Source organism: Anser cygnoides, chromosome 33, assembly GCF_040182565.1.
Source record: "Anser cygnoides isolate HZ-2024a breed goose chromosome 33, Taihu_goose_T2T_genome, whole genome shotgun sequence".
Classification (NCBI taxonomy): Eukaryota; Metazoa; Chordata; class Aves; order Anseriformes; family Anatidae; genus Anser; species Anser cygnoides.
In genome coordinates this window covers 2,396,559-2,642,655 of record NC_089905.1, presented here as the reverse complement: position 1 = coordinate 2,642,655, position 246,097 = coordinate 2,396,559, and the positions used below count along the sequence as shown (strand labels likewise).

Genomic DNA, 246,097 nt, shown 5'->3' with positions numbered 1-246,097 from the left:
AGGGATTGGCTGATGGTTTCTCCATCCTAAGGAATTGCAGGGGTTGGATTGGTGCTACACTACTGCACCTGGATCTAACGTGAGGTTGACATTCACATGCTAGGCCATTTCTCCACTCCAAAGCATACACCAGTGACAAGCAGTGGTGGCATAGGTAGGAGGAGTGCATGGCTTCTGTTTTTTTCCGAGGCATTAAAAAAAGCTGAAGGCAGTGACGTGGCGAGGCTGTGGGTCTGAGCTTGGAGTACCTCACTGCATGGACTGCCTAAGGGACGGACAGCTGTGAAGTCCTTTGTGCCCTTCCAGGGAACAATCTCTGCTTGTGCCCCAAAGCCAGAGTTTGCAGGCAGTGGTGTTTGGTGTTGTTTTTTTTTTGCAGAGCCTGGGACAAAGAAGGTGTGTGGGGCAGCTGATGGTCTGAGTCAGGAGGGGGAGTTTTGTGCTGCTCAGCCCCTGGGATGCACATGGAGATTTGTGAGCTGAGAGCTTTTTCCTCTGCTAATCTGTCTGATATCCCCTGATGTCCCCGTTTGTCCCCTGATGTCCCCAGGAATAGTTGCTGCTGGACAGGGACAATGGGGCCCATGTCAAGTAGGAGAACCTTGGAGAGAAAAATCTAGAAGACCTCCAAGGCCCTGGAAAGTGAGAAAAGAAACGGAAAGAGAATGTGGGTTTCATGAATTGTAAGCTTTATTGTTTTCCCCATCCAGAGGAGCCTGAAACAGAAGCGTGCAGCATCAAAGGCTTCCCGGTGGTAACTGTGCCCGGCACACCTGGAAGGGCCATCTCCTGCATCGTTGAAAAGAAGGACTGCTTGCGGGATGCTTTGGGTCTGATTTCATGTGGGGTAATGGTGAGGCACAGGGCAGAGTCCCCGGGACAGCTGTAAGAATGGGCGCTGCGTGGTCTGGGCGTGCAGGTGGAGGCAGCCGGCGTTGGGTGCCCGGATCCTGGTGCTAGTACTTGGGGTACGTTGGCGGCAGCTTGCAGATGTTCTTGGTGTACTGGGGGCAGTAGGGCTGCACGGGGGGGCAGTAGCGCTGCACAGGGGGGCAATAGATCTGCACGGGGGGGCAGTAGCGCTGCACAGGGGGGCAGCACGGCGTCACGCAGGGGAACTGGGGCACGGGTTCCCTCTGGAAGGTGGAATGGCATGAGGGTCCTGAGTCATGGCAGGAGGAGCGGGAGCTGTGGCAGGAGGTCTCGCGACTGTGGCAGGATCCACGGGAGCACATCTTTCCGGGGAGTTGGCAAAGCTGTCAGGAGCAAGAGATCATCCTGGTGAGAGGAGACCCAGGCGCACTTCTCACGTAGCCTCAGCCCCTCCTTTCTTTCATTATACCTTTTCCCCAGCTCTTCCCTTTGCCCTCTTTCTTTCTCTCCATCTTCCCAGCCCAACCCGAATGTACCCTGAGCCCTGCCCCACCCTTGGGGCTTGCTCCGGCCCCTCCTGCATGCAGCTTAGTCCCCCAAGTCGATGCAAGGAGCCTTGCCAGCCTCTCCTGAAGACCATTTCCCATCCCAGGGCCCAGGGCCACCTGCAGGGAGCTCAAGCTGCCAGAGCATCCCTTGCCATTGCCTCACTGCCCCCCCTCCTGCCCCAGCCATCCCCATCCCCACGCCTGCTGCTCCTGGAGCAACACTCGGCTGCTGGCAGATGACACCAAGCTATGTGCCCACACCCAGGAGGACACCACGGCCCCCAGTGCCAGCTTTTTCTCTAGCAGCAGCAGCAGCAGCAGGAGGAAGAGGAGGAGGAGAACATGTCTTACCTGTGGAGCTGCAGGGAGAAGTGTCTGGATGCGATGGTGAGCGAGTGAGGAGCACTGGGCTGAGCCGCCTTTTATACAGCTCCCAAAGGTCACGTCGGGTATGAGACACCAGTGCACAAGGGCGGTGGGGTTCTCCACGCGCTCAGTGAGGCACGTGCTGGCGCTGCCCTATTCTTAGTGCTTCCTCCTTGACGCACGGTGTTCTCTCCCATCTTTCAATGCCAGAGATTTCCCTAGGAGGAGGGGGGAAGCGATCTCTGTCCCGTTTCCTGGAGACTGACACTAAGCTCATCGGTATTCCCTAGGGTGCCGATGGGCAGCCGGGGTTGCATCAGGGGGAGAAATGTCGTTATGGCTCTGAAATGCTGACTCCTGCAGCAGGCACACTGTTGTGTGCAAGAGACAGCTCAGGACGTTAATTGAGGTGTTGTTTTATGACAAGGGGAAATGGGATTAGCAGGCCCTGGCTCGATGCTGGGCAGTCTGCTGGGATTTCCTTGGAGCCGTGCCATGACATAAAAGGAAACTCTTTGTGATTCTCCACCTGCCCCTGCACTTCCCAGGGGAATGGGCCCCTCTCCTTCCTCCCCCTCTATCAAAGGTTCGTTGGTGCTGAAGTTCAGAGAACCTGTGCAGGGTCTGTGGCCATTCAGGTTTCCTTTCCTTGACTTTTTTCTTTCCCTTCACCTGTCTTATCCTCTTATCACCTGACGTCATGAGCAGGGAAGTGTGGAAGGCAAAGGATTCTGAGCAAGGGAGGTTTTCAGCTGAACTTTCAGGAAGGTTTTCATGCTGTCCCCATTGGCAACACGATGGGCATTAAGGCTGGATTTGTAATCCCACCTGAGTCAGCCTGTAAAATGTAAAGCCAGGAAGGTGACAGCTCATCCCCCTTGGGAAATGTTACCCATCCGACTAACTGGATACCTGCTCCCAGAACCTCTTCTCCCTTCTCTCCAGAACCCGGGTGTCCCACAGCCCAAGGAATACCTTAGGTTAGAGGCGATGCAGTGACTTGCACTGAGCTTTGTGCAGTAAGGGAGGATTGCGTGAATTGCTGAGGGGTGTTTGGTCACTCTGCTGTGGATCCCAAACCCCAGGAGGCTGCAAGTGCCCAGGCGGTGACCCTGGTGCTTGCCCACTCTGGGTGCCCATCCTGTGCTTAGGCTTCTCCTGGCTGGCCTCCAGGCTTCAGCCTGCAGCGTCCCACTGGCATTCCCCCTCGCTCTCTCCACCACCTGCAAGGACTTCCCCAAGTGGGGCGTCCTTGTTTTACACCCGCTCACCGATGTTTCTGAGCTCTCACATTCAGGTCCCGCTAAGGGAAATATGACTGTGTGGAGCTGCCACTGATGGCGTGCTGTTCTTTGAGGGGAGTACAAGAGGAAAGGGCAACATGGAGTGATGAAATGCAGTTTTTGAGTGATGTGGGTGTTGGTAGCGGCTCGGTTGCATTCAGCAGGGATTGGCTGATGGTTTCTCCATCCTAAGGAATTGCAGGGGTTGGATTGGTGCTACACTACTGCACCTGGATCTAACGTGAGGTTGACATTCACATGCTAGGCCATTTCTCCACTCCAAAGCATACACCAGTGACAAGCAGTGGTGGCACAGGTAGGAGGAGTGCATGGCTTCTGTTTTTTTCCGAGGCATTAAAAAAAGCTGAAGGCAGTGACGTGGCGAGGCTGTGGGTCTGAGCTTGGAGTACCTCATTGCATGGACTGCCTAAGGGACGGACAGCTGTGAATTCCTTCGTGCCCTTCCAGGGAACAATCTCTGCATGTGCCCCAAAGCCAGAGTTTGCAGGCAGTGGTGTTTGGTGTTGTTTTTTTTTGCAGAGCCTGGGACAAAGAAGGTGTGTGGGGCAGCTGATGGTCTGAGTCAGGAGGGGGAGTTTTGTGCTGCTCAGCCCCTGGGATGCACATGGAGATTTGTGAGCTGAGAGCTTTTTCCTCTGCTAATCTGTCTGATATCCCCTGATGTCCCCGTTTGTCCCCTGATGTCCCCAGGAATAGTTGCTGCTGGACAGGGACAATGGGGCCCATGTCAAGTAGGAGAACCTTGGAGAGAAAAATCTAGAAGACCTCCAAGGCCCTGGAAAGTGAGAAAAGAAACGGAAAGAGAATGTGGGTTTCATGAATTGTAAGCTTTATTGTTTTCCCCATCCAGAGGAGCCTGAAACAGAAGCGTGCAGCATCAAAGGCTTCCCGGTGGTAACTGTGCCCGGCACACCTGGAAGGGCCATCTCCTGCGTCGTTGAAAAGAAGGACTGCTTGCGGGATGCTTTGGGTCTGATTTCATGTGGGGTAATGGTGAGGCACAGGGCAGAGTCCCCGGGACAGCTGTAAGAATGGGCGCTGCGTGGTCTGGGCGTGCAGGTGGAGGCAGCCGGCGTTGGGTGCCCGGATCCTGGTGCTAGTACTTGGGGTACGTTGGCGGCAGCTTGCAGATGTTCTTGGTGTACTGGGGGCAGTAGGGCTGCACGGGGGGGCAGTAGCGCTGCACAGGGGGGCAATAGATCTGCACGGGGGGGCAGTAGCGCTGCACAGGGGGGCAGCACGGCGTCACGCAGGGGAACTGGGGCACGGGTTCCCTCTGGAAGGTGGAATGGCATGAGGGTCCTGAGTCATGGCAGGAGGAGCGGGAGCTGTGGCAGGAGGTCTCGCGACTGTGGCAGGATCCACGGGAGCACATCTTTCCGGGGAGTTGGCAAAGCTGTCAGGAGCAAGAGATCATCCTGGTGAGAGGAGACCCAGGCGCACTTCTCACGTAGCCTCAGCCCCTCCTTTCTTTCATTATACCTTTTCCCCAGCTCTCCCCTTTGCCTCTTTCTTTCTCTCCATCTTCCCAGCCCAACCCGAATGTACCCTGAGCCCTGCCCCACCCTTGGGGCTTGCTCCGGCCCCTCCTGCATGCAGCTTAGTCCCCCAAGTCGATGCAAGGAGCCTTGCCAGCCTCTCCTGAAGACCAGTTCCTATCCCAGGGCCCAGGGCCACCTGCAGGGAGCTCAAGCTGCTAGAGCATCCCTTGCCATTGCCTCACTGCCCCCCCTCCTGCCCCAGCCATCCCCATCCCCACGCCTGCTGCTCCTGGAGCAACACTCGGCTGCTGGCAGATGACACCAAGCTATGTGCCCACACCCAGGAGGACACAATGGCCCCCAGTGCCAGCTTCTCCTCTAGCAGCAGGAGCAGCAGCAGCAGCAGGAGGAAGAGGAGGAGGAGAACATGTCTTACCTCTGGAGCTGCAGGGAGAAGTGTCTGGATGCGATGGTGAGCGAGTGAGGAGCACTGGGCTGAGCCGCCTTTTATACAGCTCCCAAAGGTCACGTCGGGTATGAGACGCCAGTGCACAAGGGCGGTGGGGTTGTTCACGCGCTCAGTGAGGCACGTGCTGGCGCTGCCCTATTCTTAGTGCTTCCTCCTTGACGCACGGTGTTCTCTCCCATCTTTCAATGCCAGAGATTTCCCTAGGAGGAGGGGGGAAGCGATCTCTGTCCCGTTTCCTGGAGACTGACACTAAGCTCATCGGTATTCCCTAGGGTGCCGATGGGCAGCCGGGGTTGCATCAGGGGGAGAAATGTCGTTATGGCTCTGAAATGCTGACTCCTGCAGCAGGCACACCGTTGTGTGCAAGAGACAGCTCAGGACGTTAATTGAGGTGTTGTTTTATGACAAGGGGAAATGGGATTAGCAGGCCCTGGCTCGATGCTGGGCAGTCTGCTGGGATTTCCTTGGAGCTGTGCCATGACATAAAAGGAAACTCTTCATGATTCTCCACCTGCCCCTGCACTTCCCAGGGGAATGGGCCCCCCTCCTTCCTCCCCCTCTATCAAAGGTTCGTTGGTGCTGAAGGTCAGAGAACCTGCGCAGGGTCTGTGGCCATTCAGGTTTCCTTTCCTTGACTTTTTTTTCTCTGCATCTGTTTCTTACCGTTTTGTCACCTGACCTCATGAGCAGGGAAGTGTGGAAGACAAAGGATTCTGAGCAAGGGAGGTTTTCAGCTGAACTTTCAGGAAGGTTTTCATGCTGTCCCCATTGGCAACACGATGGGCATTAAGGCTGGATTTGTAATCCCACCTGAGTCAGCCTGTAAAGTGTAAAGCCAGGAAGGTGACAGCTCATCCCCCTTGGGAAATGTTACCCATCCGACTAACTGGATACCTGCTCCCAGAACCTCTTCTCCCCTCTCTCCAGAATCCGTGAGTCCCACAGCCCAAGGAATACCTTAGGCTAGAGGCGATGCAGTGACTTGCACTGAGCTTTGTGCAGTAAGGGAGGATTGCGTGAATTGCTGAGGGGTGTTTGGTCACTCTGCTGTGGATCCCAAACCCCAGGAGGCTGCAAGTGCCCAGGCGGTGACCCTGGTGCTTGCCCTCTGTGGGTGCCCATCCTGTGCTTAGGCTTCTCCTGGCTGGCCTCCAGGCTTCAGCCTGCAGCGTCCCACTGGCATTCCCCCTCGCTCTCTCCACCACCTGCAAGGACTTCCCCAAGTGGGGCGTCCTTGTTTTACACCCGCTCACCGATGTTTCTGAGCTCTCACATTCAGGTCCCGCTAAGGGAAATATGACTGTGTGGAGCTGCCACTGATGGCGTGCTGTTCTTTGAGGGGAGTACAAGAGGAAAGGGCAACGTGGAGTGATGAAATGCAGTTTTTGAGTGATGTGGGTGTTGGTAGCGGCTCGGTTGCATTCAGCAGGGATTGGCTGATGGTTTCTCCATCCTAAGGAATTGCAGGGGTTGGATTGGTGCTACACTACTGCACCTGGATCTAACGTGAGGTTGACATTCACATGCTAGGCCATTTCTCCACTCCAAAGCATACACCAGTGACAAGCAGTGGTGGCATAGGTAGGAGGAGTGCATGGCTTCTGTTTTTTTCCGAGGCATTAAAAAAAGCTGAAGGCAGTGACGTGGCGAGGCTGTGGGTCTGAGCTTGGAGTACCTCACTGCATGGACTGCCTAAGGGACGGACAGCTGTGAAGTCCTTTGTGCCCTTCCAGGGAACAATCTCTGCTTGTGCCCCAAAGCCAGAGTTTGCAGGCAGTGGTGTTTGGTGTTGTTTTTTTTTGCAGAGCCTGGGACAAAGAAGGTGTGTGGGGCAGCTGATGGTCTGAGTCAGGAGGGGGAGTTTTGTGCTGCTCAGCCCCTGGGATGCACATGGAGATTTGTGAGCTGAGAGCTTTTTCCTCTGCTAATGAGCCTATTTTGTCCCGTGATGTCCCCAGGAATAGTTGCTGCTGGACAGGGACAATGGGGCCCATGTCAAGTAGGAGAACCTTGGAGAGAAAAATCTAGAAGACCTTCAAGGCCCTGGAAAGTGAGAACAGAAACAGAAAGAGAATGTGGGTTTCATGAATTGTAAGCTTTATTGTTTTCCCCATCCAGAGGAGCCTGAAACAGAAGCGTGCAGCATCAAAGGCTTCCCGGTGGTAACTGTGCCCGGCACACCTGGAAGGGCCATCTCCTGCGTCGTTGGAAAGAAGGACTGCTTGCGGGATGCTTTGGGTCCGATTTCATGTGGGGTAATGGTGAGGCACAGGGCAGAGTCCCCGGGACAGCTGTAAGAATGGGCGCTGCGTGGTCTGGGCGTGCAGGAGGAGGCAGCCGGCGTTGGGTGCCCGGATCCTGGTGCTAGTACTTGGGGTACGTTGGTGGCAGCTTGCAGATGTTCTTGGTGTACTGGGGGCAGTAGGGCTGCACGGGGGGGCAGTAGCGCTGCACAGGGGGGCAATAGATCTGCACGGGGGGGCAGTAGCGCTGCACAGGGGGGCAGCACGGCGTCACGCAGGGGAACTGGGGCACGGGTTCCCTCTGGAAGGTGGAATGGCATGAGGGTCCTGAGTCATGGCAGGAGGAGCGGGAGCTGTGGCAGGAGGTCTCGCGACTGTGGCAGGATCCACGGGAGCACATCTTTCCGGGGCGTCGGCAAAGCTTTGGGGAAGAAAGAGGAAGAGAGGTACTGTCATGATCGTACGGCAATACCACTCCAAGCTCCTGCCCTCTACTTAGGTTTTTCCCAATTTCTCTCTTGAATTTCATTTTCCTGTCCATTGTCATATGTGCAAAATGATGATTCTGAAATTGATAATGCCATATCTTTTAAGGGATACTCTGTAGTGGTCCTGTTCTGGTGGAAATTTCATAAATCAGCAAGGTAATGCTGATGGCATTTGAAGGTTTAAGTTTACATCTGATTCTTAGCAGTCATTCAGCTCAGGTATCTCTCCCTCTGTCTCTATGTTGTTTGGAAATTAGTTCCTTGCTAGATCCCAAAGGCTCCCTGTCATAAACTAAAAACAAGAAACATCTAAGAGAAAGACAAGGTCTCAACACAGAACCAGTCAACCAAATGTCCCGAGTGGTATCCTAATGCCAAAAAACAGATAATTCAATATATTCCAACTTACCCTTTGTCGGAGCAGGGAAGAGCACTAAGAAGTGAAGCTGAATGAAGGAGCAGGAGATGGCTACTTTTATATACTTGTAGTAGACCTGCCCAAGAAATTATGCATCTCTTGGCAATGCTGACAATTAATCATGTAGTCACGTTCATATTTATCTTCTGTGTGTAGTTTTTAGCACTTCCGATTTGACAGTCGGGAAAAACAATTAGTACTTTTCCCTTGAGATGTTAATTGGCAATGGATTTCCTAATCTGCTTTATAAGGGGATTTTGAGGGTAATTTCGTAGTTGCATATTAGAAAGAACCTAACCCTAAAGTTATTGAGTGATTTGTCATTAGGCAACCAGTATTGCATCAACGTGCAATTCAAAAGTGTTGACTCCTGCTCCGCATGCTGCCCCTTTGTCCATGTGGCAGACTCACATTTTTGTTGATATGTTTTTCATGACACAAGGGACAGTAATTAACATCCACAACTCACATGGACCATACTTAGGGGGAAGTCCTGGTGACTAGCTCAAATGCACCTAACGCCTCAACACTGGAGATGACGTTACAAGGATGTTCCCAATTCCAATTTTTTCATTCTGTTTGTGAGTTCACAAACCATTGGCTGTTTTTCCTTGTGCCATGATACCATCCCATTTGCATTCCTCCCAGAAGAAGAGGATTTCAAATATGAACTAGAAAGTGCTGGGAAATTCTCACCTACTAGCACCCTGTTTTCAGATCCCCAATTGCTTCAGGCTTCTGCCTTACTTAAGCAGTTTTGTAATTTTTAACTCATTGCAGTGCTTCACCATTTAGTATTGGGTTTCTCTTAGAGCAGCCTAGGACTTGACTTTACAATGAAGAAATGGGTATTTGTTACTTGTGATTTTTATCCAGGTGGGAGCTGCCAGAACCCTCAAGAGCACCCTGTGGATCAGTGCTGTTGCAAGCAGAACAAGAGGGTCTGAAAAGTTGCTTACTGAGTTCATGAATTGGCATCTATCCCTGTAGAGATGCCTTTTGGAGGGTATTTTCATGTCAAATGAAAAAAAAAAAAGAAAAAAGAAAAAAAGCTTGCTACTTTGTCAGTGTTGTTGAGATGCTAACTCACTCTGAACCTGAAAACACATCCTGGGACAGCATGCCTCCATGTTCTGGTTGGATTTATCTTTTTTTTTTTTTCTTAAATATTTTTTAAATTATTTTTTATTTTTCAAGCCATGATTCAGCAAAAAATAAGCTAGCCTTTATTTAAGAAAATCTCACCTGGAGCCTTCTGCACAGCACTGTGAGTTCTAAGGAATATAGGAATGGTTCAACAAGGTTGATAAAGTTACTGCTCAACATGCTTAGTATACTTTGGGAAGACCCTTGTGTTGGTTCTCTGTCTTGCAGGGTGCATTCATTTCACCCCAGTGTAGCTACTAGAAGTTAGTCATTTAGGCTGAAGCTAATTGTGGAGCTCTTTGTGAAACTGATGGAGAGGAACTGGCAGAAGGAAGCAAGCGATCCTGTTCTAGAACAGACGTCTCAGCTAGATGGGCTGGTGACTAGGAAGATAAGAATTGTCTTAGGTTGTAAAAAGTAGACAGAGATTTCACATTTATTTTAACATGTGTGCAATATTTGCTGAAAACAGTAATTTGAAGTTCAGTGAAAGAGGAGGGTTAAAGAAGTCCTCTAGGTGCCTATTTGCATTTATTGGACACCTCAAAACCTTTGCAACTCTGAGTCAGAGTAACAAACACAGTATGTGGCACTGCTGAACTAGGGAAGTGAGAATGACAGTCCCAGGCTAACCAGGGTACAGACAAGCTCCCTGTATGCTGTACATAAATGCATTCGTCTGCTGCAGAAGTGTGTCTGGAATGACTGGCTTTCATTCATTTTGAAACTTTGGGATGTGGGCATTTTGTGGTGATTGAGAAGAGAAGAACAAGGAGCTGTGACTAAGAAGACAGAGGTAAAGATAATTCTCATGTAAAAACGTAGATGAGTAAAAAAGCATAAACATTTTCTATATTTGGAAATGAAATTTTATTGTCTCATCTACACATTTGGAGGATGACACAGAAATATCATGTATAAGCCACTACCAGAATAAATCATCCCCAGCCTTTTAGAGAAGAACAAAGACTGGGTGTTGCATGCTAAATACATTGAAACAGATCACATTTATATTTTGAAGAAAATTCAGATCACAAAAGAGGTATATAAGGATTCACATAAACCAAAAATGGGAATAGAGAAATGGCGATTTGAGCTTCAGGCATCAAGAGCATCATTGGTGGGTGCGTGTCCGGATCCTGGTGCTAGTACTTGGGGTACGTTGGTGGCAGCTTGCAGATGTTCTTGGTGTACTGGGGGCAGTAGGGCTGCACGGGGGGGCAGTAGCGCTGCACAGGGGGGCAATAGGTCTGCACGGGGGGGCAGTAGCGCTGCACGGGGGTGCAGCATGGCGTCACGCAGGGGAACTGGGGCACGGGTTCCCTCTGGAAGGTATAGTGGCAGGAGGACCCTGAGTCATGGCAGGAGGAGCGGGAGCCATGGCAGGAGGTCTCGCGACTGTGGCAGGATCCACGGGAGCACATCTTCCTGGGGAGTCGGCAAAGCTGTTGGGAAAAAAGGGAGGGAGAGAGAGAGAGAGACCATCATGCTGATATAGTAGCACCAATGTGCAAGTGCCTACCTGCCTGCCTTAATTTGCTCTGGAGCTTCCCATTTTCTTCCTAATTTCTTGTTCTTCATGGATAAGAAGATGATTTCAATGCTGCTTAGGTATTGGGAAGTGATTTATATCCCCCCCCTAAAAAAAATGACCTTTTACAGGCGCCTTTTTCTCTTCAGACAAAAAATTACTCAAACTATCCCTTGCCCATAAGCAGTCCCAGACTCTCCAGTGCCTTCTCTTCGAAAACTTCAGAAATCTTTCCATAAAGCTCTCTGACTGTCCTTCTCTCTCAGTATTTTCCAATCTTTCTGTTGTTTTGTTTTGTGCCTCTTCCTGTGAAGTCTACATCCCAGTTAGCATTTGCATTCATTCGTAGGTAACAAGAACTTGGTCACTGTCATAACCAAGGCCCAGAGAGAAGAAATAGGTATCATATTCCAGCTCTACCAGAGCTTCTATGAAAGCAGACGGTTTCGTAGAGAAACTCAGGAGAAACAGAAAAATTAAACTCACCCCTTTAGCAACAGAAATGAAGGTGTATAGGAGCAGAGAAGCGAATGAAGGTAACCAGGATGAGAGAGCTTTTATACTGTTCCAGAGGGTTATCTGGGACATGAGACATCTCTTGGCAAGTGTAACCTAATTACATATCCCAGCCCATTTTTATCCACTGTATTCAGCTTCCGACATTTTCCCTTTGATGCATTGTGCTTTTAGCATTATAATTGTCCCATAGGTTATTAATAGTGCTTTAATTCCTTCACCTCCCTATGAAAGAGATTGGAAGGTATTTCGCGCGAAGTGACGCCAGTACCGAAGATACTAATAGATCTGGTCATGGACAGCAAGTATCAAGCGGAAGAGGTGTTTGCAATTCAGAAACACTAATTCTTCAAGCTGTGCCGGGATGTTACATGGACTGAGAGCTAAACGTCATCACACCTGTGTGTGAAGAAAACTGATTACTAATGGGAACTCATGGGGATTATGTTTAGGGCAGGAATATTCTAACTGAATTGCTCAATGGAACCGGAAACTTTAATGAGAGATTCGGAATTAGCCCTCATAAGTCCCTCATGGATAATTCCAACCTGTCTATATGGTATGTCCTATCAATGATTCTTTTTCCTCTTGTAGATGCTGCCTTAGCCTAATTCTGCAATACTGTGCCGATGGCAGCGCTATGGAGTGCCTGGAGCAGAATGGGTTGAGGTGCACCCACCATTCTTAAGTCCTGTTCATGCTCCCAGAGGTATAGTTACTTTCTGTTCCTGTTTTCCTTTGTCCTTCTTTAATTTATTCCTATTTTCCTCCTAATATTTTAAATGAAATATGTCTTTAGCTTACTTCTGGGAAATTTTTACAAGTTGAGGTTGTAAGCAGGTGAGCCATGTGCCTGCCTCCAGCATAAGGTGGAAGTTCTTAAACTTCACAATAATCATAGAATCATACAATCTCAGAATCATAGAATGGCTTGGGTTGGAAGGGACCTCAAAGATCATCTAGTTATGTTGAAGGAATTTTGAAGATGATATATGAACTATTATCTGGGACAGAGCACTCTCCTGGTATTGCTGCCCTACTTTCAGTTCTGCAGCTCTTGTGGAAATATGCATTGGACAGGGCTGTAGCTCAAGAAAAAACAAACAAACCAGCCAGCTGCGGTAGAGGTACATGCTCCCGAGTCTGGATTTTCATGTGAATCACAGGTGAACTCCAGGTTTCCTTCCCATGTCCCCATACAGGTCATGCCCATCTCACGCAGCAATTACATTTTCTTCTCACATAAAAGGCAAGAATGTGTCAGCACAGGGATGGCATTGTGGGATTAGACATCAGGCACAACTGATTTTGGGTGATGCTCTCCTGACTCACCGGGATCCCTCAAACTGGCCTATTTGTGTCTGTGCTTCAGTATCACAATGTACAGAATGAACCTATAAATACTTCGCTGCAATGTTTTATTTAGGCTGTAGTTAGGTGATGCCTTTAGAAACCTTTGGTCACATGTGGCAGTAAATCTATCGTCATATTGAAGAGACCAGATGGTAAAATAAAAGAGGTGAGTCAGCTGCCGGGAAGCAAGGGCAGCGAATAAAAGCGGCTGTGGTCAGGGGACAGCAGAGCCCCTGTGCTCCTGCAGTGCCTCACCACTGCAGCCTCTATAAAGGTCTCCTCTTTCAGCCCCTTCCCTTCAGCTTGGCTTTACTTCTCCCACCGTACCCCTGTTCAGTAAGGTATGTGATTAGACTGGTGATCTGGATCATTTATGGAAAGCTATTTATAGATTGTAGCTCTGTTTTTACCCGCTACGTCTTGACTTGGCTCTGCCTAAATCTAAACAATTTGTTTAAATAGTTCAGGTGAGAGATACTTTATAAGGAATATTCTTTTTTTTTTTTTTTTTTTTTCTTCACTGATGAATCACATTTAATTATTAAAAATGATGATAAAAAGGTTTCTGGACTAAGCTCTTATATAGTGTCTAATATGTCATCCAGAAGATAATATCACATAGACAAAGATAAAACAAGGACAAAAAGAAGTCCCAATTTACTGTAGGAAAGCCCTCTATCCCTGGTTAACCCTGCTTATCTCTAAGTGTAGTAGAGAAAGAAATGCTGTGGAAAGAGATTTCCTTGCATCCAGCACCAGGTGACCTTTCCAGCCGGAGTACCCAGGGCCTGAAATGGTGTTCTCCCCTGGGGGGCATCCTTCGTCAGTTTGAACTCAACCTGGTAGGAGGTGGTGGGCTCCTGGCTGGGCATGCAGCTGGAGGCAGCCACGAGCTCCATGGGATCCTATAGCTGTGGTTCATGCTGAGAAACGTGGTCTGGGAGCACTCCTCCTCGCCTCTCCCTATTCTGATGTTTGCCTTGGGTTTAACATGCTTGTTGCAACCCATTTCTTGTACCCTTTTTTCTGCTGGATGGCTCAAGCCCATGTCCAGAAAATGTCCCCTGCAGAGGTTGCTCTTGGCACAGGTGCCATTGCAGCAGGAGGGAGGTGAGGACGATTTCTTGTTGAATTTACGCAATCTGCTTTCCGGCTCCTCTTCCCAGCCATGTGAGCTGAGATAATAAAACTGCAGCTAAGGTGAGATTTGCTGTCTCTGTTCCTTGGGCTCTTCCCTAAACGAATGACACAACCTGCAGCACTGCAGCTTAGCTGGGCACGTAGGTGAGAACTTGGACTGCTTTAAAAGAACTAAGATAAGAGATTTTATCTCCCCTTCCCTCAAAGGCTTTCAGTTAGGCCCAGACCCAGCCCGGACCCTCCTGTCTGGTTTGGTTTCCACGTCCTGCGTGCCGTAGGGTAGGTTTGGCATGGGGAGACAGGTACCTGGTGGCTGGAGGATGGGGACAGTTGGTGGCACCATGCAATGACCTCCTGCCAGTCCAGGGCTGCACGTCTCTGACCCTTCCATCTGCAATCATGTCCCTCATATATGGGAACCATGCGCCTCATTATTTTAATTAACAGTTATAATAAAACAAGTGCTAATAATAAGTTTCTTGTTTCTTTCAAAGACTCAGTGCAAACCCTTCGCTAATTAAATATCTAGTGCATTACACACCATACTGCTCTCATCCCACGGAGGCATGAATTTCGGCAGCAATCTGCCTCTGTGCTGGTGCACGCTGGGGATAGTGCAATGGGAAACACAGCTGCTGATTTTTAAGGACATCTCTCCATTTGATATTCTTTTATTTATTTATTTTTTCTTCTACATCTGCTAGGAAAGCTCAGCACTTTTCTGGTTTCTGCTGAGAAAAAGTTTTTTTTTTCTTTTTTTATTCTTTTTTATTCCTCCCCCCCCCCATTTTTTTTTCCATTAACCAATATTTCATCTAGGCAATATGGGCCCTTGCTGGCATTTTCAAAGAAGGTAAAGTTATCTTGCACAAAATATCTGTCTAACCCCATGTTCCATACCTAGAATAGGTCAGAAGGAAGATTAAGTATAATGGGGTCCTCCCTCTCCTTATGCCCTTTTGTTTATGGTCATCAGCGACTTTCAGGCTTCCTAGATGGAGTCTGCTTTTGTGCTCGGCAGCCACGTACGGAGGACTCGGTATTGCAAACCCGAGGCTTTGCTTTTAGGCTTTGCTCTTTCAAAACTTGCCAAGAGTCTGAGCCGCAGGGCCTGGCATCGCAGATCCCAGGGTGACCTTAACCTCCAGCTCCAGACAGTTTTGTCCAACCCAGTGCCTGGATCTGCCTGGCAGGTGCTGAAGGTTTGGGGATCGGAGCTGTGGCATATCGCTGCTGCCTGGGGAGTGCTGTGGGAAGGGGGGGAGCTGTCTGCAGGCTGTGAAAGGCAGCTCTCATTCATAAAGGTGAGCTTGGAAATGATGCTAAAAGCGGAAATGTTGGAAACACACCAGGACACCATCAAGTTTTGTGAGCTTTAGGTTTTAATATCACATCTTTGCTACTGGAGACAGAAGCAGGAAATGAATGGATTCAAATACTTGCTCGCGAGAGGGCAAATCACATTTCGGACGTGCTAACACCACGTCGCAGGAGCAGGAGAGGCACATTGCGCTGGAGGGAAGGGGCAAGACCTGCCCAAGCTCAGGGCTGCACCCTGCGGAGGCGAGGGGTGAGCGCAGCCCTGCAGCCGGCTGACCATTGCTGCATCCTCGGCCCTTCACTTCTGTTGCTGTGGGGGCCACTGCACTGGCTGCTTGATCTGCTGCTGCTGCTGCTGGCAGGGGACGGGTGCCACCGGCCCCTGCCCGGGCACAGTGACCACGGGGCCCTGGGGCTGCAGGACCACCACTGGCGTCACATCCTGCACGGCGCTCACTTCGTGGCAGACGACCTCCTCGGAGCCGTGGCAGGAGGAGCTGCCGCTGTGGCAGGAGGAGCTCTCGTTGCTGTGGCAGCCTCTGTCTCCACGGGAGCACATTTTTTGATCGGTGCGGGGAGCCTAGGGAGGAGAAAACCCTCGTAGTTAGATGCACAAAGCTTTCCACGCCCTGCTTTGCATTCAGATTTCCTCAGTGTGTTTACGATCTTGCTGGGGCTCTGCAGGGTTTGCCCACCCACCCATCCTGCTTCCTCACCTTGGGGCTTCGTTCCCACATCACTGGCACCAGAAAAATGCCCTCACCATGGCCCCAGTCTCCATTTCTGCCCGGCTCCACATTTCATTTCCCTGCTCTCCCTTGCTGCATCCCACTCATGCAAGATGTCCTGGGAGAAGCTGTGCAAGGGAGGAGCGGATGCGCTGCCCGCTGTCAGTCTATGCTGGAGCACAGGGGTCTGAAAAATTGGGCTCCTGGGCACAGTCAGTGAATTTGCAGCTGGGACTGCTGGTATTGGACCAGCAGCAAAATACACTTTCAAAGCCAGTTTCCCAAAATGAAGAAACTCCTGTGCCTTCCTCCCTCCTTCTGCCCTCCTCACCCTCTGTTCCCTGCACACCCACAGCTCATTGCTGCCTGACTTCCTAGGGCATGAGGAATATCCCGTGGGCATATCTGACCCCCTTCAGAGGGACCAAGCCCCTGGAGCTGAGGTTTCGGCAGTTCAGAAGATCCAGAGGCTCTTCAGGCTACTTCCTATCCTAGGTTAAATCTGCCTTCTCAGTTATTTCCTAAATGTCTTTAAGGACAGCTTAATACCTACAGCTCCTGAAGATTTACATATTCTAAAACAGTTAGGTAAAGGAATCAGGCTTGTAAGAGCAATTAGAGTCCCCGGCTGAACCTGAAGGTTTCTTCTGAAAAATCAGCCTGCCATCTCTCATTCATTCCCACATCCCCTTTACTCTTTTATTTTCAGTTTGTCCTTCAAATACTAGAAATCATGAGCACTGAAGCAACCCAAATACATTCACACCTGATATTTCTGCTTCTTAGCATCGGCAGTCTGGAGACCAGTTTTGATGGAGCAAATTGCTCCCGCCAGGGAGGCAGAACTTGGCTGGCCATAATCCCAGCACCTGCAGACTGAGCCCTCTCTGTAAGAGCATAGCTCATCTAATTTCAGCAGATTTTCCTGGGAATGCAATGTTAGCCATGCAGCAACAACTTACCTTGGCTGGGAAGTCTGCGAAGAGAGAGTGGATCTGAGTGAATGAGCTGCTCTCCCATCCGAGAACTTTTATATGGTTCCTAGCTCTCTTCCTGAAAATGCAATAACCCCTGGGGAAAAATGACCAACGTATTTACAAAACAGCCCCACCCCTAATTATCCACCACCTTCAAAAGCTTATTCAACCTGGTTCCTTTGATTGACTTGTCATATGGTAGATTGTCTTCCTTGTGTTACACAGCTTTAATTGCCACCCTGCCCCACACGGGTTGTAATGCACGAAGAGTGAAAACCGTGTGGGTGGCTTGGCTGTCTCACCATCATGCCCGGATGAGTTTTATATTGCAAAATGGATGGCAAAGGTGGCGTTTTTTGGGTTTCTGCCCTGCTGAAACCTCTCGCCCTAAGTCTGGCGGGGAGGAGAGGTCACAACACCTGGCTGTGGTGCCTCTCAGCTCTCTTGGCAGGGTCGTGCATGGTGGACAAGAGCCACCACTATCCAGCCATAAGTAATGGCAAGCTATTAGAAAGTCCCCACCACACATCCTCTATAAGCATCTCTTAAGGTGCCTTCACCTGTACGACATCTGGAGGTGCCAGCAAGCGGTGTGGGTCAGGAGCCAAGGGCCCCCTCTTGACCCCCTCTCTCTCAGCCAGTGTCATTTTCTGTAGCAATAAAACACGGTTAATGAAGATGGAGGTACGGGGAGTGCACTGAGATCTACAACTGGAAAGTGCCCTGTCAGAGCCAGGCAGAAAAAATGCTGGCCACTTTTGGAAGCCTTGGCTTGTACCTGTGAATTCCCCCAACATGCCGTGTGGTTTCTCTACTAGTCTTCCTCCCCTCATGTCTGATGTTTATAGCCATTTCACTGACATTGACACACTTACCACTAATATTCATTGCTGACATTTTTCCTCGCCAATGCTGAAAAACATCAAAGAGAATCACTCTTTTAAAATGACCTTTTTTTGAACATTTAAATTTTTTTTTTGTCACCTCTACCTGAAGTGGCCGCTGCCTGTGACAGGAAACACACGCCTACAGCTGCCGATGGGGCAAACCTTGCTCGTGAGTAAGCTGTGAGGAAAGCACTGAGGGCAGGGACCATGACCCTGCACCCGATGCCCGGCTCGAGCTTCCCCCGCGGTGCAAAGCAGCGGGCTGCTGCATGCCCGGCTCCGCTGCAATCGTCTGTGCAACCACCGCTTTGTATGTCACAGACACTTACTCAGCTCCTGGCCCAGGGCTGAGCTGCAACAGCCCTGATTTCTCCTTTTCCCTCCCATTAGACTGTGCCATTCCTGCAGTGCTCGCTCAGTGTTTTTGCTTGTTTTGCATCTTAGCTCCTTCTGCAGACAAAGGAGTCGTGAGGTTTTGGTGGGCAGAGATTGATGGAGCTTCTGAAGCAGAGGGCTGCCTCCCACATGCTATCTCTAAAGCAATTTCTTTAGTTTCTATCCAGAGGCATCAGTCCACGGCTTTCATCAAGATGCCAGATCCATGTTTACCGTTTGCCGTGCCTGTTTACAAACAGAAGCAGAGGGGCTTTGGCAGGCACCAACACGCTCAGGGACGCTATCACGGACCTGTAGCCAGGAAAAGCAAATCTCTCTTCCCCCATTGTGATTAGAGCGGGGAGGAAACGTGCGAGTGCAAACGCACGAGTGTGCTTGCCCGCTCTTTCACCCAGCCTCCGCATCACCCAGCTTCATGATGGAGGGATAAGCCCCGCATGTTGGCATGCAAAGCGCAGCAGCCCCAGGGATGCAGGGATCCAAAGAGATGCAGCCCCGGGCCCAGCAGCATTGTGCTCAAACTCTGGGTGCAAAAGCATCCTCCTCTGCTGGGTCTGCTTTCTTATTATATCATCTAGCCTGGTTAGCGCCTAAGCTTGTGCTGTGCTTGTTGAGATGAGCCTCTAAGAACGAGCTGGGTGGGACAGTGAATAACAGGTCTACATTTCAATTATTTAATTTTTGGGGGGTGGTGCTATTGGATTTTTATTTTTTATTTTTGTCAGTTAGTTGAATAGCCAAAAAGTTTTTGATTACTCCAGGTTTTACTGTGTCTTCTGGAAGTCTTTCAGAAGTTGTTTGAGCTTTCTGAGTTCTTCACTACCTTTGATCCTACCAGATGAAGCAGGGAAAATAATAGAAATCAATAACGAAGAGGTAGATTTTAGAAATATAAGTAGATGCAAATAAGTGATAAGGCTGACTAATTTTAGAATGGAATTTATTATGGCTGGTGACAAAATGTTGTGTAATGTTCCCTGCACTACAGGTCTCCAGTCTTACAACATTTTGCAGCAAGAAGATACCTGTCATGGCACTGAACACAGGGCTGGAGCTCAGGGGATTTGGGTTTTTGTAAGGTGTGGTGTTTTACGAACATCAGGGCAAAGTTTTCTGGTTATTTATGGAGGCAAAAGGTTTAAAATCCTCCCAGGTGAGTGAAAGAAGCAATGGTAAAAAATATTTTACAGTGGAATTGTAAATTTAAGTGAGCATGGATCTATGGGTGTTTTTTCCTCTGTTACCAACATGTGGAGGAGTCCAAAAACCCAGAGAACAATCCTGAAACTTGTAACTTTTGGCAAATACCAAGTCACAAGCAGGACCTGGCACTCGAGCTTCCCCCGCACTGCCCCATCAGCACAGAGGAACCATCTTCTACCTCCACGTAATTTAGGGCCTGATCCTATCAAAAAATGTCATGAAGCAGGTTGCTGCGAGGAAGGAAACCAGCTTGTTTGAGTTGCCTCATGCTGCTGGTGCAAGCAAACGTTTACGTGCTCCAGCTTACGACATCTCTTGCAATCTCGCTGGGACGGGAGCCTGCCGTGTAATTGTTTCCAAGTAAACAGCCTTGCACTCCCAAGGTCACGCTGTAAATAATAATCAGGCGGAAATCACCTGGGCGTTTTGCATATCTGCTTAACATAGCTTGTAGGGTCTGGCCTGCGCTCCCCTGCCGAGGCTCAGCAGGGCAGAGCAGTTCCTCTTGGTGGGGAAAGCATCAGGGGGAGCTCCAGCATCTGCAAGAGCCAAATGGAGCAGCTTCTCCTGCTGGTGAAAGCTGTGCATTTTACTTGTACTAAAGTTAAATTACATTTAGGTCTAGTCGTAAAACATATGTCATATATAGGGGAAAGTAAATCTTCAAGTAGACTGTTTGGGTATCTGCCTGTGCTTTGAATGAAGGAGCCAGAAATTAAAGAAACCATCCTGATACTGAAGTTCCCACAGACAATGAGGTTTTATTTCCCAACCCATGCAAAAAAGCAGATGGAGGAAGGAATCTTTTCCCACCACCAAAGCATGAAGCCCTTTTCCCAGCGGTGCTCCCAACAGCATTACAAGCGCAGCCTGATGCGAGGAATTCAAAGCTCCTGGTCCATTGGAAAAGCCTCAGCGTGGCACATCCAGGGCACGTCTGCGTGAGCAAGGGTGGCTGCTGGCTCCTTCATTTCTTCTGGCTGGGGGGCCAGTGGCAGCTCTGCTTGCTCTGTTGGGTCTCAATGTCGGGAATGACCACGGGGCACTTCTGCTGCATGGCCTGGGAGGACCCAGCACCTCCAGAGCTTAGCTCTGGGCTGGAGAATTCCCCGCTGCCGTAGCCCGATGCTCCGCTAGAGAACCCCAATTCCCCACTGCTCCCACCCGCGGTTAAAGCCTTTTCTCTGTGGCATGCATTGCCTCCATAGCTGGAGCCTCTTCCCGCACCGATGCCCAAATTCCCAGTGTAGCAGCTGGATCCTCCACCACCCTCTGAGCTGCCAACCATTCTCCGTCCCGCGTCCTCGATGCCGTATCCTGCTCCCCGCCGGGTGCTGTAGGCTGGGACTGTCCCCCCTGCGGAGCTCCAGCCGGAAGTCCCCCCGCTGTCACCACTGCTTATGATAACAGCCCCATCCCCGCCACAGCTGTACCCTGCTGCAATGCTGCAGGTGGAGGATGCTGGCATGGCCGGGCAGGGTGAAGCTTCCCGGCTGCAGGTGACGGAGCCGTCCCCGCCAAAGAAGAAGGATCCCCGTCCCTCGATGCTCGAGGAGCACCCGTGGCATCCTCCATAGTGCGAGGGGATGTCATTATTGTAGCCCCTGTTCTGGCGGGAGCATCTCCCTCGGAGACAGTGAAAAATCTGAAAGAGGAAAAAGAAAAACTTCACTGCCTCATTTTGCTTCAGGTTTGCACCCTGGCAGCAGGGAGACTGCAGGCGGTGCGGTCAGAAAGGTGTTTCCAGGGCCTGGGGCAATGCCAGGACACTGCTCAGCTGATCTTCAAATACAAGAGCATTTTGACTTTTGCTGGGATAGCTTTTCTGTTTCTAAACTCTAGGCTGTCTTTCTGGAGAATCAGAATCTGAAATATATTCTTTTAACATCTAATAACCATGACGGTTCCCCCCACTCATCTTCATGATGAGCTGGAAAGACAGCATGGATTATCTTTGCTTCTGTTTATAAAGTGCTGCAAGAGCAGGGGATCAAGATTTCCATGTGAGGCGACGTTGCCGTCTGTATTTTTGCAGCCGTTGCTTAGTGTCCCCAGGGGGCTTTAGATAAGGTGAGCAGCCCAGCCATGGGAGACTTCCCACTTAACCACTAGGAAGTACAACGTAGGCTTGTTATTAAATAATATAAAAAGTATCTCTCAAACGTTGAAAGCTGCAAAGACTGCCAGTTACCCTGTGCTGATCCCGCTAGAGACTCAGCTGTGTTTTCAGCCTGCTTGAGCTTGCAGTCCAGTGACCTGACTTTACTTTGCTTCCCAGTGGTCCAAGGGAGAGTGTAATAAAGCCTGTGCCATAGGAGGAAACCATACAGACACCAAGAACTTTGCTAGGGGTGCTCAGGCAGCATGGGTTGAGATCTCAAATGGAGCTATCTATCTCCCATGAATATGCAATCATAAAGATGAAGAAAAAGCAGACTTACCCCCGTCAGCCATTGGAAACACATTTAGAAGATTAAAGTTGACTGAATGAAGAGCTTTAACACACGGGAACTTTTATATGGCGTTTAGCATATATGGGAAGTGAGACACCCTAAGGAATGGCAAGGATTTATTTACCAATCAAACACTGATTTCAGTGTTTGCTTTGACTCATGACAACTGATCAATATCTTTCCCTCGCGCTGCTCACTGTGCTGCATGCGGCGGTAATTGCTACTTCTGCCTAATGATCCTATTTTCTGCTTAATGACCCTATTCCTGTGCTCTTGCCCAAAGCGAGGAGAACGGCTCCTGTCCCCAGCGAGGCAGAAACACTGGGGGAGGTGGGTGGCAGCGTGGGTGCAGGGAAATGCTGAGAATGAGAACTTGGTGAGCGTGGGGCAGATGGTGGTGGTGCCTGGGTCCAGCTTCAGCATCGCTGCCAAGGCAGATGTGATAGAGGGGTACTCGGAGAGGGGAAGGCGTGGGGATGCTTTCATCCAGGGCTGCACCCAGCACCCTCCAACATCTTACTGGTGGTTCTGTAGGGGAATTTTCTGAACCAGGAGCTTGTCCAAAGCAAAGCGCCTGGCTTGGGTATTTGGTGAGGATGCTACAGATGCTCTGGGAAAGCTTATGGACCCTGGAGAGAATTGCAAAAGTGTAAATGTCCTAACACTTAAATCCTCTGTGGCAGGATTACCCTTCAAATGAAGGAGTAACCTGCCAGGTGCCTTCCTTCTGCGTTCACCCCTGCTGTGCCCTTCCTCTGGCTTGGGAAGACCACCGAGTACCAGGGCCTCCAGGGAGGCTGCTCCATCTGGCCTCAGGGGGCTGCGCAGGGGCCGTGCTGGTGGTGCTGCCTGACCCTTGGTGCCCCAGCTCGGCTCTTGCTGGCAGGACTGGGTCTGCTCAGCCCCAAGGTATTTTCCCCTAGGGATGCTGAATCCCAGCTTTGGCTCAAGGCCACATCTACCAGGCTGTAAGCAGTGCGAAGGGGTGTTGCTGCTGTCCTCGGTATTGCATTTAGTAGCAGGTTTCCAGAGCTTGGGCAAGGAGGGATTAAGGCCTGGAGGTGTGCTGTGGTGTGTTCGGCGGCCTAAGGGATGTGCTGCTGGCTTTATTTCCCTCTGCTTGGCCCAGGGCTGGCTCAGCCAGCACAGAGGCTCACCTCTGCACAGAACCCCTCCAAGCTTTGGGAGCAATGGGGAAGAGCAAGGACATGGACATCGGCATGGCATTATCAGCCACTCCGGATGGTGACAGCTGCTAACATGGCTCATCACTGGTGTTTGAACTTCAGGAGCAAGCCTGAGGAGCTCAGCCTCATCCTCCCACAGCTCTGCATTGCTCCGGGGGCATCCTCACATGCTGCAGTCCTGGGGGAGCCTAGGGGCTGGAATGGCTGTGAGGGGGAAGCACCCTACAGAGGTGTTGCAGGGACACTGGGAGATGTGCATGATTGGTGGTTTAGGCAGTGCAGTTGCTCTGTTTTGGAGCCCAGGGGAAACGAAAGTTGCAACAGACTCCTGGGCTGTGAGCTGGGTGGCTTTAGTGCTCACTTTGTGGCAAAGCACTGCTGAACTGACCATCTCCTCCACAGAAAGGAGGCATACAGCTCCTCAGATATTATCCTAGCTGCAAAGAAAATGAGGAGCTGGTTGAGAATACAAGAAAAAAGAAACTGCAAACTAAGTATGCTTTGTGATATGATTACATTTATTAGCTGTTTGAAAAAGCAGAAGTGTCTGATCAAAGACGTTCCAACGCCAGCAGCAGGGCAAAAGGCTGATGATCCTGGAGTTCACGGCGTGGGGAGGCAGCACCAAGGGGTGAGAGGAGAAGAGGACACGCTGAGAGGAAGCTGGAACCCAGCCAGGCGTGGGAGGGAAAGCGGTGCCATGGCAGAGGCAGGGCTGTTGGTGCTGAGCGCTGAGCTGCCAGGGCTGTTACTTGTGGCTGGGGGGCCAGGGGCAGGCCTGCTTGGTCTGATGGCCCTGGGTGCTGGGAATGACAATGGGGCATTTCTGCTGCATGGCCTGGGACGAACCTCCACTGCCCCCGCCAGAGCCCCCACTGCAGCAGCATCCAGAGGAGCCACCTCCTCCACCTCCGGAGCTCACAATGATCTTCTGGCCAGATCCTCCACTGCTGCTGCTGGATCCTCCTCCCATGCTGTAGCCTGAGGAGCCTCCACCACAGCATCCAGAGGATCCACCGCTGCTGCTTCCACCTCCAACAATTATGATCTTGCCTCCTGAGGAGCCACCACTGCTGGATCCTCCACCGCAGCACCCAGAGGAACCACCACTGCTTCCACCTCCAATTATGCTCTTTGATCCACCACTGCTGTATCCTCCTCCCATGCCATAGCCTGAGGAGCCCCCACTGCAGCACCCAGAGGATCCTCCACTGCTGCTTCCACCTCCTACAATTATGATCTTGCCTCCTGATGACCCACCACTGCTGGATCCACCACCACAGCACCCAGAGGAACCACCACTGCCTCCACCTCCAATAATGCTCTTTGATCCTGATGACCCACCGCTGCTGTATCCTCCTCCCATGCCGTAACCTGAGGAGCCCCCACCGCAGCACCCAGAGGATCCTCCACTGCTTCCACCTCCGATAATGCTCTTTGATCCTGATGACCCACCACTGCTGTATCCTCCTCCCATGCCGTAACCTGAGGAGCCCCCACCGCAGCACCCAGAGGATCCTCCACTGCTTCCACCTCCGATAATGCTCTTTGATCCTGATGACCCACCGCTGCTGTATCCTCCTCCCATGCCGTAGCTGGATCCTCCACCGCAGCACCCAGAGGATCCACTGCTGCTGCTTCCACCTCCTACAACTATGATCTTGCCACCCGAAGCCCCTCCACTGCTGGATCCACCACCGCAGCACCCAGAGGACCCTCCACTGCTTCCACCTCCAATTATGCTCTTTGATCCTGCAGACCCACCACTGCTGTATCCTCCTCCCATGCCAGAGCCAGAGGAGCCTCCACCGCAGCACCCGGAGGAGCCACCGCTGCTGCTTCCACCTCCTACAACTATGATCTTGCCTCCTGATGACCCACCACTGCTGGATCCACCACCACAGCACCCAGAGGACCCTCCGCTGCCTCCACCTCCAATAATGCTCTTTGATCCTGAAGACCCACCACTGCTATATCCTCCTCCCATGCCATAGCTGGAGCCTCCACCACAGCACCCAGAGGATCCACCGCTGCTGCTTCCACCTCCTACAATTATGATCTTGCCTCCTGATGACCCACCACTGCTGGATCCTCCACCGCAGCACCCAGAGGACCCTCCACTGCCTCCACCTCCAATAACGCTCTTTGATCCCGAAGAGCCACCGCTGCTGTATCCTCCTCCCATGCCGTAGCCTGAGGAGCCTCCACCACAGCAGGAGCCCCCTCCTCCACCGCCGGAGCTCACAATGACCTGGGCAGAGCCCCCGCTGCCACCCCCGCAGCAAGAGGAGCCCTGTGCCTGGTAGCTGGAGGAGCTGCCCCCGTGGCAGCACGAGCCCCCGCTGTGGCACCCCCCGGACTGGGAGGACGTCTCATGGCAGCCTCCGGAGCTCTGTCGGGAGCACATCTTTGAGCAGCGACCCTGCAAGGAACAGAGCTGTTATTCAGGAGCCCCTCAGAGATGCTGCTGAGGTATCATGACAAACCCAAATTCTTGCATTATCCCATCTGCCCCATCTTCTCCGGTCCTACTGCAATGTCAACTTCATAAAGCCCCTCTCCCTTGAGAGACAGCAGGGAAGACCTGAATTGAGACCCACCCATGGTCTGTCCCTCTGATCACTCATGTACAGAAAAACGCCGCACACAGGAACATGGAGAACATCCCCAGAGATTTGTGTGCTTGCTCGGACAAGCTCAGACCTGGCAGTCTGTGAAAAGCTTAGTCCCACTGGAAATCCTTCTGGATTTACAGGCTGCTAAAACCCGCGGTTATCTAAAACCCAGCCATGGCTGAGTACCCTGAGGGTGCCAGGTACAGCCCCTTCTGTAAGGGAGGCAGTCCTGCAGGCACACCGCAAAGGTTTTGGAGAATTGAAGTTGAGCTGGAATGGTTCCCCTGTTCAAAATGTGCTCCAAGACCACAGGTAGAGCGACCTCTCTGAGAAAGGCTTGGGAAAGTTCCCGTGTCAAGGGGCTTACCTTCCGTGCAGCTGGAAACGCGTGCAAGGCTCGGAGGTAGGCGAGTGAGGAGCCGTTGGATACGTTAGCTTTTATATCGAACCAACGGGGCTCTTAAGGGAAGTGAGACACCCTAAGGAATGCTGATAGATTTATTTACTGAGCCTGGCTTCACCTGCCTCCTTTGACTCACTTGCTGCAGATAGGTGATACAGAGGTGATCAGTGATGTACCAATTACGTTTTGAACCGTAGTTGCTATTTTTACTTAATGATTAACTTCCGGGAGCCTTGCTCTGAAATGTTGGGGGTCAATATCTCCTGGGGGTCTGACCCCCAGGACTGACAGGGGGCTCCCCACTCCCTTTCCCCTTGGCTGCAGCCTCTTGGGTGCTCAGCAGAGAGCGGAGGCAGAGCGGATGCTGAGGGATGGAGGCTGCAGCAAGGCAGGGCTAGGTGAAAGGATGAGGGCAAAGGATGCGCTGGAGCAGAGTCCGAAGGGACCTGGGGAAGGTCTGTGCTCAGCTCCGGCTTCCCAGGTGCCCTGATCACTGGGCTGAGTGATCAGAGCCAGTAAGGTCTTGAAATATTTCCGTCTGCAAAAGCTCATTTGAAGGCCATCAAGACCCTACCCTTGGAAATGCACAGCACATTGAGTGTTTCCTCTGTCTCAGGTGATCTTCTGGAGGTGATGCTTTGCTGGCCAGCCCCCCTGCAGCTGAGATTAGGGGGACATCTGTGTGTTTTGCTGTGAAATGTGCCTTTCTGGAGAATGACACTTTGTCAGCACGGAAACTACAGCGCGGGCTGCCGTGCTTTGTAGCACCTTCATCCTTCCACTGCGTCATGCATGCTTGGAGGCTGACAACAGCATCCACCCTGACAGAGATGGAGTAGAGGAAGGTATAATTGGGTGGTTTTATCTGAGAGGATGCATGACGGTGGCAACAGGTTGCCCAGCCCTTTCACGATGAACATAGTTTTGGGCACACATGCAGCTCCAGTGGCATAGGGACAGGACCATCAGCCTTGTCTCCAGGCAAGGGGATGCAGGGGGCTTCTTGTGTTTTGCTTTGGACTCCCTCCAGTAGCTTAAGCCCTGCTTCAGTCACCAAAGGGAAAGCTAAGGTCTCACAGCAACTTTGGCTCTCAGCCGTGAAGTGTGGGTGTCATGCTACAGAGCATCACAACACCTTGATCCCTGGATTTAACTTGTAGGGACTTGCACAGAGGGGCACCCAGGATTTGTGGCTCATCAGGACCCAGGCTGCGAGGGAAAGCTGTGGAGGTTTTTGGCAGGGGTGGCAAGAAGTGTTCCTGCAAGCATCGCGCCACCTGTGTACACGCAGACCCCGTGAAAGGGCTGGAAACACAGAGCCTGTGACACGTGCACAAGTGTGCTGCTCAGCCTACGTGGAGGAAGAGTGTGGCTGGAACCACTGCTGCGGGAGGGGTGCCCATCAAACCCCCCTGGTTAAAGAGCTGTTATGATACTTATGTTGGGTAAAAGCCAGGTGGGATGCAAAAGGTTTCATGGGGAGACTGACTCAAATTTGGGCCACACTGCTCTGCAGTGTCTGGGTCTGGCTGGGATGTTAACTTTCCCTGCAGCAGCCCGTACAGTGCTGTGCTCTGCGCGTGTAGCTAGAACAGCACTGGTATGACAGCAGCGTTGTGTCTGCTGCTGAGCAGTGCTGGCACAGCATCAGGACTCCTACAACCCCACCAGAGCCAGCAGACTGGGGGTGGGCAAGAGGGGAGGAAGGAACATCACCAGGGCAGCTGACCTAAACCAACCAAAGGGATATTCCATACCATACGGTGTCACACTCAGCAATAAAAGGTGGAAAAAGGAAGAAGAGGGGAGGGGTGGGCTCTCATTGTGAAAATGTCTATCCTCCTGAACAGCGGCTACGTGCATTCAGCCTCCGCTTCAAGGACGTGGTCAAGCATCGCTCGTTGGTGGGAAGCAGAGAGTAATTTCTTTCCTCTGCACTTCCGCGCGGCCTTTGCTTGTTTATTTATTTATTTATTTATTTTTCCCTTTTCCCCTTTCTCTTAGTTAAATTATTTAATTAATAATAATTTGCCTTAATAATTATTTTCTCTTTAACTAAATTATCCTTATCTCAACCCATGAGTTCTCTCCTTTTCTTCTTCCACTCCTCTTCCGAGGAGGGGGAGTGAGAGAGTGGTTGTGGCGGAGTTCAGCTGCCTAGCAAGGTAAAACCACCACATGCAGTGTCTGGGTCCTTTTCTGTGCGGTGGACCCGTTGTGCTCAGGACAGGCAGGCAGGTTTCGTTATCCTTCAGTCGTGGCACTGCAAACACCTCAAGGGATGGTGCCTTGGTGTGTGTGTTGGTGGAGAGAGAGAAGAACCTCGGCCAGATCCTGCTGTCCATTACCCCAGCTGCTTTCTTCATGCACAGCAATGCTGACTTGGATGGCATTAGCCACGATGAAGATACCACTGGCATAAGGGGAGCTCTCCAATTTTTCTGCTCACACACAATCTGATAAGTTGTGGCCCTTCAAGCATTTGCATGGCTGATGATCACCTCTGGAAAATTACCCTTACATTCCTAACGTTGTTACCTGCCTATCAGGTGTGTGTGGGAGATGGACACAGAAACCTTTAGCATAAAATTTACTGAACACAAGACCGAATGACATCTATTCCGAAGATGCCTTGCTACTGACTTTAGCACAAATGCTGCTGTATGTTGCCTACCAAAATGCGTGGTTTCCTTGTGATAAAACTTGAGAAATGGAGAACATAATAACCTGGCTGAGTCTTTCCAAAGGATGCTGCTGCCTGCACTGAAATCCCAGCAGCAAAACCCAGAGCTTGTGCTTGGCTTCCTCATCTGGGAAGGGGAAATGGAGATGGAGCTCTTCCCCAGGTTAAGTTACAGCCTTGGTGGGCACTATTAGCAAGACAGACACCAAACTCTCCTTAAGCAACAAGATCTCTCTCAAGCAAGACCTGTTAATACGCATCTGCTCCGGCACTGCATGCGGATTTCTCAGCTGAATGTGTTTGATGCATTATTCACTATCTGAAAGCAAACAGGGAACTGACAAAGGATAAAAGCGACTTTGCAAACACAGTTCTTTTTATATGCAGTATTTTTTTTATTTCATGTTACAAAGAAGGGTGACAAAAGTCTTCTGGGAGTTCACAGCACAGCAGTGGTGCATGAGGGGAAGAGAAGAGATGAGGACACGCAGGAAGGAAATGGGCAAGCTTGTAAGACAGAGGCAGGGCTGTTGGTGCTGAGCACCGAGCTGCCAGGGCTGTTACTTGTGGCTGGGGGGCCAGGGGCAGGCCTGCTTGGTCTGATGGCCCTGGGTGCTGGGAATGACAATGGGGCATTTCTGCTGCATGGCCTGGGACGAACCTCCACTGCCCCCGCCAGAGCCCCCACTGCAGCAGCATCCAGAGGAGCCACCTCCTCCACCTCCGGAGCTCACAATGATCTTCTGGCCAGATCCTCCACTGCTGCTGCTGGATCCTCCTCCCATGCTGTAGCCTGAGGAGCCTCCACCACAGCATCCAGAGGATCCACCGCTGCTGCTTCCACCTCCGACAATTATGATCTTGCCTCCTGAGGAGCCACCACTGCTGGATCCTCCACCGCAGCACCCAGAGGAACCACCGCTGCCTCCACCTCCAATAATGCTCTTTGATCCTGATGACCCACCGCTGCTGTATCCTCCTCCCATGCTGTAACCTGAGGAGCCCCCACCGCAGCACCCAGAGGATCCTCCACTGCTGCTTCCACCTCCTACAATTATGATCTTGCCTCCTGATGACCCACCACTGCTGGATCCACCACCGCAGCACCCAGAGGAACCACCACTGCCTCCACCTCCAATAATGTTCTTTGATCCTGAAGAGCCAAAACTGCTGGATCCTCCTCCCATGCCATAGCCTGAGGAGCCCCCACTGCAGCATCCAGAGGATCCTCCACTGCTTCCACCTCCGATAATGCTCTTTGATCCTGATGACCCACCGCTGCTGTATCCTCCTCCCATGCCGTAGCTGGATCCACCACCGCAGAATCCAGAGGAACCACCACTGCCTCCACCTCCGATAATGCTCTTTGATCCTGAAGACCCACCACTGCTGTATCCTCCTCCCATGCCAGAGCCAGAGGAGCCTCCACCGCAGCACCCGGAGGAGCCACCGCTGCTGCTTCCACCTCCTACAACTATGATCTTGCCTCCTGATGACCCACCACTGCTGGATCCTCCACCACAGCACCCAGAGGACCCTCCGCTGCCTCCACCTCCAATAATGCTCTTTGATCCTGAAGACCCACCACTGCTATATCCTCCTCCCATGCCATAGCTGGAGCCTCCACCGCAGCACCCAGAGGATCCACCACTGCTGCTTCCACCTCCTACAATTATGATCTTGCCTCCTGATGACCCACCACTGCTGGATCCTCCACCGCAGCACCCAGAGGACCCTCCGCTGCCTCCACCTCCAATAATGCTCTTTGATCCCGAAGAGCCACCGCTGCTGTATCCTCCTCCCATGCCGTAGCCTGAGGAGCCTCCACCACAGCAGGAGCCCCCTCCTCCACCGCCGGAGCTCACAATGACCTGGGCAGAGCCCCCGCTGCCACCCCCGCAGCAAGAGGAGCCCTGCGCCTGGTAGCTGGAGGAGCTGCCCCCGTGGCAGCACGAGCCCCCGCTGTGGCACCCCCCGGACTGGGAGGACGTCTCATGGCAGCCTCCGGATCTCTGTCGGGAGCACATCTTTGAGCAGCAACTCTGCAAGGAAGAGCATGCTTGTTATCCAAAGGAGGCCACTGCTGTCACACGGACCCCAGGCAGCAGCACCAGTGTGCTACTTCAAGCAGAGCCTCTGGAGTCACAGAATGCCCTTTCCTTTACGTACTTTGTCATCCATCCCTCCCAAACACATGTAAAGCCTTTTGCTGACAGGAGAGCACCAGATTGCTAATCAGCCATTCATTTAGAGTCTTTTATCTCATAGATGTTCCATCTGGATCTCTATCCTCCTGGAACACTATTTCCAGTATTATTGGATGATACTGCTTCTGCTGATATCCACAAAAAAACTTAAATTCACCAAAGCAACCTTCCTGACCTTCAAGCAACCACCCATCAGGCATACTTCACCAAAGCATTTCTGTTTTGTAAGCACAAATATCCGAGTAGCATCGCTCCCTTCAGCAGAAATGGACTTACCCTTCCCTGTTCTGGCAACACAGAGAGCAGAGCAAAGCTGAGCGAATGGAGCACCTGGGAGAGCCAGCAACTTTTATACCGTTTCTAGTTTTCCTAATTGGGATGTGAGGCATCCAGAGGAATGGCGATGGGTGTATTTATGAAACAAACTGTTCTCCATCAGCCCACTTGTCCTGACTCATCAAATCAGATCGATGCCTCTCCGGTGCATCACTTCCTAGGCTACTTGAAGTCTGGCCGTGGATAGTCTGGTCGCGTGAGCTCTACCCCGTGGTTGAGGGCGAACGCTGGGGCCATGGGGCTGCAGCTAGAGCCCCCCACCCGCGCTGGGAGAGGCTGATGGGGTGGTGGGTGGCAGCTGAAGTGACCCTGTGTTTATCGTACGTGATGGGCTATGGAGATGCCCAAGGGAAAGGAGAGAGCTGCACTGGGTAGGACTGCAGCCATGGGGCAGCAGAGGGGGGCAGAAGGTTCCCCATGCCTGGACTACCCCAGCACGCCCGTCCTGCCTGCGCTGTGATGTCCCTTGCAGGAGGGGACGCTGCCCCTTGCAGGAGGGGTGAAGGCATCCAGCCCGGTGCTTGGGCAGGGGGTCCGGGCTCCAGTCCCTGCCTGCCCATTGGTGCAGCTGGCTGGACTCACATCCTGATTGGTGCAGGCTGGATGCTCTGGGCAATGATTGGTGCAGGCTGGATCCCCTGGATGGGGCAGGCAGGGGATGGGGTAGTCCTGTGCCAGCCTGGGGTGTGGTGGTGAGCTGGGTGCGGGGGCTGAAGCTGGGACAGCAACAGGGACACCTCACTGTCACCTCGGCTCCCCAGAACCTCTCACTCCAATATTTACCCTCAAAGGCTATTTTTTCTTTTAAACGTTAACTTGCCAGCCTGCTTGAAGCAGTAGTAAATGGGAGTGGAGAGGCCAAGCTGTCTGCCAGAAGAATTAAATGTTACTGTTTATTTCCATTCCATATTGCAACTGCTAATTGCCAGAATATACCACATCAAAGAAAGCACTTCCCATAGGGAAACTCCCACTGAAGACTCATACCTGGAGCGATGTTTTACTCCTGCATGAATGAGGAGCTCCCTACTTGCTCCAGGCTCAACATCTCTGCCCTTGGAGGTGCTGCCTGCAGTCCTGCCCCTGCTGCTGGCTGTACCAGGGGGTCAAAGCTGGAGCCGGGGTTTGACAGACCCCTCGTTTCTCTCCCAGCAGCTGCTTGGTGCATCTGTGACCACCGAGAGCTCCTTCACTGTGCACGTGCAAGGGGCTCAGCCTCACACCTGTAATGCTGCCTTGCAATCCTTTGTGCTGCAGGGTAAGAGTTTTTTGCATCTTTCCTCTCCTAACTTATCTACACCTTCCTCTGGCATTTCATGGTATCTGGGTGAGGTAGAGAGACTGCTTGCAATATTTAACTTTGTGGGACCTTGTCTGATGGGTCAGGGTCAGGTGTAGTAATCGACATTAAAAGATGACCTGAAATATTTACAGAATCCAAGATCTCTTCTACAGTGGGTTTTCAATGCATTTGTGCTCTGGAGTTTTATTACAACAACATCACCTCAGAAGAAAATCATCATAAGGGAAATAATGCAAAATACATGGTGTAAAACAAAATCCAACCACTCAGACACTGAAGCTCTCTAGAGCGGCAAGTTTTATTATCTTGTGCAAGCGTTAGAAAGTCGAGGCAGAAAATGGACATATCAAACAACCTGCATCAAGGCGCAAGTTACTGATACACACCACCAGAGGTTCTGGTCATCTGGAGAGGTGAAGAGAAATATTCCAATGAAGAGGAGAAAGAAATCACACGAGTATTCTTACATTTAATAGAGAAAGAAATAAATGTGACATGTTTACATTCTGGGCTTTCTTGTTACAAGGTTCTCTTCTAAAGCCACTACTTATGTTTAGTCTGTGGTGGCCAGGAGATTGGTTGGGTCTGCTGCTGAATGGACATACCCCCAGAGCTCGACGAACCACCTCCACCAGCACCTCCTCCAAAAGAAGAGGAACCCTGGCTCTGGCCAGAACCACCTCCTCCAATAATACAGATGGATCCTTGGCTCTGGTGGCCAGAACCACCACCTCCTCCTCCTCCTCCTCCACCTCCACCAATAATGCAGACGGGTCCTTGGCCTTGGTGGCCAGACCCACCTCCTCCACCTCCTCCTCCTCCACCTATGCAGATGGGTCCTTGGCTCTGGTGGCCAGAACCACCTCCTCCTCCTCCTCCTCCTCCTCCTCCACCTATGCAGATGGGTCCTTGGCCTTGGTGGCCAGAACCACCTCCTCCTCCTCCTCCACCAATAATGCAGACAGGTACTTGGCCTTGGTGGCCAGACCCACCTCCTCCTCCACCTCCACCAATAATGCAGACGGGTCCTTGGCCTTGGTGGCCAGACCCACCTCCTCCTCCTCCTCCTCCTCCTCCTCCACCAATGCAGATTGGTCCTTGGCTCTGGTGGCCAGAACCACCTCCTCCTCCTCCTCCACCTCCACCTCCACCAATAACGCAAACGGGTCCTTGGCCTTGGTGGCCAGAACCACCACCTCCTCCTCCTCCTCCTCCTCCACTTATGCAGATGGGTCCTTGGCCCTGGTGACTGGAACCACCTTCCCCTCCTCCTCCACCAATAATGCAGATGGGTCCTTGGCCCTGGTGGCCAGAACCACCTCCTCCGCCTCCTCCTCCTCCTCCACCAATAATGCAGATGGGTCCTTGGCCTTGGTGGCCAGAACCACCTCCTCCTCCTTTTCCTCCTCCTCCTCCACCAATGCAGATTGGTCCTTGGCTCTGGTGGCCAGAACCACCACCTCCTCCTCCACCTCCTCCTCCTCCTCCTCCACCTCCTCCTCCTCCTCCTCCACCTCCACCAATAATGCAGACGGATCCTTGGCCCTGGTGGCCAGAACCACCACCTCCTCCTTTTCCTCCTCCTCCTCCACCAATGCAGATTGGTCCTTGGCTCTGGTGGCCAGACCCACCTCCTCCTCCTCCTCCACCTCCACCAATGCAGATGGGTCCCTGACTCTGGTGGCCAGAACCACCTCCTCCTCCACCAATAATGCAGATGGGTCCTTGGCCCTGGTGGCCAGAACTACCTCCACCTCCTCCACCCATGCTGCCACCTCCAATGCAGACGGAGCCTTGGCTTTGGTGGCTGTAACCTCCTCCACCACCACCACCGCCACCTCCTCCAATAATGCAGATGGGTTCTTGTCCTTGGTGGCCTGACCCACCGCCACCACCACTTCCACCACCGATGGATCCTTGGCTCTGGTGGCCTGAAGATCCTCCTCCTCCTCCTCCTCCTCCAAAGGAAGATGATGATATGTGGGTCTGGTAGATAGCACCACCACTGCTGCTGCTTCCTCCACTGTGGCAGGACGATCCCTGGATCTGGTATCCTATAGAGCCTCCACCCCCACTGGAGTGGCAGGATCCTCCTCCACCACCACCATGGCATGAACCTCCTCCACCACCACCGCCATGGCATCCACCAGACTGCTCAGAGATCCCTTGTCCGTCGCCCTTCTGCTGATGGGAGCCCATCATCGCAGGCACCAGAGAGCCCTCCAAGAGAAAGAAAAACAGGCCTTAGCAAATGCAGAGGGAGGAAAACTTGTGTTACTGTCCCTCCCCTTCCCCTTCCAAAGTCAGGCTGATTGATGAAAATATCTCCTCTTCCCTTTCTGCCCCCCAGCCACCACTGATAGCTAATGCAAAAGGGAACTGCCATCCTCAGAAATGTATAACTCAAAAAAGAAACCAGAAAGGGCCTGGGAAGTTTTCAGCTCATTCCATATCCCTTGATCAGGTCTTCCTCAGGGCCTTCTCTATCCATACATAACTGTTTTTTATTTATTTATTTTTTCCCTAGGACAGGTGCAACTGTAATAATTCCTTAACTGTTCCTTCTAACAGGAAGCTGCCAGAGTGGCATTCCACTGGAAGAGGCACGCAAGGCTGTGGTACACCAGAATTACCCTTATCCAAGTGTGGTTTGGGAATTTTGAAAGGGTTGTAATGCTCAGTGTTAGTATTCCATGTCAGACAAGAAACAAAGAACATGGCTCATCATTTCCACAATAACTCCATTGCACTTTGAAATCCTTCAATCATGGGTTCAAAAGGGCACAGTGACTGTTTTATTTCTTCTTAAAAATTTATAAGATATAGCAACAGCCTATGGAAAAGATAATAGCTGTGCAAATACAAGCTACACAAAATTTCAGCAGAATGTGCTAGGCCACCAGCTGCAAGGGCTCAGTGGTGGTTTGTACCCAAGGCTGAAACCTGCAGAGATGTTGTGGAGTTTGAGCACTTTGGGCACTTAATCCCCACTACAGCTCACACCTTTGTCTGCTGGCAGTAGTAATTTATATTCCTTTGGCAGGCAAGTGACACCTCTCTTAATGAAAAGGGTCTACAGGTCAGCAGGTTGATGTCTCCAAACATGCAAAAAAAAAAAAAAAAAGAAAAGAAAAAGAAAAAGAGAGAGAAAAAGAACCCTTTAGATGAAATTTAGATGAAAGGCTGGAAAAACTTCCATTTTGGTTTTTAGTTCCTTTGTTTTCCCATGCTTTGCTAAGTACCTGCAAGAACTCTTTCTTTTTCCCATGCTTTTTCTTACAGTATATTTCAGTAATATTTCAGAGCTGCCTATATGCAGCATTTGCACATGCTGTTAAGTGCAGGCAAAAGAAAGGGCCTCCAAAGATGATTCTTTCTGTCTCAGCTCTCCCTCTTTTCTGTATAATTAAGTAATGAGTCATTAGAACAAAAACTATTGCCTGTAAATAAGGAGCAATTTTTGGACTATGAGACCCAAAAGCCATATTTACTCCCGCCTTTTCCAGCTGAGTATTTCAAGGCTAATCAGACAAGTTAATTTTCAGCAGCAGCATGAAATGCCTTACCGTGTCCCACAGCACGAACCAGTGGAAAGAAGTCAAATGGAGTGAGGAAACCTGGTATGTGAGAACTTTTATATAGTATCTAGTCCTCCTCTTGGAAGGAAACAGTGATTGATTTATTTATGTGCCAAACCCAACCACAACTACCCACTTACTTGGCATAATCTTGGGCTTGTCATTTCTGATTGATATCTCCATTCCACCACCTCTTTTGTTTTCAGCTATATTCAAGTCACCGGATGGCTCCACCTACTACAAGTAGAGTGAAGAAACTGGGAAAATCAAACATGTTCTTGGGTTTTTCAGAAAAAAACAAGTGATTTACTTTCACATCCTCCCTACACAGGTTCAACAGTCCTGTAATAGGAAATGAGAGGGGGAAAAAAAAGGAACTTTAGTCTTTATAGGCATAGGAAATCTCTTTCTCATTTGAGAAGATGCTTCTGAACACTCAGACATGACTCCAGCATGTTATTATTTTGTGTTGTAACTGGCAGACTGGTAGGAGTATATTATACGTTTCTAATGACACCCACGGTATAGCCAGGGGCGGTAGGGACACACACTGGACTCCAGCCTCCCCAAATGACAGCGCATACCTTTACAGCCAGAGCCTGAAGTGATGCAAACCTGGGAGGCTCCACGTGCTCTATAGCCTTGGAAAATTTGACCTACAGAGAAAAAGAGGGGGAAAAAAAACAGCCAAAGGAGCAGTGAAGTGGTATTTGTGCACAATTTCAGGAGTGTCAGAGCACCTGGGTTAGGACTGTGACCTTTTTTTCTTCTACCCCACTGGCTTGCAGAGACACTGACACATGAGCAGAGGGGCTGGCTGCCCCCTCAGTGGTTATAGACACGAGCCAGCAGCGCTGCAAGAGCACAGCCACCGCATGCTGCCACGTCTCGGGAGCCACGCACAGCCCTGCAGATGCCAGAAGAGCCACATTTTCCCTCGGGGTAGTGGATTTTCAAAACCTCATCGGTACTTCCCAAGTTTTTGCATAGACAGTACCTGACATAGCCTGGGGTGTTAAGACATGGCCAGCTTACACAATTTTAGTGTTAAAGAAAGTCCAAAAGTTATTTCATCGCTATGTTAACTGGTAGTTATATACACAATGACAAAGATGCTCTGGGCATTGGGTGTTCTGTCATAGGCAGGATGATCGTGACAGAAAAGGAGCAGCTTTGAAACGGGGCAGGACTGTACTGGGAGTTTTATTCTAGCTGGCAGATAAATTATTTATTAAACTTTGCTTAAAACTCTTGGGAGCATATGAGAATAGGAAAAGCCCTTCTTGCAGGGAGAGTATCATATTTTTGCAGGTTGCATGCAGTATTTTGCTGCATTTACTCATGGGTTAAGAGATAAAAGGGGTCACCTTTGTCATTCTCCTGCAGCACTTCATCCCTTAACTGCAAGGGCCACAGCGGACTTCACAGTCGATATAGTTCGCCACTCTCTGGAATTATGACACAAACTGGAATTATGACAAACAGTGAGCTCTTCCAGTAAAACCCTCCAGCAAGCTTTCAAGTACTGGAAGGATCCTTCACTCAGAGCTGACGGGGGCAGCTGTATCTTGTTTTGGTTCAGAGCCACGCTTCTCAATGGAGAGCCGCAGGCTGTGCCACCTGGAGTCTCTGCTATGTGCCTCCCTGCTTGCTTTGCCCAGGTGCATTTCCTGCCCTGGAGCAGGGGATCTGCTCAGCCTTATCTCATCTTGGTGCTTGCACCTCTCAGCTGATCTCTGCCAGCAGCACCATCAGCCTCACAGAGCCCCAGCCTGGAAGTCACTCTGCCAAGGAGAAGAAGGCGAGCGACCCTTTCCACAGGGCATGGTGCTCTGCTGAAGGCTCTCACCTGAAAGGAAACTCACGGGACAGCTGGGGGCTTTCACCTGTAAGGGGCCTGAAAAGATGGCCCATTAGAAACCTTTTGGAAGCCTATCAGCTACCCTGAGTTTTCAAAGTCTTGGACAAACCTGTAATTTGGAAAGCTATTCTGGATGAAAACCAAGAACTCTTAACTATTCATATTGCTAGTGTGTTTTCTTTCATTTATCCTGGCAAGGAGACAGACGATAACTGTTGGGGCTGTAGTTGAGGACGGCAGCATCCTGTAACCTTGCTGGGGAAGTACTGGGCATGAGGCATGCAAGGCTGAGGCAGAACACCTGCCTACATCTGCAGCTTTTGCAAGAGGCACTTCCAAAGCAGGTCATCACTGCTGACCAAGAGGAGCCCAGAAGATGTACTGAAGCCACTGTCCCCAGTGTTCCTTGCTCTTTGCTGCTCCTGAGACGTCCTGCACAAGCTCCTCATTTGCATCGGGCTGCTTGCAAGCATGTGGATGAGTATCCCAGTGGGTAGAACCTAATACAGTTAAATAAAAATCACCTCCCCTTCCCACCCAGTCTTCTGCTGAGTTTTTGTGCACTATTTCTTACAGTACAGCTGCTATGTTTACCCCTAGAAACACTCAGCTGGGACCACACCACTGCTAATGTGATGGAGACAGAACGGCAGGTGATATCAAAGCCCCTTTGTGGAGAGGTAAGTAGGGCAGGGAAGATAGAAGTCAAAGGATTCACTGTTTGTCTGAAAACCAAATTAAGGGCTGTGGTTGTACTGTATACTTAGCATATCTAGAACAGCTTGTTTATCTCTGCTATTAAGATCAAGGACAGTCAGGACACAGTAGTAAGAGGTTTAGCGTGTTCTGGCACATAAAAGACACGTCCTGGGGTTTTAGGTACATGTCCTGGGAAACGAGGCGTAACAAACCTTAGCTTGGTTGCTCTAAATGAGGCTTGTTAGCTCGGTTGGATAGGTCATGGCAACACAGAGCTGCTGACACACTGACAGTTTGTTAAAGGAACAAGCAGTAAAACATTATATTGCCAAACTGTTAAGAGATGGCAAGAAAATCAGAATCTGGCACCACTTTCCTGCATTTCAACATCAAAGTTAAGTGCTCACATTCACTGAAATGAGCTCTACAGTTAGCCTCAGTCCCAGCTGAGCCATCTGAGGTCTGTAATCTGTTATAAAAGTGTTTTCCTTCCAACCAACTGCTCCTTCATGTTACTGAAGATCCCTTTTCCCAGGCCCATAAATAGGAGTCTCAGTACTGAGACTGAGAATCAAAGCAGAATTATGTCCCCATTTTATGCACAGGGGAAAGTAATTTGGGAAAGTCTGAAACCTGGGAGTTAAACCAGAGCTTCAAAACCTCAGTCCAATGCCTCAGCCCCAGACAAAACCTTCCTTAGTGAAAGAAAATCCTGCTGCAGAGCCAGAGCTCCCCAGCATTTGGATGTCAGGGCTCTTTTCAGGTGATTTAATAGAGACCCTGAAGAACATTGTGTGCACTACAAAGCACAGACTGTAGCTATCAGAGTTGTAGCAGGAGGGTGGAGTATAATTGCCACAAAGGCGCACATTCCCACAGTGCATTTGCTCAGTACCTCCTGATTACATCCTCTGCGTGGGCTATGAGAGGTGTGATCCTCACATCCGTCCTGATTGTAGGAAAGGGCCACACTTCTGCCCGGTGATGGGTAGCAGATGGGCTGGATGCAACCAAGGCACACTGTAGACTGAGACAGTCTGGAGCCCTTGGATTACTTTGTTTAATTCTCTATTCCAGCCATGCTTTTTGCACATTGCAGGGTGGAAGCAGGAGGAAGCAGGTGTAAGAACTGGTCAGATGGAGGAGAATCTTTCCCTCCATATAAACCATCTTTCCCCTAAGCCCTCAGTTTCTCTCTCACTAAGTCAATATGATAAAACATTTAATAAAATGGCCTAACATACCAAACATCTGCAACGTCCAGCACCCCCACAACATATATAAGGCACTGTGGGGTCTGTAGGCAGCCCTGTACCAGCATGGTGGACACAGAGCTTGGCATACCCTGTGCAGCTCGCAGGGCTCCAGGAGCTTGGCATCTCCCCTGAGACCACAAATTGCTCAGAGCCTTTTGGACTCGATAGTCCTCAGGAAGAGAAGGGAGTGATCCCCAGCGTTCAGAACAGCTTTCTCTCTCTCCACCAGCTCACCGCTGCCCAAGCAAGACCTGTCCCCACTGCCAGATGGCTTGGCAACTGGCTGACAGCCCCTGTTGGTGCCCAGCACTGATGCGATGTGTTGCTTGGGGTGGCAGCTTTTGCTCTGGTGTCAGCAGCACCCCGGGCCCGAGGACAGGGATCCACCTCTGCTGAGCACGCAGAGATTTTCTTCTTCCTTTTGCTGCCCATTTCCTCACTCTGCATCTCCTCAGACAAGGCACAGCCTGCTGCTCTACCTACTTAATCCTTGGTGTCAGATGGGTGCAGGAGGCGGAAAGGAAGGATTATTTTAAATCTGGAAGTGTTTCTACCTCCACCTCTTGCATTCTGCTTCTGTTTTGGGGATGAGAGCTTTCAAGCCTTTGCCCTCCTTTCTGCCAGCACTTCTCCTAAGACCCTCCACTGAGAAATTGCCCTTTTTGCTTATGATTGTACTTAACCATCCATGATCTTGGCGAGGTCTCTTTCTGCAAGTCCTAATTTAGACACGCAGCATGCTTTATGTTGCTCTGCCAAGGAATGTGAAAACGGTGGTGATAAGGTCAGTATACCCCAAGAAGAACTTTCCCCAACAATTAATATATAATGGCTTTGGCAACTCAACTGTCCAGCCAGGGGTTCCTTTCCTGGTTTCACTTTTGTCTGGCCCCTGCAGTTTGCCACATACATTAAGGCCAGGGCCACACCCTCTTTTCAGTTTTCCTCTTTCCTGCGTCCTGGTTCCTCATTCTTCGGAAGCCCATTGGGAAATGATCAGTGCTACAGCGGGAATTGGGGAGTTACGAAACGGGATGACTTGGGCCTGCCCGACCAGTAGCAGCAGCACCAGCCCAGCACCGCAGCTTTGTGATGGCATGCAGCAACGCTCGTGCTAACACGGCTTGCTCTGACTTTAAATCCCAGCTGTTAGAGTGGCTGTGTCAAAGAAATGTCCTTCAGATCAAAAGGTTTCTGACTGCTGTTTAAAATCTCTCAATGTCTGGTAGTGAGCATGCTTCGACACTGCACTTGGAGTCTGCCGGATACCAAAGAGCTGATCCCCTCAAGTGTTTTTTGGCTGTCCATATATCAAAGTTCTATACTTCACTTTGTACCTATACCAAACTTAGATCATGCAGTAAATGCTTTACCAAACAAAAGAAGGAAATTTTTTTTATGTTTTTGGTTACTTCCTTCTTTCAACCGATGCTTGCTGAATGTGGTAAGAGATGGTAGCATGGGCAAACAAAAGTTTACTTTTAAATAATTAAACATCTAAAAAATCTGAAAAAGTGCAGCATCATTTAGAAAAAATTATACATGAGACTTCACTGTTTGCTCTGGCATATCAAGACAGGCCTCAACCTAGAAAGAAGTCTTACCAAGTAAGATGGCAACAGATAAAGCAAAAAGGAGGTTAAGCCAAAATTGAGCAACAGCCCTGCTACATTAAATATGCAGATCTCTTATCACTCCCACAGTCTCATCACTGAGGGATTTTGTAACAACAGCAAAAGTTGGAGCACAAAGGGGAGCGTGAAGCGAGGCGCGGTGGCACCAGTGGCGGCGGGCACTGTGCCTGCATCGCTGCCCTTCCACTCCCCAGGGCCACAACGCAATGAACTCGGGCACGAGCATCGCGGCTTGTGATGATGAGGGGCATAGTGATGTATCCTACACCAGGGTCTGCCCCACAAGAAAGCACCTGGTTTCTGAAAGCTCATCCTTGCTTTGCTTGCACGTGCACGGCAGCCAGCAGAGCCTGAGCATCAAAATCCTACAAGCATGAGTTACCTTCCTTCTTCCAGCATCAGTCCTTGCCCTGTGTGGTTTCTATAACTCCACTTCCAGTCAAATGAGCCCACTGGACATACTAAATGCTGATCAGAGGTACCCCAAGACCATTCTTGCCTTGTTTGGTTTGGGAAAGACCATTTCCTTTTGTTTCCAGATGGGAAATGAGATACGGATGGGACCACCAGCCCGCACCCACCCCGGAGCCCCGTGGGGTGGCCAAACACAGAGACGTCACCTGTCACGCTGGACTTCCTGCCCCACCGATAAGGGAAAATGTGGCTTGCCAGGCAATTATGGGTCATTCTCACTGGAGGTGACTAACTTGTCCAGCTCAGGACTGTGGCTCAGAGGCATCCACGTTTTTGGAAACGTGGCACGTGACAGGACATTTGTGGGAAGTGTCCAGCATCTGCCTGCTGCCCAGCCTGCTGGCACTGACCACAAGCAATATTTTAACATACTTTAAAGCTTTAATGAAGCTATACCTGGGTTATAGCAGTGCAAGAAGAGACTTCATGCACTGGCAGCTCATTTACACAGCAGGCTCTCCTTATAGGAGGTAATTCTGGTGTTTCCCAGTAAGCCCAAGGAGGTGGTTCTTGTGCTATTAACTCAGCCTTTCAAGATCTTCTGAAGGAGAACAGCATCCAGTAAATAGAACAAGAAACCCATGTATTTCTGTCTTGTTTCACTATCCACAGCACTAAAAAACAGAGAAAATCTTCACTTTATCCTACTTTTCCCCAAGCCTTTAGTCCCCCACGCACAGCACCCCACGGGGCTGGCTCAGAGGATGCTCTGATGGTCTCAGGGCGATGGCCGCTCCCGGAAAGGCCCAGCCAAACCTCTGGCAGCAGGCATTTTTCTCATTCTCTCCTCTCCAACGGGGAGTAGGAGCATTTCTGAGATGCCAGGAGAGCCTGCGTGAAGAACATGTCATTTGTCACCCAGGCATCAGCAGCACTCCAAGTGCGTCACGGCCAACCTCATTTCGGTGTCCAGCAGGGACCCGTGGCGACGATGACTGTGAGCAGGACCAACTCCTCGGGAAGGCAGTCAGAGCTGCTCATCACCTGACAAGTCCAACTGCATAGCTTCCTATTTTTATGACCCACCCAGCTGTTTAGTTGGTCATCTGCCCAGTTTTTACCTCTGACACAGATGCAGCTTCCTTCCCATACTATTCAGCTGGTTTGCGCCAGCCCATTAAAATTACAGTCATCAAAAGGAAAGTCTTAATTGCTCCATTCATTATCATTCGTGGTCATATCCGACAGTTAGCTTATTTGCCTGGGAACTCCCACAGGCTTCACAAGAGATTGTAGGCTGGTCTGATAAGGCGAGGACAGTTGGAATGAGGAATGCAACCAACAGAGGACCTTCTCCAAGGACCCCAGCTCAAGGAACCACTTGGACATTTATTGACCATGGATGGCCCCTGTGCTCTCATTTGGGCGAGTTCAGAACCGACACCAATTTAAAGTTGACAAGTTCAGAACAGGGAGGAGCATAATGGCTTCAAAATAATAAAATATGGAGCATTTATCCTTTACCCACAGGCAATTCTTAGTTACCGCGTGAGGATGGCAGTAGAGGACAGCAAAACCACAGCTTGTTTTATAGGACAGAACCAAAAGATGTTCTACATGGGGTAGGGACACCTCCAGAAGGTCTCCCTTTATCTCCTGCTTTGGGGTGGGAGGTGACCCCCTGTGCAGCTGTATGGCAATGTATGCAGTCAGCCCCCCCCCCCCCCCCCCGCCTCCTCCTACCTGCACCCCCTTAGAAAGCTAAAAGAAGCTTGCGGAAGGGAGGGAGAAATGCTGTCTTTTCAGACTGCAGTAGGCCTTATTTTTTCTTACAGTGATGAAACAACTTGCTGCACAACTGGGTGCAGCACTGGAACTGGATTTTCTCCTTTCAAGGCCCCCAGCTGCCAGTAACATCTCCATGGGATAAGAGTAGGGCTGCGATAAGAAAGGCAAACACGAACTGCTGGTACAAACAACTCCATAAAAATTCCCAGAAATTCAAGTCCAATACCAAGTCCCTCAGGAGACGAAAGGAGCTGGCACATCTGGATCAGGGATCTCACAAGATATGACTTCCACAGCCATGGGAGATGTGGCATTTTGCCTTCACAGTTGAAACCCTGTATATTTCTTGCAGTCATCTGATCGAAGAGGTTTACCACCTCTTTCCTTTTAGAGCTGACCCATTTCTCCACCGCATCACTTAGTCATGGGCAGGCCAGCACAACCAAGTAGGAGTCTCTAGCATCATATACCTGCTTTTCTACACCACTGCTGCAAGCGTTGCATCACTTTATCGCTGACTTTACAGCCAGGAATTTGTCATCAGTGCAGCAACTTGCAATTTCATCAGCAGGGCACACCATCCCTGCACTGCTTCACCGTCCCACACCCACTGCGTTCTCTGCCAAACCCGCCTTACGCAACGGCTCAGCTCCCTCTTCAAAATGGAGAAGGGAAACTGTGGCAGGGCTGTGGGTGAAGTTTTGCCCCTTTTACTAAGAGCCAGCAGGGTCTAGGCCCTGCAGAGGTCCCTGGGGAGCACCAGGGCTCCTGCAGGTGCCGTGCAAGCAGCCCACCCACCCCATCAGCAGCCAGGTTCTGCTCACACATCCACTGGTGACAACAAGCAGTTGCAGCGAGGGGTGGGGACCAAGGAGGGAGCAGGTCCCCGCGGCTCAGCACCCTCACCGCCACAGGATGGGGCTCTAGGATAGCAAGTTAGCACTGAAATAAATTAACGTGCTTGTTAAAAATAATTGTTAATAGCCCAACAGCTTTCCATGAGGAAACTCCTAGCTGCCATGCTGAAGCCACAGCCAAAGCTATAAAACTTGGTTTGTGTTTCTTTCTAGCTGTAATTTCTTCATGTACTTCTGGGCCAGCTCATGCTCTTTGCTGCCAAGATGTGAAAACACTATTCTGAAGAAGCGGGGCCTCTGCAACCCCACAGAGCTCCCACTCCCATGGGAGTGATCAGAGGCCTAGAAGAATCGCATTGGCACGTGAGGAGGCCTCTCTGAAAGTGGTTCTCACCAAGCTTTTATAATTTCTCCCCGAACTACCAAACCCATTGATTATCTTTCAAAGCACAGGAGCCCCACTCAAAAAAACAAGGGGTCATTTTATTTTATTTTTTAAAAAGCACGTGCACCACAACAGGGTTGAAGCAAAGCTTAGTTTATTCAGCTCCTGGAATACTCTGATTCTCTGACTATTTTTTGCTGTTCAAGCACTTTAAGAGCAAAAAGCACGTTAGGATTTGTTACTGGATTTTCACTCAGCGTCTGATGCAACAAGATTTGGGCCCAGAAAGAAAGCAGTGCCCGATGCTGTGCCCTAAACCTCCCCCCAGCCAGGGCAGCCCCTCGGCCCCCCCCCCCCCCCCCCCCAAACTCCCCAGGCACCAGCTCAATACCCCCCCGGAGCTGCAACGAGCTGCTAATTGCCCCTGATAAATACCGGGGCAGAAAGGCCGCTCCCCCCCCCCCCCGACTGCCCTCCTTGGCGGGGGGGGGGACCGTCGGTGGATCCCTTTGCTGGAGGAAGAAGCCGCCCCGCTAGGACCTCCGCAGGTACCCGGCTCCCACTGCAGCGCATGGGGAGGGGGGGGGGCTCGGGGGGGGGGGACACACTTCGCCGCCAGCTGCGGGAGTCTCGCAGCTTTTGCTTCTCGTCTTTTTCTCGCTGTTTTTTTCCTCTGCTCTTTTTTTTCTGCTCTGCTTCTGTGGGGTCTCCTTCTCCGGTGCCTGGGCTGGGGGGTGCCGGGGGGGGGGGGGGTGGGACCTGAGGCTGCTGCTTGCTTTTTGGCCCCTGTGAGGCCACGAAGGAACCCCCCCCCTCTGCTGTGCCACAGGTCTACCTCCATCCTTCTGTTGCCTCCCCCTATCCCCAGCAGGGAGGATTTTGGAGCTGGAGTCTCTGCGCCCTGATAAACTGGTGCTGGGGGCAGCTGCACGGAAATACCGCCCCCCGCCCTGGTACAGTGCGGGGGGAAGGAGCCGTTCTGCCTGCTCCGGAGGGAAACAAAGCCCGGCTGCAACTGAGTTTCAAGCAAGCTGGGCTGTTAAAAAGGCGAGCAGGTTGGTAATGCACTGAGGAAAAAAAAAAATCCGCAGCTCCTGAGCCATGTAAGGTTGGCCAGCACAGAGGTGGCTCCAAGGATAACGCAAAAATGCTTGAAAAGTAGTAAGAAACTCTGAATGCAATAGTTGATGCTAAATGCAATGAGACAGCTGAGTTTAATTATGCATTTAGTTGATGCTAAATGCAAGAAACTGGCTGAGTTTGGCCAGGTGGTGGCAATGGGGAGAGCTGATGGGCTGCAGCTGCAGGGCTGGGGCTGGTTTGGGGGGTGTGCAGGGAGCTGCCTGCCTGGGGTTGTATCCCCTCTGCCCCCTCCTGATGCAGTCAGGGCTGGGTGAGGAGCCTGGGGGTCTGCTCTCTTGAGAACAGATGGCTGCTGCTTGCTGGAAGTGGTTTTTTATGATTTACTGCATGTTGGAGGCAGCGCTTTTTATGATATGGAGGTAAAACGACCAAAGTGCTATCCTTTTGAATTGCACAAAAACTGAGGGACTAAAAAGCAAATCCCTAGCTATGAGATACTCTTGGTGGACTTTAGATCTTATTTGGTAGAGGTGATGGCGCTGTTCTGTAAATCACATTTCTCATCCTTCCTTTGCAGCCCTTTTCTTGCTCTTCCTGCTCAGTTTTGAAGTGTAGGTGTGTGGCATGCCAAAGCCAATCAGGAGGGAACAAATTCACCCTGGTGGAGTCAGCTTTTGATTGCAAATAATTGAGGTCCTGCTGACTCCTGTTGAGAACTTGCTGCTTCCTCTGAGAAGTCCCAGAAATGTGAGGCTGAGTTAAAGCTTTGTGTATCAGCAGAGCTGATATTCCCAAAAGCTCTTTCATTTCAAAAGATTCTTTTGATTTTAAAATCTTTAGTTATAGAGCACCTAGGGTGTAATTGTCAAGAGTAACCTTCGTATTAGTTAGTGGAGTTGCTGTTTGCTTTCAGCCCATGAGCATCCGAGGGCAGGGCTGGGTGGCTAATGCAGACCAGGCTGAGCTCCTTGCCCTGTGCCTGGGGCAGGGCGGCCCTGCTGGCGGGCTGTGATGCTTGCTGCATGGCTCCGACCTAATGTGCCTTGTGACCCTGGGCTGGGCCAGCTTGGCTGTGAGGCGTTTTGGACTTAAGCAGCTTGATGTATCTGTCTGCCTCTAGAAAGTTCTGAAAATTGTGACAGAGGTTCCTGAATGGCAAAGACGCTTTAATGGCTTCCTAATTTCTCCCCCTTTTAAATAAGGAATAATAAAAAACTTGACAGTTGCCGCCCAGCTTGTTGAAAGAGCAGACAGCTGGATTGCACAGAAGCATTAAAATACAAATTGCATGCACTTTCAGTGCAATACCAACCTCCAGAAGTGGTGGAGCTCAGCAGAGCTGGGTAAATGAGAAATGTTTGAGTTTGCAGGAGAGTGATGTAGATTGCTGGCCTCAGATCATCAAGCTAGCTCTTAAAAAAAAAAAAAAAAAAAGAATTTCACCAGATGAGTACACTGCCCTGAAACCTCTGACTATCTAGAACTTCTTAGAGCTTGGGTGTAGCCTGAAGGTGTGGGTGAAAAGCCACGAAGAAAGATGCTCCATGCTGTGACAGGGGAATGCAGAAAGGCTCCTTTGTTCATGTGACTTCAGCAACCCCAAGCTGCTGATGTGCCGCATTTGTGGGCCATAGGGTAACAGCCAGGAGAGGGACTGGGAGAGCTCTCCCCTCACTAGGTATTGCCTAGCAGCTTCGCCTGCCTTTGAACGCGACCACATTAGAGACATGCCCTTTGGCTGCTTGGTGGAGAGCACAGCTTTATTATTTCTCTCCTAGTAGGCAGATTTGGAGAAGGCATAAGTCATCCTAGCCTCTGCTGACTCCAGGGAAGTCATGCCACTTCAGAGCTGCTGCCTCTGACTTTTCAGCTCCAAGATGGTCACTCTGCTCTTTTTAAGCTTCAAACCTTTTCTTCTTTTTAAAGATGCTTCCTGCTATGCAACTCAAACTGAATTTGGAGTCCTGTAGCCTACCTAACTTTGTCACAGGTGACATGTTATTTGAGAATCTCAATTTTGGCTGGCAGAAAAATCATTGCAAATCTAAATTTCTGCTGTAGCTTGTTGTTGTACCAATGCATTTGTCTGCAGGGCTGGGTGGTAGTTGCTCTGGGTTCTTGACAGCCCAAGTGTTTTGTGCTGAGCTCTTGGCTGCTGTGCTGTGCTGGGACGTGTGCGTGCCTCTGCGGCTCCTGCGTCTGCCCTGAATCAAGCCCTAAACACGTGATGGAAGAAGAATTTCTGGAGTTTAGTTTACAAATGCAGTAGGAATGATAGGGGGGTAAATTTAATTGAGATTTATTGGTTTGTGGGGTCACACCACCTCAATTTGCAAATAGCTTAATGTCATACTGCATAGAGCAGTGTGGTCTAGGTATTAGAGCACTGCTCTGACACATGACTCCTGGATTTAATTCCAGCATTTGCTGGTAGTTTATTGATTTAATGTGTTAGTTGTCATACAGCTGTCTCAGCTTTTTCTGTAAGCTCTTTTGAGATGTGCTGTAGGGAGCTGAGTGTTTGTTACCTGTGCAGGTGGAAGCAGTGCTCATCTCTCCATGGTTGCTTTACAACTGGGGATTGTCACATTGGAGGCAGCTGAATTAGGGGTGGAGGGTTAAAAAAAAAAAGTGGCTGGTTTGATGCAGTAGAGGCTTTATTATGTGAGAAATGGTGCATATATACCATACAGAATAAAGTAATGTGGACTATAAAGCAAGAACTTCCATTATTCCAGGAGGTACATTGGAGGTGGATCTTCAGGTAGCAAGTGCTTCAGGAGTGAGGTGCTTCACACAGTAGATCCCCTTGACTTGAAAGCTGCATTCTGTTTTTCACCATTTTACTTGTTTATTTTTGCTAGTTGCATGTAGAACAAAGCACAACACTTAAAACCAGTTTCTTTTACACTACCTCCTCTGGAACAAAGTTGAAAGCAGAAAAATGTGTATTTAGCAATATTAGCACAGAAGGACCTAGTTTTTATTGACTCTGGGCTAGCTGATGCCACTTTGATGCAATGTCATTCATGTGAGTGGTTATGCCTGTAGTAAAACTCACATATCCTTTACACCAGCAGTCATAGAAAAGCAGTCTTAAGACAGTCAAGAGCTGAGCCGGCTGTAGATATGAAGCTATGAGACCTTTAAATCTAATGCAGAGGATACCGTGGAGAGGGCTGGCTGTTAGGGTTTCAGGTTGCCCACAACCCCAGTGACTGCAGCAAGAGATGTGAGTTGCACCTCCGGGAGTTGTGCCTGTGAACTCAGCTGTGGGTGTGCATCTTGCTCTCCATCACCTGGTTGTTCTGTGGGTGCCTCTCTGGAGCTTAACTTTGCCCACAGCGGTAGTGGTAGCTGTCGGACCACTGGTATGAGGAGCAAGGATACGAGCTCTGCTGGCCCACGTGAATGGGATTGCCTATCTGGGGGCATTCTGTAATGCCCAGCTGTCTGCACTGAGGCACAAAGAGATGCTGCCCGCTCTGCACGTGGGGCTGGGGGAACACCATGCTGCACAGCTCAGGAGACCTGGTGCTACAGGAGGAGGAGGAAGAGTGGCCTTGCACAATGTGCTTCTCGATACAGCTTGATGTGCATGGTGTGGGGCACTTGGGGCTGCTCTGCATCATCTTCCTCGCGGCGCACAGGTTGGCGTCCATGGAGGCACATGATGTGCACGGCATGGACTTCACCACAGCAGGGCTGTGGCACTGTGTGAACACAGGGGTGGCACACTTCAATCCGCTGGGGACGATGCACTGCTGCTTGTATTGGTACCAGTAAGACATTGTCCCGGGGTGGAGATGAAGCTAAAAAATAAAGGTAAATTAATTCCCTGTAGATTGCTGCTTGTATCAGAGCTGCCTTTCCATTGTTTGAATGTGCTGCTCTGACTCTCAGTCCTCATCTCTGGAGCAGAAACTGCACAGCCTTGCATTTAAATAACAATTTTTTAATGCCTTCAGATCTCAGGTGAAGTAGGTAACTATTATCCTGAGAAGGGGAGTTTGAGGCTTAGCTGCAAAGTGACCTGCATGCTTCAGCTACTGAAGCAATGGCATACCTAGGGCTAGTGCTGAGGTTCTCATCTCTTGTGGTAAAGGCTATTTGCTTTCCAGATGCTTCAAGTGAAACTGGAATCACTTTCTGTTAGCATTAGGTAAAGCAAAAGTGTTGCCTTTTACACTAACCTGAATTGCAAAACAAGATTATCTCTGTAGTAGACAGGGTAATGTGGCAGGAGCTTTATTTTTAGATGACCGATGTTCATAGGGGACAAAGCAACTTTTGAAAATCTGGCTGAAGCTACCAGTGTCCTAGATAAGTAAAAAGTCAAATGTAACTCTCTTCATCTCAGGATCAGTTGTATGATTGCTTCACCAGCTATGCTGCACTCTCTTGGTCTTTCTCTCCTGAATTTGCTCCAGTAGAAGCAAGGGCTGCAAGAATCTTGGAGGTCAGCTTAGAGCTGTGCCCTGCCTGCATCAGCCTGTGGTGCTCCCTGCACTGCTGGCACAGAGACACCTGGGGGCAGGAGGCTGCAGAGTCTGTGCTGGCTGCTGGAGGAGAGGCACTGCCCAGCTAGGGGACATCAGAGCTGCCTGTCACACTTGGAAGGCATGAGGTGTCTGTCCAAAGATGTGACCGAGTGTGGAGAAGTGCTGAGGCCTTGGATTTCCTAATTAAAACTCAAAATCTGACTGCAAATCAGCTTTGCTCAGCACTAGCAAATGGCACTTGGGTGTCTGGATGTTGCAAGTTGGTGGCAGCTGCTTTTGCAGATAGGCAGCACTGCTCTGAGAACAAAGCTCTGAAGGGTCAGGTCCCATCAACACAACTTGTTTACAAAGGAGTCAACTCACACCTAGCTACAGAAACAGGAGAAAGGCCAGGGGTCAGCATTTTCTAGCTATGTTTTGAAAGTGAGTAATCCCAGCTCTTATTTAAAAACCAAAATCAAAACCACCAGAAACTCCAGAAAAATAAGTCTATAAAAGGTTCCAAAAGATACAAGAGCCAAGCTTTCCTTCAGTTCTTCTATATAAAAAATTAGTCTCTGTGGTATTGTAGAAACCATCTACATCAGACTGATTACTATCGTAGAGGTCAGCTGCCCACAGAAAGTTACTCAAGCTACTGAAATAAGGAGAAAGATCTCTAATACAGGAGGAGAAATTTATAATTCAGAATTTTTAAAGTGGATTAAAGATAAAGATACTTAAATTGCCAGATCAAAGTGGAAACATCACATCAAATTGAGTTAGGTTCTATAAATCTTAGGCTTAATTTTGAATGTCCATACCTATGCCAACAAATATAAATTAGCAAAGAGAAACTCTTCAAAAGAAACAATTCACTTATTTCTCATCAGATTATTTTTGCAGGATTCAGGTACGAGTTAAAAGCATCAACAGAAGGACATTTAGCTAGTTAGAATAGAAATAGGCAAATAACTTACCGAGCTCAGAGAGGAGAGTAAGAACTGGATTGAAAGCTCGGAGATGTGTGGGTTTTATATGGTCTTTTAGACTGCCTGGAAAACCTGAGCAATGGTATATCAAATCTTAATTAAATACAGGAGAAAATGTGTTCATATGCAGCTTTTTCATTGGCTGCAATTATTTTACTCATATGTGATTATTAGTATATTCTGATCCCCAAATAGCATGAAATGTACCTCACACCCTGCTGGGTTCTTTCAATTTTAAATCTTTATGGGATAAGTAAGGGATAAGCAAGGCTGAGAGAGACGTACCCAAAGCCTGGCACTCAGCTACTTGTACGTCTGATCTAGTGCCCTTCAAAGCTACCGAGTGAATCCCAGATTTTATGAGGCTTTGCACCTGGTTGCTCTTTCCAGCTGGAAACAAGGCCAGTGGCAGGTGTGTGCATGCAAGCCAGTGCTGTCTTCATGGGTGTGTAAACCTCACAGGACCGCAGCCAGGGCTAGTACTGTGACAAATCGAAATCTGCTTGGAAACTGGCACAGCTAAACTTCCAAAAAATAGCTTTGTCAAGGATTTAAGCTGTTTGTGGGGGCAGTGCTTTACGTGGGCTGCTGTGCTCCTACAAGTAGCTTGTGGTTTGATCAGACTCATTAGCAATTGTGTTTGGGACATCCCATTAGGTTCCTGGGGTGAGAAACAAGGAGTATCAGGTGGAACTAATCATGGCAAGGGAGGAGTGTTTCTAATCACCCCCATTTGGTTTACTCTGGCCACCCCAACAGCTGCTGGCTTGCACCTGGACCTCTGCTGTGCCCATGTGGATGCTGCCTGTCCATGTGCATCATGCTTGCTTGTCAGAAGGGGAGCTGCTCCCTGCATGCAATTTAATTAGTAGCCTTGGATGTCCTGACACGCATCCTTTAAATTGATGCCTGTGTTCATTATAGTGGAGTCCAGCTTGAAGACCTTTGCTCATGTAAAACTTTAATGAGTGGTTGTGGGGAGTTCCAAGAGGTCCTGTTATGAAGATGCCATTTCATGGCCTCTGTCAGTGCTATTCTAGTTTTATGTGTGGGTAAATGTGGGCCTGCACAGGTGTGGGACCTGGAAGGGCCTTAATTTATCAATATACACACTATACCTCAGCTTTGTTATAGGCTCTCATACAGGTCATGCCATGAGTCATGATTACAGTTCTATCAAAATGCACTGTTCTTTCCATTTTTTTCTTTTTTGCAGCCCAGAGTATCTCCTTAGTATCACCAGCTGATTTTAATGGCTTAGTTTAATGACTTTATATAACTGGAAAATACACCAATTTGTATAATGTGAAGGGGAATGCAGCCATATCCCCAAACTCTTTCTTGTTTCAGCCCCTTGTTCTGGGACGAAAGGATGAACACAGGCAGTAAGGCCAGTGCTTCATCTTGATGTGTCAAACAGTAGCCAATACTGCCTGCTCCAGGGGAAAAAATACCTCGCCCAGTGGGCATGCAGATAATGCCATGTCAATTTAGCCAAGTTTAGCTAAGGCAGGAGCCTTTGTTAGCAGTACCATCCCTGTGTTTCCCTCAGCGTAGCACCAGAATGTAGCAGATAATGATGGTTCTTCACCTCTCATTGTGTAGCTCCTAACAGCATGGAGAGCCTCAGCTGCTGGGTAGTAACACTTGGCCATGGAAAAATGAGTATTTCTCTGGTTCTCACCTTTCCTGGTGAATTTATGGCTTGTGACTTAAATGTTAATGCATGAACTACCACATGGAGAAATGAGAAGCCTCAAGACCAGTCCATAATGGATTGAGAGCCCCTTGCAGTGGTGTGCTGCGTACGAAGGGTATTTCTGTGGGAAAAGCCCATGTCCCATATGCCTGAAGTAGTTACGAGCCCTTTTAGTGATGCTGAGCCCAAGTTCTGTCTTTTCTTTGGATCATACTGCATCTGTAGTTGACATCTATAAAATTCAAAGCACCTAATGGAAGGCTAAGTTATGGGAAAGTGTCATTCCCTGCAGAATAATTTAGTGCTGCTGGGTGGTTTGAGGCCAGGCCAGTGGTAAGTGATAGGTTTGGGTAAGTCCACAGGGCAACAGTTCTGAAGCTGTTGGTGGCTGTGTAGCAGGGCAGGCATCCTGGCTGTCTTGGGATGCTTGCAGCACATTCATGTTCTTGGAAAACGGGCATCAAGCTTGCATGGCTTGCCATTGAGAAGTAAAATAGCTCTGGACATTTACTCATGGGATATCTGAAGCCTTGTTTATAAAGCTTTTTTTTTTCTTTGAGGGGAAAAAAGCAACAGTAAATGCAAAGTAACTTTTAATGTAAAGGAAAAGTAGAGAGCACAACAGCTGTCTGAAGTAAATTAAGAAAAACATGCTTCCAGGATTTCAGGAGATTTTACCTCAATTTCAGATTATTCATTCTATGCTTTCATGCGTACAAATGGGTTTGGCTCCCCCTGCAACTACTGCCTCTTCACAGCGTTTTAAGTGTTTCTAACTTCAAGACAAAGTGGGAAAAACCTTGGTGGCTTCTCCTGTCTAGTTTCTTTGTCACGAAGTTAAATATGCTCAGCCTCTTACGTTAGTCATTAGTTGGAGTTTGGTGGTTATAAAGCAGTTGTGCTGATCACATGTACCTCATTTGAGGAGAAGAAATCAAGAGAAATTAATAAATCTGAGCTTTGGATGGCTTTTATATAGTCAGTCTCACAGAGAAACACCTTTTTGGGCACAAAGTCCTTACTAGCCAGAGCCAACATGTAATTGATGCAATTATTTCTAAGGTTTCTGCCTCACCTACTGTGGTGTGTGCACAAAACCACAAATGTTTCTGGAGTTTTAAACTTCATATATGTTTGCAGTGTTTCCTTAGTCTCTGGGATGGATTTGACTCACGAAGCCAGCTTTTTGTGTGGTATAGCCAAATGTGTGTCTTCAGAGGGTTCTTGCTCTTGTGGTGAACACTACCTTGGTCTTTAAAGCTGGCGTTGGAGTTGCCTCCACCAGGTTTGTGGGGTGAGAGAGAATTGGTGTTGATGCTTCATTTGTAGGGCTGCTCTGTGGGAAGCAGGAATCAACTAAAATACCATCTTTTTGTTCAATCACAAGGATTAGTTTGAGCTCAGCTGTGGAGAAAACACCAGTGAGACCACATATCTCTGAAGCTTAGTCTGAGGTTTCTAACAGGGTTTTAAACATCTTTCCTGCATACCCTTACAGGTAGATGGCTAAAATATTTTGGAAGAATCCTAATGTTTTATCTAAATCCTGAATAACTCCATGTTCTGTCAACACTTTGGGTGCTTGATGGCTTGTCTGCATCATAGGTGTTTTCTCTTTTTTCTTGACACGAGGATGAAAATTTTTATATTTATTTTGCATCTTTACTTTTTTTAGGTGCTAAAATTTGATTCCTAAATTTGCTTAAACTGGTAAATTGAGCCAGAGCACGTGTTGTTTTGCTGCATTTACTTCTGGACACAGCTTAGGTGTAGTGAGATTTGGCTATGGTTCAGCAGTTGACTCATCGCTTTTATTTCTTTGTCTTCTCTGGTGGTGCCTGAGCTGGGAGTTGTAATACTCTTGTTAAACATCTGTATGACAACATCAGTTGTGTAGAACATTAATGAGCTTTTCTGTTGTGCTTTGAGAATGCTTTCAGAGAGCATCTGCGTGCCTACTCTTAGTGTTGTTAGCCTCTGTGTTCAGATACATGGATTTAGCAGTGATAATAACTGTAAGCAGCGCTTAGCAGAGAAGGAAACTAGTTCCAGCAGTGTGGCTTCATCTTGCTTCAGATTAATGATCTAGATTTTGTTCAATGCAATATTAATAATACATTTTTAAAATAAGACTTAAGACTTGCTTTTATCTTCAATTGGCTAACTTGAAAATAATGATTAGGCTTTGAATTCCACCTTTTTTGAGGAATTACATTAAGGTTAAATTGCTATTTGATTTAAGCTGAGATAGGCGTGTGTTGCAATTCACATGGTTACACTTAATTATAGAAAATGCAGAGTTAATTTTCCAAAGGAATGACAAATGTTTCAGTGTCGCCGAGGACGACGTGATGATAAATCTCAGCACGCAATTAAACTAGGAGAGCAACCAGACCACTTCCTATTGTGTGAAAAACTCTATAGGGGTTTCTACCCCACGGTAGCATATGGGGTTTAGTATTCTTTCTGAGTCATTTTTCTGCCAATCTGATATATGAGATTCCCTCTTTGTTGAAAGGCAGAAATTATTCTGCAGTGTTACCATGTCCATCTCTAACTCCCCCAATGGAAGCCTTTTCCTTGTGAGAAGAACATGCTGCTGTTGAGAAGGGGAAGGCTCTGAGCTGGGCTTTACTATAGCAAAACATCCCTTACAAGTCTTCTCTACTGCCACGAAAGTAGCAAAATCTTTGACTTCAAGCACAGTGTAAATCAGAGTGGACAAGTTGCCATCCTCCGTGGCCCACCGGGGCTGGTAGAGAGCATCTGTATGGCACAAGCCGTTTCCATACTTGGCGTCTGTTGCTGACACTGGTACAGAGTGTTGGTGAACCTCCTCCTCGGCGTCCATCCGTCATACTGCTGTGTTTAATGCCGATGATAACTGCTGGCAGTTGCAATTCATCAGCAATTGGGATTCCAACACGAACGTTCTACTCGTTGTTCTAGATGTGCAACGTGTATTATTACAATGGATTTAGGTGTCCTTTTATTGAACAAATGACTTTTTGAAAAAAATGACCTGACAAGGTCTTGCATGAGCCACACCCAATCTGTTGCCTTTTTGTCTCATTTTCTTAATCAGGTCATGGTTTATAGCTTCAGAGTATGGCATAAAATTTCATATAAGATATAGCCTTACTTTTTCTCCCCTTTTTTAAAAAGCTTGCAGGTTTAAAGACACACATGCTTGGTGTCTAATTGGAAGAGCAGCACTGACTTATTTGGATATATTACTCTAAAATTCATTCTGAAGGTTTCCACAGAATGCCAGGGCTTTGACTAGACCCCATATTAGCCTAATTTCATCACAGAACTGTGAACCGGGCTACCCCTAGGCCAAGAACCCAGCATATCCCTCACTTTTGCAATTCCTCCTGGGCTGGGTCAGTACATTTTCTTCCAAGTAAATGGCTGTTTGCTGCTTGCCCAGGGATGAGTCCATTCATGGAGGAGAGCCGAGTATGAACCATATAAACCTCTTGGTTTTTCTGTAATATACACAATATCCCTTCTATGTAAAGTTTTGAAATAGACTGGAAGGCAGTGAAGTCCAAGTTGTGGGGGGGTGGTGGTGGTAATGGAAGGACGCTAATAATTAGGGCGATTTATTAAAAACAATTGACATTCATTAACAAAGTTAAGTCTTAAAAGAAACGTGTTTAGTAATTGATTGGGATGCTGTGCACATAAGTGACTCAGATGCTTTGGGCAGTCTAAGAGTATAAAAACACTCAACGTCAGATCTTGCCCGATCATTTTTCTTATTTCTCTCGTGAAGTAGGTAAGCTTGATTTGAATTCCTCTTTCTAAAGAAAGTTTTTGCTTGTAGTTTTAAGTGAGGGTAAATCCTATGCAAATGTTCCGTTGTATCAAACCAAAGTTTTCTTGATGTATCTATACCACTTTGTGACTGTTTAGCTCTTGGCTTTGGTACATGCAGGTCTTCCAATACTGTCTGGGTGATGATCTCCAATTAGTTTTTCATTAAATCTCATTTCCAGATATTGTGTTTGATACAAGATTTACAGGTGGTGTTTTCTCAGAACCCAGCTATGAAATTCTGCCTTTCCCTCTAGCCTGTTGATAGCTTTCTGTTTTAATGTTTGATTGTGGAACTTGTAAGAATTGTTGCCTTGTTCTCATCATATTCCCTTGCACTTCAGATTAACCATCCCCCAAATGACGCACTCCCTAAGCCCGTGCACCGACGGCAGCCCCTCGCTGTGTGGGGTGGCTGCGCCGCAGCCCATTGCTGACAGCTGCAACGAGCCCTGTGTTGTGCAGTGTCCTGACTCAAGGGTGGTCATCTACCCTCCACCTGTGGTTGTGACCTTCCCTGGACCCATCCTCAGCACCTTCCCACAGCAAAGCGTCGTGGGATCTGCGGGAGCCCCTGAAGTTGGAAGTGGCTTCAGCGGTGCCCCTGCTCCTGGGGGCTCGCATGTGTATGGCGGTGCCCGGTGGGCACGGGGGTACCCGGTTGGAAGCTGCAGACCATGCTAAACCTAGTCAGAGGAGCTGCTGGAAGTGGAACGTCCAGGCGAGGATGAGCAGGATGTAGATATCTGGCTGAGCTCCAGGGCTGAGCATTTGGAGCTGCCATTAAGTGCATCCATAAATGTTTAGATCTTCTGAAGAAAAAGAATCCATTTACATCCTTCTCATATTACCCTTTCTGTTGTTTTTTATTTTTCCTAATGCCTTCCATTTTCTCTAAGTACTCTCTTCTCAAAGCTGTGGACTGCGTTTGTAATGCAGTAGGAGGTGAAGGGATTGGGTTGCCATCCATTTTAGATTGCTTCGTAGGTTCTTTCTGTGGCTAATGAGGTATAAAAAAGGGTCTTGGAGTGAGCCAGCCCATGCTCTGTGCTTTACGTGTCTCTGCAATAGGGAAACAACATCAGCTATTACATGAATCACCTTACATCAAATCACAGGTTACAGGCAATTTGTAATCTGTACCATATAATTCTGCCTCTGTATGATCTGCTTCTTTCTCATTAAACATGACCTTGCAATATGTTATTGGCCTCTGTGTGTGTGTGCATGTCTGTTCCTCTGCTCCTAATTCAGGTGCCTTTGTCCTGCTGCCCCAAGCTGATCCTATCGGCCTGCTTCAGGACAGTGATGGTCAGGAGAGATCTGGCAGTGGGTTGTGTGCACCTCCCTTCTACAGCAACTCCTCTGCTAGAGCTGTCCATTAATGAAACCACTGCACACATCTTTCCTTCTGTTCCTGGTTCTGCAAAGCTCCTTCCTCAGTATTGGCTTCTTGTGAGGTCTTCTCTTCCTGATGTCATCAGTTTCACCTCCCTGTCTCAACATAACAGAATGCCTCGGTGCAGAGGTGCAAGGAGAATTGGTATTTGGGAGAGGGAACTGAAGCCAAAAGTTCAGCTTCTGGTTTTACTGCTTTGCTCAGTGCCTTCTGACAGTGTAGTCTTCTTGTAGGCATATAGAAATGGATGGTGGAATTAATTCATGGAATTTTGAATTTCCTCAATAATTTGTAGATGATAAACATTTCAATGTTTCTATGCTATTGTATGTTTTTGAAGTGTTACGTAGCTATTAATAGTTAAAGGAATGGTATAAATCAGCACTGCAAAATGTGAGAGTGCTGGACTATTTCAGAGTAGCTGCTCTATGGAGAGCTCTCCCTGTGTAAGGAAAACAAAGTGGACAGGCATTGTAATAGCATGTAATTGACTGCTGGTGAGCCTTGGATGAGATGATTAAACCAAGTTCTCACCAACCACATAAATCCTTCCCTACAAAAGAAATCCCCCAAACCTCAAAAGCCAGATGAAGGAATCTTTATTATTATGCTAATGGCATATTTGGAAATGAACTCCAGTTTATTATTGAGGCCTCTAAATTTGCCCTTTCTGTGTAATAAGTTGAGACTTGCAGTTACCACAAAACACCAAGTTGTCAGTAAAAGTGGGAAGCTTTGCCAGTGAATTTCTGTGGAAATATTTATAGTGCACCTTCTATTCATTTAGATATAAAAGATACTCATGTGAAATGCTCTGAGGCTTTCAGAGGATTAAAGATATTAAGTATCTCAAGATACTGGAGTGTTTTTTTAAGACAATGGAAAAATTTTTAACATCTTGTCTCATAATGCAATAATGAACCTTAGAATATTCATCGAAATATAGTGTGTTTTGAAGCACTTCTTGTATCTCTTGCTGTTTTTGATGAAGCCAGTGTTCCTATCTGTCCTGGTTCCAGTTAGGACAGAGTTAATTTTAATTAATTCAAACCACAACACTATCCCATGAGCCACTTTCCTTTTCTTATTATACTCCAAGAAGTATTTTGAAAAAGTTCTAAACCTGCTCATATATAGGTCCAATTTCTCATTTGAGGCAAGTTTACTCTTTACAAGTGATTCTGGCTGGCAGTGAATCTTTGTGCTAGAGGCATATGTCCTGCAGCATGCCTCATGTGGGTTGTTCACAAGGTGCATTTAAATTGGTAATTTCCCACATGCATGCAGTAAATACATCCTGCTTCAGACTGGCATTCAGGACTTTAAATAAAATTATAGGAGTTAGTTTTCTGTTAACTAAATTAGCCATCTATCATCTGTGATCTCAGGCAGGCACAAAGTTCCTCTAATCATCCAACTTTTCTTATGCCTTAGGGCATAACACCCTATAAACCAGGAAAAAATGCTCTTTACCCACCACTCTGAACAGGTGTAAGCTCAGAGCTGCTGGGGACCTAAGGCTGACCCATGGGAAGTGAGCATCAGTGCTATTGTCTGATGGGGCCAAGTGATAAGTCTGCGCTCCAGTTCTGTGATTTGGGACTTCTGGAGTCACCCTGACGTTCTGGATGGGTGAGCGATAAAGCTGTCTGGTCATTGTAAAGGCAGGGAGCCCTGCAGTGACTGCACTGGGGATGCAGCCCATGGAGGTGGAGTTGTACTGGAGCTCAGGCAACTTCAAGGCAAAAACTGAAGCTGAGGTGGTGCCCAGGTGGCTCCAAGCAGAGTGATAGAGGGAAGTGGTGTAGATGACCCTGTGACAGGCCTGGGGAAGCTGGGGTCCATGGAGCAGTCATAGCCCCCAGGTGGTTCCAGTTCCCTGGGCACTGGATGGGGATCACACCCTCTGTCAGAAGCAATAGCACTGCTGGTAGCAACCTGAATGGGATGTGGGGAAGGGAAGAAACAGGTAATACATAAACACTGCTGTATTGGCAAGCATAGAGAGGCACCTGATGTTATGGCATGAGCTGAGGATTTCACTCAATTCCTTGGCTTTCCATCTTTTATCCTGCGTTGCCTCTTCCTGTGCATCTGTGTGCTTAAGCACTTCCACAGTGTGCGTGCAGGTGGGAAAAGTCTTGTGTGCCTGAGGGCATCCAAGGGAGATAAGCTGTATTTATTGTGGTGGGAGACTCAAACCTTTCTTAATGTTTTCCCTGGGGAACCCAGCCCTTTCTGCTGCTGACAGCAGCTAGCAGAAGGATTATAAAAGGCGTCTCAATGGTTTTGCCAGTTTCAAAGGGTTGTACTGATTTGCTGCCCATGTGTCCTGCTAGGAGCCTAGGGTGGAGGCTGCTATCCTTACTGTTTTACCAGGGTGTCCTGATCTGACTCTGTCTTGCTCAAACTGGGGCAAAAAGAGGTGAGCTCGGAACAAGGCAGCAGGTCAGGCCAGTCTCTTGGCTGAGGCTGCTCCTTCCCAGGCAAGAAACGGGATCTGTGGAGCTTGTCCTCTGCTCTGGCTCAGTTCAAGGTCAAATGCTTTATGTGAAAGCGTCAATGAGGATATAAAGAAATGGGCTTTGGATTGGAGGAATAACATTTGCAACACAGGGACTATTCTGCTAACTATCATTGTTTCTCTGCCTATGAAAATGTTTCCCCAGTCTGTTCCACCGGTTAGTTTCTTACTTTTTCCTCCACTTAGCTATGTCAGCTGAGAAGATGTTCCTGTGGCTGTCATAAGAGAAGGGGTAGCCATGTAGGGTATCTCTCAAAAATCAGCCCAGAGGTGCCCCCTCAAAGTCGCTTCTACAAGATTTTTGACTCCTGGTGATGTCTTTGATGTATAACTGGGCTTGCATGGGATCCATGCAGTTATGTCTAGGCTATGCTTGTTGAACCACCTTGTTTCATGCCAGATTATAATCTTTAATATTATAAACCTAAATCAAGACTACTTGGTGTTCCAAGGTGACACAGTACAGGCTGACAGGAACTGCTTGAATAACCTGGCTGTGCAGTTTGCAAAGGAGATGATCTCTTCAGCTGATGGTCATGGCTTAGTTGCCTTCGGTCTTTTCTGTTAGGTGTCTTTCTCCAAGCTTAAGAAGCATTGCTGTCTTTCCTTGGCAGACCACCTGATTTTAGCTTCCACTCAATTTTTCTTTTTTGGAAATTATTTTTCAAACATAGAACCTAGCTTGCTCCAGGTGTATGTGTGTGGTAGTGCAGACAGTCAGCTGATGCCCTTTTCTGGAGGAGTGTTGTGTAAACCCAGGGTCATAGGTTAATTAAAATAAGGTAGAACTTCGTCCTACTTTGGGAAACAAGTTGGGGCTGGAGCATTTTTGAAGGACATATGATGTCCTCTAACATGTGGAGTTTAGACCTCCCTCTTACTGTATGGTTGTATGGAGTGGCACTGCTGCTGGTGCCTTCACAGTGGCATGTCAGCAAAGACAAAGGGAGAAGAGGAGACAGCTGATAATATTATGCAGAGTCATTTTAATGGAGAAACAGACCAAGAAGTTACAGAAAGAATAAGTTTGCAGTTTTACAAAAGGGTCTTCAGCAAGTAGTGTGTGTCTGATGCCAGATGATGCTCTCTCCTTGTGGAAACGGTGGAGTTTGGCAGTCCGGACAAGGTTCTTGCTCACACTTTCTCATAAGTCCTGTTCACTGCTGTATGAAGCACAGCATGAATGTATAACAGGAGCTTCTGTACATGTTGTCTTTGGAGAAGTTTGTTGTGAAGCAAAGAGGAGTTTGTGGCAGTTGAAGAAATCTGCTTCCCATTGACACAGGACTGCTCCTATTACTATGGCACTACAAAATGACTGAGAATTAATTTAAAAGGCAATTTTCCATCAGCATGATGGAAAGGTGCCTCAATACTTGCTGTAATTCAAGTTGCCCTTTAGAGTAATAGCTGAAGAAATTCTTAAAGATATGAGAGGGTTACATATGGGGTAGTCTTAACGAAGCCTGGCACCCACACGCCTCACTGAACCCAGCCAGAGGTGTGGGGGCCCAGCATTTCTCAGCACCGTGACCTTAGCGATGAATCTGTCTCCTGCATTTCATTTCTCGGTTTCTCTTTCTGCTGGTTCAGCATAGATAGCAGCTTCAATAGCTGTATCTGTTGCCAAAATGAGAAAAGAAGGGGTAGCCATACCCAAAATTGAGGAAGTCCCCATTCCCATGGTAGCCCCCGTAAACATTCAAGCCTCTGCTGCCATACAGGTTCCCAAAGCTTCTGTAGCCATATGGACTCCCATATCGGTACTGGTCCCGGTAGAAGCCATACGGGCTTCCGAATCGGTAGCCATTCAGGCCCCCAAAGCTGTACTGGTCTTCGTAGCCAAATGGCGAGTAGTAGCCATCGTAGTAGAAGTCCCTGTTGAAGGTCATTGTTGGCTGATGTGGGTAAACCTGAAACACAGACCAGGGAGTAGGGTGAGCACATTGGCTGCTGGCAGCAGGAGGGAAGGCTCAGAGCCCCGGTGGAGCAAAGGAAATGTGCTGGCGCTGACCACGCTCCCTTCTAAGGGTTTTACATCCTCTTAGCTGCCTTGTTTATCTATCTAATCCTCTGAATCCGCCCAAGCTTTTTTCTCTTTGTTCTCATCTTTTGATATTGGCTGACAAAAAAAAATATTCTTTTTACCAATTGAGAGCTGACCTTTCCTCTAAAGTCAACAAAATGTGAATAAAACAAAGAAAAATATGCCACTTCAGGTAGCGATGCTGATTCACATCAGACTGACAACACATCTCATGCATCCCCCAATCTGGAGAGCCATGGGGTGCTCAACCTGGCATAAACTCAAAGAACACAATGAAATGGAGGAACTTCCTTCAAGGATGTCAAAGTAATAAATGTTTCATAATTTTTTATCTAAGGATTTGAATTCCCCACTCCTAAGGAAAATAATCTAGAGTTGGAAATTACTTACGACTTCAAAATTATGTTGGCTCCTTACATTCTGCAGTGCTTTAACACCTGCTATTAAATAAACACAGGAAGAGCAAAACAAGTTCCAGTGAAGGAATTGCTTTCGAAACGAGAAAAAGAAACTGCTTACAGAATATCCATGTATACATGTGCATGTATACAGTGTTATGTGCATGTACACAGCAGAGCCTTTTAAATATGTCCATGCACACACATATAAATATTTTTATCGAGACATGCATACAGGTGTAAATACACGCAAATATATATATATATCAAAAAGTGTAGAGTAGAGTCAGTATGGACTTACCCGGTTCACTGAGGAGAGGAACTCAGGAGAAGCGAATAAAACTTCGGAGTTCTGGGTCCGTATATATACCTTCCTAAACTCAGGTGTTAGTTATACAATGGATCTTGTTGCGTGCATTATTCCTTCAACTGATGTAATCGGAGTCAGCGATTTTCATATTTTCAAAGTTTGATGTGATGACACACGTCATGCCTTCAGAATTTCTTTCATCTTAAAACAAGAAGAAATGGGCTCAGCACATTTCTAGTAAAATTGCATGGAATTCTTTGTAGTTGGATGGATGGGATGTTTAGACCATTACCGGTTGCGCAATCTGCTCGTAGGTACACCGTTTACTTGGCTTTTGCATCTATGGTGCAACACAGAGGGGAGAAAAGGAATACATTTGTTTTGGTGTGTTGAGAAGTAGTGCTTCAGTGCTAGGTTATAGGTTGGACTATTTGATCCTAGAGGTCTTTTCCAACCTAAATGATTCTGTGATTCTGTTCAGCAGCATTGTGACCTGTACTTAGTGCCTGATGATATTGGTGGGGGTTCTCCTCTTGCCAGCGGCTTTGGTTTTGTCTCAAGTTCCACAACACTGATTTTGAAGAAATTTGTCTGCTTCTGCCTTAAGAATGTTTCTAAATATTTCTTCCTGCTTTGAAAAATATATACTTTTTTTTATTTTTATTTTTTAAGCTTTTGACTTTTGTAAAACATAGTGCATCACCTTATTAGGACTTGGGAACAAGAGACCTTGATGTATATTTTAAGTGACCATATTATTAAAACTGGGGGTGTCTTTTGGTGACAAACTATTAATATTTAAATACTGCAACACTTTGCAAATTGAAAACATTAATGAGTGTTTATGAAGTGCTTTGGTATTCAGAATTCTGAGGAAGCCTCAGCATCCTGCTTGCTCATTATTATCCTTATTTTATATTCAAATTAATGTCAGAAATTAGGTGAAGGTCATACAAGGAGTTCTGTAGCAATCTCTAGTATTCTTCACTATTGTACCATATTTGATGTGTGAGGTCGATTCTTTGCTAAGAAAATATTAACATCCAGCCTTGGAAAACAGTATTTAGTACACCTCTCCAAATCCTTATCATTTATTATTTTCCAGGGCAAGTTCATACTTGTTTTCTCCACTTTATTCTGCTGACCTCAGAGTCACGTCCTCTAACGAATTGAAGTGCAAACGATGCCATATTCGTATTTTTGCTGAAAACATTTTTTCTGCTCATGTAGCAGCATGACTTTTATTCACCATGAACATTTTGGAGGAATGCAATTAAGATTTATTTGTAGTTTGTGCTGGTCCTGTTTGCTGAAGTTGCTAAGTAGCTTAATAGAAAATTCCTAAATAAATGTTTGCACTTCCTTTAAGCAGGAAGCCCCTGCCGTAGCACATCAGAGTTTCTGATGAACAATATTTCCAAATGTAAGAAGATTTTACTTTTTTACTGAAATTTTATCTCCCTCCAATGGCTTTGGGAACTTACAAATGCCTTTATATAATACATAAATAAACTTCAGTTTTGACAGTGGAGACAATAAAATGGTATCAGGAATGTAGTTGGCCCAGAACATTTTAAGATGAAAGAAACCTGTAATATATGTGACATATGGGAGGTTGAGAACACACTAATAATCCCAAACAATGAGGAAAATTATATTAATTGAAGATATGACGTGTACAGGCAAATTTGTTTTCCAGCCAATAAGGCAACAAACTCTTTGAATATGCAGGGCGTCTTAGATAAGCCAGGAGGGCAAAGAAACAGTATAAAAAGAGTTCAGAGCTCCAGGCTCTCCATCAGCTCTCTTGCCTTCCTCCTCCTGGTGAACTCGGTAAGCCTCTTCTCCATTCAGTCTCTTTGTAAGGCTTAGAGATTTTGGTCTGCTAGTTTGTTGGGATTGCAGCTCCTCTGAAGTGTAAGATTTCTCCGTGCCTCGTACCTGTGCATACTGCTGTGCAGGAGCTGGCAGGCTCAGAACTTTAGAGCTGGGGCTGAAACTCTCCTGGTCCCGTCGGTACTTGGGATCTTTGGCTCCTGGTTATCAGGCAGCTCTGCAGAGAACTTAGAGATTTACAGAAGGGTTTCCCTGCTGCGGCCCTCACTGGGTTCCTCCATAATTCTCCTATTTTATTCAGAGGGAGGTCTTCTGGTCTGTTTAGCAGGACTGGAAATCAAACTGATGTTCCGATGTGTCAATGGATTTGTAGTTTCTTGTTTTTGCTGTTAGCATTTGCAGATCCCAATTTCCCAAATTTCCCAATTTGCAGATTCAAAATCTGTGAATTACTGCAACAAGTCTTGGAGCTGTTGTGGTGTGTTATAATGGCAAACACCAGATACTTTAAACTTTACCTTTACTTAAAGCTCTCTTGAAGACAGTCTTGAAGGATTTGGGAATGTAGAGCTTTATGCAAAGCTGATCTCCTAAAAGAAATTGAGGATTGATTACTCCTTACCATATTGACTAAGAAAAATCCTGAAGCAAGCAGCAGGGAAGTTTTGAGCTGTAACAGGTCTATTCCCCAGCTGGTAAGCAAGAAAGGAAATTAAATGGTTTAAAAAGAACGGATAAATGAGAAAGCTAATGATGGTAGCTGGGTGAAGATGAGAAAATGGAAATGGGAGAAGGGATGTAATAAGGAACCAAGGAAATTGTCAACATTTAGCTTCTGTCTTCCATGAAGAAGGCTTTGGGCTCTGAGGCTGTTACCACCTAGAAGTGTTTCTCACTTTGGCTTTCCTCCCTGCTGCTGCGTTTCAGGTTTGCCTCCATCGCAGAAAGATGACTTTCTTCCAAGGCCAGTGCGAGGATGACTGCTATTCTCCCTGCAGTTACGGGGGCCTGTATGGCTACCGGGGCTACGACTGTGGAAGCCCCTGCGGCTACCGGGGCTATGGGAGCCTCTACGGTTACCGGGGCCTCTATGGCTTTGGGGACCGCTATGGCTTTGGTGGGCTGTACGGTTCCCGGGGCTTCTATGGCTATGGGGATGGCTATGGCTATGGGGGTCTGTATGGCGGCTATAGGGGCATCTATGGCTATGGGGACTGCTATGGCTACCCAGGCTTATACAGCAGCCGCTACGGCTACCCCTTCAGTTCACGATACGGCCAAAGATACGGCTACGGGAGCTGCTACCCCTGCTAAACCCAGCGGGAACGTTCCTGAAGTGAGGATCAACCCCGGCCTGGCAAGCATGGACTGACGGCGAATCTCAGTGGCGGTGTTTCCTGATGCAGAGAGCCCCAGCGCCAGCAGCCACCCTTCTGCAGGGGCTTTGAGTGCTCTGCACCACTGCCCAAGTGCTTGAAATGTTTTTTTTTCCTGCTTTGTGTCTGCTTGCTCTCTTACGTCCCATAGTCTCCTCTTGATCTGCTGTTGGATCAAAAAACTTGCTTCTCATCAATGTTATGGTTCTATGTAAACTCTAGAAATGCTGCTGCAATATCTGGCTTTTATGTTTGTTGCAGTGATGTATTCTGAATGAATGGTATAGGCAGGGTGTAATGTGTCTTTGGGAATGTAGTCTTTCTGTCCTGTACACCTTTAAAAGTATATCTGCTTTTCATATTAAAAGTTATGCTTCATCAGTACTGTACTTCTGGTTTTATTTTTCACTTTCATTTCTTAAATATCTTGAAATCAAGAGCATCACAGGTGGGGTGTCTGAAAGTTGTCGTTAACTTTGTTCACTCCTGGATTCTTTCTCAGAGCCTTGCCCTCCTCAAACTGGGAAACATGGCCATTTGCAGCTGCAAGAAACTTCAGCTGTATCTCTGATGTATTTCTCAACTCCAGGCTCCTGCTTTGTGCACTCCAAAGAAATGATTCATTTAAAATGCTTAGGTGCTGCAGAGAAGGCAAATCAGGTCCTAGACTGCATCTGCAGGGGCTTTTCTAACAGGCAGATGTGATCATCGCACTTTAATCAGTGCTTGTCAGGAGCACCTGGAGCCCTGTGTCCATTTCTGGTCCCATGATTCAAAAAAGACAAGGACAGACTGGAAAGGGTCCAAAGGAGATGATCAAAGGTCTGGAGAACCTGCCTGGTGAGGAAAGACTGGTGTAGTTTGGTCTGGAGAAAAGCAGGCTCGGGGGGACCTCATCACAGTGTTCTGGTACCTAAAGTGTGGCTAAAGAAGATGCAGGCGCTGTCTTCACAAGGCCAAACAGGGAGGAGACGAGGGGAAATGTGTTACAAGCTGCACCAGGAGAGGTTTTGTCTCCTCAATACAAGAAACTTTTTACAATGAGGTCAATCAATCATTGGAGCAACCTACCCAGGGATGTGGCAGAGTGCCCACCACTGGGAGGGTTTCAGTATGGGATTGGAGAGGGTGCTGAAGAGCCCCATCTGGGCTCCCCTTCAACAGGGCAGGTTGGGGCTGGTGATCTCTCAAGGTCCCTTCCAACCTGGCCTGTTCTGATACTGAAGACATCATAGGCAATTGCAAATGCATGTACTTGCTGGCAATCCTGTTTTTAATTTTGGAATAAGCTCATGTTCTATCTGTTAGGGCTTCCCCAGTGGAGAGGGAGGAATTTGCCCTTGCAAAGTAAATACGTTGTTGGAAGTGGATCTCCAGCAGCCAGCACCTCCAAGGTGAGGCAGCAGGGCACATGTGTCTGTCAGGTCTGGAGAGTGGGTTCAGAGCCTGTGCTTTGGAAGGAAGCTGGGTCACAGCTGATTTTTCCTATTTTTTTTTTCCAAGCGAATTTTATGGGCAGAGGGCTGACTTAAGCAAGAGACTGCGGCTGTGTGGGAGGACAATGACGGCGCTTTCTCACCGCTTCCCTGGCCAGGGGCAGCTGGCAGCCGAGAGCTGCCAAAATGCCCTGGGGACATCGAGTGTTGTTTCATTTGTTTTGTTTTTTTATGAAAAGCTGCCTTTTTTTTTTTTTTCCACCTTTCGTTCTCAGTCTTCCAGTTTTCAGCCCCTGGATTTATTGAATTATTATTATAATTGCACCCAGGGAAATGGATTTTGTCTACCCAGCGTGGAAGATTGAGGCAATGTTTTAGGTTTTCAAGGCCACCATCAAGACAGTGAAAGTCACCACTTCTTCCTTGACACTTTTCCTATTGAATTTAACGTAAGATTTATTTATAGATGTATAAAATTCCACTGGCTGCTACAGCAATTTGTCTGTTAGATGGTAATCTGATTGGAAATTGTGATTCTGAAAGAATATTTGAATATGGTTTGTGGGAATAGGAGTATTGTACTCACTTGAACTTTCTTTTATGTATTCTCAACAGAGGTCTGGGACTAACTCTTCTATTTTAAAACATAAAAAAGACCATCACAGCCTTATGCTGAAATATTTTAACCTTACATCTGTAATAGTTTCAATTAATAAGGGAAAGGGAGAAATTGTGGGATTTCTCAGATTTCTGAGGAGTAGAGGGAGGAAAATGGCACGTTTACTTGGGCCAGCTTCAATGAACATGGAGGGGTATAAAGTGCTCTGCCAGCAGAAGAGGCAGGCCCCCTCCCCTCCCCCCCCGCCCCCCCCCCCCCCCCAATGCTACTGCTTTCAGTGTATTCATGTAGTCAAGGGACAGGCGAAAGAAGACTGGAACTTTGATTTTTTTTTTTTCCATACAGAAAAATTTTAATGCAATAAGAAAAGAAGTTGACACAGATACAGAAAGATTATAGTTTTGGCATGCTGAAAAGAGCTAGAGTAGATGAGTCACTACACTATGCTATACAGAACATTCCTTTTTGTGAAAGCTGTGTTGCTCGTTCTTAAGGTACTTGTAAATCCAGATCAAAGGAGGCACAGCCGTCATGTTTCTCCATTACGCAGTACTGCAGCACCTTACTGGAAGTAGTTATTGAAAATGCAGATGACACAAGAGCTAATTTTCACTGATGCAGAAGTTCTTTAACGCTGCTGTGGCAACTGGAAGAAGCTTCAAATGAACTGCAGATAGTTCTTATTGCTGCCAAAGGGGTCTAAATGCAGGAGACTATCAAGAGTAAGCTCGTAGCTGAGAAACACAGGAACAAGGAGACAGAAAGTACAGCAAAAATAGAAATGCAGAGAAATTCTAGAGAGCAGCCAAGCTCTCCGTTCTTGGTAGCTTCAGTTGCAGCCGCAGGGGCTCAGCACTCCTGAAAATGTCGCCTCTGAGATGATCCATCGGTCTGTGCTTGCCGGGTCGGGGTAGATCCTCACTGCAGGTTCCTGCTGGGTTTATCAGGTCTAGCAGCACCCATAGCTGTAGTTACAGCAGGATGGGTAGTAGTAGCAGGTGCAGCAGCTCCGGTAGCTGCAGGGGCTGTAGCAGGAGCTGTAGCAGGGACTGCAGCAGTAGCTGTAGCAAGGGCTGCAGCAGTAGCTGTAGCAGGGGCTGCAGCACCTGTAGGCCCGGTAGGAGGTACTGACGGACCTGTAGCAGGGGGAGCAGCACACGTAGTAGCAGGACATCTTGGGGGTGGTGGAGGGAGGTAAACCTGAAAGACAGCAACAGGTAAAGGGTAGGCTCAGCGTGCAAGGCGCAGCACCAGCGGTGGCTGGGTGAGGTGGGGGATTTGGAGGGGTACTGAGCAAATGGCTCAGTCTTGGGATATTCTTCTGACATCTATTTTTATCCAGCCAATTGCTGTTCTCCCCCCTCACTATGTTCAATGCTGAGACACAACTTCTATTCTTTAGCTTCTCTTCTTAAAAATGAACCTGATACCTTGTATTTTTGGACTTTGGCTACAGGAGATTCAGTTTGCAGATAGAGACATCCAAACATATGTGTGGGAGCGCTTGGTGTCCAAGTTCCTAGGATGGGCAAGCTGACGTTAACCCTGACAGCTAGACTGACTGCAGCTCAGGACACACACCTGTAGGTGTTCTAATGTCTGATGAGAATCCCACACAGCATTTTAAAAAGTTTTTAGATGCATTCATGTACAGTACGCCAAGTTCAGTGTACTGAAGCCAGAGAATCACAGCCCGGTTGAGGTAGGAAGGGACCTCTGGGTCCCTCTGGTGCAAGCGCTGCTCAAGCAGGGCCACTCACATCAGGGGGTCCAGGGCCACAGATGGACCTGGTACCAGTGCTGGTCCTGGGCACGTTTCCTAGGACATAATCTCCTTGTTTGGCTTTAATCTCAGCATGTAAACTACTCCTTTTTCTGTCCTACATCACTTCAAACACCTTTCAATGTCAGCTGTAGCAAGGATACTGAAAATACTCTGCTGCACAGTGAGGTGCTAAGGTTTAATTCCTCTACTGCTGCATGTCAGAGCTGCTCTGGTGACTTCAGAGAGAATAAAGCAATTCCCATGTCCAGCCTGCATTACTTACTGCAACATCTTTCCATAAAATAGCTGTTTCTACATCGCGCAATGCACATTTCTGCCCATTATCCAACATTTCAGCTAGTGTTGAGAGTCACCAAGTCAAAAGAAATAAGAAAATTTCTTCAGCTGTTTAAATGGAATAGAGTAAAGCTGTTGCTTTCTAGTATGTGAACATAAAACTCTTACTAGGCTTCACAGCTCGCTAACGTTATCTGAATTCCTTGCCTGAATGTTGGCTCATCAATGCCCCCCTTTTTTTTACTCTAACAGCTTAAAAAGTACAGGATAAAATATTTATACCAATATTACAAATCAGAGAATGTTAGTAAAGGAGTTATTTCTAAGTTAAAAGAGTCTCTAAGAGAACGGGTTCTGCACTTACCAAGTTCACCGAGGAGGCTAAACCAAGAGGAGTGGTGTGAGGAGCAAGGGGGTTGCGAGTGCTTTTATACGGTTTCTCAGACCCGTGGAAATAGGTGCGATTCTCCACGTGCTTCCATTCCCTGGTAGTCATGAAACACATTTCGGAAGTACATCAACAGTACAATTGCTATAATTGTTTTCCTCCGCATTTAGGACACTTTTCGAATTCCTCGGGTAACACATTGTGATTACTACCTGCGAGATTCCTTCATCTTAAAACTTTCCAGGATAAGTGGGTTTCTGGGAATTCTCACAAAGGAGGACAGAATGAAACTGGAGGATCTGCGAATGAAACTGGAGGATCTGCTGAACAGTACCAGTTACACTGCACATGGAACTGGGGAGCACATAGACTTTCTTTCTGCATTACGGCCCTACAAGGGAGGCAGATAGAGCACATTTTAAGGTGACTTAAAACACCTGAGGTGGAAAGAGGCATTATAGCATGTGCTTAGGGCTTTTACCAAGCATTTTGATTCATTTCCGTCTCAATTAATGACAGGCGTTCCATTGATTCCTTTAGGTTCTTCTACTGTCTATAATTTGGCATACACACTATGAGATGGACAGGCCAGGGCACAGGATCAATTAAATTAGCATCTGAGCAATGTGTCTAAGGTTTAATGCCTTTTTCTAGGGGTCTGTTTTCTCTCATTTCTGGATAAAATTCTTAGAAAACCTTGCTCAAATCAATGTCTTGTGATTTTACAGCTTTGTCGGGGCAAGTTTTACTGCACGACCTGGTAGTGCAGAACAAATCTGGGTTTTCTGCTGGCCTTTCATAGGGAATGCAATAGTGAAAAGGGGAAGAGCAGTCTTAGGAAGGCCGTGGAGGCTGGGAGGATGGGGACCGTGCTTTCCTGACTGGTAGGAGGCACTTGCTGGGGAGGCTGGGTGGAGGCTCTGCCTGCAGCGAGGTCCTGCCGCGTGCCTGGCTTCCACCAAGCTTCAGCTGAATGAAAAGGCTGGTGAAGTGCTAAAAACTACCCAAGGCAAAAGGGCTTATACTAAGCTGAGAAGGGAGAAATCAGCCTGTTTTTTTGTGTGGTGTGTTATCCAGTGAGATACAGCTGTATCTCCGTGCCAGCCTGCGCCGTGCCAGGATGATGACGAGTGTGGTGCTTTAGTTTGACTGAAAACAAAAAGAGCTCAGCTCGGGGATTCCCTCCCTGTTCTGTTGTTTATTATACAACATCGCGGCACCTAACAAACCATTAATATTTAAATAATACAAACATTGCTAAAGTAAGTCCTTAATGACTGTTTTGGAAGAGCATTGATACCATAAATTCTGATGAGGCTCAGCACTTCCAGAATGTCTGTTATTATCCTCATTTAATATGCAAATTAGAAATGGCTCACTGCAGTGAAGGTCAAACAAGGAGGTATTTGAAGAGAAAAAAAAAAAAGAATGCTCTTGGCTTTATGTATTGTGCTCTGCCTCCTCTGGGAGGGTGGTGTTAGATGAGGTTGAAAACCAGCACCAATAAAATTTGGTGTAAAATAATATTTAAAGTTTTAACTTCTAAATATGCTGCTAACATGAGCATTATAAAACTTCATTTACATTTGCATTGGTGATAATAATAATTTGGTGATATCCTGAATGAATTTTTTATGGTATGAGCAGGGACAATGATGAGATATAAACTATGTGATTCGTTTTTTCCCCTCTCCATTTTATATATGTATATAATAGTTCCCCAAATGAATGTTGAACTTTTATAAATTTCCTGGTTTTCTGTAGTGAACTAAACCAAAAAAAAAGTATTCAAGGCAAAAACTAAATGTATTTTAGAAGAGGAGAAAGTATCTATTTTTCTCAAATAGAAAGCTCTTTTACAGGCACATTATGAAGCAAAGGAAACTGAAAAAAAAATACTTGCCTCTTCAGATACTCTAGCAGTCTAGCAGTAGAAATTTTTATTCATTGAGGAACAGGTGGTGCACCAGGTTTTATTTTTTGGTGCATAAAACTTTTAAGTGCATACAGGTTTCTCTCTTTTTTTTTTTTTCTTTTTTTTTTTCCCCTCGACTGTGGACCACCTAAACTACTGTGCCTAAACACTACTGTGGACCACCATGTGGCCAGGTATACCTGAAAGCAAGTGTAGTGGGATAGTAATGAAATCAAATAGGATTCCATTATCTTCTCAGAAAATATTTTATTTATTATTAATATTAATAACATAGAATAATATAGAATAATAAATAATTGTTATTAATATTTTAACACCCTGAGAATGCGTAAATCAAAATAAATGACAAATAAAATTCCTTCTAATTCAGACTGCATACAAGTTTAAAGTGTTAAAAATATCCCAGATGTATGAATTTTGATTCTTAGTCATCTCTAGTCTGAGGATCTGTTAATCTTTTGTCTATCTCCATCTTTTGTTCTATCTCCAATGACCTCCAAATGATAAAAAAACTGCGGTGACCCAAAAAGTTTGAAGCGAAGGAAGCCTGTAACCGTCACATTGTCATGCGGAGATGAGAAGGAAGGAATGACCCCTGATGCTGAGGAAATCAATTATATTAATTGATGTTCTGGCGTGTGCAAATACATTAATTTTGTTGCTCTTTGTGAAGGTAAGACGATGCACCTGCTGCATTGCGGCCGAGGCCAAGTCCCTCACCAGCAGCTGGGGAGAACTGCAATGGCTATTACTGGTCCCCAAAAGTTAAAGTTGAGATTTTTCAGTTACCTAACTCAAAATTAATAAATTATTTTGATGTCCCAAGTCTTGAAAATCAGAAATTGAGCTCAGGAAGTGTAAATCACTAATGCCTCTAATTCTGTACCTACAAACAAGAATAATACAGGGTAATGCCCTAAATATACTTAAGACACAGAGTGGCATTCAGTCAGTAACTGGAAACATAACTTATAAAAAATTTTGTTAGGAAGATGAGGTCAAATGCACCAAGGAAAATATATTAAGACATTTAGTTAAGAGCCCTGATTCATGAGAACATTGCATGTTTGAGGGCTTTAATCCCCATAAAACTTAAATTGCTTTTTGTCGTCTTCATTTATCAAACAACTGATTTTTTCCTGCATTATTTCTTCGTTTGGTTTACTTTTCCAGGCTGCATTGTAGCAGAGTTTATTTCAGAACTAACATATGTGTAAATATGTTTTTAAAAAAAAACCAAACAAACACAAAAACTTCTGAAAAGGTTTGTGAAAAATGTTGACATTTTATTTCAAGATGGATTTTTCTATTTTGTCTTTAACTTTTCAGCTATGCTAAGTGCATAGTTATTTCTCCTAACATACCAGTAATAAGATTATATACAAATAATAAATGTTCTAGTAAATACATACAGATAGGGTGTGTGTGGGGGGGGGGGTACACAAAAAAAACATAACTTTTTCAGATGTGATCCATTTTTCCCAGTTTATTCTGATGTCATGTTATGGCTGTACAATATTTATTGAAAAAATCTACTAATTTCATTTTCTTTCTTTCTTTTCTTCTACTTTTTTTTTTTTAATCATGAAATGTATTTCATAAAATTTTAAATATTTTTATTGAACATTGGGAACAAGTAAAATAACATGCAGTATTATTACACAGTAATACACAGTATTGAAAGACAAACCATTTACATTTTCTTTATGTTACTCTGGAACATATGAGTCGCAATATATTAAATCAACAGATAATTTCTGTTAAACATTTAAAATAAATTTATGCATAAAATGGAGCTACTTTTAAATGAAAACCAAATACCTTCAGACTCTTGAGCTTGCAGTCCCTGACCAGCTGAGGGAAACATGTCCTTGATTTGAATTTTTACTGTTGTATCAGGCGAGAACATTTTCAGTGTTAATCAATGAAACAATTCAGCACAGTGACCATGAAAAGCCTTTGTTAGTAGGTTATTCGTCTGAAATCATTTTCCTGAAGTACACAGCGTGCTCCTGTAGCCCAGGCTGGTGAATTTTCAAACCAGAGCTTGCTTGATGTTTTGGCAGCTCACCCTTGGACTTGTGGGCTTGTTTTCTTCATATTTCTCTTCTGCTGTGTCCTCTGCCGACCTGTTGAATAAGTGGAGGTTCTGATGCATTTCTATGCTCTGCTTTTACGTGGATGCATATTCACACGAGCCTCACTTCTGCTGGAATCAGTCGCACCTGGCGCTTAAGGGATGAGGCAAGGAACCTGACAGCTGTCCCTTCCCTGAGCACCTAGCCACCAGGGAACATCAGCACCAAAGTGCCTAAATCCGCCTCCCACACACAGACTGGCATTGGCTGGAGAGATGAAGTTCCTGCAGATCGGGAGGAAAAATGCCTCCTGTTGGAAATCTTGCTGTCTTTTCGTGGCTGCAGGTGGCTCCAGCCTGGGAACCATCCCGGTATGTTCATCCCTTTGTCATCATGCTGAGAGTCACTTTTACTTGCGGCAGCTCTTCTCCCTCCCTGTCACATGCCCTCCTGTTAATTATGGGGAAGGATGACTTCCCGTCGTAGCCTCGTCTTATCGTGGGAATCCGCCTTCTTCTTGTCCTCGCGCGTAAAACAGTTCTTCCCAAAGGCACGGGCTGGCAGGCAGATGTGTGCCTAAACCCAGCCCTGGCAGGGAACCGTGCCGGCCCGGGTTGCACAAGTGACATTGGCCATGCAAAATAGTCTCTGTTGGAGAAATGGTGATTTTTAAACCTTGTTGTGCACTGGGAACAGGTGAATGTGAGCTCCCACGTGGTCTTGTATGGGGCATCTGTTTTGGGAGCTGCAGAAAGCTAAGGGGGTCTGGCATTTTGTGTCACTTTGATTGCTTTTTGAATCCTTAAATGTAGCACAGCTTGGGCTGGATCTAATCAGCAAATACTTATTTAATTTTTGTAAGTCTTCACATTTCTAAGGTAGCATTTTGGAAAGAAACAGCATTTTGGTGTGTTTTGTGGAAGAGGGGCAGAGTTAAGACGAGATGGATGTGACTTTTCAGGACCGTCTTGAAGGAGACAGAAGTTGAGTTGTCCAATATGTCCTCTGTCACCTCAGACTCCACAGCTGCTTAAAACTGCCAACCTTAAAAGCTAGTGGCTCCTTTTTGCCAAATCTCAGGTAAATAATTAAAAATGCCAAGTATAAAAAAAAAAAGAAGTTAAAATATGACAGAAAGCAGTAGTGTGATGCAAGATCTTTTAATGAGAATAAGAAGCACTGTATACAGCAGTTACAACTTGTAGTGAAGCAGACAAGGAGGAGTATCCAGAGATTCATACATTCTAGAAGTAGAGTTTCTACATCTTGCAGCAGATGCTTTGCTCTGGGGCTGCAGTTGTGCAGTGGAGCAGAGCTGTCACCGCAGTGCGCGGCAAGGATCGGCCACTCTGGTCTGCATCTCCTGATGCAAAGCTGCACATCAAACATACAGTATGTCCACAAAGATAGGCTATGAAGGAAGAGCTGACCCTAAAAGCACGTTATGCGAAGCAGCAGAAGACATTATAGAGAGTTGCTAAGTGCTCCAGGACATTCCTGACTGCAGTCGTTGTCACGGGAGCGTTTCGCAGGTAGAATTCATACAGGAGCCGTAAATCGCTATTTTGCCTTTAGCAGGGGTAGCAGGGGTAGCAGCTCCCATAGCTGTACCTCCGGGTGTAGCGAGTGGAGCAGGGGTAGTAGCGGGAGCTGTAGCTGGGGTAGCAGTCGCGATACCCGTACAGGCCCCCGTAGCCACGGTAGCCGCAGGGGCTCCCGCAGTCGTACGTGCGGTAGCTGTACACGGTGCCGTAGCTGCACGGGGAGTAGCAGGAATCCTCACACTGGTTCTGGTAGTAGTAAGTCATCTTGGTGCGATGGAGGGAGGCAAGCCTGGAACACAGCAGAAGGGAAGAGGGTAAGGTCTGCCCCAGAGACCAAGCAGCAGCTTTTGTCTTGTAGCAAACCCCACAGAAGCTACAAGAGGAGATGAGAGCAAGGAGAACAGGGGAACCAACCAGACATCACCACTCAGTGCTACACCCTGGTTCCTGCTCACCCAGCTCACTCCTGTCTGTGTGTTTCCCTTCTTTTCCTCCTTAATAACATTTCATATTGCTTTTCCTTATTGCCCTTGCCTTGGAATCAGCAGTCTGATTTAAAACAGCGCTGTACAACTGTTTGGTTGGATTAGGTTCTCTGTGAGGATTTAGCTGTTTCTGCCTGTACCAGTGTCTGACCTTTCCCCAAGGACTGGAAGCGAACAGCCCCCAGTTCAGTAGTGGATCCCACCAGCTGCTGGAGGTGAGAAAAGATGCCAGGGAGGGAATCCTCCCTTCGTGCAAGTCGGCAGCGCTCTGCTGCAAACGGCAGGTTCTTTGTTCAGACCTGCATCAATGCGTCAATTATGAGTTGAATATATACTCGCTTTTTGACTGAAATAATTGGAATAATGTTATACCTTGTCCGCTTCAAAATAAAGAAGACTGAGATGCTTCTGTATAGCGTAAAGTAAGGACATTTCTGATAGCACAGCTAGATGCAGCAATCTTGTAAGCTTATGCAGCTGTACTGATATGCCATTTTTAACAAAAAGAATTGCACTGGCACAGCTGTGAAATCACAGCCTTTTTTAACTACCCCTTTACTACAATATAACAAACAGCATCTATACAGCAATAAAGATGTTCTAGTAAGTCTTACTTACCAAGCTCAGTGAGAACGTAAGTCCGGAGATGCGAGTAGAGAGCCCTGAATTTCTCTCCCTTTTATATATCTATCTGACGAAGCCTACTGTGCTTTAAACTTGTATTCATCACAAAACAAATTTTCTTATGCACGTCATTCCTTCAGTTGATGTAATTGTTTTTCTTGGTTTGTGATTATTAGTCAGTTCTTGGCTTCCAAAAGCATGACATTGCATTGTAGTTTCTTTCATGTTCAGACTTCCTGAGTCAATTATATTTCTAGAATTGGTGTGGTGAAATCAGAGCTATAACAGGAAAGGGAAGGAAGGATATTGAGAACAGAAGTGATTGACACTAGCAATCCCAGTTTTGGAGGAATGGATGGATTTCAGTATATGAAATCTGCAATGATTCTGGATTTTGTAAGAAGAAAGAATTTCTTTCTTTCTTTCTTTTTTTAAAAAAGTAATAGTCCATAGAAAACATTTTTCCTGTTTGTTTGCTTTTGTTTCATAATTGCATTTTTTAGGTCAGAATATCACAATTTTTACAATTTTTATTTATTATTTGTTTGTATTATTTCTAGCTCAAAAATAGAAGTACGAGAAAGATGTTTGGAATAGAGGAGAGATCTGAAATGTTTTTGAATAATAATAATAAGTAGGAGACAAGACTTTATGAGAACAGTAAAATGAAGGCTGTAGAAATTAATAACAAATATGGCTTTCAACCAGAAATGCTGATATTTGAAATTTCCAGGCTTTGCACCATATACAAAAAAAACCCAACAAACAAACAAACAAACAAACAAAAAACCTCACAGGCTCAGTCTACTGGAAATCTTTTCCTAGCAAGGTAAATGCAAATGTAATTAGATTCAAAAATAATCTGATTTTTTTTTTTTTTAACTGTTTACACCTAGATCAGAAAAATGATTCATGCATTAAAAGGAATGAGATAAAACAAACCGGAACATATCTGTGTAATAACTGTATTTTTCCTGAGAAGTCCCCCAGATGCTAATATTGTTTAATGGGACAACTTTGTAATGTTGTTGAGGTGTTTAACTTAATGTTGTTAATGACGGTGAATAATGCTGAGCCCTGTGAGCACAATATGACCTGGTAAGCAGCAACATCCCGGTCTTTCCCGGTGACCTTCACCTCAAAACTGCTGTTTACTTGCATCTAAAGGATGGATAATAACAGGCATGACAGATGTTCTGGGCCTTTCTCTAAATTTTGAATATCAAAGCCTTCATTAATACTGATTAAAGATTTCCATGTACAAAGAGATTTATTATTTAAATATTAATGCTATGTTACTGGAAAACGCCCCAGTATTATGTAACACAGTTAACTAAAAACGTATATTGGGTTATCCTATTTCTGTGCGTTATTAAGGTTGTAATTTATAGCTTTGGAATTGGGTCTCTGAAAGATTTTTTTTTTCCTAAAAAGACGTCATACGCATACCATTTTAAAGTTTATAGGCCAATTTTCTAGCTGAATCAATCAGCACAGCAATATCCTATTGCGTGATGGCATCAAATCAAAGAGATGGTCTTTTCCCCTTTGCTAGTCACAGGAAATGGTGGAAGGGTTTGGTAGGAACGCGCTGTTTCACAGGTGATTAAAGTTATGAAATACTTGAAACGGAGAGGTTACATCTTCCACAGGAATTTCAGAAAAAAAATGCACAAGAAAATGAATGGGGCAAAATGCACAGTGAGGCTGGGCCTCCAGAAAAATGGGATATTTGGCAATTTGTATGTCTTTGCATATTCTTTTGACTTACTGCTGTACAGTACAAGTGAATCCAGCGTGATGATACCAAAGCTTAATTGCTCTATTTTTGAGATGAAAGAAGGAAACCTGCAGGGTGTAGCCTGCATGTCACAGCGCCGGACCAATAATCAGAAACCTTGGTGAGAACCGGTATATCAATGAGAGGAGTCATGAAGGAAGCAAAATGTGTTCGGTAATTGGAGCCGACCCGGGTGCAAGCATGCCCTTCATGCGCTGGGCGGGACTGGGTGCTCTATAAAAGCCCGTGCTGTTGACAGCATTGCATTCGCCTCTCCTGCTTAGCCTCCTTCAGAAGTGGGTAAGTCAGAATAGATTTAAGAAACCTAGTGGAAAATGGAGAGATGAGTTTATTACTTTTTTGCCCCCTCCTTTCCCCCATCCCTCTTTAAGCTGCAGATGCTATAAATTAATGCATTGGGAATTAGGGTTGTGATTTGATGAGCATTATTTATACATAATAGTCTTTTCTCCCTGTGTCTTGATAAATATTTTAGTGTTTCAGTCCCGTACATATCCTTCTTTTCCCTTAAAGTCTTTATTTCGGTATGTCTGTGAAGGACTTTCCTGTTTATTCCCTGATGGCTCCCATACAATGCAGGCAGCATTGTTCGTGATTCCACCTCGCATTGGGATGCTGCAGCCAGTGGGGCTGGGCAGGAGAATTCAGACAGGCTGACCAGGATGGAGCATTATGGGGAAGACTCAGCATTAAAATTCAGGATAGAACAATAGACAAGCACAGAGAGTGTCAAGAAGCATGCCTGGGTTTGCTGGCTTTTTCTTCTGCTGCGTATTCGCAGCATTCATTTGAGATTTGCTGTTAGGAGCATCTCCTTACAGACTTTCTTTCCTGCTGTGTTCCAGGCTCGCCTCCCTCCATCGCACCAAGATGACTTACTACTACCAGAACCAGTGTGAGGATTCCTGCTACTCCCCGTGCAGCTACGGCACCGTGTACAGCTACCGCACGTACGACTGCGGGAGCCCCTGCGGCTACCGTGGCTACGGGGGCCTGTACGGGTATCGCGACTGCTACCCCAGCTACAGCTCCCGCTACTACCCCTGCTCCACTCGCTACACCCGGAGGTACAGCTATGGGAGCTGCTACCCCTGCTACCCCTGCTAAATCTAGAAGGATTTAATGGGAAATGAGGACTGAGACTTAATATCTGGATTCATGGACTCTGTTACAGGGATGGCTTGTGGGAGCTCTGAGTCCAGAACAGCGACTGAAGGCAGTAGTGTTTTGGAGAGCTCAGTGTTTCTGTAAAAATTCTTCAGTGTTCTTCCAAAATTTTGTTTTGTCTTCTTCCTTTCCTACTGACTTCTTTACTCCTTGGGTTCTGGTAGTGTGATGAAACAGGGCATAATGGAGTGTAAACAACATCTTAACTTATTTATAGCTCTTTCCCAGCTAACATTAATGAAAGCTGGAGTTTAGTGCCCTGGTCCTCCTATGGGTATGTTTCTCAGTTCCCTGCTTTGGAAACTATACCAAAGAGAAAGTGAATCATTTGATTAATTGAACTAAAAAAAAAAAAAAAAGGAAATTGATAGTAAAATGCTGCTGTAGCAGCTCAAATGGCACCAACAAAAATAGGTGATTTTCTGCATAAATTCATCTCTGCATGTATTCCTCCTGCTTCTGCTTTCTGTATCATATTGGATTTTGATTGTGAGCTTTATTCTTATTAAAAATGTTATAGCATCATTACTTCTTGTTTTTTCCTTTTCTGACTCGCATGTATGCAGATTTTTGCCTCCAGCTCAATACATTTTGGTTGGTTTTCCTGAGATATAGTGAGTCCTCTAGCTTTTATGTAGTTTTTCAGCTGAACCTGAGCTCACCTTTGTCAAACTAATAACCCAGTAGTACCTTATAAAAGGAAGTGACCCATTATGGAATTTCCTAGAAAGGATTTGGAAAGATTCCTTTAAATTTGCCTTAGCATCACACTACATGCCTGGACATTGAACATAACAGCTACCAGCACCACATCTTAGTGGCTTATAAGTGCATAAGACTGCCTGTGGGCAAACCCATTTTAACTGGTGAGTAAGCCAAAAATTTGGAAGAAAACCCTGCTTTTGTCAACTGCTCTTGTGCTGGCAGTATCTGGAACACTTTCTGGATATAAAGACCTTACTTGTTATAGAGCAGAAAATTGCACACTTTCTGTTCACCTCGCTAACTCATAAAGACAAGTGTTTGCAAGTGTTACTGTAAGGCTTCTTTTGAATGACAATGAATTGGCGTGCATTTCCCTGGCTGCACAATCACGCAGTGGTTATTAGGGCGAGATCCCTTGATGCATCCTGAAGTGACTATTATTCATGACTGAAGTACCTAACTGGCAGCAGTAGTAACCTCTTAATAGTATGATGCTGTAACAACGTCTAGGCATAAAATAGCCAGTGAAGTGCTTTGAAATCCCTATTAAACGCTAGAACCTTTATTGTGAATGTAATTGCCATTCTTTGAACACACACAGAGGCACTTTGATGGCGGTCTCAAAAGAGGAATAGAGCTCAATTGTGCTACGATACACCTGGGTGCATGATTATAAATTACACTGAACACCTTTGCAAGAAAAGCTGTGGGTTATGCTTCCAGCAAGTTCCAGGACGGAGCTTTCTCATGGCTTCTGAGGAGCTTGTTTCCAGGAAGGCGCTCACTGACTTTGGTGCCTGACATGTTTGTTCCTGGAGCACAGTGCAGATTGCTGCTCAACCCGTATCTTGACATTAAGGTTTATAAATTTAGCTGGTCATTATTCTGACATTATAACTGGCCGTAATTTCAATTTTTCAATATCTAAAGCTACAAAATAAAATCTGGAAATTACTAAGTGTCTTACAGTGCAGAAGTAAGAGACTGAGAGCTTAAAATAATCACTATTACAGTGTTGCAGTAGTTCTACAGATTGTTTATGGATTTAACAGGGGACACAGGTAAAAGAAATGGTTAAAAATGCCCCAAATGCCACATAAGTATGTATCTTTCTTCAGCTCCAGGAAGTCTTAAGATAAGGCTAGAAAGAAATCCAGCTTTCTAAGATGAAAAGACAAAGACACTAATTGAAGGGTCTATTATGATTGTTTGTACAGACCCACATTTTAATGAAAAATTTGAAGGCTATAAAATCCCATTCTGACTAAAGCATATATAGAAATGTCTCAGTATGCATGTTTGAAGTGACTATTATTCAATAATGAAGCACTTAATGAGAACAGTAAGCATTTAATACAGTAATAATACACTACGAATGTATTAAATAGTTACAAGCATCTGAGAAGTGCTTTGAATTTCTCAGACGACTTAGCATGAAGAAATCTGGAGATATTGTACACTTCTTGGGAAAAGGATCTCTAAGCAACAGATAAGTTAAGCTATATTTTTTCCTTTCAAATCTATCCCTCGCAATAAGGATATTAGCTTGCTTACATCTATTGCATGCTACAGCTCAAGGGTCTGTATCACAAGCTGTTCAACCTCCCACAAACTGTTTGCTAACAAATTTGCCATCTGATTTCTGACATTATGGCTTGAGATTAATTATCAAAAAGTCTCTAACCAATGCAGAAAATCAAAAGACCAAATTTAGACACACAAACAAACCAAAAGCAAGTTGTCGATGCAGTTGAGATTCTTTAATATGGATGGAAAAGGCAATAGACACTGACAGCAGAAAACAAAACAACACAGAAACAATGAATTAGAATCATGAAAAACACAAGGCGGCAGCAAGTCACAATCCAGGACTTCACCTCAAAGATTCCCCCTTCTTAGCACTGTTCAGGAACCTCACATCTGGGCAGAGAGGGGAGACACTCACCCAAGGATGAGCACTGCTCTGCTGTATTGCAGATAGAGGGGAGATTTTGAAGGCATTGCTGGACACCCTGAAACCCCCAGATACACATCTGCAAGGCTATTCTGTGCAAAAAAGCAGGGATCAGTAGATTAAAGTAGCTGCTTTGACACAGCTGAAAGAGGGACTGAAAGATTTGTTCTGCATCTGGTTATAGAAATCGAGGGCAGCTGTTTGTAAAGGCTCAAGGCAGATGCAGCACTGCATTCCATGGGCCTTTGGAGTTTAGCAGGGCCCGCAGTTGCCACTGAGGTACCTGTGGCTTAGAGCCCAACCTCCATACCCGCAGCTCCCAAAGGCTCCATAGCCCCCATAGCCTCCAAGGCCTCCGTAGCCCAAAAGGCCGCCATAGCTCCCAAGGCCTCCATAGCCCCCAAAGCCACCACGGCCTCCAAAAGTGCCGCCAAAGCCCCCTGCAACACCCGGGACCCCGGCCGAGCCAACCACGGCATGCTGCGGGAAGGAGCTGAGGATGGGCCCGGGCAAGGTGAGCACCGTGGCCGGGGGCTGGATCACCACGGTGGAGTCAGGGCACTGCCGTACGCAGGGCTCGTTGAAGCTGTCAGCCAGCGGGGCCGGGGCAGCTACCCCGCAGACAGGGGCACACAGGCTGGAGCAGGACATCCTTCGATTTGCAGGCAAAACTGTGAGAGAAGGCAGAGCTGGGATCAGAACATCACCACATTGCAAATACCCTGTGGCTCTCCCATTCTTGGAGCTTGTGCCCCAGGAAATGCTCTGCATCACATCAGGCAGTCAGAGCATAAAGACAATATTCATTTGGAAAGCTAGTGTAGACCACTTACTCCCCCTGACCCTTAGGACATAAGAAAAACCACATCATCCAAAGCACATGGAAAGAGACTGAGCACCCAAAGGATACAATTGCGTTGGGAAGCTCAGAGCACCATGCCTAAAAGTTTCAATATCCATCCTTTCCAGAGCTATGAAACACTACTGTCACAACCAAGCTTATACAACACTACAACAAGAATGGTAGAACAAACACCAATAGATGCAATTGATCAAACGATTGCTGAGGAAAAGAAGAGGCACATAAGGCATGGACTTACCCAGGTGATCTGGTAAGAGACAAGTGGAGGAAGCAGGATAGAGGGCTGTGAAACCCTCAGCCCTTTTATACCTGTCCCAGACAGCCTGCAGCATTGAACAGAGGTGGAAGCCCCAGATATTCATGCAATAAAGACATCACAAATCATGACACGTGTGGAAACGCGGGGCAATTTTATCCCTCCCCATTGAGGACACTGAGGCTCAAATGTGCCCTGGGGAAGAGGAACGTGATGGAAGGGACAGGCCGTGACAGTCACATGAAAGGCCAGGTGCTGCTGAAGCTGACCTCACAGCACCAATAAACCCCAATGAGTTCCTAATCCCCTGGGCAGATCGGGCTTCACCTACAACACCAACATAGCCACAGCTCTCTGCTTGGCCTTCAGGAGAACTGGAGAGTAAGGAGTAGCACATGTCCCACAGGGCAGGGAGAAGGACAACGGTTAGGGATGCTCCTGAACTCCCACCCGAGTGCCTCGCAGCCCTTGCCTGTACAGGGAGATGGTGAGTGTTTGGGAGCTGCTGCAAGTGAGTGGGATGGCTTCATCCCTTCACCCAAACTTCCACCACCTCTGTTTACCAGCCCGTAAAAGGGAGGTAATGGCAGGCGTGCTGGCTGTGCACGGGATTGCAAAATGCTTCTTCAACCAATTGCCCATGACTCTTCCACATAGACAAAGTTTAGGATTAGGAAGAAATCAGGGTTTATTGGTGGTGTGAGGTCAGTTTCAGCAGTGGCTGGCTTTTCATGAAGTTATGTGTCGTGGCCTGTTCCTCCCATCGGCACCCTGTTCCCCAGAGAACGTTTGCATTTCAATGTCCCTGATGGGGAAGGATATAATTGCCCCACATCTCCAAGTGTGTCATGATTCATGCTGGCTTTATTGCCTGAAAATCTGGGACTTCAAACACCACCCCCTGCCTGATGATACAGGCTGTCTGGGACAGGTATAAAAGGGCTGAGGGCTTTGCAGCCCTCTATCCTGCTTCCTCCACTTGTCTCTAAACAGATCACCTGGTAAGTCGTGCTCTTGGAGGCTTCTTGCGGCTCTCTCCCTGACTCCATCAGTACAGCCTCTCCCCAGATCCTTGCCTAATTCTGCCTGTTCTTTGCAGTACTCCTTGCCTGCGTGGAAGATGTCCTGCTCCAGCCTGTGTGCTCCTGTGTGTGGGGTGGCCGCCCCAGTCCCAGTGGCTGACAGTGCCAATGAGCCTTGCGTACGGCAGTGCCCCGACTCCACGGTAGTGATCCAGCCCCCGGCCACGGTGCTCACCTTGCCCGGGCCCATCCTCAGCTCCTTCCCGCAGCATGCCGTGGTCGGCTCGGCAGGAGTCCCGGGTGTTGCAGGGGGCTTCGGCGGCACTTTTGGAGGCCGTGGTGGCTTTGGGGGCTATGGAGGCCTTGGGGGTTATGGTGGCCTTTTGGGCTATGGAGGCCTTGGGGGCTATGGAGGCCTCGGAGGCTATGGGGGCTATGGAGCCTTTGGGAGCTGCGGATACGGAGGCTGGCGTCGGGGCCACAGGTACCTCAGCGGCAACTGCGGGCCCTGCTAAGCCCACCTCTGGCTCCAGCCCCTGAAGAAGGAGAGCTCTGGAGCTGCCCTGGAACTTCCCCACCTGATGTTGCCATGAAAGGCTCCCCTTTAGAATCACTGGGCTTGAGAGCTTGGAGGCCTTGTGCCTTCATGGGGCCCCTCTGTCCTTCTCCTCGCTGCTTGAGCTTCGCTTCAGGACTCAATACCCCATGATGATGCAGCTAAGCACCAGACACCTCCTGTGGCAAGGCTGCTGCTCACCAGCGCTCTGCCTTCTGCAAGGAGTCAGGGGCTGCCTTTCTGCCATCTCCCTGCTCCCCTGGACCTGAAATAAAAGCTCTGTTGCACCTCATTCTGGACCCTGTCTTTTCTGTGACCCTTCCTCCATTCGCTTCTTTCTGTGAGGTTGGGGAGCTGCCACCGGGGAGTCCTCAGGGGGCCTGCAGGCACTCCCTCACCTCCTCCCCATGCCCTGCGCAGCACGGCCATTACAAGAGGGTCGCCACAGCCTCCCCAAGGGCAAAGGCCTGGTTAGAGTCAACTGGGAGGCCACGGGACAGAGGAAGGAGGCGGAGGGCCCCCCACCAGCCTTTCCTCCAGCCCCTCGGGTTTCCCTCCTCTTCCTCCCACATCTCCATGGAGCACTTGCACGCCTTTCCCCACCACTGGCCAGAAGCTCTTCCCTGTATACACAGCTTGCCTGCTTGTAGCTGGTGGACACAGCTCTGCCCGGGTAGGACAGCAGTGCTCCACACAGCCCCATACTGCAGACATGCTGCCAGGCCATGGCTGCCCTTCCTCACACACCAGCACACAAAGCGACCTGCACGGCCAGGCCCCCAGAACACCTGGCCACAACGGCTGTGAGGAGGCACGACTGCTGCCTCCCACCACTCTGCCCTCACCCAGCATGCGGGGGATGCTATGTGAGGCAGCACCCAGTGGTTGGCTGGGGGTCCTAGCACTGGAGCCTGGGGAGTGGTGTGGATGGGCAGAAATGGAAAAGAGGTCCTCAAGCACAAGAGGAGACACACAAACTTCTGCGCAGGTGGTGGAGGAAAGCTGTGGCTGCTCGGACAGTTTGCTGCTGTTTTCCCCTTCCCCTGTCTTGACAATTACTGGTGATGCATGTTTTCTTGGGCCCCCAGCAGCGACCAATGTGCTGCCCCACTGCTCTTCTTGATTTCCCTGACAAGAATCGTCTCCACGAAAGACCACTGTGCAGAGCTAGGATCACACGATCGGAAGACTTTTGGGGAAGGAAGGGGCATGAGGAGGGCACAGACACACACCTCCTACTCAAGTGCTCCGTGGATCTGGATGGCTGTGATGTGTTCATGGCTGTGAGGAGAACCTTGGGAAAGCTTGGCTGTGTCTCCTTCACCCCTTCCCAGTGCCACCAGTTGCAGCTGGGCACATGAGCACAGTCAGCGGGTGGCAGGAGCCCTGACCATGCAGTGGCCGTCTCTCTGTCTCCCCAGACCTCCACGGGTGACCGTAGAAAAGGCAATATAAAGAGGTCAAACATGCTGTGGTGGCTGTGCAAGACGTTTGTTTCTCTGTCGTGTTCTCAAAGAACATTGAGATTGAAAACATTGAGAACACTGCCATTCTTCCCGCTGAGAGAAGGGAGGAGGTTCAGGGGGCTGTCCTCTACAAGACCCACTGGGAACTCTGATCTTCAGTCGTAATGCCCTGCCCCAGCGGCCCAAAGGCCCCTTTAGCAAAGCCAGGAGTGCAGCCAGCGGCCCAACTGCCCCGGCTCTGAGGTTTGGGGGAAGTCTGGAAGAAGAAGGATGAAGAAATACCATGGGTCGAGAATGTGGTGCAATAGAGCTTTTATTGCAAGTCCAGGGGAGCAGGAAGATGGCAGAAAGGAACCCCAGGGCAGAGGACACCCCCCAACTCCTTGCAAAAGGCAGAGAGAATGCGATCAGCAGCCAGCCACAGGAACAGGCAGTTGGCTTTGGGCTGCATCACCCTGGGGGAGCAAGTCCTGAAGTGAAACTCAATTGGGACAGGAGAAAAAGGGAGCTAGGCCCCATGAAGGCATAGGGCCTCCAAGCTCTGGAGACCAGTGATGATGAAGGGGAGCCCTTCCTGCTGGTGTCATGTCGGGACATACCAGGGCAGCTCTGGAGCTCTCGTTTGTCAGAGGTTGGAGGCAGAGGTGGGCTTAGCAGGGCCCGCAGTTGCCACTGAGGTACCTGTGGCTCCGTCGCCAGCCGCCATATCCGCAGCTGCCAAATGCTCCATAGCCCCCATAGCCCCCAAGGCCTCCATAGCCCCCAAGGCCTCCATAGCCCCCAAGGCCTCCATAGCCCAAAAGGCCGCCATAGCCCCCAAGGCCTCCATAGCCCCCAAAGCCACCACGGCCTCCAAAAGTGCCGCCAAAGCCCCCTGCCACACCTGGGACTCCTGCCGAGCCCACCACGGCATGCTGTGGGAAGGAGCTGAGGATGGGCCCGGGCAAGGTGAACACCGTGGCCGGGGGCTGGATCACCACGGTGGAGTCAGGGCACTGCTGCACGCAGGGCTCGTTGAAGCTGTCAGCCACTGGGGCCGGGGCGGCCACCCCGCAGACAGGGGCACACAGGCTGGAGCAGGACATCTTCCACGCAGGCAAGGAGTACTGCAAAGAACAGGCAGAATTAGGCAAGGATCTGGGGAGAGGCTGTACTGATGGAGTCAGGGAGAGAGCCGCGAGAAGCCTCCAAGAGCATGACTTACCAGGTGATCTGTTTAGAGACAAGTGGAGGAAGCAGGATAGAGGGCTGCAAAGCCCTCAGCCCTTTTATACCTGTCCCAGACAGCCTGCGGCATCAAACATAAGTGGAAGCCCCGTATATTCATGCAAGAAAGCTGACAACCTTCATGACACAGGTGATGATGTGGGGCAATTATATCCCTCCCCACTGGGGACATGGAGGCGCAAACGTGCCCTGGGAAACAGGGAGGTGATGGAAGGGACAGGCCATGACACTCACCTACATGAAAGGCCAGCAGCTGCTGAAGCTGACCTCACAGCACCAATAAACCCCAATGAATTCCTAATCCCCCAGGCGGATTGGGCTTCACCCGCAATGCCAACACAACCACAGCTCTTTGCTTGGCCTTCAGGTGAACTGGAGATCAAGGAGTACCCCTTTTCCCACAGAGCATGGAGAAGGGCAATGGTTAGGGATGCTCCTGAACTCCCACCCAAGTGTCTTGCAGCCCTTGCCTGTACAGGGTGATGGCGAGTGTTTGGAAGCTTCTGCAAGTGGGTGGGATGGCTTCATCCCTTTACCCAAACTTCCACCACCTCTGTTTACCAGCCCGTAAAAAGGAGGTAATGACAGGCATGCAGGCTGTGCGCAGGGTTGCAAAGTGCTTCTTCGGCAAAATACCCGTGATTGTTCCACATAGGAAATGTTTAGGATTAGGAATTCATTGGGGTTTATTGGCGTTCTGAGATCAGCTTCAGCTGCTGCTGGCCTTTCATGTAGGTGAGTGTCATGGTCTGTCCCTGCCATCACCTCCCTGTTTCCCAGGGCACGTTTGCGCCTCCATGTCCCCAGTGGGGAGGGATATAATTGCCCCACATCACCACCTGTGTCATGAAGGGTGTCAGCTTTACTGCATGAGTATCTGGGGCTTCCACTTATGTTTGATGCCAGGGGCTGTCTGGGACAGGTATAAAAGGGCTGAGGGCTTTGCAGCCCTCTATCCTGCTTCCTCCACTTGTCTCTAAACAGATCACCTGGTAAGTCATTCTCTTGGAGGCTTCTCGGGGCTCTCTCCCTGACTCCATCAATACAGCCTCTCCCCAGACACTTACCTAATTCTGCCTGTTCTTTGCAGTACTCCTTGCCTGCGTGGAAGATGTCCTGCTCCAGCCTGTGTGCTCCTGTGTGTGGGGTGGCCGCCCCAGTCCCAGTGGCTGACAGTGCCAATGAGCCTTGCGTGCGGCAGTGCCCCGACTCCACGGTAGTGATCCAGCCCCCGGCCACGGTGCTCACCTTGCCCGGGCCCATCCTCAGCTCCTTCCCGCAGCATGCCGTGGTCGGCTCGGCAGGAGTCCCGGGTGTTGCAGGGGGCTTTGGCGGCACTTTTGGAGGCCGTGGTGGCTTTGGGGGCTATGGAGGCCTTGGGGGTTATGGTGGCCTTTTGGGCTATGGAGGCCTTGGGGGCTATGGAGGCCTCGGAGGCTATGGGGGCTATGGAGCCTTTGGGAGCTGCGGATACGGAGGCTGGCGTCGGGGCCACAGGTACCTCAGCGGCAACTGCGGGCCCTGCTAAGCCCACCTCTGGCTCCAGCCCCTGAAGAAGGAGAGCTCTGGAGCTGCCCTGGAACTTCCCCACCTGATGTTGCCATGAAAGGCTCCCCTTTAGAATCACTGGGCTTGAGAGCTTGGAGGCCTTGTGCCTTCATGGGGCCCCTCTGTCCTTCTCCTCGCTGCTTGAGCTTCGCTTCAGGACTCAATACCCCATGATGATGCAGCTAAGCACCAGACACCTCCTGTGGCAAGGCTGCTGCTCACCAGCGCTCTGCCTTCTGCAAGGAGTCAGGGGCTGCCTTTCTGCCATCTCCCTGCTCCCCTGGACCTGAAATAAAAGCTCTGTTGCACCTCATTCTGGACCCTGTCTTTTCTGTGACCCTTCCTCCATTCGCTTCTTTCTATGAGGTTGGGGAGCTGCCACCGGGGAGTCCTCAGGGGGCCTGCAGGCACTCCCTCACCTCCTCCCCATGCCCTGCGCAGCACGGCCATTACAAGAGGGTCGCCACAGCCTCCCCAAGGGCAAAGGCCTGGTTAGAGTCAACTGGAAGGCCACGGGACAGAGGAAGGAGGCGGAGGGCCCCCCACCAGCCTTTCCTCCAGCCCCTCGGGTTTCCCTCCTCTTCCTCCCACATCTCCATGGAGCACTTGCACGCCTTTCCCCACCACTGGCCAGAAGCTCTTCCCTGTATACACAGCTTGCCTGCTTGTAGCTGGTGGACACAGCTCTGCCCGGGTAGGACAGCAGTGCTCCACACAGCCCCATACTGCAGACATGCTGCCAGGCCATGGCTGCCCTTCCTCACACACCAGCACACAAAGCGACCTGCACGGCCAGGCCCCCAGAACACCTGGCCACAACGGCTGTGAGGAGGCACGACTGCTGCCTCCCACCACTCTGCCCTCACCCAGCATGCAGGGGATGCTATGTGAGGCAGCACCCAGTGGTTGGCTGGGGGTCCTAGCACTGGAGCCTGGGGAGTGGTGTGGATGGGCAGAAATGGAAAAGAGGTCCTCAAGCACAAGAGGAGACACACAAACTTCTGCGCAGGTGGTGGAGGAAAGCTGTGGCTGCTCGGACAGTTTGCTGCTGTTTTCCCCTTCCCCTGTCTTGACAATTACTGGTGATGCATGTTTTCTTGGGCCCCCAGCAGCGACCAATGTGCTGCCCCACTGCTCTTCTTGATTTCCCTGACAAGAATCGTCTCCACGAAAGACCACTGTGCAGAGCTAGGATCACACGATCGGAAGACTTTTGGGGAAGGAAGGGGCATGAGGAGGGCACAGACACACACCTCCTACTCAAGTGCTCCGTGGATCTGGATGGCTGTGATGTGTTCATGGCTGTGAGGAGAACCTTGGGAAAGCTTGGCTGTGTCTCCTTCACCCCTTCCCAGTGCCACCAGTTGCAGCTGGGCACATGAGCACAGTCAGCGGGTGGCAGGAGCCCTGACCATGCAGTGGCCGTCTCTCTGTCTCCCCAGACCTCCACGGGTGACCGTAGAAAAGGCAATATAAAGAGGTCAAACATGCTGTGGTGGCTGTGCAAGACGTTTGTTTCTCTGTCGTGTTCTCAAAGAACATTGAGATTGAAAACATTGAGAACACTGCCATTCTTCCCGCTGAGAGAAGGGAGGAGGTTCAGGGGGCTGTCCTCTACAAGACCCACTGGGGACTCTGATCTTCAGTCGTAATGCCCTGCCCCAGCGGCCCAAAGGCCCCTTTAGCAAAGCCAGGAGTGCAGCCAGCGGCCCAACTGCCCCGGCTCTGAGGTTTGGGGGAAGTCTGGAAGAAGAAGGATGAAGAAATACCATGGGTCGAGAATGTGGTGCAATAGAGCTTTTATTGCAAGTCCAGGGGAGCAGGAAGATGGCAGAAAGGAACCCCAGGGCAGAGGACAGCCCCCAACTCCTTGCAAAAGGCAGAGAGAATGCGATCAGCAGCCAGCCACAGGAACAGGCAGTTGGCTTTGGGCTGCATCACCCTGGGGGAGCAAGTCCTGAAGTGAAACTCAATTGGGACAGGAGAAAAAGGGAGCTAGGCCCCATGAAGGCATAGGGCCTCCAAGCTCTGGAGACCAGTGATGATGAAGGGGAGCCCTTCCTGCTGGTGTCATGTCGGGACATACCAGGGCAGCTCTGGAGCTCTCGTTTGTCAGAGGTTGGAGGCAGAGGTGGGCTTAGCAGGGCCCGCAGTTGCCACTGAGGTACCTGTGGCTCCGTCGCCAGCCGCCATATCCGCAGCTGCCAAATGCTCCATAGCCCCCATAGCCCCCAAGGCCTCCATAGCCCCCAAGGCCTCCATAGCCCCCAAGGCCTCCATAGCCCAAAAGGCCGCCATAGCCCCCAAGGCCTCCATAGCCCCCAAAGCCACCACGGCCTCCAAAAGTGCCGCCAAAGCCCCCTGCCACACCTGGGACTCCTGCCGAGCCCACCACGGCATGCTGTGGGAAGGAGCTGAGGATGGGCCCGGGCAAGGTGAACACCGTGGCCGGGGGCTGGATCACCACGGTGGAGTCAGGGCACTGCTGCACGCAGGGCTCGTTGAAGCTGTCAGCCACTGGGGCCGGGGCGGCCACCCCGCACACAGGAGCACACAGACTGGAGCAGGACATCTTCCACGCAGGCAAGGAGTACTGCAAAGAACAGGCAGAATTAGGCAAGGATCTGGGGAGAGGCTGTACTGATGGAGTCAGGGAGAGAGCCGCGAGAAGCCTCCAAGAGCATGACTTACCAGGTGATCTGTTTAGAGACAAGTGGGGGAAGCAGGATAGAGGGCTGCAAAGCCCTCAGCCCTTTTATACCTGTCCCAGACAGCCTGCGGCATGAAACATAAGTGGAAGCCCCAGATATTCATGCAAGAAAGCTGACAACCTTCATGACACAGGTGATGATGTGGGGCAATTATATCCCTCCCCACTGGGGACATGGAGGCGCAAACGTGCCCTGGGAAACAGGGAGGTGATGGAAGGGACAGGCCATGACACTCACCTACATGAAAGGCCAGCAGCTGCTGAAGCTGACCTCACAGCACCAATAAACCCCAATGAATTCCTAATCCCCCAGGCGGATTGGGCTTCACCCGCAATGCCAACACAACCACAGCTCTTTGCTTGGCCTTCAGGTGAATTGGAGATCAAGGAGTACCCCTTTTCCCACAGAGCATGGAGAAGGGCAATGGTTAGGGATGCTCCTGAACTCCCACCCAAGTGTCTTGCAGCCCTTGCCTGTACAGGGTGATGGCGAGTGTTTGGAAGCTTCTGCAAGTGGGTGGGATGGCTTCATCCCTTTACCCAAACTTCCACCACCTCTGTTTACCAGCCCGTAAAAAGGAGGTAATGACAGGCATGCAGGCTGTGCGCAGGGTTGCAAAGTGCTTCTTCGGCAAAATACCCGTGATTGTTCCACATAGGAAATGTTTAGGATTAGGAATTCGTTGGGGTTTATTGGCGTTCTGAGATCAGCTTCAGCTGCTGCTGGCCTTTCATGTAGCTGAGTGTCATGGTCTGTCCCTGCCATCACCTCCCTGTTTCCCAGGGCACGTTTGCGCCTCCATGTCCCCAGTGGGGAATGATATAATTGCCCCACATCACCACCTGTGTCATGAAGGGTGTCAGCTTTACTGCATGAGTATCTGGGGCTTCCACTTATGTTTGATGCCAGGGGCTGTCTGGGACAGGTATAAAAGGGCTGAGGGCTTTGCAGCCCTCTATCCTGCTTCCTCCACTTGTCTCTAAACAGATCACCTGGTAAGTCGTGCTCTTGGAGGCTTCTCGCGGCTCTCTCCCTGACTCCATCAGTACAGCCTCTCCCCAGACCCTTACCTAATTCTGCCTGTTCTTTGCAGTACTCCTTGCCTGCGTGGAAGATGTCCTGCTCCAGCCTGTGTGCTCCTGTGTGTGGGGTGGCCGCCCCAGTCCCAGTGGCTGACAGTGCCAATGAGCCTTGCGTGAGGCAGTGCCCCGACTCCACGGTAGTGATCCAGCCCCCGGCCACGGTGCTCACCTTGCCCGGGCCCATCCTCAGCTCCTTCCCGCAGCATGCCGTGGTCGGCTCGGCAGGAGTCCCGGGTGTTGCAGGGGGCTTCGGCGGCACTTTTGGAGGCCGTGGTGGCTTTGGGGGCTATGGAGGCCTTGGGGGTTATGGTGGCCTTTTGGGCTATGGAGGCCTTGGGGGCTATGGAGGCCTCGGAGGCTATGGGGGCTATGGAGCCTTTGGGAGCTGCGGATACGGAGGCTGGCGTCGGGGCCACAGGTACCTCAGCGGCAACTGCGGGCCCTGCTAAGCCCACCTCTGGCTCCAGCCCCTGAAGAAGGAGAGCTCTGGAGCTGCCCTGGAACTTCCCCACCTGATGTTGCCATGAAAGGCTCCCCTTTAGAATCACTGAGCTTGACAGCTTGGAGGCCTTGTGCCTTCATGGGGCCCCTCTGTCCTTCTCCTCGCTGCTTGAGCTTCGCTTCAGGACTCAATACCCCATGATGATGCAGCTAAGCACCAGACACCTCCTGTGGCAAGGCTGCTGCTCACCAGCGCTCTGCCTTCTGCAAGGAGTCAGGGGCTGCCTTTCTGCCATCTCCCTGCTCCCCTGGACCTGAAATAAAAGCTCTGTTGCACCTCATTCTGGACCCTGTCTTTTCTGTGACCCTTCCTCCATTCGCTTCTTTCTGTGAGGTTGGGGAGCTGCCACCGGGGAGTCCTCAGGGGGCCTGCAGGCACTCCCTCACCTCCTCCCCATGCCCTGCGCAGCACGGCCATTACAAGAGGGTCGCCACAGCCTCCCCAAGGGCAAAGGCCTGGTTAGAGTCAACTGGGAGGCCACGGGACAGAGGAAGGAGGCGGAGGGCCCCCCACCAGCCTTTCCTCCAGCCCCTCGGGTTTCCCTCCTCTTCCTCCCACATCTCCATGGAGCACTTGCACGCCTTTCCCCACCACTGGCCAGAAGCTCTTCCCTGTATACACAGCTTGCCTGCTTGTAGCTGGTGGACACAGCTCTGCCCGGGTAGGACAGCAGTGCTCCACACAGCCCCATACTGCAGACATGCTGCCAGGCCATGGCTGCCCTTCCTCACACACCAGCACACAAAGCGACCTGCACGGCCAGGCCCCCAGAACACCTGGCCACAACGGCTGTGAGGAGGCACGACTGCTGCCTCCCACCACTCTGCCCTCACCCAGCATGCAGGGGATGCTATGTGAGGCAGCACCCAGTGGTTGGCTGGGGGTCCTAGCACTGGAGCCTGGGGAGTGGTGTGGATGGGCAGAAATGGAAAAGAGGTCCTCAAGCACAAGAGGAGACACACAAACTTCTGCGCAGGTGGTGGAGGAAAGCTGTGGCTGCTCGGACAGTTTGCTGCTGTTTTCCCCTTCCCCTGTCTTGACAATTACTGGTGATGCATGTTTTCTTGGGCCCCCAGCAGCGACCAATGTGCTGCCCCACTGCTCTTCTTGATTTCCCTGACAAGAATCGTCTCCACGAAAGACCACTGTGCAGAGCTAGGATCACACGATCGGAAGACTTTTGGGGAAGGAAGGGGCATGAGGAGGGCACAGACACACACCTCCTACTCAAGTGCTCCGTGGATCTGGATGGCTGTGATGTGTTCATGGCTGTGAGGAGAACCTTGGGAAAGCTTGGCTGTGTCTCCTTCACCCCTTCCCAGTGCCACCAGTTGCAGCTGGGCACATGAGCACAGTCAGCGGGTGGCAGGAGCCCTGACCATGCAGTGGCCGTCTCTCTGTCTCCCCAGACCTCCACGGGTGACCGTAGAAAAGGCAATATAAAGAGGTCAAACATGCTGTGGTGGCTGTGCAAGACGTTTGTTTCTCTGTCGTGTTCTCAAAGAACATTGAGATTGAAAACATTGAGAACACTGCCATTCTTCCCGCTGAGAGAAGGGAGGAGGTTCAGGGGGCTGTCCTCTACAAGACCCACTGGGGACTCTGATCTTCAGTCGTAATGCCCTGCCCCAGCGGCCCAAAGGCCCCTTTAGCAAAGCCAGGAGTGCAGCCAGCGGCCCAACTGCCCCGGCTCTGAGGTTTGGGGGAAGTCTGGAAGAAGAAGGATGAAGAAATACCATGGGTCGAGAATGTGGTGCAATAGAGCTTTTATTGCAAGTCCAGGGGAGCAGGAAGATGGCAGAAAGGAACCCCAGGGCAGAGGACACCCCCCAACTCCTTGCAAAAGGCAGAGAGAATGCGATCAGCAGCCAGCCACAGGAACAGGCAGTTGGCTTTGGGCTGCATCACCCTGGGGGAGCAAGTCCTGAAGTGAAACTCAATTGGGACAGGAGAAAAAGGGAGCTAGGCCCCATGAAGGCATAGGGCCTCCAAGCTCTGGAGACCAGTGATGATGAAGGGGAGCCCTTCCTGCTGGTGTCATGTCGGGACATACCAGGGCAGCTCTGGAGCTCTCGTTTGTCAGAGGTTGGAGGCAGAGGTGGGCTTAGCAGGGCCCGCAGTTGCCACTGAGGTACCTGTGGCTCCGTCGCCAGCCGCCATATCCGCAGCTGCCAAATGCTCCATAGCCCCCATAGCCCCCAAGGCCTCCATAGCCCCCAAGGCCTCCATAGCCCCCAAGGCCTCCATAGCCCAAAAGGCCGCCATAGCCCCCAAGGCCTCCATAGCCCCCAAAGCCACCACGGCCTCCAAAAGTGCCGCCAAAGCCCCCTGCCACACCTGGGACTCCTGCCGAGCCCACCACGGCATGCTGTGGGAAGGAGCTGAGGATGGGCCCGGGCAAGGTGAACACCGTGGCCGGGGGCTGGATCACCACGGTGGAGTCAGGGCACTGCTGCACGCAGGGCTCGTTGAAGCTGTCAGCCACTGGGGCCGGGGCGGCCACCCCGCACACAGGAGCACACAGACTGGAGCAGGACATCTTCCACGCAGGCAAGGAGTACTGCAAAGAACAGGCAGAATTAGGCAAGGATCTGGGGAGAGGCTGTACTGATGGAGTCAGGGAGAGAGCCGCGAGAAGCCTCCAAGAGCATGACTTACCAGGTGATCTGTTTAGAGACAAGTGGGGGAAGCAGGATAGAGGGCTGCAAAGCCCTCAGCCCTTTTATACCTGTCCCAGACAGCCTGCGGCATGAAACATAAGTGGAAGCCCCAGATATTCATGCAAGAAAGCTGACAACCTTCATGACACAGGTGATGATGTGGCGCAATTATATCCCTCCCCACTGGGGACATGGAGGCGCAAACGTGCCCTGGGAAACAGGGAGGTGATGGAAGGGACAGGCCATGACACTCACCTACATGAAAGGCCAGCAGCTGCTGAAGCTGACCTCACAGCACCAATAAACCCCAATGAATTCCTAATCCCCCAGGCGGATTGGGCTTCACCCGCAATGCCAACACAACCACAGCTCTTTGCTTGGCCTTCAGGTGAATTGGAGATCAAGGAGTACCCCTTTTCCCACAGAGCATGGAGAAGGGCAATGGTTAGGGATGCTCCTGAACTCCCACCCAAGTGTCTTGCAGCCCTTGCCTGTACAGGGTGATGGCGAGTGTTTGGAAGCTTCTGCAAGTGGGTGGGATGGCTTCATCCCTTTACCCAAACTTCCACCACCTCTGTTTACCAGCCCGTAAAAAGGAGGTAATGACAGGCATGCAGGCTGTGCGCAGGGTTGCAAAGTGCTTCTTCGGCAAAATACCCGTGATTGTTCCACATAGGAAATGTTTAGGATTAGGAATTCGTTGGGGTTTATTGGCGTTCTGAGATCAGCTTCAGCTGCTGCTGGCCTTTCATGTAGCTGAGTGTCATGGTCTGTCCCTGCCATCACCTCCCTGTTTCCCAGGGCACGTTTGCGCCTCCATGTCCCCAGTGGGGAGGGATATAATTGCCCCACATCACCACCTGTGTCATGAAGGGTGTCAGCTTTACTGCATGAGTATCTGGGGCTTCCACTTATGTTTGATGCCAGGGGCTGTCTGGGACAGGTATAAAAGGGCTGAGGGCTTTGCAGCCCTCTATCCTGCTTCCTCCACTTGTCTCTAAACAGATCACCTGGGTAAGTCGTGCTCTTGGAGGCTTCTCGCGGCTCTCTCCCTGACTCCATCAGTACAGCCTCTCCCCAGACCCTTACCTAATTCTGCCTGTTCTTTGCAGTACTCCTTGCCTGCGTGGAAGATGTCCTGCTCCAGCCTGTGTGCTCCTGTGTGTGGGGTGGCCGCCCCAGTCCCAGTGGCTGACAGTGCCAATGAGCCTTGCGTGAGGCAGTGCCCCGACTCCACGGTAGTGATCCAGCCCCCGGCCACGGTGCTCACCTTGCCCGGGCCCATCCTCAGCTCCTTCCCGCAGCATGCCGTGGTCGGCTCGGCAGGAGTCCCGGGTGTTGCAGGGGGCTTTGGCGGCACTTTTGGAGGCCGTGGTGGCTTTGGGGGCTATGGAGGCCTTGGGGGTTATGGTGGCCTTTTGGGCTATGGAGGCCTTGGGGGCTATGGAGGCCTCGGAGGCTATGGGGGCTATGGAGCCTTTGGGAGCTGCGGATACGGAGGCTGGCGTCGGGGCCACAGGTACCTCAGCGGCAACTGCGGGCCCTGCTAAGCCCACCTCTGGCTCCAGCCCCTGAAGAAGGAGAGCTCTGGAGCTGCCCTGGAACTTCCCCACCTGATGTTGCCATGAAAGGCTCCCCTTTAGAATCACTGAGCTTGACAGCTTGGAGGCCTTGTGCCTTCATGGGGCCCCTCTGTCCTTCTCCTCGCTGCTTGAGCTTCGCTTCAGGACTCAATACCCCATGATGATGCAGCTAAGCACCAGACACCTCCTGTGGCAAGGCTGCTGCTCACCAGCGCTCTGCCTTCTGCAAGGAGTCAGGGGCTGCCTTTCTGCCATCTCCCTGCTCCCCTGGACCTGAAATAAAAGCTCTGTTGCACCTCATTCTGGACCCTGTCTTTTCTGTGACCCTTCCTCCATTCGCTTCTTTCTGTGAGGTTGGGGAGCTGCCACCGGGGAGTCCTCAGGGGGCCTGCAGGCACTCCCTCACCTCCTCCCCATGCCCTGCGCAGCACGGCCATTACAAGAGGGTCGCCACAGCCTCCCCAAGGGCAAAGGCCTGGTTAGAGTCAACTGGGAGGCCACGGGACAGAGGAAGGAGGCGGAGGGCCCCCCACCAGCCTTTCCTCCAGCCCCTCGGGTTTCCCTCCTCTTCCTCCCACATCTCCATGGAGCACTTGCACGCCTTTCCCCACCACTGGCCAGAAGCTCTTCCCTGTATACACAGCTTGCCTGCTTGTAGCTGGTGGACACAGCTCTGCCCGGGTAGGACAGCAGAGCTCCACACAGCCCCATACTGCAGACATGCTGCCAGGCCATGGCTGCCCTTCCTCACACACCAGCACACAAAGCGACCTGCACGGCCAGGCCCCCAGAACACCTGGCCACAACGGCTGTGAGGAGGCACGACTGCTGCCTCCCACCACTCTGCCCTCACCCAGCATGCAGGGGATGCTATGTGAGGCAGCACCCAGTGGTTGGCTGGGGGTCCTAGCACTGGAGCCTGGGGAGTGGTGTGGATGGGCAGAAATGGAAAAGAGGTCCTCAAGCACAAGAGGAGACACACAAACTTCTGCGCAGGTGGTGGAGGAAAGCTATGGCTGCTCGGACAGTTTGCTGCTGTTTTCCCCTTCCCCTGTCTTGACAATTACGGGTGATGCATGTTTTCTTGAGCCCCCAGCAGCGACCAATGTGCTGCCCCACTGCTCTTCTTGATTTCCCTGACAAGAATCGTCTCCACGAAAGACCACTGTGCAGAGCTAGGATCACACGATCGGAAGACTTTTGGGGAAGGAAGGGGCATGAGGAGGGCACAGACACACACCTCCTACTCAAGTGCTCCGTGGATCTGGATGGCTGTGATGTGTTCATGGCTGTGAGGAGGACCTTGGGAAAGCTTGGCTGTGTCTCCTTCACCCCTTCCCAGTGCCACCAGTTGCAGCTGGGCACATGAGCACAGTCAGCGGGTGGCAGGAGCCCTGACCATGCAGTGGCCGTCTCTCTGTCTCCCCAGACCTCCACGGGTGACCATAGAAAAGGCAATATAAAGAGGTCAAACATGCTGTGGTGGCTGTGCAAGACGTCTGTTTCTCTGTCGTGTTCTCAAAGAACATTGAGATTGAAAACATTGAGAACACTGCCATTCTTCCCGCTGAGAGAAGGGAGGAGGTTCAGGGGGCTGTCCTCTACAAGACCCACTGGGGACTCTGATCTTCAGTCGTAATGCCCTGCCCCAGCAGCCCAAATGCCCCATTAGCAAAGCCAGGAGTGCAGCCAGCGGCCCAACTGCCCCGGCTCTGAGGTTTGGGGGAAGTCTGGAAGAAGAAGGATGAAGAAATACCATGGGTCGAGAATGTGGTGCAATAGAGCTTTTATTGCAAGTCCAGGGGAGCAGGAAGATGGCAGAAAGGCAGCCCCAGGGCAGAGGCAGCCCCCAACTCCTTGCAAAAGGCAGAGAGAACGCGAGCAGCAGCCAGCCACAGGAACAGGCAGTTGGCTTTGGGCTGCATCACCCTGGGGGAGCAAGTCCTGAAGTGAAACTCAATTGGGACAGGAGAAAAAGGGAGCTAGGCCCCATGAAGGCATAGGGCCTCCAAGCTCTGGAGACCAGTGATGATGAAGGGGAGCCCTTCCTGCTGGTGTCATGTTGGGACGTTCCAGGGCAGCGCTGGAGCTCTCCTTCTTCAAGGGCTGGAGGCAGAGGTGGGCTTAACAGGGCCCGCAGTTGCCGCTGAGGTACCTGTGGCCCCGACGCCAGCCGCCGTATCCACAGCTCCCAAATGCTCCATAGCCCCCGTAGCCTCCAAGGCCTCCGTAGCTCCCAATGCCGCCATAACCCAAAAGGCCACCATAACCCCCAAGGCCTCCATAGCCCCCAAAGCCACCACGGCCTCCAAAAGTGCCGCCGAAGCCCCCTGCCACACCCGGGACTCCCGCTGAGCCGACCACGGCATGCTGTGGGAAGGAGCTGAGGATGGGCCCGGGCAAGGTGAACACCGTGGCCGGGGGCTGGATCACCACGGTGGAGTCGGGGCACTGCTGCACGCAGGGCTCGTTGAAGCTGTCAGCCACTGGGACTGGGGCGGCCACCCCACACACAGGGGCACACAGGCTGGAGCAGGACATCCTTCGATTTGCAGGCAAAACTGTGAGAGAAGGCAGAGCTGGGATCAGAACATCACCACATTGCAAATACCCTGTGGCTCTCCCGTTCTTGGAGCTTGTGCCCCAGGAAATGCTCTGCATCACATCAGGCAGTCAGAGCATAAAGACAATATTCATTTGGAAAGCTAGTGTAGACCACTTACTCCCCCTGACCCTTAGGACATAAGAAAAACCACATCATCCAAAGCACATGGAAAGAGACTGAGCACCCAAAGGATACAATTGCGTTGGGAAGCTCAGAGCACCATGCCTAAAAGTTTCAATATCCATCCTTTCCAGAGCTATGAAACACTACTGTCACAACCAAGCTTATACAACACTACAAAAAGAATGGTAGAACAAACACCAATAGATGCAATTGATCAAACGATTGCTGAGGAAAAGAAGAGGCACATAAGGCATGGACTTACCCAGGTGATCTGGTAAGAGACAAGTGGAGGAAGCAGGATAGAGGGCTGTGAAACCCTCAGCCCTTTTATACCTGTCCCAGACAGCCTGCAGCATTGAACAGAGGTGGAAGCCCCAGATATTCATGCAATAAAGACATCACAAATCATGACACGTGTGGAAACGCGGGGCAATTTTATACCTCCCCATTAGGACACTGAGGCTCAAATGTGCCCTGGGGAAGAGGAACGTGATGGAAGGGACAGGCCGTGACAGTCACATGAAAGGCTAGGTGCTGCTGAAGCTGACCTCACAGCACCAATAAACCCCAATGAGTTCCTAATCCCCTGGGCAGATCGGGCTTCACCTACAACACCAACATAGCCACAGCTCTCTGCTTGGCCTTCAGGAGAACTGGAGAGTAAGGAGTAGCACATGTCCCACAGGGCAGGGAGAAGGACAGCGGTTAGGGATGCTCCTGAACTCCCACCCGAGTGCCTCGCAGCCCTTGCCTGTACAGGGAGATGGTGAGTGTTTGGGAGCTGCTGCAAGTGAGTGGGATGGCTTCATCCCTTCACCCAAACTTCCACCACCTCTGTTTACCAGCCCGTAAAAGGGAGGTAATGGCAGGCGTGCTGGCTGTGCACGGGATTGCAAAATGCTTCTTCAACCAATTGCCCATGACTCTTCCACATAGACAAAGTTTAGGATTAGGAAGAAATCAGGGTTTATTGGTGGTGTGAGGTCAGTTTCAGCAGTGGCTGGCTTTTCATGAAGTTATGTGTCGTGGCCTGTTCCTCCCATCGGCACCCTGTTCCCCAGAGAACGTTTGCATTTCAATGTCCCTGATGGGGAAGGATATAATTGCCCCACATCTCCAAGTGTGTCATGATTCATGCTGGCTTTATTGCCTGAAAATCTGGGACTTCAAACACCACCCCCTGCCTGATGATACAGGCTGTCTGGGACAGGTATAAAAGGGCTGAGGGCTTTGCAGCCCTCTATCCTGCTTCCTCCACTTGTCTCTAAACAGATCACCTGGTAAGTCGTGCTCTTGGAGGCTTCTCGCGGCTCTCTCCCTGACTCCATCAGTACAGCCTCTCCCCAGATCCTTGCCTAATTCTGCCTGTTCTTTGCAGTACTCCTTGCCTGCGTGGAAGATGTCCTGCTCCAGCCTGTGTGCTCCTGTGTGTGGGGTGGCCGCCCCAGTCCCAGTGGCTGACAGTGCCAATGAGCCTTGCGTGAGGCAGTGCCCCGACTCCACGGTAGTGATCCAGCCCCCGGCCACGGTGCTCACCTTGCCCGGGCCCATCCTCAGCTCCTTCCCGCAGCATGCCGTGGTCGGCTCGGCAGGAGTCCCGGGTGTTGCAGGGGGCTTTGGCGGCACTTTTGGAGGCCGTGGTGGCTTTGGGGGCTATGGAGGCCTTGGGGGTTATGGTGGCCTTTTGGGCTATGGAGGCCTTGGGGGCTATGGAGGCCTCGGAGGCTATGGGGGCTATGGAGCCTTTGGGAGCTGCGGATACGGAGTCTGGCGTCGGGGCCACAGGTACCTCAGCGGCAACTGCGGGCCTTGCTAAGCCCACCTCTGGCTCCAGCCCCTGAAGAAGGAGAGCTCTGGAGCTGCCCTGGAACTTCCCCACCTGATGTTGCCATGAAAGGCTCCCCTTTAGAATCACTGGGCTTGAGAGCTTGGAGGCCTTGTGCCTTCATGGGGCCCCTCTGTCCTTCTCCTCGCTGCTTGAGCTTCGCTTCAGGACTCAATACCCCATGATGATGCAGCTAAGCACCAGACACCTCCTGTGGCAAGGCTGCTGCTCACCAGCGCTCTGCCTTCTGCAAGGGGTCAGGGGCTGCCTTTCTGCCATCTCCCTGCTCCCCTGGACCTGAAATAAAAGCTCTGTTGCACCTCATTCTGGACCCTGTCTTTTCTGTGACCCTTCCTCCATTCGCTTCTTTCTGTGAGGTTGGGGAGCTGCCACCGGGGAGTCCTCAGGGGGCCTGCAGGCACTCCCTCACCTCCTCCCCATGCCCTGCGCAGCACGGCCATTACAAGAGGGTCGCCACAGCCTCCCCAAGGGCAAAGGCCTGGTTAGAGTCAACTGGGAGGCCACGGGACAGAGGAAGGAGGCGGAGGGCCCCCCACCAGCCTTTCCTCCAGCCCCTCGGGTTTCCCTCCTCTTCCTCCCACATCTCCATGGAGCACTTGCACGCCTTTCCCCACCACTGGCCAGAAGCTCTTCCCTGTATACACAGCTTGCCTGCTTGTAGCTGGTGGACACAGCTCTGCCCGGGTAGGACAGCAGAGCTCCACACAGCCCCATACTGCAGACATGCTGCCAGGCCATGGCTGCCCTTCCTCACACACCAGCACACAAAGCGACCTGCACGGCCAGGCCCCCAGAACACCTGGCCACAACGGCTGTGAGGAGGCACGACTGCTGCCTCCCACCACTCTGCCCTCACCCAGCATGCAGGGGATGCTATGTGAGGCAGCACCCAGTGGTTGGCTGGGGGTCCTAGCACTGGAGCCTGGGGAGTGGTGTGGATGGGCAGAAATGGAAAAGAGGTCCTCAAGCACAAGAGGAGACACACAAACTTCTGCGCAGGTGGTGGAGGAAAGCTATGGCTGCTCGGACAGTTTGCTGCTGTTTTCCCCTTCCCCTGTCTTGACAATTACGGGTGATGCATGTTTTCTTGAGCCCCCAGCAGCGACCAATGTGCTGCCCCACTGCTCTTCTTGATTTCCCTGACAAGAATCGTCTCCACGAAAGACCACTGTGCAGAGCTAGGATCACACGATCGGAAGACTTTTGGGGAAGGAAGGGGCATGAGGAGGGCACAGACACACACCTCCTACTCAAGTGCTCCGTGGATCTGGATGGCTGTGATGTGTTCATGGCTGTGAGGAGGACCTTGGGAAAGCTTGGCTGTGTCTCCTTCACCCCTTCCCAGTGCCACCAGTTGCAGCTGGGCACATGAGCACAGTCAGCGGGTGGCAGGAGCCCTGACCATGCAGTGGCCGTCTCTCTGTCTCCCCAGACCTCCACGGGTGACCATAGAAAAGGCAATATAAAGAGGTCAAACATGCTGTGGTGGCTGTGCAAGACGTCTGTTTCTCTGTCGTGTTCTCAAAGAACATTGAGATTGAAAACATTGAGAACACTGCCATTCTTCCCGCTGAGAGAAGGGAGGAGGTTCAGGGGGCTGTCCTCTACAAGACCCACTGGGGACTCTGATCTTCAGTCGTAATGCCCTGCCCCAGCAGCCCAAATGCCCCATTAGCAAAGCCAGGAGTGCAGCCAGCGGCCCAACTGCCCCGGCTCTGAGGTTTGGGGGAAGTCTGGAAGAAGAAGGATGAAGAAATACCATGGGTCGAGAATGTGGTGCAATAGAGCTTTTATTGCAAGTCCAGGGGAGCAGGAAGATGGCAGAAAGGCAGCCCCAGGGCAGAGGCAGCCCCCAACTCCTTGCAAAAGGCAGAGAGAACGCGAGCAGCAGCCAGCCACAGGAACAGGCAGTTGGCTTTGGGCTGCATCACCCTGGGGGAGCAAGTCCTGAAGTGAAACTCAATTGGGACAGGAGAAAAAGGGAGCTAGGCCCCATGAAGGCATAGGGCCTCCAAGCTCTGGAGACCAGTGATGATGAAGGGGAGCCCTTCCTGCTGGTGTCATGTTGGGACGTTCCAGGGCAGCGCTGGAGCTCTCCTTCTTCAAGGGCTGGAGGCAGAGGTGGGCTTAACAGGGCCCGCAGTTGCCGCTGAGGTACCTGTGGCCCCGACGCCAGCCGCCGTATCCACAGCTCCCAAATGCTCCATAGCCCCCGTAGCCTCCAAGGCCTCCGTAGCTCCCAATGCCGCCATAACCCAAAAGGCCACCATAACCCCCAAGGCCTCCATAGCCCCCAAAGCCACCACGGCCTCCAAAAGTGCCGCCGAAGCCCCCTGCCACACCCGGGACTCCCGCTGAGCCGACCACGGCATGCTGTGGGAAGGAGCTGAGGATGGGCCCGGGCAAGGTGAACACCGTGGCCGGGGGCTGGATCACCACGGTGGAGTCGGGGCACTGCTGCACGCAGGGCTCGTTGAAGCTGTCAGCCACTGGGACTGGGGCGGCCACCCCACACACAGGGGCACACAGGCTGGAGCAGGACATCCTTCGATTTGCAGGCAAAACTGTGAGAGAAGGCAGAGCTGGGATCAGAACATCACCACATTGCAAATACCCTGTGGCTCTCCCGTTCTTGGAGCTTGTGCCCCAGGAAATGCTCTGCATCACATCAGGCAGTCAGAGCATAAAGACAATATTCATTTGGAAAGCTAGTGTAGACCACTTACTCCCCCTGACCCTTAGGACATAAGAAAAACCACATCATCCAAAGCACATGGAAAGAGACTGAGCACCCAAAGGATACAATTGCGTTGGGAAGCTCAGAGCACCATGCCTAAAAGTTTCAATATCCATCCTTTCCAGAGCTATGAAACACTACTGTCACAACCAAGCTTATACAACACTACAAAAAGAATGGTAGAACAAACACCAATAGATGCAATTGATCAAACGATTGCTGAGGAAAAGAAGAGGCACATAAGGCATGGACTTACCCAGGTGATCTGGTAAGAGACAAGTGGAGGAAGCAGGATAGAGGGCTGTGAAACCCTCAGCCCTTTTATACCTGTCCCAGACAGCCTGCAGCATTGAACAGAGGTGGAAGCCCCAGATATTCATGCAATAAAGACATCACAAATCATGACACGTGTGGAAACGCGGGGCAATTTTATACCTCCCCATTAGGACACTGAGGCTCAAATGTGCCCTGGGGAAGAGGAACGTGATGGAAGGGACAGGCCGTGACAGTCACATGAAAGGCTAGGTGCTGCTGAAGCTGACCTCACAGCACCAATAAACCCCAATGAGTTCCTAATCCCCTGGGCAGATCGGGCTTCACCTACAACACCAACATAGCCACAGCTCTCTGCTTGGCCTTCAGGAGAACTGGAGAGTAAGGAGTAGCACATGTCCCACAGGGCAGGGAGAAGGACAGCGGTTAGGGATGCTCCTGAACTCCCACCCGAGTGCCTCGCAGCCCTTGCCTGTACAGGGAGATGGTGAGTGTTTGGGAGCTGCTGCAAGTGAGTGGGATGGCTTCATCCCTTCACCCAAACTTCCACCACCTCTGTTTACCAGCCCGTAAAAGGGAGGTAATGGCAGGCGTGCTGGCTGTGCACGGGATTGCAAAATGCTTCTTCAACCAATTGCCCATGACTCTTCCACATAGACAAAGTTTAGGATTAGGAAGAAATCAGGGTTTATTGGTGGTGTGAGGTCAGTTTCAGCAGTGGCTGGCTTTTCATGAAGTTATGTGTCGTGGCCTGTTCCTCCCATCGGCACCCTGTTCCCCAGAGAACGTTTGCATTTCAATGTCCCTGATGGGGAAGGATATAATTGCCCCACATCTCCAAGTGTGTCATGATTCATGCTGGCTTTATTGCCTGAAAATCTGGGACTTCAAACACCACCCCCTGCCTGATGATACAGGCTGTCTGGGACAGGTATAAAAGGGCTGAGGGCTTTGCAGCCCTCTATCCTGCTTCCTCCACTTGTCTCTAAACAGATCACCTGGTAAGTCGTGCTCTTGGAGGCTTCTCGCGGCTCTCTCCCTGACTCCATCAGTACAGCCTCTCCCCAGATCCTTGCCTAATTCTGCCTGTTCTTTGCAGTACTCCTTGCCTGCGTGGAAGATGTCCTGCTCCAGCCTGTGTGCTCCTGTGTGTGGGGTGGCCGCCCCAGTCCCAGTGGCTGACAGTGCCAATGAGCCTTGCGTGAGGCAGTGCCCCGACTCCACGGTAGTGATCCAGCCCCCGGCCACGGTGCTCACCTTGCCCGGGCCCATCCTCAGCTCCTTCCCGCAGCATGCCGTGGTCGGCTCGGCAGGAGTCCCGGGTGTTGCAGGGGGCTTTGGCGGCACTTTTGGAGGCCGTGGTGGCTTTGGGGGCTATGGAGGCCTTGGGGGTTATGGTGGCCTTTTGGGCTATGGAGGCCTTGGGGGCTATGGAGGCCTCGGAGGCTATGGGGGCTATGGAGCCTTTGGGAGCTGCGGATACGGAGTCTGGCGTCGGGGCCACAGGTACCTCAGCGGCAACTGCGGGCCTTGCTAAGCCCACCTCTGGCTCCAGCCCCTGAAGAAGGAGAGCTCTGGAGCTGCCCTGGAACTTCCCCACCTGATGTTGCCATGAAAGGCTCCCCTTTAGAATCACTGGGCTTGAGAGCTTGGAGGCCTTGTGCCTTCATGGGGCCCCTCTGTCCTTCTCCTCGCTGCTTGAGCTTCGCTTCAGGACTCAATACCCCATGATGATGCAGCTAAGCACCAGACACCTCCTGTGGCAAGGCTGCTGCTCACCAGCGCTCTGCCTTCTGCAAGGGGTCAGGGGCTGCCTTTCTGCCATCTCCCTGCTCCCCTGGACCTGAAATAAAAGCTCTGTTGCACCTCATTCTGGACCCTGTCTTTTCTGTGACCCTTCCTCCATTCGCTTCTTTCTGTGAGGTTGGGGAGCTGCCACCGGGGAGTCCTCAGGGGGCCTGCAGGCACTCCTTCACCTCCTCCCCATGCCCTGCGCAGCACGGCCATTACAAGAGGGTTGCCACAGCCTCCCCAAGGGCAAAGGCCTGGTTAGAGTCAACTGGGAGGCCACGGGACAGAGGAAGGAGGCGGAGGGCCCCCCACCAGCCTTTCCTCCAGCCCCTCGGGTTTCCCTCCTCTTCCTCCCACATCTCCATGGAGCACTTGCACGCCTTTCCCCACCACTGGCCAGAAGCTCTTCCCTGTATACACAGCTTGCCTGCTTGTAGCTGGTGGACACAGCTCTGCCCGGGTAGGACAGCAGTGCTCCACACAGCCCCATACTGCAGACATGCTGCCAGGCCATGGCTGCCCTTCCTCACACACCAGCACACAAAGCGACCTGCACGGCCAGGCCCCCAGAACACCTGGCCACAACGGCTGTGAGGAGGCACGACTGCTGCCTCCCACCACTCTGCCCTCACCCAGCATGCAGGGGATGCTATGTGAGGCAGCACCCAGTGGTTGGCTGGGGGTCCTAGCACTGGAGCCTGGGGAGTGGTGTGGATGGGCAGAAATGGAAAAGAGGTCCTCAAGCACAAGAGGAGACACACAAACTTCTGCGCAGGTGGTGGAGGAAAGCTGTGGCTGCTCGGACAGTTTGCTGCTGTTTTCCCCTTCCCCTGTCTTGACAATTACGGGTGATGCATGTTTTCTTGAGCCCCCAGCAGTGAACAACTTGCTGCCCGACTGCTCTTCTTGATTTCCCTGACAAGAATCGTCTCCACGAAAGACCACTGTGCAGAGCTAGGATCACACGATCGGAAGACTTTTGGGGAAGGAAGGGACATGAGGAGGGCACAGACACACACCTCCTACTCAAGTGCTCCGTGGATCTGGATGGCTGTGATGTGTTCATGGCTGTGAGGAGAACCTTGGGAAAACTTGGCTGTGTCTCCTTCACCCCTTCCCAGTGCCACCAGTTGCAGCTGGGCACATGAGCACAGTCAGCAGGTGGCAGGAGCCCTGACCATGCAGTGGCCGTCTCTCTGTCTCCCCAGACCTCCACGGGTGACCATAGAAAAGGCAATATAAAGAGGTCAAACATGCTGTGGTGGCTGTGCAAGACGTCTGTTTCTCTGTCGTGTTCTCAAAGAACACTGAGATTGAAAACATTGAGAACATTGCCATTCTTCCCGCTGAGAGAAGGGAGGAGGTTCAGGGGGCTGTCCTCTACAAGACCCACTGGGGACTCTGATCTTCAGTCGTAATGCCCTGCCCCAGCGGCCCAAATGCCCCATTAGCAAAGCCAGGAGTGCAGCCAGCGGCCCAACTGCCCCGGCTCTGAGGTTTGGGGGAAGTCTGGAAGAAGAAGGATGAAGAAATACCATGGGTCGAGAATGTGGTGCAATAGAGCTTTTATTGCAAGTCCAAGGGAGCAGGAAGATGGCAGAAAGGCAGCCCCAGGGCAGAGGCAGCCCCCAACTCCTTGCAAAAGGCAGAGAGAACGCGAGCAGCAGCCAGCCACAGGAACAGGCAGTTGGCTTTGGGCTGCATCACCCTGGGGGAGCAAGTCCTGAAGTGAAACTCAATTGGGACAGGAGAAAAAGGGAGCTAGGCCCCATGAAGGCATAGGGCCTCCAAGCTCTGGAGACCAGTGATGATGAAGGGGAGCCCTTCCTGCTGGTGTCATGTTGGGACGTTCCAGGGCAGCCCTGGAGCTCTCCTTCTTCAAGGGCTGGAGGCAGAGGTGGGCTTAACAGGGCCCGCAGTTGCCGCTGAGGTACCTGTGGCCCCGACGCCAGCCGCCGTATCCACAGCTCCCAAATGCTCCATAGCCCCCGTAGCCTCCAAGGCCTCCATAGCTCCCAATGCCGCCATAACCCAAAAGGCCACCATAACCCCCAAGGCCTCCATAGCCCCCAAAGCCACCACGGCCTCCAAAAGTGCCGCCGAAGCCCCCTGCCACACCCGGGACTCCCGCTGAGCCGACCACGGCATGCTGTGGGAAGGAGCTGAGGATGGGCCCGGGCAAGGTGAACACCGTGGCCGGGGGCTGGATCACCACGGTGGAGTCGGGGCACTGCTGCATGCAGGGCTCGTTGAAGCTGTCAGCCACTGGGACTGGGGCGGCCACTCCGCACACAGGGGCACACAGGCTGGAGCAGGACATCCTTCGATTTGCAGGCAAAACTGTGAGAGAAGGCAGAGCTGGGATCAGAACATCACCACATTGCAAATACCCTGTGGCTCTCCCGTTCTTGGAGCTTGTGCCCCAGGAAATGCTCTGCATCACATCAGGCAGTCAGAGCATAAAGACAATATTCATTTGGAAAGCTAGTGTAGACCACTTACTCCCCCTGACCCTTAGGACATAAGAAAAACCACATCATCCAAAGCACATGGAAAGAGACTGAGCACCCAAAGGATACAATTGCGTTGGGAAGCTCAGAGCACCATGCCTAAAAGTTTCAATATCCATCCTTTCCAGAGCTATGAAACACTACTGTCACAACCAAGCTTATACAACACTACAAAAAGAATGGTAGAACAAACACCAATAGATGCAATTGATCAAACGATTGCTGAGGAAAAGAAGAGGCACATAAGGCATGGACTTACCCAGGTGATCTGGTAAGAGACAAGTGGAGGAAGCAGGATAGAGGGCTGTGAAACCCTCAGCCCTTTTATACCTGTCCCAGACAGCCTGCAGCATTGAACAGAGGTGGAAGCCCCAGATATTCATGCAATAAAGACATCACAAATCATGACACGTGTGGAAACGCGGGGCAATTTTATACCTCCCCATTAGGACACTGAGGCTCAAATGTGCCCTGGGGAAGAGGAACGTGATGGAAGGGACAGGCCGTGACAGTCACATGAAAGGCTAGGTGCTGCTGAAGCTGACCTCACAGCACCAATAAACCCCAATGAGTTCCTAATCCCCTGGGCAGATCGGGCTTCACCTACAACACCAACATAGCCACAGCTCTCTGCTTGGCCTTCAGGAGAACTGGAGAGTAAGGAGTAGCACATGTCCCACAGGGCAGGGAGAAGGACAACGGTTAGGGATGCTCCTGAACTCCCACCCGAGTGCCTCGCAGCCCTTGCCTGTACAGGGAGATGGTGAGTGTTTGGGAGCTGCTGCAAGTGAGTGGGATGGCTTCATCCCTTCACCCAAACTTCCACCACCTCTGTTTACCAGCCCGTAAAAGGGAGGTAATGGTAGGCGTGCTGGCTGTGCACGGGATTGCAAAATGCTTCTTCAACCAATTGCCCATGACTCTTCCACATAGACAAAGTTTAGGATTAGGAAGAAATCAGGGTTTATTGGTGGTGTGAGGTCAGTTTCAGCAGTGGCTGGCTTTTCATGAAGTTATGTGTCGTGGCCTGTTCCTCCCATCGGCACCCTGTTCCCCAGAGAACGTTTGCATTTCAATGTCCCTGATGGGGAAGGATATAATTGCCCCACATCTCCAAGTGTGTCATGATTCATGCTGGCTTTATTGCCTGAAAATCTGGGACTTCAAACACCACCCCCTGCCTGATGATACAGGCTGTCTGGGACAGGTATAAAAGGGCTGAGGGCTTTGCAGCCCTCTATCCTGCTTCCTCCACTTGTCTCTAAACAGATCACCTGGTAAGTCGTGCTCTTGGAGGCTTCTCGCGGCTCTCTCCCTGACTCCATCAGTACAGCCTCTCCCCAGACCCTTACCTAATTCTGCCTGTTCTTTGCAGTACTCCTTGCCTGCGTGGAAGATGTCCTGCTCCAGCCTGTGTGCTCCTGTGTGTGGGGTGGCCGCCCCAGTCCCAGTGGCTGACAGTGCCAATGAGCCTTGCGTGAGGCAGTGCCCCGACTCCACGGTAGTGATCCAGCCCCCGGCCACGGTGCTCACCTTGCCCGGGCCCATCCTCAGCTCCTTCCCGCAGCATGCCGTGGTCGGCTCGGCAGGAGTCCCGGGTGTGGCAGGGGGCTTTGGCGGCACTTTTGGAGGCCGTGGTGGCTTTGGGGGCTATGGAGGCCTTGGGGGTTATGGTGGCCTTTTGGGCTATGGAGGCCTTGGGGGCTATGGAGGCCTCGGAGGCTATGGGGGCTATGGAGCCTTTGGGAGCTGCGGATACGGAGGCTGGCGTCGGGGCCACAGGTACCTCAGCGGCAACTGCGGGCCCTGCTAAGCCCACCTCTGGCTCCAGCCCCTGAAGAAGGAGAGCTCTGGAGCTGCCCTGGAACTTCCCCACCTGATGTTGCCATGAAAGGCTCCCCTTTAGAATCACTGGGCTTGAGAGCTTGGAGGCCTTGTGCCTTCATGGGGCCCCTCTGTCCTTCTCCTCGCTGCTTGAGCTTCGCTTCAGGACTCAATACCCCATGATGATGCAGCTAAGCACCAGACACCTCCTGTGGCAAGGCTGCTGCTCACCAGCGCTCTGCCTTCTGCAAGGAGTCAGGGGCTGCCTTTCTGCCATCTCCCTGCTCCCCTGGACCTGAAATAAAAGCTCTGTTGCACCTCATTCTGGACCCTGTCTTTTCTGTGACCCTTCCTCCATTCGCTTCTTTCTGTGAGGTTGGGGAGCTGCCACCGGGGAGTCCTCAGGGGGCCTGCAGGCACTCCCTCACCTCCTCCCCATGCCCTGCGCAGCACGGCCATTACAAGAGGGTCGCCACAGCCTCCCCAAGGGCAAAGGCCTGGTTAGAGTCAACTGGGAGGCCACGGGACAGAGGAAGGAGGCGGAGGGCCCCCCACCAGCCTTTCCTCCAGCCCCTCGGGTTTCCCTCCTCTTCCTCCCACATCTCCATGGAGCACTTGCACGCCTTTCCCCACCACTGGGCCAGAAGCTCTTCCCTGTATACACAGCTTGCCTGCTTGTAGCTGGTGGACACAGCTCTGCCCGGGTAGGACAGCAGTGCTCCACACAGCCCCATACTGCAGACATGCTGCCAGGCCATGGCTGCCCTTCCTCACACACCAGCACACAAAGCGACCTGCACGGCCAGGCCCCCAGAACACCTGGCCACAACGGCTGTGAGGAGGCACGACTGCTGCCTCCCACCACTCTGCCCTCACCCAGCATGCAGGGGATGCTATGTGAGGCAGCACCCAGTGGTTGGCTGGGGGTCCTAGCACTGGAGCCTGGGGAGTGGTGTGGATGGGCAGAAATGGAAAAGAGGTCCTCAAGCACAAGAGGAGACACACAAACTTCTGCGCAGGTGGTGGAGGAAAGCTGTGGCTGCTCGGACAGTTTGCTGCTGTTTTCCCCTTCCCCTGTCTTGACAATTACGGGTGATGCATGTTTTCTTGAGCCCCCAGCAGCGACCAGTGTGCTGCCCGACTGCTCTTCTTGATTTCCCTGACAAGAATCGTCTCCACGAAAGACCACTGTGCAGAGCTAGGATCACACGATCGGAAGACTTTTGGGGAAGGAAGGGGCATGAGGAGGGCACAGACACACACCTCCTACTCAAGTGCTCCGTGGATCTGGATGGCTGTGATGTGTTCATGGCTGTGAGGAGGACCTTGGGAAAGCTTGGCTGTGTCTCCTTCACCCCTTCCCAGTGCCACCAGTTGCAGCTGGGCACATGAGCACAGTCAGCGGGTGGCAGGAGCCCTGACCATGCAGTGGCCGTCTCTCTGTCTCCCCAGACCTCCACGGGTGACCATAGAAAAGGCAATATAAAGAGGTCAAACATGCTGTGGTGGCTGTGCAAGACGTCTGTTTCTCTGTCGTGTTCTCAAAGAACATTGAGATTGAAAACATTGAGAACACTGCCATTCTTCCCGCTGAGAGAAGGGAGGAGGTTCAGGGGGCTGTCCTCTACAAGACCCACTGGGGACTCTGATCTTCAGTCGTAATGCCCTGCCCCAGCAGCCCAAATGCCCCATTAGCAAAGCCAGGAGTGCAGCCAGCGGCCCAACTGCCCCGGCTCTGAGGTTTGGGGGAAGTCTGGAAGAAGAAGGATGAAGAAATACCATGGGTCGAGAATGTGGTGCAATAGAGCTTTTATTGCAAGTCCAGGGGAGCAGGAAGATGGCAGAAAGGCAGCCCCAGGGCAGAGGCAGCCCCCAACTCCTTGCAAAAGGCAGAGAGAACGCGAGCAGCAGCCAGCCACAGGAACAGGCAGTTGGCTTTGGGCTGCATCACCCTGGGGGAGCAAGTCCTGAAGTGAAACTCAATTGGGACAGGAGAAAAAGGGAGCTAGGCCCCATGAAGGCATAGGGCCTCCAAGCTCTGGAGACCAGTGATGATGAAGGGGAGCCCTTCCTGCTGGTGTCATGTTGGGACGTTCCAGGGCAGCGCTGGAGCTCTCCTTCTTCAAGGGCTGGAGGCAGAGGTGGGCTTAACAGGGCCCGCAGTTGCCGCTGAGGTACCTGTGGCCCCGACGCCAGCCGCCGTATCCACAGCTCCCAAATGCTCCATAGCCCCCATAGCCTCCAAGGCCTCCGTAGCTCCCAATGCCGCCATAACCCAAAAGGCCACCATAACCCCCAAGGCCTCCATAGCCCCCAAAGCCACCACGGCCTCCAAAAGTGCCGCCGAAGCCCCCTGCCACACCCGGGACTCCCGCTGAGCCGACCACGGCATGCTGTGGGAAGGAGCTGAGGATGGGCCCGGGCAAGGTGAACACCGTGGCCGGGGGCTGGATCACCACGGTGGAGTCGGGGCACTGCTGCACGCAGGGCTCGTTGAAGCTGTCAGCCACTGGGACTGGGGCGGCCACCCCACACACAGGGGCACACAGGCTGGAGCAGGACATCCTTCGATTTGCAGGCAAAACTGTGAGAGAAGGCAGAGCTGGGATCAGAACATCACCACATTGCAAATACCCTGTGGCTCTCCCGTTCTTGGAGCTTGTGCCCCAGGAAATGCTCTGCATCACATCAGGCAGTCAGAGCATAAAGACAATATTCATTTGGAAAGCTAGTGTAGACCACTTACTCCCCCTGACCCTTAGGACATAAGAAAAACCACATCATCCAAAGCACATGGAAAGAGACTGAGCACCCAAAGGATACAATTGCGTTGGGAAGCTCAGAGCACCATGCCTAAAAGTTTCAATATCCATCCTTTCCAGAGCTATGAAACACTACTGTCACAACCAAGCTTATACAACACTACAAAAAGAATGGTAGAACAAACACCAATAGATGCAATTGATCAAACGATTGCTGAGGAAAAGAAGAGGCACATAAGGCATGGACTTACCCAGGTGATCTGGTAAGAGACAAGTGGAGGAAGCAGGATAGAGGGCTGTGAAACCCTCAGCCCTTTTATACCTGTCCCAGACAGCCTGCAGCATTGAACAGAGGTGGAAGCCCCAGATATTCATGCAATAAAGACATCACAAATCATGACACGTGTGGAAACGCGGGGCAATTTTATACCTCCCCATTAGGACACTGAGGCTCAAATGTGCCCTGGGGAAGAGGAACGTGATGGAAGGGACAGGCCGTGACAGTCACATGAAAGGCTAGGTGCTGCTGAAGCTGACCTCACAGCACCAATAAACCCCAATGAGTTCCTAATCCCCTGGGCAGATCGGGCTTCACCTACAACACCAACATAGCCACAGCTCTCTGCTTGGCCTTCAGGAGAACTGGAGAGTAAGGAGTAGCACATGTCCCACAGGGCAGGGAGAAGGACAGCGGTTAGGGATGCTCCTGAACTCCCACCCGAGTGCCTCGCAGCCCTTGCCTGTACAGGGAGATGGTGAGTGTTTGGGAGCTGCTGCAAGTGAGTGGGATGGCTTCATCCCTTCACCCAAACTTCCACCACCTCTGTTTACCAGCCCGTAAAAGGGAGGTAATGGCAGGCGTGCTGGCTGTGCACGGGATTGCAAAATGCTTCTTCAACCAATTGCCCATGACTCTTCCACATAGACAAAGTTTAGGATTAGGAAGAAATCAGGGTTTATTGGTGGTGTGAGGTCAGTTTCAGCAGTGGCTGGCTTTTCATGAAGTTATGTGTCGTGGCCTGTTCCTCCCATCGGCACCCTGTTCCCCAGAGAACGTTTGCATTTCAATGTCCCTGATGGGGAAGGATATAATTGCCCCACATCTCCAAGTGTGTCATGATTCATGCTGGCTTTATTGCCTGAAAATCTGGGACTTCAAACACCACCCCCTGCCTGATGATACAGGCTGTCTGGGACAGGTATAAAAGGGCTGAGGGCTTTGCAGCCCTCTATCCTGCTTCCTCCACTTGTCTCTAAACAGATCACCTGGTAAGTCGTGCTCTTGGAGGCTTCTCGCGGCTCTCTCCCTGACTCCATCAGTACAGCCTCTCCCCAGATCCTTGCCTAATTCTGCCTGTTCTTTGCAGTACTCCTTGCCTGCGTGGAAGATGTCCTGCTCCAGCCTGTGTGCTCCTGTGTGTGGGGTGGCCGCCCCAGTCCCAGTGGCTGACAGTGCCAATGAGCCTTGCGTGAGGCAGTGCCCCGACTCCACGGTAGTGATCCAGCCCCCGGCCACGGTGCTCACCTTGCCCGGGCCCATCCTCAGCTCCTTCCCGCAGCATGCCGTGGTCGGCTCGGCAGGAGTCCCGGGTGTTGCAGGGGGCTTTGGCGGCACTTTTGGAGGCCGTGGTGGCTTTGGGGGCTATGGAGGCCTTGGGGGTTATGGTGGCCTTTTGGGCTATGGAGGCCTTGGGGGCTATGGAGGCCTCGGAGGCTATGGGGGCTATGGAGCCTTTGGGAGCTGCGGATACGGAGGCTGGCGTCGGGGCCACAGGTACCTCAGCGGCAACTGCGGGCCCTGCTAAGCCCACCTCTGGCTCCAGCCCCTGAAGAAGGAGAGCTCTGGAGCTGCCCTGGAACTTCCCCACCTGATGTTGCCATGAAAGGCTCCCCTTTAGAATCACTGGGCTTGAGAGCTTGGAGGCCTTGTGCCTTCATGGGGCCCCTCTGTCCTTCTCCTCGCTGCTTGAGCTTCGCTTCAGGACTCAATACCCCATGATGATGCAGCTAAGCACCAGACACCTCCTGTGGCAAGGCTGCTGCTCACCAGCGCTCTGCCTTCTGCAAGGGGTCAGGGGCTGCCTTTCTGCCATCTCCCTGCTCCCCTGGACCTGAAATAAAAGCTCTGTTGCACCTCATTCTGGACCCTGTCTTTTCTGTGACCCTTCCTCCATTCGCTTCTTTCTGTGAGGTTGGGGAGCTGCCACCGGGGAGTCCTCAGGGGGCCTGCAGGCACTCCTTCACCTCCTCCCCATGCCCTGCGCAGCACGGCCATTACAAGAGGGTTGCCACAGCCTCCCCAAGGGCAAAGGCCTGGTTAGAGTCAACTGGGAGGCCACGGGACAGAGGAAGGAGGCGGAGGGCCCCCCACCAGCCTTTCCTCCAGCCCCTCGGGTTTCCCTCCTCTTCCTCCCACATCTCCATGGAGCACTTGCACGCCTTTCCCCACCACTGGGCCAGAAGCTCTTCCCTGTATACGCAGCTTGCCTGCTTGTAGCTGGTGGACACAGCTCTGCCCGGGTAGGACAGCAGTGCTCCACACAGCCCCATACTGCAGACATGCTGCCAGGCCATGGCTGGCCTTCCTCACACACCAGCACACAAAGCGACCTGCACGGCCAGGCCCCCAGAACACCTGGCCACAACAGCTGTGAGGAGGCACGACTGCTGCCTCCCACCACTCTGCCCTCACCCAGCATGCAGGGGATGCTATGTGAGGCAGGCAGCACCCAGTGGTTGGCTGGGGGTCCTAGCACTGGAGCCTGGGGAGTGGTGTGGATGGGCAGAAATGGAAAAGAGGTCCTCAAGCACAAGAGGAGACACACAAACTTCTGCGCAGGTGGTGGAGGAAAGCTGTGGCTGCTCGGACAGTTTGCTGCTGTTTTCCCCTTCCCCTGTCTTGACAATTACGGGTGAAGCATGTTTTCTTGAGCCCCCAGCAGCGACCAATGTGCTGCCCCACTGCTCTTCTTGATTTCCCTGACAAGAATCGTCTCCACGAAAGACCACTGTGCAGAGCTAGGATCACACGATCGGAAGACTTTTGGGGAAGGAAGGGACATGAGGAGGGCACAGACACACACCTCCTACTCAAGTGCTCCGTGGATCTGGATGGCTGTGATGTGTTCATGGCTGTGAGGAGAACCTTGGGAAAACTTGGCTGTGTCTCCTTCACCCCTTCCCAGTGCCACCAGTTGCAGCTGGGCACATGAGCACAGTCAGCGGGTGGCAGGAGCCCTGACCATGCAGTGGCCGTCTCTCTGTCTCCCCAGACCTCCACGGGTGACCATAGAAAAGGCAATATAAAGAGGTCAAACATGCTGTGGTGGCTGTGCAAGACGTCTGTTTCTCTGTCGTGTTCTCAAAGAACATTGAGATTGAAAACATTGAGAACACTGCCATTCTTCCCGCTGAGAGAAGGGAGGAGGTTCAGGGGGCTGTCCTCTACAAGACCCACTGGGGACTCTGATCTTCAGTCGTAATGCCCTGCCCCAGCGGCCCAAAGGCCCCATTAGCAACCCAGGAGTGCAGCCAGCGGCCCAACTGCCCCGGCTCTGAGGTTTGGGGGAAGTCTGGAAGAAGAAGGATGAAGAAATACCATGGGTCGAGAATGTGGTGCAATAGAGCTTTTATTGCAAGTCCAGGGGAGCAGGAAGATGGCAGAAAGGCAGCCCCAGGGCAGAGGCAGCCCCCAACTCCTTGCAAAAGGCAGAGAGAACGCGAGCAGCAGCCAGCCACAGGAACAGGCAGTTGGCTTTGGGCTACATCACCCTGGGGGAGCAAGTCCTGAAGTGAAACTCAATTGGGACAGGAGAAAAAGGGAGCTAGGCCCCATGAAGGCATAGGGCCTCCAAGCTCTGGAGACCAGTGATGATGAAGGGGAGCCCTTCCTGCTGGTGTCATGTTGGGACGTTCCAGGGCAGCCCTGGAGCTCTCCTTCTTCAAGGGCTGGAGGCAGAGGTGGGCTTAACAGGGCCCGCAGTTGCCGCTGAGGTACCTGTGGCCCCGACGCCAGCCGCCGTATCCACAGCTCCCAAATGCTCCATAGCCCCCATAGCCTCCAAGGCCTCCGTAGCTCCCAATGCCGCCATAACCCAAAAGGCCACCATAACCCCCAAGGCCTCCATAGCTCCCAAAGCCACCACGGCCTCCAAAAGTGCCGCCGAAGCCCCCTGCCACACCCGGGACTCCCGCTGAGCCGACCACGGCATGCTGTGGGAAGGAGCTGAGGATGGGCCCGGGCAAGGTGAACACCGTGGCCGGGGGCTGGATCACCACGGTGGAGTCGGGGCACTGCTGCACGCAGGGCTCGTTGAAGCTGTCAGCCACTGGGACTGGGGCGGCCACCCCGCACACAGGGGCACACAGGCTGGAGCAGGACATCCTTCGATTTGCAGGCAAAACTGTGAGAGAAGGCAGAGCTGGGATCAGAACATCACCACATTGCAAATACCCTGTGGCTCTCCCGTTCTTGGAGCTTGTGCCCCAGGAAATGCTCTGCATCACATCAGGCAGTCAGAGCATAAAGACAATATTCATTTGGAAAGCTAGTGTAGACCGCTTACTCCCCCTGACCCTTAGGACATAAGAAAAACCACATCATCCAAAGCACATGGAAAGAGACTGAGCACCCAAAGGATACAATTGCGTTGGGAAGCTCAGAGCACCATGCCTAAAAGTTTCAATATCCATCCTTTCCAGAGCTATGAAACACTACTGTCACAACCAAGCTTATACAACACTACAAAAAGAATGGTAGAACAAACACCAATAGATGCAATTGATCAAACGATTGCTGAGGAAAAGAAGAGGCACATAAGGCATGGACTTACCCAGGTGATCTGGTAAGAGACAAGTGGAGGAAGCAGGATAGCGGGCTGTGAAACCCTCAGCCCTTTTATACCTGTCCCAGACAGCCTGCAGCATTGAACAGAGGTGGAAGCCCCAGATATTCATGCAATAAAGACATCACAAATCATGACACGTGTGGAAACGCGGGGCAATTTTATCCCTCCCCATTGAGGACACTGAGGCTCAAATGTGCCCTGGGGAAGAGGAACGTGATGGAAGGGACAGGCCGTGACAGTCACATGAAAGGCTAGGTGCTGCTGAAGCTGACCTCACAGCACCAATAAACCCCAATGAGTTCCTAATCCCCTGGGCAGATCGGGCTTCACCTACAACACCAACATAGCCACAGCTCTCTGCTTGGCCTTCAGGAGAACTGGAGAGTAAGGAGTAGCACATGTCCCACAGGGCAGGGAGAAGGACAGCGGTTAGGGATGCTCCTGAACTCCCACCCGAGTGCCTCGCAGCCCTTGCCTGTACAGGGAGATGGTGAGTGTTTGGGAGCTGCTGCAAGTGAGTGGGATGACTTCATCCCTTCACCCAAACTTCCACCACCTCTGTTTACCAGCCCGTAAAAGGGAGGTAATGGCAGGCGTGCTGGCTGTGCACGGGATTGCAAAATGCTTCTTCAACCAATTGCCCATGACTCTTCCACATAGACAAAGTTTAGGATTAGGAAGAAATCAGGGTTTATTGGTGGTGTGAGGTCAGTTTCAGCAGTGGCTGGCTTTTCATGAAGTTATGTGTCGTGGCCTGTTCCTCCCATCGGCACCCTGTTCCCCAGAGAACGTTTGCATTTCAATGTCCCTGATGGGGAAGGATATAATTGCCCCACATCTCCAAGTGTGTCATGATTCATGCTGGCTTTATTGCCTGAAAATCTGGGACTTCAAACACCACCCCCTGCCTGATGATACAGGCTGTCTGGGACAGGTATAAAAGGGCTGAGGGCTTTGCAGCCCTCTATCCTGCTTCCTCCACTTGTCTCTAAACAGATCACCTGGTAAGTCGTGCTCTTGGAGGCTTCTCGCGGCTCTCTCCCTGACTCCATCAGTACAGCCTCTCCCCAGATCCTTGCCTAACTCTGCCTGCACTTTGCAGTACTCCTTGCCTGCGTGGAAGATGTCCTGCTCCAGCCTGTGTGCTCCTGTGTGTGGGGTGGCCGCCCCAGTCCCAGTGGCTGACAGTGCCAATGAGCCTTGCGTGAGGCAGTGCCCCGACTCCACGGTAGTGATCCAGCCCCCGGCCACGGTGCTCACCTTGCCCGGGCCCATCCTCAGCTCCTTCCCGCAGCATGCCGTGGTCGGCTCGGCAGGAGTCCCGGGTGTTGCAGGGGGCTTTGGCGGCACTTTTGGAGGCCGTGGTGGCTTTGGGGGCTATGGAGGCCTTGGGGGTTATGGTGGCCTTTTGGGCTATGGAGGCCTTGGGGGCTATGGAGGCCTCGGAGGCTATGGGGGCTATGGAGCCTTTGGGAGCTGCGGATACGGAGGCTGGCGTCGGGGCCACAGGTACCTCAGCGGCAACTGCGGGCCCTGCTAAGCCCACCTCTGGCTCCAGCCCCTGAAGAAGGAGAGCTCTGGAGCTGCCCTGGAACTTCCCCACCTGATGTTGCCATGAAAGGCTCCCCTTTAGAATCACTGGGCTTGAGAGCTTGGAGGCCTTGTGCCTTCATGGGGCCCCTCTGTCCTTCTCCTCGCTGCTTGAGCTTCGCTTCAGGACTCAATACCCCATGATGATGCAGCTAAGCACCAGACACCTCCTGTGGCAAGGCTGCTGCTCACCAGCGCTCTGCCTTCTGCAAGGGGTCAGGGGCTGCCTTTCTGCCATCTCCCTGCTCCCCTGGACCTGAAATAAAAGCTCTGTTGCACCTCATTCTGGACCCTGTCTTTTCTGTGACCCTTCCTCCATTCGCTTCTTTCTGTGAGGTTGGGGAGCTGCCACCGGGGAGTCCTCAGGGGGCCTGCAGGCACTCCCTCACCTCCTCCCCATGCCCTGCGCAGCATGGCCATTACAAGAGGGTTGCCACAGCCTCCCCAAGGGCAAAGGCCTGGTTAGAGTCAACTGGGAGGCCACGGGACAGAGGAAGGAGGCGGAGGGCCCCCCACCAGCCTTTCCTCCAGCCCCTCGGGTTTCCCTCCTCTTCCTCCCACATCTCCATGGAGCACTTGCACGCCTTTCCCCACCACTGGGCCAGAAGCTCTTCCCTGTATACGCAGCTTGCCTGCTTGTAGCTGGTGGACACAGCTCTGCCCGGGTAGGACAGCAGTGCTCCACACAGCCCCATACTGCAGACATGCTGCCAGGCCATGGCTGCCCTTCCTCACACACCAGCACACCAAGCGACCTGCACGGCCAGGCCCCCAGAACACCTGGCCACAACGGCTGTGAGGAGGCACGACTGCTGCCTCCCACCACTCTGCCCTCACCCAGCATGCAGGGGATGCTATGTGAGGCAGCACCCAGTGGTTGGCTGGGGGTCCTAGCACTGGAGCCTGGGGAGTGGTGTGGATGGGCAGAAATGGAAAAGAGGTCCTCAAGCACAAGAGGAGACACACAAACTTCTGCGCAGGTGGTGGAGGAAAGCTGTGGCTGCTCGGACAGTTTGCTGCTGTTTTCCCCTTCCCCTGTCTTGACAATTACGGGTGAAGCATGTTTTCTTGAGCCCCCAGCAGCGACCAATGTGCTGCCCCACTGCTCTTCTTGATTTCCCTGACAAAAATCGTCTCCACGAAAGACCACTGTGCAGAGCTAGGATCACACGATCGGAAGACTTTTGGGGAAGGAAGGGACATGAGGAGGGCACAGACACACACCTCCTACTCAAGTGCTCCGTGGATCTGGATGGCTGTGATGTGTTCATGGCTGTGAGGAGAACCTTGGGAAAACTTGGCTGTGTCTCCTTCACCCCTTCCCAGTGCCACCAGTTGCAGCTGGGCACATGAGCACAGTCAGCAGGTGGCAGGAGCCCTGACCATGCAGTGGCCGTCTCCCTGTCTCCCCAGACCTCCACGGGTGACCATAGAAAAGGCAATATAAAGAGGTCAAACATGCTGTGGTGGCTGTGCAAGACGTCTGTTTCTCTGTCGTGTTCTCAAAGAACACTGAGATTGAAAACATTGAGAACATTGCCATTCTTCCCGCTGAGAGAAGGGAGGAGGTTCAGGGGGCTGTCCTCTACAAGACCCACTGGGGACTCTGATCTTCAGTCGTAATGCCCTGCCCCAGCGGCCCAAAGGCTCCATTAGCAAAGCCAGGAGTGCAGCCAGCGGCCCAACTGCCCCGGCTCTGAGGTTTGGGGGAAGTCTGGAAGAAGAAGGATGAAGAAATACCATGGGTCGAGAATGTGGTGCAATAGAGCTTTTATTGCAAGTCCAGGGGAGCAGGAAGATGGCAGAAAGGCAGCCCCTGTCCAGGAGCATCCACCAACTCCTTGGAAAAAGCACAGAGGATGGAACCAGAAATGACACCACAGGAACAGGAGGAAGGTGCTGGGTTGCGTATCACGGGGCAGCAAGTCCTGAAGAGAATCTCAAGCGGGGCAGGTAAAAGTCAGAGTTGCGCCCCATGCAGGCACGAGGCCCCCAAGCTCTGGAGGCCAGTGATGATGAAGGGGTGCCCTTCCTGCTGGTGTCATGGCGGGACATACCAGGGCAGCTCTGGAGCTCTCCTTTGTCAGAGGTTGGAGCCAGAGGTGGGCTTAGCAGGGCCCGCAGTTGCCACTGAGGTACCTGTGGCCCCGACGCCAGCCGCCATATCCGCAGCTGCCAAATGCTCCATAGCCCCCATAGCCTCCAAGGCCTCCATAGCCACCAAGGCCTCCGTAACCCCCAAGGCCTCCATAGCCCAAAAGGCCGCCATAGCCCCCAAGGCCTCCATAGCTCCCAAAGCCACCACGGCCTCCAAAAGTGCCGCCGAAGCCCCCTGCCACACCCGGGACTCCTGCCGAGCCGACCACGGCATGCTGCGGGAAGGAGCTGAGGATGGGCCCGGGCAAGGTGAGCACCGTGGCCGGGGGCTGGATCACCACGGTGGAGTCAGGGCACTGCTGCACGCAGGGCTCGTTGAAGCTGTCAGCCACTGGGGCCGGGGCGGCTACCCCGCACACAGGAGCACACAGGCTGGAGCAGGACATCTTCCACGCAGGCAAGGAGTACTGCAAAGCGCAGGCAGAGTTAGGCAAGGATCTGGGGAGAGGCTGTACTGATGGAGGCAGGGAGAGAGCCCCGAGAAGCCTCCAAGAGCACGACTTACCAGGTGATCTGTTTAGAGACAAGTGGAGGAAGCAGGATAGAGGGCTGCGAAGCCCTCAGCCCTTTTATACCTGTCCCAGACAGCCTGCAACATCAGGCAGGGGGCGGTGGTGGAAGCCTCAGATATTCATGCAATAAAGCCAGCACAAATCATGACACACTTGGAGACGTGGAGCAATTATATCCCTCCCCATCAGGGACACTGTGGCTCAAACTTGCCCTGGGGAGCAGGGAGGTGATGGGAGTGACAAACCATGCCATTCAACTACATCAAAGGCCAGACACTGCTGAAGCTGACCTGAAACACCAATAAACCCTGATTTTTCCCTAATCCCAAACGTTCTCTATGTGGAAGAGTCACAGGCAATTGGCGGAAGATGTGCTTTGCAACCCCGTGCACAGCCAGCACGCCTGCCATTACCTCCCTTTTATGGGCTGGTAAACAGAGGTGGTGGAAGTTTGGGTAAAGGGATGAAGCCATCCTAACCACTTGCAAAAGCTCCCAAACATTCACCATCACCCTGTACAGGCAAGGACTGCAAGGCACTCAGGTGGGAGTTTAGGAGCATCCCTAACCATTGCTCTTTTCCCTGCCCCATGGGACATGTGCTACTCCTTGCTCTCCAATTCACCTGAAGGCCAAGCAAAGAGCTGTGGCTGTGTTGGCATTGTGGGTGAAGCCCAATCCGCCTGGGGGATTAGGAATTCATTGGGGTTTATTGGTGCCGTGAGGTCAGCTTCAGTAGCAGCTGGCCTTTCAAGACGTTATGTGTCACAGCTTGTTCCTCCCATCACATCCCTGTTCCCCTGCGCATGTTTGAGCCTCAGTGTCCCTGAAGGGGAAGGAATATAATTGCTCCACGTCTCCACGTGTGTCATGAAGGGTTTCAGTTTTATTGCATGAATATCTGGGGCTTCCAACTCTGTTCAATGCCGCAGGCTGTCTGAGACAGATATAAAAGGGCTGAGGGCTTTGCAGCCCTCTATCCTGCTTCCTCCACTTGTCTCTAAACAGATCACCTGGGTAAGTCGTGCTCTTGGAGGTTTCTCGGGGCTCTCTCCCTACCTCCATCAGTTCAGCCTCTCCCCAGATCCTTGCCTAATTCTGCCTGCCCTTTGCAGTACTCCTTGCCTGCGTGGAAGATGTCCTGCTCCAGCTTGTGTGCCCCTGTGTGTGGGGTGGCCGCCCCGGCCCCAGTGGCTGACAGTGCCAACGAGCCCTGCGTGCGGCAGTGCCCCGACTCCACCGTGGTGATCCAGCCCCCGGCCACGGTGCTCACCTTGCCCGGGCCCATCCTCAGCTCCTTCCCGCAGCATGCCGTGGTCGGCTCGGCCGGAGTCCCGGGTGTGGCAGGGGGCTTCGGCGGCACTTTTGGAGGCCGTGGTGGCTTTGGGGGCTATGGAGGCCTTGGGGGCTATGGCGGCCTTTTGGGCTATGGAGGCCTTGGTGGTTATGGAGGCCTTGGGGGCTATGGAGGCCTTGGAGGCTATGGGGGCTATGGAGCCTTTGGGAGCTGTGGATACGGAGGCTGGCGCCGGGGCCTCAGGTACCTCAGTGGCAGCTGTGGGCCCTGCTAAGCCCACCACTGGCTCCAGCCCCTGACGAAGGAGAGCTTCAGAGCTGCCCCGGAATGTCATAACATGACACCATCAGGAAGGCTCCCCTTTATCATCGCTGGTCTCCAGAGCATGGAGGCCTAATGCCTGCATGGGGCCCACCTCTGTCCTTCTCCTCCCTGCTTGAGCTTCTCTACAGGACTTGCTGCCCCATGACGATGCAGCCAAGCAACGGACGCCTCCTGTGGCATTGTGGCTGCTCACCAACGCTCTGCCTTCTGCAAGGAGTCATTGGCTGCCTTTCTGCCATCTCCCTGCTCCCCTGGACCTGAAATAAAAACTCTGTTGCACCTCATTCTGGACCCTGTCTTTTCTGTGACCCTTCCTCCGTTTGCTTCTTGCTGTAAGGCTAGGGAGCTGCCACCGCGGAGTCCTCAGGGGCCCCGTATGCACTCCCTCACCTCCTCCAAAAGCCCTGCGCATCACGGCCATTACAAGAGGGTTGCCACAGCCTCCCCAAGGGCAAAGGCCTGGTTAGAGTCAGCTGGGAGGCCACGGGACAGAGGAAGGAGGCGGAGGTCCACCCACCAGCCTTTCCTCCAGCCCCTCGGGTTTCCCTCCTCTTCCTCCCACATCTCCATGGAGCACTTGCATGCCTTTCCCCATCCCTGGGCCAGAAGCTCTCCCCTGATGAAGGAGGGCTCTAGAGCTTCCATGGAACATCCCTACCTGATGTTGCCAGGAAGGGCTCCTCTTCAGCATCCCTGGGCTTCAGAGCCTGGAGGTTTCGTGCCTGCATGGGGCCCATCTCTGTCTTTGTCCTTCCTGCTTGAGCTTTTTTTCAGGACTTGCTGCCCCATGATGACACTGCCCAGCACCATACGCCTGTTCCTGTGGCATTGCTGATGCTCACCTCTTCTCTTGTTTATGCAAGGAGTCGGGCCTGCCCCTGGCCAGGGGCTACCCTTCTGCTGTCTCCATGCTCCCTTGGAACTGAAATAAAATCTCTGTTGCACCACATTTTCGACCCCATTTTTTGCATGTTCCTACCTCCATTCACTTCTTGCTGTGAGGCCAGGGAGCTGCCACCGGAGCATTTTCAGGGGCCCTGCAGGCGTTCCCTCAACTCCTCCAAATGCCCTGCACAGCACGGCCATTATAAGACGGTCAGCACAGCCTCCCTAAGGGCATAGGCCTGGTTAGAGCCAAGTGGAAGGCCACGGGACAGAGGAAGGAGGCGGAGGTCCTCCGACCAGCCTTTCCTCCAGCCCCTCGGGTTTCCCTCCTCTTCCTCCCACATCTCCATGGAGCACTTGCACGCCTTTCCCCACCACTGGGCCAGAAGCTCTTCCCTGTATACACAGCTTGCCTGCTTGTAGCTGGTGGACACAGCTCTGCCCGGGTAGGACAGCAGTGCTCCACACAGCCCCATACTGCAGACATGCTGCCAGGCCATGGCTGCCCTTCCTCACACACCAGCACACCAAGCGACCTGCACGGCCAGGCCCCCAGAACACCTGGCCACAACAGCTGTGAGGAGGCACGACTGCTGCCTCCCACCCCTCTGCCCTCACCCAGCATGCAGGGGATGCTATGTGAGGCAGCACCCAGTGGTTGGCTGGGGGTCCTAGCACTGGAGCCTGGGGAGTGGTGTGGATGGGCAGAAATGGAAAAGAGGTCCTCAAGCACAAGAGGAGACACACAAACTTCTGCGCAGGTGGTGGAGGAAAGCTGTGGCTGCTCGGACAGTTTGCTGCTGTTTTCCCCTTCCCCTGTCTTGACAATTACGGGTGATGCATGTTCTCCTGAGCCCCCAGCAGTGAACAACTTGCTGCCCGACTGCTCTTCTTGATTTCCCTAGCAGGAACCGTCTCCAAGAAAGACCACTGTGCAGAGCCAGGATCACACAATCACGAGATGTTTGGGAAAGGAAGGGACATGAGGAGGGTACAGACACCCACCTCCTACTCAAGGCCTTTGTGCCCCCTGGCTCTGGATGGCTGCAATGGGTACATGATGTGAGGGGAACCTTGGGCAGACTTGGCTGTGTCTCCTTCACCCCTTCCCAGTGCCACCAGTTGCAGCTGGGCACATGAGCACAGTCAGCAGGTGGCAGGAGCCCTGACCATGCAGTGGCCGTCTCTCTGTCTCCCCAGACCTCCACGGGTGACCATAGAAAAGGCAATATAAAGAGGTCAAACATGCTGTGGTGGCTGTGCAAGACGTCTGTTTCTCTGTCGTGTTCTCAAAGAACATTGAGATTGAAAACATTGAGAACATTGCCATTCTTCCCGCTGAGAGAAGGGAGGAGGTTCAGGGGGCTGTCCTCTACAAGACCCACTGGGGACTCTGATCTTCAGTCGTAATGCCCTGCCCCAGCGGCCCAAAGGCCCCTTTAGCAAAGCCAGGAGTGCAACCAGCGGCCCAACTGCCCCGGCTCAGAGGTTTGGGGAAAGTCTGGAAGAAGAAGGATGAAGAAATACCATGGGTCGAGAATGTGGTGCAATAGAGCTTTTATTGCAAGTCCAGGGGAGCAGGAAGATGGCAGAAAGGCAGCCCCTGTCCAGGAGCATCCACCAACTCCTTGGAAAAAGCACAGAGGATGGAACCAGAAATGACACCACAGGAACAGGAGGAAGGTGCTGGGTTGCGTATCACGGGGCAGCAAGTCCTGAAGAGAATCTCAAGCGGGGCAGGTAAAAGTCAGAGTTGCGCCCCATGCAGGCACGAGGCCCCCAAGCTCTGGAGGCCAGTGATGATGAAGGGGTGCCCTTCCTGCTGGTGTCATGGCGGGACATACCAGGGCAGCTCTGGAGCTCTCCTTTGTCAGAGGTTGGAGCCAGAGGTGGGCTTAGCAGGGCCCGCAGTTGCCACTGAGGTACCTGTGGCCCCGACGCCAGCCGCCATATCCGCAGCTGCCAAATGCTCCATAGCCCCCATAGCCTCCAAGGCCTCCATAGCCACCAAGGCCTCCGTAACCCCCAAGGCCTCCATAGCCCAAAAGGCCGCCATAGCCCCCAAGGCCTCCATAGCCCCCAAAGCCACCACGGCCTCCAAAAGTGCCGCCGAAGCCCCCTGCCACACCCGGGACTCCTGCCGAGCCGACCACGGCATGCTGCGGGAAGGAGCTGAGGATGGGCCCGGGCAAGGTGAGCACCGTGGCCGGGGGCTGGATCACCACGGTGGAGTCAGGGCACTGCCGCACGCAGGGCTCGTTGAAGCTGTCAGCCACTGGGGCCGGGGCAGCCACCCCACACACAGGAGCACACAGGCTGGAGCAGGACATCTTCCACGCAGGCAAGGAGTACTGCAAAGTGCAGGCAGAGTTAGGCAAGGATCTGGGGAGAGGCTGTACTGACGGAGGCAGGGAGAGAGCCCCGAGAAGCCTCCAAGAGCACGACTTACCAGGTGATCTGTTTAGAGACAAGTGGAGGAAGCAGGATAGAAGGCTGCGAAGCCCTCAGCCCTTTTATACCTGTCCCAGACAGCCTGTAACATCAGGCAGGGGGCGGTGGTGGAAGCCTCAGATATTCATGCAATAAAGCCAGCACAAATCATGACACACTTGGAGACGTGGAGCAATTATATCCCTCCCCATCAGGGACACTGTGGCTCAAACTTGCCCTGGGGAGCAGGGAGGTGATGGGAGTGACAAACCATGCCATTCAACTACATCAAAGGCCAGACACTGCTGAAGCTGACCTGAAACACCAATAAACCCTGATTTTTCCCTAATCCCAAACGTTCTCTATGTGGAAGAGTCACAGGCAATTGGCGGAAGATGTGCTTTGCAACCCTGTGCACAGCCAGCACGCCTGCCATTACCTCCCTTTTATGGGCTGGTAAACAGAGGTGGTGGAAGTTTGGGTAAAGGGATGAAGCCATCCTAACCACTTGCAAAAGCTCCCAAACATTCACCATCACCCTGTACAGGCAAGGACTGCAAGGCACTCAGGTGGGAGTTTAGGAGCATCCCTAACCATTGCCCTTTTCCCTGCCCCATGGGACATGTGCTACTCCTTGCTCTCCAATTCACCTGAAGGCCAAGCAAAGAGCTGTGGCTGTGTTGGCATTGTGGGTGAAGCCCAATCCGCCTGGGGGATTAGGAATTCATTGGGGTTTATTGGTGCCGTGAGGTCAGCTTCAGTAGCAGCTGGCCTTTCAAGACGTTATGTGTCACAGCTTGTTCCTCCCATCACATCCCTGTTCCCCTGCGCATGTTTGAGCCTCAGTGTCCCTGAAGGGGAAGGAATATAATTGCTCCACGTCTCCACGTGTGTCATGAAGGGTTTCAGTTTTATTGCATGAATATCTGGGGCTTCCAACTCTGTTCAATGCCGCAGGCTGTCTGAGACAGATATAAAAGGGCTGAGGGCTTTGCAGCCCTCTATCCTGCTTCCTCCACTTGTCTCTAAACAGATCACCTGGGTAAGTCGTGCTCTTGGAGGTTTCTCGGGGCTCTCTCCCTACCTCCATCAGTTCAGCCTCTCCCCAGATCCTTGCCTAATTCTGCCTGCCCTTTGCAGTACTCCTTGCCTGCGTGGAAGATGTCCTGCTCCAGCTTGTGTGCCCCTGTGTGTGGGGTGGCCGCCCCGGCCCCAGTGGCTGACAGTGCCAACGAGCCCTGCGTGCGGCAGTGCCCCGACTCCACCGTGGTGATCCAGCCCCCGGCCACGGTGCTCACCTTGCCCGGGCCCATCCTCAGCTCCTTCCCGCAGCATGCCGTGGTCGGCTCGGCCGGAGTCCCGGGTGTTGCAGGGGGCTTCGGCGGCACTTTTGGAGGCCGTGGTGGCTTTGGGGGCTATGGAGGCCTTGGGGGCTATGGCGGCCTTTTGGGCTATGGAGGCCTTGGTGGTTATGGAGGCCTTGGTGGCTATGGAGGCCTTGGAGGCTATGGGGGCTATGGAGCCTTTGGGAGCTGTGGATACGGAGGCTGGCGCCGGGGCCTCAGGTACCTCAGTGGCAGCTGTGGGCCCTGCTAAGCCCACCACTGGCTCCAGCCCCTGACGAAGGAGAGCTCCAGAGCTGCCCCGGAATGTCATAACATGACACCATCAGGAAGGCTCCCCTTTATCATCGCTGGTCTCCAGAGCATGGAGGCCTAATGCCTGCATGGGGCCCACCTCTGTCCTTCTCCTCCCTGCTTGAGCTTCTCTACAGGACTTGCTGCCCCATGACGATGCAGCCAAGCAACGGACGCCTCCTGTGGCATTGCGGCTGCTCACCAACGCTCTGCCTTCTGCAAGGAGTCATTGGCTGCCTTTCTGCCATCTCCCTGCTCCCCTGGACCTGAAATAAAAACTCTGTTGCACCTCATTCTGGACCCTGTCTTTTCTGTGACCCTTCCTCCGTTTGCTTCTTGCTGTAAGGCTAGGGAGCTGCCACCGCGGAGTCCTCAGGGGCCCCGTATGCACTCCCTCACCTCCTCCAAAAGCCCTGCGCATCACGGCCATTACAAGAGGGTTGCCACAGCCTCCCCAAGGGCAAAGGCCTGGTTAGAGTCAGCTGGGAGGCCACGGGACAGAGGAAGGAGGCGGAGGTCCACCCACCAGCCTTTCCTCCAGCCCCTCGGGTTTCCCTCCTCTTCCTCCCACATCTCCATGGAGCACTTGCATGCCTTTCCCCATCCCTGGGCCAGAAGCTCTCCCCTGATGAAGGAGGGCTCTAGAGCTTCCATGGAACATCCCTACCTGATGTTGCCAGGAAGGGCTCCTCTTCAGCATCCCTGGGCTTCAGAGCCTGGAGGTTTCATGCCTGCATGGGGCCCATCTCTGTCTTTGTCCTTCCTGCTTGAGCTTTTTTTCAGGACTTGCTGCCCCATGATGACACTGCCCAGCACCATACGCCTGTTCCTGTGGCATTGCTGATGCTCACCTCTTCTCTTGTTTATGCAAGGAGTCGGGCCTGCCCCTGGCCAGGGGCTACCCTTCTGCTGTCTCCATGCTCCCTTGGAACTGAAATAAAATCTCTGTTGCACCACATTTTCGACCCCATTTTTTGCATGTTCCTACCTCCATTCACTTCTTGCTGTGAGGCCAGGGAGCTGCCACCGGAGCATTTTCAGGGGCCCTGCAGGCGTTCCCTCAACTCCTCCAAATGCCCTGCACAGCACGGCCATTATAAGACGGTCAGCACAGCCTCCCTAAGGGCATAGGCCTGGTTAGAGCCAAGTGGAAGGCCACGGGACAGAGGAAGGAGGCGGAGGTCCTCCGACCAGCCTTTCCTCCAGCCCCTCGGGTTTCCCTCCTCTTCCTCCCACATCTCCATGGAGCACTTGCACGCCTTTCCCCACCACTGGGCCAGAAGCTCTTCCCTGTATACACAGCTTGCCTGCTTGTAGCTGGTGGACACAGCTCTGCCCGGGTAGGACAGCAGTGCTCCACACAGCCCCATACTGCAGACATGCTGCCAGGCCATGGCTGCCCTTCCTCACACACCAGCACACCAAGCGACCTGCACGGCCAGGCCCCCAGAACACCTGGCCACAACAGCTGTGAGGAGGCACGACTGCTGCCTCCCACCACTCTGCCCTCACCCAGCATGCAGGGGATGCTATGTGAGGCAGCACCCAGTGGTTGGCTGGGGGTCCTAGCACTGGAGCCTGGGGAGTGGTGTGGATGGGCAGAAATGGAAAAGAGGTCCTCAAGCACAAGAGGAGACACACAAACTTCTGCGCAGGTGGTGGAGGAAAGCTGTGGCTGCTCGGACAGTTTGCTGCTGTTTTCCCCTTCCCCTGTCTTGACAATTACGGGTGATGCATGTTCTCCTGAGCCCCCAGCAGTGAACAACTTGCTGCCCGACTGCTCTTCTTGATTTCCCTAGCAGGAACCGTCTCCAAGAAAGACCACTGTGCAGAGCCAGGATCACACAATCACGAGATGTTTGGGAAAGGAAGGGACATGAGGAGGGTACAGACACCCACCTCCTACTCAAGGCCTTTGTGCCCCCTGGCTCTGGATGGCTGCAATGGGTACATGATGTGAGGGGAACCTTGGGCAGACTTGGCTGTGTCTCCTTCACCCCTTCCCAGTGCCACCAGTTGCAGCTGGGCACATGAGCACAGTCAGCAGGTGGCAGGAGCCCTGACCATGCAGTGGCCGTCTCTCTGTCTCCCCAGACCTCCACGGGTGACCATAGAAAAGGCAATATAAAGAGGTCAAACATGCTGTGGTGGCTGTGCAAGACGTCTGTTTCTCTGTCGTGTTCTCAAAGAACATTGAGATTGAAAACATTGAGAACATTGCCATTCTTCCCGCTGAGAGAAGGGAGGAGGTTCAGGGGGCTGTCCTCTACAAGACCCACTGGGGACTCTGATCTTCAGTCGTAATGCCCTGCCCCAGCGGCCCAAAGGCCCCTTTAGCAAAGCCAGGAGTGCAACCAGCGGCCCAACTGCCCCGGCTCAGAGGTTTGGGGAAAGTCTGGAAGAAGAAGGATGAAGAAATACCATGGGTCGAGAATGTGGTGCAATAGAGCTTTTATTGCAAGTCCAGGGGAGCAGGAAGATGGCAGAAAGGCAGCCCCTGTCCAGGAGCATCCACCAACTCCTTGGAAAAAGCACAGAGGATGGAACCAGAAATGACACCACAGGAACAGGAGGAAGGTGCTGGGTTGCGTATCACGGGGCAGCAAGTCCTGAAGAGAATCTCAAGCGGGGCAGGTAAAAGTCAGAGTTGCGCCCCATGCAGGCACGAGGCCCCCAAGCTCTGGAGGCCAGTGATGATGAAGGGGTGCCCTTCCTGCTGGTGTCATGGCGGGACATACCAGGGCAGCTCTGGAGCTCTCCTTTGTCAGAGGTTGGAGCCAGAGGTGGGCTTAGCAGGGCCCGCAGTTGCCACTGAGGTACCTGTGGCCCCGACGCCAGCCGCCATATCCGCAGCTGCCAAATGCTCCATAGCCCCCATAGCCTCCAAGGCCTCCATAGCCACCAAGGCCTCCGTAACCCCCAAGGCCTCCATAGCCCAAAAGGCCGCCATAGCCCCCAAGGCCTCCATAGCCCCCAAAGCCACCACGGCCTCCAAAAGTGCCGCCGAAGCCCCCTGCCACACCCGGGACTCCTGCCGAGCCGACCACGGCATGCTGCGGGAAGGAGCTGAGGATGGGCCCGGGCAAGGTGAGCACCGTGGCCGGGGGCTGGATCACCACGGTGGAGTCAGGGCACTGCTGCACGCAGGGCTCGTTGAAGCTGTCAGCCACTGGGGCCGGGGCGGCTACCCCGCACACAGGAGCACACAGGCTGGAGCAGGACATCTTCCACGCAGGCAAGGAGTACTGCAAAGCGCAGGCAGAGTTAGGCAAGGATCTGGGGAGAGGCTGTACTGATGGAGGCAGGGAGAGAGCCCCGAGAAGCCTCCAAGAGCACGACTTACCAGGTGATCTGTTTAGAGACAAGTGGAGGAAGCAGGATAGAGGGCTGCGAAGCCCTCAGCCCTTTTATACCTGTCCCAGACAGCCTGCAACATCAGGCAGGGGGCGGTGGTGGAAGCCTCAGATATTCATGCAATAAAGCCAGCACAAATCATGACACACTTGGAGACGTGGAGCAATTATATCCCTCCCCATCAGGGACACTGTGGCTCAAACTTGCCCTGGGGAGCAGGGAGGTGATGGGAGTGACAAACCATGCCATTCAACTACATCAAAGGCCAGACACTGCTGAAGCTGACCTGAAACACCAATAAACCCTGATTTTTCCCTAATCCCAAACGTTCTCTATGTGGAAGAGTCACAGGCAATTGGCGGAAGATGTGCTTTGCAACCCTGTGCACAGCCAGCACGCCTGCCATTACCTCCCTTTTATGGGCTGGTAAACAGAGGTGGTGGAAGTTTGGGTAAAGGGATGAAGCCATCCTAACCACTTGCAAAAGCTCCCAAACATTCACCGTCACCCTGTACAGGCAAGGACTGCAAGGCACTCAGGTGGGAGTTTAGGAGCATCCCTAACCATTGCCCTTTTCCCTGCCCCATGGGACATGTGCTACTCCTTGCTCTCCAATTCACCTGAAGGCCAAGCAAAGAGCTGTGGCTGTGTTGGCATTGTGGGTGAAGCCCAATCCGCCTGGGGGATTAGGAATTCATTGGGGTTTATTGGTGCCGTGAGGTCAGCTTCAGTAGCAGCTGGCCTTTCAAGACGTTATGTGTCACAGCTTGTTCCTCCCATCACATCCCTGTTCCCCTGCGCATGTTTGAGCCTCAGTGTCCCTGAAGGGGAAGGAATATAATTGCTCCACGTCTCCACGTGTGTCATGAAGGGTTTCAGTTTTATTGCATGAATATCTGGGGCTTCCAACTCTGTTCAATGCCGCAGGCTGTCTGAGACAGATATAAAAGGGCTGAGGGCTTTGCAGCCCTCTATCCTGCTTCCTCCACTTGTCTCTAAACAGATCACCTGGGTAAGTCGTGCTCTTGGAGGTTTCTCGGGGCTCTCTCCCTACCTCCATCAGTTCAGCCTCTCCCCAGATCCTTGCCTAATTCTGCCTGCCCTTTGCAGTACTCCTTGCCTGCGTGGAAGATGTCCTGCTCCAGCTTGTGTGCCCCTGTGTGTGGGGTGGCCGCCCCGGCCCCAGTGGCTGACAGTGCCAACGAGCCCTGCGTGCGGCAGTGCCCCGACTCCACCGTGGTGATCCAGCCCCCGGCCACGGTGCTCACCTTGCCCGGGCCCATCCTCAGCTCCTTCCCGCAGCATGCCGTGGTCGGCTCGGCCGGAGTCCCGGGTGTGGCAGGGGGCTTCGGCGGCACTTTTGGAGGCCGTGGTGGCTTTGGGGGCTATGGAGGCCTTGGGGGCTATGGCGGCCTTTTGGGCTATGGAGGCCTTGGTGGTTATGGAGGCCTTGGGGGCTATGGAGGCCTTGGAGGCTATGGGGGCTATGGAGCCTTTGGGAGCTGTGGATACGGAGGCTGGCGCCGGGGCCTCAGGTACCTCAGTGGCAGCTGTGGGCCCTGCTAAGCCCACCACTGGCTCCAGCCCCTGACGAAGGAGAGCTTCAGAGCTGCCCCGGAATGTCATAACATGACACCATCAGGAAGGCTCCCCTTTATCATCGCTGGTCTCCAGAGCATGGAGGCCTAATGCCTGCATGGGGCCCACCTCTGTCCTTCTCCTCCCTGCTTGAGCTTCTCTACAGGACTTGCTGCCCCATGACGATGCAGCCAAGCAACGGACGCCTCCTGTGGCATTGCGGCTGCTCACCAACGCTCTGCCTTCTGCAAGGAGTCATTGGCTGCCTTTCTGCCATCTCCCTGCTCCCCTGGACCTGAAATAAAAACTCTGTTGCACCTCATTCTGGACCCTGTCTTTTCTGTGACCCTTCCTCCGTTTGCTTCTTGCTGTAAGGCTAGGGAGCTGCCACCGCGGAGTCCTCAGGGGCCCCGTATGCACTCCCTCACCTCCTCCAAAAGCCCTGCGCATCACGGCCATTACAAGAGGGTTGCCACAGCCTCCCCAAGGGCAAAGGCCTGGTTAGAGTCAGCTGGGAGGCCACGGGACAGAGGAAGGAGGCGGAGGTCCACCCACCAGCCTTTCCTCCAGCCCCTCGGGTTTCCCTCCTCTTCCTCCCACATCTCCATGGAGCACTTGCATGCCTTTCCCCATCCCTGGGCCAGAAGCTCTCCCCTGATGAAGGAGGGCTCTAGAGCTTCCATGGAACATCCCTACCTGATGTTGCCAGGAAGGGCTCCTCTTCAGCATCCCTGGGCTTCAGAGCCTGGAGGTTTCATGCCTGCATGGGGCCCATCTCTGTCTTTGTCCTTCCTGCTTGAGCTTTTTTTCAGGACTTGCTGCCCCATGATGACACTGCCCAGCACCATACGCCTGTTCCTGTGGCATTGCTGATGCTCACCTCTTCTCTTGTTTATGCAAGGAGTCGGGCCTGCCCCTGGCCAGGGGCTACCCTTCTGCTGTCTCCATGCTCCCTTGGAACTGAAATAAAATCTCTGTTGCACCACATTTTCGACCCCATTTTTTGCATGTTCCTACCTCCATTCACTTCTTGCTGTGAGGCCAGGGAGCTGCCACCGGAGCATTTTCAGGGGCCCTGCAGGCGTTCCCTCAACTCCTCCAAATGCCCTGCACAGCACGGCCATTATAAGACGGTCAGCACAGCCTCCCTAAGGGCATAGGCCTGGTTAGAGCCAAGTGGAAGGCCACGGGACAGAGGAAGGAGGCGGAGGTCCTCCGACCAGCCTTTCCTCCAGCCCCTCGGGTTTCCCTCCTCTTCCTCCCACATCTCCATGGAGCACTTGCACGCCTTTCCCCACCACTGGGCCAGAAGCTCTTCCCTGTATACACAGCTTGCCTGCTTGTAGCTGGTGGACACAGCTCTGCCCGGGTAGGACAGCAGTGCTCCACACAGCCCCATACTGCAGACATGCTGCCAGGCCATGGCTGCCCTTCCTCACACACCAGCACACCAAGCGACCTGCACGGCCAGGCCCCCAGAACACCTGGCCACAACAGCTGTGAGGAGGCACGACTGCTGCCTCCCACCACTCTGCCCTCACCCAGCATGCAGGGGATGCTATGTGAGGCAGCACCCAGTGGTTGGCTGGGGGTCCTAGCACTGGAGCCTGGGGAGTGGTGTGGATGGGCAGAAATGGAAAAGAGGTCCTCAAGCACAAGAGGAGACACACAAACTTCTGCGCAGGTGGTGGAGGAAAGCTGTGGCTGCTCGGACAGTTTGCTGCTGTTTTCCCCTTCCCCTGTCTTGACAATTACGGGTGATGCATGTTCTCCTGAGCCCCCAGCAGTGAACAACTTGCTGCCCGACTGCTCTTCTTGATTTCCCTAGCAGGAACCGTCTCCAAGAAAGACCACTGTGCAGAGCCAGGATCACACAATCACGAGATGTTTGGGAAAGGAAGGGACATGAGGAGGGTACAGACACCCACCTCCTACTCAAGGCCTTTGTGCCCCCTGGCTCTGGATGGCTGCAATGGGTACATGATGTGAGGGGAACCTTGGGCAGACTTGGCTGTGTCTCCTTCACCCCTTCCCAGTGCCACCAGTTGCAGCTGGGCACATGAGCACAGTCAGCAGGTGGCAGGAGCCCTGACCATGCAGTGGCCGTCTCTCTGTCTCCCCAGACCTCCACGGGTGACCATAGAAAAGGCAATATAAAGAGGTCAAACATGCTGTGGTGGCTGTGCAAGACGTCTGTTTCTCTGTCGTGTTCTCAAAGAACATTGAGATTGAAAACATTGAGAACATTGCCATTCTTCCCGCTGAGAGAAGGGAGGAGGTTCAGGGGGCTGTCCTCTACAAGACCCACTGGGGACTCTGATCTTCAGTCGTAATGCCCTGCCCCAGCGGCCCAAAGGCCCCTTTAGCAAAGCCAGGAGTGCAACCAGCGGCCCAACTGCCCCGGCTCAGAGGTTTGGGGAAAGTCTGGAAGAAGAAGGATGAAGAAATACCATGGGTCGAGAATGTGGTGCAATAGAGCTTTTATTGCAAGTCCAGGGGAGCAGGAAGATGGCAGAAAGGCAGCCCCTGTCCAGGAGCATCCACCAACTCCTTGGAAAAAGCACAGAGGATGGAACCAGAAATGACACCACAGGAACAGGAGGAAGGTGCTGGGTTGCGTATCACGGGGCAGCAAGTCCTGAAGAGAATCTCAAGCGGGGCAGGTAAAAGTCAGAGTTGCGCCCCATGCAGGCACGAGGCCCCCAAGCTCTGGAGGCCAGTGATGATGAAGGGGTGCCCTTCCTGCTGGTGTCATGGCGCGACATACCAGGGCAGCTCTGGAGCTCTCCTTTGTCAGAGGTTGGAGCCAGAGGTGGGCTTAGCAGGGCCCGCAGTTGCCACTGAGGTACCTGTGGCCCCGACGCCAGCCGCCATATCCGCAGCTGCCAAATGCTCCATAGCCCCCATAGCCTCCAAGGCCTCCATAGCCACCAAGGCCTCCGTAACCCCCAAGGCCTCCATAGCCCAAAAGGCCGCCATAGCCCCCAAGGCCTCCATAGCCCCCAAAGCCACCACGGCCTCCAAAAGTGCCGCCGAAGCCCCCTGCCACACCCGGGACTCCTGCCGAGCCGACCACGGCATGCTGCGGGAAGGAGCTGAGGATGGGCCCGGGCAAGGTGAGCACCGTGGCCGGGGGCTGGATCACCACGGTGGAGTCAGGGCACTGCCGCACGCAGGGCTCGTTGAAGCTGTCAGCCACTGGGGCCGGGGCAGCCACCCCACACACAGGAGCACACAGGCTGGAGCAGGACATCTTCCACGCAGGCAAGGAGTACTGCAAAGTGCAGGCAGAGTTAGGCAAGGATCTGGGGAGAGGCTGTACTGATGGAGGCAGGGAGAGAGCCCCGAGAAGCCTCCAAGAGCACGACTTACCAGGTGATCTGTTTAGAGACAAGTGGAGGAAGCAGGATAGAAGGCTGCGAAGCCCTCAGCCCTTTTATACCTGTCCCAGACAGCCTGTAACATCAGGCAGGGGGCGGTGGTGGAAGCCTCAGATATTCATGCAATAAAGCCAGCACAAATCATGACACACTTGGAGACGTGGAGCAATTATATCCCTCCCCATCAGGGACACTGTGGCTCAAACTTGCCCTGGGGAGCAGGGAGGTGATGGGAGTGACAAACCATGCCATTCAACTACATCAAAGGCCAGACACTGCTGAAGCTGACCTGAAACACCAATAAACCCTGATTTTTCCCTAATCCCAAACGTTCTCTATGTGGAAGAGTCACAGGCAATTGGCGGAAGATGTGCTTTGCAACCCTGTGCACAGCCAGCACGCCTGCCATTACCTCCCTTTTATGGGCTGGTAAACAGAGGTGGTGGAAGTTTGGGTAAAGGGATGAAGCCATCCTAACCACTTGCAAAAGCTCCCAAACATTCACCATCACCCTGTACAGGCAAGGACTGCAAGGCACTCAGGTGGGAGTTTAGGAGCATCCCTAACCATTGCCCTTTTCCCTGCCCCATGGGACATGTGCTACTCCTTGCTCTCCAATTCACCTGAAGGCCAAGCAAAGAGCTGTGGCTGTGTTGGCATTGTGGGTGAAGCCCAATCCGCCTGGGGGATTAGGAATTCATTGGGGTTTATTGGTGCCGTGAGGTCAGCTTCAGTAGCAGCTGGCCTTTCAAGACGTTATGTGTCACAGCTTGTTCCTCCCATCACATCCCTGTTCCCCTGCGCATGTTTGAGCCTCAGTGTCCCTGAAGGGGAAGGAATATAATTGCTCCACGTCTCCACGTGTGTCATGAAGGGTTTCAGTTTTATTGCATGAATATCTGGGGCTTCCAACTCTGTTCAATGCCGCAGGCTGTCTGAGACAGATATAAAAGGGCTGAGGGCTTTGCAGCCCTCTATCCTGCTTCCTCCACTTGTCTCTAAACAGATCACCTGGGTAAGTCGTGCTCTTGGAGGTTTCTCGGGGCTCTCTCCCTACCTCCATCAGTTCAGCCTCTCCCCAGATCCTTGCCTAATTCTGCCTGCCCTTTGCAGTACTCCTTGCCTGCGTGGAAGATGTCCTGCTCCAGCTTGTGTGCCCCTGTGTGTGGGGTGGCCGCCCCGGCCCCAGTGGCTGACAGTGCCAACGAGCCCTGCGTGCGGCAGTGCCCCGACTCCACCGTGGTGATCCAGCCCCCGGCCACGGTGCTCACCTTGCCCGGGCCCATCCTCAGCTCCTTCCCGCAGCATGCCGTGGTCGGCTCGGCCGGAGTCCCGGGTGTGGCAGGGGGCTTCGGCGGCACTTTTGGAGGCCGTGGTGGCTTTGGGGGCTATGGAGGCCTTGGGGGCTATGGCGGCCTTTTGGGCTATGGAGGCCTTGGTGGTTATGGAGGCCTTGGGGGCTATGGAGGCCTTGGAGGCTATGGGGGCTATGGAGCCTTTGGGAGCTGTGGATACGGAGGCTGGCGCCGGGGCCTCAGGTACCTCAGTGGCAGCTGTGGGCCCTGCTAAGCCCACCACTGGCTCCAGCCCCTGACGAAGGAGAGCTCCAGAGCTGCCCCGGAATGTCATAACATGACACCATCAGGAAGGCTCCCCTTTATCATCGCTGGTCTCCAGAGCATGGAGGCCTAATGCCTGCATGGGGCCCACCTCTGTCCTTCTCCTCCCTGCTTGAGCTTCTCTACAGGACTTGCTGCCCCATGACGATGCAGCCAAGCAACGGACGCCTCCTGTGGCATTGCGGCTGCTCACCAACGCTCTGCCTTCTGCAAGGAGTCATTGGCTGCCTTTCTGCCATCTCCCTGCTCCCCTGGACCTGAAATAAAAACTCTGTTGCACCTCATTCTGGACCCTGTCTTTTCTGTGACCCTTCCTCCGTTTGCTTCTTGCTGTAAGGCTAGGGAGCTGCCACCGCGGAGTCCTCAGGGGCCCCGTATGCACTCCCTCACCTCCTCCAAAAGCCCTGCGCATCACGGCCATTACAAGAGGGTTGCCACAGCCTCCCCAAGGGCAAAGGCCTGGTTAGAGTCAGCTGGGAGGCCACGGGACAGAGGAAGGAGGCGGAGGTCCACCCACCAGCCTTTCCTCCAGCCCCTCGGGTTTCCCTCCTCTTCCTCCCACATCTCCATGGAGCACTTGCATGCCTTTCCCCATCCCTGGGCCAGAAGCTCTCCCCTGATGAAGGAGGGCTCTAGAGCTTCCATGGAACATCCCTACCTGATGTTGCCAGGAAGGGCTCCTCTTCAGCATCCCTGGGCTTCAGAGCCTGGAGGTTTCGTGCCTGCATGGGGCCCATCTCTGTCTTTGTCCTTCCTGCTTGAGCTTTTTTTCAGGACTTGCTGCCCCATGATGACACTGCCCAGCACCATACGCCTGTTCCTGTGGCATTGCTGATGCTCACCTCTTCTCTTGTTTATGCAAGGAGTCGGGCCTGCCCCTGGCCAGGGGCTACCCTTCTGCTGTCTCCATGCTCCCTTGGAACTGAAATAAAATCTCTGTTGCACCACATTTTCGACCCCATTTTTTGCATGTTCCTACCTCCATTCACTTCTTGCTGTGAGGCCAGGGAGCTGCCACCGGAGCATTTTCAGGGGCCCTGCAGGCGTTCCCTCAACTCCTCCAAATGCCCTGCACAGCACGGCCATTATAAGACGGTCAGCACAGCCTCCCTAAGGGCATAGGCCTGGTTAGAGCCAAGTGGAAGGCCACGGGACAGAGGAAGGAGGCGGAGGTCCTCCGACCAGCCTTTCCTCCAGCCCCTCGGGTTTCCCTCCTCTTCCTCCCACATCTCCATGGAGCACTTGCACGCCTTTCCCCACCACTGGGCCAGAAGCTCTTCCCTGTATACACAGCTTGCCTGCTTGTAGCTGGTGGACACAGCTCTGCCCGGGTAGGACAGCAGTGCTCCACACAGCCCCATACTGCAGACATGCTGCCAGGCCATGGCTGCCCTTCCTCACACACCAGCACACCAAGCGACCTGCACGGCCAGGCCCCCAGAACACCTGGCCACAACAGCTGTGAGGAGGCACGACTGCTGCCTCCCACCACTCTGCCCTCACCCAGCATGCAGGGGATGCTATGTGAGGCAGCACCCAGTGGTTGGCTGGGGGTCCTAGCACTGGAGCCTGGGGAGTGGTGTGGATGGGCAGAAATGGAAAAGAGGTCCTCAAGCACAAGAGGAGACACACAAACTTCTGCGCAGGTGGTGGAGGAAAGCTGTGGCTGCTCGGACAGTTTGCTGCTGTTTTCCCCTTCCCCTGTCTTGACAATTACGGGTGATGCATGTTCTCCTGAGCCCCCAGCAGTGAACAACTTGCTGCCCGACTGCTCTTCTTGATTTCCCTAGCAGGAACCGTCTCCAAGAAAGACCACTGTGCAGAGCCAGGATCACACAATCACGAGATGTTTGGGAAAGGAAGGGACATGAGGAGGGTACAGACACCCACCTCCTACTCAAGGCCTTTGTGCCCCCTGGCTCTGGATGGCTGCAATGGGTACATGATGTGAGGGGAACCTTGGGCAGACTTGGCTGTGTCTCCTTCACCCCTTCCCAGTGCCACCAGTTGCAGCTGGGCACATGAGCACAGTCAGCAGGTGGCAGGAGCCCTGACCATGCAGTGGCCGTCTCTCTGTCTCCCCAGACCTCCACGGGTGACCATAGAAAAGGCAATATAAAGAGGTCAAACATGCTGTGGTGGCTGTGCAAGACGTCTGTTTCTCTGTCGTGTTCTCAAAGAACATTGAGATTGAAAACATTGAGAACATTGCCATTCTTCCCGCTGAGAGAAGGGAGGAGGTTCAGGGGGCTGTCCTCTACAAGACCCACTGGGGACTCTGATCTTCAGTCGTAATGCCCTGCCCCAGCGGCCCAAAGGCCCCTTTAGCAAAGCCAGGAGTGCAACCAGCGGCCCAACTGCCCCGGCTCAGAGGTTTGGGGAAAGTCTGGAAGAAGAAGGATGAAGAAATACCATGGGTCGAGAATGTGGTGCAATAGAGCTTTTATTGCAAGTCCAGGGGAGCAGGAAGATGGCAGAAAGGCAGCCCCTGTCCAGGAGCATCCACCAACTCCTTGGAAAAAGCACAGAGGATGGAACCAGAAATGACACCACAGGAACAGGAGGAAGGTGCTGGGTTGCGTATCACGGGGCAGCAAGTCCTGAAGAGAATCTCAAGCGGGGCAGGTAAAAGTCAGAGTTGCGCCCCATGCAGGCACGAGGCCCCCAAGCTCTGGAGGCCAGTGATGATGAAGGGGTGCCCTTCCTGCTGGTGTCATGGCGCGACATACCAGGGCAGCTCTGGAGCTCTCCTTTGTCAGAGGTTGGAGCCAGAGGTGGGCTTAGCAGGGCCCGCAGTTGCCACTGAGGTACCTGTGGCCCCGACGCCAGCCGCCATATCCGCAGCTGCCAAATGCTCCATAGCCCCCATAGCCTCCAAGGCCTCCATAGCCACCAAGGCCTCCGTAACCCCCAAGGCCTCCATAGCCCAAAAGGCCGCCATAGCCCCCAAGGCCTCCATAGCCCCCAAAGCCACCACGGCCTCCAAAAGTGCCGCCGAAGCCCCCTGCCACACCCGGGACTCCTGCCGAGCCGACCACGGCATGCTGCGGGAAGGAGCTGAGGATGGGCCCGGGCAAGGTGAGCACCGTGGCCGGGGGCTGGATCACCACGGTGGAGTCAGGGCACTGCTGCACGCAGGGCTCGTTGAAGCTGTCAGCCACTGGGGCCGGGGCGGCTACCCCGCACACAGGAGCACACAGGCTGGAGCAGGACATCTTCCACGCAGGCAAGGAGTACTGCAAAGCGCAGGCAGAGTTAGGCAAGGATCTGGGGAGAGGCTGTACTGATGGAGGCAGGGAGAGAGCCCCGAGAAGCCTCCAAGAGCACGACTTACCAGGTGATCTGTTTAGAGACAAGTGGAGGAAGCAGGATAGAGGGCTGCGAAGCCCTCAGCCCTTTTATACCTGTCCCAGACAGCCTGCAACATCAGGCAGGGGGCGGTGGTGGAAGCCTCAGATATTCATGCAATAAAGCCAGCACAAATCATGACACACTTGGAGACGTGGAGCAATTATATCCCTCCCCATCAGGGACACTGTGGCTCAAACTTGCCCTGGGGAGCAGGGAGGTGATGGGAGTGACAAACCATGCCATTCAACTACATCAAAGGCCAGACACTGCTGAAGCTGACCTGAAACACCAATAAACCCTGATTTTTCCCTAATCCCAAACGTTCTCTATGTGGAAGAGTCACAGGCAATTGGCGGAAGATGTGCTTTGCAACCCTGTGCACAGCCAGCACGCCTGCCATTACCTCCCTTTTATGGGCTGGTAAACAGAGGTGGTGGAAGTTTGGGTAAAGGGATGAAGCCATCCTAACCACTTGCAAAAGCTCCCAAACATTCACCATCACCCTGTACAGGCAAGGACTGCAAGGCACTCAGGTGGGAGTTTAGGAGCATCCCTAACCATTGCCCTTTTCCCTGCCCCATGGGACATGTGCTACTCCTTGCTCTCCAATTCACCTGAAGGCCAAGCAAAGAGCTGTGGCTGTGTTGGCATTGTGGGTGAAGCCCAATCCGCCTGGGGGATTAGGAATTCATTGGGGTTTATTGGTGCCGTGAGGTCAGCTTCAGTAGCAGCTGGCCTTTCAAGACGTTATGTGTCACAGCTTGTTCCTCCCATCACATCCCTGTTCCCCTGCGCATGTTTGAGCCTCAGTGTCCCTGAAGGGGAAGGAATATAATTGCTCCACGTCTCCACGTGTGTCATGAAGGGTTTCAGTTTTATTGCATGAATATCTGGGGCTTCCAACTCTGTTCAATGCCGCAGGCTGTCTGAGACAGATATAAAAGGGCTGAGGGCTTTGCAGCCCTCTATCCTGCTTCCTCCACTTGTCTCTAAACAGATCACCTGGGTAAGTCGTGCTCTTGGAGGTTTCTCGGGGCTCTCTCCCTACCTCCATCAGTTCAGCCTCTCCCCAGATCCTTGCCTAATTCTGCCTGCCCTTTGCAGTACTCCTTGCCTGCGTGGAAGATGTCCTGCTCCAGCTTGTGTGCCCCTGTGTGTGGGGTGGCCGCCCCGGCCCCAGTGGCTGACAGTGCCAACGAGCCCTGCGTGCGGCAGTGCCCCGACTCCACCGTGGTGATCCAGCCCCCGGCCACGGTGCTCACCTTGCCCGGGCCCATCCTCAGCTCCTTCCCGCAGCATGCCGTGGTCGGCTCGGCCGGAGTCCCGGGTGTGGCAGGGGGCTTCGGCGGCACTTTTGGAGGCCGTGGTGGCTTTGGGGGCTATGGAGGCCTTGGGGGCTATGGCGGCCTTTTGGGCTATGGAGGCCTTGGTGGTTATGGAGGCCTTGGGGGCTATGGAGGCCTTGGAGGCTATGGGGGCTATGGAGCCTTTGGGAGCTGTGGATACGGAGGCTGGCGCCGGGGCCTCAGGTACCTCAGTGGCAGCTGTGGGCCCTGCTAAGCCCACCACTGGCTCCAGCCCCTGACGAAGGAGAGCTCCAGAGCTGCCCCGGAATGTCATAACATGACACCATCAGGAAGGCTCCCCTTTATCATCGCTGGTCTCCAGAGCATGGAGGCCTAATGCCTGCATGGGGCCCACCTCTGTCCTTCTCCTCCCTGCTTGAGCTTCTCTACAGGACTTGCTGCCCCATGACGATGCAGCCAAGCAACGGACGCCTCCTGTGGCATTGCGGCTGCTCACCAACGCTCTGCCTTCTGCAAGGAGTCATTGGCTGCCTTTCTGCCATCTCCCTGCTCCCCTGGACCTGAAATAAAAACTCTGTTGCACCTCATTCTGGACCCTGTCTTTTCTGTGACCCTTCCTCCGTTTGCTTCTTGCTGTAAGGCTAGGGAGCTGCCACCGCGGAGTCCTCAGGGGCCCCGTATGCACTCCCTCACCTCCTCCAAAAGCCCTGCGCATCACGGCCATTACAAGAGGGTTGCCACAGCCTCCCCAAGGGCAAAGGCCTGGTTAGAGTCAGCTGGGAGGCCACGGGACAGAGGAAGGAGGCGGAGGTCCACCCACCAGCCTTTCCTCCAGCCCCTCGGGTTTCCCTCCTCTTCCTCCCACATCTCCATGGAGCACTTGCATGCCTTTCCCCATCCCTGGGCCAGAAGCTCTCCCCTGATGAAGGAGGGCTCTAGAGCTTCCATGGAACATCCCTACCTGATGTTGCCAGGAAGGGCTCCTCTTCAGCATCCCTGGGCTTCAGAGCCTGGAGGTTTCATGCCTGCATGGGGCCCATCTCTGTCTTTGTCCTTCCTGCTTGAGCTTTTTTTCAGGACTTGCTGCCCCATGATGACACTGCCCAGCACCATACGCCTGTTCCTGTGGCATTGCTGATGCTCACCTCTTCTCTTGTTTATGCAAGGAGTCGGGCCTGCCCCTGGCCAGGGGCTACCCTTCTGCTGTCTCCATGCTCCCTTGGAACTGAAATAAAATCTCTGTTGCACCACATTTTCGACCCCATTTTTTGCATGTTCCTACCTCCATTCACTTCTTGCTGTGAGGCCAGGGAGCTGCCACCGGAGCATTTTCAGGGGCCCTGCAGGCGTTCCCTCAACTCCTCCAAATGCCCTGCACAGCACGGCCATTATAAGACGGTCAGCACAGCCTCCCTAAGGGCATAGGCCTGGTTAGAGCCAAGTGGAAGGCCACGGGACAGAGGAAGGAGGCGGAGGTCCTCCGACCAGCCTTTCCTCCAGCCCCTCGGGTTTCCCTCCTCTTCCTCCCACATCTCCATGGAGCACTTGCACGCCTTTCCCCATCACTGGGCCAGGAGCTCTTCCCTGTATACACAGCTTGCCTGCTTGTAGCTGGTGGACACAGCTCTGCCCGGGTAGGACAGCAGTGCTCCACACAGCCCCATACTGCAGACATGCTGCCAGGCCATGGCTGCCCTTCCTCACACACCAGCACACAAAGCGACCTGCACGGCCAGGCCCCCAGAACACCTGGCCACATCGGCTGTGAGGAGGCACGACTGCTGCCTCCCACCACTCTGCCCTCACCCAGCATGCAGGGGATGCTATGTGAGGCAGCACCCAGTGGTTGGCTGGGGGTCCTAGCACTGGAGCCTGGGGAGCGGTGTGGATGGGCAGAAATGGAAAAGAGGTCCTCAAGCACAAGAGGAGACACACAAACTTCTGCGCAGGTGGTGGAGGAAAGCTGTGGCTGCTCGGACAGTTTGCTGCTGTTTTCCCCTTCCCCTGTCTTGACAATTACGGGTGATGCATGTTCTCCTGAGCCCCCAGCAGTGAACAACTTGCTGCCCGACTGCTCTTCTTGATTTCCCTAGCAGGAACCGTCTCCAAGAAAGACCACTGTGCAGAGCCAGGATCACACAATCACGAGATGTTTGGGAAAGGAAGGGACATGAGGAGGGTACGGACACCCACCTCCTGCTCAAGGCCTTTGTGCCCCCTGGCTCTGGATGGCTGCAATGGGTACATGATATGAGGGGAACCTTGGGCAGACTTGGCTGTGTCTCCTTCACCCCTTTCCCAGTGCCACCAGTTGCAGCTGGGCACATGAGCACAGTCAGCAAGTGGCAGGAGCCCTGACCATGCAGTGGCCGTCTCTCTGTCTCCCCAGACCTCCACGGGTGACCATAGAAAAGGCAATATAAAGAGGTCAAACATGCTGTGGTGGCTGTGCAAGACATCTGTTTCTCCGTCGTGTTCTCAAAGTAGGATTGGGTATGCATTGCCATTCTTCCCACTGAGAGAAGGGAGGAGGTTCAGGGGGCTGTCCTCTACAAGACCCACTGGGGACTCTGATCTTCAGTCGTAATGCCCTGCCCCAGCGGCCCAAAGGCCCCTTTAGCAAAGCCAGGAGTGCAGCCAGCGGCCCAACTGCCCCGGCTCTGAGGTTTGGGGGAAGTCTGGAAGAAGAAGGATGAAGAAATACCATGGTGTCCTGCTTCCAGTTAGGACAGAGTTAAGTAGCTCATAGTAGCTGGTAGGGTGCTATGTTTTGGATTAGGATGAGAAGAGCGCTGATAACATGCTGATGTTTTAATTGTTGCAGAGCAGTGTTTACACCAGGCCAAGGACTTTTCGGCTTCTTGCTCTGTCCTGCCAGCGAGCAGGCTGGGGGTGCAGCAGGAGCTGGGAGGGGACAGACCCAGGACAGCTGACCCAAACTGGCCAAAGGGGTATTCCATACCATCTGACGTCATGCTAAACAATATATAGGGGTGGCTGGCCGGGGTGGGGGGGCCGGCTGCTCGGGAATAGGCTGGGCATCGGTCAGCGGGTGGTGAGCAATTGCATTGTGCATCACTTGTTTTCTTACACATTATTATTGTTAATACTATTATCATTATCACTATTATTATTATTATTGTTATTATTATATTCCTTATATTCCTTATATTAATATATTCCTGTCTTAATAAACTGTCTTTATCTCAACTCACCGGCTTCACTTTCCCGTTTCTCTCCCCCATCCCAGAGAGGGAGGTGGGAGGGTGAGCGAACGGCTGTGTGGTGTTTAGCTGCCAGCCGGGTTAAACCACAACACATGGGTCGAGAATGTGGTGCAATAGAGCTTTTATTGCAAGTCCAGGGGAGCAGGAAGATGGCAGAAAGGCAGCCCCTGTCCAGGAGCATCCACCAACTCCTTGGAAAAAGCACAGAGGATGGAACCAGAAATGACACCACAGGAACAGGAGGAAGGTGCTGGGTTGCGTATCACGGGGCAGCAAGTCCTGAAGAGAATCTCAAGCGGGGCAGGTAAAAGTCAGAGTTGCGCCCCATGCAGGCACGAGGCCCCCAAGCTCTGGAGGCCAGTGATGATGAAGGGGTGCCCTTCCTGCTGGTGTCATGGCGGGACATACCAGGGCAGCTCTGGAGCTCTCCTTTGTCAGAGGTTGGAGCCAGAGGTGGGCTTAGCAGGGCCCGCAGTTGCCACTGAGGTACCTGTGGCCCCGACGCCAGCCGCCATATCCGCAGCTGCCAAATGCTCCATAGCCCCCATAGCCTCCAAGGCCTCCATAGCCACCAAGGCCTCCGTAACCCCCAAGGCCTCCATAGCCCAAAAGGCTGCCATAGCCCCCAAGGCCTCCATAGCCCCCAAAGCCACCACGGCCTCCAAAAGTGCCGCCGAAGCCCCCTGCCACACCCGGGACTCCTGCCGAGCCCACCACGGCATGCTGCGGGAAGGAGCTGAGGATGGGCCCGGGTAAGGTGAGCACCGTGGCCGGGGGCTGGATCACCACGGTGGAGTCGGGGCACTGCCGCAGTGGCAGTGGCACAGTGGCAGTGGCACAGTCCTTTTGGCGCCCAACGTGGGGCACGAAGGGTTGAGATATCGACAAATCTGACCAGAGTGTGTTAAACTAAAATTGGTATAAGTATTGGACCTGCTTAATAGTTGCTAGTCACGATGTTGATTGCCTTAATCTCCAGTCTGCTGTACCTGTATTCCAAATTGAGTTTTATGGTGCGTTACTTTCTGTATGTGCTCCCTGTTGCACTGTTTATCCTTTCCGGGCCCTGGTTTAAGATTGTTATGGTACTGTGCGGTGTAACAATGGCTTATGAAATGATGAAATATCTGGTCACGACTTTAACCTGGTATTTGTACTCAGCACTGACGTCGACTCTATACTTTGGAAACCATATCTCGGAAACTATTAGCAATTACACCTATTGCCTGTTTTCGTTAGGGAGCCAATCTGTGAAGGGGACAGGGGAAGACATGTTTCCCTACCTGTTCACTCTCCCTTTCTCCTTCACCACCACCCTCTTATCCCCCAGTGAATGAAGTGGCTAAATTACTCCGGCAGTACGAAGGAAATCTCTCCTCTTCCCTACAGGCCTGTGTCTCGGCTGTGGAGAAACTCTCTGAAGAGGTCCACCAACTTAAAGAGAATTTATCTTCCCCTCCACCTGAACGAACCAGTGTCCACCAGCTAAAAGAGAATGCTTTGGAGAAACTTTCTGAAAAGATCCACCAACTTGAAGAAAGATTATCTTCCCCTCCACCTGAACGAAACAGTGTCCACCAGCTAAAAGAGAATACTTTGGAGAAACTTTCTGAAAAGATCCACCAACTTGAAGAGAGATTATTTTCCTCCCCACCTGTACAAACCAGTGTCTCAGCTATTAGGGGTAAACGTTCATCTATGCAAGGAAGACAATATGGTGGGCACACACACCGCGCCACCCTGTGGTTTTACCTACGTGACCATGGAGAGGACATGAGAAAATGGGATGGAAAATCTACTGCGACCCTAGAGGCACGGGTACGTGAATTGCAAAGGAAAACAAGTGGGAAAAAGGAATTCTCTGAAAAGTTTGCTGCTCCAACTTCCAGCAGGCAGTCCTTTAGACACAGAAACGAAGATTCTGACCAGGACTAGAGGGGCCCTGCCTCCAGCCAGGGGGAGGAAAGGGACAATCGAGTTTATTGGACTGTGTGGATTCGATGGCCTGGCACGTCAGACGCACAGAAGTATAAGGCTTTGGTAGACACCGGTGCACAATGTACTCTAATGCCATCAAGCTATAAAGGGCCAGAGCCCATCTGTATTTATGGTGTGACGGGGGGATCCCAGCAGTTAACTGTATTGGAGGCTGAAGTGAGTCTAACCAGTAATGAGTGGCAAAAGCACCGTATTGTGACTGGCCCAGATGCTCCGTGCATCCTTGGCATAGACTATCTTAGAAGAGGATATTTCAAGGACCCAAAAGGGTTCCGCTGGGCTTTTGGCATAGCTGCCTTGGAGACAGAGGACATTAAACAGTTGTCTACCTTGCCTGGTCTCTCAGAGGACCCTTCTGTTGTGGGGTTGCTGAGGGTTGAAGAACAGCAAGTGCCGATCGCTACCACAACTGTGCACCGGCGGCAATATCGCACCAACCGAGACTCCCTGAGTCCCATCCATAAGCTAATTCGTCAACTGGAGAGCCAAGGAGTGATCAGCAAGACTCATTCACCTTTTAATAGTCCCATATGGCCAGTGCGAAAGTCTAATGGTGAGTGGAGACTAACAGTGGACTATCGTGGCCTGAACGAAGTCACGCCACCACTGAGTGCTGCAGTGCCGGACATGCTAGAACTCCAGTATGAACTGGAATCAAAGGCAGCCAAGTGGCATGCCACAATTGATATCGCTAATGCATTTTTCTCCATCCCTCTAGCAGCACAGTGCAGGCCACAGTTTGCTTTCACTTGGAGGGGAGTCCAATATACTTGGAATCGGCTGCCCCAGGGGTGGAAACACAGCCCTACCATTTGCCATGGACTGATCCAGTCTGCGCTGGAGCAGGGGGAAGCTCCTGAACACCTGCAGTACATCGATGACATCATTGTGTGGGGTGACACTGCAGAAGAAGTTTTCGAGAAAGGGAAGAAAATAGTCCAAATCCTTCTGAAGGCCGGTTTTGCCATAAAACAGAATAAAGTTAAAGGACCTGCACGAGAGATCCAGTTTTTAGGAATAAAATGGCAAGATGGACGCCGTCAAATCCCAACGGATGTGATCAACAAGATAACAGCTATGTCTCCACCAACTAGCAAAAAAGAAACACAAACTTTCCTAGGTGTCGTGGGGTTTTGGAGAATGCATATTCCAAATTACAGTCTGATTGTAAACCCGCTCTACCAAGTAACCCGTAAGAAGAATGCTTTTGAATGGGGCCCTGAGCAACGACAAGCCTTTGAACAAATTAAGCAGGAAATAGTTCATGCAGTAGCCCTCGGGCCAGTCCGAACAGGACCAGATGTAAAGAATGTGCTCTACACCGCAGCCGGGGAGAATGGTCCCACCTGGAGCCTCTGGCAGAAAGAACCTGGGGAAACTCGAGGTCGACCCCTGGGGTTTTGGAGTCGGGGATACAGAGGATCTGAAGCCCGCTATACTCCAACTGAAAAGGAGATATTGGCAGCATATGAAGGAGTTCGATCTGCTTCGGAAGTGGTCGGTACTGAAGCGCAGCTCCTCCTGGCACCCCGACTGCCGGTACTAGGCTGGATGTTCAAAGGAAGGGTCCCCTCTACACATCATGCAACTGATGCTACATGGAGCAAGTGGGTTGCACTGATTACTCAGCGAGCTCGAATAGGAAACCCCAGTCGCCCAGGAATCTTGGAGGTGATTATGGACTGGCCAGAAGGCAAATACTTTGGGATATCATCAGAGGAGGAGGTGGTTCATGCTGAAGAAGCCCCACTGTACAACAAGCTACCGGAAAATGAGAAGAAATATGCCTTGTTCACTGACGGGTCCTGTCGTATTGTGGGAAAGCATCGGAGATGGAAAGCTGCTGTATGGAGTCCTACACGACGAGTTGCAGAAGCTGCTGAGGGAGAAGGTGAATCGAGTCAGTTTGCAGAAGTGAAAGCCATTCAGCTGGCTTTAGATATTGCTGAACGAGAAAAGTGGCCAGTTCTCTATCTCTATACTGATTCATGGATGGTAGCAAATGCCCTGTGGGGGTGGTTACAGCAATGGAAGCAGAACAACTGGTAGCGCAGGGGCAAGCCCATCTGGGCTGCGGCATTGTGGCAAGATATTGCTGCCCGGGTAGAGAACCTGGTTGTAAAGGTACGCCATGTAGATGCTCATGTGCCCAAGAATCGGGCTACTGAAGAACATCAAAACAACCAGCAGGTGGATCAGGCTGCTAAGATTGAAGTGGCTCAGGTGGACCTGGACTGGCAACATAAAGGTGAATTATTTATAGCCCGATGGGCCCATGACACCTCAGGCCATCAAGGTAGAGATGCAACATACAGATGGGCTCGTGATCGAGGGGTGGACCTGACCATGGACACTATAGCACAGGTTATTCATGACTGTGAAACGTGCTGCAATCAAGCAAGCCAAACAGTCAAAACCTCTTTGGTATGGAGGACGATGGCTGAAATATAAATATGGAGAGGCCTGGCAGATTGATTACATCACACTCCCTCAAACCCGCAACGGCAAGCGCCACGTACTTACAATGGTGGAAGCAACCACCGGACGGCTGGAAACATATCCTGTGCCCCATGCCACCGCCCGGAACACTATCCTGGGCCTTGAAAAGCAAGTCTTATGGCGACATGGCACCCCAGAGAGAATTGAGTCAGACAACGGGACTCATTTCCGAAACAACCTTATAGACACTTGGGCCAAAGAACATGGTATTGAGTGGGTGTATCACATCCCCTATCATGCACCAGCCTCTGGAAAAGTTGAACGATACAATGGACTGTTGAAGACTACACTGAAAGCAATGGGTGCTGGGACATTCAAAAATTGGGATACACATTTGGCAAAGGCCACCTGGTTAGTCAATACCAGGGGATCTGCCAACCGAGCTGGACCTGCCCAATCAAACCTGTTACGCACTGTAGAAGGGGATAAAGTTCCTGTAGTGCACGTAAGAAACATGCTGGGTAAAACAGTCTGGGCTACTCCTGCCTCAGGAAAAGGCAAACCCATTCGTGGAATTGCTTTTGCTCAGGGACCTGGATGCACTTGGTGGGTAATGCAAAAGAATGGGGAGGTCCGGTGTGTACCTCAAGGGGATTTGATACTGGGTGAGAATAGCCCATGAGTTGAATTGTAGTATGTTAATTATTATATAATAATGTATGTCATCACTACCATGATTGCTATATATCATAGATGAAAATGGTGATTAATTAGAATGTATTGGACAGAGTGTAACCTGAGCATGACATAAATGGTATGGAATAAGGGGTGGATATCTGTCCTGGTTCCAGTTAGGACAGAGTTAAGTAGCTCATAGTAGCTGGTAGGGTGCTATGTTTTGGATTAGGATGAGAAGAGCGCTGATAACATGCTGATGTTTTAATTGTTGCAGAGCAGTGTTTACACCAGGCCAAGGACTTTTCGGCTTCTCGCTCTGTCCTGCCAGCGAGCAGGCTGGGGGTGCAGCAGGAGCTGGGAGGGGACAGACCCAGGACAGCTGACCCAAACTGGCCAAAGGGGTATTCCATACCATCTGACGTCATGCTAAACAATATATAGGGGTGGCTGGCCGGGGTGGGGGGGCCGGCTGCTCGGGAATAGGCTGGGCATCGGTCAGCGGGTGGTGAGCAATTGCATTGTGCATCACTTGTTTTCTTACACATTATTATTGTTAATACTATTATCATTATCACTATTATTATTATTATTGTTATTATTATATTCCTTATATTCCTTATATTAATATATTCCTGTCTTAATAAACTGTCTTTATCTCAACTCACCGGCTTCACTTTCCTGTTTCTCTCCGCCATCCCAGAGAGGGAGGGGGGAGGGTGAGCGAACGGCTGTGTGGTGTTTAGCTGCCAGCCGGGTTAAACCACAACACATGGGTCGAGAATGTGGTGCAATAGAGCTTTTATTGCAAGTCCAGGGGAGCAGGAAGATGGCAGAAAGGCAGCCCCTGTCCAGGAGCATCCACCAACTCCTTGGAAAAAGCACAGAGAATGGAACCAGAAATGACGCCACAGGAACAGGAGGAAGGTGCTGGGTTGCGTATCACGGGGCAGCAAGTCCTAAAGACAATCTCTAGCGGGGCAGGTAAAAGTCAGAGTTGCGCCCCATGCAGGCACGAGGCCCCCAAGCTCTGGAGGCCAGTGATGATGAAGGGGTGCCCTTCCTGCTGGTGTCATGGCGGGACATACCAGGGCAGCTCTGGAGCTCTCCTTTGTCAGAGGTTGGAGCCAGAGGTGGGCTTAGCAGGGCCCGCAGTTGCCACTGAGGTACCTGAGGCCCCGACGCCAGCCGCCATATCTGCAGCTGCCAAAGGCTCCATAGCCCCCATAACCCCCAAGGCCTCCATAGCCCCCAAGGCCTCCATAACCACCAAGGCCTCCATAACCACCAAGGCCTCCATAGCCCAAAAGGCCTCCATAGCCCCCAAAGCCACCACGGCCTCCAAAAGTGCCGCCGAAGCCCCCTGCCACACCCGGGACTCCGGCCGAGCCGACCACGGCATGCTGCGGGAAGGAGCTGAGGATGGGCCCGGGCAAGGTGAGCACCGTGGCCGGGGGCTGGATCACCACGGTGGAGTCGGGGCACTGCCGCACGCAGGGCTCGTTGGCACTGTCAGCCACTGGGGCCGGGGCAGCCACCCCACACACAGGGGCACACAGGCTGGAGCAGGACATCTTCCACGCAGGCAAGGAGTACTGCAAAGTGCAGGCAGAGTTAGGCAAGGATCTGGGGAGAGGCTGTACTGATGGAGGCAGGGAGAGAGCCCCGAGAAGCCTCCAAGAGCACGACTTACCAGGTGATCTGTTTAGAGACAAGTGGAGGAAGCAGGATAGAGGGCTGCGAAGCCCTCAGCCCTTTTATACCTGTCCCAGACAGCCTGCAACATCAGGCAGGGGGCGGTGGTGGAAGCCTCAGATATTCATGCAATAAAGCCAGCACAAATCATGACACACTTGGCGATGTGGAGCAATTATATCCCTCCCCATCAGGGACACTGTGGCTCAAACTTGCCCTGGGGAGCAGGGAGGTGATGGGAGTGACAAACCGTGCCATTCAACTACATCAAAGGCCAGACACTGCTGAAGCTGACCTGAAACACCAATAAACCCTGATTTTTCCCTAATCCCAAACGTTCTCTATGTGGAAGAATCACGGGTAATTGGCGGAAGATGTGCTTTGCAACCCTGTGCACAGCCAGCACGCCTGCCATTACCTCCCTTTTATGGGCTGGTAAACAGAGGTGGTAGAAGTTTGGGTAAAGGGATGAAGCCATCCCAACCACTTGCAAAAGCTCCCAAACACTCACCATCACCCTGTACAGGCAAGGACTGCAAGGCACTCAGGTGGGAGTTTAGGAGCATCCCTAACCATTGCCCTTTTCCCTGCCCCATGGGACATGTGCTACTCCTTGCTCTCCAATTCACCCAAAGGCCAAGCAAAGAGCTGTGGCTGTGTTGGCATTGTGGGTGAAGCCCAATCCGCCTGGGGGATTAGGAATTCATTGGGGTTTATTGGTGCCGTGAGGTCAGCTTCAGTAGCAGCTGGCCTTTCAAGACGTTATGTGTCACAGCTTGTTCCTCCCATCACATCCCTGTTCTCCTGCGCATGTTTGAGCCTCAGTGTCCTCAATGGGGAGCGATATAATTGCTCCACGTCTCCACGTGTGTCATGAAGGGTTTCAGTTTTATTGCATGAATATCTGGGGCTTCCAACTCTGTTCAACGCCACAGGCTGTCTGAGACAGATATAAAAGGGCTGAGGGCTTTGCAGCCCTCTATTCTGCTTCCTCCACTTGTCTCTAAACAGATCACCTGGGTAAGTCGTGCTCTTGGAGGTTTCTCGGGGCTCTCTCCCTACCTCCATCAGTTCAGCCTCTCCCCAGATCCTTGCCTAATTCTGCCTGCCCTTTGCAGTACTTCTTGCCTGCGTGGAAGATGTCCTGCTCCAGCCTGTGTGCCCCTGTGTGTGGGGTGGCCGCCCCGGCCCCAGTGGCTGACAGTGCCAACGAGCCCTGCGTGCGGCAGTGCCCCGACTCCACCGTGGTGATCCAGCCCCCGGCCACGGTGCTCACCTTGCCCGGGCCCATCCTCAGCTCCTTCCCGCAGCATGCCGTGGTCGGCTCGGCCGGAGTCCCGGGTGTGGCAGGGGGCTTCGGCGGCACTTTTGGAGGCCGTGGTGGCTTTGGGGGCTATGGAGGCCTTGGGGGCTATGGCGGCCTTTTGGGCTATGGAGGCCTTGGTGGTTATGGAGGCCTTGGGGGCTATGGAGGCCTTGGAGGCTATGGGGGCTATGGAGCCTTTGGGAGCTGTGGATACGGAGGCTGGCGCCGGGGCCTCAGGTACCTCAGTGGCAGCTGTGGGCCCTGCTAAGCCCACCACTGGCTCCAGCCCCTGACGAAGGAGAGCTCCAGAGCTGCCCCGGAATGTCATAACATGACACCATCAGGAAGGCTCCCCTTTATCATCGCTGGTCTCCAGAGCATGGAGGCCTAATGCCTGCATGGGGCCCACCTCTGTCCTTCTCCTCCCTGCTTGAGCTTCTCTACAGGACTTGCTGCCCCATGACGATGCAGCCAAGCAACGGACGCCTCCTGTGGCATTGCGGCTGCTCACCAACGCTCTGCCTTCTGCAAGGAGTCATTGGCTGCCTTTCTGCCATCTCCCTGCTCCCCTGGACCTGAAATAAAAACTCTGTTGCACCTCATTCTGGACCCTGTCTTTTCTGTGACCCTTCCTCCGTTTGCTTCTTGCTGTAAGGCTAGGGAGCTGCCACCGCGGAGTCCTCAGGGGCCCCGTATGCACTCCCTCACCTCCTCCAAAAGCCCTGCGCATCACGGCCATTACAAGAGGGTTGCCACAGCCTCCCCAAGGGCAAAGGCCTGGTTAGAGTCAGCTGGGAGGCCACGGGACAGAGGAAGGAGGCGGAGGTCCACCCACCAGCCTTTCCTCCAGCCCCTCGGGTTTCCCTCCTCTTCCTCCCACATCTCCATGGAGCACTTGCATGCCTTTCCCCATCCCTGGGCCAGAAGCTCTCCCCTGATGAAGGAGGGCTCTAGAGCTTCCATGGAACATCCCTACCTGATGTTGCCAGGAAGGGCTCCTCTTCAGCATCCCCAGGCTTCAGAGTCTGGAGGTTTCATGCCTGCATGGGGCCCATCTCTGTCTTTGTCCTTCCTGCTTGAGCTTTTTTTCAGGACTTGCTGCCCCATGATGACACTGCCCAGCACCATACGCCTGTTCCTGTGGCATTGCTGATGCTCACCTCTTCTCTTGTTTATGCAAGGAGTCGGGCCTGCCCCTGGCCAGGGGCTACCCTTCTGCTGTCTCCATGCTCCCTTGGAACTGAAATAAAATCTCTGTTGCACCACATTTTCGACCCCATTTTTTGCATGTTCCTACCTCCATTCACTTCTTGCTGTGAGGCCAGGGAGCTGCCACCGGAGCATTTTCAGGGGCCCTGCAGGCATTCCCTCAACTCCTCCAAATGCCCTGCACCGCACGGCCATTATAAGAGGGTCAGAACAGCCTCCCTAAGGGCATAGGCCTGGTTAGAGCCAAGTGGAAGGCAACGGGACAGAGGAAGGAGGCGGAGGTCCTCCGACCAGCCTTTCCTCCAGCCCCTCGGGTTTCCCTCCTCTTCCTCCCACATCTCCATGGAGCACTTGCACGTCTTTCCCCACCACTGGGCCAGAAGCTCTTCCCTGTATACACAGCTTGCCTGCTTGTAGCTGGTGGACACAGCTCTGCCCGGGTAGGACAGCAGTGCTCCACACAGCCCCATACTGCAGACATGCTGCCAGGCCATGGCTGCCCTTCCTCACACACCAGCACACAAAGCGACCTGCACGGCCAGGCCCCCAGAACACCTGGCCACAACGGCTGTGAGGAGGCACGACTGCTGCCTCCCACCACTCTGCCCTCACCCAGCATGCAGGGGATGCTATGTGAGGCAGCACCCAGTGGTTGGCTGGGGGTCCTAGCACTGGAGCCTGAGGAGTGGTGTGGATGGGCAGAAATGGAAAAGAGGTCCTCAAGCACAAGAGGAGACACAAAAACTTCTGCGCAGGTGGTGGAGGAAAGCTGTGGCTGCTCGGACAGTTTGCTGCTGTTTTCCCCTTCCCCTGTCTTGACAATTACGGGTGATGCATGTTCTCCTGAGCCCCCAGCAGTGAACAACGTGCTGCCCCACTGCTCTTCTTGATTTCCCTAGCAGGAACCGTCTCCAAGAAACACCACTGTGCAGAGCCAGGATCACACGATGAGGAGATGTTTGGGAAAGGAAGGGACATGAGGAGGGTACGGACACCCACCTCCTACTCAAGGCCTTTGTGCCCCCTGGCTCTGGATGGCTGCAATGGGTACATGATATGAGGGGAACCTTGGGCAGACTTGGCTGTGTCTCCTTCACCTCTTCCCAGTGCCACCAGTTGCAGCTGGGCACATGAGCACAGTCAGCAGGTGGCAGGAGCCCTGACCATGCAGTGGCCGCCTCTCTGTCTCCCCAGACCTCCACGGGTGACCATAGAAAAGGCAATATAAAGAGGTCAAACATGCTGTGGTGGCTGTGCAAGACGTCTGTTTCTCTGTCGTGTTCTCAAAGAACATTGAGATTGAAAACATTGAGAACATTGCCATTCTTCCCACTGAGAGAAGGGAGGAGGTTCAGGGGGCTGTCCTCTACAAGACCCACTGGGGACTCTGATCTTCAGTTGTAATGCCCTGCCCCAGCGGCCCAAAGGCCCCATTAGCAAAGCCAGGAGTGCAGCCAGCGGCCCAACTGCCCCGGCTCTGAGGTTTGGGGGAAGTCTGGAAGAAGAAGGATGAAGAAATACCATGGGTCGAGAATGTGGTGCAATAGAGCTTTTATTGCAAGTCCAGGGGAGCAGGAAGATGGCAGAAAGGCAGCCCCTGTCCAGGAGCATCCACCAACTCCTTGGAAAAAGCACATAGGATGGAACCAGAAATGACACCACAGGAACAGGAGGAAGGTGCTGGGTTGCGTATCACGGGGCAGCAAGTCCTGAAGAGACTCTCAAGCGGGGCAGGTAAAAGTCAGAGTTGCGCCCCATGCAGGCACGAGGCCCCCAAGCTCTGGAGGCCAGTGATGATGAAGGGGTGCCCTTCCTGCTGGTGTCATGTCGGGACATACCAGGGCAGCACTGGAGCTCTCCTTTGTCAGAGGTTGGAGCCAGAGGCGGGCTTAGCAGGGCCCGCAGTTGCCACTGAGGTACCTGAGGCCCCGACGCCAGCTGCCATATCCGCAGCTGCCAAATGCTCCATAGCCCCCATAACCCCCAAGGCCTCCATAGCCACCAAGGCCTCCGTAACCCCCAAGGCCTCCATAGCCTAAAAGGCCGCCATAGCCCCCAAGGCCTCCATAGCTCCCAAAGACACCACGGCCTCCAAAAGTGCCGCCGAAGCCCCCTGCCACACCCGGGACTCCTGCCGAGCCGACCACGGCATGCTGCGGGAAGGAGCTGAGGATGGGCCCGGGCAAGGTGAGCACCGTGGCCGGGGGCTGGATCACCACGGTGGAGTCAGGGCACTGCCGCACGCAGGGCTCGTTGAAGCTGTCAGCCACTGGGGCCGGGGCAGCCACCCCACACACAGGAGCACACAGGCTGGAGCAGGACATCTTCCACGCAGGCAAGGAGTACTGCAAAGTGCAGGCAGAGTTAGGCAAGGATCTGGGGAGAGGCTGTACTGACGGAGGCAGGGAGAGAGCCCCGAGAAGCCTCCAAGAGCACGACTTACCAGGTGATCTGTTTAGAGACAAGTGGAGGAAGCAGGATAGAAGGCTGCGAAGCCCTCAGCCCTTTTATACCTGTCCCAGACAGCCTGTAACATCAGGCAGGGGGCGGTGGTGGAAGCCTCAGATATTCATGCAATAAAGCCAGCACAAATCATGACACACTTGGAGACGTGGAGCAATTATATCCCTCCCCATCAGGGACACTGTGGCTCAAACTTGCCCTGGGGAGCAGGGAGGTGATGGGAGTGACAAACCATGCCATTCAACTACATCAAAGGCCAGACACTGCTGAAGCTGACCTGAAACACCAATAAACCCTGATTTTTCCCTAATCCCAAACGTTCTCTATGTGGAAGAGTCACAGGCAATTGGCGGAAGATGTGCTTTGCAACCCTGTGCACAGCCAGCACGCCTGCCATTACCTCCCTTTTATGGGCTGGTAAACAGAGGTGGTGGAAGTTTGGGTAAAGGGATGAAGCCATCCTAACCACTTGCAAAAGCTCCCAAACATTCACCATCACCCTGTACAGGCAAGGACTGCAAGGCACTCAGGTGGGAGTTTAGGAGCATCCCTAACCATTGCCCTTTTCCCTGCCCCATGGGACATGTGCTACTCCTTGCTCTCCAATTCACCTGAAGGCCAAGCAAAGAGCTGTGGCTGTGTTGGCATTGTGGGTGAAGCCCAATCCGCCTGGGGGATTAGGAATTCATTGGGGTTTATTGGTGCCGTGAGGTCAGCTTCAGTAGCAGCTGGCCTTTCAAGACGTTATGTGTCACAGCTTGTTCCTCCCATCACATCCCTGTTCCCCTGCGCATGTTTGAGCCTCAGTGTCCCTGAAGGGGAAGGAATATAATTGCTCCACGTCTCCACGTGTGTCATGAAGGGTTTCAGTTTTATTGCATGAATATCTGGGGCTTCCAACTCTGTTCAATGCCGCAGGCTGTCTGAGACAGATATAAAAGGGCTGAGGGCTTTGCAGCCCTCTATCCTGCTTCCTCCACTTGTCTCTAAACAGATCACCTGGGTAAGTCGTGCTCTTGGAGGTTTCTCGGGGCTCTCTCCCTACCTCCATCAGTTCAGCCTCTCCCCAGATCCTTGCCTAATTCTGCCTGCCCTTTGCAGTACTCCTTGCCTGCGTGGAAGATGTCCTGCTCCAGCTTGTGTGCCCCTGTGTGTGGGGTGGCCGCCCCGGCCCCAGTGGCTGACAGTGCCAACGAGCCCTGCGTGCGGCAGTGCCCCGACTCCACCGTGGTGATCCAGCCCCCGGCCACGGTGCTCACCTTGCCCGGGCCCATCCTCAGCTCCTTCCCGCAGCATGCCGTGGTCGGCTCGGCCGGAGTCCCGGGTGTGGCAGGGGGCTTCGGCGGCACTTTTGGAGGCCGTGGTGGCTTTGGGGGCTATGGAGGCCTTGGGGGCTATGGCGGCCTTTTGGGCTATGGAGGCCTTGGTGGTTATGGAGGCCTTGGGGGCTATGGAGGCCTTGGAGGCTATGGGGGCTATGGAGCCTTTGGGAGCTGTGGATACGGAGGCTGGCGCCGGGGCCTCAGGTACCTCAGTGGCAGCTGTGGGCCCTGCTAAGCCCACCACTGGCTCCAGCCCCTGACGAAGGAGAGCTCCAGAGCTGCCCCGGAATGTCATAACATGACACCATCAGGAAGGCTCCCCTTTATCATCGCTGGTCTCCAGAGCATGGAGGCCTAATGCCTGCATGGGGCCCACCTCTGTCCTTCTCCTCCCTGCTTGAGCTTCTCTACAGGACTTGCTGCCCCATGACGATGCAGCCAAGCAACGGACGCCTCCTGTGGCATTGCGGCTGCTCACCAACGCTCTGCCTTCTGCAAGGAGTCATTGGCTGCCTTTCTGCCATCTCCCTGCTCCCCTGGACCTGAAATAAAAACTCTGTTGCACCTCATTCTGGACCCTGTCTTTTCTGTGACCCTTCCTCCGTTTGCTTCTTGCTGTAAGGCTAGGGAGCTGCCACCGCGGAGTCCTCAGGGGCCCCGTATGCACTCCCTCACCTCCTCCAAAAGCCCTGCGCATCACGGCCATTACAAGAGGGTTGCCACAGCCTCCCCAAGGGCAAAGGCCTGGTTAGAGTCAGCTGGGAGGCCACGGGACAGAGGAAGGAGGCGGAGGTCCACCCACCAGCCTTTCCTCCAGCCCCTCGGGTTTCCCTCCTCTTCCTCCCACATCTCCATGGAGCACTTGCATGCCTTTCCCCATCCCTGGGCCAGAAGCTCTCCCCTGATGAAGGAGGGCTCTAGAGCTTCCATGGAACATCCCTACCTGATGTTGCCAGGAAGGGCTCCTCTTCAGCATCCCTGGGCTTCAGAGCCTGGAGGTTTCGTGCCTGCATGGGGCCCATCTCTGTCTTTGTCCTTCCTGCTTGAGCTTTTTTTCAGGACTTGCTGCCCCATGATGACACTGCCCAGCACCATACGCCTGTTCCTGTGGCATTGCTGATGCTCACCTCTTCTCTTGTTTATGCAAGGAGTCGGGCCTGCCCCTGGCCAGGGGCTACCCTTCTGCTGTCTCCATGCTCCCTTGGAACTGAAATAAAATCTCTGTTGCACCACATTTTCGACCCCATTTTTTGCATGTTCCTACCTCCATTCACTTCTTGCTGTGAGGCCAGGGAGCTGCCACCGGAGCATTTTCAGGGGCCCTGCAGGCGTTCCCTCAACTCCTCCAAATGCCCTGCACAGCACGGCCATTATAAGACGGTCAGCACAGCCTCCCTAAGGGCATAGGCCTGGTTAGAGCCAAGTGGAAGGCCACGGGACAGAGGAAGGAGGCGGAGGTCCTCCGACCAGCCTTTCCTCCAGCCCCTCGGGTTTCCCTCCTCTTCCTCCCACATCTCCATGGAGCACTTGCACGCCTTTCCCCACCACTGGGCCAGAAGCTCTTCCCTGTATACACAGCTTGCCTGCTTGTAGCTGGTGGACACAGCTCTGCCCGGGTAGGACAGCAGTGCTCCACACAGCCCCATACTGCAGACATGCTGCCAGGCCATGGCTGCCCTTCCTCACACACCAGCACACCAAGCGACCTGCACGGCCAGGCCCCCAGAACACCTGGCCACAACAGCTGTGAGGAGGCACGACTGCTGCCTCCCACCACTCTGCCCTCACCCAGCATGCAGGGGATGCTATGTGAGGCAGCACCCAGTGGTTGGCTGGGGGTCCTAGCACTGGAGCCTGGGGAGTGGTGTGGATGGGCAGAAATGGAAAAGAGGTCCTCAAGCACAAGAGGAGACACACAAACTTCTGCGCAGGTGGTGGAGGAAAGCTGTGGCTGCTCGGACAGTTTGCTGCTGTTTTCCCCTTCCCCTGTCTTGACAATTACGGGTGATGCATGTTCTCCTGAGCCCCCAGCAGTGAACAACTTGCTGCCCGACTGCTCTTCTTGATTTCCCTAGCAGGAACCGTCTCCAATAAGACCACTGTGCAGAGCCAGGATCACACAATCACGAGATGTTTGGGAAAGGAAGGGACATGAGGAGGGTACAGACACCCACCTCCTACTCAAGGCCTTTGTGCCCCCTGGCTCTGGATGGCTGCAATGGGTACATGATGTGAGGGGAACCTTGGGCAGACTTGGCTGTGTCTCCTTCACCCCTTCCCAGTGCCACCAGTTGCAGCTGGGCACATGAGCACAGTCAGCAGGTGGCAGGAGCCCTGACCATGCAGTGGCCGTCTCTCTGTCTCCCCAGACCTCCACGGGTGACCATAGAAAAGGCAATATAAAGAGGTCAAACATGCTGTGGTGGCTGTGCAAGACGTCTGTTTCTCTGTCGTGTTCTCAAAGAACATTGAGATTGAAAACATTGAGAACATTGCCATTCTTCCCGCTGAGAGAAGGGAGGAGGTTCAGGGGGCTGTCCTCTACAAGACCCACTGGGGACTCTGATCTTCAGTCGTAATGCCCTGCCCCAGCGGCCCAAAGGCCCCTTTAGCAAAGCCAGGAGTGCAACCAGCGGCCCAACTGCCCCGGCTCAGAGGTTTGGGGAAAGTCTGGAAGAAGAAGGATGAAGAAATACCATGGGTCGAGAATGTGGTGCAATAGAGCTTTTATTGCAAGTCCAGGGGAGAAGGAAGATGGCAGAAAGGCAGCCCCTGTCCAGGAGCATCCACCAACTCCTTGGAAAAAGCACAGAGGATGGAACCAGAAATGACACCACAGGAACAGGAGGAAGGTGCTGGGTTGCGTATCACGGGGCAGCAAGTCCTGAAGAGAATCTCAAGCGGGGCAGGTAAAAGTCAGAGTTGCGCCCCATGCAGGCACGAGGCCCCCAAGCTCTGGAGGCCAGTGATGATGAAGGGGTGCCCTTCCTGCTGGTGTCATGGCGCGACATACCAGGGCAGCTCTGGAGCTCTCCTTTGTCAGAGGTTGGAGCCAGAGGTGGGCTTAGCAGGGCCCGCAGTTGCCACTGAGGTACCTGTGGCCGCGACGCCAGCCGCCATATCCGCAGCTGCCAAATGCTCCATAGCCCCCATAGCCTCCAAGGCCTCCATAGCCACCAAGGCCTCCGTAACCCCCAAGGCCTCCATAGCCCAAAAGGCCGCCATAGCCCCCAAGGCCTCCATAGCCCCCAAAGCCACCACGGCCTCCAAAAGTGCCGCCGAAGCCCCCTGCCACACCCGGGACTCCTGCCGAGCCGACCACGGCATGCTGCGGGAAGGAGCTGAGGATGGGCCCGGGCAAGGTGAGCACCGTGGCCGGGGGCTGGATCACCACGGTGGAGTCAGGGCACTGCTGCACGCAGGGCTCGTTGAAGCTGTCAGCCACTGGGGCCGGGGCGGCTACCCCGCACACAGGAGCACACAGGCTGGAGCAGGACATCTTCCACGCAGGCAAGGAGTACTGCAAAGCGCAGGCAGAGTTAGGCAAGGATCTGGGGAGAGGCTGTACTGATGGAGGCAGGGAGAGAGCCCCGAGAAGCCTCCAAGAGCACGACTTACCAGGTGATCTGTTTAGAGACAAGTGGAGGAAGCAGGATAGAGGGCTGCGAAGCCCTCAGCCCTTTTATACCTGTCCCAGACAGCCTGCAACATCAGGCAGGGGGCGGTGGTGGAAGCCTCAGATATTCATGCAATAAAGCCAGCACAAATCATGACACACTTGGAGACGTGGAGCAATTATATCCCTCCCCATCAGGGACACTGTGGCTCAAACTTGCCCTGGGGAGCAGGGAGGTGATGGGAGTGACAAACCATGCCATTCAACTACATCAAAGGCCAGACACTGCTGAAGCTGACCTGAAACACCAATAAACCCTGATTTTTCCCTAATCCCAAACGTTCTCTATGTGGAAGAGTCACAGGCAATTGGCGGAAGATGTGCTTTGCAACCCTGTGCACAGCCAGCACGCCTGCCATTACCTCCCTTTTATGGGCTGGTAAACAGAGGTGGTGGAAGTTTGGGTAAAGGGATGAAGCCATCCTAACCACTTGCAAAAGCTCCCAAACATTCACCATCACCCTGTACAGGCAAGGACTGCAAGGCACTCAGGTGGGAGTTTAGGAGCATCCCTAACCATTGCCCTTTTCCCTGCCCCATGGGACATGTGCTACTCCTTGCTCTCCAATTCACCTGAAGGCCAAGCAAAGAGCTGTGGCTGTGTTGGCATTGTGGGTGAAGCCCAATCCGCCTGGGGGATTAGGAATTCATTGGGGTTTATTGGTGCCGTGAGGTCAGCTTCAGTAGCAGCTGGCCTTTCAAGACGTTATGTGTCACAGCTTGTTCCTCCCATCACATCCCTGTTCCCCTGCGCATGTTTGAGCCTCAGTGTCCCTGAAGGGGAAGGAATATAATTGCTCCACGTCTCCACGTGTGTCATGAAGGGTTTCAGTTTTATTGCATGAATATCTGGGGCTTCCAACTCTGTTCAATGCCGCAGGCTGTCTGAGACAGATATAAAAGGGCTGAGGGCTTTGCAGCCCTCTATCCTGCTTCCTCCACTTGTCTCTAAACAGATCACCTGGGTAAGTCGTGCTCTTGGAGGTTTCTCGGGGCTCTCTCCCTACCTCCATCAGTTCAGCCTCTCCCCAGATCCTTGCCTAATTCTGCCTGCCCTTTGCAGTACTCCTTGCCTGTGTGGAAGATGTCCTGCTCCAGCTTGTGTGCCCCTGTGTGTGGGGTGGCCGCCCCGGCCCCAGTGGCTGACAGTGCCAACGAGCCCTGTGTGCGGCAGTGCCCCGACTCCACCGTGGTGATCCAGCCCCCGGCCACGGTGCTCACCTTGCCCGGGCCCATCCTCAGCTCCTTCCCGCAGCATGCCGTGGTCGGCTCGGCCGGAGTCCCGGGTGTGGCAGGGGGCTTCGGCGGCACTTTTGGAGGCCGTGGTGGCTTTGGGGGCTATGGAGGCCTTGGGGGCTATGGCGGCCTTTTGGGCTATGGAGGCCTTGGTGGTTATGGAGGCCTTGGGGGCTATGGAGGCCTTGGAGGCTATGGGGGCTATGGAGCCTTTGGGAGCTGTGGATACGGAGGCTGGCGCCGGGGCCTCAGGTACCTCAGTGGCAGCTGTGGGCCCTGCTAAGCCCACCACTGGCTCCAGCCCCTGACGAAGGAGAGCTCCAGAGCTGCCCCGGAATGTCATAACATGACACCATCAGGAAGGCTCCCCTTTATCATCGCTGGTCTCCAGAGCATGGAGGCCTAATGCCTGCATGGGGCCCACCTCTGTCCTTCTCCTCCCTGCTTGAGCTTCTCTACAGGACTTGCTGCCCCATGACGATGCAGCCAAGCAACGGACGCCTCCTGTGGCATTGCGGCTGCTCACCAACGCTCTGCCTTCTGCAAGGAGTCATTGGCTGCCTTTCTGCCATCTCCCTGCTCCCCTGGACCTGAAATAAAAACTCTGTTGCACCTCATTCTGGACCCTGTCTTTTCTGTGACCCTTCCTCCGTTTGCTTCTTGCTGTAAGGCTAGGGAGCTGCCACCGCGGAGTCCTCAGGGGCCCCGTATGCACTCCCTCACCTCCTCCAAAAGCCCTGCGCATCACGGCCATTACAAGAGGGTTGCCACAGCCTCCCCAAGGGCAAAGGCCTGGTTAGAGTCAGCTGGGAGGCCACGGGACAGAGGAAGGAGGCGGAGGTCCACCCACCAGCCTTTCCTCCAGCCCCTCGGGTTTCCCTCCTCTTCCTCCCACATCTCCATGGAGCACTTGCATACCTTTCCCCATCCCTGGGCCAGAAGCTCTCCCCTGATGAAGGAGGGCTCTAGAGCTTCCATGGAACATCCCTACCTGATGTTGCCAGGAAGGGCTCCTCTTCAGCATCCCTGGGCTTCAGAGCCTGGAGGTTTCATGCCTGCATGGGGCCCATCTCTGTCTTTGTCCTTCCTGCTTGAGCTTTTTTTCAGGACTTGCTGCCCCATGATGACACTGCCCAGCACCATACGCCTGTTCCTGTGGCATTGCTGATGCTCACCTCTTCTCTTGTTTATGCAAGGAGTCGGGCCTGCCCCTGGCCAGGGGCTACCCTTCTGCTGTCTCCATGCTCCCTTGGAACTGAAATAAAATCTCTGTTGCACCACATTTTCGACCCCATTTTTTGCATGTTCCTACCTCCATTCACTTCTTGCTGTGAGGCCAGGGAGCTGCCACCGGAGCATTTTCAGGGGCCCTGCAGGCGTTCCCTCAACTCCTCCAAATGCCCTGCACAGCACGGCCATTATAAGACGGTCAGCACAGCCTCCCTAAGGGCATAGGCCTGGTTAGAGCCAAGTGGAAGGCCACGGGACAGAGGAAGGAGGCGGAGGTCCTCCGACCAGCCTTTCCTCCAGCCCCTCGGGTTTCCCTCCTCTTCCTCCCACATCTCCATGGAGCACTTGCACGCCTTTCCCCATCACTGGGCCAGGAGCTCTTCCCTGTATACACAGCTTGCCTGCTTGTAGCTGGTGGACACAGCTCTGCCCGGGTAGGACAGCAGTGCTCCACACAGCCCCATACTGCAGACATGCTGCCAGGCCATGGCTGCCCTTCCTCACACACCAGCACACAAAGCGACCTGCACGGCCAGGCCCCCAGAACACCTGGCCACATCGGCTGTGAGGAGGCACGACTGCTGCCTCCCACCACTCTGCCCTCACCCAGCATGCAGGGGATGCTATGTGAGGCAGCACCCAGTGGTTGGCTGGGGGTCCTAGCACTGGAGCCTGGGGAGCGGTGTGGATGGGCAGAAATGGAAAAGAGGTCCTCAAGCACAAGAGGAGACACACAAACTTCTGCGCAGGTGGTGGAGGAAAGCTGTGGCTGCTCGGACAGTTTGCTGCTGTTTTCCCCTTCCCCTGTCTTGACAATTACGGGTGATGCATGTTCTCCTGAGCCCCCAGCAGTGAACAACTTGCTGCCCGACTGCTCTTCTTGATTTCCCTAGCAGGAACCGTCTCCAAGAAAGACCACTGTGCAGAGCCAGGATCACACAATCACGAGATGTTTGGGAAAGGAAGGGACATGAGGAGGGTACGGACACCCACCTCCTGCTCAAGGCCTTTGTGCCCCCTGGCTCTGGATGGCTGCAATGGGTACATGATATGAGGGGAACCTTGGGCAGACTTGGCTGTGTCTCCTTCACCCCTTTCCCAGTGCCACCAGTTGCAGCTGGGCACATGAGCACAGTCAGCAAGTGGCAGGAGCCCTGACCATGCAGTGGCCGTCTCTCTGTCTCCCCAGACCTCCACGGGTGACCATAGAAAAGGCAATATAAAGAGGTCAAACATGCTGTGGTGGCTGTGCAAGACATCTGTTTCTCCGTCGTGTTCTCAAAGTAGGATTGGGTATGCATTGCCATTCTTCCCACTGAGAGAAGGGAGGAGGTTCAGGGGGCTGTCCTCTACAAGACCCACTGGGGACTCTGATCTTCAGTCGTAATGCCCTGCCCCAGCGGCCCAAAGGCCCCTTTAGCAAAGCCAGGAGTGCAGCCAGCGGCCCAACTGCCCCGGCTCTGAGGTTTGGGGGAAGTCTGGAAGAAGAAGGATGAAGAAATACCATGGTGTCCTGCTTCCAGTTAGGACAGAGTTAAGTAGCTCATAGTAGCTGGTAGGGTGCTATGTTTTGGATTAGGATGAGAAGAGCGCTGATAACATGCTGATGTTTTAATTGTTGCAGAGCAGTGTTTACACCAGGCCAAGGACTTTTCGGCTTCTCGCTCTGTCCTGCCAGCGAGCAGGCTGGGGGTGCAGCAGGAGCTGGGAGGGGACAGACCCAGGACAGCTGACCCAAACTGGCCAAAGGGGTATTCCATACCATCTGACGTCATGCTAAACAATATATAGGGGTGGCTGGCCGGGGTGGGGGGGCCGGCTGCTCGGGAATAGGCTGGGCATCGGTCAGCGGGTGGTGAGCAATTGCATTGTGCATCACTTGTTTTCTTACACATTATTATTGTTAATACTATTATCATTATCACTATTATTATTATTATTGTTATTATTATATTCCTTATATTCCTTATATTAATATATTCCTGTCTTAATAAACTGTCTTTATCTCAACTCACCGGCTTCACTTTCCCGTTTCTCTCCCCCATCCCAGAGAGGGAGGTGGGAGGGTGAGCGAACGGCTGTGTGGTGTTTAGCTGCCAGCCGGGTTAAACCACAACACATGGGTCGAGAATGTGGTGCAATAGAGCTTTTATTGCAAGTCCAGGGGAGCAGGAAGATGGCAGAAAGGCAGCCCCTGTCCAGGAGCATCCACCAACTCCTTGGAAAAAGCACAGAGGATGGAACCAGAAATGACACCACAGGAACAGGAGGAAGGTGCTGGGTTGCGTATCACGGGGCAGCAAGTCCTGAAGAGAATCTCAAGCGGGGCAGGTAAAAGTCAGAGTTGCGCCCCATGCAGGCACGAGGCCCCCAAGCTCTGGAGGCCAGTGATGATGAAGGGGTGCCCTTCCTGCTGGTGTCATGGCGGGACATACCAGGGCAGCTCTGGAGCTCTCCTTTGTCAGAGGTTGGAGCCAGAGGTGGGCTTAGCAGGGCCCGCAGTTGCCACTGAGGTACCTGTGGCCCCGACGCCAGCCGCCATATCCGCAGCTGCCAAATGCTCCATAGCCCCCATAGCCTCCAAGGCCTCCATAGCCACCAAGGCCTCCGTAACCCCCAAGGCCTCCATAGCCCAAAAGGCTGCCATAGCCCCCAAGGCCTCCATAGCCCCCAAAGCCACCACGGCCTCCAAAAGTGCCGCCGAAGCCCCCTGCCACACCCGGGACTCCTGCCGAGCCCACCACGGCATGCTGCGGGAAGGAGCTGAGGATGGGCCCGGGTAAGGTGAGCACCGTGGCCGGGGGCTGGATCACCACGGTGGAGTCGGGGCACTGCCGCAGTGGCAGTGGCACAGTGGCAGTGGCACAGTCCTTTTGGCGCCCAACGTGGGGCACGAAGGGTTGAGATATCGACAAATCTGACCAGAGTGTGTTAAACTAAAATTGGTATAAGTATTGGACCTGCTTAATAGTTGCTAGTCACGATGTTGATTGCCTTAATCTCCAGTCTGCTGTACCTGTATTCCAAATTGAGTTTTATGGTGCGTTACTTTCTGTATGTGCTCCCTGTTGCACTGTTTATCCTTTCCGGGCCCTGGTTTAAGATTGTTATGGTACTGTGCGGTGTAACAATGGCTTATGAAATGATGAAATATCTGGTCACGACTTTAACCTGGTATTTGTACTCAGCACTGACGTCGACTCTATACTTTGGAAACCATATCTCGGAAACTATTAGCAATTACACCTATTGCCTGTTTTCGTTAGGGAGCCAATCTGTGAAGGGGACAGGGGAAGACATGTTTCCCTACCTGTTCACTCTCCCTTTCTCCTTCACCACCACCCTCTTATCCCCCAGTGAATGAAGTGGCTAAATTACTCCGGCAGTACGAAGGAATCTCTCCTCTTCCCTACAGGCCTGTGTCTCGGCTGTGGAGAAACTCTCTGAAGAGGTCCACCAACTTAAAGAGAATTTATCTTCCCCTCCACCTGAACGAACCAGTGTCCACCAGCTAAAAGAGAATGCTTTGGAGAAACTTTCTGAAAAGATCCACCAACTTGAAGAAAGATTATCTTCCCCTCCACCTGAACGAAACAGTGTCCACCAGCTAAAAGAGAATACTTTGGAGAAACTTTCTGAAAAGATCCACCAACTTGAAGAGAGATTATTTTCCTCCCCACCTGTACAAACCAGTGTCTCAGCTATTAGGGGTAAACGTTCATCTATGCAAGGAAGACAATATGGTGGGCACACACACCGCGCCACCCTGTGGTTTTACCTACGTGACCATGGAGAGGACATGAGAAAATGGGATGGAAAATCTACTGCGACCCTAGAGGCACGGGTACGTGAATTGCAAAGGAAAACAAGTGGGAAAAAGGAATTCTCTGAAAAGTTTGCTGCTCCAACTTCCAGCAGGCAGTCCTTTAGACACAGAAACGAAGATTCTGACCAGGACTAGAGGGGCCCTGCCTCCAGCCAGGGGGAGGAAAGGGACAATCGAGTTTATTGGACTGTGTGGATTCGATGGCCTGGCACGTCAGACGCACAGAAGTATAAGGCTTTGGTAGACACCGGTGCACAATGTACTCTAATGCCATCAAGCTATAAAGGGCCAGAGCCCATCTGTATTTATGGTGTGACGGGGGGATCCCAGCAGTTAACTGTATTGGAGGCTGAAGTGAGTCTAACCAGTAATGAGTGGCAAAAGCACCGTATTGTGACTGGCCCAGATGCTCCGTGCATCCTTGGCATAGACTATCTTAGAAGAGGATATTTCAAGGACCCAAAAGGGTTCCGCTGGGCTTTTGGCATAGCTGCCTTGGAGACAGAGGACATTAAACAGTTGTCTACCTTGCCTGGTCTCTCAGAGGACCCTTCTGTTGTGGGGTTGCTGAGGGTTGAAGAACAGCAAGTGCCGATCGCTACCACAACTGTGCACCGGCGGCAATATCGCACCAACCGAGACTCCCTGAGTCCCATCCATAAGCTAATTCGTCAACTGGAGAGCCAAGGAGTGATCAGCAAGACTCATTCACCTTTTAATAGTCCCATATGGCCAGTGCGAAAGTCTAATGGTGAGTGGAGACTAACAGTGGACTATCGTGGCCTGAACGAAGTCACGCCACCACTGAGTGCTGCAGTGCCGGACATGCTAGAACTCCAGTATGAACTGGAATCAAAGGCAGCCAAGTGGCATGCCACAATTGATATCGCTAATGCATTTTTCTCCATCCCTCTAGCAGCACAGTGCAGGCCACAGTTTGCTTTCACTTGGAGGGGAGTCCAATATACTTGGAATCGGCTGCCCCAGGGGTGGAAACACAGCCCTACCATTTGCCATGGACTGATCCAGTCTGCGCTGGAGCAGGGGGAAGCTCCTGAACACCTGCAGTACATCGATGACATCATTGTGTGGGGTGACACTGCAGAAGAAGTTTTCGAGAAAGGGAAGAAAATAGTCCAAATCCTTCTGAAGGCCGGTTTTGCCATAAAACAGAATAAAGTTAAAGGACCTGCACGAGAGATCCAGTTTTTAGGAATAAAATGGCAAGATGGACGCCGTCAAATCCCAACGGATGTGATCAACAAGATAACAGCTATGTCTCCACCAACTAGCAAAAAAGAAACACAAACTTTCCTAGGTGTCGTGGGGTTTTGGAGAATGCATATTCCAAATTACAGTCTGATTGTAAACCCGCTCTACCAAGTAACCCGTAAGAAGAATGCTTTTGAATGGGGCCCTGAGCAACGACAAGCCTTTGAACAAATTAAGCAGGAAATAGTTCATGCAGTAGCCCTCGGGCCAGTCCGAACAGGACCAGATGTAAAGAATGTGCTCTACACCGCAGCCGGGGAGAATGGTCCCACCTGGAGCCTCTGGCAGAAAGAACCTGGGGAAACTCGAGGTCGACCCCTGGGGTTTTGGAGTCGGGGATACAGAGGATCTGAAGCCCGCTATACTCCAACTGAAAAGGAGATATTGGCAGCATATGAAGGAGTTCGATCTGCTTCGGAAGTGGTCGGTACTGAAGCGCAGCTCCTCCTGGCACCCCGACTGCCGGTACTAGGCTGGATGTTCAAAGGAAGGGTCCCCTCTACACATCATGCAACTGATGCTACATGGAGCAAGTGGGTTGCACTGATTACTCAGCGAGCTCGAATAGGAAACCCCAGTCGCCCAGGAATCTTGGAGGTGATTATGGACTGGCCAGAAGGCAAATACTTTGGGATATCATCAGAGGAGGAGGTGGTTCATGCTGAAGAAGCCCCACTGTACAACAAGCTACCGGAAAATGAGAAGAAATATGCCTTGTTCACTGACGGGTCCTGTCGTATTGTGGGAAAGCATCGGAGATGGAAAGCTGCTGTATGGAGTCCTACACGACGAGTTGCAGAAGCTGCTGAGGGAGAAGGTGAATCGAGTCAGTTTGCAGAAGTGAAAGCCATTCAGCTGGCTTTAGATATTGCTGAACGAGAAAAGTGGCCAGTTCTCTATCTCTATACTGATTCATGGATGGTAGCAAATGCCCTGTGGGGGTGGTTACAGCAATGGAAGCAGAACAACTGGTAGCGCAGGGGCAAGCCCATCTGGGCTGCGGCATTGTGGCAAGATATTGCTGCCCGGGTAGAGAACCTGGTTGTAAAGGTACGCCATGTAGATGCTCATGTGCCCAAGAATCGGGCTACTGAAGAACATCAAAACAACCAGCAGGTGGATCAGGCTGCTAAGATTGAAGTGGCTCAGGTGGACCTGGACTGGCAACATAAAGGTGAATTATTTATAGCCCGATGGGCCCATGACACCTCAGGCCATCAAGGTAGAGATGCAACATACAGATGGGCTCGTGATCGAGGGGTGGACCTGACCATGGACACTATAGCACAGGTTATTCATGACTGTGAAACGTGCTGCAATCAAGCAAGCCAAACAGTCAAAACCTCTTTGGTATGGAGGACGATGGCTGAAATATAAATATGGAGAGGCCTGGCAGATTGATTACATCACACTCCCTCAAACCCGCAACGGCAAGCGCCACGTACTTACAATGGTGGAAGCAACCACCGGACGGCTGGAAACATATCCTGTGCCCCATGCCACCGCCCGGAACACTATCCTGGGCCTTGAAAAGCAAGTCTTATGGCGACATGGCACCCCAGAGAGAATTGAGTCAGACAACGGGACTCATTTCCGAAACAACCTTATAGACACTTGGGCCAAAGAACATGGTATTGAGTGGGTGTATCACATCCCCTATCATGCACCAGCCTCTGGAAAAGTTGAACGATACAATGGACTGTTGAAGACTACACTGAAAGCAATGGGTGCTGGGACATTCAAAAATTGGGATACACATTTGGCAAAGGCCACCTGGTTAGTCAATACCAGGGGATCTGCCAACCGAGCTGGACCTGCCCAATCAAACCTGTTACGCACTGTAGAAGGGGATAAAGTTCCTGTAGTGCACGTAAGAAACATGCTGGGTAAAACAGTCTGGGCTACTCCTGCCTCAGGAAAAGGCAAACCCATTCGTGGAATTGCTTTTGCTCAGGGACCTGGATGCACTTGGTGGGTAATGCAAAAGAATGGGGAGGTCCGGTGTGTACCTCAAGGGGATTTGATACTGGGTGAGAATAGCCCATGAGTTGAATTGTAGTATGTTAATTATTATATAATAATGTATGTCATCACTACCATGATTGCTATATATCATAGATGAAAATGGTGATTAATTAGAATGTATTGGACAGAGTGTAACCTGAGCATGACATAAATGGTATGGAATAAGGGGTGGATATCTGTCCTGGTTCCAGTTAGGACAGAGTTAAGTAGCTCATAGTAGCTGGTAGGGTGCTATGTTTTGGATTAGGATGAGAAGAGCGCTGATAACATGCTGATGTTTTAATTGTTGCAGAGCAGTGTTTACACCAGGCCAAGGACTTTTCGGCTTCTCGCTCTGTCCTGCCAGCGAGCAGGCTGGGGGTGCAGCAGGAGCTGGGAGGGGACAGACCCAGGACAGCTGACCCAAACTGGCCAAAGGGGTATTCCATACCATCTGACGTCATGCTAAACAATATATAGGGGTGGCTGGCCGGGGTGGGGGGGCCGGCTGCTCGGGAATAGGCTGGGCATCGGTCAGCGGGTGGTGAGCAATTGCATTGTGCATCACTTGTTTTCTTACACATTATTATTGTTAATACTATTATCATTATCACTATTATTATTATTATTGTTATTATTATATTCCTTATATTCCTTATATTAATATATTCCTGTCTTAATAAACTGTCTTTATCTCAACTCACCGGCTTCACTTTCCTGTTTCTCTCCGCCATCCCAGAGAGGGAGGGGGGAGGGTGAGCGAACGGCTGTGTGGTGTTTAGCTGCCAGCCGGGTTAAACCACAACACATGGGTCGAGAATGTGGTGCAATAGAGCTTTTATTGCAAGTCCAGGGGAGCAGGAAGATGGCAGAAAGGCAGCCCCTGTCCAGGAGCATCCACCAACTCCTTGGAAAAAGCACAGAGAATGGAACCAGAAATGACGCCACAGGAACAGGAGGAAGGTGCTGGGTTGCGTATCACGGGGCAGCAAGTCCTAAAGACAATCTCTAGCGGGGCAGGTAAAAGTCAGAGTTGCGCCCCATGCAGGCACGAGGCCCCCAAGCTCTGGAGGCCAGTGATGATGAAGGGGTGCCCTTCCTGCTGGTGTCATGGCGGGACATACCAGGGCAGCTCTGGAGCTCTCCTTTGTCAGAGGTTGGAGCCAGAGGTGGGCTTAGCAGGGCCCGCAGTTGCCACTGAGGTACCTGAGGCCCCGACGCCAGCCGCCATATCTGCAGCTGCCAAAGGCTCCATAGCCCCCATAACCCCCAAGGCCTCCATAGCCCCCAAGGCCTCCATAACCACCAAGGCCTCCATAACCACCAAGGCCTCCATAGCCCAAAAGGCCTCCATAGCCCCCAAAGCCACCACGGCCTCCAAAAGTGCCGCCGAAGCCCCCTGCCACACCCGGGACTCCGGCCGAGCCGACCACGGCATGCTGCGGGAAGGAGCTGAGGATGGGCCCGGGCAAGGTGAGCACCGTGGCCGGGGGCTGGATCACCACGGTGGAGTCGGGGCACTGCCGCACGCAGGGCTCGTTGGCACTGTCAGCCACTGGGGCCGGGGCAGCCACCCCACACACAGGGGCACACAGGCTGGAGCAGGACATCTTCCACGCAGGCAAGGAGTACTGCAAAGTGCAGGCAGAGTTAGGCAAGGATCTGGGGAGAGGCTGTACTGATGGAGGCAGGGAGAGAGCCCCGAGAAGCCTCCAAGAGCACGACTTACCAGGTGATCTGTTTAGAGACAAGTGGAGGAAGCAGGATAGAGGGCTGCGAAGCCCTCAGCCCTTTTATACCTGTCCCAGACAGCCTGCAACATCAGGCAGGGGGCGGTGGTGGAAGCCTCAGATATTCATGCAATAAAGCCAGCACAAATCATGACACACTTGGCGATGTGGAGCAATTATATCCCTCCCCATCAGGGACACTGTGGCTCAAACTTGCCCTGGGGAGCAGGGAGGTGATGGGAGTGACAAACCGTGCCATTCAACTACATCAAAGGCCAGACACTGCTGAAGCTGACCTGAAACACCAATAAACCCTGATTTTTCCCTAATCCCAAACGTTCTCTATGTGGAAGAATCACGGGTAATTGGCGGAAGATGTGCTTTGCAACCCTGTGCACAGCCAGCACGCCTGCCATTACCTCCCTTTTATGGGCTGGTAAACAGAGGTGGTAGAAGTTTGGGTAAAGGGATGAAGCCATCCCAACCACTTGCAAAAGCTCCCAAACACTCACCATCACCCTGTACAGGCAAGGACTGCAAGGCACTCAGGTGGGAGTTTAGGAGCATCCCTAACCATTGCCCTTTTCCCTGCCCCATGGGACATGTGCTACTCCTTGCTCTCCAATTCACCCAAAGGCCAAGCAAAGAGCTGTGGCTGTGTTGGCATTGTGGGTGAAGCCCAATCCGCCTGGGGGATTAGGAATTCATTGGGGTTTATTGGTGCCGTGAGGTCAGCTTCAGTAGCAGCTGGCCTTTCAAGACGTTATGTGTCACAGCTTGTTCCTCCCATCACATCCCTGTTCTCCTGCGCATGTTTGAGCCTCAGTGTCCTCAATGGGGAGCGATATAATTGCTCCACGTCTCCACGTGTGTCATGAAGGGTTTCAGTTTTATTGCATGAATATCTGGGGCTTCCAACTCTGTTCAACGCCACAGGCTGTCTGAGACAGATATAAAAGGGCTGAGGGCTTTGCAGCCCTCTATTCTGCTTCCTCCACTTGTCTCTAAACAGATCACCTGGGTAAGTCGTGCTCTTGGAGGTTTCTCGGGGCTCTCTCCCTACCTCCATCAGTTCAGCCTCTCCCCAGATCCTTGCCTAATTCTGCCTGCCCTTTGCAGTACTTCTTGCCTGCGTGGAAGATGTCCTGCTCCAGCCTGTGTGCCCCTGTGTGTGGGGTGGCCGCCCCGGCCCCAGTGGCTGACAGTGCCAACGAGCCCTGCGTGCGGCAGTGCCCCGACTCCACCGTGGTGATCCAGCCCCCGGCCACGGTGCTCACCTTGCCCGGGCCCATCCTCAGCTCCTTCCCGCAGCATGCCGTGGTCGGCTCGGCCGGAGTCCCGGGTGTGGCAGGGGGCTTCGGCGGCACTTTTGGAGGCCGTGGTGGCTTTGGGGGCTATGGAGGCCTTGGGGGCTATGGCGGCCTTTTGGGCTATGGAGGCCTTGGTGGTTATGGAGGCCTTGGGGGCTATGGAGGCCTTGGAGGCTATGGGGGCTATGGAGCCTTTGGGAGCTGTGGATACGGAGGCTGGCGCCGGGGCCTCAGGTACCTCAGTGGCAGCTGTGGGCCCTGCTAAGCCCACCACTGGCTCCAGCCCCTGACGAAGGAGAGCTCCAGAGCTGCCCCGGAATGTCATAACATGACACCATCAGGAAGGCTCCCCTTTATCATCGCTGGTCTCCAGAGCATGGAGGCCTAATGCCTGCATGGGGCCCACCTCTGTCCTTCTCCTCCCTGCTTGAGCTTCTCTACAGGACTTGCTGCCCCATGACGATGCAGCCAAGCAACGGACGCCTCCTGTGGCATTGCGGCTGCTCACCAACGCTCTGCCTTCTGCAAGGAGTCATTGGCTGCCTTTCTGCCATCTCCCTGCTCCCCTGGACCTGAAATAAAAACTCTGTTGCACCTCATTCTGGACCCTGTCTTTTCTGTGACCCTTCCTCCGTTTGCTTCTTGCTGTAAGGCTAGGGAGCTGCCACCGCGGAGTCCTCAGGGGCCCCGTATGCACTCCCTCACCTCCTCCAAAAGCCCTGCGCATCACGGCCATTACAAGAGGGTTGCCACAGCCTCCCCAAGGGCAAAGGCCTGGTTAGAGTCAGCTGGGAGGCCACGGGACAGAGGAAGGAGGCGGAGGTCCACCCACCAGCCTTTCCTCCAGCCCCTCGGGTTTCCCTCCTCTTCCTCCCACATCTCCATGGAGCACTTGCATGCCTTTCCCCATCCCTGGGCCAGAAGCTCTCCCCTGATGAAGGAGGGCTCTAGAGCTTCCATGGAACATCCCTACCTGATGTTGCCAGGAAGGGCTCCTCTTCAGCATCCCCAGGCTTCAGAGTCTGGAGGTTTCATGCCTGCATGGGGCCCATCTCTGTCTTTGTCCTTCCTGCTTGAGCTTTTTTTCAGGACTTGCTGCCCCATGATGACACTGCCCAGCACCATACGCCTGTTCCTGTGGCATTGCTGATGCTCACCTCTTCTCTTGTTTATGCAAGGAGTCGGGCCTGCCCCTGGCCAGGGGCTACCCTTCTGCTGTCTCCATGCTCCCTTGGAACTGAAATAAAATCTCTGTTGCACCACATTTTCGACCCCATTTTTTGCATGTTCCTACCTCCATTCACTTCTTGCTGTGAGGCCAGGGAGCTGCCACCGGAGCATTTTCAGGGGCCCTGCAGGCATTCCCTCAACTCCTCCAAATGCCCTGCACCGCACGGCCATTATAAGAGGGTCAGAACAGCCTCCCTAAGGGCATAGGCCTGGTTAGAGCCAAGTGGAAGGCAACGGGACAGAGGAAGGAGGCGGAGGTCCTCCGACCAGCCTTTCCTCCAGCCCCTCGGGTTTCCCTCCTCTTCCTCCCACATCTCCATGGAGCACTTGCACGTCTTTCCCCACCACTGGGCCAGAAGCTCTTCCCTGTATACACAGCTTGCCTGCTTGTAGCTGGTGGACACAGCTCTGCCCGGGTAGGACAGCAGTGCTCCACACAGCCCCATACTGCAGACATGCTGCCAGGCCATGGCTGCCCTTCCTCACACACCAGCACACAAAGCGACCTGCACGGCCAGGCCCCCAGAACACCTGGCCACAACGGCTGTGAGGAGGCACGACTGCTGCCTCCCACCACTCTGCCCTCACCCAGCATGCAGGGGATGCTATGTGAGGCAGCACCCAGTGGTTGGCTGGGGGTCCTAGCACTGGAGCCTGAGGAGTGGTGTGGATGGGCAGAAATGGAAAAGAGGTCCTCAAGCACAAGAGGAGACACAAAAACTTCTGCGCAGGTGGTGGAGGAAAGCTGTGGCTGCTCGGACAGTTTGCTGCTGTTTTCCCCTTCCCCTGTCTTGACAATTACGGGTGATGCATGTTCTCCTGAGCCCCCAGCAGTGAACAACGTGCTGCCCCACTGCTCTTCTTGATTTCCCTAGCAGGAACCGTCTCCAAGAAACACCACTGTGCAGAGCCAGGATCACACGATGAGGAGATGTTTGGGAAAGGAAGGGACATGAGGAGGGTACGGACACCCACCTCCTACTCAAGGCCTTTGTGCCCCCTGGCTCTGGATGGCTGCAATGGGTACATGATATGAGGGGAACCTTGGGCAGACTTGGCTGTGTCTCCTTCACCTCTTCCCAGTGCCACCAGTTGCAGCTGGGCACATGAGCACAGTCAGCAGGTGGCAGGAGCCCTGACCATGCAGTGGCCGCCTCTCTGTCTCCCCAGACCTCCACGGGTGACCATAGAAAAGGCAATATAAAGAGGTCAAACATGCTGTGGTGGCTGTGCAAGACGTCTGTTTCTCTGTCGTGTTCTCAAAGAACATTGAGATTGAAAACATTGAGAACATTGCCATTCTTCCCACTGAGAGAAGGGAGGAGGTTCAGGGGGCTGTCCTCTACAAGACCCACTGGGGACTCTGATCTTCAGTTGTAATGCCCTGCCCCAGCGGCCCAAAGGCCCCATTAGCAAAGCCAGGAGTGCAGCCAGCGGCCCAACTGCCCCGGCTCTGAGGTTTGGGGGAAGTCTGGAAGAAGAAGGATGAAGAAATACCATGGGTCGAGAATGTGGTGCAATAGAGCTTTTATTGCAAGTCCAGGGGAGCAGGAAGATGGCAGAAAGGCAGCCCCTGTCCAGGAGCATCCACCAACTCCTTGGAAAAAGCACATAGGATGGAACCAGAAATGACACCACAGGAACAGGAGGAAGGTGCTGGGTTGCGTATCACGGGGCAGCAAGTCCTGAAGAGACTCTCAAGCGGGGCAGGTAAAAGTCAGAGTTGCGCCCCATGAAGGCATAGGGCCCCCAAGCTCTGGAGGCCAGTGATGATGAAGGGGTGCCCTTCCTGCTGGTGTCATGTCGGGACATACCAGGGCAGCACTGGAGCTCTCCTTTGTCAGAGGTTGGAGCCAGAGGCGGGCTTAGCAGGGCCCGCAGTTGCCACTGAGGTACCTGAGGCCCCGACGCCAGCTGCCATATCCGCAGCTGCCAAATGCTCCATAGCCCCCATAACCCCCAAGGCCTCCATAGCCACCAAGGCCTCCGTAACCCCCAAGGCCTCCATAGCCTAAAAGGCCGCCATAGCCCCCAAGGCCTCCATAGCTCCCAAAGACACCACGGCCTCCAAAAGTGCCGCCGAAGCCCCCTGCCACACCCGGGACTCCCGCTGAGCCGACTACGGCATGCTGCGGGAAGGAGCTGAGGATGGGCCCGGGCAAGGTGAGCACCGTGGCCGGGGGCTGGATCACCACGGTGGAGTCGGGACACTGCCGCACGCAGGGCTCGTTGAAGCTGTCAGCCACTGGGGCCGGGGCAGCCACCCCACACACAGGGGCACACAGGCTGGAGCAGGACATCTTCCACGCAGGCAAGGAGTACTGCAAAGAACAGGCAGAATTAGGCAAGGATCTGGGGAGAGGCTGTACTGATGGAGGCAGGGAGAGAGCCGCGAGAAGCCTCCAAGAGCACGACTTACCAGGTGATCTGTTTAGAGACAAGTGGAGGAAGCAGGATAGAGGGCTGCAAAGCCCTGAGCCCTTTTGTAACTCTCCCAGACAGGCTGTGTTATCGGGCAGGAGGCGGTGGTGGAAGCCCCAGATATTCATGCATTTAAGCCACCACAACTCATGAGACACGTGGAGACGTGGAGCAATTATATCCCTCCCCACTGGGGACATTGAGGCTCAAATGTGCCCTGGGGTACAGGGAGGTGATGAGAGGAACAGACTGTGGCACTCATCTACATGACAGACCAGCTGCTGCAAAGCTGACATCATGGCACCAATAAACCCCAATGAATTCCTAATCCCCCAGGTGGTTTGGGCATCACCCACAACACCAAAACAGCTACAGCTCTTTGGTTGGCCTTCAGGTTAGTTGGAGAGCAAGGAGTACCACATGTCCCAAGGGGCAGGGAAAAGGGCAATGGTTAGGAATGCTCCTGAACTCCCACCTGAGTGCCTTGCAGCCCTTGCCTGTACAGGGTGATGGTGAGTGTTTGGGAGCTTTTGCAAGTGGTTGGGATGGCTTCATCCCTTTACCCAAACTTCTACCACCTCTGTTTACCAGCCCATAAAAGGGCGGTAATGGCAGGCGTGCTGGCCTTGTGCACAGTTGCAAAGAGCTTCTTCCGCAAAATATCTCTGACACTTCCTCATAGACTAAGTTTTGGATTATGAACACATTGGGATTTACTGGTGCTGTGAGGTCAGCTTTAGTGGCGCCTAGCCTTTCATGTAGGTGAGTGGCATGGTCTGTCCCTCCCATCACCTCCCTGCTCCCCAGGGCACGGTTAGCGCCTCATGTCCGTGATGGGAAGGGATTTAATTGCCTCGCATCTCCACATGTGTCATGTTGGTGCAAGCTTTATTGCATGAATACCTGGGGCTTCCAACTGTTCGATGCTGCAGGCTCTCAGGGATAGGTATAAAAGGGCTGAGGTCTTTGCAGCCCTCTATTCTGCTTCTTCCACTTGTCTCTAAACAGATCACCTGGGTAAGTCCTGCTCTTGGAGGCTTCTCGCGGCTCTCTCCCTGACTTCATCAATACAGCCTCTCCCCAGATCCTTGCCTAATTCTGCCTGCACTTTGCAGTACTCCTTGCCTGCGTGGAAGATGTCCTGCTCCAGCCTGTGTGCCCCTGTGTGTGGGGTGGCCGCCCCGGCCCCAGTGGCTGACAGTGCCAACGAGCCCTGTGTGCAGCAGTGCCCTGACTCCACCGTGGTGATCCAGCCCCCGGCCACGGTGCTCACCTTGCCCGGGCCCATCCTCAGCTCCTTCCCGCAGCATGCCGTGGTCGGCTCGGCGGGAGTCCCGGGTGTGGCAGGGGGCTTTGGCGGCACTTTTGGAGGCCGTGGTGGCTTTGGGGGCTATGGAGGCCTTTTGAGCTATGGCGGCCTTAGTGGTTATGGAGGCCTTGGTGGTTATGGAGGCCTTGGGGGCTATGGGGGCTATGCAGCCTTTGGGAGCTGCGGATATGGCGGCTGGCGTCGGGGCCTCAGGTACCTCAGTGGCAACTGCGGGCCCTGCTAAGCCCATCTCTGGCTCCAGCCCCTGATGAAGGAGTGCTCCAGAACTGCCCTGGTATGTCCCAACAGAAAGGGCTCCCATTCGCCTTCACTGGTCTCCAGAGCTTGGAGGCCTCATGCCTGCACAGGGTGCAACTCTGACTTTTACCTGCCCCGCTTGAGATTCTCTTCAGGACTTGCTGCCCCGTGATACGCAACCCAGCACCTTCCTCCTGTTCCTGTGGTGTCATTTCTGGTTCCATCCTATGTGCTTTTTCCAAGGAGTTGGTGGATGCTCCTGGACAGGGGCTGCCTTTCTGCCAATTTCCTGCTCCCCTGGACTTACAATAAAAGTTCTGTTGCAACACATTCTCGACCCATGGTATTTCTTCATCCTTCTTCTTCCAGACTTCCCCCAAAACGCAGAGCCAGGGCAGTTGGGCTGTTGGCTGCACTCCTGGCTTTGCTACTGGGACCTTTGCTACTGGGTGTTAAGCTGAGACAGGGGAGGTTTAGGCTGGACATCAGGAAGATGTTCTTCAGTGGGTGGTTGCACACTGGAACAGGCTCCCCAGTGAAGTAGTCACTGCACCAAACCTGTCTGAATTTAATAAGCTATTGCACTGTGCACATAGTCACATGGTCTAAAATTTTGGGAAGACCTCTGCGGTGCCAGGAGTTGGACTTGATGATCCCTATTGGTCCCTTCCAAATCGTGATATTCTATGATTCTATGATTCTTTGGGCCACTGGGGCATGGCATTATGACTGAAGATCAGAGTCCCCAGTGGGTCTTGTAGAGGACAGCCCCCTGAACCTCCTCCCTTCTCTCAGTGGGAAGAATGGCAATGCATACCCAATCCTACTTTGAGAACACGACGGAGAAACAGACGTCTTGCACAGCCACCACAGCATGTTTGACCTCTTTATATTGCCTTTTCTATGGTCACCCGTGGAGGTCTGGGGAGACAGAGAGATGGCCACTGCATGGTCAGGGCTCCTGCCACCTGCTGACTGTGCTCATGTGCCCAGCTGCAACTGGTGGCACTGGGAAAGGGGTGAAGGAGACACAGCCAAGTCTGCCCAAGGTTCCCCTCACATCATGTACCCATTGCAGCCATCCAGAGCCAGGGGGCACAAAGGCCTTGAGCAGGAGGCGGGTGTCCGTACCCTCCTCATGTCCCTTCCTTCCCTAAAAGTCTTCTGATCGTGTGATCCTGGCTCTGCACAGTGGTCTTTCTTGGAGACGATTCTTGTCAGGGAAATCAAGAAGAGCAGTGGGGCAGCACATCGGTCCCTGCTGGAGGCTCAGGAGAACATGCATCACCCGTAATTGTCAAGACAGGGGAAGGGGAAAACGTCAGTGAACTGTCAGAGCAGCCACAGCTTTCCTCCACCACCTGTGCAGAAGTTTGTGTGTCTCCTCTTGTGCTTGAGGACCTCTTTTCCATTTCTGCCCATCCACACCACTCCCCAGGCTCCAGTGCTAGGACCCCCAGCCAACCACTGGGTCCTGCCACCCATGGCATCGCCTGCATGCTGGGTGAGGGCAGAGTGATGGGAGGCAGCAGTCGTGCCTCCTCACAGCCGTTGTGGCCAGGTGTTCTGGGGGCCTGGCCGTGCAGGTCGCTTGGTGTGCTGGTGTGTGAGGAAGGGCAGCCATGGCCTGGCAGCATGTCTGCAGTATGGGGCTGTGTGGAGCACTGCTGTCCTACCCGGGCAGAGCTGTGTCCACCAGCTACAAGCAGGCAAGCTGTGTATACAGGGAAGAGCTTCTGGCCAGTGGTGGGGAAAGGCGTGCAAGTGCTCCATGGAGATGTGGGAGGAAGAGGAGGGAAACTGGGGGGTCTGGAGGAAAGGCTGGTGGGGAGCCCTCAGCCTCTTTTGGCTGCCCCATGGCCTCTCAGGTGGCTCCAACCACGCGTTTGCCCTTGGGGAAGGTGTGGCAACCCTCTTGCAATGGCTGTGTTGCCCGGGGTAGGGCATGGAGGTGAAGGAACGCCTGCAGGGTCCCTGAGAATGCCCCGGGTGGCAACTTGTAGGGATGGACCCAGAAAGATGGTGCATCCGTACGGCAAGGATGGAGAGGAGGAAGCAACAAGGAAAAACTGTGGTCAAGAATGTGCTGTAACAGAGTATTTATTGCTGCTGTAGGGGATTGTAGGGGATCAGGGAGACGGCAGGAAGCCAGGCCCTGACTCCTTGCAGAAGGCAGAGCAGTAGTGAGCAACAGCCATGCCACAGGAGGCGTCTGGTGCTTGGCTGCATCATCATGGGGTATTGAGTCCTGAAGCGAAGCTCAAGCAGCGAGGAGAAGGGCAGAGGGGCCCCATGAAGGCATAAGGCCTCCAAGCTCTGGAAACCAGTGAAGATGAGTGGGAGCTTTTCCTGAAGGTGTCACGTTGGGATGTTCCAGGGCAGCTGCGGAGCATTCCTTCACCAGGGGCTGGAGCCAGAGGTGGGCTTAGCAGGGCCCGCAGTTGCCACTGAGGTACCTGTGGCCCAGACGCCAGCCTCCGTATCCGCAGCTCCCAAAGGCTCCATAGCCCCCATAACCCCCAAGGCCTCCATAGCCCCCAAGGCCTCCATAGCCCAAAAGGCCACCATAACCCCCAAGGCCTCCATAGCCTCCAAAGACACCACGGCCTCCAAAAGTGCCGCCGAAGCCCCCTGCCACACCCGGGACTCCTGCCGAGCCCACCACGGCATGCTGCGGGAAGGAGCTGAGGATGGGCCCGGGCAAGGTGAGCACCGTGGCCGGGGGCTGGATCACCACGGTGGAGTCGGGACACTGCCGCACGCAGGGCTCGTTGGCGCTGTCAGCCACTGGGGCCGGGGCAGCCACCCCACACACAGGGGCACACAGGCTGGAGCAAGACATCTTCCACGCAGGCAAGGAGTACTGCAAAGAACAGGCAGAATTAGGCAAGGATCTGGGGAGAGGCTGTACTGATGGAGGCAGGGAGAGAAACCCTGAGAAGCCTCCAAGAGCACGACTTACCCAGGTGATCTGTTTAGAGACAAGTGGAGGAAGCAGGATAGAGGGCTGCAAAGCCCTCAGCCCTTTTATACCTGTCCCAGACAGCCCCTGGCATCAAACATAGGTGGAAGCCCCAGACATTCATGCAATAAAGCTGACAACCTTCATGAAACACGTGGAGATGCGAGGCAATTATATCCCTCCCCACTGGGGACACTGAGGCAGAAATGTGCCCTGGGGAGCAGGGAGGTGATGGGAGGAACAAACCATGACACTCACCTACATGAAAGGCCAGCAGCTGCTGAAGCTGACCTCATGGCACTAATAAACCCCAATGAATTCCTAATCCCCCAGGCGGATTGGGCTTCACCCACAATGCCAACACAACCACAGCTCTTTGTTTGGCCTTCAGGTGAATTCGAGAGCAAGGAGTACCCCTTTTCTCACAGAGCATGGAGAAGGGCAATGATTAGGGATGCTCCTAAACTCCCACCTGAGTGCCTTGCAACCCTTGTCTGTACAGGGTGATGGTGAGTGTTTGGGAGCTGCGGCAAGTGGTTGGGATGGTTTCATCGCTTTACCAAAACTTCCACCACCTCTGTTTACCAGTCCATAAAAGGGAGGTAATGACAGGCATGCTGGCTGTGTACAGGGTTTCAAAGTGCTTCTTCTGCTAAATACCTCTGACACTTCCTCATAGACAAAGTTTGGGATTAGGAAGAAATCAGGGTTTATTGGTGCCATGAGGTCAGCTTCACGAGCGGCTGGCCTTTCATGTAGTTATGCGTCGTGGCCTTTTCCTCCCATCACCTCCCTGTTCCCCAGGACACGTTTGAGCCTCAGTGTCCCCGATGGGGAGGTATATAATTGCCCCGCATCTCTACGTGTTTCATGAAGGTTGTCAGCTTTATTGCATGAATGTCTGGGGCTTCCACCACCGCCCCCTGCCCGATGCTGCAGGCTGTGTGGAACAGGTATAAAAGGGCTGAGGGGTTCACAGCCCTCTATCCTGCTTCCTCCACTTGTCTCTTACCACATCACCCGGGTAAGTCCATGCCTTATGTGCCTCTTCCATTCCTCAGCAGTCGTTTCATTATTTCATCTGTTGGTGTGGGTTCTGCACGTGTTTTTGCAGTGTTGTATAGGCTTGGTTTTAATGGTAGTGTTTCATAGCTACGGAAAGATGGATATTGAAGCTTTTAGGCATGGTGCTTTGAGCTTCCCAACGGAATTGAGTCCTTTGGGTGCTCAGTCACTTTCCATGTGCTTTGGATGATGTGGTTTTTCCTGTCCTTCGTGTCAGGGAGATCAAGTTGTTTACACCAGCTTTCCAAGTGAATACTCTGCTTATGCTCTGACTGATTTACTTGGTGCAGAGCATTTCCTGGGGCACAAGCTCCAAGAATGGGAGAGCCACAGGGTATTTGTAATGTGGTGATATTCTGACCCCAGCTCTGCCTTCTCTCACAGTTTTGCCTGCAAATCGAAGGATGTCCTGCTCCAGCCTGTGTGCCCCTGTCTGCGGGGTAGCTGCCCCGGCCCCGCTGGCTGACAGCTTCAACGAGCCCTGCGTACGGCAGTGCCCTGACTCCACCGTGGTGATCCAGCCCCCGGCCACGGTGCTCACCTTGCCCGGGCCCATCCTCAGCTCCTTCCCGCAGCATGCCGTGGTCGGCTCGGCAGGAGTCCCGGGTGTGGCAGGGGGCTTTGGCGGCACTTTTGGAGGCCGTGGTGGCTTTGGGGGCTATGGAGGCCTTGGGAGCTATGGCGGCCTTTTGGGCTACGGAGGCCTTGGAGGCTATGGGGGCTATGGAGCCTTTGGGAGCTGCGGGTATGGAGGTTGGGCTCTAAGCCACAGGTACCTCAGTGGCAACTGCGGGCCCTGCTAAACTCCAAAGGCCCATGGAATGCAGTGCTGCATCTGCCTTGAGCCTTTACAAACAGCTGCCCTTGATTTCTATAACCAGATGCAGAACAAATCTTTCAGTCCCTCTTTCAGCTGTGCCAAAGCAGCTACTTTAATCTACTGCTCCTTGCTTTTTTGCACAGAATAACCTTGCAGATATGTATCTGGGGGCTTCAGGGTATTAACAATCCCTTCAGAAGCTCCCCTCTATCTGCAATACAGCTAAACAGTGCTCATCCTTGGGTGAGTGTCTCCCCTCTCTGCCCAGATCTGAGGATCCCGAACGATGCTAAGAAGGGGGAATCTTTGAGGTGAAGTCCTGTGTTGGAACTTGCTGCAGCTTTAGTATTTTTGTGATTTCATTTCATTGTTTCTGTGTTTTTTTTTTTCTTCTCTCACTTTCTACTGCATTTTCCATTCATATTAAAGAATCTGTATTGCATCAACAAAACTTTTTGTCTGAATTTTGTCTTCACTTTGATGTGAGATATGTTTATAGATTGGTGGTGATGTGAAATACCAGATGGCAAGTGGGTTTGGTAAAATTTTTGTGGAAGCACTGTTTTTCTCTTTGAAAACATTTTGAAATGAAATGTAGGAAAGTTGCTACCAAATGATTAGCTTCACTACTACAAATATATTTAAAGGTAAAATTCAGATTTATGTTTTTCATGATTTATAGAGGAATGGAAAATAAACTAGTTAATTGTTTCTTTCTCATTGATCCTGTGGGAAAATTATGCATATTTTCACATTAAAAGCAATTTAATATAGAGGAAATTGATATACTTTTCCTTCCCTCTGGATGGAAAGACGAAAGAAAATTTTCATTGGGACCCAAAGCAATGTTTTTTCAGCTCATTGGAAACTTCTGCTCCTCGTTGCCACCCATCAGTTGTGATGCACCAAGTTTTCACCCCGCAGCATGTCTACTGCCTTTGCCTTCCTCTGCAGGCATCTCTGGAACTTCCTTTCAGTCTTATGGCCTCAGGGAAGCTCCATGCTGTGAGTTGGAGGGCTGTGCCTGGGCCCTGGGTTTCTCCACCCAGAGGGCTGCACCCAGTGAGGCATGCCTTGCTTGAGGCCAAGTGTTGGAAAGTTGCTCCTGAGATGGACATGGGAAATTTGGCACAGATCATTACCTGAGAAGTGGCAACTGCCAGGGACTCAGGTTGGTCCTGGGGGCTGTCAAATATTAAGCTCATATCTAATGAGATCGTGTAGAAAAGTGTGTGTGTGATTTTGTGATATTTGTGCACAAAGAGGAAACATGAAATACCTATGACAGTGAATAAATATACTATAAATTCAATTGAGAAGTGAAAGAAAAAGGCAACAATTATGTTGTAATGAAAACCAAAAGTCATAGTTTGGTATAGAAAATTTATTTGGAAGGAGACAGCTTTTCTACAATTCTGGAACAAAATTGTACATAATATAAAGATTATCTTTCTGGGGGTTCACTGGGGTCTGGTTTATCACCAGGACCAAAGTGATGCAACCTATAAAAAAATGTGTTTTTTTTTTTTTCTCCCTCGGTGCAGTTGCTGTGTGCAATTTCTAGCATCCTAAGTCACCTCTCTAAACTCAGTGTCAATAATGTAACCGAAGTAAAACAAAGCACAACATAAGCAGATGACTAAACCAGAAAGCCAGAAGCCAACAAACCTAAGCTAAAGGCAAAAGGAGAAACTGCACACATGAGCTGCCTCTCACAGGTGCTGAGCGTTCGCAGCTCTCCTTCTCCAGCTGGAGCCAGGCGATGCCCAGTGCTGAGCTCCTGCCTGGCTGCTCAGCCCTCCTGCATCGCCAGGGGCTTGAGCTACCCAAAGCCACTCTGCATCTCAGCTCAGTATGTCCACCGTTTCCCAGAACGGTACGAGTTGCACGGATGTGTCCATTGGGAAGAATATGTGTAGGAGTATTTGGGAGCACACCGAGGCTCTGGGCGGGTGATGACCTGCGGGGTAAGTTTCTCCACTGCAGCCTCCAGCCTCCCCTGGGCCTCTGCTGGCAGGGGGGCTGCAGCGGGGGGCTCTGCTAGGGCCACCTCGGAGGGCTCCGAGGCTCCCACCACCGTTTGCTGGGGATAGGTGGTGAGGATGGGCCCTGGGAAGGTGACGACGACGGGTGGTGGGTAGATGATCACCCTGGAGTCGCCGCAGGCCACCACGCAGGGCTCGTTGCTGCTGGCAGCCAGGGGCTGGGGGCACTTCGCCTCGCAGGGGTTGCTGCACGCCAGCTGCTCGGAAGCCATCGCCTGGCTGCGGAGGGGGGTCCTGCAATTTCATTGTGAAGTTAAGAGGAGGGAAAAGAGGGGAAAAAAAAACCAAACACACCCTGTGTGCTTGGCTGCTGATACTTCTGTGCTTGACTCTAAGACATCTTGAGAGAGATAATTTGGATAAAGAAAACAGCATAGCTCCTCTCCCCGGCTCAACAACATTTTACTTAGCCTGCATCTATTTATCTTTTCTAATTTGCTGTTTTAATCGTGCTCTCTCCTCATCCTCCAGGAGCAAAAATCTGCCCCTTTCCCTGTGTGCCACCTCCAAAACTCACATGTGCTCTAAAAGCTCCCTGTCTCTTGCAGCATTTCCTGGAGACATGTCGGGTCTTGTTCCAGCACCCTCCCTCCTCCTCCCATGGGCAGCCTCTCAGGGCAGTGCCTACATTCTGTGTTTTACAGAGGGGGGTGCAAGGGGCGGAAAGAGCCAGGTTTTCAATAGATTTGAGTATCGAGTGATCTGTTTAGCAGCCTGCTTAACGTCTTCTATTTTCCATGCAAATTTCTGTTATTACCGAGCATTGTTCCATTAAAGCACAGAAAAAATAAAAGCTACGAATAAAAGGGGGATTAAAAATACCGTTTTAATAAGTAAAACACCACACTTAAAATATTTAAATTGTGGATGAGTGGTTTTGCCAACCCAAATGCAAAACTTGCAGCTCTAGCTTTGGTACAGACAGATTTAATAATGGTTATTTCTTTCTTCACATTAAATCTCTACATACAAGCTAGTTCTCCATGGTATAACATCACACTAATTTTTAAACTTGTAAATCAAAGATATGTTATGGTGATGAATAAGGAAAAAGTATTATTTTATTCTTGGTTAAGCCCTGTGTGCTGCAGTGTATTAAATTACTGTCCTTAAACATTTGAAAATGAAGACTAGGGGATATGGCAGCTTTAAAGCACTCCTCAGAGTAAGTAAATGCAGAATGCTTCTAAAGGCAGAGGGAGGATAATTTGGAGCTAATCTATAAAATCAGTAAGTCTTATGTATGGAGAAGTGATATACAGGATCCTAAAATATGTAGCCAAAAACACTTTATAATAAATAAACGATTAAACCACAAAGCATAAAAGTATCTTAAAAGCTACTTTCCCTGACTTCAGGAGCTCAGTGCTACCTTGTACCAGGTGCTAGCACAGGGAATAGGCAGGGCAATGAGCTCCCATCTATTTACTTGTCTCAGCTGTATTCCGAGGAAAGCAAAAGTGTTCTCAAATGCATCATTCTTCAGGGAGGGGGGAAGCATGTTTGCTATTTTTCCCCAAATACCCTTAGGTTAGAATTTAGCTTTGACCTGAAAAAATGCTTACCTCCATCTCTGTAAGAACACATTAAAATGCTAGCAAAGTCACATTTTATTAGTTAGAAATGAAAGCTTATTTTCCACAGTTACATTAAGTAGTAGTATCGAACCATCACCAGATGTAATTTGTTGGGACTCCAACTAAGTTAGCTAAGGATGGACAGATTAAGAATAAAAGCAATGCTGCATCTCTGTAGTTACACCAAACTACCTTCAAACAATGAGCTTTTACTTCAACAGTTGTCTAGGAAATTCCCCCACTTAACAACTGACAAATTTCCTATGCATGGCATATATGTAAAAACAGAGCTAAAATCTATTCTTAATGTTTTTCTGAGAAATTTACTAAATGGAGAGTAAAATTTCCCAATTCTCCCATAAAATTAGTAGCCCAAAGGAGTCTTGAAAAACTCTTGCTTTTATTTTACAGCTTTTATCCAGCAGATAAAAAAAAATCTGTAGAAAGATGCTTACTAATGTCTCTGATAGAGGATTTAGTCCCAATTTTAACAAAACTTACACTAAAATAACATTAAGCTCAAGATTTTTATAGTTGTCAAATCAGACTTACTCAGTGTACCGCAGAGAACAAGTCAAGAGAAGTAGTGAGAAGAACCTTGCACGGAAAGTGTATTTATATCCTTTCTCAGACTGCCTGGAGGATCTGAGACGCCCTTTGTGTAAAGGGCCTTAATTACTTATGAAGCAAACTTTGTTGCATGTATTACTCCTGTACTTGCTGTAATTGTTTTGCTCACTGTTTACGATTATCTAAAGCTAAGTTAGGTAATAATTCAAAATGCAGACTGTAGGCTGCAAGTTCCTTTCATCTTGAAATTTCCTTGTTTTACTCTACTGATTTCATTAGGAATTAAAAATACATGAATGAATAGGCTTCTAGTGACTTATCTTTGCTAAAAACATGATTGCATAGGGAGTTTTAGAAACGTCAGTGACAAATTGTGTCAACACATGCAGGATTTATTTTCCATATTGGAAATACAGGTAACATCTAACCTTCTCCGTGCCTAGATAAATCTCTAGAAGCACAGGGCTTCTTCTTCATCTGATATAATGTTAGTGAAGCTGATGGATGTGTTCTTACCCAAGCCAGAGGAATTATCTGGTGCAAAAACTTTAAAGAGCAGAACTATCACAAAACTATCTATTAAATAAAAATGAAGTCATCTCCAATTATGAAGTCTAAAATGAGGAGTTGATTAAATGAATGTTTTACACTTTTCATTCTGTATGAGGTCAGAGCACTCTAAATCCACTAGGATATTATTACTATTAACATAAAATAACTTCCAAGTTTGGCATACTAACATGTTTGTGAAGTACTTTGAAATCTTGTTTCTCCATGTCTCCAGAATATTCCTGATAAGCTCTACAGCCTGGGGGATGTTTAGGGTGTCTTCATTAAAAAGAATTAAACCCACTGTCATGGTGTTTATGACATAAATTATTCTTATTTAATGCGGTTGGTGTCTTTATGCACGAAGCTTTCCTCCAAAGGGAAGAGAGAGTGCAGTGGACCGATTTCTTAGAAAATGGTTGTCCAACCCATGCCTGTCACTGAGGTCCCCCCCGGAGGCTGCCTCCACCAGAGGGAGCCTCCATATGTTCAGGAGCCTCCCCTCGTGCACTGCTCCTCTGTGCACATGAGGGCAGAGTTCAGGTATTGGGGTTGCTGGGGCAGTCTTTGAGTTATGGACATAGGCCACAGCAGAGGTGGCCTCAGGTTTTCATGGTTTGGTTCTTGTGAGGTGGTGTTGATATGGAGTATGCATCAAAGGAACTCACAATTCAACTGCAAATAGTGTTGGTGTTTTTTTTTTTTTTTTTTTCTCTCCGAAGTTATAAAGGTCTCCTGGTTCTAAGTTATGCATAACTTGTAGCTAGAAGACTGTTGCCCCCCGCCCCCCCTGGAATTGCTATTTCAAAGCATGGCTTTTAAAGCACATATAACAAGAGTGAAATTCATCCCAATAAAAGTATTCTAGCTAAGCATACTGGATTTTTGCTTCATCTCCACAGCATTTGGGAGATACCCATGAGTACAGGAAATAAGTAGGAACTGAATTCTGGCTGTCATATTAAGATGTAGTCCCTTTGCCCCACAGGAAAATGAACTCTTCAGAATTCCCTCATAATTTAGCAATACTCTACAGATTTTTTTTATTTTATTTTTTTTCCCTTCTGGTTTTCATATTGTACTCTGGAGTGACTAAGAAAGGCAACAAAAGGTAAAGAGTAAAGAAGACTGCATACACCACAATATACAATGTTAATATTGTGAGCATCTATTAATTTTAAAATCATTTTAGAAAATTATATCCTTGTGTAAGGTAGGGACAACATTAATAATAGCTCTTGCCTAGCTAAGATATGATCTATGTGGCCAAACCTGTTCTGTTCAACTTCAGAGCACACAAGTCTTGTTTGTAAAGCTGAGTCAGGGGCACTTGCTAATGAAGAAATAACCAAAGGAAAATGCTTGTGGATGGATGCTCTGATGATGTAGATCTGCAACATTCATTCTGGGGACTTCAAAGAAGCTCTACATGCTTACATCATCTGTAAACACATTATATCAGCAAAAATTCTGCCCATTAGGCAAGTAAGAACTGAAATATAAGTCCAGATCATTAGCAAAGGTTAATCAATTATGTATTAATGTATAGATCCAATATTTCTTACACTAGCCGAATCTCTGGCTTTCTGGTTTTATACAAACTACAAGTGAAAGTTGAGTAATTCAAAATTTGAGGCAGGGCATCAGAGTTTAATTAGGACAGTGCCAGAAATGACCTTGATATCTCTCCTTTAAGGTGATACTATTGCCCAACACTAGGCGTCACCTATGGCTATTATCTTTACAGACCTATTTGCATAAGCCACATATTCATAAATGATTGTGAAACATTTGCAGTCCTCAGCATTCGCATGGTGTTTAACTACATAGGGTGTTTCCAGAAACACCTCATAAATCCCAGTGTATGGCAGAAGGAGAACAATTGAATAAAGCTGCACAGCTACTGGAAAAGTCCACCAGGCTGTGTATCAGGCAGGGTTAGGGATAGTTTTCTCCAAGCATGTTTGTCAGTTCAACAGAACAGGCACTTTCTGAAGGTCTTTTGATAGCATTAGCGAACTAAAAAGGGGAAATTTTTCTTGTGTAATGGCCTTGTGACATGTGGTTGCTGGCTGGCTCTCTGCTTTCCAGGCTTGTCAGGACCAGTGATGTGAGGTCCAGTGCTCCCTGGATGTTCCGTGTCTTCACCAACTCATTACTTGGTTTTAACAGCCCAGGAAACAGGGTACAAGAAGCAAAGACTTCTACTTTTTGTTCCCTGCTATGTGGGATTAACCTAGGTTTTGAGCATTGAAAAACAACATAGAACTGTCAACAAATTAAAGTCTGCGTGAGAAACTCAGAGGAAGTAGGTGTTCAAGGAACACAGAAGGGAGCGGAGGGAGCAGTACAGATGAGACACCTCCTTCACTATGTGCTGACCAGAGCAGTATTGAAATGTATTGTAATACAAGAAAGTCTAAGTGCTAGTTTATTAGGAACAGGAAACCAAAAGAAATCATTTAAATGATGTAAAATGTGTTTGGAGTTTATGTAGGTTGTGTGTTGTCTCTGATCCTACCGCGGATTTTATTTATTTTTTCCTGCTAATGCATATTTTTTTTTTTTTTTTTACATTTGGATAGAAACGTGAACCCTGCAGACAGGTTTAGAAGACACCGAGTTAACCCTGGTTTCTTTAGCCTCCACAGCTCCCTCTAGTTGCCCTGTGTGACATTACATAACCTGCCTCAGTTTCCCTTTGTTTTGAGTTTTCTTTACCTTTCTCACCTGCTTCCCAAGCACTGGCCCCCAGCCCCTCATTGCACGGTGTCAGGCAGCAGCACAGATGGTACCTAACAGAGAAGCAGCAAGCTGCTTTCCTTCTGCCACAGGTAAGGGGCACAGCCCTATTCTTAAGTGACTTGTTGTCTTCAACATGACTATAAATAGGGATGCTGAAGATGCTGTTTGGTTTCCTAGAATTAAAGAGCAGACCAGATTAAATTGTAATGGTGTACATCCAAGTTTCACTACCTGAAATGTCACAATCAAGCTGAAGCCTGCCTGGTGTTGACTATGAAATAGCAATGTAAGGGACAGTCCCTGGATGGGATCATATCTGGGATTATCAGACTGATCTGTCAAAAGGTTTAGAAGGAGCTACTGTTGCTCTATATTTGTCACTATAGTTGAGCAGATGCACAAAAGTAAAAAGCTGAACTGTCATTCTAGGTGAGCACAAGTTATAGAGAAAATGGAGCCAGGCCCTTTATGGAGACACATTGCAGGAATATGAGGAGCAATAGGTGTAAACAATGAGAGAGGTTCAGATAGGAGGAAAAAAATCCCTGTGAAGGAACGAGAGTTTGGATCAGAGACCTAAGAAAAATCTTAGATTAACCAATAATTAGATCCTCGTCTGGTGCAATTTGGCTCTATCAAACTCTAACATCCCTCTGCTATTCTGAATGCTGTTATCTAAAATTCATTTTACAGATCTGAAACTTTGCTTTAAAGCAGTTATTTCTCAATGAAAGATGAATAGAAAACATACAGAATGGGTTTTGGCATATAAAAAGAAAGGGGGGGGTGTCAGTCTTGTGGTAGTAGAGCTTACTGAAACACTGATTATTTCTAATAATGCAGTGTGGTGCATATAGAAGATATTGTAGAGCCTTCACAAAATTCTTTGAAAGTATTTGCTCTCAGCATTCCGCAGGATATATTTAACAAGTGGGTTTCCCCTCAGGGAGATCCCACATATTCACCTCAAAATTTAAGGGCAATTTATGGCATGGAAACCTGAAGTTATTTAATCAGGATCAAACCACAGGAATGTAAACAAATTATACAGGAGAACGAAGAAAGTATTTTTAGAAATCTGTGGGTGTAGCAGCTTAATTCATTGCGAGTCATCCTATGTCCTCCCTGGCAGACCTCAGAGTTGGGATGGTTACAGGGTGAGGAATGCTGTCAGGCACACAGACCTCTGCTGCCAGTGTCCCACATCGCAGCCTGGGGGTCTGGCCCTTAGTGGTAGTAAAAGTACTCAGAGCTCAGGGGCTGGAAGTGAAGATTACTGTGTCAGTAAAATGTCACGAATGAAGTTTGTACGCATAATTTAAAGTGCTCTTTTTTACTTGATATTTGTGTGCAGAGCCTGATAAGGTAGGGTTCAATTTGTTTTGTTCCTGTGGTTGCTGCAGAAAAAGTAAAAATGAGTTTGAGATGAGAATTTTGAACTTGTTTCTTCTAAAACAGCTATAGATAGGTGTTATTACTGAACAGTTCCTTTAGAGGGCAGACCAGAAATTAGGGATAAGGACTGTAGAAGTAGCAATTTAGGGAATAAAGAAAAGACAAGAATACAAATAGTATGAGTAGATTATTCCAGTCCTGCATGCACATAGAAGATCTCTGAAATGGAAGAGGGGTAGAAGAGAATGTTAGGGAGAATCAGGAACATAGCCTACCTCATGGGAAAGTTTGAAATGATGAACAGTCCTTTTGCACACTCAAGGTTTATTATTGAATGCATCTGATCCAGATAAATAGCTACTTCTTAGTAAAGATCTGATTCCAGGGCATCAAAGTTAAGTGATATTAACTTTATAATAGGCACTTTGTCTATGTAAATCAATACAAAGCACTTGGGAATTATTTTGAAACTCTTTCCCTGAGGGACTTTTGGAGATTTCCCCGTGAATGATTTTGTCTCTGCGACCCTTAGAGAAGCACCTCCCAAACTGCAGGGGGCAGTTGGGAGTAAAAATCTGATTAAATCAAAGCACAGGTTGTACAGAAACAGTGTGCAGCAATAGAAGCCAGCTTCTAGTACACAACCTGGACCCCAGCAGTTCTTCCCCTTCCTGCAGTGCATAGTTCCATGGAGCTTCCCAGTGCTGACATCAGTGCTGCGCACACCTGCCCTCCTTTATAGGATGGCTGTTGTTTGAGGGTTGGGACCACGTAGCAGCTGACTGCATCAGCAGCAAAATTACACCTATATGCCAAGTCACTTACAGGTCTGTGACCAACACAAGCCTTGCACAGATCCTTGGGGAAGTAATAACAAGGAACATATACACCCTCCCCTTGTTTTGGGCTTTGGTCTGAAGGATCCAGGATCCTCCATCACCAATGCTAGGACAGGCTTCACAGCTAAATACGTAGGACGTGTGGTGGTAGCAGACAACGAGGTGACTTTGCAGGTGAGAAGTAGCTACTAGTGCCTGACTAGTTGATTACATAAACCACTACGTGAGATATGTTCATGGGGCTGGACTATTGCAGAGTGCAGATATTCAAAATACATGAATATTTTGTATTCATGCCCAATGTAAACTGAGTATAATGCATACTGGGTTGCTAAAGGGGAGAGAGAGGGAGATGCCTGGATTCCACTCTCTTGGCGTTTGTCCCATGCACTTCAAAAAGCCTTAGGGTATGTGAGAGGTGGTTTGTTTAAAATGGAGGGGGGGGGGGGGAAGGAAAAAAAAAAAGCTTGTTTTAATGAAAAGCTGTAAAATAATGATCTCACCTGCAAAATGCTTCTTGAAATCCTCACACATTTCTAAAGTGTGGGTGTTACTCAACAGCTGGATGTCTAAATCTGAAGGCATACACTTAGTTTTGCAACACTGCGTGTGTACAAACATAATTAATGTTTATGAAATAACCTGGAAACTTCAGAGATACGTGCTATTACTGCAAGGATCATGTAGAATCCATCAGAAGTGGGTCTAATTTATGGGAATAGAAGCTACAGCTTTAATTTGCAGACTCCAAGAGCTCAAGTAGATTAGTATGGAGAGGATGTCCTGGGGGACAGGGAGGGCTGTTGGAAATAGTCCTCTGGGAATTACAGTGGGGGAAGAAGGTTTCCACTTGAAAAATCTCGTGAGGCTTCAGCATTTGTCTCTGACTTCAGGGTACAAATTTTTATGTCATTTTTCATGGATTTACTGCTACAGGCCTAGCCTCAAAACCATCCCCTTCTATTTGTCTTTTCTTCCAAACATTTTGGAAGCACAGGATAATGGGGTAGGGGAGAAGTAATTGATTCTTCCTAGTCACAGAATATAGACAATTTAAAAGCAGAATCACTCCCCTGCTTGGCCTCTTCAGCACATTAATACTTAGCCTAATAGCACATTAGTTCTAGCTGTTATTGTCTGTTGGCCAATTGATGTTTGCTTTGCATTTTTAAGTTGCATGTATCCAGGTTGCAGGTGATTTTTGTGCAAGTTGTCCCAACAGTGACCCAGAGAGTGTCACAGAGCCCTGCTGCTGCCTGCGAGTGCTCAGCTGACGATTTTACGCCATTTTTGGGGAATAGACTTGCTAGTTGGCTAGGAAACTCATGGTAGCACTCAAGACAATCTGAAAATCTGCATGTGTTGTGCATGTCTGTGCTCCTAACAACTGGGGAAGGAGTGTGGAGGGTATTTCATGGTGCTCTGTGCTGCTGCAGCTACGTGGATTTCTGTGAACCACTGTGATGCTGTGCAGGGCATGGCCCCCTCTGAATACAACAGCATTTATCTTCCACGCAAAAATGCAGTTGGGATGGATGCTTTAAAAAATGCAAAGGTTTCCAAACATCAGGTAGTGATTTAGTTAATGCTGGTGTGGGTGGTGCACCTCAGGCACGTGGCAGCACTGCTTGTGGTGGGACTCATAAGGGTTCAAAAATAGAGTGTAGGGGGAAAAAAGGAAAAACAAAAAGTGCATGCTGCATGATAATGTTTAATGCGAATGAAAAGCTGAATATACATGCACAAAATTAGATGGATAGGATATAATCAGAAGAGTTCCAGGACTTCATGAGGGTCTACAGTGAATCTCCAGTTCCATGGTTCTGCATAGGTTGTTCTGTATTTGCTCACAAATATTTCACAATGAAATCTGCTGTTACAATTGCTTGATTTTTTTTTTTTTTTTTTTTTTTTTGCCCTGGTTTGCATTAAATGAGATATAGGCAGAAAAATAAGCTAGTAAGCCAGTACATCATGGGTCTTAAGCAGAAATAAAGCATAAGGAAGATTTACTAATGCCTAAGAGCTAACTTTTTTTTTTTTTGGTGGTAAATGCTGGTTCAGCAAAGTATACAAGTGAATGTCAATTTTGATAAAAAATTCATTTTGGAACCCAAGATTTTCAGTCATATAATTTTAAGAATTTTTTTTTTCAAGATGAATTGATAATAAAAAGTCAATGTTGGCATAAAATCTTTAATTTATTGAGAGATACAGTTTTGTCAAACCAAAAATATATTTTTGAAAATCTTGTTTCTTGAAGAATTCTTTTTCATTTCATCCTAATTTTGAATAAGATCAATGGTGAAATTCCAATTTCTTGTAGTTTGGAAATTCTAGTCCTCATGCAGGTCTAGTGCCAGGAAGCCATGCTTTTATCGACTCCACTGGGAACTGTGGGAGCTCAGCACTTCTACAACCCATTATCCATAAACTTAGTCATGATCTGTCTTTTCAGTTCTCGTTTTTACTTAATCCAGCACGGATATCCATGGATTTAGGCTGGCCTGCAAGTTCTATAACAAAATGGCTTGGAGAAGTGAGGAGACAAAGTATTACAGTTTCCTGTATCAAAAAATGGTAATCCTGAGTTACATGCTGTCCCAGAACCACACATGCCCCTGAACCCAAGAGATCCCCTGGAACCAAGTAAATTCCCAATATCGAACAGTGCAGTAGATCCCACTACGGTTTGCTGAGGGAAAGTGGTGAGAGTTGGGCCTGGATAGATCACAGAATATGGTGGCGAGTCAGGGTCCACTATGTCCACTATCGTGTCGGGGTATTTTATGACACAGGTCTCATTGGAGGTGAGGGCAAATGGCTCAGGGCATACCACCCCCGGCGGCAGGCAGCACTCGTCGTAGGGAGACATGTGATGGATCCAGACCTGAAACACAGCAGGAGGAGAGGGGAGAAAAGGAGGTTGTCAGTCCAGCAAGAAGATAACATATTGGATGTCAAGATTTTTGGAAGACAGGGTTGTGTGCTAGATATAGCAATTGGGAGTATTCCAAGGTGCAAGTATTTTAGATGATTGGATGTCCAGTATTCTCCTTTTGCAATGCTCCCCCTCCCTCCTACTGCCTGTTCAAACCTTGCTGCGAGCTGTAACCCAAGCCCAACTCTGTGTTAAAACTCCAGTTTTAATACCCAACACTGGCAAAACCAAAACACAGGGATGAAGCAAGTTACCTCACCTCACCTCACCTCACCTGGTTAGAAGTGGAACAGTAAGAACTGGGATGGAGATCCACCCATCTTTTATTAGTCTCATTATTTATCCTCCAGATTACAGATTCTTATATTTGAAATCACACAGCTCTTTAAAACTGCTCCTGATATCAAGGCCAGGTTTTCTTGGGCATTGTTTAATTATAGATTGACAGGCAGTCCTTGCCCTGAATTGTGCCCACACTAATTAGGTGCAGCAAACACAGTGAGGGAGAAGTGATAATTTTCTTCACTTGATCAGTGTGAAACTGACGTGGAAGAGATTAAGGGTTGGCAGAAAGGGTGGGCCTAAACTGATTTCCCAAATGAATCCCAACATTTACTCAATGAGACTGCAGGAGAAAGAAAATTCAGGGGAGATTTCTTGTCTCCATCTAAATGTCTTGTTTTAGCCACGCGTCTGCGTTGTCCTCTCCCAACCTCAGGGCTGCATCTTCAGCTTTTGCCAATTGACCCTATGCCTTTGAGTTGAAGGTAAGACAAAGGCAACAACAGAATATTTTGTCAGCTGAAGTGCTGGATCTGGAACGGCTAGTTTTCCTCTGACTGGGTAAGAATCGCTACCACAGATCAGTCCAAGGGCAGGGATCCCCAAGTGGTGTGATGGAGACCAACAACTTGTGGAAACTCATCCTAGAACCCACGAAGAGAGGTGAAGGAGAATTTGTATGATCCTTCTGGATTTGTAATTCAGCACTGCTTAAAATATATTTTAAACAAAACCAGCAGTAAAGTGACTTTTTAATAGGAAAAAATGAGCTCCAGTCTCCATAGGCTTTTAAAAATATTTAGGGCAGCTTCATCTGTTAAAAGACACTACTTTCTGTGAAGACAGCTGAAGGTGAGAACATCACAAAAAAAAATATTTTTTTCCAATGTTAATTTGTTTAATGTGACATAGTCTTCATAGTATGAAAAGAATGCTTGCCAGTATGAAATTATTGAGACTTTCTAGAGTTCTGAGGGAATTTTATATACCATTCCTAGTCTAAACGAACTGTTGTCCTGAACACTAACATAGTTTGCAAATGCCAGCTTCCACCTCTGAAGTATAAAACTTCAATTGACTTAAAAATAAAGGTCAACAGAAAGTATATTTCTGGAATAATACCCCCTTACCATTTCCTAAGTTTAACCTATCATTTGATAATATTTAGATAGCAATAAGTAATTGATTCAAAATTGACTTACCCGGATCACCAAGGAGAAGAGTTTAAGAAAAGTGATTAGAAGAGTTCTACGTAGCAAATGCTTTTATACACTTAGTCAAATTGCCTGGAGGATGTGACACCCTTTTTGCATGCAGTCTTAATTAGTTGCAAAACAAAGTTTGCTGCATGCATAACTTCATGCAAGTAATGAAACTGTTTTGCTCGCTGTTTGTGTTTGCTAGCTATTGGACCTTCATGTAGTGTGCTAACATGCTACTACACCCTGCAGGCAGGATTCACTAACATTTCATGGGTCAAAAAGAACTAGATATACTTCATTCGCCACATTTCAGTTATATCATAAGTTGACCACACATTCATGTATTTGCTCTATCTCCCCCCTGCCCCCCATCAAATTCAATTTCTGAAAGAAATTCAAGGGAGCACCAGTAGTACCACTTGCTGTCAGGGAACAGGATTTTATTTTTTTTCCCTAATTTATGCTGGTGTGCAGTATGGAAAAGAAGAGAGTTTGCCCCTAAAATTCCTTACAGGGAGCTTAACCTGAAGCTGTTATGGCCCTCAGTGAATATTCACATTTAAGGAGAACTAAATATATCTGTAGCCATCTTCCGAGTGAGACTGTCTTTGAATAGGATTGGTTTCTAGGGAGAGATATCTGTTATTTAACATCCACTTTAGTATTTACCTATAGTGCTCGCATAGGATTTGAGTGGAGCATGTAGATTTATTTCAGCTTTCTTTGTAGGGTTTGACCGTGTTACAATTAAAGGCAGGCAGGTGTCACCCACGTTTTTTTGCCACTGACTCAAAGTGAAGTCATACAGCATCATGGTAGTGTGTTTTTAGGGTGTTTTTTTTTGACTGGGTTGAAAAGGGCAATACTACAGAAAAGGGAAGATTGCAACAGATTGGACTGTACTCTGAAACTGGTGTTTCCATCCAGCCTTTGTTATTTTCAGTGACAGTACCAAGGTGATGACTGGAAAGAACGTACACAAAAAATAGCTCTATCCTGATTAGAAATTAATTTAACACATGAGAGACATAAGCTTAATATAAGACTACTGAAGAATCAGAGAAAATGAGGGCTGTCAATTTGTCAAGATTTTTATGAGTGAGACAAAGATGTAGAATTAAAAATATTTTTCTAGTTACTTTAAAGGGCAAATCAGTATGACAGAAGCATGTTAAATGAGGAGAAGAAAACCAGGATTTGCTTGGGAACAGACTTCTGGAGAAGTTAGTGTAGATAGAAGAGTTTTTGATGTCAGTCACATGACACAGCAGCCCATAACTCAGAATGTTCTTAATTAAAATACTTAAAATACATAAAAGTTCTTAATTAAACTCTTTTAGCAATACAAAGGATATGGATCATTTACATGTTTGGAAACACACTTGGGTAGTACAATAGAACTCACTGTGTTGCATTAGCATACCTGATGCACGATGTTTTATCTGCATAAATGACTGGGAATTGGTCTGAAATCTTTTGTTCTGTTCACAAGTCTCTGTAAATGCTTTTGCCTTAGGACCCCTGTGAACATCCTCCCAAGCTACAGATAGCTTATGATATGAAGGAAAACTTTGGGTAAATAATTACAAACAAAAGAATCCTTCATCAAGTTTGTAAGGCAAGGGAGGCAGGCATGTCATCTTCCTAGCACAACACAATGGTTCCCTTTCACTTGGAATATAAATCTTGTGAAAGAGAAATGGTAGTTTTGATAGCAGGGTCTTTGTCATGGGGTGCCATAGCCTGACATCTGCTTTAAAATAATGAAGTATATTACAGGAAAAAAAAGCTTTCTGGGACTGGAGTAACTAAGAGAAGTGACCCAGTTGAGAGGACTCCAGGAAAGACCTCCCTGTCCAGATGAAAGGTAGCATCACTGCTTTATCAAGATACGTGAGGAGCCCTGAAGGGTCCTCCTTTGAGAGAAGAGATGCACCAGCCGCGCTGGAGACAGTAAAGATCTAAAGCTGAAATACATTATTTCATTAGCACTTCACAGTCCTGAAGAAGGACTGAAGTCAAGGCTGGCGACTGGACGCTGCAAGTTTGCATAATGCAGTATATTTATTTGGAACCGATTTTCCCATGTTTGGTCCCTTTTTGCTTCTCTTCTCCATCCTTGTTAGGAAACTTTAAACTCTGATTGACTCCCTGCCAGATATGTTGTGCTTGTGCCTGTACATCAGCATGCCTTCAGTCTTTGCAGAGATTACCAGAGCATTTACCCTGATTTGTCTAAAATATTTCAAAATCAAATGTCTGCTTGAAGCTATGGGGAAAAAATTTGCCTATTCCTTCTGCATAACTTATGTAAGATATAGCTTCTATTCACTGAAGGCAAATGTTTTATTGTACAGATTAAGAGCTAAGTTTCTCGATTGTCTTGTGTTGATCTTTATTGTGTGAATAGGCATTTGTGGGGAATGCCATTGAGTGAAATGGGTGCTTCCCTTCTGCCAGAAGGTGGCAAGTCTGGAGTAAAAAGGTGGATTTGTGTTTAACCCTTAGAGCTGCCTTGATATTTATTTTTCCTCCCCAGCAAAGTGTTGTTACCTCTTAGCCACGTTGTTTTTTAGGAACATGTTAAGAAATGGGGAAAATCAGTTTTCTGATTAAAAATAGGATTTCTGAGCACAGCAGGAAGAAAAGAGTAAAGGCAGGTAGGAATGTCCTAAAATCTATCTGTATAATTAAACTGCCTGAGCACTCAGCTGAAGAGCTGCAGGTATGGTCACACACATATATGGAGAACCATATATATTTTGAATGAATCTACTAAATAAATTCTTTTAACAAAGTTCTGGTTCTTGCAATTTGTCCACAATATAAAATTCACACAATGTGCTTCTCATATGCCAAGTCAGGATAAACCTGAAAAACTTTTTTTTTTTTTTTTTTTTTTTAAAGGCAGTTTTTAACCAACTGTAACACACCACTGGTGCCATTCTTAGCAATGAAAGCTGTTGTATGCAGAAGATCCCTTAATTACTGGAAGTGCCCATTTATTTAGTTTTATAAGCAGAGAACAAGAATCCCTGTGATGGTCCAGACACGGAGCCCCCCAGTGGGAGACACTCATGTGGGTGCCATGCAGGAGCCCAAGAGCAGTGGTGGCTGTTCCTTCCCCAGGGCTGGGGTTCTGGTTATCCTTGGACCTTGCTTGAACCAGGGCAATGCCCTATGGAGGCTTTGCTGCAAGCGCTTCAGGCAAACTGGATACGGTCTTTAGTAAACAGTACAGGAAGATAACTGGAAGTGTCTGGTAAACAAAAACACAAACACCTTAGCTGCCAACTATGCTCACCTTCTGTGTTTTCAGCACTTTGTGACATTAATCCAGGCTTAGCATAGCCACTGCTCCTCTTATGCATCTTCTGACTCCTTTCTAAATGCTGTCCCAGAGACTGGTCAGTGCTTCATGCTCATTGCATCCTCTTTTTCTAGCCCCTTGTCACATTATGTCGTGGGGCTTCCTAAGACTTTTACTTTCTTTGCAATTTTGGGCACTATATTGAATGCTACCTAACTTCCCTCGCAGCTTAATTTTTCATTGCCTTGAGCAAATTTTAATTCTAATTATTATCTAGGTTTAATAAAGTGAAGCACAGAGGCTAAATGAATCACCAGAGGTCACTTGGTGAGCAAATGGAACAGCCTGGAATAAAACAGGCTTTCTTCCTTGGCGTTTATTGTATTTATAATTTGAATTCCAGCAATCTTTGAAGTCTTCACTGAGATTGTGTTGTATCAGGCAAACAAAGGACAAGTCTATGCACTGAACAGCAAGCATTGGAACTGATTAGACCTGAGAAACAAAAGAGGAGGGATTATTATCTCTTACAAATGCAACTTTAATGCACAGGGATTAAGGGAGGGGCTGTCAGTTGAGAAAAGCACAGTGAGCAATTTTTGACATGTCCTGAAATGACATAGGAAATCTGTGGCAGTCAGGAAGTAAACACAGACCTGAATTTTAATAAATGATTGAACTCCAAGAGTACCCATTATAGTCATATTTTCCCAATGCTGTTTCTACAATAAAACTGAGGATTTGGTGCAAAACCTCAGTCCCTAAGATGTCAGAAGTGTGTATGACCGTGACTAGACCAGTGGTTTGGGTAACGGAGTGTCCTTCTCTCTGGGATATCTACTTCTAGAGAAAAGAGACCTGAATTTGAATCTGAGGGAATAAGCATCCAAAGGGATTATAAATCCTGGCTTTATGGAGACGTTCTTGATCTGGACAAAACGTAACTTTTCAAGAAGGCTGGAGACTCAGTTTTTTTTTTTCCTTTGCTTGAAATGAATAGTGAGCATTGCTTTTTTCATAAAACAGAAAAAAATTCAAAGTTTTTCAAAGCTAAAGTATTATTACCATCCCTAGTTAAAATCCGTGGCTTCCTTTATGTTTTTTGAAACCTAAGCTGTCATTTAACAAATCTGAAATTATCAATGCATGCAAATTAATGCCTATGGAATAAAATGATCTTTATTAAAAAGAAATCCCCTTAAAGAAAAAACTACATTCAAAATCATCCTTTAAGTAATAGTTGGTTACCAAGGAACAACTTCATTAAGGTGGATTTATCTGCTTTTCTGAGGAGAATAGCTAAAGAGAAACAAATCAAGGAAACAAGTAAAGGAAACAATAAGTTGAGAAATAGGAAGCCTCTGTTGTGGGGACTTTCTTAAAATAACTGAAGGATTACAAAAGATTTTTTTTGTGTGTGTGTGTGAGTTATTTACCTACCCAGATTTTTATTTCCACAAGTAAGATCTTCATGCTGTTTGCATGTGTCAGACTGGCCTGATAAGCACATTTTCTGACCTTCATATTCTGCCTTTAGGTTTCTTTCATTAGAAATGCAGAAGAAGCTAAAATATCACTTGAATCATTCTCCTGACTCTGAAAACAGCCTCTGGAATTGAAAGGTATTTATTTTGTCACTCATTTTTCAATCTGAGTCTATGAATGTTTCAGGTCTTTCTGAGACTCCCCCTGCAAATGCAAACAAAACTAAAATACATGTGCAGATCATGCACTCTTACACAATTCTTATTCTTTCTTGTTTGCACATACATAGAAGAGGGCAAGCAAGCAGGTGCTCATTTGCGTAATTTCTGAGAAAATGATTTTGTATGAGAAGGTTCAGGTTTTCTTAGTAACACTTTTTTTTTTTATTATTTTTTTTGGTTGCATATTTTGAGAAACCTGACAGCAGTACAAAGCTACTTTTCAAATGAAAATCAAACAAAAATGCATATGTTGCAAACACCTTAATACATAACTAGAGAATGTATATTAATAACCTTGACACATTTCAGGGTGACTTTGTAACTCTTTTAAAACACTGCAATCATGCTGGATACTTAAAATATGATAATAAGTGTTTTGCATGTATAAATCATTAATGAGGATTTGCAGAGTGCTTTGAAATCCTTTAATACGAAACTTCCGCAGGCTGTTTCCAATGACTGTCATTGCTTTGGGACCTTTACAAAGACATCTTCTGTACAGGAATACTTTAGAAGATGAGGACCACAGATTGAAAGATTATTAAAAAAGAAAAAAAAAAGAAAATATTAGCAAGTAAGAAAATTAAATAGTCTTTAGAGAAAGGTGGTGGAGCATAAACACTTTCTATGCTGAAATCTTCTCATCTTTCATGAGATAAGATGGTAAAGTTTATACATTAAACTTGCTGAGAGAGTTTTTCACACACAATTATAAATGTAGTTCAAGTAATATGAGAGAGCCCTCTTTACTGCTTATCAACATTGTCCAAAGAGCTGATTGCTAAGACCATATGCAACCAAATTATACTGCTGGTCTGAGGGTAGGAGCCAGCTCTCTTAGAGTATAAGATTATAAAATTAGGGAGCAAAGAAAATATAAAAAATTCTTCTTCTTGTATTTCAGTTCCTGTGCACTCACTCCCCCTGAGCATACGGATTCTCTGGACATGGCCAATGACAGAGGGCACTAAAGTAATAACCACTGTCTTCAGTATTGCTTCGTACGGAGTCTGGTGATTCCCTGTAATCCATTCTCTGAGATCCTCAGGATTCTGACTTTGAAGGTGGGTAAAAGCTGTGGGAGACATCTAGGGAGAAAGAAGGCAAAAGAAGTTATTCAAATGCCTCCTGCTTTACAGTGAAAGCTAATGTTCACTCCCATTGAAAAATGATCAGAGGTTTTGGTTGCCAAAGCCACAATGCCTCAAATGAGAAAGAGTTTTAGAAATGATTTGCCTTGAAAGCCAAGACATCTCTGAGCAGCTCCAAATTTAAATCCAGAAGTAACCAGTCACTGTGATAGTCTGTTTATCTTTCCAAGCAGTTGGCTCCAACTCCCAGCCCATCTGTCTGTGAGTACCACAGCTAAATGTGATTTGAAGGGAGAGATGACTGGAGAACAAAAGCGTTGGACTGATGACAGGCAGCCTACTAAATACACCAGTAATTGTGCCATTGATAAGGGACCAGTCCTTCAAATATATTTATAAAAAGAGAAAATCTGTCACTGATATGAATTCTATCCTGAGACAATATGATTAACATTATTATTTCTATCCTTGGTGGTAAAAATCATTGCAATGACAGAAATCTATGGAATGGTCTTTATTTGCATCTACTGGAGTCACCCAAGATTCTTTAAGGTGGGAGTGGGATCTAATGAGAATGCAGTGTAGGAAAAAAATTGCATTATGAGGCAAGAAATCATGACCTGATTAAGACCTGATTGGTGGTATGACATGCGTGACTTTGATCTGTTTATCGTAAAGGGATGCTATTACTCAATTCATGGGTGTCTGAAGCCAGTACCACACTTTAAGTATAATAACACAGCACTTTGCATGTATAAATCATTAATGAATACTTGTGATATGACATTTGATCCAAGGAGGCCACAGAGCTTCCTGATAAGAGTTACTGCCCCAGGGATCCTTCTAACACACCTTATAATTTAGAAGGGATTTACAGATTTATTTTTTTTACCACTCTATTAGAGAAGCAAACAAGTAGCAGGTAAACAACACCAGATAGGAAATATGTCTGTAGGGAAGGGTAGATCTCAGGGTATGTGAGGCACTTTCCCTGATGAGCTTGTTCTGTGGGCTGTCAGCTACAGCTTCTGACACAACAGCCCAAGGATGAACTATGCAGGATAGGAAAAAACTTTGTCATCCTTTGTGGCTGCAGCTTTTCACCCTCATTCTAACCAACAGACCCTTTAATCAGGATCAGTGCCCAAACAAGTACTTGTCCCTGGGGGACAACCAAAGCTTGTGCACAGAATGATGCTATCCATTAGAAAGGGCAAGGAAGGCCAGAAAGATCTTTTTCTAAAACAAAACAAAACAAACAAAAAACAAACAAACAAAAAAAAGTACCATTTTCTGTCTAGACAACACACGGAAGTAAAAGCAATTACAATGTAGCAGCCTCTTCAGTTTCCTGGCAAGTCTAAAATCCTTCCTTCTCTCACTTGAAGAAGACTACTTGCCTTGGGATCACTGGGTGTAAATTTCTACTATGAATCTGGAGCAGACATATGGCACTAGCTATGCAGGTAAGCGCTTTAATTAGTCTTCTCTTAGTAGAACTGAGGAAATAATTTTTCACTGAGATAGACAAGCTGGTGAAAGACAAACAGGGAGAAGCAATAAGTCACAGAATTTGTATAAAATGCAAATTTTGCAGTAACGACAGGAACAGACACAGAAGTTGTGGCAGCAGTCTAATGCTTGGGAAAGTGGGTGGTTTGTGTTGGTGGTTTCAGAAAATACCCCACCATATTCCAGCCTTATTTTGTTGCCTGGTGCTGCTGCGTTATATAGTCATAAGAATTTAGAGTAGATGAAGATCTGCTCCAGAATTTTTATAAAAGGTTACTATTGTGACACACAAAACTACTTTTTAATGAAAAATGTAATAACCCTGGTTCGAAGCTATTAAATGTTGTCTGCTTATGGAGTAACCATGACTCTCAAATTTAAAGTGATGTTATATCCAAGTGACATACCTGTTCAAATTTTGTCATATACTTGGAATATTTACATACTATATGCGCTTTGTATGTCTCAACCATTAATGAATATTTGAGACTAACTTTGAAGTTCTAACTTTAAAGAAGCCAAAGAAGCAGCTTCAATATTGTTATACAGCCTTAGGGATCTGCAGACAGACACACCTCAGTGCCTTCTAAACATATAATAGAGGTAAATGAAAGATCAAGATGGTGATATTGCAGGTAGAAAACTTTATTTTAAGTGAAATACGCTTTTGTAGAATGAAATAATACTTTATAAAAACATTTCCATCAATCAGGTAATTGATCACTTATTTCACCTCAAAGATCACCATTAGATGAATTCCCAATTAATTTGTTCTTGTTTCTCAGTTGCAGTAAAATATGTTTTGTGGATGATAGTGGGCTTGACTCATGCTCTAATGAGGATAGAGAAATAAGTACTGAACTCATATAATAATAATCATAAAATAACAAAACTGGATGTGATGTTTTGTAGGAACACTGGTAGGAATATAATTTGATCCCTTCATAGTCGAATTCTTGTTTTGCTGTAGTCATGATGCATTAGGCATGATTTTAATGAAAAAATTAAAACATTTCTCAGAAATGTTTCATGCCATGGAGAAAAAAATCAAGCTTCAGACTTTGTTCATTTTTCTTTATTTGGTTAGCCAAAATTACCAACTCAAATTATTTGAATCTAATATAAGTGATTGTTTAGTACACCACCTCAATGAAGCATTTGGTTTTCTGTGTTTTGGTATGGTAATAAATCAACAGAAAGTATGTGTCCAAGCAATTACATGGATGCCATCTTCTCATGATGTCAATTGATTTAATGTCTTTCCTATAGGAGAGGTGTCTGAATACTTTAAGTGGATGTTCTGCATACAAAATCGTTATTCAAGTACATAAAATCTTAGTGTATTACATCCATAACTAGACAAGGAAAACAACTGGTTCAATAGCCCGTATCCAACATCAGATGAGAAATGCTCTGTAGAATAATTTTGTATTGCTTTAAAAAAACAGCTCATCTGCTGTGCTAAATCCCTAAGTCAGCATCTCTTAACAGGTGCAACACGTTTGTCCATTGAGTTTCATCTCAAATATTTAATGAGTTGTTTATTTTTCTTGTACTGTCGTGGTCTCCACTGCTGCCAGTACATGGATGATTCAAAGTCCTGTTGTGAGAACAGTTTTGTCTGTACTTCACAGGTGTCTGGACTGCCTGATGAAGCCCAATGGATCGTGACTGATATCTTGATTGTGCAATTCAGTCTCTGCCCTGAAGAAACAGATGAACTGTGCAATTCATTGTCCTTGAACAGTTTGAACAAGAGTCCAAAAGTCTGGAAGTTTTTGGTCTCAGCTTATTGAGACAATTCTCACTCTGACTGATATCGGGAAAGGATTCAGAAATCTAACTACTAGTGGCTTCTTTTTCTGACTCCATCCAAAAATATGAGATTTCCTCCAAGAATGCATTGGTTTACTGTTGGAAGTCAGAAAAAAAGGGAAACACACTTCTTAGGATGTTTTACAGAAATTGCTCTGCAGATCAGATGGGCAAGCTATTTCAAAAAAAAAAAAATAGATTGAAGTTTTAAGTTGCCTTGGAGAATACATATTTTAAACGTTTAAACATGATGTTACCATGCTGCATATGGGGAATTAAAAGTAGTTAGAGATTCTACAAAGCTAGAAAGTAATGGCACAATAAAATATAAACCACAATATTATTTCTGAAATAAAATAGTTAACTTGACAAACAAAACAAAAGTTCATATTACACAGGGGATGTGATGTAGTTATGATTTCCTAAAAAAAAAAATTAATTCACTGTAAAATATATATCAAGCCCATATATGAACTTGATTTCTACAACAAATCTAAGAACTACAGAAAAATACCTGGAAAATATTTTCTGCAAATGATGTAAATTTTCTCATTATATAGCTGCTTAGGATGAGTCTGGCATCATTCTAACTTCTAAATGGCCCCAAGACAAGTAGGTGATTAAACTAACAGAGAGAGGAGGAAAAGACCATTGCTTTTCAAGCAGCGTACCATAAATGGCCAAATTACATGAATAAAGAATACTGTGATTGAAATTCATTTGATCTGCAATTATGATGCAAAAGACAAGGATCCGAGGAGGAAGAGACATACCATTAGCAAGGAATTGCACTGGGAGCGTTGCAAGCACCAAACCCAAAGACTGTGTCACTAGTAGGGACTGCTTTGCATTCGAGACGAACTTGTTGGTACACAAATTATAAATGCATGGGGTACCTCTGGGCCTGGGGCAGCCTGGAAGAGTATAAAAGCCCATCCAACAGTAAGCTTCCTCATCCACTTCTCTTGCCTTCTCCTCCTTGGTGAATAAGGTGAGCTGCAAGTGCCTTCTCCTCACTCCCCTCTTGCTCTTCTTCTCCCCTTGGCCTTCTGGCCTTGACCGAGTCTTTGCCTCTGTGCAGCTTTGGTGTGGGCCTTGCCCCTTGACGCTCCTCACTCCATCATTGTTCTGCATGCCACTGTGGGGAGAGGTGGGAGGAGGTCTTGGGCTGTCTTTGCAGGGGCCCTTGGGGACACAGGCTCGCAAGCCCCTCTCTGTCCTCGCACAGCCTGTCGCTGCTCCCCAGACTATGCCTTCTGTCTTGGCCAGCAGGCTGTCAGGCTGCTGCTGACACGCTGCTTGTTCTTTCCCTGCCCTCTCTCCCAGGTGCGCCTCCATCCCACAGCCATGTCCTGCTACGATCTGTGCCGTCCCTGTGGCCCAACCCCGCTTGCCAACAGCTGCAACGAGCCCTGTGTCCGGCAGTGCCAGGACTCCCGTGTGGTGATTGAACCATCTCCTGTGGTGGTGACCCTGCCCGGCCCCATCCTCAGCTCCTTTCCCCAGAACACCGCAGTGGGATCCACCACCTCAGCTGCCGTTGGCAGCATCCTGAGTTCTGAGGGAGTGCCCATCTCCTCTGGGGGCTTTGGCCTCTCTGGCTTTGGTGGCCGCTACAGTGGCAGAAGGTGCCTGCCCTGCTAAAGCCCAGGTGGACGTCCAGTGAGCGCATCGACCAGGAAGCCCGAAGCCAGGTGCCGGACTGAGGACGGAGCTGCTGGCCAGGGTTTCCAGATGGGCTGAATACCCTCGTGGCCTCCTGCAGAGCAGAGAGGGAAGCCAGGGTGCCAGCCTGTGCTGTCTGGAAACATGGCCAGCAGACATCTTCTCCTGCTTTCTTCTCTGCATCACAAGCCCTTGTTGTCTCCTGCTGTCCTGTGCCATAGGTTCATCTGGAAGCAAGTCAAGAGTGTCCTTACTGTTTGTTCTCCCTCTTGCCATGTGAAGGAGGAAGACGTGCATCCCGTTGTGGTGATGGGGGGTCTGACTGCCAGCTGTCCTTGTGGCAGCCTGGGCCGGATCCCTTCCTCCAAGTGCTGCTTTGATTCCTTCTTCAGACTCATTAAAGTTTACGCTGCATTGTAATCTGTGTCTCCTCATGTTCCTTCCCTTTCGGGATTCCCAGCCATTCTCTGTAGAGGGAACTTACATGTCCTGAATTCTAATATTCTGGTTAGCCCCCACATCATCTCTGTATGCATACACTCCTGTTTCTGAAGCACTCAATGAGTCTAGCAGGGCCGCACAGTCACTGCTTGTGTGTTTGCAAGACCATTCTCCTGCAGCATTCAGGTGAGGGATTTTGGCAAGTCCCCATCTGACCCTCTCCTACCAGAGTAAGGAGAGGAAGAAATCCTCTTGGATGAAGCCATTGTGCCTTTCTACCCTTCTGCCCCAACCTGCAAGAGCATCAGCATCAGGCAGGGAAGCAGCATGGCGTTTGTGTGGTTGTTGTGTCCAACTACAACTCCACTACAACTACAGCACTGGTGATTGCTCCTGCCACGGGGGACGCAGGGGATAATGAGCTCCATAGCCCTTCTTCCCATATGCTCTAGTCCTCCACAGGAGATGCTTTTGTCTGTGTCAACCACTCCTGCTTAAGGCAGAGTGAGGGGCACCTCTCATGCTGTCCCGTATGCTGGGGAAAACCTACAACATCTTACACCATAGCTAAAGGCCTGCATTCTCTGACCGACCACTGGTGTCAGGCAAAGCCCTCAGCCTTGCCGTGCAGGAAGACCCTCAGGAAACACACTGGTTGTCAATATTCCTGAGACACCCTGAGCTGACAGCAGGAGCAAAGTGCAGTGAAAAGCTGGTACTGGGGAGGGAAGGCAACATCTGCAGCAGGTGATCAGGGAGCGCAGGGTGCTGCAGGGCACTGTAGCTTTTGGGCAGACCAGCGTTCTGAAGACCAACTGCTGGGCTAGCACTGGCCAGTGGGAAACCACATGTGTAAGTGTGCTGAGATGCATGGGGAGAGGAAATTGAGGGATGTGATTGTTGTGTTTTGTGCTGTGCTGGTGCAGCCTCACCTTGAGTACTGTGTTCAGTTTTGGCTTCCACAGTATAAGAAGGTTATAAAACTATTACAGTGTCCAAAGGAGGGCTACAAATTGGTGAAAGGTCTCGAGGGAAAGACATTTGACCAGTGGTCTCAGTCACTTTTTTTTTCAGCGTGGAGAACAGGAGACTGAGGGGAGGCCTCCTTGCAGCCTACAGCTTCCTCATGAGGGAAGTGAAATGTCGGCCCTGTTCACTTCTCTGTGGTGACAGTGGCAGGACCTGAGGGAACGGCATGGATCTGCAACAGGGGAGGTTCAGGCTGGATGTTAGGAAAAGATTCTTCACACTGAGAAGGCGGTCAGGCAGTGGAACAGGCACCCACTGGGAGTGGCCATGGCACTGAGCCTGCCGACATTCAGGAAGTGTTCGGACACCACTCTCAGACATATGTTGTGATTGTTTGGTGGTCCTGTGTGGAGATAGAAGTTGTACTTGATGATCCTTGTGGGTTCCTTCCAACTCAAGATATTCTAGGATTCTATGAAACAGAGGTCATGATGCATATTTTCCTCTATAGACATCCTGCTGTCATTCTCAGGCCGTGCCAGCTTGTGATGAGTTTTCGTGTTGCATGGAAAGTTTTCCAAGCATTTTGCAGTGGAGGTTATTGAATTAGCATGCAGTTTCAAAGCAGAAGTTGCAGGAAGCCTTGAGGAGGAGGAAGGAGGAGTTGTGAAGCCACTACATTACTGCACTGACCTTTGGTGGCATGAGGGGTGTAGACTTAGCACATGTTGGAAAGGGGTGTCTCTCCTCAAACGTCCTTCTTCTGTTGATTGGAGACTTCAGGAGGCTGCCCAGCCAAAGGAGGGAAGGACAACGAACATGTGAATTTCTCCTGATGTTAGATTGCAGACAGTCTAAAAGCCAACAGGGTATCCAACCTGACTGGCAAGTTCAGACCTAACGTAGAATTATTTATTATGTGAAGCATTGGTGGTGTCCACTCCTGTCATAGAAAAGTTTTTTTAAGTCATGCCTTGTATTTTAGGATGGGAAGGAAATGTGAGTTAAGCATTTTTGAAATCCTCAAAGGAAGGCTCCTTAGGATATAAGGCTGCCATCAAATACTGTAGTTCAATACCTCTCATCACTGCCTGTATCATTTTCCTGTGCTGATGCATCATTTCCAATGGAAATATTTTGGTCTCTAATTCTGTCCCTTTAAAGGAGTGTGCATGGCAAAATACGCATGTCATGAACAGGGAAATGAAAAGGGAGCATTAATGGGAACAAAAAATAGTGTCAGCCATTTACTTGACTTCACTGTTTTGCATAGAAGATGAGCTTGTTGTGAAACACGTTCAAGCCGAAATGGTGCCTCTAGGCCTGGGGCAGTCTGGAACAGTATAAAAAGTCATCCAACAGCAGGCTGCCTCATCCACTTCTCTTGCCTTCTCCTCCTTGGTGAATAAGGTGAGCTGCAAGTGCCTTCTCCTCACTCCCCTCTTGCTCTTCTCCTCTGGGCCTTCTGGATTCAGCTGAGTCTTTCCCTCCGTGTAGCTCTTGGTGTGGGCCTTGCCCCTTGACGCTGCTCCCTCCATCACTGTTCTGCATGTCACTGTGGGGAGAGGTGGGAGGAGGTCTTGGGCTGTCTTTGCAGGGGCCCTTGGGGACACAGGCTCGCAAGCCCCTCTCTGTCCTCGCACAGCCTGTCGCTGCTCCCCAGACTATGCCTTCTGTCTTGGCCAGCAGGCTGTCAGGCTGCTGCTGACACGCTGCTTGTTCTTTCCCTGCCCTCTCTCCCAGGTGCGCCTCCATCCCACAGCCATGTCCTGCTACGATCTGTGCCGTCCCTGTGGCCCAACCCCGCTTGCCAACAGCTGCAACGAGCCCTGTGTCCGGCAGTGCCAGGACTCCCGTGTGGTGATTGAACCATCTCCTGTGGTGGTGACCCTGCCCGGCCCCATCCTCAGCTCCTTCCCCCAGAACACCGCAGTGGGATCCACCACCTCAGCTGCCGTTGGCAGCATCCTGAGTGCTGAGGGAGTGCCCATCTCCTCTGGGGGCTTTGGCCTCTCTGGCTTTGGTGGCCGCTACTATGGCAGAAGGTGTCTGCCCTGCTAAAGCCCAGGTGGACGTCCAGTGAGCGCATCGACCAGGAAGCCCGAAGCCAGGTGCCGGACTGAGGACGGAGCTGCTGGCCAGGGTTTCCAGATGGGCTGAATACCCTCGTGGCCTCCTGCAGAGCAGAGAGGGAAGCCAGGGTGCCAGCCTGTGCTGTCTGGAAACACGGCCAGCAGACATCTTCTCCTGCTTTCTTCTCTGCATCACAAGCCCTTGTTGTCTCCTGCTGTCCTGTGCCATAGGTTCATCCGGAAGCAAGTCAAGAGTGTCCTGTTTCTTCTCCCTCTCTCCATGCAAGGGAGGAAGACGTGCATCCCATTGTGGTGATGGGGGGTCTGACTGCCAGCTGTCCTTGTGGCAGCCTGGACTGGATTCTTTCCACCATGAGCTGCTTTGATTCCTTCTTCAGACTCATTAAAGTTTACGCTGCATTGTAATCTCTGTCTCGTCATGTTCCTTTTCTATTGGGATGTCCAGTGAACCTTTCCAGGGAGAAATGTGATGTCTTGGTGTGGAAAAGTATGGGCGAATATGACGCTAATGTGGACCTCCTTCATGTCTGGAGGAGTTAGCTAGCCTCAAGAAAGATGGTCATTGGTGGAGATGTGGAGAGGTGGAGTTGTGTCTGGTGTTTGCAAGCTATAATGAGAGTGTCCAAGATTTAACCCAAGAGATTTGTCACCAACATGGGAGGTTTGCTGCTGTCTTCCAGTTTATGAGGCAAACCCTTGAATTTCTGAAAAGTATGTTTGTGCAGGCCAGTGCCCAATTGGATGAAGCTCTGATGGTATATTACCACTCTAAATATTTTGTCCTGCCCATCCCTCTCCAAGCACGTCTGCCAAGGCCTCAGATTGGAAAGAGTCCCAAAGAAGGCAAAGGGAGAAGTGAAAGCCAGGGCAGTCGATTAGAGGGTGATGTGAGCTCCTGTTTTTGGGTCTAAGTCCCTCCCTCCTCTGCTCTTTTTCTCTGTGGGCAATCCCTTGCTCCAGGCCATCTAGTCCTGACTGAGGTTGAGTGAGAAGCTTCTCTTTTGCTGTACCTTCTGGAGGACAGTATAATTTTGCACCAGATGGGTATATTCTCTTAAAGACAGCAACCGTCCAAACGATCCATGCATCTGTCCTTGATGGGAGACCCTCTAAAATGCACTTTGCTCTGTTTCTAAGGCATCCTATTCCATCTGCAGAATACAGGAGTTGTTAAAAGATACAACTGGGGATAGAAGTCAGCATCCTCAGTATGCCGTCTGAGAGAGTAGTGTGTTACAAGATGCTTGAGGTCTTGTATAGACCCTCAGTATGTGATTCTGCACTGGGGACTATGGAGAGATGACAGAAAAATATGTTTTTGTATGCAATGTCTTTCTTGTGGAGAGTTTTTAATGGAAGCAGTATCTATGGGAAACTGGTGCCCTGTATAGTTTAAAGATGATTAAAATTCCTTTATGTATGGAGATCCTTACTTTCCGTGCAGCAATGCTGTATTGCAGTCACACTGTGGATTTATTCTGCATGCAGATTTGCTTAGATGGACATGCCCTGTCAACTTAAAAGCTCCTTTCATCTTCTTAAATGAGGAATTTGGTTGGGCCTCTGTGATTAGAGAGTTGCCTATGTCTGGTGGAGTCCCAGCCTCATTGGGAAGGCATTTTTGTCCACCCCGTGGGATGAGGGCCTGGCTGCGGATCCTGAGCTGTGTATGCCTAATATCCCAAGCTGGGCGGTTGTTTCACTGAGAAACGTGCTGCCTCAGGAAAGGACAGGGTGTGGCTTGGTGTTGCCCCCTTGGCACATATCCCCAGGGAGGTCCTGATACCTGCTGCTCTCCAGGATGCCCTCGGTGGACCTCCCAGACCTCCCTTGTTTCTGGGCAGGGTTGTGTGTAGCATGGAAATGATGCCACGTGTTTGCCAGTGTGTTCTTGTTAGGGTGGTTTCTTCAAGAAAGCAGCATATCCAGATAATACTGACTTTGGAAGAGCAACATCATTCTTTCTGAAGCATGCTTGGTCTGGTTATTGGGGATTAACAGACAACAGCGAAGGAGGTGAGAAAGCAAAACAGCCTGGATAACTTGACTGTGCAACGCCAGATCAAAAGGAGAGTCCAAAACAGCTGACAGCACAGTCATCCTGCTATAAAAATAATGCCTATGAAAGCTTTAAAAGCCTTGGAGGCACAGAGAGCAACAGATTTGGCCAGTCCTTGGATAAAGAATATTGCTCCCTAATCAAATGAATATAATGGGGAAACAAACAAACAAACAAAAGCCACCAACAAAATAATGCCACATTCATAAAAAGAGTCTAATATGCCTAAGAAGGGGAAAATACTGATGTCAAGTAAAAACACGGCAAAAGTCCTCTCACGTGGCTGAAACATCTGCCTGATTTTAACTATAATTAGCAATGCAGATACTGGCCTATAATACTGGAACTTGAAAGGAGACTGCATGATGGAATGGACATCTCATGAAACAGTGAAATGAAAAGGGAGCATTGCAGGGAAAATAAACAACCAGCCAATTTCCTTAATTTGGAAACTTAGCATAAAATATGAACTTGTTGGTAAACACATTAAAAGTGCAAATGGTGCCTCTAGGCCTAAGGATGTCCGGAACAGTATAAAAACTCATCCAACAGCAGGCTGCCTCATCCACTTCTCTTGCCTTCTCCTCCTTGGTGAACAAGGCGAGCTGCAAGTGCCTTCTCCTCACTCCCCTCTTGCTCTTCTTCTCCCCTTGGCCTTCTGGCCTTGACCGAGTCTTTGCCTCTGTGCAGCTTTGGTGTGGGCCTTGCCCCTTGACGCTGCTCCCTCCATCACTGTTCTGCATGCCACTGTGGGGGAAGGTGGGAGGAGGTCTTGGGCTGTCTTTGCAGGGGCCCTTGGGGACACAGGCTCGCAAGCCCCTCTCTGTCCTCGCACAGCCTGTCGCTGCTCCCCAGACTATGCCTTCTGTCTTGGCCAGCAGGCTGTCAGGCTGCTGCTGACACGCTGCTTGTTCTTTCCCTGCCCTCTCTCCCAGGTGCGCCTCCATCCCACAGCCATGTCCTGCTACGATCTGTGCCGTCCCTGTGGCCCAACCCCGCTTGCCAACAGCTGCAACGAGCCCTGTGTCCGGCAGTGCCAGGACTCCCGTGTGGTGATTGAACCATCTCCTGTGGTGGTGACCCTGCCCGGCCCCATCCTCAGCTCCTTCCCCCAGAACACCGCAGTGGGATCCACCGCCTCAGCTGCCGTTGGCAGCATTCTGAGTGAGGAGGGAGTGCCCATCTCCTCCGGGGGCTTTGGCCTCTCTGGCTTTGGTGGCCGCTACTATGGCAGAAGGTGCCTGCCCTGCTAAAGCCCAGGTGGACGTCCAGTGAGCACATCAACCAGGAAGCCCGAAGCCAGGTGCCGGACTGAGGACGGAGCTGCTGGCCAGGGTTTCCAGATGGGCTGAATACCCTCGTGGCCTCCTGCAGAGCAGAGAGGGAAGCCAGGGTGCCAGCCTGTGCTGTCTGGAAACACGGCCAGCAGACATCTTCTTCTCCCGCTTTCTTCTCTGCATCATGAGTCCTTGTTGTCTCCTGCTGTTCTGTGCCATGGGTTCATCCGGAAGCAAGTCAAGAGTGTCCTGTTTCTTCTCCCTCTCTCCATGCAAGGGAGGAAGACGTGCATCCCGTTGTGGTGATGGGGGGTCTGACTGCCAGCTGTCCTTGTGGCAGCCTGGACTGGATTCTTTCCACCATGAGCTGCTTTGATTCCTTCTTCAGACTCATTAAAGTTTACGCTGCATTGTAATCTGTGTCTCGTCATGTTCCTTTTCTATTGGGATGTCCAGTGAACCTTTCCAGGGAGAAATGTGATGTCTTGGTGTGGAAAAGTATGGGCGAATATGACGCTAATGTGGACCTCCTTCATGTCTGGAGGAGTTAGCTAGCCTCAAGAAAGATGGTCATTGGTGGAGATGTGGAGAGGTGGAGTTGTGTCTGGTGTTTGCAAGCTATAATGAGAGTGTCCAAGATTTAACCCAAGAGATTTGTCACCAACATGGGAGGTTTGCTGCTGTCTTCCAGTTTATGAGGCAAACCCTTGAATTTCTGAAAAGTATGTTTGTGCAGGCCAGTGCCCAATTGGATGAAGCTCTGATGGTATATTACCACTCTAAATATTTTGTCCTGCCCATCCCTCTCCAAGCACATCTGCCAAAGCCACAAAGAGGAGGGAGTCCCAAAGAAGTCAAAGGGACAGGTGGCAGCCAGGGCAGCTTTTAGAGGGTGATGTGAACCTTGTTTAAATCTTGGCACGATGCAGGTAAATTCAGCCTTGGTGTGTATAATGGCGAGGGGAGGTGAATGGCGATGCGGAGTTTGTTCCCTTTCCTCTGAAAGGGCTTATGGAGAATCTTTCACTTGTCCTGAAAACACTGCAGAGGACAGGAATAGAGCAGGACGAGTATCCTCTTCCCAACTGGAGCATTCCTGTGGTGAAAAGTGTTATGTCTTGCAGGGTATTATGTGTGCATCACTGTGTCCTGAAGCCAAGTGGGTCTGGAGCAGCCCCGCAGGACTCCTCCAAAAATCCCACTCTGCTGCTGTGCAGGCTGTGCCTGGGGTGGTCCCAAGCCAATGATTGCTTTGTCCCTCCACCCTGGCCTCAAGCTGGGGAGACCGAGGTTGTGGCACACCAACAGCTCTGTTCTCAGTTCCCCCTTCCCACACTCTTGTCCTCCACAGGCACTGCTTTGCTCCTGCCACTCTGATCCTGCCTCAGGCAGAGTTAGGGGCACGTCTGGTGCCCTTGCTCATCTGGCTGCCCTTGTGAGGACTCCCAGAGCACGCGTGCTGCTGAGCAGGGTGGGTGAGGTGTCCTGTGGAAATCCTACCAAATATGTGCTTGTGCCTGCTGTGCTGTCAGTCTGGACAGCCAGGGCGCAAAGACATGGGCAGGCAGAGTGATGTGTATCAATTACTCAGCATGTGCTTTTGTTATTGAAGCTCTCCAGCAGGAAGTCTTGGGAGGGCAGCAGCCTTCATTCCCAATTCTTGGAATTAAGATTTGTAAAGCAGGAAGGTACAAAGGGGAGAAGTACGGTTACAAAAGAAGAGCCAGGCACATTTCTCCCAAGAGCAATAGTTAATCTGAGGGAGAGTCTAAAACCAAGATTAGAGGTGCCTTGCCTAGAAATACAATGACTAACAGAACCTGAGTAAGCGCTGCGTTGAGGAGGGAGATTGATAATGCTGACCCTCACACCTGGAAGTCCGGCCTGAAACTTCAAGGCTAGGGAGGAGATGTACTCCAAATATCAGGACGAGTGCTGAAGCAAGGCTCCAGGGAGTAAGAGGCTCGCATTGCCTTAAGAGGTAGGACAATCCTCATCATTGTCTTCATCATCTCCTTGTGCTGACGTGTATTTTTGCCTGGAAACATTTTGGCCTCTAATCCTGTGACTTGAAAGAAGCCAGCGTGGCAGAATGGCTATGACATGAGCAAGGAAATGAAAAGGGAGCATTGCAGGGAACAAATAAATGCCAGAGATTCTTAAATTGTAATATTTTGCATGTGAGATGAGCTTGCTAGTAAAAACATTACCTGTGCAAATGGTGCCTCTGGGCCTGGGGCAGTCTGGAACAGTATAAAAAGTCATCCAACAGCAGGCTGCCTCATCCACTTCTCTTGCCTTCTCCTCCTTGGTGAACAAGGTGAGCTGCAAGTGCCTTCTCCTCACTCCCCTCTTGCTCTTCTTCTCCCCTTGGCCTTCTGGCCTTGACCGAGTCTTTGCCTCTGTGCAGCTTTGGTGTGGGCCTTGCCCCTTGACGCTGCTCCCTCCATCACTGTTCTGCACGCCACTGTGGGGGAAGGTGGGAGGAGGTCTTGGGCTGTCTTTGCAGGGGCCCTTGGGGACACAGGCTCGCAAGCCCCTCTCTGTCCTCGCACAGCCTGTCGCTGCTCCCCAGACTATGCCTTCTGTCTTGGCCAGCAGGCTGTCAGGCTGCTGCTGACACGCTGCTTGTTCTTTCCCTGCCCTCTCTCCCAGGTGCGCCTCCATCCCACAGCCATGTCCTGCTACGATCTGTGCCGTCCCTGTGGCCCAACCCCGCTTGCCAACAGCTGCAACGAGCCCTGTGTCCGGCAGTGCCAGGACTCCCGTGTGGTGATCCAGCCCTCTCCCGTGGTGGTGACCCTGCCCGGCCCCATCCTCAGCTCCTTCCCCCAGAACACCGCAGTGGGATCCACCACCTCGGCTGCCGTTGGCAGCATTCTGAGTGAGGAGGGAGTGCCCATCTCCTCCGGGGGCTTTGGCCTCTCTGGCTTTGGTGGCCGCTACAGTGGCAGAAGGTGCCTGCCCTGCTAAAGCCCAGGTGGACGTCCAGTGAGCGCATCGACCAGGAAGCCCGAAGCCAGGTGCCGGACTGAGGACGGAGCTGCTGGCCAGGGTTTCCAGATGGGCTGAATACCCTCGTGGCCTCCTGCAGAGCAGAGAGGGAAGCCAGGGTGCCAGCCTGTGCTGTCTGGAAACATGGCCAGCAGACATCTTCTTCTCCCGCTTTCTTCTCTGCATCATGAGTCCTTGTTGTCTCCTGCTGTTCTGTGCCATGGGTTCATCCGGAAGCAAGTCAAGAGTGTCCTGTTTCTTCTCCCTCTCTCCATGCAAGGGAGGAAGACGTGCATCCCGTTGTGGTGATGGGGGGTCTGACTGCCAGCTGTCCTTGTGGCAGCCTGGGCCGGATCCCTTCCTCCAAGTGCTGCTTTGATTCCTTCTTCAGACTCATTAAAGTTTTTGCTTCAAGGTAATCTGAGTCTCCTTATGTTCCTTTTCTATTGGGATGTCCAGTGAACCTTTCCAGGGGGAACTGTGATGTCTTGGAGTGGAAAAGCATGGGTGGATATGGTCCTAATGTGGATCTCCTTCATGCCTGTAGGAGATCATAGAATCAGAGAATGGCTTGGGTTGAAAAGGACCTTAAGTATCATCTAGTTTCAACCCCGCTACTCTGGACAGGGTTGTCAACCAGAAGAGCAGGCTGCCCAGAGACACTTCTAGCCTAGCCTGGCCTTGATTGCCTCCAGGGATGGGGCATCCTCATCCTCTCATGGCTACCTGTTCCAGTGCCTCACCACCCTCTGAGTGAAAAGCTTTCTCCTAATATCTAACCTAAATCTCCCCTGTCTTAGTTTAAAACCATTCCCCCTTTTCCTATCACTACCAACACATGTAAACAGGTGTTCCCCCTCCTGTTCATACACTCCCTTCAAGTACTGGAAGGCCACAATGAGGTCTCCCAGGAGTCTTCTCTTCTCCAAGCTAATAAGCCCAGTTCCCTCAACCTTTCTCCATAGGAGAGGTGCTCCAGCCCTCTGATCATCTTAGTGGCCCACCTGTTGACCCGTTCCAATAGCTCCACATCCTTCTTGTGCTGGGGGCACCAGGGCTGCATGCAGTATTCCAGGTGGGGTCTCAGAAGAGCAGAGTAGAGGGGGACAATCACCTCCCTCTCCTGGCTGGCCACCCCTTCTTTAATGCAGCCCAGGAAATAGTTGGCCTTCTGGGCTGCAAGTGCGCACTGCTGGCTCATGTCCAGCTTCTCGTCCATCAGGACCGCCAAGTCCTTCTCCACAGGGCCGCTCTCAAGTTCTTCTTCTCCCAGTCTATATAAATAACTGGGATAGCCCCAGCCTAAGTGCAACACCTTGCACTTGGCCTTGTTGAACCTCATTAGGTTCTCATGGGCCCACTTCTCCGGCGTGCCCAGGTCCCTTTGGATGGCATCCCTTCCCTCTATTGTATCGACTGCACCACTCAGCTTAGTGTCATCTGCAAACTTTCTGAGGGTGCACACAATTCCATCGTCTATGTCATTGGTGAAGATGTTGAAGAGCACCGGTCCCAAGACCAACCCCTAAGGGACACCACTTGTGACCGACCTCCACCCAGACGTAGAAACGTTGGCCACAATGACTAGTACCCTTAAGGAATTTGGTCTTTGTAGGAGTGACAGAGAGGTGCGGTATTGGCAAGATCTTAGGAGGGTTTCCAGGAGCCCCCTCTCTCTAATTGTCATATCACCCACAACGAAGGTTTGATCCTGTCTGCCAGCTGATGAAGCAAACCTTTGAATTGCTGGAAGGTATGTTTGTGCAGGCCAATGCCCAGCTGGGTGAAGCTCTGATGGTATATTACCACTCTAAATATTTTGTTCTGCCCATCCCTCCTCCAAGCACATCTGCCAAAGCCACAAAGAGGAGGGAGTCCCAAAGAAGTCAAAGGGACAGGTGGCAGCCAGGGCAGCTTTTAGAGGGTGATGTGAACCTTGTTTAAATCTTGGCACGATGCAGGTAAATTCAGCCTTGGTGTGTATAATGGCGAGGGGAGGTGAATGGCGATGCGGAGTTTGTTTCCTTTCCTCTGAAAGGGCTTATGGAGAATCTTTCACTTGTCCTGAAAACACTGCAGAGGACAGGAATAGAGCAGGACGAGTACCCTCTTCCCAACTGGAGCATTCCTGTGGTGAAAAGTGTTATGTCTTGCAGGGTATTATGTGTGCATCACTGTGTCCTGAAGCCAAGTGGGTCTGGAGCAGCCCCGCAGGACTCCTCCAAAAATCCCACTCTGCTGCTGTGCAGGCTGTGCCTGGGGTGGTCCCAAGCCAATGATTGCTTTGTCCCTCCACCCTGGCCTCAAGCTGGGGAGACCGAGGTTGTGGCACACCAACAGCTCTGTTCTCAGTTCCCCCTTCCCACACTCTTGTCCTCCACAGGCACTGCTTTGCTCCTGCCACTCTGATCCTGCCTCAGGCAGAGTTAGGGGCACGTCTGGTGCCCTTGCTCATCTGGCTGCCCTTGTGAGGACTCCCAGAGCACGCGTGCTGCTGAGCAGGGTGGGTGAGGTGTCCTGTGGAAATCCTACCAAATATGTGCTTGTGCCTTCTGTGCTGTCAGTCTGGACAGCCAGGGCGCAAAGACATGGGCAGGCAGAGTGATATGTATCAATTACTCAGCATGTGCTTTTGTTATTGAAGCTCTCCAGCAGGAAGTCTTGGGAGGGCAGCAGCCTTCATTCCCAATTCTTGGAATTAAGATTTGTAAAGCAGGAAGGTACAAAGGGGAGAAGTACGGTTACAAAAGAAGAGCCAGGCACATTTCTCCCAAGAGCAATAGTTAATCTGAGGGAGAGTCTAAAACCAAGATTAGAGGTGCCTTGCCTAGAAATACAATGACTAACAGAACCTGAGTAAGCGCTGCGTTGAGGAGGGAGATTGATAATGCTGACCCTCACACCTGGAAGTCCGGCCTGAAACTTCAAGGCTAGGGAGGAGATGTACTCCAAATATCAGGACGAGTGCTGAAGCAAGGCTCCAGGGAGTAAGAGGCTCGCATTGCCTTAAGAGGTAGGACAATCCTCATCATTGTCTTCATCATCTCCTTGTGCTGACGTGTATTTTTGCCTGGAAACATTTTGGCCTCTAATCCTGTGACTTGAAAGAAGCCAGCGTGGCAGAATGGCTATGACATGAGCAAGGAAATGAAAAGGGAGCATTGCAGGGAACAAATAAATGCCAGAGATTCTTAAATTGTAATATTTTGCATGTGAGATGAGCTTGCTAGTAAAAACATTACCTGTGCAAATGGTGCCTCTGGGCCTGGGGCAGTCTGGAACAGTATAAAAAGTCATCCAACAGCAGGCTGCCTCGTCCACTTCTCTTGCCTTCTCCTCCTTGGTGAACAAGGTGAGCTGCAAGTGCCTTCTCCTCACTCCCCTCTTGCTCTTCTTCTCCCCTTGGCCTTCTGGCCTTGACCGAGTCTTTGCCTCTGTGCAGCTTTGGTGTGGGCTTGCCCCTTGACGCTGCTCCCTCCATCACTGTTCTGCATGCCACTGTGGGGGAAGGTGGGAGGAGGTCTTGGGCTGTCTTTGCAGGGGCCCTTGGGGACACAGGCTCGCAAGCCCCTCTCTGTCCTCGCACAGCCTGTCGCTGCTCCCCAGACTATGCCTTCTGTCTTGGCCAGCAGGCTGTCAGGCTGCTGCTGACACGCTGCTTGTTCTTTCCCTGCCCTCTCTCCCAGGTGCGCCTCCATCCCACAGCCATGTCCTGCTACGATCTGTGCCGTCCCTGTGGCCCAACCCCGCTTGCCAACAGCTGCAACGAGCCCTGTGTCCGGCAGTGCCAGGACTCCCGTGTGGTGATCCAGCCCTCTCCCGTGGTGGTGACCCTGCCCGGCCCCATCCTCAGCTCCTTCCCCCAGAACACCGCTGTGGGATCCACCACCTCGGCTGCCGTTGGCAGCATTCTGAGTGAGGAGGGAGTGCCCATCTCCTCCGGGGGCTTTGGCCTCTCTGGCTTTGGTGGCCGCTACAGTGGCAGAAGGTGCCTGCCCTGCTAAAGCCTACGAGGATGTCCAGTGAGCGCATCGACCAGGAAGCCCGTAGCCAGGTGCCGGACTGAGGACGGAGCTGCTGGCCAGGGTTTCCAGATGGGCTGAATACCCTCGTGGCCTCCTGCAGAGCAGAGAGGGAAGCCAGGGTGCCAGCCTGTGCTGTCTGGAAACACGGCCAGCAGACATCTTCTTCTCCCGCTTTCTTCTCTGCATCATGAGTCCTTGTTGTCTCCTGCTGTTCTGTGCCATGGGTTCATCCGGAAGCAAGTCAAGAGTGTCCTGTTTCTTCTCCCTCTCTCCATGCAAGGGAGGAAGACGTGCATCCCGTTGTGGTGATGGGGGGTCTGACTGCCAGCTGTCCTTGTGGCAGCCTGGGCCGGATCCCTTCCTCCAAGTGCTGCTTTGATTCCTTCTTCAGACTCATTAAAGTTTTTGCTTCAAGGTAATCTGAGTCTCCTTATGTTCCTTTTCTATTGGGATGTCCAGTGAACCTTTCCAGGGGGAACTGTGATGTCTTGGAGTGGAAAAGCATGGGTGGATATGGTCCTAATGTGGATCTCCTTCATGCCTGTAGGAGATCATAGAATCAGAGAATGGCTTGGGTTGAAAAGGACCTTAAGTATCATCTAGTTTCAACCCCGCTACTCTGGACAGGGTTGTCAAGCAGAAGAGCAGGCTGCCCAGAGACACTTCTAGCCTAGCCTGGCCTTGATTGCCTCCAGGGATGGGGCATCCTCATCCTCTCATGGCTACCTGTTCCAGTGCCTCACCACCCTCTGAGTGAAAAGCTTTCTCCTAATATCTAACCTAAATCTCCCCTGTCTTAGTTTAAAACCATTCCCCCTTTTCCTATTACTACCAACACATGTAAACAGGTGTTCCCCCTCCTGTTCATACACTCCCTTCAAGTACTGGAAGGCCACAATGAGGTCTCCCAGGAGTCTTCTCTTCTCCAAGCTAATAAGCCCAGTTCCCTCAACCTTTCTCCATAGGAGAGGTGCTCCAACCCTCTGATCATCTTAGTGGCCCACCTGTTGACCCGTTCCAATAGCTCCACATCCTTCTTGTGCTGGGGGCACCAGGGCTGCATGCAGTATTCCAGGTGGGGTCTCAGAAGAGCAGAGTAGAGGGGGACAATCACCTCCCTCTCCTGGCTGGCCACCCCTTCTTTAATGCAGCCCAGGAAATAGTTGGCCTTCTGGGCTGCAAGTGCGCACTGCTGGCTCATGTCCAGCTTCTCGTCCATCAGGACCGCCAAGTCCTTCTCCACAGGGCCGCTCTCAAGTTCTTCTTCTCCCAGTCTATATAAATAACTGGGATAGCCCCAGCCTAAGTGCAACACCTTGCACTTGGCCTTGTTGAACCTCATTAGGTTCTCATGGGCCCACTTCTCCGGCGTGCCCAGGTCCCTTTGGATGGCATCCCTTCCCTCTATTGTATCGACTGCACCCCTCAGCTTAGTGTCATCTGCAAACTTTCTGAGGGTGCACACAATTCCATCGTCTATGTCATTGGTGAAGATGTTGAAGAGCACCGGTCCCAAGACCAACCCCTAAGGGACACCACTTGTGACCGACCTCCACCCAGACGTAGAAACGTTGGCCACAATGACTAGTACCCTTAAGGAATTTGGTCTTTGTAGGAGTGACAGAGAGGTGTGGTATTGGCAAGATCTTAGGAGGGTTTCCAGGAGCCCCCTCTCTCTAATTGTCATATCACCCACAACGAAGGTTTGATCCTGTCTGCCAGCTGATGAAGCAAACCTTTGAATTGCTGGAAGGTATGTTTGTGCAGGCCAATGCCCATCTGGGTGAAGCTCTGATGGTATATTACCACTCTAAATATTTTGTTCTGCCCATCCCTCCTCCAAGCACATCTGCCAAAGCCACAAAGAGGAGGGAGTCCCAAAGAAGTCAAAGGGACAGGTGGCAGCCAGGGCAGCTTTTAGAGGGTGATGCGAACCTTGTTTAAATCTTGGCACGATGCAGGTAAATTCAGCCTTGGTGTGTATAATGGCGAGGGGAGGTGAATGGCGATGCGGAGTTTGTTTCCTTTCCTCTGAAAGGGCTTATGGAGAATCTTTCACTTGTCCTGAAAACACTGCAGAGGACAGGAATAGAGCAGGACGAGTACCCTCTTCCCAACTGGAGCATTCCTGTGGTGAAAAGTGTTATGTCTTGCAGGGTATTATGTGTGCATCACTGTGTCCTGAAGCCAAGTGGGTCTGGAGCAGCCCCGCAGGACTCCTCCAAAAATCCCACTCTGCTGCTGTGCAGGCTGTGCCTGGGGTGGTCCCAAGCCAATGATTGCTTTGTCCCTCCACCCTGGCCTCAAGCTGGGGAGACCGAGGTTGTGGCACACCAACAGCTCTGTTCTCAGTTCCCCCTTCCCACACTCTTGTTCTCCACAGGCAGTGCTTTGCTCCTGCCACTCTGATCCTGCCTCAGGCAGAGTTAGGGGCACGTCTGGTGCCCTTGCTCATCTGGCTGCCCTTGTGAGGACTCCCAGAGCATGCGTGCTGCTGAGCAGGGTGGGTGAGGTGTCCTGTGGAAATCCTACCAAATATGTGCTTGTGCCTGCTGTGCTGTCAGTCTGGACAGCCAGGGCGCAAAGACATGGGCAGGCAGAGTGATATGTATCAATTACTCAGCATGTGCTTTTGTTATTGAAGCTCTCCAGCAGGAAGTCTTGGGAGGGCAGCAGCCTTCATTCCCAATTCTTGGAATTAAGATTTGTAAAGCAGGAAGGTACAAAGGGGAGAAGTACGGTTACAAAAGAAGAGCCAGGCACATTTCTCCCAAGAGCAATAGTTAATCTGAGGGAGAGTCTAAAACCAAGATTAGAGGTGCCTTGCCTAGAAATACAATGACTAACAGAACCTGAGTAAGCGCTGCGTTGAGGAGGGAGATTGATAATGCTGACCCTCACACCTGGAAGTCCGGCCTGAAACTTCAAGGCTAGGGAGGAGATGTACTCCAAATATCAGGACGAGTGCTGAAGCAAGGCTCCGGGGAGTAAGAGGCTCGCATTGCCTTAAGAGGTAGGACAATCCTCATCATTGTCTTCATCATCTCCTTGTGCTGACGTGTATTTTTGCCTGGAAACATTTTGGCCTCTAATCCTGTGACTTGAAAGAAGCCAGCGTGGCAGAATGGCTATGACATGAGCAAGGAAATGAAAAGGGAGCATTGCAGGGAACAAATAAATGCCAGAGATTCTTAAATTGTAATATTTTGCATGTGAGATGAGCTTGCTAGTAAAAACATTACCTGTGCAAATGGTGCCTCTGGGCCTGGGGCAGTCTGGAACAGTATAAAAAGTCATCCAACAGCAGGCTGCCTCATCCACTTCTCTTGCCTTCTCCTCCTTGGTGAACAAGGTGAGCTGCAAGTGCCTTCTCCTCACTCCCCTCTTGCTCTTCTTCTCCCCTTGGCCTTCTGGCCTCGACCGAGTCTTTGCCTCTGTGCAGCTTTGGTGTGGGCCTTGCCCCTTGACGCTGCTCCCTCCATCACTGTTCTGCATGCCACTGTGGGGGAAGCTGGGAGGAGGTCTTGGGCTGTCTTTGCAGGGGCCCTTGGGGACACAGGCTCGCAAGCCCCTCTCTGTCCTCGCACAGCCTGTCGCTGCTCCCCAGACTATGCCTTCTGTCTTGGCCAGCAGGCTGTCAGGCTGCTGCTGACACGCTGCTTGTTCTTTCCCTGCCCTCTCTCCCAGGTGCGCCTCCATCCCACAGCCATGTCCTGCTACGATCTGTGCCGTCCCTGTGGCCCAACCCCGCTTGCCAACAGCTGCAACGAGCCCTGTGTCCGGCAGTGCCAGGACTCCCGTGTGGTGATCCAGCCCTCTCCCGTGGTGGTGACCCTGCCCGGCCCCATCCTCAGCTCCTTCCCCCAGAACACCGCTGTGGGATCCACCACCTCGGCTGCCGTTGGCAGCATTCTGAGTGAGGAGGGAGTGCCCATCTCCTCCGGGGGCTTTGGCCTCTCTGGCTTTGGTGGCCGCTACAGTGGCAGAAGGTGCCTGCCCTGCTAAAGCCCAGGTGGACGTCCAGTGAGCGCATCGACCAGGAAGCCCGTAGCCAGGTGCCGGACTGAGGACGGAGCTGCTGGCCAGGGTTTCCAGATGGGCTGAATACCCTCGTGGCCTCCTGCAGAGCAGAGAGGGAAGCCAGGGTGCCAGCCTGTGCTGTCTGGAAACACGGCCAGCAGACATCTTCTTCTCCCGCTTTCTTCTCTGCATCATGAGTCCTTGTTGTCTCCTGCTGTTCTGTGCCATGGGTTCATCCGGAAGCAAGTCAAGAGTGTCCTGTTTCTTCTCCCTCTCTCCATGCAAGGGAGGAAGACGTGCATCCCGTTGTGGTGATGGGGGGTCTGACTGCCAGCTGTCCTTGTGGCAGCCTGGGCCGGATCCCTTCCTCCAAGTGCTGCTTTGATTCCTTCTTCAGACTCATTAAAGTTTTTGCTTCAAGGTAATCTGAGTCTCCTTATGTTCCTTTTCTATTGGGATGTCCAGTGAACCTTTCCAGGGGGAACTGTGATGTCTTGGAGTGGAAAAGCATGGGTGGATATGGTCCTAATGTGGATCTCCTTCATGCCTGTAGGAGATCATAGAATCAGAGAATGGCTTGGGTTGAAAAGGACCTTAAGTATCATCTAGTTTCAACCCCGCTACTCTGGACAGGGTTGTCAAGCAGAAGAGCAGGCTGCCCAGAGACACTTCTAGCCTAGCCTGGCCTTGATTGCCTCCAGGGATGGGGCATCCTCATCCTCTCATGGCTACCTGTTCCAGTGCCTCACCACCCTCTGAGTGAAAAGCTTTCTCCTAATATCTAACCTAAATCTCCCCTGTCTTAGTTTAAAACCATTCCCCCTTTTCCTATCACTACCAACACATGTAAACAGGTGTTCCCCCTCCTGTTCATACACTCCCTTCAAGTACTGGAAGGCCACAATGAGGTCTCCCAGGAGTCTTCTCTTCTCCAAGCTAATAAGCCCAGTTCCCTCAACCTTTCTCCATAGGAGAGGTGCTCCAACCCTCTGATCATCTTAGTGGCCCACCTGTTGACCCGTTCCAATAGCTCCACATCCTTCTTGTGCTGGGGGCACCAGGGCTGCATGCAGTATTCCAGGTGGGGTCTCAGAAGAGCAGAGTAGAGGGGGACAATCACCTCCCTCTCCTGGCTGGCCACCCCTTCTTTAATGCAGCCCAGGAAATAGTTGGCCTTCTGGGCTGCAAGTGCGCACTGCTGGCTCATGTCCAGCTTCTCGTCCATCAGGACCGCCAAGTCCTTCTCCACAGGGCCGCTCTCAAGTTCTTCTTCTCCCAGTCTATATAAATAACTGGGATAGCCCCAGCCTAAGTGCAACACCTTGCACTTGGCCTTGTTGAACCTCATTAGGTTCTCATGGGCCCACTTCTCCGGCGTGCCCAGGTCCCTTTGGATGGCATCCCTTCCCTCTATTGTATCGACTGCACCACTCAGCTTAGTGTCATCTGCAAACTTTCTGAGGGTGCACACAATTCCATCGTCTATGTCATTGATGAAGATGTTGAAGAGCACCGGTCCCAAGACCAACCCCTAAGGGACACCACTTGTGACCGACCTCCACCCAGACGTAGAAACGTTGGCCACAATGACTAGTACCCTTAAGGAATTTGGTCTTTGTAGGAGTGACAGAGAGGTGTGGTATTGGCAAGATCTTAGGAGGGTTTCCAGGAGCCCCCTCTCTCTAATTGTCATATCACCCACAACGAAGGTTTGATCCTGTCTGCCAGCTGATGAAGCAAACCTTTGAATTGCTGGAAGGTATGTTTGTGCAGGCCAATGCCCATCTGGGTGAAGCTCTGATGGTATATTACCACTCTAAATATTTTGTTCTGCCCATCCCTCCTCCAAGCACATCTGCCAAAGCCACAAAGAGGAGGGAGTCCCAAAGAAGTCAAAGGGACAGGTGGCAGCCAGGGCAGCTTTTAGAGGGTGATGTGAACCTTGTTTAAATCTTGGCACGATGCAGGTAAATTCAGCCTTGGTGTGTATAATGGCGAGGGGAGGTGAATGGCGATGCGGAGTTTGTTTCCTTTCCTCTGAAAGGGCTTATGGAGAATCTTTCACTTGTCCTGAAAACACTGCAGAGGACAGGAATAGAGCAGGACGAGTACCCTCTTCCCAACTGGAGCATTCCTGTGGTGAAAAGTGTTATGTCTTGCAGGGTATTATGTGTGCATCACTGTGTCCTGAAGCCAAGTGGGTCTGGAGCAGCCCCGCAGGACTCCTCCAAAAATCCCACTCTGCTGCTGTGCAGGCTGTGCCTGGGGTGGTCCCAAGCCAATGATTGCTTTGTCCCTCCACCCTGGCCTCAAGCTGGGGAGACCGAGGTTGTGGCACACCAACAGCTCTGTTCTCAGTTCCCCCTTCCCACACTCTTGTTCTCCACAGGCAGTGCTTTGCTCCTGCCACTCTGATCCTGCCTCAGGCAGAGTTAGGGGCACGTCTGGTGCCCTTGCTCATCTGGCTGCCCTTGTGAGGACTCCCAGAGCACGCGTGCTGCTGAGCAGGGTGGGTGAGGTGTCCTGTGGAAATCCTACCAAATATGTGCTTGTGCCTGCTGTGCTGTCAGTCTGGACAGCCAGGGCGCAAAGACATGGGCAGGCAGAGTGATATGTATCAATTACTCAGCATGTGCTTTTGTTATTGAAGCTCTCCAGCAGGAAGTCTTGGGAGGGCAGCAGCCTTCATTCCCAATTCTTGGAATTAAGATTTGTAAAGCAGGAAGGTACAAAGGGGAGAAGTACGGTTACAAAAGAAGAGCCAGGCACATTTCTCCCAAGAGCAATAGTTAATCTGAGGGAGAGTCTAAAACCAAGATTAGAGGTGCCTTGCCTAGAAATACAATGACTAACAGAACCTGAGTAAGCGCTGCGTTAAGGAGGGAGATTGATAATGCTGACCCTCACACCTGGAAGTCCGGCCTGAAACTTCAAGGCTAGGGAGGAGATGTACTCCAAATATCAGGACGAGTGCTGAAGCAAGGCTCCAGGGAGTAAGAGGCTCGCATTGCCTTAAGAGGTAGAACAATCCTCATCATTGTCTTCATCATCTCCTTGTGCTGACGTGTATTTTTGCCTGGAAACATTTTGGCCTCTAATCCTGTGACTTGAAAGAAGCCAGCGTGGCAGAATGGCTATGACATGAGCAAGGAAACGAAAAGGGAGCATTGCAGGGAACAAATAAATGCCAGAGATTCTTAAATTGTAATATTTTGCATGTGAGATGAGCTTGCTAGTAAAAACATTACCTGTGCAAATGGTGCCTCTGGGCCTGGGGCAGTCTGGAACAGTATAAAAAGTCATCCAACAGCAGGCTGCCTCATCCACTTCTCTTGCCTTCTCCTCCTTGGTGAACAAGGTGAGCTGCAAGTGCCTTCTCCTCACTCCCCTCTTGCTCTTCTTCTCCCCTTGGCCTTCTGGCCTCGACCGAGTCTTTGCCTCTGTGCAGCTTTGGTGTGGGCCTTGCCCCTTGACGCTGCTCCCTCCATCACTGTTCTGCATGCCACTGTGGGGGAAGCTGGGAGGAGGTCTTGGGCTGTCTTTGCAGGGGCCCTTGGGGACACAGGCTCGCAAGCCCCTCTCTGTCCTCGCACAGCCTGTCGCTGCTCCCCAGACTATGCCTTCTGTCTTGGCCAGCAGGCTGTCAGGCTGCTGCTGACACGCTGCTTGTTCTTTCCCTGCCCTCTCTCCCAGGTGCGCCTCCATCCCACAGCCATGTCCTGCTACGATCTGTGCCGTCCCTGTGGCCCAACCCCGCTTGCCAACAGCTGCAACGAGCCCTGTGTCCGGCAGTGCCAGGACTCCCGTGTGGTGATCCAGCCCTCTCCCGTGGTGGTGACCCTGCCCGGCCCCATCCTCAGCTCCTTCCCCCAGAACACCGCTGTGGGATCCACCACCTCGGCTGCCGTTGGCAGCATTCTGAGTGAGGAGGGAGTGCCCATCTCCTCCGGGGGCTTTGGCCTCTCTGGCTTTGGTGGCCGCTACAGTGGCAGAAGGTGCCTGCCCTGCTAAAGCCCAGGTGGACGTCCAGTGAGCGCATTGACCAGGAAGCCCGTAGCCAGGTGCCGGACTGAGGACGGAGCTGCTGGCCAGGGTTTCCAGATGGGCTGAATACCCTCGTGGCCTCCTGCAGAGCAGAGAGGGAAGCCAGGGTGCCAGCCTGTGCTGTCTGGAAACACGGCCAGCAGACATCTTCTTCTCCCGCTTTCTTCTCTGCATCATGAGTCCTTGTTGTCTCCTGCTGTTCTGTGCCATGGGTTCATCCGGAAGCAAGTCAAGAGTGTCCTGTTTCTTCTCCCTCTCTCCATGCAAGGGAGGAAGACGTGCATCCCGTTGTGGTGATGGGGGGTCTGACTGCCAGCTGTCCTTGTGGCAGCCTGGGCCGGATCCCTTCCTCCAAGTGCTGCTTTGATTCCTTCTTCAGACTCATTAAAGTTTTTGCTTCAAGGTAATCTGAGTCTCCTTATGTTCCTTTTCTATTGGGATGTCCAGTGAACCTTTCCAGGGGGAACTGTGATGTCTTGGAGTGGAAAAGCATGGGTGGATATGGTCCTAATGTGGATCTCCTTCATGCCTGTAGGAGATCATAGAATCAGAGAATGGCTTGGGTTGAAAAGGACCTTAAGTATCATCTAGTTTCAACCCCACTACTCTGGACAGGGTTGTCAAGCAGAAGAGCAGGCTGCCCAGAGACACTTCTAGCCTAGCCTGGCCTTGATTGCCTCCAGGGATGGGGCATCCTCATCCTCTCATGGCTACCTGTTCCAGTGCCTCACCACCCTCTGAGTGAAAAGCTTTCTCCTAATATCTAACCTAAATCTCCCCTGTCTTAGTTTAAAACCATTCCCCCTTTTCCTATCACTACCAACACATGTAAACAGGTGTTCCCCCTCCTGTTCATACACTCCCTTCAAGTACTGGAAGGCCACAATGAGGTCTCCCAGGAGTCTTCTCTTCTCCAAGCTAATAAGCCCAGTTCCCTCAACCTTTCTCCATAGGAGAGGTGCTCCAGCCCTCTGATCATCTTAGTGGCCCACCTGTTGACCCGTTCCAATAGCTCCACATCCTTCTTGTGCTGGGGGCACCAGGGCTGCATGCAGTATTCCAGGTGGGGTCTCAGAAGAGCAGAGTAGAGGGGGACAATCACCTCCCTCTCCTGGCTGGCCACCCCTTCTTTAATGCAGCCCAGGAAATAGTTGGCCTTCTGGGCTGCAAGTGCGCACTGCTGGCTCATGTCCAGCTTCTCGTCCATCAGGACCGCCAAGTCCTTCTCCACAGGGCCGCTCTCAAGTTCTTCTTCTCCCAGTCTATATAAATAACTGGGATAGCCCCAGCCTAAGTGCAACACCTTGCACTTGGCCTTGTTGAACCTCATTAGGTTCTCATGGGCCCACTTCTCCGGCGTGCCCAGGTCCCTTTGGATGGCATCCCTTCCCTCTATTGTATCGACTGCACCACTCAGCTTAGTGTCATCTGCAAACTTTCTGAGGGTGCACACAATTCCATCGTCTATGTCATTGGTGAAGATGTTGAAGAGCACCGGTCCCAAGACCAACCCCTAAGGGACACCACTTGTGACCGACCTCCACCCAGACGTAGAAACGTTGGCCACAATGACTAGTACCCTTAAGGAATTTGGTCTTTGTAGGAGTGACAGAGAGGTGCGGTATTGGCAAGATCTTAGGAGGGTTTCCAGGAGCCCCCTCTCTCTAATTGTCATATCACCCACAACGAAGGTTTGATCCTGTCTGCCAGCTGATGAAGCAAACCTTTGAATTGCTGGAAGGTATGTTTGTGCAGGCCAATGCCCATCTGGGTGAAGCTCTGATGGTATATTACCACTCTAAATATTTTGTTCTGCCCATCCCTCCTCCAAGCACATCTGCCAAAGCCACAAAGAGGAGGGAGTCCCAAAGAAGTCAAAGGGACAGGTGGCAGCCAGGGCAGCTTTTAGAGGGTGATGTGAACCTTGTTTAAATCTTGGCACGATGCAGGTAAATTCAGCCTTGGTGTGTATAATGGCGAGGGGAGGTGAATGGCGATGCGGAGTTTGTTTCCTTTCCTCTGAAAGGGCTTATGGAGAATCTTTCACTTGTCCTGAAAACACTGCAGAGGACAGGAATAGAGCAGGACGAGTACCCTCTTCCCAACTGGAGCATTCCTGTGGTGAAAAGTGTTATGTCTTGCAGGGTATTATGTGTGCATCACTGTGTCCTGAAGCCAAGTGGGTCTGGAGCAGCCCCGCAGGACTCCTCCAAAAATCCCACTCTGCTGCTGTGCAGGCTGTGCCTGGGGTGGTCCCAAGCCAATGATTGCTTTGTCCCTCCACCCTGGCCTCAAGCTGGGGAGACCGAGGTTGTGGCACACCAACAGCTCTGTTCTCAGTTCCCCCTTCCCACACTCTTGTCCTCCACAGGCACTGCTTTGCTCCTGCCACTCTGATCCTGCCTCAGGCAGAGTTAGGGGCACGTCTGGTGCCCTTGCTCATCTGGCTGCCCTTGTGAGGACTCCCAGAGCACGCGTGCTGCTGAGCAGGGTGGGTGAGGTGTCCTGTGGAAATCCTACCAAATATGTGCTTGTGCCTGCTGTGCTGTCAGTCTGGACAGCCAGGGCGCAAAGACATGGGCAGGCAGAGTGATGTGTATCAATTACTCAGCATGTGCTTTTGTTATTGAAGCTCTCCAGCAGGAAGTCTTGGGAGGGCAGCAGCCTTCATTCCCAATTCTTGGAATTAAGATTTGTAAAGCAGGAAGGTACAAAGGGGAGAAGTACGGTTACAAAAGAAGAGCCAGGCACATTTCTCCCAAGAGCAATAGTTAATCTGAGGGAGAGTCTAAAACCAAGATTAGAGGTGCCTTGCCTAGAAATACAATGACTAACAGAACCTGAGTAAGCGCTGCGTTGAGGAGGGAGATTGATAATGCTGACCCTCACACCTGGAAGTCCGGCCTGAAACTTCAAGGCTAGGGAGGAGATGTACTCCAAATATCAGGACGAGTGCTGAAGCAAGGCTCCAGGGAGTAAGAGGCTCGCATTGCCTTAAGAGGTAGGACAATCCTCATCATTGTCTTCATCATCTCCTTGTGCTGACGTGTATTTTTGCCTGGAAACATTTTGGCCTCTAATCCTGTGACTTGAAAGAAGCCAGCGTGGCAGAATGGCTATGACATGAGCAAGGAAATGAAAAGGGAGCATTGCAGGGAACAAATAAATGCCAGAGATTCTTAAATTGTAATATTTTGCATGTGAGATGAGCTTGCTAGTAAAAACATTACCTGTGCAAATGGTGCCTCTGGGCCTGGGGCAGTCTGGAACAGTATAAAAAGTCATCCAACAGCAGGCTGCCTCATCCACTTCTCTTGCCTTCTCCTCCTTGGTGAACAAGGTGAGCTGCAAGTGCCTTCTCCTCACTCCCCTCTTGCTCTTCTTCTCCCCTTGGCCTTCTGGCCTTGACCGAGTCTTTGCCTCTGTGCAGCTTTGGTGTGGGCCTTGCCCCTTGACGCTGCTCCCTCCATCACTGTTCTGCACGCCACTGTGGGGGAAGGTGGGAGGAGGTCTTGGGCTGTCTTTGCAGGGGCCCTTGGGGACACAGGCTCGCAAGCCCCTCTCTGTCCTCGCACAGCCTGTCGCTGCTCCCCAGACTATGCCTTCTGTCTTGGCCAGCAGGCTGTCAGGCTGCTGCTGACACGCTGCTTGTTCTTTCCCTGCCCTCTCTCCCAGGTGCGCCTCCATCCCACAGCCATGTCCTGCTACGATCTGTGCCGTCCCTGTGGCCCAACCCCGCTTGCCAACAGCTGCAACGAGCCCTGTGTCCGGCAGTGCCAGGACTCCCGTGTGGTGATCCAGCCCTCTCCCGTGGTGGTGACCCTGCCCGGCCCCATCCTCAGCTCCTTCCCCCAGAACACCGCAGTGGGATCCACCACCTCGGCTGCCGTTGGCAGCATTCTGAGTGAGGAGGGAGTGCCCATCTCCTCCGGGGGCTTTGGCCTCTCTGGCTTTGGTGGCCGCTACAGTGGCAGAAGGTGCCTGCCCTGCTAAAGCCCAGGTGGACGTCCAGTGAGCGCATCGACCAGGAAGCCCGAAGCCAGGTGCCGGACTGAGGACGGAGCTGCTGGCCAGGGTTTCCAGATGGGCTGAATACCCTCGTGGCCTCCTGCAGAGCAGAGAGGGAAGCCAGGGTGCCAGCCTGTGCTGTCTGGAAACACGGCCAGCAGACATCTTCTTCTCCCGCTTTCTTCTCTGCATCATGAGTCCTTGTTGTCTCCTGCTGTTCTGTGCCATGGGTTCATCCGGAAGCAAGTCAAGAGTGTCCTGTTTCTTCTCCCTCTCTCCATGCAAGGGAGGAAGACGTGCATCCCGTTGTGGTGATGGGGGGTCTGACTGCCAGCTGTCCTTGTGGCAGCCTGGGCCGGATCCCTTCCTCCAAGTGCTGCTTTGATTCCTTCTTCAGACTCATTAAAGTTTTTGCTTCAAGGTAATCTGAGTCTCCTTATGTTCCTTTTCTATTGGGATGTCCAGTGAACCTTTCCAGGGGGAACTGTGATGTCTTGGAGTGGAAAAGCATGGGTGGATATGGTCCTAATGTGGATCTCCTTCATGCCTGTAGGAGATCATAGAATCAGAGAATGGCTTGGGTTGAAAAGGACCTTAAGTATCATCTAGTTTCAACCCCGCTACTCTGGACAGGGTTGTCAACCAGAAGAGCAGGCTGCCCAGAGACACTTCTAGCCTAGCCTGGCCTTGATTGCCTCCAGGGATGGGGCATCCTCATCCTCTCATGGCTACCTGTTCCAGTGCCTCACCACCCTCTGAGTGAAAAGCTTTCTCCTAATATCTAACCTAAATCTCCCCTGTCTTAGTTTAAAACCATTCCCCCTTTTCCTATCACTACCAACACATGTAAACAGGTGTTCCCCCTCCTGTTCATACACTCCCTTCAAGTACTGGAAGGCCACAATGAGGTCTCCCAGGAGTCTTCTCTTCTCCAAGCTAATAAGCCCAGTTCCCTCAACCTTTCTCCATAGGAGAGGTGCTCCAGCCCTCTGATCATCTTAGTGGCCCACCTGTTGACCCGTTCCAATAGCTCCACATCCTTCTTGTGCTGGGGGCACCAGGGCTGCATGCAGTATTCCAGGTGGGGTCTCAGAAGAGCAGAGTAGAGGGGGACAATCACCTCCCTCTCCTGGCTGGCCACCCCTTCTTTAATGCAGCCCAGGAAATAGTTGGCCTTCTGGGCTGCAAGTGCGCACTGCTGGCTCATGTCCAGCTTCTCGTCCATCAGGACCGCCAAGTCCTTCTCCACAGGGCCGCTCTCAAGTTCTTCTTCTCCCAGTCTATATAAATAACTGGGATAGCCCCAGCCTAAGTGCAACACCTTGCACTTGGCCTTGTTGAACCTCATTAGGTTCTCATGGGCCCACTTCTCCGGCGTGCCCAGGTCCCTTTGGATGGCATCCCTTCCCTCTATTGTATCGACTGCACCACTCAGCTTAGTGTCATCTGCAAACTTTCTGAGGGTGCACACAATTCCATCGTCTATGTCATTGGTGAAGATGTTGAAGAGCACCGGTCCCAAGACCAACCCCTAAGGGACACCACTTGTGACCGACCTCCACCCAGACGTAGAAACGTTGGCCACAATGACTAGTACCCTTAAGGAATTTGGTCTTTGTAGGAGTGACAGAGAGGTGCGGTATTGGCAAGATCTTAGGAGGGTTTCCAGGAGCCCCCTCTCTCTAATTGTCATATCACCCACAACGAAGGTTTGATCCTGTCTGCCAGCTGATGAAGCAAACCTTTGAATTGCTGGAAGGTATGTTTGTGCAGGCCAATGCCCAGCTGGGTGAAGCTCTGATGGTATATTACCACTCTAAATATTTTGTTCTGCCCATCCCTCCTCCAAGCACATCTGCCAAAGCCACAAAGAGGAGGGAGTCCCAAAGAAGTCAAAGGGACAGGTGGCAGCCAGGGCAGCTTTTAGAGGGTGATGTGAACCTTGTTTAAATCTTGGCACGATGCAGGTAAATTCAGCCTTGGTGTGTATAATGGCGAGGGGAGGTGAATGGCGATGCGGAGTTTGTTTCCTTTCCTCTGAAAGGGCTTATGGAGAATCTTTCACTTGTCCTGAAAACACTGCAGAGGACAGGAATAGAGCAGGACGAGTACCCTCTTCCCAACTGGAGCATTCCTGTGGTGAAAAGTGTTATGTCTTGCAGGGTATTATGTGTGCATCACTGTGTCCTGAAGCCAAGTGGGTCTGGAGCAGCCCCGCAGGACTCCTCCAAAAATCCCACTCTGCTGCTGTGCAGGCTGTGCCTGGGGTGGTCCCAAGCCAATGATTGCTTTGTCCCTCCACCCTGGCCTCAAGCTGGGGAGACCGAGGTTGTGGCACACCAACAGCTCTGTTCTCAGTTCCCCCTTCCCACACTCTTGTCCTCCACAGGCACTGCTTTGCTCCTGCCACTCTGATCCTGCCTCAGGCAGAGTTAGGGGCACGTCTGGTGCCCTTGCTCATCTGGCTGCCCTTGTGAGGACTCCCAGAGCACGCGTGCTGCTGAGCAGGGTGGGTGAGGTGTCCTGTGGAAATCCTACCAAATATGTGCTTGTGCCTGCTGTGCTGTCAGTCTGGACAGCCAGGGCGCAAAGACATGGGCAGGCAGAGTGATGTGTATCAATTACTCAGCATGTGCTTTTGTTATTGAAGCTCTCCAGCAGGAAGTCTTGGGAGGGCAGCAGCCTTCATTCCCAATTCTTGGAATTAAGATTTGTAAAGCAGGAAGGTACAAAGGGGAGAAGTACGGTTACAAAAGAAGAGCCAGGCACATTTCTCCCAAGAGCAATAGTTAATCTGAGGGAGAGTCTAAAACCAAGATTAGAGGTGCCTTGCCTAGAAATACAATGACTAACAGAACCTGAGTAAGCGCTGCGTTGAGGAGGGAGATTGATAATGCTGACCCTCACACCTGGAAGTCCGGCCTGAAACTTCAAGGCTAGGGAGGAGATGTACTCCAAATATCAGGACGAGTGCTGAAGCAAGGCTCCAGGGAGTAAGAGGCTCGCATTGCCTTAAGAGGTAGGACAATCCTCATCATTGTCTTCATCATCTCCTTGTGCTGACGTGTATTTTTGCCTGGAAACATTTTGGCCTCTAATCCTGTGACTTGAAAGAAGCCAGCGTGGCAGAATGGCTATGACATGAGCAAGGAAACGAAAAGGGAGCATTGCAGGGAACAAATAAATGCCAGAGATTCTTAAATTGTAATATTTTGCATGTGAGATGAGCTTGCTAGTAAAAACATTACCTGTGCAAATGGTGCCTCTGGGCCTGGGGCAGTCTGGAACAGTATAAAAAGTCATCCAACAGCAGGCTGCCTCATCCACTTCTCTTGTCTTCTCCTCCTTGGTGAACAAGGTGAGCTGCAAGTGCCTTCTCCTCACTCCCCTCTTGCTCTTCTTCTCCCCTTGGCCTTCTGGCCTTGACCGAGTCTTTGCCTCTGTGCAGCTTTGGTGTGGGCCTTGCCCCTTGACGCTGCTCCCTCCATCACTGTTCTGCACGCCACTGTGGGGGAAGGTGGGAGGAGGTCTTGGGCTGTCTTTGCAGGGGCCCTTGGGGACACAGGCTCGCAAGCCCCTCTCTGTCCTCGCACAGCCTGTCGCTGCTCCCCAGACTATGCCTTCTGTCTTGGCCAGCAGGCTGTCAGGCTGCTGCTGACACGCTGCTTGTTCTTTCCCTGCCCTCTCTCCCAGGTGCGCCTCCATCCCACAGCCATGTCCTGCTACGATCTGTGCCGTCCCTGTGGCCCAACCCCGCTTGCCAACAGCTGCAACGAGCCCTGTGTCCGGCAGTGCCAGGACTCCCGTGTGGTGATCCAGCCCTCTCCCGTGGTGGTGACCCTGCCCGGCCCCATCCTCAGCTCCTTCCCCCAGAACACCGCAGTGGGATCCACCACCTCGGCTGCCGTTGGCAGCATTCTGAGTGAGGAGGGAGTGCCCATCTCCTCCGGGGGCTTTGGCCTCTCTGGCTTTGGTGGCCGCTACAGTGGCAGAAGGTGCCTGCCCTGCTAAAGCCCAGGTGGACGTCCAGTGAGCGCATCGACCAGGAAGCCCGAAGCCAGGTGCCGGACTGAGGACGGAGCTGCTGGCCAGGGTTTCCAGATGGGCTGAATACCCTCGTGGCCTCCTGCAGAGCAGAGAGGGAAGCCAGGGTGCCAGCCTGTGCTGTCTGGAAACACGGCCAGCAGACATCTTCTTCTCCCGCTTTCTTCTCTGCATCATGAGTCCTTGTTGTCTCCTGCTGTTCTGTGCCATGGGTTCATCCGGAAGCAAGTCAAGAGTGTCCTGTTTCTTCTCCCTCTCTCCATGCAAGGGAGGAAGACGTGCATCCCGTTGTGGTGATGGGGGGTCTGACTGCCAGCTGTCCTTGTGGCAGCCTGGGCCGGATCCCTTCCTCCAAGTGCTGCTTTGATTCCTTCTTCAGACTCATTAAAGTTTTTGCTTCAAGGTAATCTGAGTCTCCTTATGTTCCTTTTCTATTGGGATGTCCAGTGAACCTTTCCAGGGGGAACTGTGATGTCTTGGAGTGGAAAAGCATGGGTGGATATGGTCCTAATGTGGATCTCCTTCATGCCTGTAGGAGATCATAGAATCAGAGAATGGCTTGGGTTGAAAAGGACCTTAAGTATCATCTAGTTTCAACCCCGCTACTCTGGACAGGGTTGTCAACCAGAAGAGCAGGCTGCCCAGAGACACTTCTAGCCTAGCCTGGCCTTGATTGCCTCCAGGGATGGGGCATCCTCATCCTCTCATGGCTACCTGTTCCAGTGCCTCACCACCCTCTGAGTGAAAAGCTTTCTCCTAATATCTAACCTAAATCTCCCCTGTCTTAGTTTAAAACCATTCCCCCTTTTCCTATCACTACCAACACATGTAAACAGGTGTTCCCCCTCCTGTTCATACACTCCCTTCAAGTACTGGAAGGCCACAATGAGGTCTCCCAGGAGTCTTCTCTTCTCCAAGCTAATAAGCCCAGTTCCCTCAACCTTTCTCCATAGGAGAGGTGCTCCAGCCCTCTGATCATCTTAGTGGCCCACCTGTTGACCCGTTCCAATAGCTCCACATCCTTCTTGTGCTGGGGGCACCAGGGCTGCATGCAGTATTCCAGGTGGGGTCTCAGAAGAGCAGAGTAGAGGGGGACAATCACCTCCCTCTCCTGGCTGGCCACCCCTTCTTTAATGCAGCCCAGGAAATAGTTGGCCTTCTGGGCTGCAAGTGCGCACTGCTGGCTCATGTCCAGCTTCTCGTCCATCAGGACCGCCAAGTCCTTCTCCACAGGGCCGCTCTCAAGTTCTTCTTCTCCCAGTCTATATAAATAACTGGGATAGCCCCAGCCTAAGTGCAACACCTTGCACTTGGCCTTGTTGAACCTCATTAGGTTCTCATGGGCCCACTTCTCCGGCGTGCCCAGGTCCCTTTGGATGGCATCCCTTCCCTCTATTGTATCGACTGCACCACTCAGCTTAGTGTCATCTGCAAACTTTCTGAGGGTGCACACAATTCCATCGTCTATGTCATTGGTGAAGATGTTGAAGAGCACCGGTCCCAAGACCAACCCCTAAGGGACACCACTTGTGACCGACCTCCACCCAGACGTAGAAACGTTGGCCACAATGACTAGTACCCTTAAGGAATTTGGTCTTTGTAGGAGTGACAGAGAGGTGCGGTATTGGCAAGATCTTAGGAGGGTTTCCAGGAGCCCCCTCTCTCTAATTGTCATATCACCCACAACGAAGGTTTGATCCTGTCTGCCAGCTGATGAAGCAAACCTTTGAATTGCTGGAAGGTATGTTTGTGCAGGCCAATGCCCAGCTGGGTGAAGCTCTGATGGTATATTACCACTCTAAATATTTTGTTCTGCCCATCCCTCCTCCAAGCACATCTGCCAAAGCCACAAAGAGGAGGGAGTCCCAAAGAAGTCAAAGGGACAGGTGGCAGCCAGGGCAGCTTTTAGAGGGTGATGTGAACCTTGTTTAAATCTTGGCACGATGCAGGTAAATTCAGCCTTGGTGTGTATAATGGCGAGGGGAGGTGAATGGCGATGCGGAGTTTGTTTCCTTTCCTCTGAAAGGGCTTATGGAGAATCTTTCACTTGTCCTGAAAACACTGCAGAGGACAGGAATAGAGCAGGACGAGTACCCTCTTCCCAACTGGAGCATTCCTGTGGTGAAAAGTGTTATGTCTTGCAGGGTATTATGTGTGCATCACTGTGTCCT

General features: G+C 51.1%; 60 protein-coding genes and 2 long non-coding RNA genes across 68 annotated transcripts; 33 read left to right on the top strand and 29 right to left on the bottom strand.

Moving 5' to 3' along the window:
• Positions 1-668: 668 nt before the first annotated feature.
• On the bottom strand, positions 669-1,928 carry LOC136788173 (putative small proline-rich protein 5). Its single transcript, XM_066986255.1, has 2 exons — positions 1,773-1,928; positions 669-1,256 (listed from the first exon to the last, which is right to left on the bottom strand). Exon 2 carries the CDS (start codon positions 1,233-1,235, stop codon positions 957-959), a length of 279 nt encoding a protein of 92 aa, XP_066842356.1. The 5' UTR covers positions 1,236-1,256; positions 1,773-1,928; the 3' UTR covers positions 669-956.
• A 1,971-nt stretch (positions 1,929-3,899) lies between these two features.
• On the bottom strand, positions 3,900-5,142 carry LOC136788138 (putative small proline-rich protein 5). The gene is made up of 2 exons (XM_066986133.1): positions 5,009-5,142; positions 3,900-4,487 (listed from the first exon to the last, which is right to left on the bottom strand). Exon 2 carries the CDS (start codon positions 4,464-4,466, stop codon positions 4,188-4,190), a length of 279 nt encoding a protein of 92 aa, XP_066842234.1. The 5' UTR covers positions 4,467-4,487; positions 5,009-5,142; the 3' UTR covers positions 3,900-4,187.
• A 1,975-nt stretch (positions 5,143-7,117) lies between these two features.
• On the bottom strand, positions 7,118-8,303 carry LOC125180209 (putative small proline-rich protein 5). Its single transcript, XM_048049148.2, has 2 exons — positions 8,182-8,303; positions 7,118-7,705 (listed from the first exon to the last, which is right to left on the bottom strand). Exon 2 carries the CDS (start codon positions 7,682-7,684, stop codon positions 7,406-7,408), a length of 279 nt encoding a protein of 92 aa, XP_047905105.1. The 5' UTR covers positions 7,685-7,705; positions 8,182-8,303; the 3' UTR covers positions 7,118-7,405.
• A 1,879-nt stretch (positions 8,304-10,182) lies between these two features.
• On the bottom strand, positions 10,183-11,485 carry LOC125180207 (putative small proline-rich protein 5). Its single transcript, XM_048049147.2, has 2 exons — positions 11,354-11,485; positions 10,183-10,781 (listed from the first exon to the last, which is right to left on the bottom strand). The coding sequence occupies exons 1-2, from the start codon at positions 11,453-11,455 to the stop codon at positions 10,482-10,484; spliced, it is 402 nt and encodes a 133-aa protein (XP_047905104.2). The 5' UTR covers positions 11,456-11,485; the 3' UTR covers positions 10,183-10,481.
• An 8,643-nt stretch (positions 11,486-20,128) lies between these two features.
• Positions 20,129-26,157, bottom strand: LOC125180205 (loricrin-like). Of its 2 annotated transcripts, none has more exons than XM_066986102.1 (3): positions 26,010-26,157; positions 23,861-25,449; positions 20,129-20,484 (listed from the first exon to the last, which is right to left on the bottom strand). In XM_066986102.1, exons 2-3 carry the CDS (start codon positions 25,432-25,434, stop codon positions 20,355-20,357), a joined length of 1,704 nt encoding a protein of 567 aa, XP_066842203.1. In that variant the 5' UTR covers positions 25,435-25,449; positions 26,010-26,157; the 3' UTR covers positions 20,129-20,354. The 2 variants fall into 2 exon arrangements, with proteins under 2 accessions (XP_066842203.1, XP_066842202.1); XM_066986101.1 differs by lacking the exon at positions 20,129-20,484 and having other exon boundaries at positions 23,523-24,233; positions 24,324-25,449.
• A 2,942-nt stretch (positions 26,158-29,099) lies between these two features.
• Positions 29,100-31,369, bottom strand: LOC136788119 (loricrin-like). The gene is made up of 2 exons (XM_066986103.1): positions 31,212-31,369; positions 29,100-30,770 (listed from the first exon to the last, which is right to left on the bottom strand). The coding sequence occupies exon 2, from the start codon at positions 30,753-30,755 to the stop codon at positions 29,289-29,291; it is 1,467 nt and encodes a 488-aa protein (XP_066842204.1). The 5' UTR covers positions 30,756-30,770; positions 31,212-31,369; the 3' UTR covers positions 29,100-29,288.
• Positions 31,370-45,432: 14,063 nt separating this feature from the next.
• On the top strand, positions 45,433-58,329 carry LOC125180246 (claw keratin-like). 3 transcript variants are annotated; one of them, XM_066986124.1, is made up of 2 exons: positions 45,433-45,594; positions 57,468-58,329. In XM_066986124.1, the coding sequence occupies exon 2, from the start codon at positions 57,484-57,486 to the stop codon at positions 57,805-57,807; it is 324 nt and encodes a 107-aa protein (XP_066842225.1). In that variant the 5' UTR covers positions 45,433-45,594; positions 57,468-57,483; the 3' UTR covers positions 57,808-58,329. The 3 variants fall into 3 exon arrangements, with proteins under 3 accessions (XP_066842225.1, XP_047905239.1, XP_047905240.1); XM_048049282.2 differs by lacking the exon at positions 45,433-45,594 and adding an exon at positions 46,085-46,101; XM_048049283.2 differs by lacking the exon at positions 45,433-45,594 and adding an exon at positions 56,992-57,085.
• Positions 58,330-62,334: 4,005 nt separating this feature from the next.
• LOC125180248 (keratin-associated protein 19-3-like) lies at positions 62,335-63,933 on the bottom strand. Of its 2 annotated transcripts, none has more exons than XM_048049288.2 (2): positions 63,793-63,933; positions 62,335-62,959 (listed from the first exon to the last, which is right to left on the bottom strand). In XM_048049288.2, the coding sequence occupies exon 2, from the start codon at positions 62,936-62,938 to the stop codon at positions 62,654-62,656; it is 285 nt and encodes a 94-aa protein (XP_047905245.1). In that variant the 5' UTR covers positions 62,939-62,959; positions 63,793-63,933; the 3' UTR covers positions 62,335-62,653. The 2 variants fall into 2 exon arrangements, with proteins under 2 accessions (XP_047905245.1, XP_066842224.1); XM_066986123.1 differs by lacking the exon at positions 63,793-63,933 and adding an exon at positions 63,484-63,508.
• Positions 63,934-65,492: 1,559 nt separating this feature from the next.
• LOC106049108 (keratin-associated protein 21-1-like) lies at positions 65,493-67,402 on the top strand. Its single transcript, XM_048049234.2, has 2 exons — positions 65,493-65,634; positions 66,565-67,402. Exons 1-2 carry the CDS (start codon positions 65,527-65,529, stop codon positions 66,949-66,951), a joined length of 495 nt encoding a protein of 164 aa, XP_047905191.1. The 5' UTR covers positions 65,493-65,526; the 3' UTR covers positions 66,952-67,402.
• A 9,476-nt stretch (positions 67,403-76,878) lies between these two features.
• On the bottom strand, positions 76,879-78,337 carry LOC125180249 (keratin-associated protein 20-1-like). Its single transcript, XM_048049289.2, has 2 exons — positions 78,180-78,337; positions 76,879-77,365 (listed from the first exon to the last, which is right to left on the bottom strand). Exon 2 carries the CDS (start codon positions 77,338-77,340, stop codon positions 77,104-77,106), a length of 237 nt encoding a protein of 78 aa, XP_047905246.1. The 5' UTR covers positions 77,341-77,365; positions 78,180-78,337; the 3' UTR covers positions 76,879-77,103.
• A 1,771-nt stretch (positions 78,338-80,108) lies between these two features.
• LOC125180247 (keratin-associated protein 20-1-like) lies at positions 80,109-81,678 on the top strand. The gene is made up of 2 exons (XM_048049286.2): positions 80,109-80,265; positions 80,832-81,678. Exon 2 carries the CDS (start codon positions 80,857-80,859, stop codon positions 81,091-81,093), a length of 237 nt encoding a protein of 78 aa, XP_047905243.1. The 5' UTR covers positions 80,109-80,265; positions 80,832-80,856; the 3' UTR covers positions 81,094-81,678.
• Positions 81,679-84,064: 2,386 nt separating this feature from the next.
• On the bottom strand, positions 84,065-84,463 carry LOC136788079 (claw keratin-like). Its single transcript, XM_066985876.1, has one exon. It carries the CDS (start codon positions 84,461-84,463, stop codon positions 84,065-84,067), a length of 399 nt encoding a protein of 132 aa, XP_066841977.1.
• A 1,587-nt stretch (positions 84,464-86,050) lies between these two features.
• Positions 86,051-86,800, top strand: LOC136788200 (claw keratin-like). Its single transcript, XM_066986330.1, has one exon. It carries the CDS (start codon positions 86,051-86,053, stop codon positions 86,465-86,467), a length of 417 nt encoding a protein of 138 aa, XP_066842431.1. The 3' UTR covers positions 86,468-86,800.
• Positions 86,801-88,374: 1,574 nt separating this feature from the next.
• On the bottom strand, positions 88,375-89,059 carry LOC136788209 (claw keratin-like). Its single transcript, XM_066986339.1, has one exon. The coding sequence runs from the start codon at positions 89,057-89,059 to the stop codon at positions 88,625-88,627; it is 435 nt and encodes a 144-aa protein (XP_066842440.1). The 3' UTR covers positions 88,375-88,624.
• Positions 89,060-90,312: 1,253 nt separating this feature from the next.
• LOC136788203 (claw keratin-like) lies at positions 90,313-91,062 on the top strand. The gene has a single exon (XM_066986333.1). It carries the CDS (start codon positions 90,313-90,315, stop codon positions 90,727-90,729), a length of 417 nt encoding a protein of 138 aa, XP_066842434.1. The 3' UTR covers positions 90,730-91,062.
• A 1,617-nt stretch (positions 91,063-92,679) lies between these two features.
• Positions 92,680-93,337, bottom strand: LOC136788207 (claw keratin-like). The gene has a single exon (XM_066986337.1). The coding sequence runs from the start codon at positions 93,319-93,321 to the stop codon at positions 92,887-92,889; it is 435 nt and encodes a 144-aa protein (XP_066842438.1). The 5' UTR covers positions 93,322-93,337; the 3' UTR covers positions 92,680-92,886.
• Positions 93,338-94,574: 1,237 nt separating this feature from the next.
• On the top strand, positions 94,575-95,141 carry LOC136788205 (claw keratin-like). The gene has a single exon (XM_066986335.1). It carries the CDS (start codon positions 94,575-94,577, stop codon positions 94,989-94,991), a length of 417 nt encoding a protein of 138 aa, XP_066842436.1. The 3' UTR covers positions 94,992-95,141.
• Positions 95,142-96,898: 1,757 nt separating this feature from the next.
• Positions 96,899-97,599, bottom strand: LOC136788206 (claw keratin-like). The gene has a single exon (XM_066986336.1). It carries the CDS (start codon positions 97,581-97,583, stop codon positions 97,149-97,151), a length of 435 nt encoding a protein of 144 aa, XP_066842437.1. The 5' UTR covers positions 97,584-97,599; the 3' UTR covers positions 96,899-97,148.
• Positions 97,600-98,826: 1,227 nt separating this feature from the next.
• On the top strand, positions 98,827-99,404 carry LOC136788204 (claw keratin-like). The gene has a single exon (XM_066986334.1). It carries the CDS (start codon positions 98,838-98,840, stop codon positions 99,252-99,254), a length of 417 nt encoding a protein of 138 aa, XP_066842435.1. The 5' UTR covers positions 98,827-98,837; the 3' UTR covers positions 99,255-99,404.
• Positions 99,405-101,153: 1,749 nt separating this feature from the next.
• On the bottom strand, positions 101,154-101,828 carry LOC136788067 (claw keratin-like). The gene has a single exon (XM_066985853.1). It carries the CDS (start codon positions 101,826-101,828, stop codon positions 101,412-101,414), a length of 417 nt encoding a protein of 138 aa, XP_066841954.1. The 3' UTR covers positions 101,154-101,411.
• A 1,586-nt stretch (positions 101,829-103,414) lies between these two features.
• On the top strand, positions 103,415-103,831 carry LOC136788208 (claw keratin-like). The gene has a single exon (XM_066986338.1). The coding sequence runs from the start codon at positions 103,415-103,417 to the stop codon at positions 103,829-103,831; it is 417 nt and encodes a 138-aa protein (XP_066842439.1).
• Positions 103,832-105,730: 1,899 nt separating this feature from the next.
• LOC136788066 (claw keratin-like) lies at positions 105,731-106,405 on the bottom strand. The gene has a single exon (XM_066985850.1). It carries the CDS (start codon positions 106,403-106,405, stop codon positions 105,989-105,991), a length of 417 nt encoding a protein of 138 aa, XP_066841951.1. The 3' UTR covers positions 105,731-105,988.
• Positions 106,406-107,991: 1,586 nt separating this feature from the next.
• Positions 107,992-108,408, top strand: LOC136788210 (claw keratin-like). Its single transcript, XM_066986356.1, has one exon. The coding sequence runs from the start codon at positions 107,992-107,994 to the stop codon at positions 108,406-108,408; it is 417 nt and encodes a 138-aa protein (XP_066842457.1).
• A 1,926-nt stretch (positions 108,409-110,334) lies between these two features.
• LOC136788099 (claw keratin-like) lies at positions 110,335-110,982 on the bottom strand. Its single transcript, XM_066985996.1, has one exon. It carries the CDS (start codon positions 110,980-110,982, stop codon positions 110,566-110,568), a length of 417 nt encoding a protein of 138 aa, XP_066842097.1. The 3' UTR covers positions 110,335-110,565.
• Positions 110,983-112,568: 1,586 nt separating this feature from the next.
• Positions 112,569-113,318, top strand: LOC136788190 (claw keratin-like). Its single transcript, XM_066986276.1, has one exon. The coding sequence runs from the start codon at positions 112,569-112,571 to the stop codon at positions 112,983-112,985; it is 417 nt and encodes a 138-aa protein (XP_066842377.1). The 3' UTR covers positions 112,986-113,318.
• A 1,723-nt stretch (positions 113,319-115,041) lies between these two features.
• Positions 115,042-115,560, bottom strand: LOC136788065 (claw keratin-like). The gene has a single exon (XM_066985849.1). The coding sequence runs from the start codon at positions 115,558-115,560 to the stop codon at positions 115,144-115,146; it is 417 nt and encodes a 138-aa protein (XP_066841950.1). The 3' UTR covers positions 115,042-115,143.
• A 1,575-nt stretch (positions 115,561-117,135) lies between these two features.
• LOC136788191 (claw keratin-like) lies at positions 117,136-117,839 on the top strand. Its single transcript, XM_066986277.1, has one exon. It carries the CDS (start codon positions 117,147-117,149, stop codon positions 117,561-117,563), a length of 417 nt encoding a protein of 138 aa, XP_066842378.1. The 5' UTR covers positions 117,136-117,146; the 3' UTR covers positions 117,564-117,839.
• A 1,885-nt stretch (positions 117,840-119,724) lies between these two features.
• On the bottom strand, positions 119,725-120,141 carry LOC136788078 (claw keratin-like). The gene has a single exon (XM_066985875.1). It carries the CDS (start codon positions 120,139-120,141, stop codon positions 119,725-119,727), a length of 417 nt encoding a protein of 138 aa, XP_066841976.1.
• A 1,576-nt stretch (positions 120,142-121,717) lies between these two features.
• On the top strand, positions 121,718-122,421 carry LOC136788189 (claw keratin-like). The gene has a single exon (XM_066986275.1). The coding sequence runs from the start codon at positions 121,729-121,731 to the stop codon at positions 122,143-122,145; it is 417 nt and encodes a 138-aa protein (XP_066842376.1). The 5' UTR covers positions 121,718-121,728; the 3' UTR covers positions 122,146-122,421.
• Positions 122,422-123,948: 1,527 nt separating this feature from the next.
• LOC136788150 (claw keratin-like) lies at positions 123,949-124,889 on the bottom strand. Its single transcript, XM_066986146.1, has 2 exons — positions 124,858-124,889; positions 123,949-124,759 (listed from the first exon to the last, which is right to left on the bottom strand). Exon 2 carries the CDS (start codon positions 124,736-124,738, stop codon positions 124,304-124,306), a length of 435 nt encoding a protein of 144 aa, XP_066842247.1. The 5' UTR covers positions 124,739-124,759; positions 124,858-124,889; the 3' UTR covers positions 123,949-124,303.
• An 860-nt stretch (positions 124,890-125,749) lies between these two features.
• On the top strand, positions 125,750-126,684 carry LOC136788132 (claw keratin-like). Its single transcript, XM_066986115.1, has 2 exons — positions 125,750-125,880; positions 125,979-126,684. The coding sequence occupies exon 2, from the start codon at positions 126,000-126,002 to the stop codon at positions 126,432-126,434; it is 435 nt and encodes a 144-aa protein (XP_066842216.1). The 5' UTR covers positions 125,750-125,880; positions 125,979-125,999; the 3' UTR covers positions 126,435-126,684.
• A 2,225-nt stretch (positions 126,685-128,909) lies between these two features.
• On the bottom strand, positions 128,910-129,922 carry LOC125180243 (claw keratin-like). Its single transcript, XM_066986259.1, has 2 exons — positions 129,819-129,922; positions 128,910-129,720 (listed from the first exon to the last, which is right to left on the bottom strand). Exon 2 carries the CDS (start codon positions 129,697-129,699, stop codon positions 129,265-129,267), a length of 435 nt encoding a protein of 144 aa, XP_066842360.1. The 5' UTR covers positions 129,700-129,720; positions 129,819-129,922; the 3' UTR covers positions 128,910-129,264.
• Positions 129,923-130,711: 789 nt separating this feature from the next.
• Positions 130,712-131,729, top strand: LOC136788175 (claw keratin-like). Its single transcript, XM_066986258.1, has 2 exons — positions 130,712-130,841; positions 130,940-131,729. The coding sequence occupies exon 2, from the start codon at positions 130,961-130,963 to the stop codon at positions 131,393-131,395; it is 435 nt and encodes a 144-aa protein (XP_066842359.1). The 5' UTR covers positions 130,712-130,841; positions 130,940-130,960; the 3' UTR covers positions 131,396-131,729.
• A 2,141-nt stretch (positions 131,730-133,870) lies between these two features.
• On the bottom strand, positions 133,871-134,814 carry LOC136788183 (claw keratin-like). The gene is made up of 2 exons (XM_066986267.1): positions 134,780-134,814; positions 133,871-134,681 (listed from the first exon to the last, which is right to left on the bottom strand). Exon 2 carries the CDS (start codon positions 134,658-134,660, stop codon positions 134,226-134,228), a length of 435 nt encoding a protein of 144 aa, XP_066842368.1. The 5' UTR covers positions 134,661-134,681; positions 134,780-134,814; the 3' UTR covers positions 133,871-134,225.
• Positions 134,815-135,671: 857 nt separating this feature from the next.
• On the top strand, positions 135,672-136,690 carry LOC125180244 (claw keratin-like). Its single transcript, XM_048049279.2, has 2 exons — positions 135,672-135,802; positions 135,901-136,690. Exon 2 carries the CDS (start codon positions 135,922-135,924, stop codon positions 136,354-136,356), a length of 435 nt encoding a protein of 144 aa, XP_047905236.1. The 5' UTR covers positions 135,672-135,802; positions 135,901-135,921; the 3' UTR covers positions 136,357-136,690.
• A 2,361-nt stretch (positions 136,691-139,051) lies between these two features.
• LOC136788180 (claw keratin-like) lies at positions 139,052-139,845 on the bottom strand. Its single transcript, XM_066986263.1, has 2 exons — positions 139,741-139,845; positions 139,052-139,642 (listed from the first exon to the last, which is right to left on the bottom strand). Exon 2 carries the CDS (start codon positions 139,619-139,621, stop codon positions 139,187-139,189), a length of 435 nt encoding a protein of 144 aa, XP_066842364.1. The 5' UTR covers positions 139,622-139,642; positions 139,741-139,845; the 3' UTR covers positions 139,052-139,186.
• A 787-nt stretch (positions 139,846-140,632) lies between these two features.
• Positions 140,633-141,651, top strand: LOC136788179 (claw keratin-like). Its single transcript, XM_066986262.1, has 2 exons — positions 140,633-140,763; positions 140,862-141,651. Exon 2 carries the CDS (start codon positions 140,883-140,885, stop codon positions 141,315-141,317), a length of 435 nt encoding a protein of 144 aa, XP_066842363.1. The 5' UTR covers positions 140,633-140,763; positions 140,862-140,882; the 3' UTR covers positions 141,318-141,651.
• Positions 141,652-144,012: 2,361 nt separating this feature from the next.
• On the bottom strand, positions 144,013-144,739 carry LOC136788182 (claw keratin-like). The gene is made up of 2 exons (XM_066986266.1): positions 144,702-144,739; positions 144,013-144,603 (listed from the first exon to the last, which is right to left on the bottom strand). Exon 2 carries the CDS (start codon positions 144,580-144,582, stop codon positions 144,148-144,150), a length of 435 nt encoding a protein of 144 aa, XP_066842367.1. The 5' UTR covers positions 144,583-144,603; positions 144,702-144,739; the 3' UTR covers positions 144,013-144,147.
• Positions 144,740-145,593: 854 nt separating this feature from the next.
• On the top strand, positions 145,594-146,612 carry LOC136788181 (claw keratin-like). The gene is made up of 2 exons (XM_066986264.1): positions 145,594-145,724; positions 145,823-146,612. The coding sequence occupies exon 2, from the start codon at positions 145,844-145,846 to the stop codon at positions 146,276-146,278; it is 435 nt and encodes a 144-aa protein (XP_066842365.1). The 5' UTR covers positions 145,594-145,724; positions 145,823-145,843; the 3' UTR covers positions 146,279-146,612.
• Positions 146,613-155,170: 8,558 nt separating this feature from the next.
• Positions 155,171-155,988, bottom strand: LOC136788185 (claw keratin-like). The gene has a single exon (XM_066986270.1). It carries the CDS (start codon positions 155,936-155,938, stop codon positions 155,504-155,506), a length of 435 nt encoding a protein of 144 aa, XP_066842371.1. The 5' UTR covers positions 155,939-155,988; the 3' UTR covers positions 155,171-155,503.
• A 1,189-nt stretch (positions 155,989-157,177) lies between these two features.
• On the top strand, positions 157,178-157,967 carry LOC136788121 (claw keratin-like). The gene has a single exon (XM_066986105.1). The coding sequence runs from the start codon at positions 157,199-157,201 to the stop codon at positions 157,631-157,633; it is 435 nt and encodes a 144-aa protein (XP_066842206.1). The 5' UTR covers positions 157,178-157,198; the 3' UTR covers positions 157,634-157,967.
• A 2,496-nt stretch (positions 157,968-160,463) lies between these two features.
• LOC136788077 (claw keratin-like) lies at positions 160,464-160,898 on the bottom strand. The gene has a single exon (XM_066985874.1). It carries the CDS (start codon positions 160,896-160,898, stop codon positions 160,464-160,466), a length of 435 nt encoding a protein of 144 aa, XP_066841975.1.
• Positions 160,899-161,909: 1,011 nt separating this feature from the next.
• Positions 161,910-162,928, top strand: LOC136788197 (claw keratin-like). The gene is made up of 2 exons (XM_066986327.1): positions 161,910-162,040; positions 162,139-162,928. The coding sequence occupies exon 2, from the start codon at positions 162,160-162,162 to the stop codon at positions 162,592-162,594; it is 435 nt and encodes a 144-aa protein (XP_066842428.1). The 5' UTR covers positions 161,910-162,040; positions 162,139-162,159; the 3' UTR covers positions 162,595-162,928.
• Positions 162,929-165,383: 2,455 nt separating this feature from the next.
• On the bottom strand, positions 165,384-166,021 carry LOC136788187 (claw keratin-like). Its single transcript, XM_066986273.1, has 2 exons — positions 165,978-166,021; positions 165,384-165,879 (listed from the first exon to the last, which is right to left on the bottom strand). The coding sequence occupies exon 2, from the start codon at positions 165,856-165,858 to the stop codon at positions 165,424-165,426; it is 435 nt and encodes a 144-aa protein (XP_066842374.1). The 5' UTR covers positions 165,859-165,879; positions 165,978-166,021; the 3' UTR covers positions 165,384-165,423.
• An 837-nt stretch (positions 166,022-166,858) lies between these two features.
• On the top strand, positions 166,859-167,888 carry LOC136788186 (claw keratin-like). Its single transcript, XM_066986271.1, has 2 exons — positions 166,859-167,000; positions 167,099-167,888. The coding sequence occupies exon 2, from the start codon at positions 167,120-167,122 to the stop codon at positions 167,552-167,554; it is 435 nt and encodes a 144-aa protein (XP_066842372.1). The 5' UTR covers positions 166,859-167,000; positions 167,099-167,119; the 3' UTR covers positions 167,555-167,888.
• Positions 167,889-176,437: 8,549 nt separating this feature from the next.
• LOC136788184 (claw keratin-like) lies at positions 176,438-177,263 on the bottom strand. The gene has a single exon (XM_066986268.1). It carries the CDS (start codon positions 177,211-177,213, stop codon positions 176,779-176,781), a length of 435 nt encoding a protein of 144 aa, XP_066842369.1. The 5' UTR covers positions 177,214-177,263; the 3' UTR covers positions 176,438-176,778.
• Positions 177,264-178,452: 1,189 nt separating this feature from the next.
• On the top strand, positions 178,453-179,242 carry LOC136788120 (claw keratin-like). The gene has a single exon (XM_066986104.1). The coding sequence runs from the start codon at positions 178,474-178,476 to the stop codon at positions 178,906-178,908; it is 435 nt and encodes a 144-aa protein (XP_066842205.1). The 5' UTR covers positions 178,453-178,473; the 3' UTR covers positions 178,909-179,242.
• Positions 179,243-181,738: 2,496 nt separating this feature from the next.
• On the bottom strand, positions 181,739-182,173 carry LOC136788076 (claw keratin-like). Its single transcript, XM_066985873.1, has one exon. The coding sequence runs from the start codon at positions 182,171-182,173 to the stop codon at positions 181,739-181,741; it is 435 nt and encodes a 144-aa protein (XP_066841974.1).
• A 1,257-nt stretch (positions 182,174-183,430) lies between these two features.
• On the top strand, positions 183,431-183,847 carry LOC125180245 (claw keratin-like). The gene has a single exon (XM_048049280.2). The coding sequence runs from the start codon at positions 183,431-183,433 to the stop codon at positions 183,845-183,847; it is 417 nt and encodes a 138-aa protein (XP_047905237.1).
• Positions 183,848-186,032: 2,185 nt separating this feature from the next.
• LOC125180266 (claw keratin-like) lies at positions 186,033-186,959 on the bottom strand. Its single transcript, XM_048049344.2, has 2 exons — positions 186,824-186,959; positions 186,033-186,724 (listed from the first exon to the last, which is right to left on the bottom strand). The coding sequence occupies exon 2, from the start codon at positions 186,701-186,703 to the stop codon at positions 186,287-186,289; it is 417 nt and encodes a 138-aa protein (XP_047905301.2). The 5' UTR covers positions 186,704-186,724; positions 186,824-186,959; the 3' UTR covers positions 186,033-186,286.
• A 751-nt stretch (positions 186,960-187,710) lies between these two features.
• On the top strand, positions 187,711-189,172 carry LOC106049114 (claw keratin-like). Its single transcript, XM_066986269.1, has 2 exons — positions 187,711-187,847; positions 188,273-189,172. The coding sequence occupies exons 1-2, from the start codon at positions 187,721-187,723 to the stop codon at positions 188,689-188,691; spliced, it is 546 nt and encodes a 181-aa protein (XP_066842370.1). The 5' UTR covers positions 187,711-187,720; the 3' UTR covers positions 188,692-189,172.
• Positions 189,173-200,119: 10,947 nt separating this feature from the next.
• LOC125180268 (uncharacterized) lies at positions 200,120-203,208 on the bottom strand. Its single transcript, XR_007158585.2, has 2 exons — positions 202,854-203,208; positions 200,120-201,318 (listed from the first exon to the last, which is right to left on the bottom strand). It is a non-coding gene; the product is annotated as an uncharacterized lncRNA (long non-coding RNA).
• Positions 203,209-207,596: 4,388 nt separating this feature from the next.
• On the top strand, positions 207,597-212,744 carry LOC106029500 (uncharacterized). The gene is made up of 4 exons (XR_001203249.3): positions 207,597-207,785; positions 208,774-208,933; positions 210,262-210,426; positions 212,107-212,744. It is a non-coding gene; the product is annotated as an uncharacterized lncRNA (long non-coding RNA).
• A 407-nt stretch (positions 212,745-213,151) lies between these two features.
• LOC125180252 (feather beta keratin) lies at positions 213,152-214,372 on the top strand. Of its 2 annotated transcripts, XR_010827124.1 has the most exons (3): positions 213,152-213,278; positions 213,614-213,981; positions 214,174-214,372. XR_010827124.1 is itself a non-coding variant. In XM_066986257.1 (2 exons), the coding sequence occupies exon 2, from the start codon at positions 213,635-213,637 to the stop codon at positions 213,929-213,931; it is 297 nt and encodes a 98-aa protein (XP_066842358.1). In that variant the 5' UTR covers positions 213,152-213,278; positions 213,614-213,634; the 3' UTR covers positions 213,932-214,372. The 2 variants fall into 2 exon arrangements, 1 of the variants encoding a protein (XP_066842358.1); XM_066986257.1 differs by having other exon boundaries at positions 213,614-214,372.
• Positions 214,373-216,621: 2,249 nt separating this feature from the next.
• On the top strand, positions 216,622-217,860 carry LOC125180253 (feather beta keratin-like). The gene is made up of 2 exons (XM_048049313.2): positions 216,622-216,772; positions 217,106-217,860. The coding sequence occupies exon 2, from the start codon at positions 217,127-217,129 to the stop codon at positions 217,421-217,423; it is 297 nt and encodes a 98-aa protein (XP_047905270.2). The 5' UTR covers positions 216,622-216,772; positions 217,106-217,126; the 3' UTR covers positions 217,424-217,860.
• A 2,227-nt stretch (positions 217,861-220,087) lies between these two features.
• LOC125180251 (feather beta keratin-like) lies at positions 220,088-221,207 on the top strand. Of its 2 annotated transcripts, none has more exons than XM_066986018.1 (2): positions 220,088-220,121; positions 220,450-221,207. In XM_066986018.1, exon 2 carries the CDS (start codon positions 220,471-220,473, stop codon positions 220,765-220,767), a length of 297 nt encoding a protein of 98 aa, XP_066842119.1. In that variant the 5' UTR covers positions 220,088-220,121; positions 220,450-220,470; the 3' UTR covers positions 220,768-221,207. The 2 variants fall into 2 exon arrangements, with proteins under 2 accessions (XP_066842119.1, XP_047905267.2); XM_048049310.2 differs by having other exon boundaries at positions 220,093-220,114.
• Positions 221,208-223,445: 2,238 nt separating this feature from the next.
• LOC136788188 (feather beta keratin-like) lies at positions 223,446-224,204 on the top strand. The gene has a single exon (XM_066986274.1). It carries the CDS (start codon positions 223,468-223,470, stop codon positions 223,762-223,764), a length of 297 nt encoding a protein of 98 aa, XP_066842375.1. The 5' UTR covers positions 223,446-223,467; the 3' UTR covers positions 223,765-224,204.
• Positions 224,205-227,492: 3,288 nt separating this feature from the next.
• On the top strand, positions 227,493-228,229 carry LOC136788102 (feather beta keratin-like). The gene has a single exon (XM_066986002.1). It carries the CDS (start codon positions 227,493-227,495, stop codon positions 227,787-227,789), a length of 297 nt encoding a protein of 98 aa, XP_066842103.1. The 3' UTR covers positions 227,790-228,229.
• A 3,289-nt stretch (positions 228,230-231,518) lies between these two features.
• Positions 231,519-232,255, top strand: LOC136788198 (feather beta keratin-like). Its single transcript, XM_066986328.1, has one exon. The coding sequence runs from the start codon at positions 231,519-231,521 to the stop codon at positions 231,813-231,815; it is 297 nt and encodes a 98-aa protein (XP_066842429.1). The 3' UTR covers positions 231,816-232,255.
• Positions 232,256-235,544: 3,289 nt separating this feature from the next.
• On the top strand, positions 235,545-236,281 carry LOC136788199 (feather beta keratin-like). The gene has a single exon (XM_066986329.1). It carries the CDS (start codon positions 235,545-235,547, stop codon positions 235,839-235,841), a length of 297 nt encoding a protein of 98 aa, XP_066842430.1. The 3' UTR covers positions 235,842-236,281.
• A 3,267-nt stretch (positions 236,282-239,548) lies between these two features.
• LOC125180197 (feather beta keratin-like) lies at positions 239,549-240,307 on the top strand. The gene has a single exon (XM_048049126.2). It carries the CDS (start codon positions 239,571-239,573, stop codon positions 239,865-239,867), a length of 297 nt encoding a protein of 98 aa, XP_047905083.1. The 5' UTR covers positions 239,549-239,570; the 3' UTR covers positions 239,868-240,307.
• A 2,788-nt stretch (positions 240,308-243,095) lies between these two features.
• Positions 243,096-244,333, top strand: LOC136788136 (feather beta keratin-like). Its single transcript, XM_066986127.1, has 2 exons — positions 243,096-243,240; positions 243,576-244,333. Exon 2 carries the CDS (start codon positions 243,597-243,599, stop codon positions 243,891-243,893), a length of 297 nt encoding a protein of 98 aa, XP_066842228.1. The 5' UTR covers positions 243,096-243,240; positions 243,576-243,596; the 3' UTR covers positions 243,894-244,333.
• Positions 244,334-246,097: the final 1,764 nt, after the last annotated feature.

Bases quoted from the DNA above. Each gene is read 5' to 3' on its own strand.
- LOC136788132 (XM_066986115.1), top strand. From the start codon at position 126,000: ATGTCCTGCTCCAGCTTGTGTGCCCCTGTGTGTGGGGTGGCCGCCCCG.
- LOC136788121 (XM_066986105.1), top strand. From the start codon at position 157,199: ATGTCCTGCTCCAGCCTGTGTGCCCCTGTGTGTGGGGTGGCCGCCCCG.
- LOC136788138 (XM_066986133.1), bottom strand. From the start codon at position 4,466: ATGTGCTCCCGTGGATCCTGCCACAGTCGCGAGACCTCCTGCCACAGC.
- LOC136788188 (XM_066986274.1), top strand. From the start codon at position 223,468: ATGTCCTGCTACGATCTGTGCCGTCCCTGTGGCCCAACCCCGCTTGCC.
- LOC125180197 (XM_048049126.2), top strand. From the start codon at position 239,571: ATGTCCTGCTACGATCTGTGCCGTCCCTGTGGCCCAACCCCGCTTGCC.
- LOC125180248 (XM_048049288.2), bottom strand. From the start codon at position 62,938: ATGACCTTCAACAGGGACTTCTACTACGATGGCTACTACTCGCCATTT.
- LOC136788102 (XM_066986002.1), top strand. From the start codon at position 227,493: ATGTCCTGCTACGATCTGTGCCGTCCCTGTGGCCCAACCCCGCTTGCC.
- LOC136788205 (XM_066986335.1), top strand. From the start codon at position 94,575: ATGTCCTGCTCCAGCCTGTGTGCTCCTGTGTGTGGGGTGGCCGCCCCA.
- LOC136788210 (XM_066986356.1), top strand. From the start codon at position 107,992: ATGTCCTGCTCCAGCCTGTGTGCTCCTGTGTGTGGGGTGGCCGCCCCA.
- LOC136788185 (XM_066986270.1), bottom strand. From the start codon at position 155,938: ATGTCCTGCTCCAGCCTGTGTGCCCCTGTGTGTGGGGTGGCTGCCCCG.
- LOC136788208 (XM_066986338.1), top strand. From the start codon at position 103,415: ATGTCCTGCTCCAGCCTGTGTGCTCCTGTGTGTGGGGTGGCCGCCCCA.
- LOC136788191 (XM_066986277.1), top strand. From the start codon at position 117,147: ATGTCCTGCTCCAGCCTGTGTGCTCCTGTGTGTGGGGTGGCCGCCCCA.
- LOC125180244 (XM_048049279.2), top strand. From the start codon at position 135,922: ATGTCCTGCTCCAGCTTGTGTGCCCCTGTGTGTGGGGTGGCCGCCCCG.
- LOC125180266 (XM_048049344.2), bottom strand. From the start codon at position 186,703: ATGTCTTGCTCCAGCCTGTGTGCCCCTGTGTGTGGGGTGGCTGCCCCG.
- LOC125180249 (XM_048049289.2), bottom strand. From the start codon at position 77,340: ATGACTTACTACTACCAGAACCAGTGTGAGGATTCCTGCTACTCCCCG.
- LOC136788066 (XM_066985850.1), bottom strand. From the start codon at position 106,405: ATGTCCTGCTCCAGCCTGTGTGCCCCTGTGTGTGGGGTGGCCGCCCCA.
- LOC125180247 (XM_048049286.2), top strand. From the start codon at position 80,857: ATGACTTACTACTACCAGAACCAGTGTGAGGATTCCTGCTACTCCCCG.
- LOC136788189 (XM_066986275.1), top strand. From the start codon at position 121,729: ATGTCCTGCTCCAGCCTGTGTGCTCCTGTGTGTGGGGTGGCCGCCCCA.
- LOC136788207 (XM_066986337.1), bottom strand. From the start codon at position 93,321: ATGTCCTGCTCCAGTCTGTGTGCTCCTGTGTGCGGGGTGGCCGCCCCG.
- LOC125180252 (XM_066986257.1), top strand. From the start codon at position 213,635: ATGTCCTGCTACGATCTGTGCCGTCCCTGTGGCCCAACCCCGCTTGCC.
- LOC136788179 (XM_066986262.1), top strand. From the start codon at position 140,883: ATGTCCTGCTCCAGCTTGTGTGCCCCTGTGTGTGGGGTGGCCGCCCCG.
- LOC136788150 (XM_066986146.1), bottom strand. From the start codon at position 124,738: ATGTCCTGCTCCAGCCTGTGTGCTCCTGTGTGCGGGGTAGCCGCCCCG.
- LOC136788099 (XM_066985996.1), bottom strand. From the start codon at position 110,982: ATGTCCTGCTCCAGCCTGTGTGCCCCTGTGTGCGGAGTGGCCGCCCCA.
- LOC136788206 (XM_066986336.1), bottom strand. From the start codon at position 97,583: ATGTCCTGCTCCAGTCTGTGTGCTCCTGTGTGCGGGGTGGCCGCCCCG.
- LOC136788187 (XM_066986273.1), bottom strand. From the start codon at position 165,858: ATGTCCTGCTCCAGCCTGTGTGCTCCTGTGTGCGGGGTAGCCGCCCCG.
- LOC136788065 (XM_066985849.1), bottom strand. From the start codon at position 115,560: ATGTCCTGCTCCAGCCTGTGTGCCCCTGTGTGTGGGGTGGCCGCCCCA.
- LOC136788209 (XM_066986339.1), bottom strand. From the start codon at position 89,059: ATGTCCTGCTCCAGCCTGTGTGCCCCTGTCTGCGGGGTGGCCGCCCCG.
- LOC136788200 (XM_066986330.1), top strand. From the start codon at position 86,051: ATGTCCTGCTCCAGCCTGTGTGCTCCTGTGTGTGGGGTGGCCGCCCCA.
- LOC125180209 (XM_048049148.2), bottom strand. From the start codon at position 7,684: ATGTGCTCCCGTGGATCCTGCCACAGTCGCGAGACCTCCTGCCACAGC.
- LOC136788190 (XM_066986276.1), top strand. From the start codon at position 112,569: ATGTCCTGCTCCAGCCTGTGTGCTCCTGTGTGTGGGGTGGCCGCCCCA.
- LOC136788077 (XM_066985874.1), bottom strand. From the start codon at position 160,898: ATGTCCTGCTCCAGCCTGTGTGCTCCTGTGTGTGGGGTGGCTGCCCCG.
- LOC106049108 (XM_048049234.2), top strand. From the start codon at position 65,527: ATGCAGGGCGTCTTAGATAAGCCAGGAGGGCAAAGAAACAGTATAAAA. The intron at 65,635-66,564 runs GTAAGCCTCTTC...GCTGCGTTTCAG, and splicing joins TCCTCCTCCTGGTGAACTCG to GTTTGCCTCCATCGCAGAAA.
- LOC136788119 (XM_066986103.1), bottom strand. From the start codon at position 30,755: ATGTGCTCCCGACAGAGATCCGGAGGCTGCCATGAGACGTCCTCCCAG.
- LOC136788182 (XM_066986266.1), bottom strand. From the start codon at position 144,582: ATGTCCTGCTCCAGCCTGTGTGCTCCTGTGTGCGGGGTAGCCGCCCCG.
- LOC136788175 (XM_066986258.1), top strand. From the start codon at position 130,961: ATGTCCTGCTCCAGCTTGTGTGCCCCTGTGTGTGGGGTGGCCGCCCCG.
- LOC125180245 (XM_048049280.2), top strand. From the start codon at position 183,431: ATGTCCTGCTCCAGCCTGTGTGCCCCTGTGTGTGGGGTGGCCGCCCCG.
- LOC136788120 (XM_066986104.1), top strand. From the start codon at position 178,474: ATGTCCTGCTCCAGCCTGTGTGCCCCTGTGTGTGGGGTGGCCGCCCCG.
- LOC125180246 (XM_066986124.1), top strand. From the start codon at position 57,484: ATGACGCACTCCCTAAGCCCGTGCACCGACGGCAGCCCCTCGCTGTGT.
- LOC136788076 (XM_066985873.1), bottom strand. From the start codon at position 182,173: ATGTCCTGCTCCAGCCTGTGTGCCCCTGTGTGTGGGGTGGCTGCCCCG.
- LOC136788183 (XM_066986267.1), bottom strand. From the start codon at position 134,660: ATGTCCTGCTCCAGCCTGTGTGCTCCTGTGTGCGGGGTAGCCGCCCCG.
- LOC106049114 (XM_066986269.1), top strand. From the start codon at position 187,721: ATGTCTGGGGCTTCCACCACCGCCCCCTGCCCGATGCTGCAGGCTGTG. The intron at 187,848-188,272 runs GTAAGTCCATGC...CTTCTCTCACAG, and splicing joins TCTCTTACCACATCACCCGG to TTTTGCCTGCAAATCGAAGG.
- LOC136788067 (XM_066985853.1), bottom strand. From the start codon at position 101,828: ATGTCCTGCTCCAGCCTGTGTGCCCCTGTGTGTGGGGTGGCCGCCCCA.
- LOC136788186 (XM_066986271.1), top strand. From the start codon at position 167,120: ATGTCCTGCTCCAGCTTGTGTGCCCCTGTGTGTGGGGTGGCCGCCCCG.
- LOC136788180 (XM_066986263.1), bottom strand. From the start codon at position 139,621: ATGTCCTGCTCCAGCCTGTGTGCTCCTGTGTGTGGGGTGGCTGCCCCG.
- LOC136788184 (XM_066986268.1), bottom strand. From the start codon at position 177,213: ATGTCCTGCTCCAGCCTGTGTGCCCCTGTGTGTGGGGTGGCTGCCCCG.
- LOC125180205 (XM_066986102.1), bottom strand. From the start codon at position 25,434: ATGTGCTCCCGACAGAGCTCCGGAGGCTGCCATGAGACGTCCTCCCAG. The intron at 20,485-23,860 runs GCAGCAGAAATG...GGAATTCTCCAG, and splicing joins GGAGGTTCGTCCCAGGCCAT to CCCAGAGCTAAGCTCTGGAG.
- LOC136788078 (XM_066985875.1), bottom strand. From the start codon at position 120,141: ATGTCCTGCTCCAGCCTGTGTGCCCCTGTGTGCGGGGTGGCCGCCCCA.
- LOC125180253 (XM_048049313.2), top strand. From the start codon at position 217,127: ATGTCCTGCTACGATCTGTGCCGTCCCTGTGGCCCAACCCCGCTTGCC.
- LOC136788079 (XM_066985876.1), bottom strand. From the start codon at position 84,463: ATGTCCTGCTCCAGCCTGTGTGCCCCTGTCTGCGGGGTAGCTGCCCCG.
- LOC125180243 (XM_066986259.1), bottom strand. From the start codon at position 129,699: ATGTCCTGCTCCAGCCTGTGTGCTCCTGTGTGTGGGGTGGCTGCCCCG.
- LOC125180251 (XM_066986018.1), top strand. From the start codon at position 220,471: ATGTCCTGCTACGATCTGTGCCGTCCCTGTGGCCCAACCCCGCTTGCC.
- LOC136788181 (XM_066986264.1), top strand. From the start codon at position 145,844: ATGTCCTGCTCCAGCTTGTGTGCCCCTGTGTGTGGGGTGGCCGCCCCG.
- LOC136788203 (XM_066986333.1), top strand. From the start codon at position 90,313: ATGTCCTGCTCCAGCCTGTGTGCTCCTGTGTGTGGGGTGGCCGCCCCA.
- LOC136788136 (XM_066986127.1), top strand. From the start codon at position 243,597: ATGTCCTGCTACGATCTGTGCCGTCCCTGTGGCCCAACCCCGCTTGCC.
- LOC136788197 (XM_066986327.1), top strand. From the start codon at position 162,160: ATGTCCTGCTCCAGCTTGTGTGCCCCTGTGTGTGGGGTGGCCGCCCCG.
- LOC136788173 (XM_066986255.1), bottom strand. From the start codon at position 1,235: ATGTGCTCCCGTGGATCCTGCCACAGTCGCGAGACCTCCTGCCACAGC.
- LOC125180207 (XM_048049147.2), bottom strand. From the start codon at position 11,455: ATGTCCCAGATAACCCTCTGGAACAGTATAAAAGCTCTCTCATCCTGG. The intron at 10,782-11,353 runs GTGAGTTTAATT...TTTTCCCAACAG, and splicing joins TCATTTCTGTTGCTAAAGGG to CTTTGCCGACTCCCCAGGAA.
- LOC136788204 (XM_066986334.1), top strand. From the start codon at position 98,838: ATGTCCTGCTCCAGCCTGTGTGCTCCTGTGTGTGGGGTGGCCGCCCCA.
- LOC136788199 (XM_066986329.1), top strand. From the start codon at position 235,545: ATGTCCTGCTACGATCTGTGCCGTCCCTGTGGCCCAACCCCGCTTGCC.
- LOC136788198 (XM_066986328.1), top strand. From the start codon at position 231,519: ATGTCCTGCTACGATCTGTGCCGTCCCTGTGGCCCAACCCCGCTTGCC.